This window comes from Cydia fagiglandana, chromosome 3 (assembly GCF_963556715.1).
Source record: "Cydia fagiglandana chromosome 3, ilCydFagi1.1, whole genome shotgun sequence".
NCBI lineage: Eukaryota > Metazoa > Arthropoda > Insecta > Lepidoptera > Tortricidae > Cydia > Cydia fagiglandana.
Genome location: NC_085934.1, coordinates 18,118,586 through 18,371,837, shown reverse-complemented (window position 1 = coordinate 18,371,837; position 253,252 = coordinate 18,118,586). Strand labels below are relative to the sequence as shown.

Genomic DNA, 253,252 nt, shown 5'->3' with positions numbered 1-253,252 from the left:
GGTTTGAAGTCATGTTTGGTATCATTTTCATCTAAATCACAGATGTATACCACCCCAAATTTCATCTAAACCGGTTCAGCGGTTATTGACTCTCCATACAAACTTCCACCCCACTTTCCACACCCTCAAAAGATGTTTTTGGTTATAAAAACTATTTTATGTCCTTTGTCGAGACTGAAACTATTTCTATACCAAATTTCAACGCAATTGGTTCAGCTGTTTAAGCGTGAAGACGGATTTTAAAAAATATGTTTTTTTAAATTTTGGTTTTACTTCGAAATAGTGTCAATGTGATACCATAAATGAATTCAGCACCCCCGATTTATACGAAAATGATACCAAACATGGCCTAACAGCTTCACTGATGTAGATATCAAGATAAAATTAAAATCCCTAAATAAACTTTCAAGAGCGGGTATCTCAAAAACTATTCAAGATATCGAAAAACTTGACTGGATAAAACTTGTAACTAATTTTATCAGCTTTCGGTTTGTCTTAGTAGTCATGTCGCTAAGACGCAAAGTTTCCAAGATATCAATGAAAAACCGAAAAATTCGACCTTCTTACCTCCCTCTACCCCCCAGCACCGGGGCTACAGCCGGGGACTTTTGATATGTTCACCTCCTAACTAGTCCAAACAAAGTTACGGAGTCAAAAATTGTGTTCCTAGCATTTCCCTCTACAACGTTTTTTGAGCATTCATTTCCTGACCTATCTTGCCAATTTGAGACTTAAACTTATATTTTCAAACCTAAGGAAGTTAATTTTCGTTAAGGGACAAAACACAATAGAATTTTCGGCTTATTGAAAAAGTCGAGAGCACGTAAAAGTTGTGTCTGAGTTCGGACAAAACAATTCGAGTAGACGTGGCCGGCACAACAAGTTGCTCCCGAGAGACCTACGTGCTAAACCCACTCACTCGCTAGATATTTTTCAGTGAACTATATTGCCTAGGTGATTAGGGCCACGCCTGGTAGCTATAGTTACCAGTCACCTCATTCGTATTTTAAATAATAATCCCAACTTGATTTGACATTACCTTACTTACTCGCAATGTTTTTGAAATCAGGCAAAATTGTAACTCTCGAGTCGTCATACCTCTAAAGCACTCAAATTATGAAGGATATGGTGGAAATATTCACGGACCCCTATTCGACAAGCGACGTTTGACGTATCGTGTTGATCTCCCGTTGATGTGGGAAAAATCATAAGTTCTCAAATACGTACAATGTCAAAATTTGACATTAACAATCCACAGTTAGGGTGACAAGCAAACCAAACCGAACCACCCTTAGTTTAGAGTTGAGTTTTGGTTGTAACAAATGATATTATCCACCGTTGATGGAATCAACACTCAGTATCCCTTTACGGCCGGGAAAAATATTTTGCAAAAACTAATGAAAAATGAATGTAAACCGTTTTCATTTGGTATAAAATACACGTAAATAATGATTTAAAAAATCCAACGACCCTTCATCATAAAAAAAATCGCATGCACGAAAGTGACTCTCAGGATTTATCTGTAATTGCACGAACGTGCAAATTCATTTGGATTTGTAAAATGGTATGAAAAAATCGCAACATTTTACACAACAATACACTAGTATAATAATAAGTCTTTAACTTTACATAATCATCACAGTTCTCTTTAAGAATCAACACCGAAACGATTACAGAATTATTGAAAACAATAATCAACAATTATAAAGTAATCTCAATTCAACTACCTACATCATATGGAAATCCTTGAAAAAGTTCTCATAAAATGAATATTGATTCATTCACAAGTAAAAAGAAAGTATTGACATGTGTTTAATATAGTTTATAACTATTTTTGGAGCTGTTACATCAACGATTGGATCGAATATTTTTCTCTCATCTCTTCACACCCTTAATATTGATAGTGCCTGAACACTTGAACAGTTAGAAGTCGGGGAACATTATTTACTGTATTTCCACTTAACTAGAATGTTACTGAATCTGTCATCATCAGTCGACTCTCTCCACGTCACATAATCATTGTCGTCTTTGAATGTCAAACTCGATCTGTCAGGAATTCGATTCACCATTACTTTACCCGTGCTTTGTCATCTGCTATTATTGAGTTTTACAGCAAGTAATATAGTTGTAAATAATCTATGGCGATATAAACTAACTACCTTGGCATACACTTCGAGAAAAGATCTAGTATAGACCAACAGCTGGACCTAAGCCCAGTGACATAATATCACAATCAAACTTAGTTTTAACTGCTTTATATGGATGTACCGGGTTCAAGCATAAATCCGCCAGAATTATAATCACCATGCTTTTAACCCTACTGGACGGGTTTTATACACCACCATCTGACGCAGCAAAGCTAAAACATCATCTGATTCTTGGCTTTCATAGTGAATCCATTCCAAAAGCGAATAAGGTCGTCGTGAAATTCTTCAATATTTGATACCTATATCACCATAACACAAAATTCAAAGGATTTGTCTGGCTCCTAATGGACGTCTTAAAAAATACAAACGTAAGAAACGAAATATATTATAAAATGATCAAACATATGCTATCTATTGTGATTTAAGTTTTTGCGCAAAAGCCGGATACTCACAAACTTGCAAATATTGATACACGGGCTACGGCCGAACCCACAAATTCGTGCACTTATTTTTTACAAGCATGTAGTTTTCCCTAAATAACATATTTTGGCTCTAATTTGTGCTAACTAAACTCATTTAACTCTTTTACTGTAATAATTAAGTATTAAATAGCATCTTCGATAACAAAATTATACGAAATTAAGAACTTACGTGTGTCACTACTCACACCAAAATACGCCACCATCTTCAACACTGTCTTGTGACCGACTGATGCCATTAACCTACGGTATTTAGTACTCAAACGTGTCGCTAATATCTGCAGTTTAGATCGGAATAGGTTTGAGCTCGAAAAGACGATTTGCTTGCGGACAGGATTTTTTAAGAGTATTTTGCAGGATTATATCGAACCGGTCGGAAAGGGTTAAGCAATAAAATCAACGGTTGATTTGACGTGGATGCGAAATCTGACAGTTGTACACGTCGAATTTGGCCCAGGTCAACGGTCTTTGTAATTCTCAGTAGCTAATAGTTGAGACTTATTAGATTCCATTCCATTCCATTCTTGAGGATATGAGCGGCTGTATCCACCGTTTGACTGTGACAGCCTGTATCAGTTCAGCTGTATGAGGCATGCGACACGTCATTTTCTGTGACGGCTGATCAGTGATCACGTGGTACTTTCCATAGAAAACGAAGCGCCGGATGCTCCGGCCCGACCCCGGCCCGGTTTAAGGATGACTCACGTTAGATCGGGCCGTGTCCGGACCGGAGCTTTTGGAGTTTATTTTCTATGACGTGACAGGCGATCATGTGCTTTCTATAGAAAAAAATGCGGCCGGGACACGGCCTGGTCTAACTTGAGTCATCCTTTAGCGTGAGTCATCCTGTAAGCATATTAATCGAACTTTGTGCAAGAAAAATATTCATTTACGTCTTCGGTAGCAAGTAAGTACATATTAGGTACATTGTTGAAACGCAGCCAAGCATGCTGAGCCATGTATTAGTGAGTTCGCACCTCCGTAGTAAGCCATTCATCGCCGTAAGCCAGCAGGCGTCATGTAGATTTGTCACAGTAAAGCCATTCAGCGGGGAATTAATCTTTACCAGGCTTATGTAACTTCGATTAATTACTTAACATGTGTTCGTAATCGCTTGGTTCGTTCGGGAAAAGTTGGCTGGAGGAGTAAACTTTAGTAGCACCACAGAATAAATAATAGTACTAGGTACAGAAGACTCACTCTCTAACAAAACGCGTCTGTTACGATCAGCACAGATATGGCCACTAGGTGGCGACAGCGCCACGAGCGGCTTATAGCTTTCCCCAAAATTGGGGTCGAACGGATGTACTTTTAGCTACCTGTATAGCAAAGCGACGAAATCGCGGAGTGAGCCACGCCTGGTAGCACAGAATACGTATTTCAAACAGAAAGGATGCGAACTTGCCCCAAATGCAATGCTATGTCAAATACACGTCATTGCAATTTTAGTCAATAACCAATTTTCTCGTACCATTTCTTTACCATTATGACGCTTTAATAATTATTTTCTACTGGATGTCCTAAGTAACTCAAATACTCTCACATAAACAGTAAAATTTCCGCGCACATAAATAGGTATAGGTACACAAATTAGACAAGCCCAAATAATTTATTATATTAAATGCACGGCCTAATAATATCAAGAAAAAAAACAATATAATTTTGTTAATAAGCCGCACTCATTTACTTAATCAAAAAAAGCCGCCGGTCATAAGTTTAAAGCCGGTGCTATGCACCGATATTTATAAACTTCATACTAATTACTTTTTTTATAGCTACGCTATCTAATTGTAAACCGCCTAATTTATGTAACTTACTGAGAAAGCTGTGGTGGTATTATTATGATGTCCAAGAAACGTTAAGTACCCACTTAACTAAATAAGATGTCGCGTCTTTCTTCGAAATTTCTATAATTTTGTTTACGATCGTAACTTGAAATAAGGGTTATATCGGAATACCAGATAACATGCAAATATTGTCCCAAAACATTTTTTACGGCCTACATGTAAATGAAATCATATTTTCATACACATTCCTTAATTTTAAGGGACCGTAAAAAGTGAAATATATTTAGGAAATTTCGCAAGGCGGCTAGGGATTTATTTTATGTCCGACCATAGTCTAATTTAACTAGCAAGGACCAATATAAAGCGTCGTATGATGAAAAAACGTTTTATTATCTCCGGGTCCATGATTAAAATCTGCGGTTTGATAGACGTAAGACATAAGAGTAGGCGAATATGGGCATCTGCAGTACAACATAACTGCCGACTGCTTGCTGCCGAAAAGGTCAAAAGCGATGTTGCTTCCTGGGTTTTTAACATTTGCGGCAGCAAAGCAGTCAGCAGTAATGTCGCGCCACATTTCTGCTTCAGTAAAGTTGTAGTCTAAATCCATATGGTACCTTTACGTGCCGGTCCGAAGCTGCCTCTTACGATTTATCCCGAACGTAAAATTTTGGGTGTAAATCGTTTTAAGGGTTCCGTACTCTAAGGGTACCCAAACCACGTTGAATTAGTTCCCCGGCAGTCAGATTCAGATTCTAATTCAGATCGTTTAATATCTATACGAGTATACCTATTTGTATTGCCTGATAGTAACATCAAACATTATAAATAATATATTGCTTAAAATTAAATGGTTCTAGAATGGATCACGACCACCATGGTTGTTTTTCGATTGTTAAGTATTGTTCTATATATAGGTAATGGTTTAAAAAAATAAATGCATATCAACCAAATAAAAGAAAAATATGAAACGAGGCAGACTTAAGTTTAGTCTCAAAGGGAAAAATCTAAAACGATTGAAAATGTGCGTGACGGTAAAAACCCATGGAGTGCGAGATCAGTTCACACTTGGTCGGGTTTTTTTTGACTAGAATCTCCCATAGACCCATGGTTGGTGCCTTCAGCAGTGTGCCTTAGTGGCCTTTGTCGTAAAAATATCGTTAACCTACTAGTTCTTCGAGACATAATTTTAAAGCCTGACCTTTTTTGTTAAGATATAAGACAGAGAATGGTAAATATTCAAGGCGGATTACTTCCTTCAACACCGCGTTCTTTATCTTACTGGGTTACCTACCTATCTCATCTCCGAAAATTTCAAATCCGATTATTATAACCCCGAAATTTTCATTTGACCGAACACGTTTTCTGAAAACCGTTGAAAATTTTAGAAGGGTCATCAATCTAACCAGGGCTATAACCGCGAAAATCGAAGCACAGAATAAGTAATAGTACTACCATCGAAGTTCGCCAATTGCGGGGATTTTTCTCTGTCACTCTATTTACGCCTTCGTTGGAGTAAAAGAGAAAGATCCCCTCAATTTGCGAATTTCGGTATTCGCGGTAGCCGCTATGACCTAGCCCAATAGCTTCTACAGGATGCCTTTCTCAAAACTTTGGAACATTAAACGGTTTAAGAAAATAAAACGCGCTCGGTCCAATGAAACATCGGGCAAACATATTTCGAATTTGCGTCATGTTACCTGTACATAAGTAAAATTATTAAAACATAAGAAAGAACTTTAGGTATATTTTTATTTAATGGCGCCATTTTAACATTAAAAATTATAAAACGCACCCCGTATTTCCAGCATTTATGCTTCAAGATTTTCGACATTACACCCTCGCCTTAGCCCCAGTAGGGTCAATACAATAATATTTATCAAGATCTCAGGGCTGCATTCTGCGGAGCCATTAACGAAGTCAATATTTATATTATCCACGAGAATAGTTGAGCTAGATGAGATTTGTCAATATTTTCTACCTTCATTGTGCACTAAGTGAAATCTGTGAGGTTGTTTTTCGTCTTTTTCAGTGAAAAAGCTTGTGGAGGTGATTTATTTTTCTTCTTGATGGACGGTATTGACGCTTTTATGGGCCATTTTTGTGAAGATCCAAAGACAAACTTCAGTGTAGTGTATAGGTAGTTTTTACAAAAGCATAGTTCTTATTAATTTTTTTTGTTTATTCTCACGGGAGTTTTATAGCATAGTTCTTTTTACTTTATAACAAAACACAGATTTTTTGGATAAGGACAACAGGCGTACGAATATGCGGAAACTATTCCAATTTTTGCAAAAACTTCAAAATAAACATTTATTTTTTGAATTATTTTTAACACAAAATTTTGGACTCAGTTGTGTATTTAGATTACAACTTCGTATTATTACATTGCCCAATAAAAATGAAATAATTAAGAAAGAGCGAAAAAATACCGGTATCCAATCCCTGCTTTAAAAATATGGGAAAAAAATAGCCAGAGCGTCTATATCCAGTACTTTATTTCCGTAGGTATCTACGATGTTTCTTAAGCGCTGGGTATCAAACGTCCGTCGGGCACAGATTATGTAAATAACCGGTAGACTTCAGCAAAGACCGGAACTCGGAACCTCTCACAATATCGAGGGATGGACTTTAAGTCCGATTCAAATTTAAGGACTTGTTATGCTTTTGATCTTATTTTGATTAGAACTTGAAGATTGCTCGCGCCTCACGCTGATTGGTGCACGCGAAATGAAGAGAAATTGTAACATTCCATTTCTGACCGCAGCTGCACTACTAGTACTGAACGCGTCGCTGTTATTGTCAATTTCCATAGTAAAATGAACAGTAATGCAGCTGTCGTTGGAAATGGACTGTCACCTAAAGTCGTGCGTGAAATGCGCGCCCGTCACCAAAACGATCATCAAGGTCGTATCAAAACCATAACAAACAGTTAATTTTGAATCGAACTACTACGACATATGGTAGTCAATAAATGGAATTGGGAAGTAGTATAACCTATACGAGTAGAAGTATACAGGAGCAAATAGGAGAGGAGATCGTGAAGTATGTACGAGTCAAGTCCGGATTGATCCTGAGGGTCGTGAAGTTGGAATCTCGACACAGTGTGAATTTTAATTCTTTTGTGCTGAGCGTTCCGACTGAACATCTAGCGACCTTCACCAAGGAGGAGTTTTGGCCGAAGGGTGTCAAGTTCCGGCGGTTCCGCGGCCGGCTCCCTGACACTGCGGGGTTGCGAACTGCATCGCAGCCGTAATTGTGTTTTTAGTTTTAAGATATATTTTGTATTAATATGTATGCTAGTTTTAAGGTATTTATCTATGGGCCAATAGTTGCCTGAAAATAAATGTTTTCATTCAAATACTTAGGGACTGCGAGCACACTAAAAGAGGCAGTCAGCAACCTGAAAACATTGCTAGGCTTCATGGACGAGCTGAGCAGCTACCGCGAAAACCGGAATTTTGCAATTCTCTTTTACTCCAACGAAGGCATAATTGGAGTGACAGAGAAAAATCCCCGCAATTTGCGAACTTCGATTTTCGCGGTTATAGCCCTGGTGGTGATTAGAGTAGCGCCACCTCTTTTCGCGCAAAATACACAATGGTTGTCGATTTGCAGAAAATGCCCAGAAGCACTAACTAACTACTAGTATAACTATTTAGAAAATATTTATTGGAATGTAATACGAGACTATTTAATGTTGCCACAGCCGCTAAGTTTTGATCGATATGACTGCGTTTTGAGGATAAGTTCAGTCCGATATTGCATTTAAATATTTTTTTTCAGAAACCACTGAATTTTCATAAAAATCATAAATCTAACCTAAACTGATGGTTTTACACGATGAGTTTACGAAAAGGTATTGTAATAAAATCCATTGGGAAAATGAAACTATATAGGTATCAGAGTGAAATATTGGAAAATATTTATAGGTCAAATGATTTTCGATTTAAAATCGACAATAAAGCACCCTGACTAGTAGGCATTGGGAAAATTCAAATGTATCAAAAAGGAATGTGTAAACACCAACCCATGTTTAATTTAATTTAAAATAAAACTGGTCAAGTGCGAGTCGGACTCGCGTTTCAAGGGTTCCGTACATCACACAAATTTCAACATTTTTTTTAATACGTGAAACGTGACGTGAGTGAAACGTCTTGAAAAACCCGAATGGGTCAATCAAAAACCAGATGTAGGTAACATGAAGTTTTCTGGCGTGGTGGCTTAAATCTCTACATCTCTGAAGATTAAATGCCGAACAATAGTAAAAGTTTCCAAATTCGTAGAGCTGAAAACTCGAGCGTCCGACGGGTCGCGCTTCCTACAACTTCCGAAAGTGGTTTAAAAGCGAAGGCCGAAGAGAGATAATACGTAGGTATTCCAAATCCACCAATCGCAATCAAATGGTGGTAGGGTGGCCAAATAATAAGTGTATTCCCGTAGCCAGGGAGGTTTTGGGATTATACTTCTGAACAACTTTTAGTATGGGACCAACCCCGAAATCGCGAAAAAAGAAGTATCCCCCCATAGAAACGGACCAGCCAAAATGTATGAAACAGCCAAATTTTTCTTCGCGATTTCAGGGTTGCATGTTGGCAAGGAATACACTAAGTTTATTTTTTAACCATCCTGTATACCTAGTGCTTTTTAAAATACGTAACAATAGTAACCTAATCAATCAGTACAGTCAGCAGCAGAAGTTGCTAAGCGGGCGAGTGGTTTTAAATGATCTGGACGCGACTTTATAGTTAAGACAATAAGAGCATGTCAAGGTAATTTCGAACACCTCGCCCGCCTAGCAACTTCTGCAGTTGATTGTACTACAAGTACCATTGCGGCTATGTGCCAGATACAGCATAGTCGCATTTTTTGTCTTCAGTCCGACTCAGCTTGAAGCTAAAGGCACGCCTCTGAGACGCTTCGGGCCTTCGGCCTTATGCGGATATCGGCCTAGGGCCTTCGCAATAGCTGTCTACATCACGTTTCACTTAAACCATTACGGCTGTGTCCCTAAAAAACGTTAACCGTATTTTTGTTCTTAAATCCGACTCACGCTTGACTCTAGATTTCTAATAGGTTTTCCTGTCATCTTTAGGTAAAGGACTATTTTGTGTATTTTTTTTAGAATTTTAGACCCAGTAGTTTCGGAGATAGAGGGGGGGGAATGGTCATTTTTTGTATATTTTCTTGAATAACTTCTAAACTTTTTATTGTAAATTTATAAAAAAAAATATTTGAGATTCTCAAAATGAGCTCTTTCGTTTGATATGTAACACGATATAGTTTTCAAAACTTTGTTTTTGAATTTTATCGTTTACCCCCCAAAAGTAGCCCCTATGTTTAAAATTCATTTGTTGACGTTACATATCCGTCTTTGGGTAAGTCTGTACATATGTGTACCAAATTTCAACTTAATTGGTGCGGTAGTTTCGGAGCAAATTGGCTGTGACAGACGGACAGACGGACAGACAGACGCACGAGTGATCCTATAAGGGTTCCGTTTTTTCCTTTTGAGGTACGGAACCCTAAAAACGGTCACGTCTTTCGAAACATGTCATTCGCAATCAGCAGATCCAATAAAGGCGGTCTAATAAATAAAATTATCCGGTCCCTTTGTCAAAAGTTACAATGCCTCAAAACCTCAAACGGCTTCAATGTGAAATAGGCCGAATCGCATTTGTCGGAACAATTTTGAAACATATTATGAATTTCCTTCGTCATTGCTTCTTTGGTAAAACTCGTTTTTGCTCCCCCTTTCGCTCGACTGCGGCAAGGATTGTAATTATAGTAGTGTGGTTATGTGTGTGTGTGTGTGTGTAATGCTTGCGTCGAGTGTTAAATTTCAACGTAGTTGAGACTAAGTACTCTGCCGATTTTGAGTGAGTCGTCAATCAACGCTGGGAACCTTTAGAGCGAATGAGCGCACTAACAAATTTACCTCCGTTAATTCTCAAATGAGAAAACGTTTGGAAAATGACGATGCCGTTTGTAAACGGCGGATTGACTGTGACATAACTCTCTTGGAACTCTGGCAGAACTGCCGAGCTTTATGGTAACATTCCATTTCTAACCGCAGCTGCACTACCGGTACTGAACGCGTCGCTGTCATTGTCAATTTCCATAGTAAAATGAACAGTATTGCAGCTGTCGTTGGAAATGGACTGTCACCTTTAGAGGTGACTAAAAATGTTCAGGTAGGGTTTTCTATGATTTAATTAATAGTAGCTTTAAAAAAAATGGAAAAAAGGACAGGAGGTTTTTTAAACGTAAATCATTTTCGGTACAAGCTTTTATCACTGACTGTACCGTAAGGGGGAGGCCTACCTATGTTCAGCAGTGGACGTCTTATGGCTGAGATGATGATGATGATGTACCTTAATTTTCACAGGCAACTAATATTCATAGATTTTTAAAAATCCCAAACTAAATTACGTTGTTTTATCATAGAGCTCCCTTGGCCACCTCCTGTCTCCATCCACAGATCAGTTGCTATGTCATTATATTATTGCATTGTCATCCGATTTACATATACCGGGTGTGGCCTGTAACACGAGCAAATAATTAAAACAGATTGAACTCCTCAAACGGTGACACTTTTGTTCAACAACTTTTAAAAATTATGAAGTATTTAGACTCCCTATTTTTCATACAAAATAAATATTATCTTCAATGGACGCCATCGCCACGCCATATCATTGTGATTGACGTTGCTTGTCATGCCTTAAACATAACGAAATTCGCGATACATTGCGTCTTAGAATAAACTTTAAAGTGTACTAAAAATCAAAACACAAGTTATTTTTAAAAGTCGCTGAACTAATGTTGGTCAGTAAGAGGAGTACAGCCTACAGTTAAATTTTTTGCTCATATTACAGGCCACAACCGGTATGTATAGGAAACTTCAGCTCAAAAGGAAGACGAGAACTCGGTCATGCTTCTAAGATTTGTCCTACACCACCCACACTAACAAACATACTTACGTAGGTACTACCAGGATAGGACGGGACAGAGCAAGTTAAATAAAGGCTTGTAATAAAAATAGAATTATGGACTGTCTTGATAACATTGTCTCTGACTTATTTATTTTTAAGCTGTCTTTTTTTTCATTTGACAGTTAATTTTATATTTAATTAAAACTTATGGTGACTTAGTTTTCCTGAAATTACCTATATACTTACTACGGTTATATAATAGAACTTATATAACGATAGGTTGCGACTGCAGCTGCATCACTGTTGCGGCATCACTGTTGCGACGTCGACGCGGGCGCAGTCACTGTCAATTTCCTTGATGAAATGAAAGACATTCGTTACTGCCGCGATTAGAACGTTCATCCGTCACTCATTCTCTCAAGAATATTTAAGTTACGAATTGAAAGTATCTACTTGTAAAGAGCGCGGCGCGCTCATTCTTTCTTCCGTGTAAAGTGTCATTCTATGGAACTTGCTAACTATGTAAACAAACCGCCATATTGAAATTGTCTCTGAATTATGAATTTAATAGTGACTTTTGTTTAAATATATAGTTAGCAAGTTGCATAGAATAACACTTTAATAGTATTACAGCTTCAGTTGCCTTCCGAATGTCACTTATGACGAATGTCACGATCACTTATATCGGGTGGAACAGAATGAGGGACTTTTATGCGAACGGAAAATTGTTTAGGCTTAGGTTTATTTTTCACTTATTAATGACGTTAATATTTTTAACCGTTTTTGAGATAGGTACAGTTTGTTAAACATTAGTGCAAAAATCTGTGCCTATGTTTCAAGCCTAGCAAGCAGATCCGATGAATGATTATGACATGTGTCAATTTAAAATGTATAAATAACTTTGTAGGGTTGTCACTGATGTAAAATTATTTCACTTGATTTTGTTTTACTTTTTAACAGCTTTACGATTATAATAACTCGATTGTAGATCACTTACTTGAAATTAACCTTTCAGCGCAGTCTCTAGAGATGTTCCACCCTGTATAAGTACGGATTATAACATCTTTTTGATGAATTTAAATACTTTGTAAGGCGCATGCATGAAGAACTTCCTTTGATAAAGATTCTTGGAACTGGAGAATAATCCCGAGTGAAGATAAAACCCTGCAATTTCATTGAAGATTACCGTTTGAAGTTTTTGTTGTCATGTTGTCTAATGATTTCTTACCAAACAACGACTGCTCCCAGTTAGTGACTAGTAACAGACCATGATGAATAAAGTCTTTAGTGAAAAAAAAGGACAACTTGAACTTCATACATTTGCTTCCTGCATTTAAATAGTAGCTAATGTATGAACTCGTATTTTACACTAATCAATCTGTAAATCTGGCCTAAAGTCAATAAATATGTCGAAAAAGCCTCACTCTATTCATAGAGAAATATATAAGAATAGATTGCTCACTCCATACATCAGTTTTTGATATCAAAACGACTATTATTTTCACAGTTGACGTCTAAATTTCAGCTAATTATAGCTGAAAATTGTTGAGCTTTACCCTTTTCGGTCGTCAGAACATGTCAAGTAGCAGGACTGATAATTCCGCTACTCGATGCTAGATGTCAACTACTAAAATAATAATCGTTTTGTACTAAAACTGATGTATGTTGTGAGCACTCTATGTATTTTTTCTCAATGCTCTATTAAATCAAACAACCCAACCCTTCGAGCAACACGGAAGGGAGGCGGCATTCGCACTATTTCCCCTCTGCCGAGGTACAAGATTAGCGCGTCAATCTAATCTACCGCGGGTAATAAAACTAGTTGCACTTGGATTTTTCACTAGACCGAGTCCAGACGCGCGCGTGAACACTGCTGCACAAAAATGCCTGTTTGCTCGGTTTTTTGCTATAAAAAGAGGTCGGGGACATCAAATTTACAAAAAGAAAGTGTTACATTCCACATGTAATTTTTTTTTTACATATCATACGTTAAATTACATTCAAATACAATTATTATATTTTAGTCTCAAGTATTTGTTGGATTTATCGATTTTGCTCGCTCAGTACAAATTGCGGATCGGTCGAGCAACAAATCCGACTTGTCATCTCTCAGAATACAATGACATACTTCAACGAAAATGTGTTAGTGTGCGTGTTGTGACACTAGTCACTCGTCCGTACACAAAAAGAGAACGAGGTTTGCAAGATTTGTCTTTGACGTGTGTCATTTTCTATGTATTTGTGTCGTCATTACAGAGGGCCTACCGCGAACCACGTTTGACGTGTTGCCTCCCTGTCACACTTACGTATGAATTTACAAGTGCCATAGAGAGGCAACACGTCGAACGTGGTTCGCGGTAGGGCCTCTGATTGGATTTTGTATGTAAGTGTGTGAGAAGTGCGACTGTGTGCACCTTCCCCCCGCGAAAAATGGCAGAAAGATTTGTACAGTCAGCATCAGATATACCTGAGCGGGTAAGGTGTCCAAGAAAACATATACACTTCAATCGTTACAAAAATAAGGACATCTAAGTTGTCATTTTAGCATAGACTTTCAGTTCGTCACATATAACTTAACTTCTGAGTTTTTCTTTAACACATACACCCTTATTTAATCACAATGACAATAACGGTTAGAAACTCAGTGGTAACTAAGCACTCAAATTCAAGCTGCTGTCATTAATACCTACACGCACTGCCAACCACGTCAGCAGCCAGGGTGCCACCAGTTGCTAAGCAGTTGTTATTTCAATGGTAACTAAGCATCAACATTTTATCTCTTTAACTTTAAAAAAAATACTGTAGCAGCTACGAATTGACACCTCCTTTCTTAAAGAAGTATTTTATCGTCAAGTGTCAAACTTAGACAATAAATAAGTAGGTTTTACGAGAATGATAGGTTTTTCATTTTAACTGTCATAGGCGGCCGTTCTTCCAAATCGTAGAGCATATTATATGTTAATATATTCATTTAGCCCGCTTATTGTACTAAAAGATACTATATAGTACTAAAATACGATGCTCCGAATCGATCAAAGAACGAAGGAGAAAATAATAGAATTGAAACTTAACACGTTCTCTGTCCCAATCTGACATGTAAACCTTATGGCTTTGTAATAGAGGCTAGCCGTTAAAACCATCACTGCCATGCATATACACCTACGTAATATGCTAACTGTTGACCATAGGAATGACGAATTTTGTTTTTACAACTTAGCAGAGAGGATAGAGTATACGGAGTTATATACAGTATGTATCAGAACGAAAGGCCAAGAAAGAGACCCATTAATGTTTAGGTCATACTGAGCAACTTTTACTATGGGACCAACCCCGAAACCCCGGAAAAAAATTACTCTGCCATAGAAAATTTCAACATCAGACCAGCAAAATGTATGAAACTTCCAAGTATTTTTCCGCGTTTTCGGAGTTGGTCCCATAGTAAAAGTTGTTCAGTATGACCTAAACATTAATGGGTCTCTTTCTTGGCCTTTCGTTCAAACTAACGTTCGTACTAACAATAAGTTCAAAGATATTCAGTATGTATCAACATACTGTATATCTTTGAACTTATTGTTAGTATAACCAGTATAACCTAGCAGTAAACATCAAATGGCATTCCGCAGAGTAATCTAAGGAACGCTTACTGCGGGTTCAAACCTACAACGTCCTGTTAGAAAGTCGTACATACTCTACATGTGACATATCTTCAAAAAACATATAAACTTATGCGAAATTAATATAAAACTACAAATTAATAATATAAATGAAACCCAAAAAAAAAAGCTGTAATCTCTAGGTGCGTCCGACTGAGATTTGAACCCGCGGTCTCTGCTTTGAAAAGCAAACGCCTTATGGGCCAGTCATCTTAAGCCTAAAAAGGGGGTCAACCTCGGAATGAGAGATAATAACTCTTGCACTAACACTCTTGGAGGTGTAGTGCTTGTGCTTGGCGACTTAAACCTGAACCCGGTATATGCGTCCCAGAGTGTCCTTAGTTATTATGGTTATCTCTTATCTGTTTGCGGTATGAATGAGATGAACGAAGTGACGAATGTACATGGAAGTAAGCTAGACGTTGTGTTGGTGCCGGAGCGCATCACTGGTGCTACGGTCTCAAAGATGGCGGGCGAGGGGTTGGTCCCGAGATCTGATACGTACCACCCTCCATTGGAGATTTCGGTGCCCGGAAGCTGTGTGCATCGACCAGCTGCGGAACGTCTAGATCCTAGCAATGTGGATATGCGTCGGGACTGGAACTTTACGAAGAGTAATTTTGAGCTAATGTATAAATTAGTGTCCGAAATAAGTTGGCAGAAAGTTCTCAGTGCTGGCGAGGTCGACATCGCTGTGGACACGTTTTACAATATACTATACGATATCTTTGACCTCTGTGTACCTAAACGAAAACGACGTCCCGGTCCAAGTAGACGATATCCTGTGTGGTTCACGGCTGACCTGATTAGCGAAATAAAACAAAAAAATAAACTGCACCGGGAATGGAAGGCTACACGGGATAAAGACGTCTACAAAAAGTTTGCAACATTAAGGTCAAAGGTAAAAGAGCTGCTAGCGGTTGCTTATGATAGCTACATAGGGCGTATCCAAAGTACTATTAAAGTCAATCCTCGCGCTTTCTGGCAGCACGTAGGCAGTCTCAAGACAAATGGTGGTTTTGTTTCCCGAGTTAAGTCTAAAGACGAAGAATTTGTTGGTAAGGAGGTAGCGAGCGCGTTCGCTAACTATTTCTCAGACGTTTTTCTACCTGACATTCCGCTTCTCGATCCAAACTTGTTAGAAAATGCCGATCGGAAACCTAACGCCAACTGCATTGATATCAAATCAATAACGTTGCAGGAAGTTGAAGCTGGGATAAAACGCCTAAAGGCCAATAGCTCCGTTGGACCTGATAACCTACCAGCGTATATTGTAAAGGGTTGTGCGGAGTTTCTAAAGATTCCGATACAATATATTTTTAACCTGGCGCTCTCTTCTGGGTCATATCCTCGATGTTGGAAGGTGTCTAGAGTGAGGCCGATCCCGAAGGCGAGTGACACTTCCGTCGTTGAGAATTACAGACCCATAGCCGTTCTTCCCACCCTAGACAAGCTGTTTGAGTCCATACTTCACCGGACTCTATCTTCACAGGTTCGGCCCTTTTTGTGTGACGCGCAGCATGGCTTTCGGCCTAGTCGTTCGGTCAACACGAATCTGTTGATACTAACTGACAACCTTTCTCAACATCTTGACAGAGGTACTCAGGTGGATGTCATCTATTTCGATTTTTCGAAGGCTTTTGATCGCGTGGATAACGATGTTCTGCTTAGGAAACTTGATGAAATTGGTTTCTCTCCCAAGTTACTAACCTTTTTTGCCAACTATCTGCGCGATCGGCAGCAATTTGTCCGACATGGTTGTTTTGTCTCGACTCCTTACCATACCCGGTCTGGCGTCAGTCAAGGCTCCATCTTGGGGCCCTTGTTTTTCGGTATCATGATTAACGATCTCAAATCGGTTCTTCGGGCGGCTCAATGTCTCTTGTATGCTGATGATTTAAAGCTAGTATACAGGATAGAGCAAAGAACTGATTGTGAGACGTTACAAGAGGACATCGACTTGGTGTTTCGGTGGAGTATGCAGAATAAACTTCATTTTAACCCAGTCAAGTGTTCTGTATGTACATTTAGCCGATCTCGTTCCGCTATACATGAGCATTATACACTAGGTTCGGAGCCGATAAAACGTGTCTTTGCCGTCAAGGATCTGGGCGTAGTGTTCGACGCACGGCTGACGTTTCACGAACATATTTTTTCTCTTGCCAAGAGTTCCTTTCAAAGGCTGGGTTTCGTAATCCGAAACCTCCGTGATTTTCATGACCCGGTGGCCATAAAAATGGTTTACAATGGTCTAGTAAGGAGTAAGCTAGAGACTTCGTCGATCATATGGAACCCCTACGAATCGACGTATGCTTTGCTGCTTGAGAAAGTTCAGAAAGCGTTTCTAAGGTTCCTTTATAAAAAAATATTCGGATTCTATCCGTACCTGTATCCGACAAAGTATCTTCTCGGCTCCCTCGGGTACAACTCCTTGGAGGTCAGACGGAATCACCAACTTTTAGTCACGGCATGCCGAGCCTTGCGTGGTGAGTCGGACTGTCCCGAAGTTGTCTCTGGTCTCGTGCGTCTGTTTGTTCCGGACGTCCCGAGGATGGCCCTCAGACCACGACAACGCGACCTATTGGCCGTGCCGCCGGCGCGCACCGTATCGCGCAGGAACTCGCCGCTGCCCCGCGCCCTCTCACTACTCAATGCGCTCCTGGCATCGACACCTGAGTGCGACCTATTTGCTTGGCGATGGACGGCAGTGTATAGAGAATGCTTGAGATTCTGTGAGGCGATGGATGCTAGGTGCTCAACTGTTCCAATATAATTTGTCAAATGTAATGTGCTATTATTGTTGTTGTTAAAATAATTGTTGCTTTTATAAGTACTTATTGTTATTGTTTTTAGTCTAAGTTTCGTGACGCATTGGTTTAACTGTAATGTCATGTAAACATTTTTATCAATAAAAAAAAAAATAAAAAAAAAAATAAGCTGGAAACTCGTATACACCTTCGTTATGACATTTTAAAGGTTCTCTTAAAAGTCGATGCATATATCATGTGCGCGTCACAAGTTAATCAAGGTCAAAGTTCATGAAAATCGGTTTTATGCGAATATCAAGATTTCTATAACTCCACCGCTGTTTACATGTAGGGAAGAATTGTAGAGCATAAAATTTGTGACACGTTAAGCATCGAACCTTTTTTCATGAGATTAGCCGTTTTCAAGATATAGGGCACAGAAAGCGCAGTGATCAGACATAAGTACTATAAGTTGGTTTGATAGTGAATGAGACCTTACATTTTGTGACTTCGCTGAAACTTGGCACAGTTGATTTTTAGCTGGTCTGAGTAGATTCTGACCGGGAGACATCGAGAGCCACGGCACATTTAGTGGGGGGAGGGGGGTTAAGTTCGACGCTGCCGCGCTTCAATTGAAGCATCATTTCTCGAAAGCTATACATATTAGGACATGTGATATATCATTTCCGGATAAATTATGGATGGGGAATCTATTTTTGGAACTAAAACAATGTACTTTTTAACAAAGAAAACGAATAAGAATGAACTTAAAACTACTTCATCTCGCTATTTTAACTACAGATAGAGATTTCGGGAGTTAAATAAAAGCATGTGAAAACATTTTCATGTATTATTAGTACTTAAAATCTACCTCTTTCCTGTAGAAATACCTTAAGTTAAAGGCTATAAAGCTTAATTTCCTGATTAAACCTCAATAAAGGGGTACCCTTTTTGTAGTAAACTATGTCATAAAATCGGTGTACTTTCGTTTGGGCTAAATACGTTTCACCAAATTTCACTTCCCAACAAACTTATCGCAATAGTTTCATTTCCCAAAGAAACCTTTAGCAAAGTTACACTTCGCATATAATTTATTTGGTCAAATTATCATTTGGCATGATTTTACTTTGTCAAATGTTATTAGGACAAAAACTTGTTTAGCAAACGTTTTTTATTGTCTAATATTATATTCCAAAAAGATGTTTGGTCAAAATTGTCACTTCGCAAATTTGACAAATATCTCTATTTAAATTTGTACTTTTTGTTATGTTAATATAGGTACGTTAAATTCTACGTAACTAATTTGGGCGGGTTGGGTTAGATTTGAACTGCGATCCTCACAAAAGGAAACCGCTATCAGAAAAGTGGGTTAGGTTAGGTTAGAACTGTGACCCTCACAGAATCGAAATGCTATTAGAAATGTGGGTTAGGTTAGGTTAGAACTGCGATCCTTACAGAAACGAAATACTATGTACTAGAAAAAGGTCATCGAAGTGGATTAATTAATTTAATCGAATAACGAGATGTAAAAAATTGCATGACATTTTTAACTAAAATGTGGTTTCAATATTGGTGGTTATTTACTATTTTTGGGTTACAATGATTACTTTGGTGTTATTTGCTTTAATAGAATAGCAAGATGTAAGAAATTTGGTTATCATTTTACATTAAAATGGAGTTTTAATTTTAGTGATCATTTACTACATATTTTTGGCAATAAGATTTTTTTTTCTTTTACATTACGTTTTACTATGTATATGTAATGATCAGTTAAATACCAGACAAATAAAATTCTGCAGCCTCCTTTCTATTGGTATGTAAATTGTATGCCATGCAATATTTTGGGACATGTAAGTTATGCTTAATGATACATTTGACTAAATAATACTTGGTCAAATGAAATTTGTCCAAGTAATTATTTGCTAAACAATAACTTGCCAAAAAAGACTATTGCTAACTGAAAATTTGCTATAAGTTGTTTTGCCAAACATTTTTTTGGGAAATGATAATTTGGGAAACATAGTTTGGGATGTGATACTTTGGGAAACGTTTTTGGCCCATTCGTTAGTAAACCCATAAAATCATTACATACATACACACAAGCTGTTAGCTATTGTCCACAGGAGGGGCAACTTTTGTTTTAAAATCTATATGTGATCCATAAGTGTCATTTTAACGATTAAAAAACTTTATAGAACGTATTATTCACACAGATTACCAGCTCGCCTTGCGTTATAGTGCCTTTCCCGTGCCGCTGTGCCTTCTATGCCGTATATCTTGAAAATGGCTAATGGCATGAAAAAACGTTTTATACCTAACTCGTCGCAAATTGTATGCCCTACAATTCTTACCTACATGTCAATAAAATTGGAGCTATAGGAAACTTTATATCCGCGAATAACCAGTTTTTATGACCTTTGACCCAGAATAACATCCGACGCGCACACGATATATGCGTCGACTTTTAAGAGAACCTTTAAAATGTCATAACTAAGGTGTATACGAGTTTCCAGCTTATTATCTCTCATTCCGAGGTGAAACCCTTAATTTAATTGGGCCATTAGTCACAAGACCACAACGTGCCTTGACAATTGGTTCGAAATTCGGCTTCAGTTAGCTTTCGCTATGTGTCACTCATTCGTTTTGATGATTCTATTCAATAAAAGAAATCGTTTTCAGTAAGCTGACTGACAGGCCTCTGTCAATGGTTGAAGGGCAAAACGTGAGATAGATGTATGTGATGACAAGACTGTACTGCTTTCGATGATTGTCAAAACGCTTTACCTGAAATTAGCATAGCTAAGTATTATTCATTCAATATACGACCATACATGTATGCTTTAAACGTCTATTTTTCCATATTGTTCAGATATATTTGACACGTTGACTGCTTAGATACCAATGGTTTTTTGACAGCTAAGGTATCAATAATTTGTTGTAAGTGTAGAAATTAATGAATAGCGACTGTTAAGATATTTGTGACATGTTGAGCGCTCACAAGTAAATGCTACCATGACAGTCAACAACTTTTTGACAGTTTAAACGTTTACCTCTCTTTGAGCACCTGGAGTGTATAGCGACTTCTGCTGCTGACTGTACGGTGAGATATCGCTTGGGCCCCTCCCTTCCGACGTGTCGGAAGCCGGTGTTGCTCGAAGACCCAACCTCACGGTTCTTGGCAGTAACAATGTGTGCGCTATAATATACGTAGTTCACTTTTCGATTTTATTTTGTGGGGAATGTAAACAAAATTCGGTAGATAACTAAACTTCTTTATTTAGACAGTCAACGTATTTCATAGTGATTATTTATGCTAATGCCCGCATTTATAAGGAAATATGCAGCATAGACTAAATCACAATGTCTTACAAAAGAGAATGCATGAGAAAATTTGAACATTTCATAAACAATTAACATAATTTTACACGCTTCTTCACTCACTCCATATGTTTTAATTTTTTGTATACACAGTGCCTATTTAATTGAAATGAGTTAGGAGAGACCAAACAGAGATATAAATAATTGAGTAGATAAATATAATTATAAACAAATCAATTCATGATTGAAAAACTTTCATATTTTCTCTTTTTACTTACATCAATATTATTGCAAATTATTTATGAAATATTGAAGCAATAATCGTAATATTTACATTTATTTACTTACAACTTATTTATTTACTTATCATTATTTACAATCCCATATTTCTTTGGCTCAATCATGCTTTTAGCATTTAACTTGTATTCATTTCAATTTCTCCAGAATTTTCTTTAAGTATTTATATAAAGTTCAGCCGGCAACAGATATCATGTTTCTTATTGTTATGTCGTTAAAGCGACAATAGAGAAAAAACTTGGTGAAAATTTCAGCTCTCGATAGCTCGCGATATACAATAAAGAACGGCGGTGGAATTAGATACCTACACTTGTGTTTAAAGTATCGTAATGAGTATTCTTATTTTAAAATAAGACTATTGCATTGGCCAATAGTGGTATTAGTAAAGCCTGACCAGTAATATAGGTATGATAATTGTTAAGGGGGCGCTGTTATTCTCATGTATAGGGTTACCGGCTCGATTCTGAAAATGTATTAGATCTCTACTAGACCTCAACAAGTTACGATATGGATAATTTAAAGATATTTGTAAGATAGATATGTCAAATTTGACGTTTCCGCGATTCTGGAGGTCCTCTTGAACGATTTCGACAAGTTATGACTTAGATATCCAAGTCACTTCTTAGTCGATATCTAATGTAAATCTAGTTGATCTCTATATCGTTTCTAGATCTTGTGATTATCTCGTTTCCCGAATACGCGTGTACAGGTTAAGTATAGTATGAAAAAATAGTTCCAGTGAAATTCCGCAACATGGCGCGTGATCATATATTACTGGTAAGACTTTAAATAGTCATCACACACGGTGGACACTGACCTTTAGCTGATAATAAACTCGTGTTGTCTCATCCAAAAAAATCTTAAAATTATTTTATTTACACTTTGTTCCAGGAACCTCAACATTTAAAATTAACATAAAGTAATACTGATCACAATTAATATAATATTTTGTGCGTTATTGCATAATGTTCAACGATTATAAACTCAACCATAAAGCATTAATCACACAGGTACAACAAATAAAATACTAAGAATGTTCAGTAGTATGTCTATCATACACTCTTGGAACTTTCTTACGTACGCAATATTCCAATACTTTAGAATTCTCATTGCATGCACCTGCAGTGAATACACGTAGGTACTTTTACACAACGAATCCAACCATACCATTCAAATAAAACTTGCTCTTAAATTACGCTTTTACATAACTTAGCACGTAACAATTAGGGCTAATTGCACCAAACCGTTTGTAAAAAGTAATCAATCATCACAGTTTATTAAGAGTCCGCAGCAAGCTCAGCTGAATTTCACCTCTCCATTCCTCTATCATTTTAAAACTGCGTGTTGGATTGTAATGAAACTTTGCACATCTCATTACATGACTTACATGGGGTAGGTATATCTATGCTTGCAATTACTTTATACAGCTCCAGCTTATAAAACAAACGAAAGAGAGCAAAAACCTTTCGTATGTAATCCCAAATCGCTGTATTTTTTAACCATGGTATCCTAAGTTACATAAAATAATTACAGGCCTAATAAATAATACAGATATAGGTACCTTATCCTATTGTAAGTACAAAGTGTCAGAGCAATCTAGCCAATAAATTTAAAATGAGAGCGTAACTACGTTTGTATGGAGAACTGAGCTTACTGCGGATCAAGATTTGCATGTATGAAAATGTTGGCAGTAACTGACACTTTTCATGCGTTAACCCGTAGATAACTGTCATATTTTAGCGTCGTTTGGTTAGTTGATTGTGTGTGGTGCAATTTGCCCTTATTCTTGTTAACAATATCCATATATCATCTTGTAACCCGTAGAATAAAATCAGCAATATTTACAACTCCATAGGTACATCAAAAACCTTATCTCTATATTCACAAATTACTAGATTCACTAGTTGTCTTTCGTGGCTGGATAATTACAATATAGTCTCATATAATACATGCATTTAATAATTATGACATTCATTTGAACACAAAATAAAGCTCTGAAGGAATTATTTATTAACCATTAATTCATTTACATTCGTACCTATAATGGTCAACATCAATACAAAGCTAAAGTTATACTTATTAATCTAGATTGTAAATAAAACGATTAAATCTTTAAATTGGAACATCAGGAATGTGAAAATAAAAACAATACTTTTTAAAAGCATTTTGATGCGCAGTTGTATATTCTCATTCACTATCTCATTTAAAACCAAATTCTTAACAAACACTTAATTCTATTTATAGGAAAAAATTTAGACTTATGTATGACCTTTTATAACATTCTTGTTACCTTTTTATACCTTTCTTGATGTGACAAAGATTGAATAAAACATTAGCTTTATATAAATTGGAACGATGTTTTTTCAATACAACGCAATTATAAATTAAAAGTAACCATAATCAGGAATGCAATCTATTCCAAAATACCAAGTCAAAGACACTTAGCGGAATAGAAAAATTATAAGAAATTAATTTTAAATGCGCATTAGTAAACGACTCATTATATATTTTTTATATACAGTTTTATACTTAATGATTTAAAATGGAAAATATTTGTTTAATTGTGGAATAATAATAAGTTTATCTTGATATGCTTTCAAATTACTTAATATATCCAAAACGACTACATTACTGGAATTGGACCCCATTATGCAATCCGCTAAGAACAATTTATTATCAAGTTCTGTTAATTCGGAAACAAAAATAAAAAAGTCGGTAAATGGATTGGAAACCAATCTAGACTAAAACACTTTATATTTCTGAAAGGTTCCAACTAAATACATAGAAGGGTCCAAAGTTAGCAACACTCAATCACAGTTAAGACTAGCGTTTATAAAATACTTATCTATCTTTGGACAATCTATCTGGATTTAAATTATCTCAACGTAAGTACAGTCTTTGAAATTATTTCCACGACTTACCTCTTCTGATAGAAGAGACGTTTCTATAAATATGGAAGATTATACAGTGACTTCTTCAGTAAAACGACTTTTGTCATCAAGATTAATTACAATGGCATGTGTCCGCGCATGTCCTGATCTAACGCCTTTCAAAGTCTCTGTACTACTGGGACTTGATTTCAATTCACTCTTCTCACTTTTACTATTAAAACTATTCCTACTGGCTACTTCGGGCGGCCTTATGTCACTACAGTTCGCTTCGCCAGAAATTTTGAAAACACCGTTCTGCTTGTCGTCTTTCTGTTCTTCATTTAGTTCAGTTTTTCTCTTTGGAGAATCCGTGGCTATAGTAACGTCAGTGTGACTGGGTTCTGTTTGGCTGTCTTCAACAGCTTTTAAAGGACTAAAAGTCTTGTGTTTGTAGGCTGGAGGGGCTTCGAAGGGTAGATCTCTGCCACTGCTGCTGGATTCTTCGGCGGGTGTGACCGTACACATGAGGCGGTCAGCTACCGCGCTGAACACAGTATTTAGTTTGAGAGGTGCGGAGTGGTCCGATGTGGTCGGTTTTCTCTCATGTAGCGCTGAAGCATCTTGCATGGCTGTGATGCGTCTGGATATGGCTCCAGTGCCACACCGTTCCCGTAGCTTCTCAAGTTGATTGCAAATTTTTCTAAACTCCTCCTACGCAAAAATAATTTAGTATTAGAGTGAGCTTTCTCAACGTACAAAATCTATTTCAGCTACAAAAACTTACCTCGAGTTCCCTTTCAGTCATGTTGTCACAGAACCTGGTGCTGCGATTTGTAGTCATGGTGTAGGTAGACTCGGCAGCACGGGACCTGAACTTGCCGGTCTTCTCACGCTCATCTTTGCCATGCCCCTTATATACCATGTAAGCCTGTGAACAAAGTACAGGATCTTTAAAGTTATTTGTAATTTTTGTAATTGGTTTACGTACAGTAAAGATAGGAATAAATCGTGCGTAGTAGGCGATCAATAGTGACTAGTATGCCAGATATCGTACTTCGGACTCAACAACAGTAAAGTAGTTGAATGGGGATATAATCGTATTAACACAATGTAAGCGGGGTTAGAGTATACGATTAATTAGGTACGTATATTTTTTTATTATGAATGGGCTTACTCATGGCCACAGACTAGCCGAGGCGTAGACGTGGCCTGTGATGGATATTTAACACAAATAACTTAAATTCTGTAATAATATAAATAATAAGGTAGGTACGTTACAAAGAGACAGCATACAATTATGGGTTGTTACAAGTGCTACTACGGATAAAATGCGTGATACCTATTTCAAATTATAATTCGTTTTTTTTAGCATTAGAAAGAGCTTCGCAGAAGTAAGCTTGTGGTTCCAAATCCGGCACTTTTAGCGGTAATAATTTGAAGTAAATTATATGTATTGACCATGCTACATTAGATATTCAATAATTATTAACAATTAAAGAGCCTGATACAAACTGCACGCTTCCTTCTGTGGAGTTATTTCTAATGGTAAAAAAACGACTATAGTAGTAAGCATTTATAGCCTTATCTTCAAGCGGGTCATGTGATTTCGTCATATGTGACGTCCCACGGCTAAAGGTACCTTATGGCGGTTGGCGCTTACGCTATTATTAACGCCGCTCCAATATTATTGCGGCGCTCTGCGACGTAAGCGCCGGCCGCCATAAGGTACCTTTTGCCGTGGAACGTCACATATTAAAGCCATCGTTTTAATTTATGCCACGCATATTTTTTTTTGTATAAACTATTTGTTACGTTCTTTTAGTATTTTGAATTTAGATAATTATGCTTCGCAAATAAGTTATACTTACTTATTGCAAATAAAAAGCCACATTTAAACATTTACTGTACCTATTCTCTCTGTGTTAATTATGTACTTGTTTTGTGCAATAAAGTGTTTAATACTACTAAGTTACTAAAAGCTAATAATATTCAACGTTATTTTTCCCCGTTTTTATAGAGTACTGTTTCGAGCACATAGGAAATTAAGTTTTATGAAAAATATAACGATTTAAAAGCATTCAATATGAAAGCATAACCCGAGTACTTTGAAGAACATTCGATTCGATTCGTTAGATTAGGGTCCCCCCGTACACATGCAATTTTATGAAAATAATATTACGCATTGTATTTGATAACACAGACTGGGCAAATGTTATTCTAAACATCATCATTTTCATAGAAGTTTGAAGTTTACAATAACACTTCCACATTCTATGTTATCATAGAGTGCAGAGTTAGGTTAGCCTGACTCTACCTCTTAAACCACTGACTTGTGTACCTAGGTATTTCTTCTAGGTACACAATTAAGTAAATAAAAATCTTATTAGCTACTAGGAAAATGTCAGTTTCAGTGTAAACCAGATCATGATTATGATATACCTATTTCGAAACCGGTTACTAAATCGCAAAACACATTTCCCATTTCAATGCCTTTGTATCCTGACTTAAAGATAGTATTTTTCACATAGCTTAGTTATACAAAGCTTGGGTATAGTGACAGCTGTCATCTCAGTACAATGTGTGAGTTTTATGGTTATACTCGTAAATTATAATTTTACGTAGATGACAGCTGTCACAGAGTACTCAAGCTATCTATGTGAAGATTACATTAGGATTAAGGGGCCCACTGATTAATAGTCCGCCGGACGGTATCGACCTGTCAGTTAGAACAAAATTTTGACAGCTCCGAACAATTGACAGGCCGATACCGTCCGGCGGACTGTTAATCAGTTCATAATCCCTTTAGGAGGATCAATGTTGTATAGGTATAATATAATCTATAAAATCGCAGTGCTATCTCCATAAGAGTCAGAGGTACGAGACGACGTATCAAAGCTTTTGAATGCGAAGACGGAGCAGGAATCCTCTACTGAACATTAAACTGAAGAGTGAAGATCCCTCAAGAAATATTTATATAAGTATATAATATATATATATATATATATATATATATATATATATATATATATATATATTACGTGGAAATAAATCAACAGGTTGATACAAATAAAATCGCAGTTGAACCGCGCGCACTAATTCATTGTTCAGGTATGCCGGTTGTTTGCTTCATAGAGTGCACTCCACTTGACTGTTTGCTATTCGCTTTACAAACGAATCGGTGCACATAGACCGGTTTTTATTTTGTTGAAGTTTTTTTTTGCTTTCGTCAGTATTCGATAAAGTGTGGTGTACCTATACAGGGTAGTACATTTCTAGGAACTGAGCTGAAAGGATAGTGTTGTGTAAAGAACTAAAGATTCCCAAAATAAGAAAACTTTTATTTATTATGGAGAAACGCATAATTCAAGATTAAAGAAAATTGTAATATATTTCTTTATTTATTTTTCTTCTTAAGTTAGGTTAATTATAATATGGATATAAAAGTAAAATATAAAAACACTTACAAACAATAAAAAAAAAAATTATAAACACATTATAAATTTCTTATTATTAATCTATTAGTCCTTGTCCCTCGCTAGGAAAGGTTTCTATATTTATATATATTATTTTTTGAAATGTAGATCAACTCTAATTTTAGCTATTTAAATAACTGACCAATTTTCATTACTGTCTGATTTGTTCTTATTTATTATGTGTTCCGTACTCCACATCGGATATCTTCATTGAGAGAGTAACGCGATCGTTGACCAATGATGCCGCTAGCGTCTATGTAGTCGCCCCGCCCCACGCCGTGACGTAGTTCCGCTTCCACTTCCTGCGAACCGTTGCTCGCTCCCCGCTACTCGCCACCGCCATGACATTGTTTCGTCGACCGTCTTGACCGATGGTCCGCAAATATTTTTTGCGTATATTTTTGCAGCATGGTGCTTTAACATTTCCGATCCAAAGCTCGGTCGATTAAATAGTGAGATATGGCAGAGATCGCCACTATTAGTCTTTTGGCGGTCTCGCGATCGAAGTCATCGAACGGTGCTTTTCGATTCTACCCACTTTTTTCTTGCTAAATTAATTTTCACATTCCATGCTGCTAAAATCGTTACCGTTAACTCGCATTTTCGAGATCGAAGTAGGAAGTGCGTCAGTGGTTTTTGTTAACAAGTGGTAACAAGTCGCTCCGCATCGGAGAGGGAACGCGCGGTCATCGTGCCTGCGGCGGCGGCGGCGGCGCCCGGGCGGCGCGGAGGCGGACGGCCTGCGCGCGCCGCTGTCGGGTGCCGCGCTTCGCTGATAAGGAGGTTTGGATTGTCTCGAACCATCCGGTGAGCCAGTTTAAGATATTCTAATTTTATTGGCGTTCAGAAGTTACTTCGTCACTAAAGGAGGGTTCTCAGGCAGTAGCCTGGGAGTACCTCGTGTTGTTAGTTGCGGCGCGACCGGGGCGCCCCGTCCCCCGGCGCGGGGGCGCGGGCCGCGTCTTTCTTCTGCTGTCGTCCAAGGTGACTCCGAGACACCGCGACGCTGCGGGCCACGGTGGACGCCTCCAGTCCGCAGGACTCGGCGAGACGTCACACGCCCGCTCCTGTTACTGCAGTCGCGGTGCGGACGCCTCCAGTCCGCGGGACTCCGAGAAACGTCACACGCCCGCTCCTGTTGCTGCAGTCGCGGTGCGGACGCCTCCAGTCCGCGGGACCCCGAGAGACGTCACACGCCCGCTCCTGTTGCTGCAGTCGCGGTGCGGACGCCTCCAGTCCGCGGGACTCCGAGAGACGTCACACGCCCGCTCCTGTTGCTGCAGTCGCGGTGCGGACGCCTCCAGTCCGCGGGACCCCGAGAGACGTCACACGCCCGCTCCTGTTGCTGCAGTCGCGGTGCGGACGCCTCCAGTCCGCGGGACTCCGAGAGACGTCACACGCCCGCTCCTGTTGCTGCAGTCGCGGTGCGGACGCCTCCAGTCCACGGGACTCCGAGAGGCGTCACACGCCCGCTCCTGTTGCTGCAGTCGCGGTGCGGACGCCTCCAGTCCGCGGGACTCCGAGAGACGTCACACGCCCGCTCCTGTTGCTGCAGTCACGGTGCGGACGCCTCCAGTCCGCGAGACGCCCGCTCCTATTGCTGCAGTTGCGGTGCGGACGCTTCCAGTCCAGCGGGACTCCGAGAGATCCGCGTGGCTCTGCGAGACGTCACACGCCCGCTCCTGCAGCTGCGGGCGCATCGCGGGCGGATCGCGCCAAGGTGAAGGCGGACCGCTTCTGCGTCCCGACTGCTCGAGCGGAAGGAAGGTAAGTTACGTGTAAGCAGTGGAAATGCTACGAGTACAGCGACGATCGCCGCGTTGGTTGCCGCCCGTCATGACGTCGCTGGTGACCTACGCGCCGGTGGTGGCCACCACGATGGCACCGCCGAGGGCAACAGCGTCGCCGTGATGATGCGTGCAGCTACGAGCCTAGCCATCGGCGCCTCCCGTGCCGGTAACGTCCGTCACGCGCACCGGCGCCTGTCGAGCTGGCCGCCACGACGGCGCCTCTCGCACCTGAGCCTGGCGACGGTGGCCGCCATGATGGCGCCGCCCGCTCGATGACGCCGCCTGCCCCCCGAGCTGGCCGCCACGATGGCGCCTCTCGCATTACGCATCGACGCGGCGGCGGCGGCTGCCACAATGGCACTGCCCGCCACGATGATGCCGCCCGCCACGATGGCACCACCACCTGCGCACTGGCGCCTCTCGAGCTGGCCGCCACGATGGCGCCTCTCGCCTCACAGCAGTGCCTCCCAGACCAGCCAGCCAGACGGCGACCGCCTCATGCACCGGTGCCTCCCGAGCTGGCCGCCACGATGGCGCCTCTCGCCGCACGCACCGGCGCCTCCCGAGCCGGTGGCGGCGGCCGCCACGATAGAGCCGCCCGCCTCACGCGACAACGCTTCTAGAGCGGGCCGCCACTATGGGTCCTCGCCTCACGCACCAGCGCTTCCCGAACCAGTGGCGGCCGCCATGAGCCGCCCGGCCTCAGGTACCGGTGCCCCCCCCCCCCCCCGAGCCGGCCGCCACGATGGCGCCCCTAGCTTCACGCACCGGCGCCTCCCGAGCGGCGGCGGTTGCCACAATCACGCCGATGTTGTCCACCGATGCTGCAACTACGACGATGTCGTCCCTTGCTCGCTGGGCGCCACAGTATCAGTTTTGTCCTGTCCACATGATTCCATTGAGGTACGCAGGCGCCTATAGCTATGGTGCAGGTATAGGTATGGTATGGTACAGCACGAACAGACCGCTAAGCTCTTGGTTTCGGTTAAAGAATCCTCCGGCGACGGCAGACAAGGTCGTAAAGAGCCCCGTCCTAGCGCGGCTCGACTGCCCGGAGTTGAAAGCGGTAAGATATGTCGATACTCAGAGGAAAATACGTCGTGTTCCCGGGTTTCATAAAGGTGCTGATCGACTTCGCTGTGTCGCTTCGAAATTCCTACGACTTCTCGAGGCCATGGAGTGGTCCAACCGGAGAACAGCTAGCGACAAGGCCCTGTGCGACCGCTCGAAACCGAGGTGAAAGGCATCGAAAAGGTCTGCAGACTTCACATAATTATCTCTGCTTGCTCGCGCTCTCCAGCTTAAGTTCCGTCTTACAAAGACGAACTCGTGCGAAAAGCCATAATAAACAAAATGGGACAAATAAACCCGCTGCGCCTGAACAAGCTTGAGTTTCCGGTGCTAAGAGAAAGGGGCCAGGAGGACTCCAGCAGTTTCCATCTGTCTGTATTCGACTTTATCGAAACAGTTTTGTTACGCAAAGCGCCAAAATCGATTTTAGACTTGATTTCATCAGTTCGATTTCCTTAAAAGCATGCTACTAACTCGATGCCCTATACTAACTCGATATAGGGTGTCTCTTCGGATAAAGCGAATTAGACCATCACGCTCCTAGACATCACGTGGGACACGCGGCACAACACACCGATTGAAAGTTTTCTTTTTCGCGACATACAGGCCTGCCTTGCTGCAGAGTTTCTCGCAGAAATGAGACTCAATGCCTTCTGTTCAGTCTCAAATTCGCAAACTTTAGTTCATGGAGGAAGGTGAAGCCTTCGCAGTCCCCAGCAACACGGAGCTGCCGAAAGCCTCGCACCACTTTCTTCCTCATCTTATGCAAGCAGTCCGTTACAATCTCCAATATTGGTAGACAATGTACGAGGTAAGGCCCTCTCAGCGAAGAGTAACCGTTAACGGGCCGCATCTGCAGCGCTGACGACAGAAGTGTAAACATACAACCGCACCGGTACAGTATACATAAAACGACGGCGACACTACATCCCTTCCGTTACTACGGTTGTCGCAAAAACTGCTGATGCCAGCAGATCGTCTACAGGTCGCGCTGGTTGCTTGCTACTTGCCAGGTCGGTACAACCCCCGAGGGCGACGGTTTATCAAGAAGTCACTGCGCGCCCGAGTGGCAGCTGCGCCCAGCAGCCGCCGAGACTGTCTTCGCCTGACAGGCGCCTTGTCGGCCGGCCTCCGCTTTCGAGAGCCCTCGCACTGTGCCACGGTATTTCTTAACAGACTCATTGAACTGCTACCACGACCTTTGACAACTGCCTGTGAGACTTGGCATGGATGCCTCCACCTCCCAGCCTAGTCTGTGTACTGCGACGGCGTGATAAGGAGTCTTAAAGTAGCTGTGGTAAGCTTACAATTTACTGGCGGTCCTAGTGAACACAACGTCAGACCGCCCTCCCTTACGAGTCAACGACCTTAAGAATGAGGCGTAGCTCCTGTCAGATAGGACGCTCCAACACCGAGCTGGCGGGATCAGGAGTGACGTCCGCTACTGGCGTGACTGGCGCATGCATGCCAAGGTCTAACGCTACGTAGCGAACGAAACGCAACTGTCACTGTCTCACTAATATGGAAGAACCGGATATTCCCGATTCCGGTACTGTGTTTGTATAGAAAACAGTAACGGGAGCCCCTAGATCGTCCCCTTGTCTAGGCTGCATGTACGGCCACAATGTAGAAACGGTCTTTATGGTGCATCAAAAATAAGATCAACTGCCAGGTACCTCTATCCAGTGAAGTAGCGAGCTATCTCAGACGTCTATTTCTATTATCCATGTTAGCTTTCAGAACGATATTCGTTCATAAGCCTCTCACAAGTGCTGTGTATGAACCACTATCGGACACTATGCCTTCTTCCAACGCCATTAATAGCGAGACCAGCGCCTCCCAAAGCACCAGCTTGGGACGCGAGACATCTACTTGCCCTAATTTAAATAGCCCTACAACGTTAGGTACGTTAGAAGAAGTACGATAGAATAGCTGCCGCACTTTTGCTGTTAGCATCAGGCCGCAGGGTCAATGACCTTACTCTACTACACTGTAGCCCGGGCAATTACATAGATAACTTTAACGCTATTATTTTGTGTCCGAAATTCGGCTCTAAACCAGATAACTTGTCTTACCGACTGAACTCTTAGAAGCTCCGGAATAAAGTATAGACCCAGTATAAGTAGGTAGTCTGGGTACGTCACCTTGCGAGAATTACACAAAATGTTAGGGGACACTTCGCTTATTTCTTTCAGCCACAGTCTCATCCAAGCCGGCCTCGCCTACGATTGCTTTCGATCCACGATGTACTTAATAACTAAATTGGCTGGAAGCTATTCACTTAGCGATATTTTCGCTTATGTTAATTGGGAACATGACTCGCCGAGATTCTGCGGATCGGATGCGATTTCGAATGAGAATCCTCTTAAACCAGTTTAACGTCAGATTCGAACCTGAGATTACAGTTTCAATTCTCAATTTCCTGTAATTCACATTATAACGAGTCACTGTGATTTCATGGGTTGCAATATGGTGTATACATATTTATTCTTTCTCTGAGTTCTATGACAGTAGGTGTAGCCCTATCGCTTGCGCGCCCGCTAACTCGCCACCAGGAGATAATAAACAGGTCTCAATGAAGATATCCGATGTGGAGTACGGAACACATAATATACAAATTTTACCTTCCAATAAAATTATTATTATGTTTCCTATCCACATCGGATATCTGAGTAATGCCTTCCTGGCAGGCTACTAGGCTACTTTTATGCCGACGGTACTTCTCCTCAACAATGACATGGCGGTGGCGAGTAGCGGGGAGCGAGCAACGGTTCGCAGGAAGTGGAAGCGGAACTACGTCACGGCGTGGGGCGGAGCGACTACATAGACGCTAGCGGCATCATTGGTCAACGATCGCGTTACTCTCTCAATGAAGATATCCGATGTGGATAGGAAACATAATAATAATTTTATTGGAAGGTAAAATTTGTATATTATTTTCAATTCATGTGTATTGCCTAACCGTCTATTGATTAGCTAAAAGCGACAAGAGAACAAGCATTCATTACGAAATCGAGCCGCAAAATGTACCATTCGATCAGTTCCCTCCAATTTTGTGTTTAACCGAATTACGGGTTTAGCTAACCAATTTAGAATATCACCGGTTCAGTTAATGGTATATTTAGGGCGTATATGTTGAGCTAAACAACGTATCATGTCGATACAAATATTTTTGTGAGCAAAGACATAACACATTTATTCACACTGCAGAAAAAGTAAATAAAACTTTGAAACCTGCAAACAACAGTTTCTAAACTTAAAATTTTAACTTTACCCTGTCTGTTTTCTAGAAGTTAATTATATTTGTGCCTAAGAACCCGATTTTTCATAAATAAAAGCAAAATCTTACCACATGTATTGTATGCGACGCAGAAAACCGCCTAGGGGTTGGTCCGTAATATGCGATAAAGATAAAATTGTCAGCAAACTTACAAATTAGTTTTAAAACCCTCTAATGATAACTATATACATTTATAATTAAGTCCCAAAAGAACAAAAACTGAAGTGAAAATAGAGTACCTACTTATACTTACGCAAAATTCGTTAATAAGCTGGAAATCTACCTTTAATTTGGTTTTCTATTTAAATCAAATCACATCTCGAAAGGCACTAAATGGATCATCAAAAAAATTTAGAACTGTAGTTCGTTAACTCAATCGTAAAAAATGAAATGAACCTCTGTTCACATCTGAACTAGTGGAAGAGCTGACTACGCCATTGAACTGTGAAAAAGAGCCAATTTAGTTCTTAAAACAGTTAGACGTCTAGCCGTTCTGCTGATTGCACATTTTGCAGATTGCTTCTGATAGCTTCTGTTATAAATGACATATTAGGACTGAGAGGACGAATTGCATTTAGCTGCAACTTAAACGAGAATAGTACGTCGCCTTTGCAATGTTTTTCTAGAAATCAAAAAAAATACACGACATAAAAAGGCCAGATAATAACCTTAAAAAATAAATACAAATCAGAATCGGCCGCAATATTGCGAATCTACTCAAATACATATGTGGAAAATATATCTTTTAGTAAATTATTCGTTCTTGAATATTACAAAAAAGCCTAGACATTATAATAAGGTTTATTGTTAAAGTAATATCACTTGATGGCTAATGCCGTCTGACTCCGATACTGTTGTAACTATATTTCTGGATCAACACAAGGTCGTCGCGAAATTTGAATGTCTCGTGAATATAATAATAATTAATCAAGCTGTTACGCGACAGTTAGGTACTTAGATAATATAAAATTTAATATTGAACATAAAATACGAGAATGTTATACAGTGGAACCTCGATAGCACGAACTTCAAGAGAAACGCCCTTACCCAAACCCGTAAAATATGACTGTATGAGACTTTATTGATTTCTTCGAGTTACAGAGGTTTGTTAGTACATAAATAATTTCAATATATAGAAATGATACAACAATATTAATAGGTACACCAATGTTTTAAAAACAAGAAATTCATTTATTTCAGGTCTTAAAAACCCATATTATATTTACAAAACAAAATAAAATTATGTAAAATATTGATTAAAAAAAATACATTTATGTTTAATTTTTCATAGTTATGGAGGTAAACATTGCACTGGATAGCCGTGACGGGAATAGTTGGTTATTTCGTCTTAATTAAGTTAAATATTTCGAGTTACGGACGTTTTGGGCTTTGAAGGGAAAGGAATAGCATTTTATTTCGTGTTAACGAGGATTTCGCCTTATCGAGGTTCAAGTTAGGGAGGTTTCACTGTAACAATGAATAATGTAACTGTTACGCGTGACTGTGTTATATAATATAAGTAACATAATAATATATTTTTGGATATAAAATTATTGTAATTTTCCACCCAGCTATTGCGAGAATGCAATATAGGTAACAACTCATTCTGGTGTATGTAATCAAAATCATATAAATCGTCAGCACTTTTTGTACCGAGACTGACTAAAATAGCAAGAAACGTTAGTACGTTTCCGTGAAAAGACGATGGAAAATAATTATGCACTACATCAGCCTGTAACAGGTTTCATAGATAGTTCGTGTAAGCTTTAATTTGTGACATTTCATGTTATTTCTACACAGAATTACGAGCTCTTTTAATCCTAATAGGAGAAAAAAGATGTCCCAAGGTTTTTATTTCCATTCCGTTACCATTTTTCATAGACTTTGTATGGCGGTCACGGAATGGAAAGATCGAAAATTGTATGGAAATTTAGGGACACTTTTTTTCTTCTATAATGATCAAAAGAGCTCATGATGAAATAATATAAAAGATCCCAAATTAAAAAAAAAGTGTAGGGGACAATTTTAATTAAAATGGCCCAAGCGCGGGAGTTACACGGGTGCTGCAACAGTTATAATCCCCTCTTACCGTGCCTACCTTGCTCCCGAAGATGAAGCAGAGCAGCAGTGTGACGGTCAGCTGCGTGTGGCAGAAGAATATGATGTACAGGAGATCGGGGTTGGCTGGCGACTGGAGGAACAGCCTGTGGAACAGTTCTTTTGTCAATTTCATTTTCAAAACATACCCGTAATGTGTATATTTAGGTATATATTTAGTTAAAAGTGAACTAAATCTTGAGTCGGACCAAGAAAAGTCTGCAGCAGATTTGCAGTGCAAATGTTATATAGGTCACAAATTCATAGAAGTTTGACGTTTAAAATAACTTGTCCTATATGTACAAACGCAAAAGTTAAAATCTGAAAATCTGTGTGTGCATGTATTAATTCTTTAAGTTGTAAGTTTTTTTACTTTTCATTTGTTTGTCCACAATAATTGAATGTGATTTTTTGCCAAAGGTATTTTTTTTAATTTAATTCAAATTAAATCTTTACCTTTTAATAGAAGATAATATTTTTTTTTATTTAATTACCGTCGTGTGAAAGTAACAAAACTATATCAATAGCTGTCAATACCATCCGTATTATTAAAAATAAATAAATATTAAATACCCTAATATCTTGGCTAATCTCTAATAACATCACGATTTGAGCTGACGAAAGGAACATTCTCCCCGTTGCGTACCTCGCCTTCAAAGCGAATCAAACTCAAAGGAAAACCAAGTAAATATTTAACGTGCCTACGTCGATAATATTAAAAGGCATGTTTTTGTGAAACTCCCAACTCATTTTATGAGATTCTATGAAGTTATTATTTCCTGGAATAAACTTCAGGACTATTTATTTAAGGTTAGGTAGGGATAATTTTTTTGACTATTTATAAACTTAGCGGTGTTTGCTTTATGAAAATTAGGAACTTCTATTTTATTCTAGATTCAGAGGAACATGACAGTGTTTTTCTTCTGGTTGGTTAGGTCACGAGACTCCTAAAAGAAGTTGTGGGTGTCTAGGCCACGCATTTAGCCTTGCGTAACTTTAACTAAATAAGAGAAAAGATCAGATTTTCTCTGATTTAGCTAAAGAGGAAATCTGAAGTTTTAGCTTTCTCCACAACGAAGTTTTACTGAGATAGATAATGATTTAATTGTTTTTTATATTGCTGGACATTTTCTCTTATTTTGTAAGCGGGGCTGTGCTAAGAAAAAGGCATTAAACTATAGTGCGACACAAAATAGTAGAAGTTAAATAAAACGGAACCAAAAAAACATACTAAATTATTGCCATGTTTACGCATTTTACGTAAAAAATATGACAGTTACTTAGGAGGTGGCGCCCTCAATAACTTTCTACAATTTCTTGTCGGACTATAGATATTTCAATAGGTACCTACTTCATAATATCTCAGTTAAAGCTTTTAACAAATACTAAATTTTAATTACCCCAATAAAATTAAGAAAACTTAGCCCTTAGTGGTCTGAGCCCTTCAATGAACCCCGGCGAGGTTAAGTGGCCGGGAGACCAATTTAATTTCCTAAATAGGATCCCTTAGGACCAACGAGATTGGTAAATAATTTCATCCTCCTGATATCGAGTTTAAATTGTAATTTTGCTTTTTATTACGGGATTGCCAGTGATGAAAATTATTTTGGTTATTTTTTTGGGTACATTGACGCCTATTTCTGCTTGATCCGTCTAACATTTTATAATATAGAAATATTAATACAAGTTACTGTTTCAGAAGTATGAAATTTGAAAAAAAAATTAACCAATTTATGGTTTTTCAAAACCGTTTTTCTCCTCTTTTAATCTTAAAAAGTAACTTGAATCAGGTTATAAAAACAGTGTCAACTTTTTACCTCACATTACGAATAGTTTTGAGGCTTCAGTGAAACACACAACAAACGCAAAAATGCGGTAAATTATGCAGTAATATTATTACCCACATATGCTTAAATTGTACAAATTGTACTAAATTTGTATGTGTTCTGACATACAAATTTAGATGACTTACATAGTCAGCTAGAATCATAAGGGCTCATTTAGACGGCGCAGCGCAAGAACTCGCATGTGAGTCTCATTACATTACGGCATTTGATCGGTCGGCTAAATTGGATGTAACCTCAATAATGCGCAAACTCGTATGCGAGTTCGGGCGAAGTCTGAATGAGTCCTTAAATTCATAACCTTCATGTAGTAGCGTAGGTTGATACTTAAATTTAATTGGACAGTTTTAATCAAACTTCTTGGCTAATGGAAAGTATAACATTGTATAACAAAGTTAATACCGGGTGTGGCCTGTAACACGAGCAAATAATTAAAACATAGATTGTACTCCCCAAACGGTGACGCTTTTGTTCAACAACTTTTAAAAATTACGAAGTATTTAGACTCCCTAATTTTCATACAAAATAAATATTATCTTCAATGGACGCCATCGCCACGACATATCATTGTGATTGACGGTTGCTTGTCACGCCTTAAACATAACAAAATTCGCAATACATTGCGTCTTAGAATAAACTTTAAAATGTATTAAAAATCAAACCACAAGTTATATTTAAAAGTCGCTGAACAAATGTTGGTCAGTATGAGGAGTACAGCCTACAGTTTAATTTTTTGCTCATATTACAGGCCACACCCGGTATAAATAATATCTATTTCACACACATAGTAGAAGAGATTTTCACAAGTTTATTTACCAAGACATTTAACAAGTTTCGAGTAAACAAAATCGTATAAGTATGATTCCTTTAATAATGAAAGTCTGTTCCAGACTATCCAATTACAAGTACTCTTAATTAAAACTTTGAAATACTTTATCCTCGTACATTTTATTTTTATTTTATCTTTGTAATACTGCGATGTCCTTGTTGTTATCAAAGACCTTTCATCTTCTGGGCGTGACTTCCTTGTTATATAATAAAAATTGTATTTACGAGCAAAGGAAAACACGGTGACAATTTTTGCAATCTACTCGTTCGTTTCTTTTTTCTTTCTTATACTAATATATACCTACTTTAAGTGAAATGGTGGCCATTATGATACAAAGATTTTTTTAGTGAATTTTGGACTATAGTTCGTTTTTTTAGCATTAGAAAAAACTTGCAAGAAGGTAAGCGATCTTGACATGTCTTTTAATTGAAAAACGCTTTTTAAAAATCAAAAACTATTACTTATGAAAGCAGAAGAATATAAATGATCGTATTAGATTCATAATTGTTACATATTTGACGTAACTTATTTTTAAAATGTGTTTTTCAATTAAAAGACACATCAAGATTGTTTACCTTATTTCTAATGCTAAAACAAACGGACTATAGTGGTAGTACCGCAGGAGCGGCGCGCGGCAACTACTATAACTGCTAAACACCAAAATTGGTGCGCACCGCATATACTTGTAGCGACGCGACGAAATCGCGGTGTGAGCTACGCCTGCCGCCGATTAGAAACATACTTACATAGATATATTTAAGAAGACAGAGAGCAGGAACTCGTTGTAGATGGCCATGGAGATGAACCGGCTTTCGTTGAATTCCGAAGGTGCTTTCCTGACCATGATGCACAATCTGATACCCCACATAAGGAATATCACCTCCACTGTGGACAAAAATATGTAATTAATATCCTTATTATATACTCGTAGTACTACCTCCTCAATGGTTTTCCGAAAGCCATAAGTTGTGATAAAAATTATAATAAAAAAATGTTCTTATTCGTCAACTTACCTGATACTCTAGTATGTAGAAACAAACGCAAAAATGCGGTAAAATAGGCAGTAATATTACCTACAGGTGCTTAAATTGTACAAATTGTACAGTTGTTCTTTACTCGCACCTAGGCAAGCGAGATATGTGCACGTGCTAACGAGCACACATTTACCTATATATTCAACGAGTGGAATAAGGATGAATGGTATAGGAAAATAGCTATATAAAATAATTGGTAAATAAATAGGTGATTGTCAAATAGTTTGCAGACGAATTTGATGGCACTGAATTAGATACATTACTTTGTAAGTCTCTTGGCAACAATATTGCAAAGGTAGGGTAGGTGAAAATTCAATTTAGAAGCCGCCAATAAAACACGTCGTTTTCGTTATTTTATGATCTAAGCTTAGTTTGGTGTGGCTTTAAAGCTGTAACCTTAAAATTTTCAATCGCTTCAGGTCATAAAAATATGTGCGCCAAGACTGCCAAGCAAGTAGCGAGACATTAAATCGACAATGTACGGTTGTAGAAATTCACCAAGGTACGTCGTAAAACTATAAGTAACAGACAGCAGGTGTAAGTGTCATAATAAACTCTTTTTTTTTTACTACCAGCTTTATACCAGATAATATGTTAACACTAATGTGGATTTATAACTCACACGTTGTAAAAGAGTGGTCCCACCAATCCGTGTTACACAAATATGCCTTCAAATCTTCCTTAGTCCTCCCTACTATGACGGCAGGAGGCGCCACCAGCGTACGAATGGCGAGTAAGACGCACGCTACCCCTACTATGATGCCGATGCGCCGCAATAGATACATGTCGGATATTTTGACGGCCTTTGCTGACCTTACTTGGAAAATGACGGATATTCTGCGAACAAAATAGTTTTAGTTAATATTTTAAGGAGGAAATAATGTTAAGATGGGGCGGAAAGCCAGGAAATTAGAACGCATTTAAAGATGGGGCGCACCGCGCGGGACTAGCGACGGAGGACACGGCCGTCGCGCGGGTTTTTACCTTTTATCATAATTAAATTAAAATTTTGAGTCTGCCCTTGCAAATATAGTCTACTTTCCTTGTGTATTTTTCATGGCATTTGTCTTTGGTTTATACATGTAAGAATTCAATGTAAAAACTACGATTTTACGTTAGTCCCGTCCTCCCCCCTTAGTGAACGATAACTAAACACTAAAGAACCAAAACAAACACTAACAAGCTAACAACAACTGATAAACGTCATCTTAACCTACTCGTAATACAACTTAAACAATTTGACCCTTTTGTAAATTGAAAATCAATAACACAAACCTATTATTTCGAATCATCGGTGCCATTTTAAGAGGGGTATATCGAAAGAGCATTAGATGCTTTAATAAAACTTTGCTAGAAAAAAATACTACACAAAATAACGTTGATTAAGCAGCTGTGACAGCAATTTTTTTTTTACATTTGGATAGAAAAATTGAGAAACGAATTAACTTGAATCCAAAACAGTTTTTAAGAAGCTAATCTCATTTCAAACTTACTCGATCAATGTCATTTTTAGTTGACATATTTTGGAATCTCTTGGGTTTATTTATTACTTAAAAAACTAACATAATCTAATTTTTAAAATCACGTTTGAAATATTCTCTTATCTTTACCTACTTAATCTTCAGCGTATTTACATTAAATAATACATTCTTTATTTTTCAATACCCAAGGCTCCTTACCTCTGTCGAAATGAATCCATGAACTATTTTTGGTATGTCAAAGCCTACGTTCCCCAAGGATGCCCTTTGGTTGCCCTTTGGATACCCTTTAGATACCCAACGAAAAACCGTAAGAGATTGAAAGTATTATTAGTTTTCAAGGGGAATTCTGTTATCGCAACACTCTCTGGAGATGCACTGGGGAAATTGATTTTTCATTTGAATATTGTAAATATATCTAAATAGTAATTACATGATAATATCCAGAAATTAGAAGCTTTTGAGGATTTGACACATTATTCTTGTAGAGCTAGATAAGATGCATATCGAATATTTATTTAGCTCAAACATAATAATATATTAAATATGACTAAATAACTTAAAGTAGATGGGAAAAGGCCTGAATATGGACGCAGTCCAATACGTTGGTCTGACCAGACCGCGTAGCCAAATGCCAATCGCTTACGCTCCGTAGCGATCGAAACGCAACTGTCACTATCGCACTAATTTAAAAGAGTGATAGAGAGACATAAAGCTATTCGTTATTGAAGCGATAGCGATTGTAACCTTGACTAGGCCGGCAGATCTCACTGGCCTTTTGGCTCTTATGTCTAGGCTCCTCTTCACGTTGGGCCAACGCCAACGCCAACGAGGGACGCAGCCATGCGGTAGAATGAAATAGCAATATCACTTGCTCCCTCTAACGCATAAATGCGTCCCTTGTTGGCGTTGGCGTTGGCCCAACGTGAAGAGGAGCCATTACCTCCACGTTTTCAACATAAGAGCTCCATATGTAAGACAGAAGCCAACTTCTCTGAGCCACACCCTCGCCGTACACGTGAATACAGTCGGCCGTCCGTACATGACCAGGGTTGTGCAGTAGATGAGGAAAGCTCCCAAAACTATGACTCTGAGTAGAGCTGGACTTGCAGCGCGGACAACCTGGACAAAATATTGTGTGATAAAACGAAGAATAATATTATACACGGTGCAGCATGAGGAAACCGAAATTTTAACAGCGTATCCTGATCATATTTAGAGACAAAAATGTTCTATTTTTTTTTATTCGCCTAGTTTCAGAGTTACGAGTAGTTAGGTAGTTTGAAAAAAGAACAACTTTTTATTGTTACATAGTTCAAAACGCATTTTGATGGCAATGTTGCTGCTATGGGACGTATTCTAAATATCCTTATTGATATGTAGATATCAAAAAGTGACAAGTAACACTTTGCAAAAACTAAGTTTTACGGAAAAAAGTAAACATGAAAAAAGTAAAGTTAAGTGACAAGTATACCAATAACATTTACTTTTTATGTTCAAATTAATTTATTTAAATGTACATTAAAAAAATGTCAAAACTACAAAACTTTTTTTTGGTGAAATTGACCTAAACTCATATTACATTTCTTCCTTCTTTTGACCTCAGAAATGCGTGGTTAAAATATCTCTCATTCCTCGTCAGCACCATGTATAATAAATAAATAACACAAAAACAGGTTAAGCGAGCGACGGACTTCAGACCACAAAAGTTATGTGATGTCACGAAATTCTTATGGCACGAGTCCAAATTGCACATGGTCGGTTTTTTTATTGATTGTCGTTGGAGCATTTAGATGTATATGGAATGTTTATAAAGTTTACAGAAAAAATACGATGAAGAAATATACGAGTTAGATCATAAATTTGACGTTTCATATGATATGTTAATACCTACTGTAAAGCAATAAGTTAATTAATAGGTTCTGCTGGTAGTCCTTTGGGATCATAAAAAGTTTATATTTTATTAAAGTTTACATTTGAGCTAAATACGTACGCGACGGTTTGTGAAGTATCAATATTCAGAATACCTACAATGAACGGTCACAGAATAAATAATAGTAACTAAGTACAGAAGCCTCACTCTCTAACAAAACGCGTCTGTTACGATCAGCACAGATATGGCCGCTAGGTGGCGACAGCGCCACGCGCGGCTTATGGCAAACCCCAAAATTGGGGCCGAACGGATGTACTTTTAGCTACCTGTAGCAAAGCGACGAAATCGTGGAGTGAGACACGCCTGGAACGGCACACAGAAGATAGTAATGGTAACATTCCATTGCTGACCGCAGCTGCACTACTGGTACTGAACGCGTCGGTGCGGTGTTATTGTCAATTTTCATAGTAAAATGAACAGTAATGCAGCTGTCGTTGGAAATGGACTGTCACCTTAAATCTGACTCTACGAGCCGACACGTTTTGGCCTCCGGCAGGCGTTTAAAGCATATTCAATTTATCTAATTCAAATTACATACATAACGTTCTTACCCTGACATGTCCATATTTGATGGTAAAGTACACAATGAACGGCAGACAGGAGATGAAAAAGCAGGCCAGGGCCAAGATGGTAGTCCGTGCCACCCAGTTAAGGGCGGCTACGCACGGCGAGCCGTCGACACATGCCTCGCAGCCCTCGGCACACGGGAGGCATTCGAAAGCATGCTCGGTAGAGTAGAGGCTTCGCTGGTTCTGTAAATAAAGGTGGGTTGTAGTGTGTTTAAGTACCTAACATTTATTACCTGAACTAGCTGTTGCCCGCGACTTCGTCCGCGTGGAATCTTATCTTCAACATTTTACATCTTTAGTAAGTAGGTACATATAATTTTCATATCCAAGCAATGTTAAAATTAAGTACTTTTCTTTTTTAGCAAGTTGTATGAAGTTTTAAGTCAATTGGATTTTGATGCTGGTTGCTGAAATTGCTTTTCTTGTATCCTCATAATAGGTACATATGCCCTTATACAAAGATTCAAGTTCCGCATTCCGCACTCACAAAATATCTGATCTCCATACAAACTTTCAACCCCTTTCTCTCCACCTTGGGGGATGATTTTCAAAAATGCTTGAATTAGTTTTCATGTTTTTTAATTTATTACCTTTTCTTCCAAAAAGTTAAAGTTCCTAGCTTAAAATTAAATTTACACCCCAAGACGAATTTTCATCCCCTTTTTAGCCCCCTTAGGGATTGAATTTCCAAAAACATTGCAATTACTTTTTTTTGTAATCGGCTATTATGTCTTTCTAAGAAGTTTCAAAGCATTTGTAATGGATTCAAACTTTGAACCCCATTTTAACCCTGTTAGGGGATGAATTTTACAAATCACTGAAATCACTTTTATTGTCTTCTAATAATATCCTCAGATACAAAGATTCAAATCCCGCGCTCGAAAAAATGCATGATATCCATACAAACTTTCAACCCCGTTTTCACCACCATAGGGATGAATTTTCAAAAACGCTGAAATTGGTTTTCTTGTATTTTAATATAATACCTTTTTACAAAGTTTCAAGTTCCTAGCTTCAAATAAAATTTGCACCTGAAGACGAACTTTCATCCCCTTTTTAACCCCCTTAGGGGTTGAATTTCCAAGAACGTTGCAATTACTTTTTTTTTTGTAATCGGCTATTATGCCTTTCTAAGAATTTTCAAAGCATTTGTAATGGATTTAAACTTTGAAACCCATTTTAACCCTGTTAGGGGATGAATTTTACAAAACGCTGAAATGACTTTTCCTATCTTCTAATAATATTCCTAAATACAAAGATTCAAGTCCCACACTCGAAAAAATGTTTGATGTCCATACAAACTTTCAACCCCTTTTTCACCACCTTAGGGGTTGAATTTTCAAAAACGCTGAAATTAGTTTTCTTGTATTTTAATAATATATCTTTTAACGAAGTTTTAAATTCGTAGCTCAAAAGAAAACTTTAACCCCATACAAAATTTCATCCCCTTTTAAACCCTGTTAGGGGATGAATTTTACAAAACGCTGAAATTACTTTTATTGTCTTCTAATAATATCCCCAAATACAAAGATTCAAGTCCCGCGCTTTAAAAATTTTTGATATCCATACAAACTTTCAACCCCTTTTTCACCACCTTGGGGGATGAATTTTCTAAAACGCTGAAATTAGTTTTCTTGTATTTGAATTTGATACTTTTTTACAAAGTTTCAAGTTCCTAGCTTAAAATAAAATTTGCACCCGAAGACGAACTTCCATCCCCTTTTTAACCCCCTTAGGGGTTGAATTTCCAAAAACGTTGCAATTATTTTTTTTTGTAATCGGCTATTATGTCTTTCTACGAAGTTTCAAAGCATTTGTAATGGATTAAAATTTTCAACCCCTTTTTAACCCTGTTAGGGGATGAATTTTACAAAACGCTGAAATTACTTTTCCTGTCTTCTAATAATATCCCTAAATACAAAGATTCAAGTCCACCACTTGAATTTTTTTTTGATATCCATACAAAATTTCAACCCCTTTTTCACCATCTTAGGGGATGAATTTTCGAAAACGCTGAAATTAGTTTTCTTGTATTTTAATAATATATCTTTTTACGAAGTTTCAAATTCCTAGCTTAAAAGAAAACTTTAACCCCATACAAACTTTCATCCCCTTTTTAACCCCCTTAGGGGTTGAATTTCTCAAAATCCCTTCTTATCTCTTGTACACTTTATAAATGCAATCTGGTGTGCAAATTTCAACTTTCTGGCTTTTGTAGTTTCGACTCTGCGTTGATGAATCAGTCAGTCAGTCAGTCAGTCAGGACACTTGCATTTATATATATAGATAGATTGATAGGGCAGTGAAAAGGACTCTGAATTCAGGTAAGTAAATAATATCAGACATTCTCTCTGAGAGAAAAATCATTAGTAAACTAAACTAGGAATAGAAAAAAACAGTTCTGTACTGGGGGAAAAAATTAAGTTTAGTAATAATTATAGACGTTTCACTATTTCTGTAAAGTTTATTTATTTCTACAAACAGTTCAGTAATCCTAAATCTAATTTCAACAAACAGATAATAGAAATTGCAAGAACTAATAGAAATTGCAAAAGTCAATTTGTTCCTATTAGTTAATTCTCCTTGTCCCCGGATTAAGTTTATTTTTGTAATTCTAAGTGTGTTTTTGTTATCCTTTTCTCTCAGTGTATAGGCACTTTGGGAAGTTTGGTCTCGAAGTAGGAAAGAGTTTGAAATCTCGAGAGAATACGAATTGTTTCTTTGTTAGGAGACTTTTCAAATGCAGGAATATTGTCCGACGTATATTTTTATGACACTATCAGCAATATTTTTTATCTCTGTGTCATAAACCGGCTGGGAAATCGAAAAATAGTTAGCACCGGTTCGTTTGACATTGCTTTATCATCAAAAATAAATTTCAACGATCACGTCATTTCACTTCTCTATACAAATCAAGTCAAAAGATGGCCACTGGCAGAAAAAGGTCATCTTATTTTTCTGTACTACGCTTGGTAATCTCTTGAATAGATCGTCGGTCTAGTTACCAATCAGTTTATTTTATTAGGTTTCCCGTTTGACCTAAGATATTTGTTGTGTACCTATCCGATCACATTAATGTTTGATTCATAAAGGAAAAGGTCTCTCATTTCCAATTTATCTGGAAAACCTATTTATGAAACTGTTTCAGTTTATTTATTTATTCAAGAACAATTTACATCGTGTTTGAATATTCAATATACATATATACAATTATGATTAACCTAGTGAACAAAACAAAAACGCATGCAAGACATACATGATTATTCAATAAATAAATTCTATTATGACATTAAACGTTTCAACAAACAACCACAGCAAATTCATAATAAAGTAAGAAAATAAATCAATAATAATCAATTAAGTATATAAGTTTATGTCAGCAACAATAAATAATAAGTGTTACATTAAAAATCACTAATGTCATAACAGCATTTTTCTAACAAATATACTTTTAACTTATCTCTAAAAGTTGCGGCGCATTTTAAAACTTTAAAATCTGTAGGCATCTTGTTAAACAATCTGACCGCTTGAACTCTGGCGCTGTGTTCTACAACCTCCAGTCTCGGAGCTAATTTTGGAGTCAAGTTCTTAGTCTTAGAGGCTTCCCGCAACACCATTTCGGATTCCGTTTCATAACGATTTCGATGCTTGATAACATCCGTTAAAAGAACTAGTATGTAGAGGCTAGGTACAGTAAGTATTCTCAGACTCTTAAAGTGTTCTCTACAACTTCCCCATGGAGGAAGCCTAGTGATAGCACGTATAGCATCTTTTTGGGCCACGAAAGCGCGATTTATGTTGTATCTGTAGCTATTGCCCCAAAGTTTTATACTGTAGCGGAGTTTGGATTCTACAAGAGCAAAGTACACCATCCTAAGTTGTTCAACAGTCAATTCATCCCTAAGGCTGCGAATAGCATAACAAGCAGAACTAATTGAGTTTTCAATACTGTTTAATTCATCCTTCCAGTTTAATAGTGCATCTAAGTGAATACCCAATATTTTTGTGCTATCTACGGGTTGAATGAGGTTGCCATTTATATGAACACTTAGAGTCTCCTTATTTCTAGCTGTAGTTTTAAATAGCATAGCATAAGTCTTTGAGCTGTTTAATATCAAACTATTTGCCTGTAGCCATGTTTGACATGCTGTTAGCGCTAAATTGACCTTAAGGTTTAGATCAGCAATAGTTGGGCTCGACAAGACTGCACTTGTGGCGTCAGCAAAAACGACCAATTTTAATCCTGGAATTTCTTTACTAAGATAAGAAATAAAATCGTTTAAATATAAAACAAAAAATATGGGTCCCAACACAGATCCCTGAGGAACGCCTCTTGTTATGTTGACGCATTTTGACCTATGTGTGACCTCAATAGAACTTTCCTGAACCTCCCTAACCTCTACAAACTGTTTTCGGTTCCGTAAATACGACATGCACAAATTTAATTCATTTCCCCTGATGCCATAAAATTCTAGTTTATTCAATAAGATGTCATGGTCAATAGTGTCAAACGCAGATTTCAAATCAAGAAACACACCAGCGACCCTTAACTTTTCATTTAAGTTATCAGTAATATCCCCTATTAAGGTATCTATGGCCTCAGAAGTACCAATACCTTTTTGATAGGCAAATTGTCTTAAATTAATGATATTATTATTGAATAAGTGTGCCGTAAGTCTTTTTTTTATTATCTTTTCAAAAATTTTGGATAAAGTCGGTAATAAGGAAATAGGTCTATAATTTTTAGGATCCGTTCGCGAACCTTTCTTATATAAAGGAATAATTTTTGCAATTTTCAGCTGCTCGGGAAAAATACCCTGGTCAATACAATTATTATAAAAACATGAAAGTGGTTGAGCTAACTGATCAATATTATCTTTGATGATGGTTACAGGTACATCGTCATAACCACTAGAATTTTTATTTTTCATGGCTTTGACAATTAACTTAATTTCAGATGATGAAGTACGCCTTATTACCATATTATTTTGTACTCTTTTGGAATTCGATTCTAGTAAGGAAAAAGCTAGGGCAGGGTCACCAGTTATTTGAAAATTTGCGGAATCAAAATTGTTGGAAAAAATATCGGCTATATCCGCACCATTGCTTACTAATAATTGATCTATTTTAAGTAAAAGTTTGTTATTACTGTGGACTCTATTCTTATTTGTACGTTTGTTTACTACTTCCCAGATGCTTTTAGCAGAGTTATTTGCCTGTATAATTTGGTTTTGTACTGTTAACTTCCTTGCAGTCTTGAGAACCCTTTTGAATATTTTAATATACACTTTGCGATAGCTAATTAAACTTTGATCATTGTGAACATTATCTACTGATAATAGCACACGTTTCATTTTGCTTGCTACCTTGATTCCCTTTGTTATCCACTTAATTTTGTTAGTTTTATGTAAATTCATTTTTTTCTTTACCTTTTTAAAGCTTTTTTGAAATATAGCAGTAAATGTTTTAAGGAACCCATTAATGCCTAAAATATCCAAATTTTCTTTTTTAATATAATTTTTGTAAAGTTCCTGATTCTTTTTGTTAAAAACTCTACGATGTACAAAAATGGCTTTTTCCTTGTTGTTAACGTGCTTATTATTATTAACTACAAAGCCAGTTTCTATACCTGCATGCCCATCTGACAGACCATTATGATCCACTAAAGTCCATGACACACACTCCTCAGGTAAATTTGTCAGGATATTGTCTATGCACGATTCAGATTCATTGCGCTTAAACGTCACTTTGTTGTGAACAAGATGCCTAAAGTTATATGATCGCAAAAGTTTAATGAACATATTTTTTCTCTTATCATCTTTTAACATATTTACGTTAAAGTCTCCGCAGATAATACATTTTTTGTCAAGGAAGTACTGTAGTAGCTGTTCTAACTTCTCCATAAAAATGTCAAATTTTTTGTCATTTTGGTAACAGCAACATATACATATATTAGTTTCTAAATCCCTAACCCCACAAATTTCAAAACACTCTACTCTAGACATTTTTTTACACTCTAATAAAAGTTCCGTCTTCCTATCCTTTTCAGCCAGTATCAATGTACCACCCCTTTTTTTCTTGGCTCTGGAAAACATACAGACTATTTCGTAATCATTAAAAACCACACAATCGGCTTCACTACTGTTTAAAAAGTGCTCGCAAAAACATACAAAGTGCGGTTTTTTATCTAAACAATTCAAATACAATTCTACCAAATCTTGCTTTGATTTTATACCACAAATGTTTTGTAGAAAGACATTTAAAGATGTTGTTTCTAATTGCTGACTATTGGACAATGAAACCTTGCTATCTATGTTGACATTTCCCAGCTCACTATTTGTGGGTGCAGATGTATAGGTACACAGATCAAGTACAGAGGTGTCACTATTTGCGAGTATATTATGGACGAAAAAACAAGGGATCCTTCTGTCCTAAGTTCTCACTTATTACGCTATTATTTATAGGAGAAGTTTGCAGAGTGACTTTTGAAACATCGACATTTTGAAAGCTTAATATCCATTCTGATAGGCCCCTCAGAATGGTTTGAACTCCGTAGCTGAGAATTTTTCCAGTTCCCAGTGAAAACTGATCTAGGGTTAGGTTTCGGTTCGAGTCATATAGGTAGCCATAACCATGATTATGCATATCATGCCCCAGTTTATTATTAAATGATTCGACTCGTGAATTATAAACAGGAGCACCACAAATATAAGTCGGCAAAACCATGATTATGTTGGTGTTATTCATGCTCTTTAACTTATTATGTATAACATTTACCAACACATCATAATTTTGGGTAGTATGAAAGTCTGACTCGCCAATCATGATAATGCAAAAGTCTGTTTTAGAATAACTGGCCAGTTTCACATCTATGTCTTTTAATAGTATTTCTATTCCGACATTGGGCTTTAAATAATGGCAGTACTCAAAATCCTCATAAAATCTCACTGATGCCATATTACGTAATACATTACACCGTTTACTGCTAGATATAATACATAATTTATTTTTTATTTTCTTGCACTTGGAGGCTTCAGTAGGACCTCTAGGGGATTCGTTCGTATTTTGGTTCACGTTCAAGGCCTCAGGGGGTGGGTTGATTCCTGCTGCAGGAGCCAGTTCTTGTTCCAAGCTCGCAATGACTCGATTAAGACGAATTATTTCCTCCTTACAGTTACAAAGCTCAATTTTTAATTTTGCTATGATACTTTCCATCTCTAAAGTTTTTACTGAAAAATCTGAACGTTGTCCAAGGTTACTCCTTCCAATAGGACTAGCTATATTCGATATCCGGCTCATACGGGCTCCTTTCGTTGACGAGGGTGACGTATTGCACAATTTTTTTAAAGTGTTTAATTCTAACGTCAATTTGGTAATGTGACGCGTTAGTTCATTTCTTTCGATAATTGTGTTCTGTAATTCGTTGTCCGTACTCGCCAGATCAATTTTCAGTTTTTCTATTTTACCTTGTAACTCAGCAATTATACTGGTATCATTACTTAATTCGAAACTTTTAGATACATCGTCATCCAAAGGTAGATAGTTATCTGGAAAGCGCTCTTCAATTTCCGATATTAATTCCATAGATTTAGATCTTGTACGTGATACTTCCTGGCTCTTAGCTACGCTTATGTCAACGAAGATGACTTCCTTCTCCTCAGTTTGCTCTTCCGCAACAGATGAAGAACTGGACGCCGGTGACTTATATAGTTCATCCGTTAGGACTGACGCCGCAAGTAAAGAGCTTGAAGAGCTTGACGCCGATGCTTCCACTACTGGGGATGATGCCTGTGACTTGTTATTTTCCCCCTCTTCCCTCTCAGTCAGGTCTTGCCCCACAGATAAGGGACTTGACGCCGATGCTGCCAGTGCTGCCCCTTCTGCCGATGTTGTCGTTGGCTCGTTAGTTTCTCCTTGTCTTTTCCCAGTCGACTCTTCCGCCGCGGGTGAAAAACTAGGCGCTGGCGACATGTATACGTCGTCCGTCAGGTCAAACGCCGCGGGTAAATAGCATGACACCGATGCCTCCACTACTGGGGATGCTGTCAGTGACTTGTCATCTTTGCTCTCTACCTTCACAGTCTGATCTTTTCCCACAGACAAGGAAGTAGACACCGACGTTGCCGATGCTGACGGTGCTGCCCCTTCTGCCAATGCGATCGTTGGCTCTTTAGTTTCTCCTTGTCCTTTCTCAGTCGACTCTTGCGCCGCTGGTGAAGGACTCGGCGCTGGCGACTTGTGTACATCGTCCGTCAGGTCAAACGCCGCGGGTGAGAAACTTGACACCGATGCTTCCACTACTGGAGATGCGGTCGGTAACTTGTTATCTTCGATCTCTTCCCTCTCAGTCTGATCTTTCTCCACAGATAAGGTAGCAAACGCCAATGCTGCCGGTGCTGTCGGTGGCTTGCTAGTTACTTCTTGTTTTTTCCCAGTCGACTCTTGCGCAGCGGGTGAATAACTCGACGGCGGTGCTGCCGATGACTTTAATGCTTTTTTCCTTATTGTGACATTCTGTTCTTCGGTGCTCCTTATCGGAATATATTGTTTAGTTATAGCTTGGATTGGTGAGTTAGTTCCATGCAGACACCATTGGCATTTCCATTTTTTCTTACTTTCCACGGACATTAGTCGGATTAATTTTTCGGATCTTCCAGAACATTTTGTGTCAAACACCTGCTTACAGTTGAAACATTTTAAGGCTTCTTGATTGTGCACACTCTCGTTGCATTTGGAGCATTTAAAATATTGTGGCGCCATTTTACTAATTAAAAATAGTCACAGAAAGTCAATAAAATATATTAAAAAACAAAAAATAAAAACACAAAAGTCAAGCGTCCATGCGCGGATTTGAACTCACACCCATGCGGCGTGGTATAAGATTTAGTCAAAGAATATTACACTAAGCCAAGCGTGGTTGTGACGATGTCGACGAAAATAACGTTTTATTAGTGCGATTTGATTTAGTTCATACAGTGTCGATGTTGTCGTAGTTTGGCAAAGTATCAGTAGATGTCGCTGTAATCAAGATGTGCAAACGTAAACACTGTGATGGTACGAGTTATGACAGCTAGCCGTGGGTTCAAAGTTCAATCAATTTTAAATATAAAAACGGTCACTGTTTTATTGTTTTGTCGGATTTCTTTGTCACTTCTTTGTTTTTTCTTTGACAGGTTACAGTTTTAAGGTACTTTACCACGCACAGCCCTTGTTTATTACCACTTATACTAAATTTACTTGTAAACACATAAATATATCCGTAAGGTATTTAGTTGTAAGTTTACACCACTTAATTGTCAAACTGCACTGAGATAACATTTTCACAGTCGTCAATTATAGTTTATCACATGTCAAGTCTACTTTTACTCGATTCAGATACAATTATTTAATTTTAAACATATAAAAACACGGAGCTTATTGTTTTCGTGACGCGAGCGCCATCTATCGTAGACTAATATAGGTATACCCATACATTCACTCGTATACATAGTATACATATTACATATCCCAGGTATATCTTACAAATTGGATTCAAGGGATCACTTGCTTTCATTTTCTTTACATTTTCAGACATCAGCGACGTTAGGAGACTCTTAACCCTTTACCAGGCCAAGGGAAATATTCCACCCACATCTTATATCGGTTACCGTAGTCAGGTTTTAACTCCAAACCACCTACAAAATATTTTGTCAATCCCTGAAAATATTAATTTATGATCTTCATTCACAACACGCTTCTAAATTGCGTAATATATCTTTGGCAGCCATTTCAATTCACTTGAACGCTAATTTCAGCAAACTACGGAGAAATTCGAACACTTTCCATAATTTCTATGAAACAGAAGTACATAGATCGAACAATTTTTTGATATTTTGTAGATTTTGAGTGTTGAAAGCAAATGTAATCGTAAACATTGCTAAATATTCATGCATTATTGTGTATGACCAGAATTAGGATGTGGGTTGACATTATCCCATGGCCTTATTAGAGTTTAACTGTGTGGGAGCTATTTTTCCCATGGCCCGGTAAATTGTCTTGTCATGTCATAAAAACTCACGTAAGTAATAAAACAGTTTTTGTGTTCAACCTAGAGCGAATTCATGTGGTTCGTAGGAGATTTGGAGTTAAACCTTGACTATTATAACCGATATAAGATGTGGGTGGAATATATCCCTTGGCCTGATCAAGAATATAATAAGACAAAATCTAGTATGACAGTTCATTACTTAGACAGGCGATGGGATAACCGTAACCCACATTTTTATTTCTGGTTTAGAGGAAGATCTCCGACTTTGATAAATACATTTTTTACAAGGCGTTCAATACGGTTGCAACAGCATATAAAGTACGTATTAAGACACGCTGGTTCTTCGGGGCCTGGTAAAGGGTTAATCTTGGCAAATGATTCGTGAAAATGACCTTAAATTTTTTCGATCAGCGAGCCAGGCTTGTAATGAAGATCGTTGTGGGAGATAGGGGGTTAATTGAGCGTTTCGGAGTTGCAGATCTGACAAATTAGTATTATACCTATTGTTGTTTATTTTTATAACGTCGGGTGACAAGCAAAAGTCACTAACTAACACCATTGAAATTATTGGACAATAAACCGTGTTACAAGTGTAATAGAGTGCATTGTTACTTTAATTTTTTGATAGTACTTAGTGACTTTTGCTTGTCACCCGACGATAAGTAAACAAAGGGACTCCCCTACTTTTTCTTAAGTTAGAACAAAATTTTGACAGTTCCGAACAACTGACAGGCCGATACCGTCCGGCGGACTGTTAATCAATGGGCCCCTTTAGGTAGGTAATTTTTAAAGTCTAGTTAAGATTACGTCTAAATTTTCTTCCATTAGTATTTGTTGAATTTACGTAAAGTACACTTACGCCTTGAAAACGATTATAGTAGCCCTAAAAAAATTAAGAACCATGATAATAGTGACGTTGTTCCATTTTTTTAAAAGGTGAATCGATGTACCTGTTTTCTCATATTTCTTGTTTGTCTAAAGGTTTATCTCATTTGATGAAACTTGAAGTGACATTTAGATGGCGACTGTGGCAGTGTGTGGCAGCATTAAGGGGTCCACTGATTACCAGTCCACTGGACGATATCAGCCTGTCAGTTAAAGGAAAAATATGACGGTTCCGCACAACTGACAGGCTGATATCGTCCGGCGATCTGGTAATCTGTGGGCCCCTTTACAACAGCGGGAAACGGGCGATGTTACTGTTCATTTCCTTGATAAATTGTCTTGCTATTGTTGCTCAATCATTCTCCGTCATCATGATTCAGAATGAAATTATGTGTCAAGTAAAAGAACAACGAATGTAACCTTTAGAACAAGTCATGTATCGTTCACGTTTTTAAAATGTTATCACTGTCCGATTCGAACTTTAAGATACGTTAATTAAGAGATCTAGAAACGATATGGATTTGAAGTGTCAGTGTCGAAAGTGACGCTTTTGTTTGAAGAAAAGTCACATTGCCGTATTCGAACTTCAAGATATTCACAAGAGACGACACGTACTAGATCCATTCTAGATACGTTATAGTTTAGATATCAACTAGTTCTCTTTTGCAGCGTAATTCGGGCAACCAATAACTCTTTTACGTTAGATAGAGTAAGATATCTATTAGATGTGAATTGGATCTCTAAGTTATATTGTGGAAATCTGTGGAAATCGTATAAGAGTAGCTCCAGAATCGCGCAAATGTCAAATTTGACAGACTAACCTGTCTAAATCTTAAACATATCGTTATCGTATCTTGGTGATGTCTAAAAGATATCTAATAGATATCTATTTCAAAATTCTAATCGGGCCCACATTTGACCCTGACATTTCTAATCCATATAATCGATATGATTCTAGATTAAAACATCTGACACAGATGAAAAGGCCTATTATATAAATATTTTCCGTAAACCTTTCAAAAAATTATAAATAAATCTCGATTTATTTCATATGTTAAATTCGTAAACGTAACATGTCATGGCAAGACAAGTGATAAGCTTAAGCTCGACGTTCCGTGATCTCTTTATATGCAAACATGCGAAAATAAACGCGTATTTCATTTGTTTTCGTTTTACGCAGCCCACATAACGGAGTGTGAACGTAGTTCTGATGTTTTTGTTTGATTTACGCTTAGTTGTTTTGTGGTCTCAACTTCGCTGGGTATGCTTTTCACGTATTAAATATTTTATTCTGAATTTTGAACCTCTAACTTGGTAGTCCAATAGGAAAGGATGGTACCAATGAGTAATATTTAATTGCAGTCAATGTAAATTGAATTTCGCATTGTATAAATAACGAAATTTAAATTATATATTGTATAAATTATTTTGTTAATCTACAACAAATAATTGCATTGGTAAATAATTATTTCATTTCAATATAACAGTTTCATAATTATAATGTCATTGAAATAATAATACGTAATTTTTTTTATGTAAATTTAGGTCCTGTAAACTAAATTTGGTACTCTCAGTTCTCCACAGGTTGAGAGAAAATCATTTTCTACTCGTATTTCGAAAAGAACTCGTATTTAGACGGAAAATTCTAGTGTGCTAGACCAAAGCAATCAAAATGATGCCCTGCAAAGTACAATTATATCAAGAAGTCAAATTTGGTTAGGCACGTTCTTGTAATATGACAAAATAAAAAGAATGTTAGTCATTATATGTGGTCTTTTCACATATAAGGACTATATAAATACTAATACTGAATTTCATATTATTTATTTTAGATAGGTACAGTCAGCAGCAGAAGTCGCTATACACTCCAGGTGCTCAAAGAGAGGTAAACGTTTAAACTGTCAAAAAGTTGTTGACTGTCATGGTAACATTTACTTGCGAGCGCTCAACATGTCACAAGTATCTTAACAGTCGCTATTCATTAATTTCTACACTTACAACAAATCATTGATACCTTAGCTGTCAAAAAACCATTGGTATCTAAGCGGTCAACGTGTCAAATATATCTGAACAATATGGAAAAATAGACGTTTAAAGCATACATGTATGGTCGTATATTGAATGAATAATAGCTATGCTAATTTCAGGTAAAGCGTTTTGACAATCATCGAAAGCAGTACAGTCTTGTCATCACATACATCTATCTCACGTTTTGCCCTTCAACCATTGACAGAGGCCTGTCAGTCAGCTTACTGCAAACTATTTCTTTTATTTAATAGAATCATCAAAACGAATGAGTGAAGCCGAATTTAGAGCCAATTGTCAAGGCACGTTGTGGTCTTGTTACTAAGGCGTTTGCTTTTCAAAGCAGAGACCGCGGGTTCAAATCTCAGTCGGATGCACCTAGAGATTACAGCTTTTTTTTTGGGTTTCATTTCTATTATTACTTAATTTGTGGTTTTATATTAATTTCGCATACGTTTATATGTTTTTTGAAGATATGTCACATGTAGAGTATGTACGACTTTCTAACAGGACGTTGTAGGTTTGAACCCGCAGTAAGCGTTCCTTAGATTACTCCTGTGCGGAATGCCATTTGATGTTTACTGCTAAGTTATACTAACAATAAGTTCAAATATATACAGTATGTATCAGAACGAAAGGCCAAGAAAGAGACCCATTAATGTTTAGGTCATACTGAACAACTTTTACTATGCGACCAACCCCGAAAACGCGGAAATATACTTGGAAGTTTCATACATTTTGCTGGTCTGATGTTGAAATTTTCTATGGGAGAGTAATTTTTTTTCCGGGGTTTCGGGGTTGGTCCCATAGTAAAAGTTGCTCAGTATGACCTAAACATTAATGGGTCTCTTTCTTGGCCTTTCGTTCTGATACATACTGTATATAACTCCGTATACTCTATCCCCTCTGCTAAGTTGTAAAAACAAAATTCGTCATTCCTATGGTCAACAGTTAGCATATTACGTAGGTGTATATGCATGGCAGTGATAGTTTTAACGGCTAGCCTCTATTACAAAGCCATAAGGTTTACATGTCAGATTGGGACAGAGAACGTGTTAAGTTTCAATTCTATTATTTTCTCCTTCGTTCTTTGATCGATTCGGAGCATCGTATTTTAGTACTACTTATATAGTATATTTTAGTACAATAAGCGGGCTAAATGAATATATTAACATATAATATGCTCTACGATTTGGAAGAACGGCCGCCTATGACAGTTAAAATAAAAAATCTATCATTCTCGTAAAACCTACTTATTTATTGTCTAAGTTTGACACTTGATGATAAAATACTTCTTTAAGAAAGGAGGTGTCAATTCGTAGCTGCTACAGTATTTTTTAAAAAGTTAAACAGATAAAATTTTGATGCTTAGTTACCATTGAAATAACAACTGCTTAGCAACTGGTGGCACCCTGGCTGCTGACGTACGTGATTGGCAGTGCGTGTAGGTATTAATGACAGCAACTTGAATTTGAGTGCCTAGTTACCACTGAGTTTCTAACCGTTATTGTCATTGTGATTAAATAAGGGTGTAAGTGTTAAAGAAAAACTCATAAGTTAAGATATATGTGACGAACTGAAAGCCTATGCTAAAATGACAACTTAGATGTCCTTATTTTTGTGACGATTGAAGTGTATATGTTTTCTTGGACACCTTACCCGCTCAGGTATATCTGATGCTGACTGTACGTATACTCAAGTTGAATCCTGCCTTTAACTTATTTTTTTATGCCCATATTAGGTACTTATAAAGCCATGTTGATTGGACTACAATTTAAATTGATACACTCATTAATGTTGTCGTCGTATAATAACAAACAGACACCTCAATAACCAACAGTAATTAAATTTAAGAGCTTAAGTAATTAAGCGCTGAAAGCGCCACTGAAATTTAATTTTCAATGAGCAGCGTGAAATAAAATTCTGTTAGGTACCTACTATAATTTTAACGGCGTTTTATATTAACAATATTATGAAAATTTTTATTCGGTCACTTGAATCTTCAGTTAGAAAATTATTTATATAGCCACTGACAACAAATGTCTTGGGAGATTAATATTTTAACCCCCTTATAAACGTTTACTAAAGTTGACAAGCCGATAATAATCGTTTGTCCCTTTCATCACACCAATACGTCGGAAAGGGACAAACGATTCTTATCTGTTTATCAACTTTAGTAAACGTTAATAAATAAGGAGGTAAGTAATAGGTTTATTATTGTCGTTGGTGTAATAACCCGTAAATAGTTATTTGTTTTACAAGGGGGCAAAGTTGTTGTTTAACCGCTCGTGCTAATATTGATACCCGAGCAAGCGAAAGATTCCAAAATTGAACCACGAGCGTAGCGAGTGGTTCGAAAATGGAATCTTGAGCGTTGCGAGGGTTTCAAAGCACGACGGTTAAACAAAATTTGCCCCCGAGTGAAACACAAAAATTTTCACCACACCACCCCAAAGCAAATATTAAATGTAATTATCAAACAAAATTAAACCAAATCAAATCCAAATGAATGTTATTAAATATTTATGATCCAAAGTTATAATTTAAAAGTTAATTCTACCAGCAAACATAAGAAAACAACTCAAAATTTGCATTTGTTTACTTTGCCTCACATGTGAATAAAATGCAACTTTGCTATAAGCCTTTCCGAGCTGGTGTGGTGAAAACAGCTTTTCTTGATTCATATACGCATTCAAACCAAAAATTCTTCTAGTCCACTAAGTGCTCAACAGGTTGAAATGTTTTTCGAGTTTAGATTTGTTGATTAATAGTCTTCTCTGTCTACTATCTTGTCCCGCTGTCAACGCGATAGGGTAGGACGGAAAGAAAATGGAAGTCTATTTTAAATAAATGATAGTGGCCGACCGCTTCGCCCATACAAACGCAGTCCTTATTTTTAACCGACGAAAAAAACGTAGGAGGTTCTCAAGTCGACGCGTATATATATGTCGCAGTAAGATAGATAAAGCCGTTATATAGTTATAACCCTAGGGATATAATTATATGTCGTAACATAGTTATATGAAAGCGATTCATTACTATCTTACTAGAAATATAACTATAATACGTCTTTAGTTTAGTAATATAGTTATATTACTGGATTAAGTTTAGTGAAATAATTTTAGGTACCTAGGAGTGCGGCGGTGCGGCGGAGGTATAGTTATATCCCTAGGGATATAATTATATGCCGTATAGTACGTATTGTAATCATATTCCTAGTAAGATAGTAATATCGGCTTTATCTATCGTACTGCGACATACATATTTTTTTCCTCTCTGAATATTGACAATGGAAAATAAATTTACACAATTTATTGTATATTAACCAACGTTCTGCCCCTACGTTTGACATTTTTCGATATTTTTTTATTTATACAAACGTACTCGACTGTTTCCTCTGTGGGTTTTGATGCTAGACTTGCTAGAGCAATGATTTTTTCAACACAGATTAATATTGTCTATATCTGTGTCGAACCGTTTTGCTTTTTTTGATATTTTTGTTTTTTAAGGCGCCAGAGCCCTTCAAAAATGGCCAAAATGGCCTAATTGACTATGCCGCAATGAGAGGCGTAGTATTCAAAATTGATATCAATTAGCGAAAAAAGCAAAACAGTCCGACACAGATAATTTCATAATCATTTAGATTTCCAAATTTGGTTACGATTGCTTAAATTTTGGAGGAGGAAACAGTCGAGTACGAAACCTCGATTTTTGAGATTTTTACGTAGGATTTTTCGCCTTGTCCTTATCGCGCTAGTTTTAGGAGCCGCTTCCGTTAGCGAGACGGGTATATTTAACTAATATATTTAAAACTCAGCTGCTGTTTCGTCTTAAGTATCTGAACTTACCAGTAAGCTCTTCTCGTACTCTTCCTCAATATCACTTCCGTTGTAGTATCTGAGCTCCGCCGTGGTGTTGGGGAAGTAGAAGCCGCGCCGGCAGACGCACCAGTACGACCCGCGTCTGAAGCCCAACCCGGGCACCGGGACACACTGTAACAAGGAGACGTTTCTTTCTGAGCCAAACGAGACTGCCGCCAAAAAGCTATACTCTTATACAAACTCTCAATATATCGTAAATCGTAATGTATGCGAAGTAATAAAATAGGAGGTAAGGGCTAAGATGGCCGATTCTTTATCATTTGTCATCATGCCTGTCACGTTCTAACTGGTATGTAAGTTCGAAAGTGACAGGTGATATAAACCCGACCATGATACCGCTGAAGGTTCCATACACACCGCGACATATGTCATGTTTTCTTTTCCTGCCTTTATGACACCCAGACCCCGTTATCAGTGTTGCAATCCGTTAAAAATAAGGGTTGCCAATACTATATACCTACCGTAGAGAACTCTTACTTCACTGTTGGTGTGTAACTTCGCCAAATGTCAGTGTAATAAACAACTTTATGATTTATTACAACACTATTAGATAAATACAAAACATTAAATAAGCTTAAAAATAATAATACAAACTAAATATCTCTTAACTATGAACTTAAAATAAAGAGCCTATAAATAAATAAAAGTCCGCCAAGTCACTGCCGATGGGCAGTGTGCCCAGAAGGCTGGCCGCATTGCCGCGTTGTATGGCAATGCTAATGAATGCGTTGAGCAAAATACTGGCCAGCCCTCTGGTCCCTTGTGTCGTGTCATCTATAAGGCGCTCCGCTAAGGCCCTGTATATGCGGCGCGCGCTTGGTCCCCACGGCCCCAACATTTTGACCCCAAACGCCTCAAAAATATAACTACTGCCAAGGGCAATATTTGCGGCGTTTGAGGTCTTCTGCCCGCTGTATAATAAACAATAACGAAAAATATAACAATAATAATTCGACCAAGAAATAGATATCTATTAAATTTACATCGATAAAATGAATGCAGAAATGTAAACTGAAACTTATTTCAAAGCGTTACCATACCTTAAAGCACTGGCGTAAAACTTCGATAGCAATGTTACGTTTAAATTTTGAGAGTTTACAATTTTTTATGCAAATCCCTTTGACGGACGGTAAACTTGCCGTGAAGCTTAAACCCTCGAGGATAATATTAAAACCCGCTTAACGAACATAGACGAGCCGCAAACTCAGCTGCCTGTTTAGTTAGGTAGCTGCCCCAAGAGTCCCAAAAGCCGCCCCGATACAATTGAAGTTATTACGGCCTGATTTTAAAACGCCATATTTAAATCACTTAAAACTTGACTTGAGCATTTAAATAATATAGGTAGGTGCCCTGTCGATGGTTAGAGTTATCCATTAATTACTGGGCACATTAATTATACAGGGTGGAAAGATAAGTCGGGCCCTGGAGGGAAACTACCTTAAATCCTTAAGCTGGCTCATTTTACTTAAAGGAGACATTCCTTTATTTTTTAAAGCAACAAAACTGCATTCAAAGATTTTCCAAAACTCGCTTGCCTCGCCCGGGACTCGAACCGACTACAAATTCCAAAAAATAAAAACTCGCAATTTTATTCTACTAGTCGAACTGTAGTGTTAATGATAACATTTCTCCAAGAAACATTAGGTCTTACACTCGTCTGTCGTACAAAATATCCATAAAATCTAATATTTAGTACTTAAGATTTTTTTTAGACAAGCCAAATTGAAGAAAAAAAGGAAAAAACTCTGAATGCAGTTTTGTTTATTTTTAAAAATAAAGGAATGTCTCCTTTAAGTAAAATGAACCAGCCATTAAGGATTTCAGGTAGTTTCCCTCCAGGGCCCGACTTATCTTTCCACCCTGTATATATATAACTAACGGATAACCTTCGAACCAACGACAGCACCTTAGTCTGGTCCAGAAGATGCACTTTTAGGTCTAGCAAAAGAAAAGAAAATAATAATCGAGCTTGACAAAAATGTAGCTTAAAAACTTAACTTGCTTAACAAACATAAAGAAGAGGACAAATCGCCAACCGTGAACTATGCGTCGTTAAAGAGTTCCGTTCTGATCATCATCAGCAGTTTCACTTCATCAAATGTCACTTTTTTGAGTGTATATGCTTGATTTGTTGATAAAAACCCAAAAATCACTATATGTATGCCTTTAAGATTTGAGGAGTTCCCTCGATTGCTCATGGATCCCATCATCAGAACTGGGTTTTGACAAAAACGGGACCAATCTGTATGCATATACATTCAATCAAAAAAAGAATTTTCAAAATGGATCTAGTAATGACGGAGATATGGAGTAACTAACATAAAAAAAAAACATACAACCGAATTGATAACCTCCTTCTTTGAGATTTGGAAGTCGGTTAAAAATGTATGAATACCAGTGTGATCAACTAACTTTAAAAAAAATATTATATCTAATACTGATTCTAAAACACATACTATTAACATCTTTACGATTGTTTTGTATTTAAGTACGTTATTACAATCTCTCATCATATCTCAATCAATATGAAAGCCGCTAGAGACCTCATACGGTTGTCACTGTGACAAAGTACGAAATGGGTCGGAATTTAAATTCCTTGACTGTACTTACACATTTCATGTCTCTCATTCGACACCTTATAACTAGGTACTTATATCAATATCAAATCCCTAGAACGTGCTCTGAGTCAGCACACGTATGCTTATATGCACACAAACTGTTAGCTATTCATAGAGTGACAACTTTTATTTTTTATTGTTCCGATCCAAGCTTAATTGGCTCGTTTCGCTCGGTCCCTTCTTTTTTGGAAATGATATAGGTCTTTTCTGAAATTTTTGTTTTTTGGCAATAACAAATTTTATCACTTAGGCTAAGAACCGTTAATTAATTTTATCCCTTCTCTACTTTTAGTTTACCTATACTCTGAAGAATATTTATAAAATAGGATGGTGTTTAGCAATAATATGTGAACACACGTTCATTTTCCAATAAAATGTCAACTTTAAGCGTAAATTTTTTGAGTTGACATCTAATTGCAATATATTAGGTTGAAAGGTAGACCTGGATCAAATAATAAAACACTTTTTCGAATTGCAAAATGAATGTGGGTTGACATATTTTTGCTAAACACCATCCTAAGAGCTTTTTACAGTCTTGAAAATATGCCCAGACATTCGCTCTCTACTCTAGCGACGAGTATATTGTAAATACACGGCTGTCTCGTTCGAGAATTTATAGTTCGCTATCACGTTTACTGACGTGTAAAACATTTTACGACGTACCCATTAGCCCTCCGAACTTTAAAGCCGGATTTAATATTTTGCTTGAATTTAAAGTGATATCAAGATTTGATGACGGTCGATCAGATTAAATGTTAACCTTAACAACATACATTTCGTAACCTTTGAAGTCCAGAGAAAGGTTTTTCAATGGTCCTTACACCCTAGCGGTTGCTGCCTTTGCGTGCATCCCATGAGACGGGCTAGGGCAGCATTCGCTAAGTGTATCATCTCAGCCATAAGGCGTCCACTGCTGAACATAGGCCTCCCCCTTGGACCTCCATACGTGCCGGATGGGGGGTGAATGCCATAATCGCTACGCTTGGCAGGCAGGTTGGCGATCGCAGTCGAGTACACCGAATTTGGGGGACGCTGCTGCCCGTCCACCGGTGGTTTTGGACGTAGTTTAAGGACATGCCCGGGTCCGCTAAGGTACCTACCCCTTACTTACATTTAATTAAAGTGTCATAAGGGCCTCTACATGACGGCTTCGACTCCGGGCACGCCTCGCAAATATTCAGAACACAATTTTATGGGTTAAGACATACAGTATACAAATCAGATTTAGAATCTGACTAGCGCCCCCGATATTGGGCCTTGGCCTTGGGCCTATTCGGATTCTATCTGATTGCGTAATTCAAGGTTAGTACCACGAACACCGAAGTTCGCAAATTGAGGGTATCTGTCTTTTTTACTCCAAATCAGGCGTAATTAGAGTGACAGAGAAACATGCTCGCAATTTCGACATTAGCATTTAAACATTTCAATTAATTTCAATTAATCAAAACTAAGAACCCGACTTATACACCACAATTTTTGCCAAACACTAACATAGGTAGGTATTATATAACCTATAACCAGCCACATACTTTAGGTTCCTACCTAATAAATAATATTTATATGATGTTTTTAAATGACAATATACAAATCACGAAATCTAAGTATGCGATAAATGACACCCGAATCTTGCCAACAAATAAAGTAATTGTCTACATAACGGCCTCCGAATATGGAACGCAATTTCCATATATTTATGAAATAGGAATTTTCACATTATCAGCGTTTCTTTTTTCATTGGATATAAAGTGACATTCCATTTCCAACTGCAGCTGCAATACTATTCATTTTCTATGGAAATTGACAATGACAGCGACGCGTTTCCAAAGTAAAATGAACAGTATTGCAGCTGCAGTTGGAAGTGGAATGTCACTCTTAAAGGACCTTAGATGAAAATTAAAAAATATATTGATTGATCAGAAACTATACTAAGAACAATTAAAATGATTACCACGACGACTGTAAATAATTAAAGCGACGCAAAAGATAAATAAGAATGAAATAATTGACTTTATGCAACGTTTGGAGTGACGCATGGAGTCATAAAAATACAAACTTTAAGGTTGCATTCCGATTGCGATTACAGTAGCATTGCTGTTGCAGCGTTACAGCAACGAGAAACAGGCAATGACACTGTGAATTTTCTGGATAAATTGAGTTGTCCATCACTTTTATCAAGGCAATTGATAGACATGACGCCCGTCGTCCGCTGATACTGACTATCAAGACCGAAATCTAACCTTCTAACTTTTAGTTTGTTTACTGTCAGCTATATCTATATCACAACTACCAGATGCCTTCACGAACGCGCACTTAGCCAAAACAATACACGCGAAATTGCTAAGCAGCAATAAATGATACCCGAACCTTACCAGCAGAAAAGTAATTGTCGCCGTAAGAGAATCCCAAATATGGAGCACATTTCCATATCGCCCCAGATTTTTTCACATAATCCGCCTTGCGACGGATCAATGTCTGTAAAAGCCACAAGTCAAGGAAAACACCTTTCCGAATGTTACAATAAAGAAATGGCCGAACAGAAACCGTCCATTTGTGAAAGTCGAATAAGCCATCACTCGCCTAAGTACCTAATAGGAATAAAAGCTTAGTGATTCCGTGGCGGCCACTTAATGAAATGCGGCGATTCGGGAATAATTAGGAGACTACGCTTTCTGGTGCGTGTAAACTAGTGGTGGCGATTGAATACGCCTTATTTGCCCAAATATTTGTGTTGCATAGACTAGAGCGTCTTCGCAAATTGTCATGCGAAGTATTTTTATTAAGTAAATAATCATTTTATTATGTTGAATTATGTAAAAATTAAGTACTATATGACATTTGTAAATTTTCCGATTTATTATAATTAATATTTAACGAATAACAAAGATTGTTTCGACTAACATTAATTTAGGTTAGGTACCTAACCTTGAAACCGTCACTATGAAATCAAGAATATCATTTTCTTCTTCTTTGTCGTCAGGTCGTCACACTCTTGTCGGAGTGGTCGTGGTCGTCATATCAGGGCCCTTTTAAGGAATGCAATATTTTAAAAGATTTTTTAATAAGTAGATCTTCGATGGATGTTGATTGCTATGATCTTACCACGTATTATAAATGTATATACTTCACTTCATTACTTTCACTTTTACTAAGTTTTTTCCCCAATTAATAAAAACTTACAAGTAGAAAAGTTGCAAACCCGTGAGTAAGATTTTGTTTTGCTTAAACGTGACCAAAGGTGAAGCCAACATTTTCGTCTCGACATGAAGAATTTGACTAGTATTCCTTCGAATTCTCCGCCTTCAAGCATGTGAAATTTTGCTTCAAAAATATTTCAACCTGCCAAATTGGGAATTGCGCGTTAATTCTACAGGCTACAGCGCCTGGAACGGAACTTTTTATTTAGATTTATTTCAACCCCTGACAAAAAATACGGGGTGTCTAATCTAAATAGAACCGTGGGGGAAAATGAGAAACTACGTTAATTAACGAAGTGCATTATTTTGATCTTCTTCTTCTTCCTCGCGCTATCCCGGCATTTTGCCACGGCTCACATAGGAGCCTGGGGTCCGCTTGACAACTAATCCCATGATTTGACGTAGGCACTAGTTTTTACGAAAGCGACTGCCATCTGACCTTCCAACCCAGGGGGGAAACTAGGCCTTATTGGGAGTAGTTAGTAGTAGTAGTGGATCTATCTATCTATCTTTAAAAGATAGCATATTTTGATACCTATAAATATTTAAAAGCAGTCTATAATCCAAACCTATTATACTATCTATTAATCTTTTATCTATTGATAAATTAAGTTATTTCTTACAGTTTCTCTTATTTCGCAATTTGTCTTATTGAGACCCGATTCTATGTTTGAAATGTCAACTTGATATGATTGTTATGGCAAGACCTGTGCATGACTCGCAGCGCATCCTGAGTGACCAGTGACGAGTCCGGGATGCCTTACAACATACATAACAACAACATATATAACACTACCAAAAACCATAATGACAAAAGTACATCGACAAAATCCAAACATGGCATGACTACGAAGAGTTATATGATTGGCATTTTCTATCAATGATTGTCATCTACTTAGGCCTTCTTTACGGATAATGACGGTCGTAGATGTCTTCACAACAGCGTGATAAAAAAAGTCTCTTTCAATCTTCCAATAGGTACTGCTGCTGATTTATACTTAAAATGTTGAATGATCAAAAAGCAAATTTCAATGTGAATAAATGAAACGTACATGGCGTCCCGTTATATGATTTAAGTAAAGAAACAGGCGTTTTGTTTGGATATTGTGGATAGAGGCATATCTTGTGTCTAACCACAAATCCGAAGATTAGGAAGACTAAACCTCGAGCTCACAAAACATTTTCCTTCTACTTAACCGGGAACGCACTGAGACAAAGGCACAACAAAACTTTTTCCTTATACTGACAATCTCACCAAAAGCCCGTCCATTTGAGACTGCCGTATTCGAGTTTTAAGATATTCACAAGAGACGACACGTACTAGATCCATTCTAGATACGTTATAGTTTAGATATCAACTAGTTCTCTTTTGCAGCGCAATTCGGGCAACCAATGTCACTTTTACGTTAGATAGAGTAAGATATCTATTAGATGTGAATTGGATCTCTAAGTCATATCCTGTGGAAAACGTTCAAGAGTATCTCCAGAATCGCGCAAATCTCAAATTTGACAGGTTAGATCTTAAACATATCGTTATCGTATCTTGGTGATGTCTAAAAGATATCTAATAGATGTCTATTTCAAAATCCGATTCGGGCCCAGAGACACCCAAATACTTATTTAGTATTCTCACAGCTAAATCGCTGTCAATGGAATGTGAAATTAACATAGGGTGAGTATTCCTTATCACAAGTCTCTATACTCTTAGGAACCAGAGCGGAGTAAGATCTCGAAGGTCTTTTTTTGCGATTTTTAACACTTTAACTGTCCCTCGCCTTCACTACTCACATGGATCGATACGTCCGTGCATTACAGGTAATGCACAAATATTCCCATTTCTGACGTCATTTGGACGTGACAGAGTTAGTTTGACGGTGCATGTCATATAATGCACGGACGGTAAACGTGTTCTTTTTAAGGATGACTCACGCTAGACCGTCTGACATGTCATTTTCTATGACGGCTGATCCGTAATGACGTGATGCTTTCCATAGAAAACGAAGCGCTGGAAGCTCCGGCCCGGTCTAGCGTGAATCATCCTTTATTCGTTGCGCTCTCATGTATCTTTACTTGTCGGTACAGGCTCATTGCACTACGCAATATTTCTTCGTGATACGAAATTAAATGCCCTTTCCCTTCCCCTCAAAGCCTTACAAAGGCCAAAACCTTTTGGCCTTTGTAGCCTTTCAAATAATACGTATAATGTTAACTCAAGAGTGAACAGGCACCTTCTGGGCGAGCTCGCTCCATCGTAGGCCACGTCTACGCCTCGGCTAGTCTGTGGCCATGAGTAAGCCCATTCATAATAAAAAAAAAAAAAAAACTTCCAAATTTAACTACGTTTTGTTTCATTTGTTTGTTGTACACACTCGTAGCAGTTACTCGGTAAGCTATAAGAATGACAGTCTAGGAGAAAACTTACCGTAGCAAATACATCGGATTTGAACCTTATGAAGGGCCTTTAGATCCTTTAAAGGGATTTGTGTGAGCCGACCGGGAGCGTATTTTTGGCAACAATCGAATTTACTTATATTTCGGATGGTGAAAGGCGAATATTATATCAATGTAAACCTAATATTATGTTGTACTGTGACTTCAGTTTTCTTTATGAACTCATATTTATATTAGACGGGTCTATCGCGAATTTATTTTATTATCTCTATTTACCGATTTCTTTATAAAGACAAACACTGAGTTGATGGATTTTTATTTTAATCGTTAACCCTTGTTTTATATTAAATATTCCAAAAATAAAGAAATGCATGTAAATAAATGAATTAACATTTCACTTAGCAATTTACCTTCAAAATTTCACTTTTGACTATAGTGCATAGGCATGTACGATTGTACGCTTAGTAGCGCTTTTAATTATGTAAGTACTATTGAGAGTTTATGGAATCTATTATGTAGTATGTTGTTGGCTGCAAGCAATGGACTATGGGGTACTGGGATACAAGATTAAAAACTAGGTAAAGTCAGCCAGGACAATTGCATGGGGTAAATGTAACAACTCTAGAAATACTTATATCGCCTGTTATAAAGAGAGTTCACCTATGGTATAAGTGGCTCCAGCTCTAGACTGTTCCATAGTTGCAACCCTGGCTGACTTTATGAATATTTTTGTAAATATAAATAACTATACCGGGTGTGGCCTGTGCAACACGAGCAAATATTTAAAACATATATTGTACTTACTCCTCAAACGATAAAGTAATAAACTCAAAAATAAACTTTTGTTTACCACCCTTAAAAAATTATGAATCCTTTAGACTTCCTATTTTTTATACATAATAAATATTGCATTCAATGTACACTAACATCATTGTGATTGAAGGTGACAGTCCATTTTCAATGACAGCTGCATTACTGTTCATTTTACTATGGAAATTGACAATGACAGCGACTCGTTCAGTACCGGTAGTGCAGCTGCGGTTAGAAATAAAATGTTACCATGACGTAACTTGTCACGCTTCAAACATAATAAAATTCGTAATACATTGCGTCTTAGAATAAACTTTAAAGTGTACTGAAACTCAAAACACTAGTTATTTTTAAAAGTAGCTGAATAAATGTTGGCCGGTTTCAGGAGTACAGCCTACAGTTTAATTTATTGCTCCTGTTACAGGCTGCTGTCCCGGTATACATTTTTGTAGCTATATAAATGTTGCTAATAAATTTGACATTCGCACATTCCAATAAATGACTTCTCAAGTATTATATAGGCCTCTACTATCTCCAATATCTCTATCATACATCAAATAATAATTCCATGTATAAGTCTCAAGAAACTTGGATTAAATCCGCAAGCTACGGTTAATCATCCTTCCGATACTTATCTTTCGTAAATCCAATTTAATCTGATTATCAGGGCTTTCTGCTAATATTAACTGCCTTTTCAGTCAACACTATGCCTTAACCAATTAAATGGTTTGCCAATAGTGTTGGCAGCGATTCGGTTACTTACAGTCCTCGACCTTACAGACTCAACGCAATTATTTTTCATCTTTCCAGTAGCGCTGTTTTTATTACATAATTTATAGTGTTTTTCCCATAGCTTGAATAACTAATTAACTGTCGACTTAATACAATCCTACCAAAAACATTTTCATGTAAGATGTTGCCAAGACGAAACTATGTGGCTCGCGTCATGTAGAACCAAGTTTTTCTCACTCTTCACTCCATAACTACGAGTATACAAGCCCTAACTTCACAAACTCTACACCTTAGTCAAATTACATGTTCAAAAAACCGGGCAAGTGCGATTCGGACTCGCGCACGAAGGGTCCGTACCATAATGCAAAAAAAAAAAAACAAAAAAAAGCAAAAAAAAACGGTCACCCATCCAAGTACTGACCACTCCCGACGTTGCTTAACTTTGGTCAAAAATCACGTTTATTGTATGGGAGGCCCATTTAAATCTTTATTTTATTCTGTTTTTAGTATTTGTTGTTATAACGGCAACAGAAATACATCATCTGTGAAAATTTCAACTGTCTAGCTATCACGGTTCGTGAGATACAGCCTGGTGACAGACGGACGGACGGACAGCGAAGTCTTAGTAATAGGGTCCCGTTTTACCCTTTGGGTACGGAACCCTAAAAACGACAAAACACATCGAGATAAGGTAGGTAGTGTTTTGGCGGGGGTACTACTGTGCCCCCAGATTTTGCATATTTTGGAGATGTACCTATTATTTGGACATTACAGCTGTCACCGTATCCAATCTATGTGAAAAATATTGCAAAAATGTTTAATACGCAAATAAAGACCATATATTTACGTTTCTGAATCGATACTACATAATATATTTTCATAGATGTTTTGCGAATTACCTATTTATTATTTTCAATAGAAAATTTTATCAAATGTGTTCAGAACGCGAAAGTTAATTGATATCTTTAAGATGACAGTGATGGTTGAGTCTTTGTAATAGATACAAGTCGAGTCCTTTTGACTACGTGTCTTAAAATCTTCAAAGATCTCAAGAAATAACTTCAATCTCGACTTCGTTTGTTTAATCTCAGCCTTGCAAAATCAAACCGAGTTCCTCATAATATTATCGAGTCGTATGAGTCTACTAGTAACATATTACTAGTAGACTCATAAGACTCGAGGCTAATAACCGCCACTAGTCGCACGTGTTTCCGATTAAACTTGTAAATCCAGCTTCGTGTTTGGCACGCAATCTATAGGGACTGTGAACTAAGCACAAATGAAGACTCAATTTCAAAGCAACTACAGTATACAGGGTGGAAGTGATTGTGTCCTCCAGAGGAAATGAGTAGGTACCTTAAGTCTACTATTGTTGACTTAAGGTACCTACTCATTTCCTCTGGAGAGGTCTTCTATTGCTAAAGGAAATATATTTTCATCATACTTGCTCATAAAGCGTAGTATTTCACGCTGGTGTTTTAGCTGGATATAACCAATTTTATTATGTGCGGAGTTTTTATTTTATTTTATTACGAGTCATACGAACGAAGTAAGTTATAAAGGTTATAAATCAAATATCTAAAAAAATCAGCTTGATTTTACTTCTACAATACTGTTGTACATTAACTAGATCATTTCTTTCATGTTTAAAAAAGTTAATGATGTGAATGAATTCTAATGTCCTGAAGCTTCCCGTCCTTTTTCTAACTCATAACTCATTATCGATGCTAAACGCATTAGCCTAGGATGCAGTCTACAGGTACTTATTTACCGTAACCAAGCGAGTGGTATTTTTACAACACTTAGCGCCACTTGCACCATCCCACTAGCCCGGGGTTAACCGGTTAATCCGTCAACCCAGTGTCAAATTGTACTGGGAACCTTGGTAACTCCAGGTTTAACCGGTTAACCCCGGGTTTGTTGGATGGTGCAAGTGCCCCTTAGGTAAGCATTGACTAGCGTTTGTCAACTTTTGTCCAAAAATTTACGGATGTCAACTTTAATAATACTAAACTTTACGGATTTTAAATCGTACATTGTCAAGTCATTTAATGACAATGAGTGCTTGAACTACCAATAGTGAAATAGAACTGTCGAGTAACATCGGAGACTTAGAGTGACATTCCATTTCCAACTGCAGCTGCAATACTGTTCATTTTACTATGGAAATTGACAGTGACAGCGACGCGTTTCCATAGTAAAATGAACAGTATTGCAGCTGCAGTTGGAAATGGAATGTCACTTTTACTTTAATATTTTTTGAACAAGCTTTAGTTGTTATTGTTACGCAACCCAAAAAGTCTTGTAAGTAAAAAATTCTCTCTGATTTACCTCTGTGTCACACAATGGACAGAATAAGGGTTGGGAGTGACTTTCCGCAGGGATTTGAGTTATTTGTCAATGCTCAGGGCGTACTCAAACAATAACGAGGAAATATGCTTAAAGTTTCCCCGGAGACAGTTCTTCGATCAGTCGGCTGATGTAGAGCTTTGATGTGTAACGGAATTTTATATTATACATAGTCTCAGGTAAGGATAAAGTATTTCTATTGTATTTGATTCTTATAAATTGTGTTTACTTTTCCTAGGAATCGAAGGTACCGTAGCGAAAGAAACAACGCGCTTCATATCTGCGAAGGTTTACTTAGAAAAAAAGTTGGTATTTGATATTTGGACGTTATTGGCGCTTTGCAAAACTTGGTCTAAATTAAATACCTACCAAATATTGGATATGCCAGCAGTTTATAAACAATGTCCTCCATCAGCTACAATTGAGTTCAAAATCGAAATAAAAAGCTATAATTAAGACGCACGTTTACTTTGAATAGTTGGAATATATCATCGCAAATGTATACAGATTTGTTCTCGATGCATTCCATTGCCGCAAAACAACTGATCAATATCAAATGATATATCATAAATAAGTAGTTCCAAACTGGACAAGTATATACGACGTATGTATGAGCTTGAGTTCACCCCCTTTATCCATTAATTCATAAAGATAAACCTTCAGTAACTTTAAACTTGATCGCACCAATATAAGCCTCTCGGATTTATCCGATGGCAGGTATTACCATTATTTTCTTATCTAAAGATTTAACTTCGTTGACAATTACTTAATTGCGAGTAAAAGATAAGATAGCAGCTTAAAATAACTCTTCAAATTTCGGTTCCTGAAATAGATTACGTCATTAATTTGTATTTCTTTTCCTTCTTTTTAATGCAAGGTTTTATTATACGAAAAAGTTGTTTCTTGGTAAAAAAAATTGATTAATACGAGTATCTTCCGGTTTGGTCAACCTTAATCGTTTATGAGCCTAAATAATTAAATGTACTCTTTTTGAAATTTTGAAACAGCCTGTTGTTTGTTTAAATGTTTGAAAAGAACGAAAAATGGAGGAGGTTTTGTGAATTGATAAATAAGAGGGTGGTCATATTTTTGGGACCTTCGAAAAGCAACATATCATTGCAGGAACACACATTGCATTGCATTAGGAGGAGGGGCATTTCACGGTAGAATATGATGGAACTTGCATTCATTCTAATATAAGATCACATCAATGTACCATATTCTGACAAATAAATGCATTTAATTTAATTTCAGGTAGCTATACTAAATGAAAGTACAAACCTCAGTAGTCTTCTTCTTGCATTTGTCGGTGCCGGCGAAGATGTTGAGTTGCACCGAACCAGGCTTCAAAGGACACTGATCTATGTCCACACGTCGGAGATCTATGTCTATACCGCTCGTCCCTCTGTAACAAAAGAACACATTTTTAAACCGACGGTATGTTTATGGTTTGTTTAGAAAGCAAACCGGGACTGGAACCTCAGGTGACATGAGCTTTCTCTGCCAAAAATGTGGGAGGTCGTGCCGCTCACGGATCGGCCTCCACAGTCACCAAACGCGTTGTCTAAACAGCAATGTATAAATCATAATATAATAGTTGTCAGGCCTGGTTAAAGATTAATAGGTATAAAATAATGATTAATAACTATAAGTACCTACCGAAAACTTTCAACAAACTAAATACACTGATGAACTGATGAACCGCATATAAAAGAACTTTGACGCGAAGATCAAAGCTAAATATCGGTATTTAAGGTAAAGACCTCTTCCTAAATACATTGTGATCCGACAATTGTGTCGTGTTCAAAGATATTCGGACCTTTTCCACATCGATATGTCCATTGACCACGTGCCACGGACTCCGCATTACATAATACGTACCCACCTAATAGTTAAGTGAGTGTCAATACACATCATCATCATCATTTAAGTGTTAGACTCTTGTCAGTAGAGCGATTTCCATGCATGTCGGTCCTCTGCCTTCTATTTGACAGCTTAATACGCAATCAATGCACATAGATGTCCCTAAATCTACAGTTTGCACACTGAGGTTCGAAGAATCATTTACACACTCCCGCTTTCTTTGCTCAAAATTCCTCAGACGTCGTGCGAACTTTACTTGTGACTGTCGCCACAGGCATTATGCTAGCACCCACGTTTATTTCTGAAACTAATTTCATGTTAATGATTTAAATTTGCACCCAATAATCTTTAACGAGACACATCTGAAATGAGAACGCTTTTTTGTATATTACGAGTATAATTATTAAAGTAATGCCATATACTACAGGAGTAGTATAACTGTGACACAGATCTAAAATAAGTTTGGAATATAGATAGTTTTAAATAAACTACTCAGCACTTTTTCAGGAAGCGATCTAATTTTAACCAATCTTAGCTTAATAGAGACTATGCAAGAGTACACGAGTGTTCGCATATTATTCTGGATCTAGGTGGATTAACTTGTAAGTGTCCCTATGTACAAAAAATAATGACACATTTTTTTACAAAAAATGTTGTATCTCATTCTGCTGTACATGTTGATGTTACAGCTGTAACAGCAACATCATTATTAGCAACCAGTGACATTAAACATTGTTTATTGACCAAGCTAAAGAGAAAATTAACGTAGCGACGTATCAGGAGCTCAAATCAGTGGCAGAGAGAAGAACGGAATGGCGATTATCCACCGACAAGAGCTAGGCTCTTAAGAATAATGATGATGATGACATTAAAAAATTAGTTCACCCGTCGACACGTAAGTGATCCGTGACATCGATAGCGAGAGATCTAATCCTTCCTATGTTCCATCCATTCGTAAACGGACAGCATCTGGAGGGAGATGGATTGTGTAAATCATTCATCCGTTCACTTGGACGTTGTAAACGATCCCCGAGACTATTCAGGGTCGCCGTATATTTTACTTACGGACAGTGACAGAATAAATTTCTAGATTTACCGAGGCCTAGGAAGACAATAGTTATTTGTAAACAAGGCGGTAAAATTATTACTTAACTCTTCGTGCTAATGGCTAGCCAGCAAAAGATTCAAATAACAAAAGAACTAAAAACATCGACACAGATGGTAAGTCCATGGGTTAATGATTACCCAACAGAATGGACTTGGATATTATGGCTACTATTTCTATAATAAAAAGGTCTTTTATATGTTTTCCCAACAAAGGCCATTTCCACCAAACAAAAAACAGGCGCGAAACAAAAATGATGTTAGAAATGTTATCAATTCCATTAAGTGTGTGGTGGCGTAACCGTTGTACCACACGAATGTTAGGCCCGACGCACATTGGGTAAGAATTTAAAAATTAAATAAAAGAATCAGGTAATACTAACTAAGTCGTAGAAAAGAACTGCGCAATTTGAGTATTAGTTATGTTTAGGTATCTAATTGCTAGTTATTATACTTAGCATTTAGCAACTACCAATTTTTATTTGGATGAAAAGAACTTTAAAAAAATCTAAGTGACTTTTTTGTATCTTTTTTCCTAATGCCAATTTTCACGCAATAAGTAGTTCACGGAGACCAAAAAATTTATTTATAAATGTCTGTCCCCATTTAAATTTTTAAATTAAAAATCACTGTGGAAGCACATACATTTACTACTCAGTGCAAAGTAGCAACAAAAGTACGCGCGTGAAACGGTTGCAATGCGTTTTATTTCTGTCACAGTTGTGACATCATAACGTGGGGAATAAATGGAAAATATATGTACAAAGTGAGTCACAACGGTTATGCTGCCTGTTTCGGTAAAAGCCCACTTACGAGGCGGGAGGTTGTATATTATTTTAAACTTTCGCGTTTTGAATACATATTAACTCACATTATAGACGGGTCTAACGCGAATTATATTCAATTACCTTCGTCGGTAAATAAAGGTAATTGAATATAATTCGCGTTAGACCCGTCTATAATGTGAGTTAATATGTATATTATTTGGTTGCAACAGAAATAGTAGACGCATATTTGAGTCCTGATGGCCTACCGCGAACCACGTCCGACGTGTTGCCTCTCTGTCGCACTTGTAAATTCGTACGCTAGTGTGACAGGGAGGCAACACGTCGAACGTGGTTCGCGGTAGGCCCACTGGTTCGTACAATTGTTCTCAAGAAAGGTACCTAACTGGGCACTTGCGGTGTTACCTACTCGACATTCTCTTATTTACCTTAAATATTTACGTAATATTTCCTTCGTGTGTCAAACAAATCCAAAGGAACTAGTTTTAACCATAAATATTTAACAATATTTTTTTTTGATTGATTACGAGTATGTTTATATATTGATTTCTTTGTCATCGTGTTTACAGCCTACGCCCACACAACATCATCGAAAAGTGGATAAAGATTGATTGTTATGTGTATTACGTAGTTAATCCTAATAAAAGCTTGGAAACATAATTGAGATTAACCTAACGAACTGAGATTTCTCGACGTAAGTACTACATATTGTGTGCGACTTTGCTTGAATGAAATTTAATCTGGGTTATTGTAATTCTACAAATTTAAATACCTACCCCGCTTTTTAACTATTATCGCTTTGGTGTTTTACTTATTTTTAGTGTAAATTTCATTCGATAGGGTGACGTAACGTACGCGTTTGCGTTAACTAACTAACTTTGCGTCAATTTGTATGGCATTTTGAGTTTCCAAAATGTCCCGCTTGGCGCGCTGTTCAAAATCCTATAGAAAAATAGTCAGTCATAATGCAAACGCGAACGCTCGTCACGCTGTCGAATGAAATTTACACTAAGAATTACTTCATAACCAGTTAGTAAATCCAAAGTTATATCAAACCCAAACAAGCAGAAGGTCCCGGTGTCAAATCCCGGAAATACCATTTATTTGTGTGTTTATCGCAGATATTTTATTTCTAAGTTTTTTCGTTAAATAAGTTTCCGTAAGTGTTTTCTTTGTAAAAGTTACCGATAAATAATGACGTGTAAAATGTTCTCGAAACTCTTTTGTATGGCAGCTGGGTTAAAAAAGTTTTATCTTAAGAGAACGGAAGGGCCGGCGTGACCCTTTCAATGGCCCGTCTACGGAAATTACCTGTTTTTACTTTTATGTAAGTATAAAAAAGTCCTTTATAGTGAATGTATACGTTAACAAAACAATAGTTTTAGTATAACATCAGGGATTGGTGGGTATAGGTCGTACTAAAGGGGCCCACTGATTAACAGTCCGCCGGACGGTATCGGCCTGTCAGTTAGAACAAAATTTGGACAGTTCCGAACAACTGACAGGCCGTTGCCATCCGGCGGACTGTTAATCAGTGGGCCCCTTTACTCTTTAAATATTTTTTTTTATCCAGTGAAACCTCTTTAAATCATAATTAAAAGTAAAATACTTCATATATACCATATATTTAGATACCTACTACCTACATGAATACCTATAGGTATTTTATCATAACACCCTCAAACAGAGCCGGTATGTATAACATTCCATTGGGTAACCTGCAGGTTAATATACCTTTTCTTCTCTGATCTATCTTCTCTCATCATCATAAAATAGGCAACACGATAAGTTTCCAGTAAGGAAACTCTGTTGTGTTGAACTGTTGTACCTAACCGGATACTTCTAAACCAAACCCTCATTTTACACCAACACTTATTTCCCACCATTTCTATTTCCTATGAACTCTCCCCGTCTTCACTTATCATTCCCTACACGTTGCCGATTTATCACGGCGAGATCTTACCACAAATTGCAGAGCTCACCATTGCTTGCTTACTTCCAAAACAATCCGGAGTACGTGGAAAAATTATAGCTCCAGCCAGCAATTGAAATAAAACAAGTTCGTTCAATTGCTGAGATAGTTTTGTGAGCGTTTTAGTAGTGAGGGCGGTAATGTGATTGGCCGAAACCGAATGTCGTTTATTTTTATGTGGCAGTGATAAACTTGTGTGCTTAGGGACAAAAGGAAAAGTGAAAGTGATGTTAGGTAGCAGGAGAGCTCTTGTAATAATGAGCAATAATTAACCTTCCGTATGCCTTGTCCCGTATCCATGACACACAATTTAGACCGTAATTTACAATTTCAAGGTTATTAACAAGGTTATTAGTAGCAAATTTTTTACAAAGGTATATGAAGGGTTAATGATTGAAATAAAGGTTTTATTAGATATTAAATATAACAAGTATTTGACTGAGGTATTCGGTATTATTATACAGGCATGCAGTCCCTTATTATGAATACCTTAAATATTAACGTAGTAGGTATAAATATTATAAAACTACATGCCACCAATTTGGCACTGACATAAACGTTAGCGTGAACATAAATTTATTTCTATGCATCTCGCTCCTACCTACTGACATAATTAGTGCTAGATCATTCATATCAGAACTATTTAGCGTTACACTTAAAAAAACCAGCCAAGTGCAAGTCGGACTCGCGCACGAAGGGTTCCGTAACATTACCCAAAAAAACGGCAAAAAATCACGTTTGCTGTATGGGAGCCCCACTTAAATATTTATTATAATCTGTTTTTAGTATTTCTTGTTATAGCAGCAACAGAAATATATCATCTGTGAAAATGTCAACTGCCATGGTTCATGAGATACCTACAGCCTGGCCAGACAGACAGACGGACAGCGGAGTCTTTGTAATAGAGGGTCCCGTTTTTACCCTTTGGGTACGGAACCCTAAAAACATGACTATTATGTTTATGTCCATAAATCATAATTAATTATGGATATCAGTTTCTGACTATCTATCGAAATTCGAAACAATAAGTTTATGGGAAACAAAGGAAACCCGTCTAACTGCGCCGGGCAAAGGCTCCATTGATCAAGATACGGATCAATGAACATATCAACACTTTATTAGATACCTATCTAACCTATCCAAACATTTGAATGACCACATTATTGATAATTGGTTTCGGTATCAATAACAGAGGGAATGTTTAACTCCATCCCTACTTGGAACCGCGCCATTGTGGGAAACAACAAACCTAAGTAGACTGGTTCCGAATGGATACCAAGAAGAGTATTCCGGAAATCTCGCACATTTTCTAAAGGGATAGAATTTCCAACAAACAAGGGTTTAAGCAAAGCTTTTAATTGCACTTTAGAAAATCTGTCGCTATCTCAAACCGTTGCGAGGGATATTTTCCTTCGTAACACGGATTTTGGCGACCATAATGTAACCGCAAAAATTAGATACGGTACGGATATTGTTTCTGCTGAGATATTTTCGAGGGAAAGTAGGTTGTTAAAATATCTGTATTATGTTGTAGGTACCTAGAGTAAGAACCAAGATAAGTCTGCAACGATTTTGATAGCACATGCAGTGCAATTGTTATTATTTCAAGCTTTTATGAAATTATGACTTATAAATAACACTTGCACTGCGTATGCTATCAAAATCGTTGCTGACTCTTCTTGGTCCAACTCTCACTGAGTTTTGACTTTTGGTGTGTGGTTAGTATTAAGGGTGCGGCGACATTCAGCCGTATTCGAACAATGAGATACGTCAAATACTAGATATTGAAACGATATGGATTAGATATGTCAGTGTAAACAAGTGTCAATATTAACATTTCTTCAAACAAAAACGTCACTTTTGACACTTGTTTGACACTGACATATCTAATCTATATCGTTTCAATATCTAGTATTTGACGTATCTCATTGTTCGAATACGGCTGATTGTCCGCCGCTGTATGTATCTGTAAATTTCCTTGATAAAATGAGTGATGGAATTGAACATAACGTGGCAGTAATGCGGCACTTTATTAAAGGCGTTAACAACCACCCCGTAACAGTAATGCAGCTGCATTTGGCATCCGAACGTCACGTTTAAGGTCACATTTGGATGGCATTCAATACATTATCTATAGATGCGGAAGCATCCACTACCGACCAAAAAGCAATACTAGAATTTAAAAAATAATTTCTAAATTAAGTACAAAGAATGACAGGAATCCATGCTAATTTCACTCGAAATGTAGGTTTAACTAGCGTTTTACACGCTACCACCTACTGCCAAACAGCTTGTTTGCATGTACATGTATACATATCCATTTTCAGCACCTAGAAAATATTGCGAGTTGAAATAGGCACCAACACCGAAATCTGCCAAGGGAAATTGTAGATATTTCTAGTACATTAACTCAAATCGGACCATTATTCGCTCGGCTCAACTATCTTATGTTTTGCACCGCACCCTCAAGACCGGGTCCATTCCGGAAGATTATGTAAATACCTGACCACAATGGATAGTTATGTTATAGTTATGGAAAACCCATTCAATTATACACCTTGTTCCTATGCAGCAAGTTACAAATTTGAATGAGTTTTAGATGGAGTGATTGTGGATGCTTGGGAGTTAGGGTAGAGTTATGCGGATGGCGAGATATATAGCGCCTAATTATTCCGGCCTAGTATAACTCCTAAGATCATTCCAATTTGTAGCTTGCTGCACGAGAATAAGGTGTATAATTGAACACCGAGTCGAAAGCTTAGGCGAACTACAGCGCTCTGTCCGAAACGGAATACAGAGAAACCTGGTCAGTCGTGGCATGGATACATTGGAAACCTCTAAAGTGCAATGGATTCGCCGGTCAGGTCTCGTGGCAACAGTACGGTTACCATCAGTTTGTCACTGACATAAACGCCGTCGAGGACGTAATTTACTTTCTATACATCCCGTTTGCACTAATATGCGAGTGCGAGCGAGATGTATAGAAAGTAAATTACGTTCTCGACGGCGTTTATGTCAGTGACAAACTGATGGTAACCGTACAGATTTCCTCTATAATAGAAAGGTGAAGTATTCTCTGTAGGTATTATCTAAATTTTGTCGCTTTTTGTCTTAGTTTTATAAAAAAATATTTTATACCCTACCACTTACGCTTTCTTTTTCAATAAAATCTAGACTAAAATTCCTAAATGTCGGTAGGAAATATACTGTTACGCGTAAATAGATGAGACATCGTCTTACAAATAAAGAGATTCCTTATAAATGGAGAACATAAACAATTCACACGGTTCGGGGTTAGAAAAACTGGACAGAGAGGAAAATTTATAGTTCCAAATAACAGAGAAATCCTCATGAAAAGAATATAGGTAATTTAACAATAGTGGTAAATTGCACAAAGGAGGGTAAATCATTTATTTACCAACTAAGTACTAGTAAGTATGTACATGAAATATTGCTATTTATAAGTAATTAAGGTGCAGTGAGTTCAGAAAGCGGAGTTTTTTAAAAGCCGTAGCTCTTTTTTGGATCTCAATACGGCTGCCATACATTCAATTAGCAAACTTGAGGGCTTTTTCTAGTAACTTCCGGGATTAGAATCCTAAGTTTTTGACTTTTGCTCCATAGAAATCGATCACGAACATAGGTCTAAAACGGACTTTAAAGATTCGTAACAATTTATGCACAAAAGATAAAAATATGAAAACTGCTTCTAATGACGCGCAATTGTATGCTTGAGCGACTACCAGGATTACTTTTTTTTTAATTTCACGTTCAATAAATAAGTTCGAAAATATGATATCACATATCAGCGGTTCCGTGCACGCAACTTCTTTGATCAGATGCCCGCTGGGCTCGGATCAAAGCACACGTATCGCGAATTTAATTAAAATGACAGTTGGTTTTGGCATTTATTTTGACATTAAATCATATACATATACGAAAAAGTATACCAGTAGACAAATAGTATTTAAAAAAACAGGGTAAATAATTATCATCACATGGAGCTCGAGTCTCATCTTAGATTTGATTTGTTGGGGCATAATGGTTGGAAAACGCAGTAAACTATTTTAAAACAATACGATTCCAATATCATTTAAGTAATTTGCTCCTTGAAACCCGGCTTAGAATGAAAAAAGTTTGAAGACTCATACTTACTGATTGGAATTAATTTTCATTATGCTGGTATTAATATTGCATACCTATTTGACGTACTTTTGTACGTCAACGTCAATGAACTGTGATGACAATTTTGTCATCTTGTATTTATGTTAGAGAACTTTTGATCTTCAAATATTACCTATTAATACTAACATAATATGGGACTAGTCCTGAAATAAATATTATTCATTCATTCATTCATTCATTCAATACGGAACATTATGTAAATATTTCGTGTACTACTTGAAAATCGTGCAGTGGTACACCTATTTTGTCGCTGTGAGGTCCGTCTAAGATAGATGTATAATGCGGTTACGTGCTGTTCTGCAAACCTTCATGAAATCAAGAATAAATAAACGGCTATGGTCTAGCCTCAGTCCTAGCGAGTTTTTGCGGCTTGTGAGGCCGAGATATACCTACTGGCCTACGAGGCTTACAGCCCAAAACCGTTGCGGCCTGGATTGTGATTGCCTGTGTATCGAGTGTTATACTAATTTACTATAAAATAAAACAAAGTTTTTAATTCAATGATATTCTGTGCATATTTAATTTTATTTTTTATACCTCGTCGCTGACAAAAAACATACGGCCCGTCTGATGATAAGCAATCTTCGTAGCCTTTGGACGCCTGCAACTCCATGCGCGTTGCCGAGTCTAACACTCCGCACCCCTCGTTGATAACTGGCAATCATACTCACCGGCAGGAAGGACACTATGAGTAGGGTCTAGTGCTAGTGTTATTTGGCTGCAGATTTCTGTAAGGTTGAGCTCTGCTCTAGATCTGGAATGACATCCGCTGTGCTGTGCCCTACCATACAAAGCGAGATGTCATTCTCAGTTCCCATTCCCATACCTCTCTTTGGACGTAGTTCAAGGACCAGAGGTATGTCCATATATCTTAAATATTTTCGTCTTAAATAACTATAGAGATTCAGAGTCTGAACATATAACCGTAAGTTTACCAAAAAATTGCCGTAATAGCTGTAGGTACAGTCAGATGCAGAGAGAAAGAATCCGCCAAAATGAAATTTCCACCCTGCCAGGACTTAATTTATTGATAAAGATAACCATATATTTATTTGCATAAAATATAGTGATGAACATAGGTGGACAGTAATTTTGGATGAGTAGGGTAGAGTGGGGAGAAACGTAACACTTTGTACTTTGACCTTAGTTTCTGGTTAACCCTTATTATTTTGATGAGTTTAATGTAGTCATATATAAATAACGTCAGTGCATGTTCTGTACATTAACGTCTTGACTAACATTATAATTGTGTATTTTGTTTTAAAAAAACCGTCTTTTGTTACTAATGACCCCGTTGGCGTGCAGAAAGTAACACGTTGTGGGTCAAAAGTAACAAGACACAGTAGGCTGTAATTTAATATAATATGACATATCAAAATTATCAAACCAAAATAAAAACCGGTCAAGTGCGAGTCGAACTCGCGTCCCAAGGGTTCCGTACTGCACACATTTTTGAACGAGCGAGCAAAGCGAAGTTCTTAAGTACATTCAACTGTTTATTCAATTTGTCCACACACAGCTGGCTATCTTAGGATAGTTAGTTACCCATTTTTTTTTGTTCAAGTATTATGTTAAGCATAGTGCCTACATTTTTTTTCATTGTTAGGCGTATCTCTGTTAATTCAAGATAGCAGGGCTATAACCGCGGAAATCGAAGCTCGAAGTTCGCAAATTGCGGGAATTTTTCTTTTACACCAATGAAACCGTAGGTAATTAGAGTGACAGAGAGAAATGCCAGCAATTTGCGAAATTCGATGGTCGCGATATACGGCGGTTCAGCCTTCTCACTTAGCTACTCGTACTTAAACCAATTATTTGTTCTGTTTGAGCACTAACCTCCTAAAGGTCATGCTTCGACCTTGCGTGGAGGTGCACCTCTCTCGGATGCGTCAAGCCTTCGGCCCAACGCAGAGCTTGGCCATCAACCTTCGCACTAGCTGTCCGCACCACGTTTCACGTAAACAATTGCGATTGTGGCCCTGACAGAGCTTATCCACAATTCTTATTATCAAGACCGGCTCACGCTTAGTTGCAGACTTCTTACGCGTTTTTACAGTAATCTGTATTGGGCCCAATCGCTTAGCAAAAGGTAGAACAAAATCGACAATCTCCTTTCAGGGGAGCATGCACTTGTCGGAGGCTCCGGGCCTTCAGGGCTTTCGACCTTCGCATTCAGACAATTGAACTATAATTGTTCTGTGTTTGAGCACTAACCTCCCGCAACACGGCCTTCGGCCGTGCGTTTTAAAAAGCCTCTAAGGGATGCTTGGGCCTAAGGCCCTACGCGTAGCTCGGCCATCGGCTTTCGAAAAAGCTGTCCACAGCTAGTTTCACGTAAACCATTACGGCTGTGTCCCTAAAACAGCACAACCGCGTTTTTTTTCTTAAGTCCGACTCACGCTTGACTCTAGATTTCTAATAGGTTTTCCTGTCATCTAGAGGTAGAAGGTTGTGTATTTTTTTTTCAAAAATGTAGACCTAATATTATCGGAGATAAGGGGGGGGGGGGCGGTCATTTTTTGCCTATTTTCTTAAATAATTTCTAAACTGTTTCATATAAAATTATAAAAAAAAAATATATTTGAGATTCTCAAAATAAGCCCTTTTAATATGTAACACGATATGGTTTGCAAAACACTGATTTAAACTTTCACGATTATTTAACATTATGAAACTACACAACGGGACTTAATCGCGTATTTAAGTTTTAAAATTTACCTCCGACGTTTCGAGGACGGCGTTGTCCCCGTGGTCTCGGAGAAGACTGGCTTAAGTTGACATCAACATCTTCTAGCCGCGCGAGTTTTTCGAACTACCCGCACTTAGTCTTGTTTATCAGTTTGAACGTTTTGCGCACTAGGGATGTCACTCTGTCGACACACAACACTTTGTGGTAGTTCCTATATCGGAGAAACTAAGCGCACCATAGCAGAAAGAGTTAAGGAACATATGGCAGCTGTCAAAAATCGTCAGGTGAACAAGTCTGCCGTGGCTGAGCATTTGCTGGAGTCAGGACCAAACCACTGGATTGAGCTGCATAACCCTAAAATCCTTTCCACAGATCGCCATTTCTACAGTAGAAAAGTGCGAGAAGCGATTGAAATAAAAAAACATTGCAATTTTAATCGGGACGAGGGTTTTAAGATCTCATGACCACATGGAATCCAGTCATTAGTAAATGTAAGCGGAAAAGAATATCGACAGTCGATAAATCAAATATCGTTAGTGTTGTGTGTCGACAGAGTGACATCCCTAGTGCGCAAAACGTTCAAACTGATAAACAAGACTAAGTGCGGTTCGAAAAACTCGCGCGGCTAGAAGATGTTGATGTCAACTTAAGCCAGTCTTCTCCGAGACCACGGGGACAACGCCGTCCTCGAAACGTCGGAGGTAAATCTTAAAACTTAAATACGCGATTAAGTCCCGTTGTGTAGTTTCATAACGATATGGTTTGCAAAACTTGGTTTTCTAATTTTCTCATATTCCCCTTAAAATAGCCCCCTATACTTAAAATTCATTTGTTTATATTACATGTCCGTCTTTGGGTAGCAGACTTCCATATGTGTACCAAATTTCAACTTAATTGGTCCAGTAGTTTTGGAGCAAATTGGCTGTGACAGACGGATAGACAGACACACGAGTGATCCTATAAGGGTTCCGTTTTTTCTTTTTGAGTTACGGAAACCTAAAAGTACCTACTAATCATGTAAATTATTATTGATAACACACTTTAATATTTGCATTTCAACTACATAAACATTAGTATTTTAAGAAAACAAATCAATATTAATTCCTCGTTAGAAATTGTTTTTATTTCAAGTGATGAGATCAATTTATTGTCTTATAAATGTTTTCTAATCAGATAATTCAGGGTCAGAGTTTTTTCATTTACAAATATGGCATACATCGTTTACTAATATGGCATAGATCCAATAGGTATATTGTATGGGATGTAAACGTTACTTTTGTATGGCTTTGTTACTTTTGTACCCGACCGCATTTTTCTGAAAACATGAAAGATATCTTTGAATTTGAAACGCAACGTGTGCGAGAAAAATAAATTGCAATCAATCTAATCAATATCTCTTTGGGTGGCAGGGCCTCCGGTTGAACGGTAGGAAAATTGGCGCGGCCATTTTTAAAACATGCCCCTGCGTGGCAGAGGCCGGTAGCCAGACACTCTCCAATTAGCGGTGAACCGGGAGACGGTTCCGTCACAACAAGCCCGTGTGTGGCAGAGACCGTCTCCCGGCCTCTGTGTGACGCCGTATTTTGCGCCTAAAATAAAACCGTTAAAACTATGCCTGGCTTGCTCACTTTTGTAAGATGCATTCTTCATTAAACAAGGATGGTATTCCTTAACGGTTGAATTCCCGCGTAAAATAATGTTTTTTAGAAATGGCGTGATGTTCACGCCCCACCAGACCTCGTCCATTACGCGCCGACCGTCGAGCCGCGAACATTCAGAAACCAGAAATTTATTTGCTAAAAACATTGTCCTTACAAAGTATACAAATGGAATACGCAGTGATAAAAAGTGAAATAAACTGTGTGAATCGTGTTAAATGTAATGTTTTGTCATAAAGACTGCTTTTTTTTCAATCAATTGTTTTATTTCCTAATTATACATATTTTTATACATGAAAGAAAAAAAATTGGTAATATGAGATTTGATCAAGTCCAGCATAATTCAAATAAATATAATGAAATTCATTGGTATACAATCAAATAAGCTATTGGAGCATTCCATGAAATTGTCTACAGTTGTCCCGTACAAACGCGAAGTTTCTGAAGATTTAAAGGTATTTGACCATTTGTCATAGAAGAGTTCCCTTTTCTATGACAAATGGTCAAAAATATGCACAGAAAAATAATCGCCTGCTTTAAATGCCGAGAAAAAAGTCACAACACAGGAAATACAATGCGTTTGTCCCGGGACAGCCCGTGGAATGCTCCTATTTTATGCTGAATTCAATAATACATAGTTAATATCATTCATACATATTTTTTGAGAAATGGTCATATTTCTAACACACGCCAAATTCGCGATGACCACCCATGGAGGCCCCGCCACTTGACGTATATTTTTCTAAATTGGCCGCACCACTCAACCTCAAGCCACCGTTAAATCTGAGGCGCCGCCATTCAACGGCTTGTTATATCTGTCCGTCTCCCGGCTCCCCGCCACCATAGAGACCTAGCCAGACAATGCCACTCTAGGGGATATGCAAATATTCAGAAAATGTATGAATTTTAATACAACATAAACATCAAATAACTAAAAGTCAAAAATCGGACTTTTGATTCGAAAAATCACATTGCGTCCTCTCATACAACCTAATAGCACGTGGCGCCGCGGCGTGGTGGCGTTTCGACTGAATGTGCTGACTGAGTGAGGAGGGCACCACTGTCTATCACTTAATAGCAGCGGAGTGGTATTTTGTCTATTAGATAAACCTACAGAGCAGTAGTTACTTTCCACCCGCAGTTACCTTTGTCCCCGCTCTCCCCTACATTTCACTTGAAGAAGCATGCAAATTTTGCTTAGTAGCTAGGTAGTATAATTAAATATATACAAATTGAAGCTAAGCTAAGGTAAGTTATATAATAATAACATCATCGGAATACACATATGATTTTAATGAAATTGTCATTGAATTGATTTGTGCCTTATCGAAAGCCCTATTGATTAGAGTAGTACCTAAATAACGCTTTTCATTTGACGACTTCTGTATTTATTCGGTTTATTTAGTTCGAGTATCTAATGAATTCGATTATTTAGTTAATTTATATTTAAGTATGTCACATGTGACATGAACAGACAAGGAGAGCAAGATAAAATATATTGTTTTGTCTTCCTTCTTTCAATGGAACTTTTTTAGTTTCTCTTCCTCAAAGGAGGCTAGTGGTTAAGACGAAACTTAAAAAAAAACAGGATGGGTCACTGACCTGTCCCGGTAAAGTGAGGTAGTGTGCGTGACGCGTGCTTGTGTGTGAAATGGGGTAATTTGACAGAATCTGAAAATTTTCCCCGGGCATACCTCACCTTAACTGAGCGAGAACGAAGCTCTCCGTTTTTGCTTGGGCAAAAATGTTTTCGTATATCTGCCCAGCCGGCCTCGCCAAAGTTACAATCGCTATCGCTTCAACAACGAAAAGCTTTATGTCTCTCTATCACTCTTCCATATTAGTCCGACAGAGACAGTTGCGTTTGGATTGCTACGGAGCGTAAGCGATTGGCATCTTGGCTACGCGGCCCTGTTCTCCTCTACAGGTTGAATTTCTCAACCGATTCTCTTGAAATTTCATGAACATATTCGATAGTTATAAATAATATAAAATAAAATTTTCGATATACAACTCATAGAACCACTTCACAACAGTAGTATTATTTATTTATCTAAACTTTATTGCACAAAATACAAATGAAATGTACAAATGGCGGACTTAATGCCTAAAGGCATTCTCTACCAGTCAACCATAGCGATAAACAGAGATGTAATAAAAATGGTGCAAGAAGAAAAGTAAGAGAATTTAATTAGGAACTATTGCAAACAGCTCAAAAGCACACAGATAAAAATAATAAATTATAAGAGTAATTAAACTTTCGTGAGACATTTATTTATTTTAATTTATTATTTATTAATACATAGTACAGAGCTTAAAACTATACAGATACCTGCAAAACTGTATTTACAGTTTGCCTGCAGGTAAGAGACTCTACATACACGTATATTATTATACTTAATTATTATTTAATATGTTTAATATAAGCACTTAAGTGACACTTGCACGCATGCAATTGTCACTTAAGTGTTTGCAGTAGGTAGGTACAGTTTTAATGCGCTTTTGAATTTTTTCTTATTATTTTAACATATTTAAATAACAACGAAGGACTGCAGCCGTCGCGAGCACTCAAACCTGAAGAAGGACCCTCGATGGGTCCGGAACATGTCGCCAACAGCGACAAATAATTCACGTTAGACTTACTGCCGTATTCGAACTTCAAGATATTCACAAGAGACGACACGTACTAGATCCATTCTAGATACGTTATAGTTTACATATCAACTAGTTCTCTTTTGCAGCGCAATTCGGGCAACCAATGTCACTTTTACGTTAGATAGAGTAAGATAATCTATTAGATGTGAATTGAATCTCTGTCATATCCTGTGGAAATCGTTCAAGAGTATCTCCAGAATCGCGCAAATGTCAAATTTGATAGGTTAGATCTTAAACATATCGTTATCGTACCTCGGTGATGTCTAAAATATATATAATAGATGTCTATTTCAAAATCCGAATCCGGCCCGTAACCGTTGTTATTTAAATATTTTAGTAGGATTTCTATTTATAACCCTCCATTCTGTGCAACTTCACATTCTATTTATAGACTTCCCATTGTGTGGGAGCACTGTTAGTTGACGAAGGAGTGCGCGGTGGGGGAGAGGAAGGGCTCGTACCAATAATTTTCTTGACAATCACTGTTCGAGCCGATTTTAGTTAGATGTCCTAATTTCCTAAGAGATGGCTGTTACAAACGCAAACTAGATAACAGTAGTCCATCATAGAAAATACATATATAATGTCAAATATGTCAATAAATGATTGGTGATTGGTAATTGGTAACTAAGCAACTTATTCAAACAATCACACTTATTTTACCCGGGTATGTCCTTAAACTACGTCCAAGACCACCGGTGGACGGGCAGCAGCGTCCCTCAAATTCGGTGTACTCGAATGCGATCGCCAACCCACCTGCTAAGCGTGGCGATTATGGCATTCACCCCCCATCATGCAGGTTTAAGGAGGCCTATCTTCAGCAGTGGACGTCTTATGGATGAGATGATGATGATGGTGATGATGATGATGATGATGACACTTATGTTGACAAGAGAATAATGAACAACCGATTTTTCTTACAAACGAGCGTCGTTTTGGTTGAATGCCCATTTTCCTTACAATTTATAAGGGTTTTTTAATTATAATAAGGGTTAGATTAGAAGCAAAAATAGTTAATACCCAACCCGGTCTTAAGTGTCTTACGTCTTAATTTGACATGTACCTAATATAGTAAACTAATTTGAGATAAATCCAGTAGGCCTTGTAACATTCTCCCCCCCCCCTCTTTAAAACTAACCCTAACTACCCCTACTCAGCTAGACCTAGACCTGCCTAAAGTACTAAAAATTCCAATAAGAAAATCTAAAAATCTAAAATTCTTAAAAATACCGTAAACCGTCATTACCTTTAGTAGTTATTATGAAATAATGAAAATAACCTAAATAAATTCTAATAAAATAAGTTAATATCTTGAATTGGATCAGTAGATTGGCCAAATGATCGTCTAATGTTTATGTAGAACCCTTCGTCGTAACCGAAATCCTTTTCGCATAATAGAAAAGAGTTATAAATAAATAATAATTAATAAATAAATATATCCCTATAAATCCTAATGATGTCAAATAATTATTAAACTTTATCTATGTTAAAGAAAAATATGTCAGAGTTGAAAGAAAGATCATTGCATATTATAGTAATGTCAGACTTAATCAGATTAAATCTGTAATAAAATGTAATCAATAAATCAATAGTAAGTATGTCATAATCAAATAAGTCTGTAGTATGTCATAGTCAAATTGTCTGTAAAGTTTGTCAATGTAAGTAAAGTCCGTCAAATGTAATAGTCAGTTGGTCAAAGTACAATTACTCATAAATGTCACAATATTTTGTTTTTGGGGTATAGATGTCGCCCCGCCTCCGCGACACCCGTGATCATCATCCAGTTGCAGGACAGAATCCCCGCCCCAGTTCTGAAGGAACTATATTGTGGTCCAGAAGGGACATCTTTTAATAATGACAGGCCATCACCATCATTCGACCATATCATTATTTTGTGACATTTTTCGTCAACAATGAGAGGATATCAAAGGGACAATTTAACATAACAAAATACTGGTAGTAGAGCAGCAGTATTTGATCCACTCTAATTCTCCAGAACTCTGCAATTTTGTAATACATTTTAGTAATCAATGAAGTAATATTAACCAAACTATAATTGTAGTCATTTTGAATCACACTTTCGGACCAAAATAAACCACGGATCTTGCATCTGCCTCGATCTAGCCTGGATAAATCACTCATTGATATAATTTCAATAATATATATGACCCTGTATTTTTTAAGGTCAAGTGTGAAAATCACAGATAATCTGCAGAAAACAGAATGTAATCGTCATACAAACTGCTAAGGGACAGGCAAAACAAATATTTCTTTGTAAGCAAATTGATTCTACAATACTACATTATATTGTGGTTATTAACTTTAGTATTTCCCACAATATATTTCTACCAGTAGTGTTGCAAGGGTACAAATATATACAGTCATGTCATAAGTAAGTCAAGTTTGTCAATAAGTCATAAATAAGTATATGTAATAAAGTCCTAACAATCCCTAATCCCAAACTACATCCTAGCTAACTCTAAACCGAATTTAACCCATAAACCCATAACAATGAACAACAAATGCAATAAAATAGCCATAAATGTATCGATAGAGAACCTAGCTACCTTCTGTAAATATCTAATGGCTTTGATATATTAAAACTATAAATCTAGATCAATCCTACAAAACCCTAGACCAAACAAATAAAAACCTAGCCCTAACAGCTATACTATCCAACTATTCTACCGAAATGTTTGCAAACTAGCATCCCGGGATGCACATTTAATTTACTCGCGCAATTACTCGATGTGCAATGAGTAATTTCTATGCTATAGTTAACTAAGACGAGTGGAGACACCTCGTTTTAGACCTAAAAAACCTATTTCTCCGTGTGCCAGCCATACTTTCACACAGTGGATTAGGACAGCGAAAGTAAGGCCGGAAAGGGGTAATATAAAAGTGAATATATAAGTATATAGATACGGGATAATTGGACTAGAACCTGGCTTCTTTAAGAAGTCTAAATGACAACCCAAATCTTCCAGATCCTAGGGGGTGAACCTGTCTTAATAAAAGCAGGAACTGCCAGGCCCCCACCTGGTTTTTATCCAAAACACCGCAAGTTAGTAATTTGGACTATAGTTGACACCGTTAGGTTACCCGTCCAACTCACTAACCCCCCCAACACTATGTTGGATCGGAACTAGTTCTCTCTATCCCATAAGTATGAATGAAATAACTCACTAAACTAAATTAAAATTAATATATAGAGTATTCCAACCAAGTTCATTTCAATGCTTAATATCACTAAAATAAACCAGGCCAAACACTACACATATTAAACACAATTAAAACACAAACTAATTAATTTTCACTGGAAACAACTCAAGACTTTACAATCTTTAAGACTCTATTGATTTATAACTTAGACTTCACTTAGTTTATTGTAACACACTAGCGCTTGTCTGAGCACAAATCAATAAATAATTAAGAAAACTCTATGAACAAAATTAACTTTACAATATTAATAAGTCTATTGATTTATAATTCAAACTTTACTAGTACAATATTAAATATTAGCACTTGTCTGAACCACAAATCGATAAACAACACAAAAATAATTAAACCCACTAAAATTAACACAATTTAAATTTACTTCTCTAAAATTATTCAAGTAAAACCCCACAACAAATTACACTATATTATGCTCCAATCCAAACTCTACCAGAATCATGAGAAACTAGCAAAGTTCAGACTAGGACACAACATAGGTAACCTAGATAGACCTAACCTCCTAAACTAGAGAAACACGTCCGACGGTCCGCGGAAGGCGACGAAGAATGATCTCCACAGGATTTTATGGACCCCTACTATGATCCTGAAACCCCACTTCCTTAAACCTGATTGGTATTCCTAATAACCAATACTGAATTTCATAATTTTGTACAATCCTCTCACTAATTACACCTTATTCCCTAATTAAAATAAGGTCCAAATTAACCTACTTTTGGGTGTGGTTTAAACTATTTCTTTACGCCTATGGGATTGACACTACAGTTTTTTTTATTCTAACCACCTTTGTTTTTCTATATGACACATATTGTCGAGCCGCGCCCTTTTGTTAATTCTTTATAATATGGTTCAAATTTGCATAGAATATTTTATCCACAACAAACATTATTCATTCAATTTTACGATGACGTCTGTAATCGGAGTCTAAACACTTGAAACTTAAGAAACCAACCTGATTTTTAACAAAATTTTATACTACAAAAGCTTTATGACATTGAAATAAAGTTCAAATTATTTTATGAATAAGTATCTTAATATTTTGGTTTACTATTAATTACTAGGCTCTTGAAAACTATATCTAGAATTTCAGACGAAATGGCTTACCTACTTGAGATATGAGAAGAAATATTACCGTGGGACACAATATCGAAATTTAACTGACTTAAAAATAGAACAATACTATGTTCACATATAATGTTAACATGGAAGGAAGCCGCTGACATGTTACAGCCTGGGTCAAAAACATTACTGTGTTACGTCTTTCCTGTAGACATACACAAGATTTAAGGGCTATAAAGGTTAATTTTCTTATTTAACCCTTATCCACGTGAAAAGGTCCTCCTTTTATATAGAGAACTATGATAAAATCATTTCTTACATGCCCACAAACTGTTAACTATTACCCACAGGAGAGAAAACTAGTGTGTTCGCACGAACTGTACATTTTTCTCTCCTGTGGGCAATAGTTAACAGCTTGTGGGCATGTAAGTAATGATTTTATCATAGTTTTCCAAATAAAAGGAGGACCTTTTCACGTGGATAATGGTTAAATAAGAATATTAACCTTTATAGCCCTTAACTCTTGTGTATGTCTACAGGAAAGACGTAACACAGTAATGTTTTTGACCCGCCTAGGTTTTCTCACTGTCTAGGAAGCTCATATTTAAAACAGAGTGACCCTAAAAACGAATGCCTGTATTAATTATTTTATGTTAGGTTAGCAAAACGAGCCCTGGCCTCCTTGGAATTCAACCGGAAAAAGCGCTGAAATAATAAGGGCGTTAGACAGACTCAATCGTTTGTTGGCAAAAATATGTCACCAGTTAGGTATATTTACCGCAATACCAATAATAGTTGTGTTTGCTCAGAGCAAAAAAAGGTCAACTTCACTTGTCTTCTTGAATCCATCCCTGGGTCCTAAGGACCAATCCTGCCAAAGGAAATCTCTTGTTCATGCAACGCCTTATATTAGCTCCAGCGCCATCCGCTACAACTGGCAACTGAGATCATAATTTCACTCATTCTCAAGATTTTTCTCTTGATGGAATTATGACCTGACTCGCCACTTATTACTTTTGCGGCAAGTAGACTAAATACGCACGTAAAATTTTATCGAACTCGCCTTTATTTTCTGCCTCCGGCTTTCATGCTATTCTGCCTTCCTAAGCTAAAAGGACGTATTTTCAATGAAAATTCAATGCAAATACCGCTTTTTAGCTTAGGAGGGCAGTATTAGAAACTGTAGCTCTCATTTACCTGTCCCTTTTCTTATCCAATGCAATATCGGCTCTTATTGAATCTATTAAACCGATAGTCAACGACCCGATTTCCTTTATAGGCTCTTAGTGGCTCGAAGTTTCCATAAGACGCGATTCTCACTGGCTTGCCTTTTTAGGGTTCCGTACCTCAAAAGGAAAAAACGGAACCCTTATAAGCTCACTCGTGCGTCTGTCAGACAGGGGTGTATCATATCTCCACTCCTGTTTAACATCTACACGGAGCTCATCATGAGACACTGCCCTTGAAGACTGGACCGACGGAGTTGCAATCGGAGGACTAAAGATCTCAAACCTCCGTTACGCGGATGATACCACCTTATTCGCTACTGGTACTGGCTATATGGAGGATCTGCTACGCAGAATGGAGAGGGTTAGCCTGGAATTTGGTTTAAAGATCAACCGCAGTAAGACCAAGATAATGATTATCGATCGTGTCAACGACAATTCGCCCGAAGTCACACACATAGCGAATTGTGACGTTGTAAAATCATATGTATATCTGGGAGCTCTGATTTCCAACAACGGAGGATGTGTAGACGAGATCAAACGTCGTATGGCAATTACTAGAAGCGCTATGGACAAGTTACGAAAAATATGGCGGAATCGTAACATCACAAAATCCACAAAAATCCGGCTCGTTAGAGCACTCGTATTCCCCATATTTCTCTACGCCGCTGAGACGTGGACCCTGCGGGAGAGTGAGAGGAAGAGGGTGGATGCCCTGGAAATGTGGTGCTGGCGAAGAATGCTTGGAGTATCGTGGACCGAACACCGCACCAACGTCTCCATACTCCAAGAGCTCGGCATCAAGCAGCGTCTATCCTCCATCGTTCAAGCTCGCATCCTCACTTTCTTTGGACACGTTTCTCGACGTGGAGATGTGTCCATAGAGCGACTGGTAGTGCAGGGCAGAGTAGAAGGTACCCGAGCGCGAGGAAGGTCGCCCATGAGGTGGACGGACCAAATAAAGGCAGTAATGGACGGCCCCTTGCACGAATGCGCTAAACGCGCAGCCGTCAGGGAGGAGTGGCGGCGAGCCGTCAAACGTGTCACAAAGGGAGACTTCCAATGATGACCACGACCGCTCTGTCAAGAGTGTCCCGATCAAGAAGAAGAAGCGTCTGTCTGTCTGTCCGTCAGTCACAGCCTATTTTCTCGGAAACTACCGGACCAATTAAGTTAAAATTTGGTACACATATGTAAATTAGTGACCCAAAGATGGACATATTTTTTATAATTTAAAAATACATGGGTACGAAGTTATTTTAGAAAATAACCAAAAAATTATCAATCCCGGGGCCCTTTATCTCCGAAACTACTGGGTCTAAAAAATAAAAAAAAAATACTCAAAATAGTTCTTTACCTATAGATGACAGGAAAACCTATTAGAAATGTGCAGTTAAGCGTGAGTCGGACTTATGTATGGAACCCTAGAAACGCGAGGCCGACTCGCACTTGGCCGGTTTTTTAAGAAAATATCACTTCATAAGTACCTACTGCACGTGTTGACGACAAAGTAAAATAAATATAGATATTGTTTTTTATGCTTCCGCGCTATCAAACGAAAGCCAATAAATGCTAGGAATTCACGGGTAGGTATGTCACAATTCGTGTAGACAATCACATCGAAAATGGCTCCATTTAACGGCATATTCGCCATATGTGTAATAGTTTTTGTAAACAATTAAGTTAATGTACATTATTAGTGTAGACTAGTGTAGAGTAAGGACGCTAGGCCAATGCTACTGTGCGAGTGGGACAGTATTATAAGGATGTGTGTGCGATAGACATAGAAAATGTTGGGTAAGTATATGAATTAAATTCTAGGTGATCATACTAAGGTACTTCATAGTAAAGGTGGCCACTGACGAGCCTTCCAACAGTCCAAATAGCGTGGCTGCAATCCAAAATCGGTCCGTGAATGTCAAAAACGTACAATGTTTAATATTAGGATGCCTTCCATTTGGATGAATCCATTGTAACGGCATCCATTTGGAAGGCTCGTCAGTGGCCTGCTTAAGGTATTTAGGAACTTTATAGTACTTAACATTGCCTACTACCTACCTAGGTATTATTTTGTGTACAAAAACGTACATATGCGATGTAAGTGAAATAAATGTCTAATTTTCTTTGTTTTTCGTCTGTGTTAAACTTTTCACTCTCAAGTAACGTGACGTGTCTCAACGTGACATCCTTCAACTTCTGAATAGTCACCTAAGAAGTTTTACGACCGAAAAATATATGAAAGCTGTTTTTACGACATTCATAAGGGGTTGTGCACAAATCACGCGAGGTGTTTTCGGATACTTTTTGACCCCCCCTCCCCCTGGGTGATGTTTGGTGAGGTTTTTTCGTCCTCACGTGTATTTTTTTTTAATTTTTTCATTAGATCTAATTTTAAGATAAGTAGTTTTGTATATAGAAAAACGTGTTTATTTTTATATTTTCGTTAAATAGACTCGCTATTTTAAAGTAATGCAGATCTATGTTTAAAGAAACCGAGAAAAAGTATCTACTTATGTGGTAAGTTTCTTTTCTTAATTTCGTTCACTGTAGATAAATACACGTGAGGTTTCCTTTATACCCGTCCCCCAACGTGATCTATCGTGATTTTTTCGTGACCCCCCACCCCCATCGGCCCTCGCGTGATTTGTGCACAAGCCCTAATACCTACGAATAATATACGCAGAAAATGCCAGTCAGGGAAAGAAATGCCGTAGGACCGATTTTACATAGCCTAAAAACTTTTAGGCATTTCGAGTTCTTTTATTCTTAACATAATAGGTTTAAAAATAGCCTCAGCCTCTTTTCTTGCAATTCACGTGCCCTTTTGTGACCTGAGGGCCTACCGCGACGTATTGCCTCCCTGTCGCACTTACGTACAAATTTACAAGTGCGACAGAGAGGCAACACGTCGAACGTGGTTCGCGGTAGGCCGTCTGTTTTATTTAAAGAAGAAAACTTTAAGAATAATATGTTTGAAAGAAAAGGTCACGTGACCTGGGGCATACTTTATCGAAATATGAAAAATATGTTGGATCTAAATCCATTGCCGGCGTGTCTCATTAAAGCGCCCACACAATATTTCCTCAAAGGTATAATCTTTTTCATTAAAAGTATAAAAAATAAGAAGGTACCTATAGTCAGCATCACGTCGGGTGAGAATATTTGTGCCATAGGTACACCTAGCAATGTACAAAATGCAGAAATTGCAGAAATGTTCTCGGAAATTTCAGAGACATTATGGTGGCGCTACTGCGCCAAATTCCCTTTCGACCTATTTTAAATTAAATACTCTACGGTGACTGCTAGCCACCTAGACATGACGTTGACATACTGACTTACTGACAGACTTCACTATTGAAAATTAGTTGCCGCATCAAGTACTAATCCTGTGATAATTGAAGAATCCTGCTAGCTTAATCTATAAATACGAGTATATCGCCCGCCCGCATACTATATTATAATTATTATACAAACCGCTCTTGGATTTCGTGGACAAGGACGACGGACGAACTGGTAAGTCATCTGCGAGTATAAATCTTGTTTTGAACCGCATCGCAGTATCGGCTTCAGCTCCCGGAGTCTCCGCGTTCCTCAAAATTCTAAAGTCCACGGTAATCTATCATTTTTGGTCCTTTTCGAGCCGCGTATTGATCCATATTTTATTTATTATATTTTCCGCCATTTCGTTTATATTTTGTTTTATATTTGACATTTACATTTTCCGCATTTATTTTTATAATTTCCGCATTTCTATTCCAACATGTCTAAATTAGAGTTGGAAAATAAAATAAAAATTTTGAAGAGTAAGGAAGAGAAAATCTTTGAACGTGTTTCGCGTATTTATGATGCCTCTAAAAATATTTCAAGTTTCGAATCGAGAAACAATGAGAAGTTTATGGCGGATAGTGAATCAATCGAAGAATTACGCGTTAATTTCGAAACAATTCTCGACGATATTAACAAATATACGATGTCTCTCATTCCTGGCTCTGAACCTGATTACGCAGCCCTAGATTCGTTCGAGGATATGTATTCGCCAATTAAACGCGCTCGCAATAATATTATTAAAATGTCATTACCGCAAATAAATGCAACCGCTTCCGCGAGTCGCAGCGACGGTTCCTCGTTCAGGGGTATTAAGCTTCCACCTATCGAACTGCCGTCTTTCGATGGCCGGACGGAAAATTGGCCCATATTTTATGAAATGTTTAAGGCTAACATTCATGACAATAACCAGTTGTCTGACGCGCAACGTGTGCAATACCTCGTTAGCAAATTAACAAATAACGCTTTAAAGTTAACTGCTGGCATAGTGCCTAATGGTGAAACTTACTCCATAATTTGGAACAGTCTTGTCAAAAAGTATCAAGACAAACGCGCTTTGGGTACTTATTACTTGAACAATATACTCGATCTCAAGCCATGCACAAATAATTCCAGCAGTCTTAACAACTTCATTGAGAAGTACTCCGCGTCTATCTCTGCACTTAAGCAGTTAGATATCCCTGATTTGACCGATTTTATATTTTTAAGTTGCGCCTTGAGGAAAACGGACTCACAGGTTTTACAGAATTACGAAATGACTATCCGCGATGAAGAAATTCCAAAATATGATTCTTTCATCTCTTTCGTACAAGACCAAGTGAAAATTTTAGAAAGGTCTAATGGTGGTACAGCCAGCAAATCAATTGTCAATACACCAGCTCAGCCCGCTAAAACTACGTATAAGGCATTTGTAGCCAGCAGCGCTACTGCTTCAAACTCCGCGACAAATGAACAAGCTTGTGTATTGTGCAATAAAAAGGATCATTCACACCTGTACTCTTGTATGAAATTTAAAAATATGATATCCCCGCAAGCGAGATTTGAATTTATTAAAAGTAAACATGGTTGTGTTAACTGTCTTAGCACTTCGCACACGATTCTTAACTGCAAATCGCGCCACACTTGCAACGTATGTCAGAAGCGTCATCATACGCTTTTACATTTCGAAGCGAGCAAGACTGCTTCCGCAAATGTCAACTCAACACAGTTGTTTGCTAATGTCAGCAACGCTGCGTCGGCGCCTGCTGCGTCCGCTGTTCCCTCTCCGCAAGGCTCAAGTGTCTCAAATGTATGCTCGAACTGTGCATGCACACCGCAAGTAAATTCTACAATTAATGTGCAGACACAGCCCGACATGTCGATGTCATCCAATATGTGTAAGATAATTCCGCCTACAAATGCTAGCGTTTCGCTGCCGACGTCAAATCCTCAATCTGCTATATTATTAGCAACTGCTCATATATACGCCAAGCCTTATAATGGTGATGGTAGGTCAATAATTCGCTGTATGATTGACAATGGCTCTCAAAATAATTTAATAACGCTAGATTGCTGCAAGGCGCTTAACTTGCCTGTGATACCGCTTTATAATTCCTATATTAACGGTGTGTGTTTAACGAAAGACAAGATACACGGTTATGTCTACTTAAACATTGAATCGCGCATATATCCAAATTACAAATACTACATACACGCGTTAGTGGTATCTTGTATAACTGGTCCGCTTCCAGAGTTTGTAATCGAAACTAATAAATGCGATTTAGCACATTTGGCGAACTTACCATTCGCAGACTTGACCTGGAACATACCAGGCAATGTTGATCTTCTGTTAGGAGTTCAGATCTTCCCGTACATATACTTGGGGAACATGATAGAGTCTGGCTCGTGCGCACCCCCCGCAGTGCAAACCACATTCGGTTATGTATTTATGGGTGACTATCCTCAGAAGGGTGACTATCTTCAGAAGGATGACCATATCTATAATTCTTTCGCCGGTTTGATTCGCAATGACCTTGAGTCGAGCTTAAATAAATTTTGGGAATTGGAAGAGATCCCATACAAACGCTTCCTCAGTCCTGAGGAGACGGAGTGTGAAAGCTTGTACGTAAAGTCCGTTTCCCGCCAAGATGACGGTCGTTACACAGTCGCCTTACCCTTCTGCAAAGATTCTTCTGAGCTAGGAAACTCCCGAGCTGTGGCTCATCGCCGCTTGTTTTTCCTAGAAAAGAAATTTAAGCAAATACCTTCACTGCGTGAAGACTACAACAAAGTTATCGACGATTATATGAAAAATAATTATCTCGTCGAGGTTCCTGAATCTGACGTCACAGATGACGGCTACTACATCCCCCACCACGCTGTAATTCGACCTGACAAAGCAACGTCACGTGTTAGAATTGTCCTGGATGCTAGTGCCAAAAGTCATTCTGGTCAGTCGCTTAACGACATTTTACATACTGGTCCAAATCTTCAAGCAGATTTGTTTACTCTGCTTTTGAATTTTCGCCTGTTTCCAGTGGCAATGACGTCAGACATTCGTCAAATGTATATGCAAATATGTTTGCCGCCTCACGATTATAAATACGTGAAAATATTATTTCGCTTCAATGAAAATGAGCAAATTCGCACCTTTCAGTTTACGCGTGTTCCGTTTGGGCTCAAGTCAAGTCCATTTATGGCTATGCGCACTGTCAAGCAGCTTTGCTTGGATGAAGAGCATCAGTTCCCTGAAGCTGCAACTGTCGCTAGTTCCCAATTGTACATGGATGATTTAGTGCATTCGTGTATTAATGATGAAACCGCTATGCGCTTGTCGCAGGAGTTAATATCTCTCTTCAAAGCTGGCGCATTTGACTTAGTCAAGTGGTCCAGCAACTCGCCCGCGCTTTTAGAAAGTCTTCCTGACTCACACCGCGCTTGTGTCGAATTTAATGACAAACAGAGCGTCGCTAAGGTACTGGGTTTATCTTGGGAACCCTCCAATGATACTTTCTTCTTGACTACGTCCCCGCCCGCTGGAGGGAAGTGTACCAAGCGAATTATACTCTCTACCGTAGCTCGCTTGTTTGATGTGCTTGGTTTGGTAGCACCTGTCGTATTGTACGCAAAGTTGCTTATCAAAGAACTTTGGCTCAGTAAAGTTGATTGGGATGCAACTCCCCCAGAACACATAATCAAGTGTTACTCTATGTTGGTACAAGAATTTCCACTGTTATCAACATTAAAGATTCCGCGCCATGTAGGAGTTTTCGCTGACTCTAGTGATTGTCGAATAATTGGATTCAGTGATGCCAGTCTTAATGGATATGGCTGTGTCATCTACTTGCATGTGACAGATTCAGCTGGTAACTCAACTGTGAGGTTACTATGCTCTAAATCTAAGGTCTCTCCCGCTAAAATTACGACGCTTGCTCGTTTGGAGCTATGTGCTGCTGTACTGATGAGTAAATTGATCAAAATCGTACAGAACACATACCTTGCTCGTATCGCAATTAAAGAAATTTTTGCTTTCTCTGATTCCACGATTGCTCTGAACTGGATCAAATCCTCGCCTCATCGATGGTCGATATTTGTCAGCAATCGTGTTGCGCAATGTCAAGAACATGTGTCACCAGAAAACTTCTACCATATTGCTGGAGTTGAAAACCCAAGCGACTGCTTATCTCGTGGGTTGACACCATCGCAGTTAATCTCGCATACATTGTGGTGGAATGGACCTTCATGGCTGAAGGAGGCGCCGAATAATTGGCCTATTAAACCATTTCAATGCTCAGCAATCGATCAATTGCCAGAGCACAAAACTGTTGCATTGACCACTATAGTGCAGCAAGAGTCGCCTGTACTGTATGATTTGGCGCAACGCATTTCTTCCTGGAATAAATTGCTTCAAATCGTTGTATATATACTTAGGTTTATAAAGAAATTAAACCCAACTGAAACAATTAAAAATCTTGAGACCGCTGAAACCGCTTTGATACTTGCTATACAGAAAGTTCACTTTAGTGAAGATATAGCTCAAATTAAAAAGAACCTTTTACCATCGCGCAAACTTGTAAAGTTGTCTGCATTTATTGACGACAAAAATGTTTTGCGGATTGGAGGTCGTCTCTCGAATGCTGATTTGCCGTTTGAAGTAAAGCATCCAGTTGTGCTACCCAAACGCGATCACATGGTGAACTTAATCATTGACCACTTCCATGTTGTCAATTGTCACACAGGTACAAGTCCATTAATGGCAATCATTCGCCAGCGTTTCTGGATATTAGATGGACGCACAGTTATTAGAAACAGAGTACATAAATGTAACTCATGTTTCCGGGTCAAGCCAACACATCCTGTACCGAAGATGGCTGACCTCCCATCTTGCCGCATAAAAGAAGCCAAAGCCTTTGTGCACACTGGGGTTGATTATGCTGGCCCCCTTCGCATCACGCTTTGTCGCCGTCGTGGTCAACACGCACAAAAGGCGTACATATGCTTGTTTGTGTGCCTAGTTACAAAGGCAGTGCATATCGAGCTAGTCTCTGATTTAACGTCTGACGCCTTCCTAGCAGCGTTCAAAAGATTCATATCTCGACGTGGTCCCGTCTCTTGTCTTTACTCAGACAACGGAACAAACTTCGTCGGTGCCAAATCTCAACTGGATGAGATGTATAATCTTTTCCGCACGTCTGATTTCAAATGTAAACTTAACCGCGAATGTAGTAATCACCGCATTGAATGGAAAATGATTCCCCCTCGTGCGCCTCATTTCGGTGGTATATGGGAATCAAATATTAAGAGTGTAAAAACGCATTTGTACCGTGTCATTGGATCACAGATTCTGACATATGAAGAACTGTCAACCGTGCTCGTTCAAATTGAATGTATACTTAACACTCGTCCGCTCAGTGTTTTATCTTCGGATCCGCATCCCGAAGTATTAACTCCCGCTCATTTCTTGATGTCGACACCGCTCCAATACTTACCCGCGACTGACCTGTCTACCGAGTGTCGTAACCTCAACAATCGGAAAAGATTGCTGGAATCGATTGTGCATTCCTATTGGAAGAAATGGCGTTTGGAGTATTTGCACACACTGCAAGTTCGGAACAAGTGGTGTACTCCAGACCGTCCGGTTGTCCAAGGCACTGTGGTTCTGATGGGTGATGATGACATACCGCCCTTACATTGGCCGCTTGGCATTATTACTGCCACACATCCTGGACTAGATGGTGTAGTTCGGGTCGCTACTGTTAAAACCGCTGGTGGGCTATTTAAACGCCCTATTGTAAAACTTTATCCGCTGCCTTCGCAATAATCTGTTCCTTCCTCTTCCTTATATATATATATATATAAATTCATTTACCGCATCATATTATTGAATTTTTGAAATTCTCCGCATTTCAAGGCCGGGAGCATGGTGGCGCTACTGCGCCAAATTCCCTTTCGACCTATTTTAAATTAAATACTCTACGGTGACTGCTAGCCACCTAGACATGACGTTGACATACTGACTTACTGACAGACTTCACTATTGAAAATTAGTTGCCGCATCAAGTACTAATCCTGTGATAATTGAAGAATCCTGCTAGCTTAATCTATAAATACGAGTATATCGCCCGCCCGCATACTATATTATAATTATTATACAAACCGCTCTTGGATTTCGTGGACAAGGACGACGGACGAACTGGTAAGTCATCTGCGAGTATAAATCTTGTTTTGAACCGCATCGCAGTATCGGCTTCAGCTCCCGGAGTCTCCGCGTTCCTCAAAATTCTAAAGTCCACGGTAATCTATCACATTACATGAAAGAAATTTAGAAAGATCTCTGTGAGAATGTTCCTATGAGAACTTTAACGTTTTGTGTAATATATAATATTACACGCCACATAACAGTAAAGCGGGCAGGCGAAATATTTAAAATGGCATGTGTCTACGTCGGTCTTGACACGATTAGATTGTTTATTAAATTTAAGTTCCAGAGAATATTCTTCATAGAAGTTTCGCAACTTAAGAAACTTCTCCTCGGTGCATTGCTACATACACCACTTATATTGGTTTGCAGGAGAGCGAAAAGAAGAAAAAAATATTTTACGCAGAGCGAGCGATTCTAAAATAGTATCAAAATAAGATCTAAACCATAGAAGGTATTTCAATCTAAATCGGGGTCGAGAAATAAGTGTAAGATTTTGTAAGAGCTGAATAAACTTGATACCCATGGGAAAGAGCAAAAGGAAAACAAAACTCACTCGTAACTGCAATGACGTTTGAGATACGAGTATAACACGTGTTTACCCGTCACTTAGTAAACGCCGAAAAAACCCGCAGCGCAATTTACCAAATCGCCGTAAAGGAAGACCTAAACTCCCAAGGCTTTTAGCCCTTATCGCGGCTATCTGGCTGGCCCAGGATTTGCCTTCTCGACCGTGACTGACGAAGCACACGGCTATGTTCTGAACGCTTACGAGGCCCTTTGCTTGCGATTGACCAGCCGGCGTATTATGGATGGCCTTATCCATCATTATCCACGTGATAAAATAACTGTCACTTATTAACACCGTGGGATAGAAAGTGACGGAAACCATTTTATCACGCTGTCACGTAGACAAGAACGACCATCATATCCGTAGTGAAGCGGTATCATGGTCGTATTTTTATCAACTGTCATGCAATGCGTAATTTTCACACTTACATATTTGTTAGAATGTGACAAGTGACGATAAAGAGCCGACCATCATAGCCCTACAGTACAAAAATATCGTCACAGTCGTCTGTTTAATAATCTAGTCGACTTTCTGGTACTTACACCGACTATATCGGGATTTCGGGATTCCTAAAATTTTTCTCCCCGTCTTTTTAGTTCTAACCTAATCCAATTTTCTGGCAACAGTGCGTGTTATTGGTATTTAGGGCAAGAACTTATAGAATTAATGAGTTTGAGGACAATCATTACATTATGGCAAATTATTGTCACTGAGGGTTGTTAGCCAATAGGGCAAATTGGTTAGGGCAAGTGATTTTAGGACAAGTTATTAGGGATTGCGAGAAGACCCGGTTGGACTGTCTGTCTTGTCCTTAGCTGTGGTTTTTTTTTTGTCTAGTCTATTTAATATTTAATAATGTATATAATATATGTATGTATGTACGTATGTATCTATGTATGTATCTATGTCACTTTAATAATAAAATTTAATACTAACATTTAATGTGTGTCGTTCCAAATATATAAATATTATAAATCATCCAATTAGCCAGTCAGTCGCTTGAACGATGTCTGGTCAGCACGGAAGACGGAAGTTACTTTTTTGCGTGTTTGGGTCAATTTCACCAGACGAGCATTTTTGTCTAATTCCCATGGAATTTTGAAATACCAACATTACACAAAAAATATGCTGAGAATTTGATAAAAAATATAATAAATATTAATTTTCTTATGGGATAAAAATATTCATAAAACTATAAAAGTTATTTAAATTTAAAATTTTGGTCAGGGCACGGGAATTAGTGTGTCCATGGAAATTAGATTTGACTAGGACGGAAATTAGAACACGGCACGGGAATTGCTTTCTTAACTTATTTTGGTACTTAAAACTATTATTTATGTATATTTTAATCTACAATAATATACTGCAACCATACTGAAGTGGCATCGGACATATTTACCTTCTTTAATTTTAGTTTCGATCGACAAATCTACGAAAGAATGTTACACTAAAAACGTATTTGACTAATCCTTTCCTTTATTTTAATGGCAACTAATCTCTCTTTCTTAGTAAAATAAATAGGGGCACAGTGAGAAGAAGTTATTGTGTAAGTTAATCTGAAGAAATCGAATATGCTGCCTTCATAAATTAATAACCCAAAAAAGTGTTTGAACACACATGAGGTAAGGTGGGGTAAGACTATCACCGGGGTAAGACTATCACTTGTATGGAATCCTCATACTGTTAGTCTTGCCCCGATCAAAATAAACTAAGTTAGTCTTACCCCGCCTTACTTTACACATAGGTATACCGGGTGTCTCTGCCCTGCGGGAAAATCTTCAAAGTTGGTTAAGTATTTTCTCAAAAATATCATAATCTTCCTAAAAAAAACTTGCTAACAAAATACCCCCTGGCACTGACTAAAATAACCGACTTGGTTTCACATTACATCCCAAAACTTTTTTGTAGTAGAGTAGAAGAACTGCGTTGCGAGATTTGCATCTTTTTACATGAATTCTTTTTGATAGGATCCCATCTTTTATTGTAGGCTGTCCTTCTTTTCGGGTAATCATACCCAAACCATACTGATACTATGTATGTATATACATATCATATACATCTTTATTCATACTCACATTGTCCATCGTAGTGTACCTTTACTTTCCCTACTAATTGTAAGAACTAAAAGGTAACGTTGTTATCGCATATATTTCTATAGGATTACAAACTTAATTGAAAAAAAAAATGAAAAATGAAAAAGATTTAATGAGGCAAAAAAACATTACATCATAACAAATTGACGGAGGTCCCCAAACTAGGCCGAGCCTGTATCTTGGGAACCATAGAGAGTTCCTAAGTATATAAATTTTTGATACACTTCTGTCTTATATTATGTCTATGGTTTATATGAGTTCACCTAGTACTTATGGAATTTTAATTGTAATACTAAATACAAACATCTTTAAAATTACTAAAAAAGGCATGCAGTAAGTATATAGTTAACTATATTTACAAAATAAAGATGGTGGTAGTGAAGGGTGTATTGTAGTATAATTGATTAAGTGTGTGGATGAGTGTGTGTGTTTGTGTATGTATGTTTGTATGTATGATCCTACTTGCTCGAGGAGAATAGGGTCTCTGTCTTACAGTATGACAAAGTCAACAGCCATTTCCCCAGAACCAGCTTCAACCTGGGAAGCACACTGTTTTGTATGTTTATGTGTTTGCATATGACATTATAGATAAAAGGGTGCATGCAGTAAGGAGCTCGCTTAGCAAAAGCTGAGCTGCTCTTTGGAAGGGGAACCCGGTAAATTCTTCTTTTTAATAATTCATCATGCAACGATGTTTTAAATATTAGTCCATGGGTGCGAGTAACCGCTTTCATTATGTACAGTTGCCTAACCGTAAGAAGTTTACTTTCTCTGTAAAGATTTTCAGTCGGGTATCGGAAAGGTTTCCTGAGCATGACTTTTATAACAGCCCTTTGGGCCCGCTCGAGGTCTAGCAGTGTTGTCTTACAGGCGCTACCCCATACTGCAATACAGTATTGTATTACGGATTGACATAAGGCATAATACACCATTTGTATAATGTTTAATGGAGTGCAGTCGCGAAGGCGTTTAACAATAAAAATTATCTTTCTTACTCTCTTTGATAGGACTTGAATGTGATTTTTAAAGGACAGGTGTTGGTCGATGAGGAGACCCAAATACTTAACCGTTGAGCATCTAGTGATGCGGTTGCAGGAGCAAGGCGAGTGCGTGTTACCACAGTTATGAAGGGTTAAGTGTTTGGATGTCGGTGGAGTGGTTAAAATTGTTTTGCTAAAAGGGATGTAGTACGTTTTTTCTACATTTAGGGTAAGGAGGTTGCCATCAAGCCAAGAAACTATTTTTGCTAGTCCCTGATTGGCTGCTGAGAACGTTTCTTCCCAGGTCTTACCACAAAACGTTACCACAGTATCATCTGCATAACAAATCATGTTTGAGTTGGGGATATCTAGCTGTAAAAGGTCATTAATATATATTGTGAAAAGGGTTGGCCCGAGAATGCTCCCCTGCGGAACACCAAAGTTAACAGGAAGTTGACTGCTAAGGAATTCCTCAATTTTTACCGATTGCCGCCTATTTGTTAAATAGCTTCCAAACCACTGCAAGGAGACACCTCTCACTCCTGCTGCCTCCAGTTTTTTTTAAGATTATGCAGTTATGTTTAGAACGTGACTAATATTGCAGTATTATTAGATTTTTATTGGCTTAAAAAGCTAAAACCTAATTACGTTTCAAATTTGGAACTTGTGGGTATGCTAGAAGTACCTTAAAATAATATTGATTGAGAGTGAGTGTGCCAGTGACAAAACTAAGGGATTTTAAAGTGTATTAATTTTTAGACTACATGCTCAAATTAAATGTTATTTAGATATAATGTTATTGAGATTTTAATGGTCCGGCCGTGCAACTTTGTTTTGCTCGACTTGGCGGCGGCACTGCCGTGCCCCCAGATCCTTTGTTCTTCTTCAGGCCTCAAACTATGTCCTATCTCCATGCCAAATATGTATTATCAAGATGATATTGTTTCAGCGGCTTAAGCGTGACGAGATAACAGACAGACAGAGAGAGATACTTTCGCATTTATAATATAGTAAGAATAGGATACATTAAATTTTTCTTGTACCTATTAGAAAAGCTAATTTATAACAACTAATCTATTAAACGAGCAATTCTTGTATATATTTCGGGGATCTCGGAAACAGCTCTAACGATTTCGATGAACTTTGATCATATATGGGCGTTTTCTGGGATGAAAAATCGATCTAGCTAGGTGTCTCTGGAAAAAGGCGCAATTTTGAGTTTTTAGGTAGGTATATGTTTTCCGAGCAAAGCTCGGTCTCCCAGATATTTAAACTTTATACGGCTTACGCTGTCAGCTGTCAAATTTACAAAAATAAAACATTGTAAATTTGATTCATTTTGTTTCATGTAACCTTAGGTACGGGTATTATAATATATAATAATTCAAAAATTGTTTTATGTTTATATAATATTTTAATGTTATAATATGATCAATGAATGAGATAAGGTGGCGCAAGACTAACAGTACGAGGATTCCATACAAGTGATAGTCTTACCCCAGTGTCGTCTTACCCCACCTTACCTTACGTATTAAAATTGCCCGGGTTATTCGGGTCCACCCTGTAAGTATGTACTATAGTACTTATACTAAAAAACCGTTCATAGATTTTTGTGCATTCTTTGAGATTTCCTTAAATGTAAAATAGAAAGATATACGTCATATTATTATTACATATAATATATATTCAATGCCAATATATATATATGTAATAATAATATGACGTAAACATTGCCAATTAACTTACAGTGCCCCCAATTAAAAATTTGTTGACAATAAATGTAATACTTTCTAATTCCCGTGCCACTTAATCAGCTGTTTTAGGTAAATATTCCATGGGAATTAGGGCACAGAAATTAGAATTCGTAATAAAAAAATTCGCCAAAAATTTAAATCGTGTTTAACCAAACTGTTATGTTATCGCTTACATAAAGATACATAAAGGGCTCCTAAATATGACAATTGTTATTGAAAAGCTATGTGGGAAATAAAATTTATAAGGGGCATCGAAATTAGAAAAAAATTGTCGCCCACCCGGATTCCGAAATACTTATGCGATTTGCTCGAACACGCCGCAGCTTGACGTACATCCGTTTGCTTTGAGAAACAGCCGAATACTGCCAGTACAGGTGAGGCGGGACACGAGGCGGTTCAGATACAGACGTCGGCTGTCAGAGCCCTTTGAGTTTTGCCGACGAAATTTTACTCGCGCGCTCGGACAAAATTTAAACTTCGATCACGAGTTATTTACCACAATGAAGTTAATAGTGTATGTGCTCAGTGATAGTAAATATCATCTAGTTTAAGTATTTGACACTAAACTAGTGATACTAACGTAGAATTTTTCGTAGGATTTTTCATTATGCTCAAAAGTAGAGTCCGGACAGGGCACCGGAGTAGTAATTTGAGCCTTTAGGTATTTTTAAGTGTACTCTAAAAACCAATTAATCAGTGAATTCATATGGAACCCGGTGTGAAAGTGTGGCTTCTTTATGTAAAAAAAAAAATGGTAAGTATTATCTGATGCTAACCCGCGATTTTCATCACGGACAGAAAAAAAATCGTGTTCAGAAATTGACCCGTTTACATCTCGCTGGGTTACTCTTCTGGGAACACTCGCACTGGGTCGGCTATGCGAATAGTAGCCAAAGTAATTAGGTTAATTTCTGTCTGTGCCAGCCGCCGGCTATTGGCAGGTGAGTGTTTGCTACTGCCGGCGCCCGGGTGTCTTACTTTGAACATTTCCTTTACGGAAAATATTCTTCTTATCACTTGCTTTTCTCGACAGAAAAAGTGATAGACATTTTATATCAAGTCAAATTAATGGGTAGATACATAAATATAAATCGAAGTAAACACTATATTAAAAGTAGCAGTCGAATTATTGGTCTTTAATGAGGATAAACATATATTATTTATTAAGCGCTGTTGGCCTAGCGGTAAGAGCGTGCGACTTGCAATCTGGAGGTCGCGTGTTCAATCCCCGGCTCGTACCAATGAGTTTTTCGGAACTTATGTACGAAATATCATTTGATATTTACCAGTCGCTTTTCGGTGAAGGAAAACATCGTGAGGAAACCGGACTAATCCCAATAAGGCCTAGTTTCCCCTCTGGGTTGGAAGGTCAGATGGCAGTCGCTTTCGTAAAAACTAGTGCCTACGTCAAATCATGGGATTAGTTGTCAAGCGGAGCCGTGGCAAAATGCCGGGATAACGCGAGGAAGGAGAAACATATTATGCCTGGACTTACGGCTCGATTTGGAAAATGAATTAGATTTCTACTAGACTTCAACATGTTACGATATGGATAATTTAAAGATATTTGTAAGATGGATATGTCAAATTTGACATTTCCGCGGTTCTGGGGGTCCTCTTGAACGATTTCGACAAGTTATGACTTAGATATCCAAGTCACATCTAGTCGATATCTAATGTAGATCTAGTTGATCTCTAAATCGTCTCTAGATCTTGTGATTATCTCGAAATCCGAATAGGCCTGCAAGTTATTCAAGGTATTCTCGGTTCCATTATCTATTAAGAGAACTTAATGTACTTACATTTAACTATTCAGCAATGTCGTTCGTTCGTAACTTCAACTAGCTACTAATAGGCTTGACAAATCACAAAGTTTGTTGGACAGAAAACGGAGTTGAAAGTTTCACAAACAGCCAGATGTCTGGGCGCACTGTCTGCGCCTTATTGTTCGTATAGAATTCACGTACAGACGAAATTGCTTCAATAGTCTACCCATTTTTAACGTGAAACTTTGATTCTTCTTTTTGATCGAAAAACTGCAGACAATGTGGAACTAAAAGTAATGTGACGAAGTTAGAACAGCCTTTGACAGAAAAAATCCTGCTACTTAGGTGCTGTATATTTTAATCCAATTTGTCTCTTATAATGCGTCTTATTAGGGCGTCCTAGGTATCGCTGGTGCGATGAGGTCGTGAAAGATCTGAACGAGCTCGGTGCCGACGATTGGACAGAAACGGCGGCGCTAGACAGAGAAGCATGGCGTTCCTTAGTGTCAGAGGCCAAGATCCACTTCGGGTCGCTGCGCCACGGCAGTAAGTAAGTAAGTTGTCTCTTATATTTATTACTGAGCGAATACGTTCGCTATTGGAATTATATGATAATTAATACATTTAAAAAATGCCACCTGATCTAAAAGCTCGATTTAATTAAGTGTACTTACCAATACCATACAAACAGAAATAAGGAATAATAATATTATTCCTACTAACAATTATGTTATTTCTGTCAAGGCTTCATTTACTTCGTTAACAAGTTTATATGAACGGAGCAAAATTATCACATTATTTCTTTAAATAAATCGTTTGATTCCAAAGCTAATACAGTTCCTAGAAGACATGAGAGTCATGATAGATAATTTTACCGCCTTTATTATTTGGTTATGGTTACAAAATATAAGCCAACCCACCCAGGGATTTTTAAGATTTAAGGCGCGGTGTGTAGTAAAATGCGCTTTTTTGTAACCATATTTACAGACTTTTACAAGGATTTCATGCATTATTTTCTAGTATGTATAACTTTAGTCCTTGAACTACGTTATTGCTTGTCAGAAACACAACGGCTCATTATTTTCTCGATAGAATCTTAAGTTGAAAACATGCTTAAAGCTGTCTTTTGATCCATATTTTAGAAGTACTACGACGAAAATGGATATGAAACTTACCTCATTCGATAGCTTTTAAGTAAATCTTCGTTTTTGCTGGTCCTTTTATCGATACGTTAATCTTTTCATTCATAATTTTATGAATTCAACTTTTGCCTACTAAATTACACCCTACGCGGCAATACCTTGTGCCTATTCCCCGCGCCAGTACGCCCGTGGCCACTGCCAGCGTCGGACCTATGCTAGTTTAGTGGACGTTTCATAAAATGGGTAACCACTGTATAAATATGCAAATATGTTATACACACAATGTTTTTCAACATTCTTACGAAGAAAAGCAAAATAATTCTTAATTACTGTGACATTTCTGACATTCGCCCGTCATATTGTCAATTTATAACAAGTTGGGAAGCAAAGGCACGCACCCGTCTAACCAATCCGGAATTCAGTCACGATTGATAAATTGTGTAAACAAATTTTATTAAAGGCTATTTCAAATTGAATCATTTTTAAACATATGTGTACGGGATTCAAATACCTATGTGGGAGTGTTTAGTGTATGGTGGTACCCTTCGAGCAACACCGGCTTCCGAGTGGTACCTAACCATTTCACCGCTTTTAGTTTCCGAGTTACCTACATGCGTTTTAAGGGAAGTGGTCGAAAAATGCCTAAAATGGTTTTGTGTTTAATATTAGGTAAGGTAGAAGTACTAGTGCTCGACGCTGCACTAGTATTCGACATGGGTATAGTGTGTAGCTTTCAAATAGAGCTCGACGGCTAATCCTTTTTTTTTTATTATGAATGGGCTTACTCATGGCCACAGACTCCTATTGTCTATTGTTAAGTAAAACCGCTCATGCCACGTGCCACAACCACCTGCATAAAAAATACGTACTCCGGTTACTGAGTGCGGCGAGTCGAACGCTACAGAACCAGTCTAAAATGTGTCATCGAGATGACACAAAGGCGCTTTATCGGAGAGCGCACCTACACTGGTTTTTTGAGCGTTGGCCTAGCCGGCGCTCAGGTGCCAAATAAAATAATTAAGACCCTTTTTTGCACGTAAGTAGCACGTGCGGTTTTACTTAACAATAGACAATAGGATTAGCCGTTGAGCTCTATTTGAAAGCTACACACTATACTTTATGTCAAAGTAATATAGGTTAAATTTGAACGGCGACGATCTTTCTGTATTCAAATTTAATTCTTGTCACTTTGACATAAAGTGCCCGTGTCGAATACTAGTGCAGCGTTGTGCACTAGTACTTCTACCTTATTTCCGCCAAGTCCGTACCGTGCTATATGGAAATTTATTCCAAAAAATGCTGTTTTTATATACCACACTGGTGGCAAGCCAGCATACGACCCGCATTCACCATAGCCTATGGACGCCTGCAGCTACGGGGATGTGACACATCATGCCAAATGTTGATTGATTTTATATAAAATAAAAGTCCTAATATATAAAATAAGCTTTCATAAGTAATAGTTACTGATTTTAAAAAAGCGCCATTCAATTAAAAGACATGTCTAGATCGCTTACCTTCTTTCAAGTACTTTCTAATGCTAAAAAAAACGAACTACAGTATTCCTCCTTATTTACAATACCTACTTGCCCGAAATTGACTTCTAGAATTAGACCAAGTCTGCGACGATTTTGATTGCACACGCAGTGCAAGTGTTAATCATAATTTCATGAAGGTTTGTCGTTCAAAATAACACTTGCACTGCGTGTGCAATCAAAATCGTTACAGAATTTTCTTGGTCTAACTCTATTATATTTTTAAGGTAAGTACTTAAGTACTAATTTCTGTCTCATAGTAATTGGGTATAATTTGATTAGGTTCTTAGTTTGTCGGGGTATACTCTCATATTGTATATAATTTCATTAAGTACTCATTAAATTACGAATTTGCTAATAAACCTTATTCGATATTATTTGCCGGAAAAAATCCCGGAACTGACAAATCAGAATATTCAGAATACCGATGGCGCCAGAATAAGGATGTAGACGTGCTGCGCGGGAATGGTGCGGCGGGGCGCGCGGGGCCCCCGCCCGCCTGTTCTACCACTCGTCTGCTTCACCCCCTCGGAAACGTAAAACTCAACTATAAGAGCGCCTTAATTTATTTATTTAACTATCTCTGAATAAACCCAACATTAGCTATAATAGGAGTTTATGTTTGAATTTAGTGTCGATACAATTTTAGAAAAAAGAAGCACATATCTCATTTGGAAACATAAAATGCCAAAATAACTCAAAGACTCTAAACTTGCCTAATGATCTATTCTATTTATAAGTGTGCCGCACCTACATTAGCAAAGTCAACTGTAGGTCGGACAAACACTAAATCACAACTGTACTTAATTACAAAGTTTCGGACATTCTTCAGACCATGCGGCCAATTCAGACGTAAATTATGTTGTCATAATGATATCTATTCATAACCGATAATGTTCGCATGTGAAGCCTAACAATCGGTATTGGAAATGGTCACCTCACTATAGCGCGCCAAGAACTGACAGATGAGCATCGCCGCAATGGCGGCGTCGTAGTAAAGCTTCCCAAGTTATGTCTGTTTTATTATATTAAATCCTTTATTTCATGATGATTGGTGCTTTAGTTTAGAAGCGCTGGTGGCCTAGCGGTAAGAGCATGCGACTTGCAATCCGGAGGTCGCGGGTTCAAACCCCGGCTCGTAACAATGAGTTTTTCGGAAATTATGTACGAAATATAATTTGACATTTACCAGTCGCTTTTCGGTGAAGGCATCGTGAGGAAACCGGACTAATCCCAATAAGGCCTAGTTTCCCCTCTGGGTTGGAAGGTCAGATGGCAGTCGCTTTCGTAAAAACTAGTGCCTACGTCAAATCATGGGATTAGTTGTCAAGCGAACCCCAGGCTCCCATGAGCCGTGGCAAAATGTCGGGATCACGCGAGGAAGAAGAAGAGAAGATTTGTGTTTTAGTTTAACACTATATATGATGTAATTATTCATTATGTTATATCATTCGCGAAAATGACACATGTAGATATCTAAGTGGTGTCATTATGTTATCATTCACCCTTGCGTTCCGTTTGAGCTAATACATGCCAGCGAGCACGAGCGAACGCATTAGCGAAAATTATGTGTTTGAATTGGCTTCCGGGGCAATTTACAACTCCCGAGGGTTTTTTCGGTATAGTCGGTCCCACAACTGATCTGGGTACCTAACACAACAGCAACACACAATGCAGAAAAATTTGGTCATTTCAATTATTGACATATAGGTATCTAGGGACTGGCTTTACGGGCAATAATAATGAGGCATGACAGGCCAGTAACAGCGGTGTGACACCGCTACAACGCGATTGGTTGATGAGTTCGCATCGCGCTCGCGATTAGTTAATGAGTTCGTATTACGCGCGCTATTGGTCTTTAGACTTAGGGTCGGTTGCACCAAACTGTTCGTATCGTTAAAGAGTTCGCTAAATTTTTATGTATGGCAAGTTTCAGGGCGCGCAGGCTGATGTTGATCAGTCTGTCAAATGTGGTTGGTGCAACTGGCCCTTAGACTGCACGATTGGCTGGAATTCGTGAACACCGCTGAACTAGTACCATTTTTAGCGTCCGTCCTTAAATATTATACGTCAATGATATCAAGCACTTACTTGAAAAAATAAGTCCCATTGTTGTATCCGAAGAAAGGCACTGTGTATGTCAGCATCCAGATGTTGCCGCCGCCGCAGTCGTAGTACGGTTTGGACCACTTCCCGTCCTCGTAGGTCACGGAGAGTATCTCGTCGGGCACGCGCGCCGTGTGCGCAGTGTCGTTGTATGTGTAGGTGTTGAACCCTGTAAACGGGCCTTGATTAAATAGAATAAAGCAATTGCTCATAACATTTAGAGTAACCTTTTATTCAAGCTGGATGCCTGGATGTCCCGTCTAGAACTTTAAACTATTCCGTTAGATAATGTGACCTTGAATTACGTCACAGTCGTCAACTCATTTAAAAAATAAAAAACATTATATACTAAAATGCGTTTATTTTCAGACAACAAGGTCCATAGTATATTGTTATGTAACTACTTAAAATAACAAATAAAAACTAAATTAAAACTTAAAATTAAAACTAAAAAAATGCGTATCTTCTTTCTACGACCTGTTTCTTTTAAAAGGCTAAAAACTGATTTAAATAAAAGGAACGTCAGATTTCAGCTAGATACTGAGTTAGTTTCAATCGTTACAACTACTTCGGGGCATGTCACACTGCGTCCGATTATTTAGCACGTCGCTCCGAAGTTTGAGCGAGAAAACGTTATGCGCGTATTATAGCCGCTTCTTGCACGTCGGAGCATCGGGCTAATTGGAGGCAGGGTGCCATGCCCCTTAGACAGGGTATCCAGTTTGAATAAAAGTTGAAAGAGTGAGCTAAATGGTCATTTCACCTACCTAGGTGTGGTGTGTATGAATTTTATTTTAGTTATTTATTTTATTTGTATCTACGGGATATAGATCCAACACGTAGAGTCCGTTTGGAGAGCTTTATTTTATTTATTATTAATATCACAAGAACGGTTACAGTACTTATACCAATTGCACTTGCACTTGTACAATTATATCAATAGAATTATAAATATTGACCACATCATAACATCATTAAAAATTATACAAAGTAATTATAACAATAAAATCTCACATTACAAGTTTTCTATTATGAACCTACCACCACCTACCTACCTACACTGTTCTTCCGTGACGGTTAAATACATATTTATATTTAATTTCATACATTTTCTGCATGCAAATGACGTATTCCTTTACAGTCTTAATGTCATCTTAAAATTTTATATAGTCCTTAAACAGGCTCAGGTCCCAAGTTGGTCGCTGTAGGCAAAACATGGCCAAATGGGGAATGCTTCATAGCCCCTCGACTCAGTGTACCTGCGACACAGCAACGCAAACCATGGCACATCTACTGGCGTGCCCCGCATGCCCATATCACTGCTCGGAACTGGATCTGAGGGACGCGACAGCCAGGGCTGTTAACACCGCTGCCTACTGGGCATCCATCGTATAAAAAATGGAACCTCGACACGAAAAGAAGAAGATTTTATATTAATCCTAAAGCCATGTCGTTCATTAAATATTTCCCACAGTTTTTCCTGGCCCCAATTTCACCACGGCTACAATTGTCAGTGACATATGTCGAGCGACAATTGTCAAGCGATAGGTGACATATTACAATTTTATAAAATATTTTCTATAGAAATACTTACAAACATGACAGGTATTTTGCTACAATTGTATGTATTACGATTATGTTGTGAAACAAGAATAATTTTTTCTAGTCGACATATTTGTAGAATTGTCGGTGAATCTTGACAGGAAATGAGTTATATGTCGGAATTTCGTGACAATTGTAGTGTTTTTTGTGACAATTGTCATAAACGTAGCAAGAGAAATATCTGTTTTTTTCCGATGTAATAAAGTTTTTTTTAATAATACAATGATGGTGGTAATCGGGAATACGGCCCGCCCGATGGTAAGCGGTAACCGTAGCCCATGGATGCCTGTGACATCAGCAACAGTGATGTTTTACAATTGTCGCACCTGTCGCCGTGGTGAAATTGGGGCCTGGTCGTCGTAAAAAATGATGAATGAAAATAAATTTGCCGGTACGTACAGGTCTACAGGTAAGGGATTGGCAAAGAACATTTTTATTGCGTTCCGCGGTACTCTCGCTTATATAGTACAATGTTCTTCCACTCTCTTATTTATTTATTATTTCTTTTCCATTTCTTTCCCGAGTGCCTTGTTAGACTGTCTATCTGTATGTAAGACATAGAGTGCTCGAAGAAATGGACTCATAAAGGAAAGGAAATAGACTGGGCATCGGACAGCTAGATAATTGGTGGAAATAGGTTTAGTAGGGTGACTACGCTTTAATGTCCATTTAGGAACTAATGTCTCAGTTTTGCGTTGAACTTTAACAGAGGTTTACTTACCATTCACAAATTATCTCTTACCTAGGTACTGTAAAAACCAACACCACCACAAATTTTCATGGTTGTATTAGGAACTATAAGGATTTATGGCAACTATGACAATATGCCAACGTAAAATGTATACGACGGGCAAGTTTCTCCGAGCATGAAAAATTACTTACATCGATAATTATATACCTACATAGATCAGTAGAACACAGGGTGCTTTTACCACCAAATGTAGCTATAAGATTCCGTCCGATTTCGCACGAATCGGCAAAAGTAAGCTACAATCTTGCATTGCTGGTACTTGTACCTAAACGTAATCTCCAAGGAGGCACCGCTAGCCTATAACATTACTTGTGTTACCTACATAAATAAAGTACCTAAGTAAAAAAAATCTAAGATGTACCTACGTATGAACCTAAAGTATTTTGATGAGTATGTTCTAACTAAATTTTTTGTCACCGAAATTTTTTATCGGTTATAAAATATTTTCTTAGTCCCAAAACTATCTTGCGTTAAACCAAATCGCTTGGTCACTCCACCCAGATTGATTGAGATTGAGCGAAATTAAGTGACTGGAACGTAGTGTGGCTATTTCGTATCTCGACACTGAACATTACATTAATGTCTATATAAGTTATCTCCTAGAATGTATGGCACAATACCGCAAGTGTACCTACTTAAATAAATCATCATCATCATTGTTCTTAAGAGCCTAGCTTTTGTCGGTGGAGTATTCGCCATTCCGTTCTTTTCTCTGCCACTGTTTTGAGTTCCTGATACGTCACCACATTAATTTTCTCTTTGGCCTGATCAATATATGCACGTCTCGGTCTTCCTCTGCCTCTCTGTTCTTCTATTCTGCCTTCAATTATAGACTTTATGTAATTATCGTGACGTATCAGGTGCCCCAACATGTTTCCCCTTCTGTTTTCAATTGTTTTTAGCAGAGATCTCTTTAAATTAAATAAATAATAAATAAATATTATAAGGACATTCTTACACAGATTGACTAAGTTCCACAGTAAACTCAAGAAGGCTTGTGTTGTGGGTACTCGGACAACGATATATATAGTACCTATATAAATACTTAAATACATAGAAAACAACCACGACTCAGGAACAAATTATCTGTGTCATCACACAAATAAATGCCCTAACTGGGATTCGAACCCAGGACCATCAGCTTCACAGGCAGGGTCAGGGTCACCCACTAGGCCAGACCGGTCGTCAAAACTTTTGACGCTGGGGTAATTATTTTAAAAAGGACATTTAATCCAAATCATCATCATAAATATATTGGTCTCACTAATAACAATATGATAGTTAAAATAACTTTTCCCTAGCTTCCATATTACATGGAACAGATTAACCCCGAGAATAACCTTCACTCTTCAGCTTAGAACATTTGGTAACTGGAAACGTCATGGCTGTCATTTTCTGTACGAAACAGTGTGTCGATTTTTGCGGGGGAGGGAACGTCAATTGCTATTTCTACATGATTTGTACGTAACGTACAAATAGCCATTTCAATCCATATAAAAGTTTGCACAATTGTGCAAGTTTTTCGGCAGAGGGGTAAGCTCTTCAAGGCGACTCCAGTTATTAAATGTTCTAAGCTTTTCCGCCTTCAACTGAAAGTAACCAACAACTTTGAAGTAAGATACAATGCCTCTATTGAATCTAACCTCTACAGCTTACTTTCGAGACTTCAACTTGTTTCAATTGGTTCCTGATGCTCAATCGCCTCTTCAAACTTGGAATTAAACGTCGAATACAAGTTACTATTGTACACGGATTATATATTGGAACCGGATGCGGTATTTTTAAATTAAAGTAAAAAAAATAACAATAATTAAATGACTTATAGTTAAACTAGTGGTTCTGTCAGTTCGCGTGCATAATAGTGGTAACACACTATCGAAACAGATATCTCTTTCTCGCCCTCACTTATGGGTGCGCGGCACCAAGGTCGTGGTGCGGTGCGATAGTGTGTTATGGCCTTAACTTAAAACTGGTTAAATGTATAGCTTCGCAATTTTAAAACGTTTCCATAAACTGAGTCAACAAAAGAACTATATTTACCTAATCATCGAACCTGCTTTGAAAATTTTACTAGAATCGGTTAGTTATTGGTATGTTAGACACTGCATATATGCACTGCAAAGGAAAACTGGTCATCAAGTGTGAGTAGTGTGACAAATAATTAATGTTTCGGAACTAGGTATAACCTCCGTCTATAAGCCGCCTAGAGACCTATAAAAAGGTCTCCTGCACCTCTAGCACATCTTGCATCCGCGACTTAGACCGCGACTCGAGTCGCCATTCCCGCGGCTGTCAAATCTGTCGATTTCCATAGCATAACTTGTACCCGCGACTGCAACAGCCGCGTAGAGAACTCAAAGTCGCGGCGCGACTCGTCAGTGTTACCCGGCGAAATCAAAGTCTAAACAAATCGATATTTGCAAGTGGCAACACTGAATCGGAAACCAGGGATGCGCTAAATCATTCGTTCTTTGGTGGTAAAAAAATCTAGTTTTTTGTCGATGGTTAAGTTTTTCTTGTCAAAGTCAAGGAACTTTCAAATTTTGTCCACATTTAATTACGGGAAAAAATATGAAAAAATGTAAGTAATAGAGCCTTATATAATTAATATTGATAATATTCCTTAAAATATATATTGTTTAAAAATTTCTGTTTAATAAACCTTTTAAATAAAATATTTTTGTAAGTAACTATAATAATGGAATTGCTATTATTGGGTTTGTTCTCATATTCCTGTTGTAAATTGTGTTTTTTTTTTCAGAATTAGTTCAGCATTATCCTAGACACGATTGATATCCCAGCACCCAAAGGAAAATATTATTAACAGGAACGTGCCAACGGGACCCGAAGTGGAGATTCAGGAAAAGAAACACACTAGGCAAGCTTGTAGGTTTCAAACGCGGAGCTGTCCCCTTTTCTAAATTTACTAAGATGTGAGAAGCGCTTTAGCTTTAAGAACACCACCGACGAAGTGAACTATTAATAATAACCCTAATGGTTATGGCGTACACTAAGCTGCCACAGTAACTCTCAAATAAGTTTCATATAGTTTTTCTTGTGCCAATAATGGATGGCATGTGTGTGTACTGTGTACCTAACTGTTTATGATTTGACAAATTGATATGAGAAGCTTATTTCATAGTCCTCGATGAAGTCATGACCATATTTTACTGTCTTGTTTATAAACCAATTTTCTTTCCAGGGTGATATTTAATTGTCCTACGCCGCATGTCGAAGAAAAAGGAAGAGAGAAAATACTTTTCAAGGGTAATAAAGAAGATTCTTACAATTTCTCTATAGTGGTTCTAGATGTTAATATATATTAGGTTTAATAATAAGAAGTCGAATATTGCAAGAATATATAAGACAAAGCAATATACTATTAATTTAAATATTGTTTTTTTTTCTCTCCTGTATTTTTACCTGAAAAGAAACAAAAATAAAGTAGGTAGGTAAGTACCTAGAACTCCTAGAAGCCATGATTAATTAGCTCCCCAAGGCCCACTTCATACCTAATGCTGACAGCAACTAGCATGATCGTATCAGGCCCTGTCAAACATGAAGTGAAACATCTAGAACACGGGTTTGATCTAGAGGAGTTTCAATATGGTAGACCATATGATAACCGTACCTATGCTACCTACGCAGACTATGACATGAACGTAATAACTCCTTCAAAATATTGTTGGTCGGCTCGGTCCAGTCACGTCACGGTATGGTGTTGGCAGGGGACGGAATGGTTTAGTGGGTGATGACTGATAATATTTCATACAAAGCATGATTTTGAGCCGGACATGATCCTGTTATAGCCACGTATTACATCATTCTGTTACAGTACGATGCAGCGGGCACAGGCCACATGTAGGTATGTTTTGTTGAAGTCGAGGAAGGTTCCAAACGGTACCTAAATAGTAAGAGATTGTTGAAATTAGACATCTAACCGTGATCCAAAATATTACTACTAAGACTAACTATATGTTGGATAGTTTGTTTTGAACATTTGTACCTACCCACCTCATCGGCTTCATTTATGTACAAGCAAGCGGGCTCCGTTGTTAGGTTGATGAAAGTTTTGTGTAAGGAAGTCTTAGGATTACTTTTACAAACTTACGAATCTGAATTTTATTGAAATTTAAAAATCCTACATATGTACCTAATTACTTAATTGAGTACCTAAAAACTAGCTGTTTGAAATTAAAGTTGTAAACATGATGGGTGTTGTAGGTATCACCGTGCATAATCAATATAAGAGTGCGTAAAGCGCATTTAGTGATTGTTCCATACTTCCTTATTCCTTAGGGCAATAAGTAATTATACAAATTATATTATTACATAATATATGAAACTTGTTTTTAAGTTATAATTATCATGAGTTTAGTTAAAAAAAGTACAAGCAAACCACTCGCGAGAGCGAGTCGCGTTATAAAGTCGCGTAGACTTCGACTCGCGGATTGACATAAAGACGAGAGAATATTTTGTCTCAAAATAGGCAGTTGTGCTACGGATTTTACTTCAAAGTCCCGATCGTTGTCATTTTCTGACAGTGACACCTGATCGCGAGTTTGTCGCGGCTCTCGCGCGTGAGTTGTGCTGCCAACACGCGACAAGCCGCCAAGTCGCGCCGATCTGTCACTTCTCACGCCTGTCGCGGCCAGTTGTGCTAGAGGTGCTGTTCCATTCTAATTTGAAGTTTGTGTTGACAAAATAAAATTTAATTTTGCTTGGCAAGGTTTGACGTATGGGCGGCTAGAGGATAAAACAAAGGTATGATAAAATAAAACTTCTTACCTACTCTAACACAAAAGGAAATAGAAAAGTCCGTTTTCAAGTAAAGTTAGTGCGTTTCGCAGTAAGTAAAGTTATGAAACTAAATTATTACACTTGACTGACCAATTACCCAATTTCCGAAACTACCCGAATACAATTTAAAAAAGAAAATAAACAAAGAAAAATTTTAAAATGAACTTCTGATATAAAATGAAAGAAACTTGATTGAATATGACCTTGATTAGGTAAGATTCTCAAAAGTTTGTTTTAAAACTTATCGTACGTATTTTAATGTAAATTATTTTGTTGCTTAACCCTTATCTTGGCAACGTAACACCCGTGATACATGGAACTTAAAAAAATCTAGCAGATTCACTGTAGTACCTAATAAAATAATTATGCCCTCAATAAGTCGAGGTACCCTCCTTACTTATAGAAAAAAATAATGGACACAAGTGTCATTGTAAATTAGTTAGTAATAATCAACATGGCGCCACGGAAACAACAGATTTCGGTTCGCACTGGATGTTTTGCATTTATTTCTTAGATTAGTATATATTTTTCCATAATCTACATTTTGATGCATTTACTATCTGTTAGTGCATAAATATTTACAATGCTTTCGAATTTAAAAACATTTAATACACAGAACCTGACATAAAACTGTTATGTATTATATTTGATACATTGCCAAGAACTCAGAAATGTACATATCGAAAGGATTGTATTACATTTAATACATTGCCAAGTTGACGTCAAAATAGTTTTACAGGTTTTTATTATTTTTTTATATTTGTGGGGTTACAAAACATGTTTCAAGTATTTAATATTAGTTGTCGTATTATTTAGTCATTGAACTTTGATTTTTTTAAGTACTAGATGTTATTTAACTGTATATTCGTACGCTGTAGCATAATTGCTACGCCGTAGCCCGTAGCACGGAAAAATCTGTGCATGGCAAAAATGCCCCAAAAGTGAAAAAAAAAAATTTTTTTTCACTTTTAAATTATTTGTTTACTTTTCATATTTTACTCAACTTTTTGCTGAAGGATTTTTTGAAACTTTACGGGATCAAATTTTCCGCCCATGTGATCAGGTATTCGTAGATATAATTTATTTTTACAGGTGTAATAGTTATCTGATGCTTTGGATTGCGTTTAATTAGCAATAAATGATAATTTCTGTTGCATTACATGTTTTATTTTTATTAAAATCCGCATTTTTCTTCTAAAAAGTAGGTAACTATTTTGTCGACGGATTGGCACTGTATCAAATATGATACATATGATTTTCCGAAATTGGAAAATCCTGGATTTTTTTCTTTATTTTTTAATAGTCTAGTATGCTCAATAGGTGACGAAAAACTAAAAAAATGTTTATATTTAAGATATTTTGAGCCTTGCCAAGATAAGGGTTAACCCTTTATAAGGCAGAGGCGATATATCGACCACATACGCTCAATCAGAAATTCAACCATACTGTTTTAATAATAGGGCTCAAAATCGTTTGCATTAATTGAATATTCAACTTGCTTTTAAAATAGATTTTTGAAATGTAGGCTTCTGATAGCTGCAACAAATTCTGCGATAGCACGTCCCTGTCAACGGGCCTTATAAAGGGTTAAAGAAATTAGCATTCATTCGATCGTCTCTTATGTTCTACGCATTTTCATGCTAAATGTAAAACTTGCTAAATCAGTAAACGTATTCGGAAAAAGGTGCCACATTATCGTTCCTCAATAGGGGCGACATTAAACTTGTATCGGTATACCAGTAGAATTTTATTGACAATGGTATATTAGGTACCTATTTTAAATTAGAAATGGCTCATTGAAAATGTATTTGCAAATCGAGAAGTTTCTTTAAGACCGATGTCAAGAAAGTTGTTTAACGACAACTGCAAAATCTTATAAATATCATTATAATATTTAGGTACATGGTTACTTAGTAAAACAAAAGTAACATGGGCCTCTGATATACAAACCAGTGTTTATACCATTTGCGACTGATATCACAGACCGATCTAGTAGAGTACTAAATCATGTAAACGTCTTAGTACGCCTTTGTATTAACCGATGGTAAAGAAATCGAAGATTTAAATTCATAACGATTCTGAAATTAAGAACTAAATAATAAAACATAATTGTAATAACTCACCTCTGCGAAACTGATTGTAGTTGCGTATCACGCGCTCGGCATTTTTGCGAGCGATGTAGAACCACTCAGACGTGTTGCTCAAATATTTGTACTCCACGGCCAAGTCTTTAGCCAATATTGGCCCCTCCGGCAAACGGTACGCGAAGGGACAAAAGAGCTGGTAATCCTTATACTGAAACTGATCGTAACAGTTCCCCGCAGCAAAAATATCATCATCAAACTCCACCATAGAAAATACACTAGAATGCAGCAAGTATTCGTTGTGCATCACTGACGGACCAGCATATTTCCATAATCTGGTCAGCATGTTCGCCCTATTCACAGCCACATCGGCTTCTATCCTAAATCTTTCTTGAGCATATCTATCTACAACTCCTTCGCCTAAATTCAAATCAGTCCCCGCTGTACAGTTTTCTCCCAACAAATGCTGGGTTTCTATTAACCTTAGGAATCTAGTAACAACGTCTTCATGTACAGGCCTAGATATAGTGATGTTTTCTACATCTACAGTTTCATTGGTTGCTGTATTTACGTTTTCGGGTGTGTCTATCTTTTGGGTTTCATTGTCGTAGCTATGTTCTAGGTTTAACAAGTGTCCTGTGAGGGTTACGTCTGAGGGTTTGGTGTAGTGGGCGGAGGAATAGTTTCCGAAGAACTTTTGGAACTGGCTGAAGTCTTTGATAGCGCCGTCATCACTGTCTGCGCCGTATGGTCTGAGGGCGGATACTATCGGATCTTCCCCAGATTTGTCGATGCTTTCTGTAACAAAGAAATATTTTTCATTAACATCCTCCTCCAACGTAAAATTAAACACAGTGATAGTATTAAATTTATCTTGAATTTCTGTTACATGTTCATTTGCATATTAATATTTTTAAAATTACATACATATCACAGAATAATCAACACAAGGTTGACCTTGACCTTGTTACAAAATACTAAGGCAGAAATGGTAAACAAAATATACGCAATAAAACGACATTTCTCAAATAACAAATGTTTGCTTCTAACTTTTGTAAACTCCAAAGAAATTTAATCTCAGCGACTTATTTCGTTTCGACATACCCGATTAACCTACTTTCAAATTCAATTCATCATTCAAGTTCCTGGCAACTTTGTTTTACAGATTTCGATTCCCAAGACCAACTAACATTATGGTCCATGAAATCTAAACTAGCGTAACTATTACTTGAGAAAGCATTCTCTTAAACTTCTGTGGCTTCCGGGACTTACGTCGAATCACCCAAACAAACAATAGAGGTATTAACCAGTTAACCACTCAAGCAAACAGTAACTTAAGTAATATTCATAGATCATGTCACTATCGTAACATGGTAACCTACTGGAATAACGCGTCACGGAATAATAAACAGAACCCAGTAAAACATCAACTAATAACAATGCCCAATTTAATCAAAATAACGACATCGTTTCATCACTACCTGCTTGTAGCTTTACCTCCAAAGAAACCTCATCTTTATTAAAATGTGAAAATTCTCCTCCATCCGTACGGATGGTGATTCTTGTAAAGACGTTTTTCGCGTAAAGGGGATTCAGCTGTCGTTGGGTCGGGTGTGTAAAATCTTTGCAATCCCCCTATAAAGGAGGATTTTGTTTATGAGGACAACAAATAGAGCAATCGCGACTTTCATTACAACCGGGAGGCTGCGAATTGATAGCTACGGTTATTTATCGCAAGTAATTTTGCTGTTATGCGTTCCCAATGTTGCGAAAACTCGTGAAAGTTAAGCACTGGAGCGAACCAGAGTATCATGACCTAGAAATTTGCATAAAGAGAAAAAGCTAAGTAGACGTGTTATTTCAATACGACAAGCGATAAAGGAAATGTGTGCGTGTGATTTATATCAAAAACTTAATTTGAGGGGTAGTGGATGACTTTTTTCCCATATTCACTTTTTTCTCTCTAGTTTAAACGTTTTGTTATGGAAAATTATGCTTAAGAAAATGTTGCTTATATTTACCACAGCTACTAATTTTCTTTTTGATGTGTAATTTGAATTAAGATATTTTGCCTCCATGTTAGAGAGATGCAATGCAACAGGTCCGCGTCGAGTCCACGACACACCACTATTCGGTATGCGATAGGAATGTCTCTTGAACACAGTTGCTGCTGGGTGCCAGATGCCGAGATTCAATAAGGAATCGGTCATGACCGGGATCCCTTTAAACACTATCTGCTTTTATATCTTTGCGTAACACAGGCGATATGTTTAGGTTTTGAGGTCACACGCAAGAGACACAAGAACAGTTGTACCTACCTACGATAACTGCTTAAAATTAAGCGTGTTGTATGCCTGTCTACATAATTGTGAACCCATTTAATGATAACACTGGTTCAGAACTTCAGTGTAGAAAATAAAATCGAAAATACCACAAAATACCACTCGTATCTCGCCAAAGACACAAGAAGTGTTTGTGCCTACCTACGGTAACTGCTTACCATCAAGCGCGTTGTATGCCTGTCTAAATTATTCTTTCTAAACCATTTAGTATTATCACTCGTTCAGGGCTTCATTGTAGAAAATTAATTCGAAAATACCACTAAATACTACTCGTTCCTCACCAAAGACGCCCAACCTACGGAACATGAAACAGGAAAAACTGATCTCATGATAAATATTAATAAAGACATTCTAATAATTTGTTCACAATTTTGATTTCACTTGCAAACGTGTGGCTGAGTATCTACAGCTTGAATACAAGGTCCAAGAAGGCGATATGTCACCCCGCTCCTCCCACACCTCGGTGGTATGAACCGAGATACCTAACTACAGCGCACACCCCTTTCTTCGTTCAAATTGTAGGATTAGTTTTAAGTAAATGGCATTTAATTCTAATGACAAATTCTAAGCTTGTCTTAAGAGGAAAGGGGATGTTCGCTTCTCTATACAAACGTAGTCCCAATTTTCCTCTCTGGATATTTACAAATGCAAAATATTTTTGCATAATTGAAGTGTTTCGTCGTCGAAAAACAGATTACATGCAAATTTTTAAAAGCTTATAACTTTTATCTATATATATTGGGTACCTATTTAAAATTTGCAAAAAAACAAACGGTATAACCGTGGTTGATAATATACAACAAATTGTGTCCAAATATTTTCAATAATGTTAATATTATTCAGTGTTCAGTAGTTCAGTGTTTCATATTGTTTTTTTTTTCTTCATAATAGAGGAAAATGAGTACCTACTACGTTTGTATGAAAAGGCGATTTCGCGCGGGTCCTCCACTTTCGTCTTAATCTAAACATAACTCTAGTTCAGCAATATGTCGGGACGTGAATGCCCCAATCAGGCACCTACACTCGCCGCAAACAGTTAGGTAAGTCTTTAGCAACTAAGTTTCCACATCATATCTATACAAACCATAGACTTACTACCCTCAGAATCAGCTTTAAGAAGGATTTTTGAACCGCAATATATAACTAAACACGACCGTGTGTGGGAATAGAAACTCAAGAAACAGCACACAGATAGAAGAGGACATGTATTTTTGTATTTCGTGAGATTACCGCACTAGCGTTTACAGAACGGAAGAACAGCGCTGGCTTTGCCAGCTACATGCTGAGTTGTGACCCTTTTATGGCATTTTGCTCTAAATGTATATTTTGTATATATATATTTTGTCATCATGTTTTTGACATCTGTGTTTGTATGTCATAAATAAATGTATTTTCTTTCTTTCTTTTCTTTCAGAATTATTTTTCTTTTTTTATACCTACTTTGATATACATATCTTTACATAAAATCATTTCAAACTGACGACAGTTCATTGATCGTAATTCGTCTGGATATACTTAGATATAGGGGCCGTGCGTGCTGGAAGGTCTGCCATCTTGTGGCCTGAATCGGAAACTTAAACTTTGCATTGACACTTCACAGCTTTCTTGTGCATTATAGGCTCTTCCATCTCGTGGCTGACATTGGAAGCTTAAACTAGACTATTTCGTGCCAATAAACAGAATGAATCAGAAAAAAATATCCGTGCTAATCACAGAAATAAAGGCCCTTATCAGTATTTGTATTAGCTTCGTAGGCAGCGTCTCTACCAACAAGGCCAGTCTGGTTTCCAAAATCAATATGAGAGCACTAAGTGAGTTGGTTCCATCTAGTAGGTGCAAGATCTGTAGAATAAACATACCCACGTAGGTAGTTTCACGAGACAGTTACGCAAACTAATGGACAAGTCACACAAATTGATTACGCCCAGTAGCACGCCCTAGATCGGCTTAGGGTTCCGTACCCAAAAAGGAAAATATGTTTCGTCTATCAAGGCTTTTAAAATATTGGAATGATATTTTTCGCTCTTAACTCTTATTATAATCAAATAAACAAACTCAAAGAAAAATTCATAGCTATAGTAAATATCATATAATTAAAAGATTAAACGAACTTACCTGTAAGTGAAGTTCTATCTGTATTATAATTTCAATACAATAGACAGAATCTAGAAAATAAATACCTGGCAGTGCGGAAGGATTTACCAAGCACTTTAGGTCATGTTTCCGCTGGTGAACGGACAAACTGCATGTTCAATATGTTCATCGTCCGGCAGGTCAGCTGTTATAAGATCCTCCGACACTCATTATAACAGGTCGGTGGAGAGGGGGGCAATACTCCTGTACTCTCAACTTGGTACACTCTTTACACACTAAAAGAAATTATTTATAGAAAATATTTTCGTGTTATCACTGACACGTGAAAAAAGTGAATGAAGTTGTCAGCGGTGTCATCGAGTTTTAAGTTTTTATTTGCGGCCAACTCTCTGAATATCACGTGAAAAGGTGGCTTCTTCAAGTGAAATAATATATGATATGTCTCGGGCTAGGCTTAATCGTATAATTATGTAGGTACCTACATCAAATTGTGTTAAAAAAATTATGTCCTATAACAAACCATAAGGGTAACAAGAAGTACTTATGTAGTTTATATCTTATTAGTTTGCACTATTATGGTTAAGTATCGTTAGAAATAATATGATTCAATAACACGTTCTTTGAAGCCGTTTTCCGTACGAGTACCCGTTCGCCAAGAAAACCAAATAAGAAATAAGACAGGCGGCGAATGAAGCTTGCGTATTTTCATATCGACGTAAGCTCATTCTGATGTATTGAAGATTATGTCCATGGTGATAATCCAATAAATTGTTCAGTAACTAAGGGAAATTCAGACGTTTGTTTCTTTCTTTTTCTCTGGTACCTTCCGTGCTTATTTCTCACTTGATGGTCTCATCGGAAGATCAACGCTGGAAGTCGCCAGCAACATGCTGAGATGGTGCCATTTCGTGTCACTTTTATTTCACTATTCTATTGTCTGTGTGTTCAAGGATTAAAACATTCTATTCTTTTTTATTAGGTTTTAAGAAACTCTTAATAAAATGTCCTCCTCCTCCTTGCCTCGTTCTCCTCAGTGCTGAGGGTCGTGATCTCCTAATGGAGCACGTGATTCCGGACTGCAGATTTCCAGTCTATCCGATCCCTTGCGACTCCTAAGGCATCATGGACCTTAATAAATGTAGTTATCCGAAAATATTTGAAAAAATTAACATCGGAAAAATAGTGCGTGCAGTTTTGTAGGTCATCGTCGTATCGTACCCAATCCTCATTTTACTCATATATTTCGAATATGTTTGATAGGTACCTATTATCAGTATTATCATTAGATCATTACAGGATGGCCCGAAAATAATGTTATTAAACATTTTTAAGGATAATTATTTTTCTTTCTAAATACACGTATTTTACTTTTGGTCATGTAAACATTTTTTTTTAATTAAAACATCAATGATTGTTTACCTGAACCCAAAAGTATTTAATTTAAAATAATATATTCTCGTTTGACTTTACTAAATCAAAGTAATCGAAAACATATTATAAGTAAACAAGTACTCATATCATTTGTAATCTCATCAAAAAATTAATAGCCATATGTGGCAAAAATACAAGGTAAATAGTGCCTGAAAAATATCAGCACCATTATTTGCCAAGCATCTTTCATTTATTTCCAGTGAATCCGACGAATATAGTTTCAAAAAAGGCTTTCATATGCTTGGAGAGGCAATATCCGACTTATTTCAATTTAGGTATATAACCTTTGCAAGCCAACTTTATTGTTTCTGAAGGGTCCCATATACAGAGTAAACTTAAATGTAATATGAAATCCCAGATATGAAATATTTATGTTCCGAAAGGTAATGACATGTATTTTCAGTTTTGTTGGTGTTGACAGATATGAAATTGGCTTAGAACAAGGATTTATTGTGGCGTGGGCTGTTTTTGGGTGAGTGTACTCACCTGACATTTAGTTGGTAGGCTCTGTGCGGAAAGAGAAAAGTCGTAGAATGTATGGACTACCCAGCATTTCACGACTCTTCTTTTTCCGCACAGACTCTATTAAGTAGAATTAACTTAATGTCTCATTTGTTGTCAACTCGAAGAGCGGTGAGATATAATAGGTTTACGGTATAACAATGCATGACTCAATTAAGTATGAATATAGTGGTACAGTCAAGGAATTTAAATTCCGACCCATTTCGTACTTTGTCACAGTGACAACCGTATGAGGTCTCTATTAGCGGCTTTCATATTGATTGTCACTGTGACAAAGTACGAAATGGGTCGGAATTTAAATTCCTTGACTGTACCTGTAGATTCCTAAATTATATTTGTTATTTGATCATTCGTATTCAGGGGTTGAACTGTACCCCTAGTGTAAATAAATTACATTCAATAGCGTGACGTGACGTACCTCGTTTGAGTTAAGGGTCATTTTGTAAAACTAAACATAAGTATGGATTTTGTAAAATAAACCACAATTCGTCATATATCACCGATTCAGTTAACTTACGGAAGATATTTGCTCGCAAAGGCACTCGAGCAGTAAGCCTTATACAAGTTAGCTAAGCTCCTTTGTACACATGTCCCCTGTTTAACCCTTGACTCGGACTGACGTCGGAGATTGTGGGCCTATCGAATAGGCCTTCGAACAAGTATTAACGTGTAGACATGATATTAATTAGGAAACTGTTTGCATGTTAATAATATTATATTACAGTTATTATTTATTACAGGAAAGTCTAGGCGACAAATTGATCTTTACTACTATTTTATTATTTATTTCATTTATTTTCCAATTTAGCGAGGTAAGCTGCCAGCGTCTACGGCACTTTGACGAGGCGCGATATTTTTTTGTAGTTTAGGTTTTATTTTTATTAATTTAGTTTATAAGTTTTTATACAACACTTATTTTTTGACCCATTAGACGAAGGCCATTTGAAAAAAGTCCAAAATTTAATCAACATGAAAACTATTTAAGTACTTAATTTTGAAATTGTTCACAAAATTTCACGAGAATCGGTTGAGAAATGTGTCGTTTAGAGGAGAACAGCTGAATCAGCATTATTAAGCAAATGTACAAATAAACATATAACGCGTGCCTATAGTACATTGTGATAAACAGTTAAACACTAATCCGTGCTCTTATTTGCCATCGGCGTTCTATAAAATAACGGGCGCGTAATAGTACGGCAGGCATTGCAAAACAAACCAGTATCATACCCCTTAGTCAAAGATAAGGCCTAATATTAACCAGATTGCCATCTCAAGTGCCTGGTGCCGCTAATTTAATACGAAAATCGGCTCCTTGTGGTGCCTGGGGCAAACATCGGCGAGGCTAAATAGAATAGAAATCTCACAAATTAATTGGTTCCGTGAAATCCTTTGACGCCGTTGAGTAACAAAATTATACAGTCTCATCTCGATAGAAACAAAACATGTATATCTACCAACCTACGTATTGCGAATATTAAGATTTTGGGCCAGGAAAAATATTTAATGAAAGTGTAAAATGTATAAACTGTGTAATCCAGGTTAAAAAGTATTCCGCGTAGCTTTAAATTTGTAACAATTCAATCCGACTTGAAACGACGACGTTGTACTTAAGAATAAGAAATGTTTATTAGCACAAAAAATAATATAAAATTAAAATTGATTAAGACCAACAGAACATAAATATTTGTACCAAAAGGTCCTCACTCAGCTTCTCGTCACGTTGTCTATCCTAGGACACACAACGTGACGCTGAATTTCAGTGAGCCCTGGTAAAAGACTAAAGGTCTTTTTAAAGTTCCTAAAAAAGGTGCACGCGTTAATTGGACTTGTTTGAAGAGTACTCGTAGTGTAGTGCTATCACACAATTGTCACGGTGTTTTCAGTTTTGCGCTAAATCACGCGATATGCATGGCTGTTTTTTTAAATATATTATGTTCACTTTATTTAACCAATTTTTATTTAGATTGATATTTACAATATGTTAGCCTCTATTCTCAGTTTAAAAGTAGGTTTTGGCAATCATTATAGGACGATTAGTGGTCATTTTTCTATACAATTAAACGTTATTTTCCTCTCTGGATTTCGGCCCTAGATGATAACTGTTACTAAATGAATTCCATATTACCAGAAGGTACGAGTACCTGTGTCTGTGCGTTTTACTTTTTTTTTTTGCTTTTATAAAACTAGGTTACTCCAAACAGCGCTACCAACGGCCAAATAAATGCGCCATAAAAAGAGGCCTAGCATACAAAATCGGCAACAATAAACGCAAAGATCAAAATGGACAGACACATAATATAATTTCTTTCTCATTCCATTCTTGAAATTTCGTTACAATTGGTTAAGTTTTGGAGGAGGAAAATATCGAGAACGGGACCTCGATTTCTGAGATTTTTACACAGGATTATTCGCCTAAGGTGCAGTGGTCCTTATCGCATTAATTTAAGAAGTCAACTCCATCAGCGCGATGGAGATATTCACCTAAAATTCTCAAGTCTGGGCTCAGCTGGCCTTTCGTCTTAAAAAGGACCCTGCAGCAACATAGGGATAGATAGGGAAAAACTGGTTTCAGTCAAATCTCACGAAATTTTAGTATGATGTAGGTTATATGGGCACTACTCTCTCAGAAGCATACTTTGAGAAAAAAAAAATTTAGTTGTTTCATACAAAATGTATACAGCATATACGTAGTTTCCGTAAATCATAACATCAGCAAATGTTAGTGTGTGTCACAAGGTAAGGTTTACTCGGGTAATTCCGAATGTCGAAAACTGTCGGATAATTCCGAAAAGAGACTTTTATTATAATGGAATTTAGGGTGTTTTTCATCTGATTTTCGGAATTATCCGACATTCGGTATTACCCGAATACACCTTATCTATTTTAGAAAAGACATCACAGAAATATAACTTTAAAAACCTAAGTTAGTAGAGCCCTTAAAAAAATGGAGACTTTAATCTACAGCATACTAAAATTCCATGAGATTTAATTGTAACCACTTTTTCCCTATTATTGAATAATTTTACGGTTTAGACTCGCTTGTTTTTAGTCACTCGCGCGACATGTTTCGGAGAGCCTAGGTCTAAACCGTAAAATTATTCAATGTTAGTATGACTCACAACAGTTTAAATTCAATTACTTTTCCCCATGTTTGTTGCTTGTTTCATGGTGCCATGGGTCCTTTGATTTTTTTTTCAGTTGTTACATTTTTCCTGGCTCCACCCTTTTAATCCGGTGAACCCACTGCCAAAAGTTGATTCTATTTTCCACAATTTAATTATTTCCATTCACTCGTGAAAGGACATTGACGTCAAACGCGCTGCAAATAGAGTGACAATAATTATAATTAAAACCAGTTTAATTAATAGAATTACAGTTCTTTGACATCTGCCGGCGAGTTTTGAAAATATAACAGGATGTTCTTTGATCATGGAAGCAGGAAAGTTTTTCATGACAAAGATTGCTATGGAAACATAATTATAGCAATGTCAGTTGAAGTTATTACAGAGCCATTTTTTCCGAAAATGTTCACATTATCAAAAAAAAAATGGTGATGACCTATTGGTTTTGAAAGACCTAGCCTGCTACACCCCACACTATTCGGTTGAAGCAAAAAATAAATTCATCTCCTTCACTTTAAGTGTAAGTGGATGTAAAAACTTTTAGAGTTTGTTTTACCACTTTATCGGGTTGAATCTTAGAGAATATAACCAAACGGAGTGGTCATTAACAGGCATTCCCCTTTGTCGAAAATAGGCGGCCAATGGTCAATCACATGTCAACCACATGTATGGGCTGATGTTTATCTGACATGACGTACCTATACATTTGATGTGCCCCTCCCCCGCAAAAAATGGCAGACTATTTTGTACCGAAAATTATAGACATGGCGTCTAGCTATAATTTGGTTGGTTATATCCTCTAAGGGTTGAATTGTTATATATTGCACCTTTTCAGTACAGTAGTATCACGGAGCAAAGTCACACAGAGAGACGGATATGACGAAACTACGAGTAGGAATAAGGGTTCCCAGTTGACTACGGAACCCTAAAAAGATGAGAGAAAATAGCGTCTACTCGTACTTTACTTTGCAGTTAGTCCAATCAAGGGAAACATACCTTCACAGGAGTCGTGTAATGGCGAAACGAAAAACATCGCCAGAGTTACAGAGAAAAGAGGAAATTGGTTCAATTTACTTTTTCTCTAAACTGTAGGGAACAATACCTCGTTATTCCCACTCCCGACGGATGGCATTTCCGAGTCTGCAAAGTAAACGAATCTATTTGATAGAGGAATTCGTGAGAAAATAGATCTCTAAGCCATTAGATACATTCCAGTGAAGAATTGAAGATACGGGTACTAAAAAATATTTAATGATCTCCAAAACTAATAATTTTCGCGTAGCTCTCAGGATTTTTATATAACTAGTAAACTAGCTGACCCGGCGACACAGCTAATAGTCAATCAGTAACAGACTAACAGTCAATGAAAGTCGAATTACCTTTTAGCTAAATTTAATTTAGGCTTTTATAGTTGACTCGGCGATTCTTGTACCACCTAATAACTGGTTGACAGATTTTGATATCGCTGTCAATCCGACAAAATGTCAAGCGACCATGAGACTTTCACAGCCTACTAATGTACTAACCCCCTTATTCATAAACGTTTACTAAAGTTAACAAGCCGATAATAATCGTTTGTCCCTTTCCGACGTATTGGTATGATGGAAAGGGACAAACGATTATTATCGGCTTGTCAACTTTAGTAAACTTTTATAAATCAGGGGGTGAATATAAAATTCGTAGAATAAGAATACAACTCCGTTATTAGTAGGTACGGCTATCCCTACAAATTTTTTAGCACAAAGTAAAATACTCTGCTATATTTACGTTCAAGTTTGCGTTTCAGTTTTAATAAGCACGTTAGTTCTAAGATCAAAGCTGTTAAGTCTCAAGGCTGGCTCGATTCTAGGCAAGTCTTCTTTTCCTTACCCATTACGCTACTACGGCAACTGTTAATAGGTTTCATAGTAGTTGAGTTATTAAAAATAGAGGTATCCGACAACTTCAAAGATAAATTATTTAATCATTTACAATTTATTCTAATTACATCAGTATGTAAAATATAGCATTTTTCAATGATACTTTTATCGTTTTAACTTAACTTAGTTTACAATAGTTATTTATTTTGAAGTTTTCTATGATTAACCCTTAAACAGGCCTGACGAATTTTTTACTTTTGATTACAGATTCGGGTAGGTAATAGCTTTATAAGAAAAATAATTTCTTGTTTTTTTTTTATTATCACTAATTCATTAAAAAAACCCGGTGGTTTTATATGCCCACTGCCCGTTACCAATGGTGTTAAAATTTAAGGGTAAGTCACGAGCACATCACATTTAAACTTGCGTTACAAAATGCACTAACTCCCAGCACTTCCATGGCTCGCGTGGATGTCGTGGCTCATAAGATGGACCGTTGAATAAATATTTAATTTAAAATTCAATAGAAAATATATTAGTTTTGCACTATGAGGGCTCATTCATACTAATAAATTTTACCCTTAAATTTCATGTAAACTCCCTCCAGGGCAGTGGTCACATAGAAACCACTTGAACGTGCCCCAGAAGGGCAGAGGGTTCATACGAACCACAAACTTTTAAAGCGCATATTTTATCAGAAAACAATAACTAAGGTAAATTATGACTTACTACACATACATTATCTAATAATCTACCAAAAAAAATACAACACAAAATACGTACAGTATTTCTTTTCGGTGTAATAAACGTTTATAGCAGGGGTACTGCCATTTGTGGTCGATTTGAACTTGACAGCTAAAATGTCAAAGAAATTTGTATTGATACCTCCCATTTTTTTACGTTCGGATATCACCCACTTTATAGACTTTATGACAATGACATTTTGCGGTCGTTGTATTTACTCAGCTCGCCAAAAAAAAATCATTTGCTATGTGGTACTTATAGATACACAACCTGTTTAAGGGTTAAAACAATACAAATCTCTTATTCCACAGCTTGAGTTTTCCTCTGAGTCGTAATCTAATGTCAAGGTCACATTTTTCAAATCCACGACAAAACTATTTGTCGCCTGTCAAACACTTAGGCCCACTTGCACCATTCCACTAACCTGGGGTTAACCGGTCAAACCTGGAGTTACCATGGTTACCAGTACAATTTGACACTGGGTTAACGGTTTAACCGCTTAACCCCGGGTTATTGGGAGGGTGCAAATAGGGCCGTAATAAAATAAAACTAAAAGATCGTTCGAGATATCCTTAACATCTAATACATTATAGTATTATCCTCTAGCCGCCCATACGTCAAACCTTGCCAAGCAGAATGAAATTTTATTTTGTCAACACAAAGTTCGAATTCGAATGGAACAGGAGACCTTTTATAGGTCTGTGGGCGGCTAGAAGCCACTACCCAGTAGTATTTTTTAGTGGCTTTTTTTGGTAACAGTTATTGCTAACAGCAGTTATATAGGTAAGGACACCTTGGGTTTTTCCTTTGTTGCCGACATAATGATTTATGATTAAAATTAAACGCTTTACAAGGTACATCTTGACTAAAACCTTAGTCATCCCCCGACCCTAAACATCGTACCAAAAACAGGCCCTTGCGTACCCTTTTCAGGATGACTAAATATTATGCCTTTAATATTACACGCCTAGCGAAAATTACAATGCTCCACTGGATTATTATCAGAACAACAGAGCTGCTGAATAGGTAATTGATTAATCGAAGCGTCAAGTCAGGATGATATTAATGGCACTATGATGCTGGATCTAAAGACGGATAATAGTTCAACTAATAGTTTCTAAATTGACGCCACGCCATTGTGATTTGGCGTTTCGCTGTGTCATTTCCGAGCTGCCGTTCAGCTCAGCGAAGACGTTGATTCCTTAATGTTTTTCGAGTAAACTCTCTTTTTAGGGTTCCGTACCCAAAGGGTAAAACGGGGCAAAAATTACTAAGACTTCGCTGTCCGTCCGTCCGTCTCCAGGCTGTATCTCACGAACCGTGATAGCTAGACAGTTGAAATTTTCACAGATGATGTATTTCTGTTGCCGCTGTAACAACAAATAGGTACTAAAAACAGAATAAAATAAAGATTTAAATGGGGCTCCCATACAACAAACGTGATTTTTGACCAAAGTTAAGCAACGTCGGGCGGGGTCAGTACTTGGATGGGTGACCGTTTATTTTTTGCCGTTTTTTGCATTATGGTACGGAACCCTTCGTGTGCGAGTCCGACTCGCACTTGCCCGGTTTTTTTTTAGATATGTAATTTAGTAAGAAGAAAAAAAGAACACGAATAACTGCGCCTCATCAGGATATGACAATCATTACTAAGGTACACTTATAAGATGTACTTACGTACCTAAGAAGGGACACAGCTGTACTACAGAATAAGAGATGAATACGAGTATAGAGAGAGAGAGATGAATATAGTAATGAAACATTTCGAGTAGATAATGTAATCGGGTCAAACACGTCTAGAGACACATTTTTATCGTGAAGAGCTTTCTTGACCTGATTGTTAAGCGGATCTTAATGAGGTAGATATCTACACAGTTAGACTCATATAATGTCTGTTTTATTGACCTGTGTCGAAAGGTCGGTAAATAAAGTTAATAAAATAAATTCGCGAAGTTAGAAATGTGATTTAATAGAGGAAAATACTAAATTATTAAAATGTCTGACTTAGCAATCACAGCTAGCTTTCCTTTATTTTCAATATTATCCACTAGCCGCCCATACGTCAAACCTTGCCAAGCAGAATGAAATTTTATTTTGTCAACACAAAGTTCAAATTAGAATGGAACAGGAGACCTTTTATAGGTCTGTGGGCGGCTAGAGGTTATTCCAAATTCACCAATTCCCTCAATAACTCGACAATGTAAATGAAAGGTGAACGTTTCTCATTTCAAATCTTCCAATTATTGAAAATTAAACTGTGTCTGTCAATTTACAGCAATATTACTTAAAGTTATACAATGAGAAAATAAAAATAGAAATCGTTTTTATTAAATGAGATACTGAGAGGAAATTAGGAAACTAAGAAGAAGACAATATGTATTACATTAATATGTATTACACACCGTTATGCGGGTTGTTGGAAAGCCTAGCCGAGGACGCTGCGTTGAGGGGCTGTTTTTATGAAAACTCTGATGCAAAATCAGTCGTGTATTTCTTCAAAGATACTTACAGCTTTTTCTCCGTACATACCGGGTGTGGCCTGAACCATGAGAAAATAATTAAAACATAGATTGTACTCCTCAAACGATGACACTTTTGTTCAACAACTTTAAAAATATTATAATAAAAATTCCTTCTTTCATAACAGCAATATATTTCTTGATCACAATATTCCGTTACAGTTCAATCTCCAATCCTCTCACTTCACAATCGTCCTCCCTTCACCTCTGCCCGTAACCGAATGCCCGTTAACCGCCATGCCAGTCGTCTTTTATTCTTTCTGCCAACTACCTTCTATTTACAAAGGTCAAATATCAATGGTGTTTACTTTTAAATTTATTAAATTATAGATTACCAATGATTATTCAACTCTTTATTTCATTAAATCTGTTTCTAATAATTAGTAATTTTTATGAATCTTACAATATGTAGTCTTTAGACTCCCTATTTTTCATACAAAATAAATATTATCTTCAATGGACGCCATCGCCACGCCATATCATTGTGATTGACTTTGCTTGTCACGCGTTAAACATAACAAAATTCGCAATACATTGATTGATAAACTTTAAAGTGTATTAAAAATCAAACCACAAGTTATTTTTAAAAGTTGCTGAACTAATGTTGGTCAGTATGAGGAGTACAGCCTACAGTTAAATTTTTTGCTCATATTACAGGCCACACCCGGTATATGTGTGACGGTACCGTGCGTTGTACCGGTTCAATGAATATTTTTACTATTTTATTTATATAATAATCTTGGAATATACAGTAACAAATCCAAAAGTATGTATACTCTTGTACTTACTGTTACAAAAACAAAATAAATTACGCAATGACTTATTGTTTCTAAATTCAATACTTCCTCCGATGACACTCGACCTCATTCCGATTATAGTCGCACTTTTGATATTTGATAGGCAATCTTGTACATTGCTATATCTGTGAGTAAAATGTGACAAAAGTGTCCAGTAAGATCCGACAGATGGCGTCAGATACGGCATTCTTCATTTTCTTTAGTTGGTACGGTACAAAGACATATGTAACTTCGTATAAGATGAATAAAGTCTATGAAAAAAACGAGCCCCGGAAATCAAGAAAAAGTCATTCTCGGATAGATGGCGCACACACCTTTGGCCTATGCTCGGCTAGATGGCGTGACGACACCGTTTTATATTTAACAATTTTAACACATAGATATCAGTGAATGAACATGGGTCAAAATCATGGGCGTACGCAGCATCTTTTAAGGGGTGGGGCAGAATTAGGGGAGGCTGGGTACGTTGTAACAGGGTACGGTTGAAACAGAAATTCTTAGCTTATGGTCAGAGACCAGGGTGGGGCAACTGCCCCACCTTGCCCCACCGTGGGTACGCCTATGGTCAAAATGATATAAAAATAACAAAATCATTTATCCATATTTATTAATTTTTTTGATAATTTTATACGTGTTTATTTTGAGTTATAGTCGTGTGTTGATAGATGGTAGTAAATTTCCAGTGACCCCTCTATACTATCTATTCTTTTTGGTTGGTATATGGCATTCTTTATTACAGACCTTATAATATTCAATACAAATTCTTACGTAATGGGTGGCGGAAGGTTCGCATATGAGCCCTAATGTAAGAACGTGAGCCTCATAAATTTAATGGCCGCGTCTGATTTAAAGATGTATATAAATTTTGCTCCGGAATGGCTCGTTTAAGATGTTTTAGTAAAGCGTATGTCAGAAGTAGGTATTATGTTATATATTGCTATAAATAATGCGGGATATAAATAATAATGTTTTAGGTAGACTCTGTAGACATATGTGACGTCCCACGGGTTAAGGTACCGTATGGAGGTTGGCGTTTACGCTATTACTTATTAACGCTACGCGCCGCTCCAATATTACGGCGCTATGCGACGTAAGCGCCAGCCGCCATAAGGTACCTTTTGCCGTGGAACGTCACATATAGTGACAGATTTATATATTGCTATATATAATCATCATCATCATCATCATCATCAGCCCGTTTCAGTCCCCTGCTGGACCTAGGCCTCTCCTAAGGTACGCCACGTGGCCCGGTCTGCCGCTTTATGCATCCAGTCGCTGCCGGCCCTCCTGTGCAAGTCATCCCGCCATCTGGCCAGAGGGCGTCCCACACTACGTTTGCCCAGACGCGGTCTCCATTCCAGAACACGCTTACTCCAGCGATTATCGGTTCTGCGACATATGTGGCCAGCCCATCGCCACTTCAACGTACTAACTTTCAAAGCTATGTCGGTCACCTTGGTTCTCTGGCGGATCACTTCGTTCCGAATTTTGTCCTTCAGAGAGACTCCGAGCATAGCTCTTTCCATAGCACGTTGAGCGACTTTAAGCTTTTTTGCTATATATAATTCAGGATATAAATAATGTTTTTAGGTAGACTCTAGACATATTGTGGAAAGATAAGTCGGGACCTGGAGGGAAACTACCTTAAATCCTTAAGCTGGCTCATTTTACTTAAAGGAGACATTCCTTTATTTTTAAAAAGAAACAAAACTGCATTCAAAGATTATCTAAAACTCGCTTGCCTCGGCCGGGACTCGAACCGCCTAAAAATTCCAAAAAATAAAAACTCGCAATTTTATTGTACTAGTCGATACAGTTAATGTTAATGATAACATTTCTCCAAGAAACATTAGGTCTTACACTCGTCTGTCGTACAAAATATCCATAAAATCGAATAGTTAGTACTCAAGATTTTTTTAGATAAGCCAAATTGAAGAAAAAAAGAAAAATTCTTTGAATGCAGTTTTGTTTCTTTTTAAAAATAAAGGAATGTCTCTTTTAAGTAAAATGAGCCAGCTTAAGGATTTAAGGTAGTATCCCTCCAGGACCCGACTTATCTTTCCACCCTGTATAGTGACTGATTGAACGTTCTAATCGCTGTAATGCGGCTACGAACGTCACCTTTATTCAGTAACTAGCTTTTGCCCTCGACTTCATCATCATCATCATCTCAGCCATAAGACGTCCACTGCTGAACATAGGCGTCCCTCTTATGGGGGGTGAATGCCATAATCGCCACGCTTGGCAGGCGGGTTGGCGATCGCAGTCGAGTACACCGAATTTGAGGGAACTTCGTCTGCGTGGAATTAGTACCAGCAGCTAGAGTAAGTACAGCGCCTGGATAAAATCTAATAGCAATTCGAGTATAATATGCTTAATTGTTTACACTATTTAACAGGCACTTCATTAATTTTCTCATTTCCACCCCCCTTTTCACCGTCTTTAGGGATGACTTCTGACATAAAAACTGTATTATGTCCTTCCCAGGGATTTAAACTATCTCTATGCCAAATTTAAACTAAATCCGTTCCGCGGTTTCCGTGAAGAGGTAATAGACACACTTTAACTTTTATAATATATAATAGTATATAGATTTATAGACGTTAAATTTATAGGTCACCAGGTGTTCAGTCCCATTTAAATATCAATTTTATAAACACACGCGTAGGTGCTCCAGAAAATTAAACTGCCAATTCCAATCAGCAGGAGGGCCTTTCATAATATTTATGTGTAATGCAAAAACCGGCCAAGTGCGAGTCGGACTCGAGCACGAAGCGAACGTTTGTTGTATAAAATAATTAAAAACGAATAGTTGTACATATTTGTTTTTAATATTTGTTGTTGTAGCGGCAACAGAAATACTTAATCTGTGAAATTTTCAACAGTCTAGCTATCATGGTTCATGGGATACAGCCTGGTGACAGACAGATGGACAGTGGAGTCTTAGTAATAGGGTCCCGTTTTTTACCCTTTGGGTACGGAACGCTAAAAAGGCGAAAATCTCAAAAAACATCCTGTATTTTTTGTTAAATATTGACGTACGTTACAACACAATACAAATAATCTCCTTCCTCTTGCTCAACTCCCGAAAAAGTAAAACATTAAAGCAGAAAATACACGCAAGGAGCAAATAACAAGAAACTCTTTCTGAGAAACTCATCCTCAATTTCAGGGCATATTAACCTGTGCTACAATTAACTCGGTAAAATGACATGGCATCAAAGAAAAATTAAAATTTTCTCACTTACATTTTTGCTTTGCCCTTAAGGCAAATTTGCCTCTTGCAAAATTTTGTCTTTGCGTTTCTTTAATGAATCTAAAGATAAACTCAGTTAGGTAGCTGTATAAAATTAAATTAAAGTGCTTGGTATTTTTATGGAAATCAAGAAACTCCCTCCTCCTAAATACCTCCAATATTTTTTTCCAAAATAATAATGAACTGACGTGATTACATTTCTTATGCGATAGTTCTGTTAATGTTCTGAACTGAAATAGATGTCATATACTAAAGAAAAAGTGACCAAGTCCTCTGATAGCCGAGGCCGGAATCGGAACCAGTGCCTTCAGTTTACGCGGCTAACGACTTTACCACTAGACCACCCGGCCACGTCGTCGGTAGCCGTGAGTGCCGTGACAAATTCTCTAGCGTTGTTTTCACGTTATTGATTTACTTAATGATACTATGATTTTTGATCAATTGATTAGTAAACGTTAGTACAGTCATCAGCAATAGTATCTTACACAACTAGGGCCGCAAAAATATATGACGCGCTCTTATTGCGCTCCAAATAAGAACGTGTCACATATTTTTGCGGCCCTAGTTGAGTAAGATACTATTGCTGATGACTGTACGTTTACCGTTAGCCGTTAGTCGTGCTCGACATGCTAATGCCCAATAGGTGACACTGACACCTTGCTATCATCTCTATAGACAATTACTTAAGTTTCAAGATGACATGTACTGATAGAACCAGTACGTTTCGTTTACCTTACCTAACCAACAAATTGAATACGATCTGGAGCACAATTTCTTGTAAGTAGTTATCAGAATTTCAGAAATACATTCTATTAATATATCAAAGAAGGCTTCTTGTCAAAACCTTTTCTTGACGGGGTACAAAGACCGCGGACCTAATGCCCGGAAAACGTGGGTCGGAGAATTTTGGGATCTAATCAACACCGAAGTATCTTTGAAAAAACATTGAGTAGGAAAACTACGGCTGGGCCTGTAAGAACCTACCTAATGTTAGATGATATTGTTAGCCCCTCCGGTGACTTGGGGTTTTTTGCTACAAAAATATACTTATTACTAGCTCTTAGGTCTAGCGACTTAGGTCTTGGCTGGGATACTTATTTACTAGATAAGATCTTGGCTGGTACGAGTAAAGCCGCCTAAGAGTAGTATGTTTGATCGAATATAAAAACCGGGCAAGTGCGAGTCGGACTCGCGCACGAAGGGTTCCGTACCATAATGCAAAAAAAAAACGGAAAAAAGTCCAAAAAAACGGTCACCCATCCAAGTACTGACCACGCCCGACGTTGCTTAACTTTGGTCAAAAATCACGTTTGTTGTATGGGAGCCCCACTTAAATCTTTATTTTATTCTGTTTTTAGTATTTGTTGTTATAGCGGCAACAGAAATACATCATCTGTGAAAATTTCAACTGTCTAGCTATCACGGTTCGTGAGATACAGCCTGGTGACAGACAGACGGACGGACGGACGGACGGACGGACGGACGGACGGACAGCTAAGTCTTAGTAATAGGGTCCCGTTTTACCCTTTGGGTATGGAACCCTAAGAAATGCTCAGTGCTGCGGAAGAATACGTTGACAACATGAGTCATGTTACGAGTAGATATCGCTCAACATGTTTAAAGCAGTTGTTTAAGTATACTATGCGGTTTTTAGTAGGTATCAATAAATTTGATGGCCTGAAACTCCTAACAAATCATCGAAAAATTGTTTTTATGCACTTTTATTTCGCTCCTCCGCGTATAATTGACCAAAATTTTTAGAATCTGGTGAAATTATATAACGTTTAAATTAAGGTTATAAACCAACACGTTACTATACTGCCGCCCTAAGCTAAAAGGCAGTTTTTCGACATTTTGCCAAAATGGACTTTTTGTGATATTCGAAATGTAGAGATCGAGACGCATCGACCACTTTGGCCCGTTTTCCGATAAGAGGCTTAGTTTTCGAGAAAAATATCGTAAAAAGACCGTATTTGCACTAATTTTCGTTCGTTCCTAGTCTAAAAAGCGACTATTTGACAAAGCCAGGCTAAAACAACGTATATGCAGCTATACGTTTTTTTACGCTCTGGTTTGCGTAAAATCTTATCCACCATATCTAGCCTAAAATAACGTATAAGCCAAAAACTAGGCTAAAAATACGTAAAAGACGCTATACGCACTTTAAGATTACGATCTTTAGCACAATTTTAGATCTGATACTAGTCTAAAAAATCGTATAATATTTTTTTTTGTTTAAATGTCTCATACGCCATTTTAGCCTAGTATCACTTAACTTTTTTACATCACCATAATAGTCTTTAGAAACGTATAACTATTATACGTTCTTCTTATTTTGTATGGACGTCGTATTAAACGCAAACAAACTTTTAAAATGGTTGAAAGTGCGTCTAACTAGTCTATAACGCAGTATATGCTCCAACCTTCGTCATGCTCCCCGCGCGCCGAAAGACACCTTTACGCTAAGTAAAAGCCGTCAGCCGCAAACGCAGGCTTGTGGCTGCCGGAATGAGAGCGGAGGTGGCTTTTTGCGCGCGAAATATTGACCGAACGCCAAGGTTAAAAAAATACTTTATTATTGCATTACCATCATATGTTATCAATAATATGTAGTGTTTACAATTAGTACCTTCGAGTATTATCATTTTTATCAAGGTATATACTTTAAAAATGCCTCGCAAATACTTCCGCTCGACAGCAAATACGTCTTTCTAGCGTAGTTTGTGATGGTAAAATTGTTCATACGTCCTTTTCTACAGCAAACGTTGTTTAAGTTTTATTTATTCATTGGATGGTTTGACTGCTTTTATTTAAATAAAATCAAATTGATATTACAGCTAATCGTATCGGGTTTAATTCCTTATAAGCCAAGTAGGTATTTGACATTATGAAGAGTTTAAATCTTATTGAAAAATGTTTTAAAGGGAAATTTAATGAGAATTCTTACGGGCAGTATAACATTTTCCGCCTAAGTATTTAGATAACCAGGACAAAGGACCATGGGCATCTTTGTATGGAACCTGGGTCCATCCGAAAACCAACTGAGAATTAAAGATAATATTATATACACATATATATACATATAATATTTTACTTAAATGAAATACTTAAGTAGGTTTTATCTAGTTCATATCGCACCAATAGATTTCGATAAGAAATATCGTAAATTAATGACTGCAAATTATATTACGTTTTATTTAGCATAGTATTTATATATTACAGTACTATCTATTACGTTTTATAAAAAAACAATATGTATCTTAAAATAGGTTGGTATGTTTGTGTATTAGATAATAGTTGTATGTTAAAATAGTCAAAGCTATGAGTTTGTAATCTAATAGAAAAATAATTTTATTGTGAATCTAATTTTTAATTACAACCGCTAAAAGGCGTTTTAGAATTAAATAAATGACAGAGTATGTGCAGGAATTAATACACTCGTATTAATTTTATTGCTAATGTAGACTACATAATTCGCTAACGTATTACCGTGCGATGAAATTCCATGCCTATTGATAACAAACTAAAATAAATATTAGAGATGCCACGAATTCGGTAAAACATTATGTATTTTTGGAGTTACGTGTATAAAAAAACTGGTCACCTACAAAGATAAATGTTTGCTAAGATTTAAGTCAGCAGCAAGCTGGGTTCTCCATACAACTGTAGTTACGCTCTCATTTTAAAACGATTAGCTAGATTGCTCTAAAACTTTGTACTCAGTAAAGGATAAGGTATATCTATGCCTGTAATTAATGTGTAGCTTCAGATACCATGGAAAAAAATAGAGCGAAAATAAGTTTTTCATACAAAACTTATTTTTCCTCTATTTCATTAGTTTTGTTGGAATATAAACTAATTAGGTACTGGCATAGATATACCTCATGTCATTGTATATGCAATTTAGTACAATCCAACACGTTGTTTTAAAATGAGTACGAATCTCCGTTTTTATGGGAAGTAAAAATTCGGCTGAGCTTACTGCGGACTCTGTTAAGTTTCGTTGCTCATGCTCATTAGAAGTATATGTAATGTCATTAGTAGAGTCGAGTAAATCTAGTCTATTATACAAATACAATCAGAAAGGCCGTACACTAAAAATTTGTTACATATTATGGGGCTATTCCCACTAGTTAGGTATCCACCGCCTAGTTGTGGTAACTACTGGGAATTTATATCCCAATTTTCTTCCCAGTAGCTACCACCAACTCAGTTTTGTGGTAACTACTGAGAACTTCTTTTTCCAGTAGTTACCACTGGTAAAAGGTGGGATTTTTTCCTAGTAGTTACCACCAACATTTTTTTACAGTACAGTTTAAATGTTTGTTTATTATATGAACACAAAACACTATACTACCAGGCTATTATTAAAAAAACAAGATCCAGCGATTACTTTTTGGATTATAATCTTAATTACCACACAAAATTAACACATAGATCGCGTTTTTCCCACTAATTACCATCAAGTTGTTACCAGTGGTAACTAATGAGATTTGTTTCCCAGTAGTTACCACTGGTAAAAGGTTGGATTTTATTCCTAGTAGTTACCACCAACATTTTGTTACAGTTCAATAGTAATAAAAACAGTATAAGTAGAATACTATAAATATAGAGGCTTTATTGAACCCTAACAAGATTGTAGTGGTAACTACTCCCATTAGTTACCACTGGTAACAACTTGATCGTAACTAGTGGGAATAACCCAATTTATATGTTAATTTTGAATGGTAATTGAGATTATAATCCAAAAAGTAATTGCTGGATCTCGTTTTTTTAATAATAGCCTACTAGTATGGCGTTTTTTGTTCGTATTTAAATAAACATTTAAACTACGTGACTGTTTTATATTCCCATTTCATCCATTAATACTAACCTATAAAACTGTATATTCGGTGTTTTTGTTGGTATACGTTTTTTTACACTAGCACGCTAGTCGAAAATCTGGTCAAATTCATAATTTTTCCTAGTATACTAACCAAAAAGGCCGAATAGCTGCTATAGGGTCTTTTAACTTAGGATCTCAAGTGCGAGTTATTCATTGGTACTAAGCAAAAAGGCAGCATGTGACATATACGGCGTTTTTACCTAGTTTCTACTTCGGAACTAAGTTAGAACGCCGCATAACGCATGTTTACCGCCTTCTTGACTAGTACGACCTACTCATTTTTAAGCTTAATACTAATTTAAAGTGTTTTTTATAAAAAAAAAAAAAACTGAGCTGTTTAGAAACATACTATAAATACCTAAAATAAGTACCTACCACATACAAAAAGAAAAAATGGAAAAGTTTTACCGTTTCGTAGAAATTCCAGAAAGATGTTTGAGTTGGTTTTTTGCGATTATCTCGAAACTAGCTTTTGTGGAAAAACTGCCTTTTAGCTTAGGACGGCAGTATACTACTTAAGTACTTAATATTGGAATTGTCCCACGGTTACATAAGTTATAACTTACCCGTGAGGCGACTCCAGCGTGCTCCGCCACTTAACCCTTCCAAAAAAGCATCGCGGCTAGATTCGGGAAATGAATTAGAGACTCACTAGATATGAAATAGTGAAGATATATGACGTTCCACTGCAAAAGGTACCTTATGGCGGCTGGCGCCGCGATTCGGGAAATGAATTAGAGATCCACTAGATATGAAATAGTGAAGATATGTGACGTTCCACGAAAAACGGTACCTTATAGCGGCCGGCGCTTACGTCGCATAGCGCCGCAATAATATTGAAGGGGCGTTGAATAGCGTAAGCGCCAACCGCCACAAGGTACCTTTACCTCCCACGGACGACACATACCTTTGCTATATCGTAATTCGTATCTAGTAAATCTCTAATTCATTTCCCGAATCGCGACGTCGGTCATGTAATAAGCAAGTGATGACGGAAATTCATTTTGCCTGTGAGCAAGATATTAAATTTAGTGAGTCCGAATAGAGGAGGTAATGTGATGACGGGTAATGTATCTTTTGCTGGCGGCGTGTTTGCATAGTTATTGTGGCAAAGTTGTCCAGAAATGTTAACTTATACAATTTTAAAACACATTTAAAACCAGGTCTATCGCGAACTCATTTTGTTACCTTTATTTCCGACATTTCACCGGTTTCACTGGTCGTAGTCGCGGATTGCGGTCGCTGTTCTCCGCGACCACGACCAGTGAAACCTGCGTCGAAACGTCGGAAATAAATTGAATGTGTTCAAAACGCGAAAGATTAAAATATTACAACTTACCTATACTATGTTAAGTAGATCTTTTCGATTCGCATCTCATACTAAAGGTTCCACCATTAAGTCTAGCTATGTACTTATCTGTTAGTTCTCTTCGGTCGACCTTCTTAGTGGCGTCTCCAAGCTAAATTTTCCGGTTTGAGGACGCAACTATCAGATACACGTGTCGAGTTGATGCCTGATCACTTGCTCGTGTAAAGTGGGTACAGTTAAGTCACAGAATAATTAATAGTACTAAGTACAGAAGACTCACTCTCTTACAAAACGCGTCTGTTACGATCAGTACAGATATGGCCGCTAGGTGGCGACAGCGCCACGCGCGGCTTATGGCAAACCCCAAAATTGGGGCCGAACCGATGTATTTTTAGCGTAGCAAAGCGACGAAATCGCGGAGTGAGACACGCCTGGTTAAGTACAGTTTGTTGATTTGTGCCCTATTGGCCAAAGGAAGATCGGTTTCTCTCGACACAATTAGTATCTTTATACTTAATGGGAGATTTCAGCCTTTTATTATTTATATAATTATCATGTATTAAAACCAAATAAGCTAATATGTATTTTTTTTTGTAATTGGATCCCTGTCGATATGATGGTTGCGCTTTTATAATCGTGTTTTTTATAATACGACGTTGGCAAACAAGCATACGGCCCGCCTGTTGGCAAGCAGTCTCCGTAGCCTATGGACACTTGCAACTCCAGAGGTGTAACAGGCGCGTTGCCGACCTTAACAGGCAAGAACACAACAAGTCACACATTCTAGTGTTATTTGGCTGCGGTTTTCTCTAAGGTTGAGTGGAGGAAATTGCTCAGTTGGGCTCTGCACTATATCTGCACGAAAAGCTTTATGTCTCTCTAGCACTCTTCCATAATAGTGCGACAGTGACAGTTGCGTTTCGATAGCTACGGAGCGTAAGCGATTGGCATCTTGGCTACGCGGTCTGGAATGACATCCGTTGTGCTGTAGGGTCCACATAAAATGAGATGACATTGACAGTGCCCATATCTCTCTTAAAACCAAATCGTAATATCATATCGCTTAGTGTGTTGCGACTCTTTTGCACTAAAATACTTTTATTATTAACATGTAAACCACCATGACATATGATAAAAGTACGAGTACCTATAATAGGCCCACTGACACTTCCTAACTTAAGTTCAAACAGTTCTGGTAAATTTGTTCAAACTTGAGATGAGACTTGTTAAACTTTCAGAAAGTAACGGGAATCTACGAAATTGTGAGGAAAAAACTTGTGAAGTAGTTTTCAGTACTAAATAAGTTGGTTGGTACCTAACTTACTCTGAATTTTATAAAGCAAATAATTTATATTTCTAATTCCCTATCACTACAAACCGATGTTTAAAATTGCCATTAAATTAACTTAAATTTACCCCCTTATTCATACATAGTTTATGGGCCTGATTTAGTTAAATTATGGTTCGCTTCTTACAAATACATAAGTCAAAATGACAGATAAAAGCAAACGATTATTAGCTAAGTGAGGTTTGCAGCGCATTTATGAATAAGGGGGCTTATTAAAAAAATATATAACTAAGGACTAAATCTCGTCGGAGGCCAAGATCCACTTCGGGTCGTTTCGCCACAGCAATAAGTAAGTAAGTAAGGACTAAATATTCAGACTCATCTTAAAATTAAACATGACCATCAACTTTGTATTAAAAGTAATTAACAAATAGGCGTAAGCGGCCATAGGCCTCTTAATTAATTTCGAAGTTTGATTACAACATGACAGTGAATTAATGAGCATTTCTATTTTGACTTCGCTGGTTCGGTCACCCACTCAGAATGGGAGAGGATCGGGCTGTCAAAAGGGCGTCCTTGGGACGACCGACTGGTAGCCGTCCGGTGGGTAGGCCCAGAGGGGCTACCGCGAAAACCGAAATCCGCAAATTGCGGGGATCTTTCTCTTTTACTCCAATGAAGGCGTAATAAGACTGACAGAGAAAAATGCCCGCAATTTGCGAACTTCGATTTTCGCGGTTATAGCCCAGGTATCGCTGGGAAGACGGTGTGACGGCGGATCTGCTTCAGCTTCGCGTAAGTAACTGGCAGGAAGTTGCGCAGGATCGGGACAAATGGCATGCTCTCGTTTTGAAGGCCAAGATTCTCTTTGGATTGCTGAGCAAAAATAGTTTAGTTAGTTAGTTATTTCTATTTTAAAACATGTTTTAAAGCCAAACGTGACCATAACAATATTCGTCGTTATTACAAAGGTAAACTAGTCCATCGTACATGTTATGAGTATTAGATTCAGTTCAATAGGATAATTTGATTTATCCTCCACAGTCCACAGCAATTGGAGATGCGGTGCGGACCGGACACCTAACGTAACTAGTGGACACATCTAATCTAATCAACTAGTTTGGCAACCGAACGCTCCTTGTGACTGCAGAGTGGGAGACGGGTCTTTAAATGTAAGCACTAACTCTAACCTCCCTAAAACGGCACTTATTTTTTGTATACCAGTACCTACCGCCTGGTACCTAAATAGGTATTAGTATTTTATTTAGTATTTAGGTACCTATATATTCTATATAAAGTCGTACTTTGCATTTTATGGCTCCTCTACACGATGGGCCAACGCCGGCCACTCCAAGGGACGCAGCCATGCGGTAGAATGAGATAGCAATATCACTTGCTCCCTCTAACGCATAAATGCGTCCCTTGGAGTGGCCGGCGCTGGCCCGTCGTGTAGAGGAGCCATTAGATTTTGACATTTATTTATTATTTCGCACTGAATCACGTGTGAAAGAGAGTGTATAAGGGAGAAGTGGAAGTTGGAGTTGGAAGGGGTAGACCTCGGCGGACTTTCTCTGATCAGATTGGGGAAATCCTGAAGAAAGGCCAGGTCAAGAGCACCCTAAACCGGCGAGCGTGTATGAGGAATGTTATGAAAGTGGAGGAAGCGAAAGAGGTATAGTCAGACCGTAAAAAGCCTGCAGCGATTTTGATAGCCCACGCAGTGCAAGTGTCATTTTAAACGTCAAACTTCTATGAAATTATGACGTATACATAACACTTACACTGCGTGGGCTATCAAAACCGCTGCAGACTTTGTTTGGTGCGACTATATGTCAGGATCGTAGCAAGTGGAAATCCGTGGTCTCTGCCTACCCCTCCGCGAAATAGGCGTGATTATATGTATGTATGTATGTATGAATCACGAGCTCTTTTGATACTGATGTTCAAAATTTTATGTTGTTTACTATATAATTTTCAGAAAATTTCCCTTATCTGTAGATTGTACACTCAGCTTCAATAGATACTAGCAAAATGGGCAAATATATAGTAACGTACTCTTGTTGCCATAGAAATAAGGATGTGTTCCGATATATGGGGCATTATCTATGAAAAGGTACCTTATTGTCGATACGCACAGCGTCGCGTAGTTTGTATTTATTATATATCGGAGCATCGTTAATAATGGCGTAAGCGCCATCGACAATTTTCATAGATAACGTCACATATTTGGTCAACTTCGCCGTCACTACCTATCTGAGTAGTAACTATTAATTTTAACCCCTTGAGCGCCTTAGTATCACACGTGTGATGTTAACTCAATTTGGGTCGTAGCGACTTAGTATCAGACGTGTTTCAATATGGGTCAAATTGTTTTGCATTAAGTTGTTTTAAGGTGGACTTTCGCCGGGTTAAGATTATTAGTTTACTTAGGTATTGGCTGTTGTTTTATAAATTTAATGTGACATCAATACAGGGTGATTCAGGAGACGTGAGCAGGACTAACACTGCGCATTTCGTAAATTATAAGCAACTGTTTCGTATCAGTATTAGTGAGATTAACGTTAATTTACTAGTCGCGTTGAAAAAAAAAGTTTTTAATTTATTTACGACATGCATGGTCACCCTACAATTAGAATACTAAACTAGCGATATTCTGTGTCAAATTGAATGTCATCACGGTCTGGTTACTTTTGATAACTCGTATCTCACTCAAGTTTGACAGTTTATTTTGTTCGTAATCATAATGCTGTCATTACGGTTAAAGAGGTTTTATGTTTATTAATTAGATCTTGTAGGGTGACCATGAATGTAGAGAATTAAATTTGCCCTCGCCAAAAATTTAAAAAATAGTAAAAAGTGTGGTTGTTTCACCTAAATACGACGGTGAGCGATCAATTATCAGTTACTGAGTGTGCAGGGTTAGTCCTGCTCACGTCTCATGAATCACCCTGTATATTTTTCACTATTATTAGTCACTATTATGCTGTCACTGTAAATGTTTCATTGACATGTGACAGAGTCCGGTCTACAAAACATTCTAGACCACCTGTAGACCTATATGGCAGACCGCCTGTTACGCTTAATTTGTTATGTTTATATCACGTTCTTTTTCATATTGGTGAGCAATAAAAAATATTTGTATTGTATTGTACTCTTTGAATTTTGAATTTATTTGATGGTAACTGTATCTACAACGAGAGTAGGTACAGTCATCAGCAATAGTATCTTACACAACTAGGGCCGCAAAAATATGTGACACGTTCTTATTTGGAGCGCAATAAAAGCGCGTCATATATTTTTGCGGCCCTAGTTGTGTAAGATACTATTGCTGATGACTGTACCTACATTTTCTCCAAGGCTCTATCTAGTCTTATTAAATCTAAACCAACATTATAACCAGGCTCCACGAAATCGATATAACTTAATGTAGTGAATAATGATAACACTATTCTATTATAATAACATTGTGGTACCTACTAACAATATATGCAAACTAGTGATGTAGGGAATGATTTCCATAATTATTTCTGACTTAGAAATATTAAATACTAACGGTAATGTTTCTTAAGTCTAAATAACAGATACGTCTGAATTTTGAACATTGTGAAATTAAAACTTTACATCATTAAAAAAATACTACATCTTTGTGAATATACCCAGGAATACTTGGAAAAAATCCTATACTTAATATTTCTGGGAAATAAAGTGGACATATTATTAGTCATAAGTACAGTCCATCTTTTTACCCATCAATCATCAACACAATGTACATAATCGTTAATAAAATAAATAGCATTAAACATCCATAAAAGCATTGAAACATTAAATATTAGAGCTATTAATGTTTCTAGAATAGATGATTTATGGAAAGTACTTAAATGTTTGATCTGCCGTCGTAAAATGGATAGCTTTATCGATCTTTATCCACGTGATAAAATAACTGTCACTGTTTAACACCGTGGGATAGAAAGTGACGGACACCGTATTATCACGCTGTCACGTAGACAAGAACGACTGATAGATTATCGTAGACTTTAGAATTTTGAGGAACGCGGAGACTCCGGGAGCTGAAGCCGATACTGCGATGCGGTTCAAAACAAAATTTATACTCGCAGATGACTTACCAGTTCGTCCGTCGTCCTTGTCCACGATATCCAAAGCGGTTTAGTAACTGTAGCGGGCGGAGCGGAGCGATATTTATATATTAACTTGTAAAAATATTAATCTTATAACAGCACGAAGAAATCCGTACTTGATGCGGCAACTAATTTTCAATAGAGTGCAGTCTGTCAGTAAGTCAGTATGTCAACGTCATGTCTAGGTGGCTAGCAGTCACCGTAGAGTATTTAATTTAAAATAGGTCGAAAGGGAATTTGGCGCAGTAGCGCCACCATGCTCCCGGCCTTGAAATGCGGAGAATTTCAAAAATGAAATGATATGATGCGGTAAATGAATTTATATATATATATAAGGAAGAGGAAGGAACAGATTATTGCGAAGGCAGCGGATAAAGTTTTACAATAGGGCGTTTAAATAGCCCACCAGCGGTTTTAACAGTAGCGACCCGAACTACACCATCTAGTCCAGGATGTGTGGCAGTAATAATGCCAAGCGGCCAATGTAAGGGCGGTATGTCATCATCACCCATCAGAACCACAGTGCCTTGGACAACCGGACGGTCTGGAGTACACCACTTGTTCCGAACTTGCAGTGTGTGCAAATACTCCAAACGCCATTTCTTCCAATAGGAATGCACAATCAATTCCAGCAATCTTTTCCGATTGTTGAGGTTACGACACTCTGTAGACAGGTCAGTCGCGGGTAAGTATTGGAGCGGTGTCGACATCAAGAAATGAGCGGGAGTTAATACTTCGGGATGCGGATCCGAAGATAAAACACTGAGCGGACGAGTGTTAAGTATACATTCAATTTGAACGAGCACGGTTGACAGTTCTTCATATGTCAGAATCTGTGATCCAATGACACGGTACAAATGCGTTTTTACACACTTAATATTTGATTCCCATATACCACCGAAATGAGGCGCACGAGGGGGAATCATTTTCCATTCAATGCGGTGATTACTACATTCGCGGTTAAGTTTACATTTGAAATCAGACGTGCGGAAAAGATTATACATCTCATCCAGTTGAGATTTGGCACCGACGAAGTTTGTTCCGTTGTCTGAGTAAAGACAAGAGACGGGACCACGTCGAGATATGAATCGTTTGAACGCTGCTAGGAAGGCGTCAGACGTTAAATCAGAGACTAGCTCGATATGCACTGCCTTCGTAACTAGGCACACAAACAAGCATATGTACGCCTTTTGTGCGTGTTGACCACGACGGCGACAAAGCGTGATGCGAAGGGGGCCAGCATAATCAACCCCAGTGTGCACAAAGGCTTTGGCTTCTTGTATGCGGCAAGATGGGAGGTCAGCCATCTTCGGTACAGGATGTGTTGGCTTGACCCGGAAACATGAATTACATTTATGTACTCTGTTTCTAATAACTGTGCGTCCATCTAATATCCAAAAACGCTGGCGAATGATTGCCATTAATGAACTTGTGCCTGTATGACAATTGACAACATGGAAGTGGTCAATGATTAAGTTCACCATGTGATCGCGTTTGGGTAGCACAACTGGATGCTTTACTTCAAACGGCAAATCAGCATTCGAGAGACGACCTCCAATCCGCAAAACATTTTTGTCGTCAATAAATGCAGACAACTTTACAAGTTTGCGTGACGGTAAAAGGTTCTTTTTAATTTGAGCTATATCTTCACTAAAGTGAACTTTTTGTATAGCAAGTATCAAAGCGGTTTCAGCGGTCTCAAGATTTTTAATTGTTTCAGTTGGGTTTAATTTCTTTATAAACCTAAATATATATACAACGATTTGTAGCAATTTATTCCAGGAAGAAATGCGTTGCGCCAAATCATACAGTACAGGCGACTCTTGCTGCACTATAGTGGTCAATGCAACAGTTTTGTGCTCTGGCAATTGATCGATTGCTGAGCATTGAAATGGTTTAATAGGCCAATTATTCGGTGCCTCCTTCAGCCATGAAGGTCCATTCCACCACAATGTATGCGAGATTAACTGCGATGGTGTCAACCCACGAGATAAGCAGTCGCTTGGGTTTTCAACTCCAGCAATATGGTAGAAGTTTTCTGGTGACACATTTTCTTGACATTGCGCAACACGATTGCTGACAAATATCGACCATCGATGAGGCGAGGATTTGATCCAGTTCAGAGCAATCGTGGAATCAGAGAAAGCAAAAATTTCTTTAATTGCGATACGAGCAAGGTATGTGTTCTGTACGATTTTGATCAATTTACTCATCAGTACAGCAGCACATAGCTCCAAACGAGCAAGCGCCGTAATTATAGCGGGAGAGACCTTAGATTTAGAGCATAGTAACCTCACAGTTGAGTTACCAGCTGAATCTGTCACATGCAAGTAGATGACACAGCCATATCCATTAAGACTGGCATCACTGAATCCAATTATTCGACAATCACTAGAGCCAGCGAAAACGCCTACATGGCGCGGAATCTTTAATGTTGATAACAGTGGAAATTCTTGTATCAACATAGAGTAACATTTAATTATGTGTTCTGGGGGAGTTGCATCCCAATCAACTTTACTGAGCCAAAGTTCTTTGATAAGCAACTTTGCGTACAATACGACAGGTGCTACCAAACCAAGCACATCAAACAAGCGAGCTACGGTAGAGAGTATAATTCGCTTGGTACACTTCCCTCCAGCGGGCGGGGACGTAGTCAAGAAGAAAGTATCATTGGAGGGTTCCCAAGATAAACCCAGTACCTTAGCGACGCTCTGTTTGTCATTAAATTCGACACAAGCGCGGTGTGAGTCAGGAAGACTTTCTAAAAGCGCGGGCGAGTTGCTGGACCACTTGACTAAGTCAAATGCGCCAGCTTTGAAGAGAGATATTAACTCCTGCGACAAGCGCATAGCGGTTTCATCATTAATACACGAATGCACTAAATCATCCATGTACAATTGGGAACTAGCGACAGTTGCAGCTTCAGGGAACTGATGCTCTTCATCCAAGCAAAGCTGCTTGACAGTGCGCATAGCCATAAATGGACTTGACTTGAGCCCAAACGGAACACGCATAAACTGAAAGGTGCGAATTTGCTCATTTTCATTGAAGCGAAATAATATTTTCACGTATTTATAATCGTGAGGCGGCAAACATATTTGCATATACATTTGACGAATGTCTGACGTCATTGCCACTGGAAACAGGCGAAAATTCAAAAGCAGAGTAAACAAATCTGCTTGAAGATTTGGACCAGTATGTAAAATGTCGTTAAGCGACTGACCAGAATGACTTTTGGCACTAGCATCCAGGACAATTCTAACACGTGACGTTGCTTTGTCAGGTCGAATTACAGCGTGGTGGGGGATGTAGTAGCCGTCATCTGTGACGTCAGATTCAGGAACCTCGACGAGATAATTATTTTTCATATAATCGTCGATAACTTCGTTGTAGTCTTCACGCAGTGGAGGTATTTGCTTAAATTTCTTTTCTAGGAAAAACAAGCGGCGATGAGCCACAGCTCGGGAGTTTCCTAGCTCAGAAGAATCTTTGCAGAAGGGTAAGGCGACTGTGTAACGACCATCATCTTGGCGGGAAACGGACTTTACGTACAAGCTTTCACACTCCGTCTCCTCAGGACTGAGGAAGCGTTTGTATGGGATCTCTTCCAATTCCCAAAATTTATTTAAGCTCGACTCAAGGTCATTGCGAATCAAACCGGCGAAAGAATTATAGATATGGTCATCCTTCTGAAGATAGTCACCCTTCTGAGGATAGTCACCCATAAATACATAACCGAATGTGGTTTGCACTGCGGGGGTGCGCACGAGCCAGACTCTATCATGTTCCCCAAGTATATGTACGGGAAGATCTGAACTCCTAACAGAAGATCAACATTGCCTGGTATGTTCCAGGTCAAGTCTGCGAATGGTAAGTTCGCCAAATGTGCTAAATCGCATTTATTAGTTTCGATTACAAACTCTGGAAGCGGACCAGTTATACAAGATACCACTAACGCGTGTATGTAGTATTTGTAATTTGGATATATGCGCGATTCAATGTTTAAGTAGACATAACCGTGTATCTTGTCTTTCGTTAAACACACACCGTTAATATAGGAATTATAAAGCGGTATCACAGGCAAGTTAAGCGCCTTGCAGCAATCTAGCGTTATTAAATTGTTTTGAGAGCCATTGTCAATCATACAGCGAATTATTGACCCACCATCACCATTATAAGGCTTGGCGTAGATATGAGCAGTTGCTAATAATATAGCAGATTGAGGATTTGACGTCGGTAGCGAAATGCTAGCATTTGTAGGCGGAATTATCTTACACATATTGGATGACATTGACATGTCGGGCTGTGTCTGCACATTAATTGTAGAATTTACTTGCGGTGTGCATGCACAGTTCGAGCATACATTTGAGACACTTGAGCCTTGCGGAGAGGGAACAGCGGACGCAGCAGGCGCCGACGCAGCGTTGCTGACATTAGCAAACAGCTGTGTTGAGTTGACATTTGCGGAAGCAGTCTTGCTCGCTTCGAAATGTAAAAGCGTATGATGACGCTTCTGACATACGTTGCAAGTGTGGCGCGATTTGCAGTTAAGAATCGTGTGCGAAGTGCTAAGACAGTTAACACAACCATGTTTACTTTTAATAAATTCAAATCTCGCTTGCGGGGATATCATATTTTTAAATTTCATACAAGAGTACAGGTGTGAATGATCCTTTTTATTGCACAATACACAAGCTTGTTCATTTGTCGCGGAGTTTGAAGCAGTATCGCTGCTTGCTACAAATGCCTTATATGTAGTTTTAGCGGGTTGAGCTGGTGTATTGACAATTGATTTGCTGGCTGTACCACCATTAGACCTTTCTAAAATTTTCACTTGGTCTTGTACGAAAGAGATGAAAGAATCATATTTTGGAATTTCTTCATCGCGGATAGTCATTTCGTAATTCTGTAAAACCTGTGAGTCCGTTTTCCTCAAGGCGCAACTTAAAAATATAAAATCGGTCAAATCAGGGATATCTAACTGCTTAAGTGCAGAGATAGACGCGGAGTACTTCTCAATGAAGTTGTTAAGACTGCTGGAATTATTTGTGCATGGCTTGAGATCGAGTATATTGTTCAAGTAATAAGTACCCAAAGCGCGTTTGTCTTGATACTTTTTGACAAGACTGTTCCAAATTATGGAGTAAGTTTCACCATTAGGCACTATGCCAGCAGTTAACTTTAAAGCGTTATTTGTTAATTTGCTAACGAGGTATTGCACACGTTGCGCGTCAGACAACTGGTTATTGTCATGAATGTTAGCCTTAAACATTTCATAAAATATGGGCCAATTTTCCGTCCGGCCATCGAAAGACGGCAGTTCGATAGGTGGAAGCTTAATACCCCTGAACGAGGAACCGTCGCTGCGACTCGCGGAAGCGGTTGCATTTATTTGCGGTGACGACATTTTAATAATATTATTGCGAGCGCGTTTAATTGGCGAATACATATCCTCGAACGAATCTAGGGCTGCATAATCAGGTTCAGAGCCAGGAATGAGAGACATCGTATATTTGTTAATATCGTCGAGAATTGTTTCGAAATTAACGCGTAATTCTTCGATTGATTCACTATCCGCCATAAACTTCTCATTGTTTCTCGATTCGAAACTTGAAATATTTTTTGAGGCATCATAGATACGCGAAACACGTTCAAAGATTTTCTCTTCCTTACTCTTTAAAATTTTTATTTTATTTTCCAACTCTAATTTAGACATGTTGGAATATAAATGCGGAAATTATAAAAATAAATGCGGAAAATGTAAATGTCAAATATAAAACAAAATATAAACGAAATGGCGGAAAATATAATAAATAAAATATGGATCAATAAGCGGCTCGAAAAGGACCAAAAATGATAGATTATCGTAGACTTTAGAATTTTGAGGAACGCGGAGACTCCGGGAGCTGAAGCCGATACTGCGATGCGGTTCAAAACAAAATTTATACTCGCAGATGACTTACCAGTTCGTCCGTCGTCCTTGTCCACGATATCCAAAGCGGTTTAGTAACTGTAGCGGGCGGAGCGGAGCGATATTTATATATTAACTTGTAAAAATATTAATCTTATAACAGCACGAAGAAATCCGTACTTGATGCGGCAACTAATTTTCAATAGAGTGCAGTCTGTCAGTAAGTCAGTATGTCAACGTCATGTCTAGGTGGCTAGCAGTCACCGTAGAGTATTTAATTTAAAATAGGTCGAAAGGGAATTTGGCGCAGTAGCGCCACCAACGACCATCATATCCGTACTGATCTCTAGTAAAATTGTTTAGCGACCAAATCAAATGACCTTCTTCTTCTTAGTCGGTGTCTTCATTCTGCTATTCTAAGCTATTCGGGTCTCTACGAGTGACGAAAGGTAAAGGTTAAGGTGACAGTCCATTTCCAACGACAGCTGCACTACTGTTAATTTTACTATGGAAATTGACAATGACAATAACGATGCGTTCAGTACCGGTACCTAGTGCAGCTGCGGTTAGAAATGGAATGTAACCATTACTAACAGCAAAAGACGGGACATTTATTTTCTGTAACGGTTTCCACGCAGAAGATGTCGCTTGCATATAATAACAATATATACTTACCCCCTTATTCATAAACGTTTACTAAAGTTGACAAGCCGATAATAATCGTTTGTCCCTTTCCATCATACCGATACGTCAGAAAGGGACAAACGATTATTATCGGCTTGTCAACTTTAGCAAACGTTTATGAATAAGGGGGTTAGTTTATTTTAAAGGTAAACAACTAAACCTGTGACTGGGTTATTCAGCCAATGAGGTATAAATCTGGCAGAACAAGTACCGTAAAACGGGGTGAGTAGGTTTCGCGGGGAGAGTTGGGTTATGAATGGGGAGAGAAGGTTTGAGAGGGGGGTGAGGATTTTAAGGCTACTGCTACAAAAATAATGTATTCCGATTTAAGATGGGGCTATATAGTAATACGCATAATAAAAAAACCGGGCAAGTGCGAGTCAGACTCGCGCACGAAGGGCTCCGTACCATAAAGCAAAAAAAAAACGGAAAAAAATGCAAAAAGAAAACGGTCACCCATCCAAGTACTGACCCCGCCCGACGTTGCTTAACTTTGGTCAAAATCACGTTTGTTGCATGGGAGCCGCACTTAAATCTTTATTTTATTCTGTTTTTAGTATTTGTTGTTATAGCGCCAACTAAAATACATCATCTGTGAAAATTTCAGCTGTCTAGCTATCATGGTTCGTGAGATACAGCCTGGTGACAGACAGACGGACGGACGGACGGACGGACGGACAGCGAAGTCTTAGTAATAGGGTCCCGTTTTACCCTTTGGGTACGGAACCCTAAAAACATGTGGATCATGTGGTGACGGTAATGAGGCATGGAAGTACAAGACATCCTGTACCGACCGCTAGTGAATGGTACCATAGCCCACACTGTTAATTGACTGTACGTAAACCTTATTACTAAAGACATAAGGTCCACCGATGGACAGATGGAGTGTTGCTGTTTGTACAAGGGCAACCGATTTAGTCTATTCCAGTACGGATATGATGGTCGTATTTGTCTACGTGACAGCGTGATAAAACGGTGTCCGTCTCTTTCTATCCCGCAGAATTAAAACGTGACAGTTGTTTTATCACGTGGATAAATGTGGATAAAGCGATCCATAATAGGCTTGCAGGAATCACCTTCCTCGCATTGGCAACTCAAACAATCTCTTATTATTTTGGCAATCCAAACTATTGGCTTAGGTACTACTTTTTGCGATTGCCATCTGACCTTCCAAGAGGGGAAGCTAGGCCTTATTAGTCCGGTTTCCTCACGATGTTTTTCTTCATCGAAAAGTCGAAAAGCGACTAACAAATATCGGAGTGAAGAACACAAACCTACTGGGCCTTATGTTAACGGAGTATATTTTACGAGCACGATAATTTGTTGAATATTATGGGAGCGAAGCCATGCGTATGTATACTAATGAGCAAGCTTGCTATTATTACAATCAGAACATAATCAAATATATGCCTACACAACGAGTACCGTATATTGAAATTATGTACATAATTATTATACCTCCTAAATTTTCACAAGCTTTGCGTGATCAACTTCATATTATAAACTAACGACCCGCCCCAGCTTCGCACGGGTTAGCAAATTATACACTTAAACCTTCCTCAAGAATCACTCTAATGATAAAGGAAAACCGCATGAAAACCCATTCAAAAGTTTTTGAGTTTATCGCGAAGAAACATACAAACATACAGACAGACGCGGCGGGGGACTTTGTTTTATAAGGTGCAGTCATAGTGATAGGTAGGTAGGTATGTCAAAAAAAAGAAATATGATTTTGACAAATAAGGCTCCCTCCCCTTTCTGTCTGAGTCGACGTCCCAAATCACGAGTGAAGCGTTTCGCGTCGGCAGACCAGCAACCCGCCGTTTCTACAGAGAAAGGGATGACTATGTAGGCAGGGGAGAGAGGGGCATATTTTTGACGCTTTAGATCCGCTTGAGTTTCGGCTGCCGCACCGGCCACGCGCGATGTACGGCTGATGTGGGAGGCGGCGAACGTACTGACGCATGTAGCGTCCCAAACCAAACACCGTCCCCTTTAATAATTATAAAACTACATGACTTTATTGACTAGACTCATTAATCATTCTTCTTATAAATCAACAGGAATAGTAAACTTCATAGTCGGAAAGAGGCCGAACGGTGGTAACTCTAAGCGATAGTTAATGTGTTTTTTTGTGAGTGCGTCAAATCTCGAATAATTTCTTGAGTAATGCTTCTGTGTGAACAAAATGTGATGTCTTTTTTGTCTTTTTTTCTTAAGCCTCTATTTTCCCGCTACTATCAACGGCGTTTTCCCACAATTTGGCGTAGAATGTCCAAGTCGTTCCGCCATCTCCTTTTCGGTCTGCCTAAACCCCGGCCTGCACCGTTCTATGGTGTTCCAAGTCCATATGAAATAGATATAAAGTAAGTACCTGCCTAATTGGTTTTCAATTTTGATAACAGATGTAGGTACCTACATTAAAATTATAATTATTATAACTAAACAAAATCAACATTGCGATTATCCTAAAAGGAAAAAATATTTTGAAATAATAATAACCCGTTTAAGCAATAACCGCAACGCACTTCAAATAATAATTTTCATCATGTGACAACACTGTAAACAGCGCAGTAATTTGTTCATTGTGAACAAGATTTGGTTAGCGTTGTTAATAAATTGCTTTTCGGCGTGCCGCAGGCTGGAATGTAGTTTTAATTGCAACTATAAGTTATGCCGGTCCATTATTAAATTCTAACAACCCTAACTATTTGTTGACAGTTGGAAATGCGATATAAAAGCAATAAGCACCTGGCAACGTTGTTCATTTATTTTTAATTGCGATATAAATGAAGGACAGATTTATGGGTTAATTAGTAAGATATAACAAACCTTATATTTAGCGTTTAATGATATGGTGGTAAGCGTATTTAGTATATCGCTTAACAATGTTAAGTCTATCAAAAGTCAATGTATATAAACAACATCAAGGATTTAAACAAACCCCAAGTTAGCGTTGAAGTGGTTTCGGCATGAATTTTCGTAGCGGAATTTGCTCAAGTGACAGTCAAGGCAATTTGGAAACTCAAACAAGGAAACAATCTTCTAGTGCTTCCGGATTCTGAAGAGCGGAAGCTGTCGTAAATTTCACGATCAGCGATATTAAAGCAACATTATTATTTTGGTTAAGTGCGGAGATTATTACTAAGGTAGTTGACATAGCTCAGAGTTGCCAGGCTGATGTGGGAGTAGTCACTCGTTGATCTGATGCTGAGACATAACACAGCGTAGTAATTTGTTCCATTGTGTACAAGATTTGGTTAGCGTTGCTGATACTGACTTGGCAGGGCAAAACTACTAACTGCAACACTCCTAAAGGGACCTACTGATTACCAGTTCGCCGGACGATATCAGTCTGTCAGTCAATCGCAATATGTGACAGCTCTAATCAACTGACAGGCTGATATCGTCGGCGAACTGGTAATCTGTGGGCCCCTTAACAGTACATCGGGGACCTTATTACATATTAGAAAAGGCTTATATAAGGGCCACCGATGTACAGTTAACGGTGTGAGTGATGGACTAGGAAAAAGCAGTGAAAATGGTTCCAAAAAGGGGGAAATGATGATCTGTTCGAGATCGCAGGAAACTGAGGTATGAGCGGTGGACGAGTACTATAATACATAATAGTGTGTAATGTCATGTGTTACTTTATGTATACGCTCGACATTGTATACTTGGCCCTATTCGCTGATATATTATGTGTTCTATCTGTAAGATTAGATTACCTAACTATCTGTGTCAAAAGTGATTTAATCAACCAAAAACGTAATTATTGACACTGAAAGATCATATTGGATAGGTACTAATCTAATAACTAAAATGCGAAATGGCATGTGCATTCATGTAGGAATAGGACATGGGTAGTTATTATTTCTCAAAAGAAGAAGATATTTACTGACCAAAAAAAAAACATAATAATAACAACAGTTCAACATAACATAAGTTCGTACAGTTCAGTTTCTCAAATAAAATAAAATTCGCATACTTATACTTGTAACAAGCAACGATTTTTATATTTGGATCCAGCATCCTATAAAGGGGCGCTAACTTAATATTAAGGCCTTGCAGAAAGGGACGCTTTACTGCTGAAATTTATGACCCTGGAGCAACATGCCCTGCATACAGCCAGTACAAACATTTACAGCAGGTTAGCCTACAGGTCTCTAGCCTATTCTAATGTTAGTTGGGTAGTGACCCTGCCTACGAAGCAGGGGGTCTCGGGTTCAAATTCTGGAAAGAGTATTTATTTGTGTGTTCATCACAGGTATTTGTTTCTGAGGTTATGGGACTTACGGGTGTTTTTTTCGATGGGGGTCCAAAAGTGCTCGAGTGGAGACCACGGACTAGCAAGCGCAGCGTAGGACGTCCACCCACAAGATGGACAGACGACCTTGTTAAGTTCGCCGGAAGACGCTGGATGGGGGTTGCTTCCAACCGGCACGTATGGAGGTCCAATGGGTAGGCCTATGTTCAGCAGTGGACGTCTTATGGCTGAGATGATGGGTGTTTTTTTTACATACGAGTATTTAAGTATATCTGTATCTATTTGTTATAATATATCGTGGTCTATTTCCCTCAACACAAGCCTTATTGAGCTTACTGTAGGTAGGTCGATTTGTGTAAGATTGTCCCAGTATTTATTTATTTAATAATAATGATTTCTGCAGCCTTTCCGTTACATTCGTATAAATTGATCTTCTTCTGTAAAGTGGCCAGAATTATACATTTGATACCGCTATACAGTGCGCGTGGAATCTTACCTCGGGCAATTTTTTTATAGGTATCACCACTCGTAGTCGTGTTTTACACGTGCGTGTTTGTTTTAGTATTTTACGCATTGTACGCTCGGAATGTTGGCCGTTGAAAACGGATCAGTCTTTTAGACAAGGGTTTTCGAGCGCCAAAATTTCCTACCGTTGAGAAATTTTCTGCATTCTTTAGGTATAACACACGGGCAAAGTAGGTTAGCGATACTTTAAACCTTTATGAGTTTAATACTCAAAGAGTGCCGCTTTACGTAAACCCGTTAATTTAATTGTCTAACTCTAGACACACCCTCGAGTTTCCCTCGCACTTCGCTTTCGAAAATTATTTTAATTTCAAACCGGAAATCTGCCGCTGGACGCCCTGTTTTATCTCATATGCCGTCATATACAACTCTCATATATGGTTATAAGTAGGCAGTTGAATTTAAACAAAAGTACTATTAATTACTACGTGAGAAAAAAAAATTGTTTAACTTTATTTTTACTTATTGCATTTAATAACTTTCGACGGCAAACCCCTCGTAATTCAAATTAATTAATTCTCAAATATTAAGTTGACCTGGACCATATTTCGGTACAACAAACAGTCACACGTGTACAAATATTTAAGCGAAACGGTTTTTAAGCTTCCATTTCATTGCTGCCGATTATAAAGTGAAATAATAATTTTTAGCTCCTCTCATAAAATACATATAATCATTGTATAATGCGCGTTTCTGCTACTAATAATGCGAAATAATAATACGAGCTTATTGCATACAGAACACTAATGCAGAAGCCGAAATATACGTATACACATTACGTTCATATTACGTAACATCCTTGGAGTACGGGTAAGTTATTTTCGTTCCATTATACTCATTAGGATTGTACATATGCGACAGGCACAATCAGAAGTCTAAACATAATACTGACATGAGAAGTTAACACGTCTCGCTCGCATGAATGTATTATTAATGTGAGCGCTAACACAACCGGGATTGACATCATGTTGGAAACTCATTCTTCAAATCTGATTCCGGTCCGTACAACCCTCGTTTTAATATACCCGCTTAAGGTAAATAGGTAAATGTAAACAAAATTCAATTATACGCCCGAAGCGTCCACTGTATTTGAAAACGGTACCGCAAAATACTTCAGTAAATACTTAAAAATACCCTTCAATACCGGCTCGAGGTCATATGAAACTCGTAAAATACTTTATATACTTTTATGAATACGTGTACCTACATAATAAAGTATTTTATCTGAAAATCGTTGGACCTCATGGTCCAATACGGGTGGCGCGGAAGTTTCATAAAGGAATATTTACGGTAGAAGGAATTTTATGAAGCGATTGAGCGAATCGAGTGAAAAGAGTTTGGTTCAAGGGCGTTAATCCAAATAAGGAAATTCTTGTCGAACTCACTCGAGATACTGTGATTACACAAATTGTTTAGGTTTCGATCTCGTTATGATCAGATATAGAAGATTTTGTGGCAAAATAAAGTATATAATTGACAAAATTAAATATCGACATGTCTGTTAGTTTTTTTAAGTGTTTATAAATTAAATTAAATTATATAATTCTTTATTTCAGGCCTGTGGCCCATAAAAAGTTGTTAGTAACAATGCCTTAGTCTATGTTAGTATACAAACATTTAAAATAACAACTAAATTACAATTAAAATAACAACTAAATAAATTAATATATTTTACAACAGCCCGAGCATTATTTGCCTCCATTTGTTATAAATGGGACATTTATAATAATATATTATATTGTTTTACCCGTGTTGTAAATGTTCTTATATTTTACTTTTATATTCATATTATAAAATATAAATCACCTAACCTAAGAGTTGAAATAAATAAAGAGATAATACATCAACAAGTTTCATAGTACCTATAAGTACACTTTGTAATTGATTCGCATTATTAAAACTTATCTGCAACTTACCTACAGCAAGTAGTAGAAGTTACATATTTTAAATATTAGTGTTTGTATCCCTTCGAAGCTTTTGTGCGCGAATATGACTTGCATTTGGTCGGCTTTTTAAATCATTATTCAGCACCCTATTGTATTTTTAATCAAAATATTGTATGAAAGTAAAATACTGAGATTACTGTCTAATAATTAAAAACAATACACAAATCCTCACAAAAGAAGCAAATATTACCTTCTTATTACGACCCATTGTTGCTGTTGCCAGGCTAATCTAAGCGAAGTAAAATACTTAAGGCCCGGTTCGGATTTTGAAATAGACAACTATTAGATATCTTTTAGGCATCACCAAGATACTATAACGATATGTTTAAGATCTCACCTGTCAAATTTGGCATTTGCGCGATTCTGGAGATATTCTTGAACGATTTCCACAGGATATGACTTAGAGATCCAATTCACATCTAATAGATATCTTACTCTATCTAACGTAAAAGTGACATTGGTTGCCCGAATTGCGCTGCAAAAGAGAACTAGTTGATATCTAAACTATAACGTATCTAGAATGGATCTAGTACGTGTCGTCTCTTGTGAATCTATTAGTAAGTTCTATCTTGAAGTTCGAATACGGCAGTTAGTAAGTATACCAAGTAAATATACTTATACAGAACTAATATCAGTGTTCGGGATTAAGTACAAATTGCAATAAACAAAGTTTCCCCCGCCATGTGTCCGATACCAATAAGATGTTATGAGATCCCGGGTGGTATTGATTGGGGATGACTTTTTTATTAGGTTCCAAGTTTTGGTGATGGTCTTGAATATCGCTACGACTTTAATGCGATACGGGATTGTGCAGTTTTGGTAAGTACATAATTACAATACAGGTATATGAAAAATCTTAATCTTCGTATTAGTTCAAAATATATTTTTTTAATTAAAGGAACATTTAAAAAATCATCGCTTTGGGCAAGACTGGAACTATCGAACATTAATAATTGCTATACATATATGCTTCACCAAGAGCGCGCGAATTTTTCTTTTCATTTTTATTTGTTTTACTTTTAGCGCCATCTATCGAAATAATGTTCTATCTTAACGGCACTGGAGTCTTTAGTTGGTACAAAGACATAATTATGTAACTACGTATAAGATGAATAAAGTCTAAGAAAAAAAACGTGCCTCGGAAATCAAGAAAAAGTCATTCTCGGATAGATGGTGCACACACCTTTGGCCTATGCTCGGATAGATGTTGTGACGACACCGTTTCATATTTAACAATTTTAACACATAGATATCATAGGGAATGAACATGGGTCAAAATAATATAAAAATAATAAAATCATTTATCCATATATAGTAACAGCACCAGTCATGGGACATTTAAGAGGAAATTTGGAGTATTTATGATATTTCCCTTATAAATGTAAATGGTCTACCGCTTAGCGTGTTAAAAGATGAAAGTCCTATCCGTCTTTCATGTTTTAGGCTTAGGCGTGTTGTATCAAAGATACTGCAAGGAGTTTCCACATACTTAACAAATTAAAACTATGTTTTTTTTCTCCAGTCATGGACACCAAAGCTCCAGTAATGGGCCCCCGGTAATGGACGTGGATCCAGTAATGGGGGCCCATATTAGACATTGTTCTATCAGTATAAAATATTGAAATGGGGAATAAGTTATTCCAAAAAAATATTTTTTTGGTATAAGCTTTAGGCTTTTATTGCTGAATGTATTTTTCTTTACACAGCCAATTATTATTGTATTAGATCCATCGAGACAATTCTAATGGACCCAAACAAAATTAGTTAGGGTTTATTGCGATAAAGTTCCCATGGCCACCTCCTGTCTCCATCATCAGATCAGGTCCATGTTATCATAATATTGCATTATCATCTGATTTGCATACTTAATTACGTACTTACACAAAATTTCAACTGAATCGGAAATCGAAAAGTGGATCAAATTCAGCTACCAAGATTTGACCTACACTAACTAACAGGGCAAGTTAAATAAAAGTTTGGAAAAACGATATTAATTTATCCAAAGTCCGAGAATACCTCCTGGTTGACATATTTCGTAACTACATTTTACTTCTGTATTGTTTAAAAACATGATATTATGGCATGGCAAGCATCATTATGTCAATTGTCCCATCATAGGAGGTATGCAGTTTTACAGCTCCTATAACCCTTTACGGCCGGGAAAAATATTTTGCAAAAACTAATAAAAAATGCATGTGAACCGTTTTCATTTGTTATAAAATACACGTAAAAAATGATAAAAAAAATCCAACGACCCTTCATCATAAAAAAAATCGCATGCACGAAAGTGACGTTCAGGATTTATCTGTAAATGCACGAACGTGCAAATTCATTTGAATTTGTAAAATGATATGAAAAAAACGCAACATTTTACACAACAATACACCAGTATAATAATAAGTTAAAGAACTTTACATAATCATCACAGTTCTCTTTAAGAATCAACACCGAAACGATTATAGAATGATTGAAAACAATAATCAACAATTATAAAGTAATCTCAATTCACCTACGCACATCATTTGGAAATCCTTGAAAAAGTTCTCATAAAATGAATATTGATTCATTCACAAGTAAAAAGAAAGTATTTACATGTGTTTAATATAGTTTATAACTAATTCTGGAGCTGTTACATTAACGATTTGATCGAATCTTTTTGTCTCTCTCTTCTCTCTCTACTATCTATCTCTTCACAACCCTAATATTGATTGTGCCTGAAAACTTGAACAGTTAGAAGTCGAGGAACATAATTTACTGTCTTTCCACTTAACAAGAACGTTATTTAATCTGTCATCATCAGCCGACTCTCTCCACGTCACATATCATTGTCGTCTTTGAATGTCAAACTCGATCTGTCAGGAATTCGATTCACCATTACTTTACCCGTGCTGTGTCATCTGCTATGATTGAGTTTTACAGCAAATAATATAGTTATAAAGAATCTATGACGATATAAATTAACTACCTTGGCATATACTTCGAGAAAAGATCGAGTATAGACCAACAGCTGGACCTAACCCCAGTGACATAATATCACAGCCAAACTGCTTTATATGGATGTACCGAATTCAAGCATAAATCCGGCAGAATTATAATCACCATGCTTTTACCCTACTGGACGGGTTTTATACACCACGACCTGACACAGCAAAGCTAGAACATCGTCAGATTCTTGGCTTTCATAGTGAATCCATTCCAAAAGCGAATAAGGGGAATGAAGTCGTCGTGAAATTCTTCAATATTTGATACCTATATCATCCATAACACAAAATTCAAAGAATTTGTCTGGCTCCTAATGGACGTCTTAAAAAATACAAACGTAAGAAACGAAATATATTATAAAATGATCAAACATATGCTATCTATTGTGATTTAAGTTTTTGCGCAAAAGCCGGATACTCACAAACTTGCAAATAGTTATGACAATTGATTCACGGGCTACGGCCGAACCCACAAATTCGTGCACTTATTTTTTACGAGCATGTAGTTTTCCCTAAATAACATATTTTTGCTCTAATTTGTGCTTAATAAACTCATTTAACTCTTTTACTGTAATAATTAAGTATTAAATAGCAACTTTGATACCAAAATTATACGAAATTATGAACTTACGTGTGTCACTACTCACACCAAAATACGCCACCATCTTCACCACTGTCTTGCGACCGACTGATGCCATTGATCTACGGTATTTAGTACTCAAACGCGTCTCTAATATCTGCAGTTTAGATCGGAATAGGTTTGAGCTCGAAAAGACGATTTGCTTGCGGACAGGATTTTTTAAAAGTAGTTTGCAGGATTATATCGAACCGGTCGGAAAGGGATAATGGGATTGGGCCAAATACCACTATTTTTTTACATCTGTGGAGTCACAACATAGTGTGTTGTATACAGAGTTGGGCAAAATGTAATCGACTGACGATTAACGATTAAAATTAACCGACTTAATCGCGAGCAACGATTAAAAGTGACGATTAATTAATTTTAGTCGAAAAGCTCTGACTAATATTGTCACGATTAAATTAATCGTCGACTAATTACCGGCGATTAATTCTTTTAATCGATTAATTTTGTTCGATTAATTTTCTCTCGATTAATTTTAGCAATACATATGGTCTTTTTAACCGACTTAAAAAAAAAGGACGAGGTGCCTAATTCGTCTGAAACATTTATAAATAATATAAGTAACAGACGAATTTTTATGTATGTTCACTTGGAGACTATTAATTTCGACCGTCTTCGATAGGATAGTATCCGTTCGATGTAAGTAGTAAGTAATTACTGCATTGACAAGTTGATACCTTATAGAAAACAACTGATAAGAGGTAAGTAATGTGTTTGCTCTTTCATACACATACGTCGTTCTCTTTCTAATTTTTATACCTGCGCTACAAGCCCTAAACCCTTACCTAGAGATGCCGCGCTTAGTTATCCGCATTATTATAGTAACCAATGTAACCATCTTATATTATTTAAGTACATTTATAACACTGGAATGGTTTTTAATGTGTACGCAAGAAGTTTTGATTTTTAGTTACATACAAAAATGACCACCTGTCTACTTTCAATCGAGAGTTAATCGAGAAATTTAATCGATTAATATTAAGATTAATTCAATTTCAATCGTATGTTAGGTCGACTAAATTAATCGCGATTAAATTAATCGCCGATTAATTTTGACGATTAACATTTTTAATCGATTGATTAGTCGATTAAAAAGTTAATCGATTAATGCCCATCTCTGGTTGTATACCTTATCTCATGATAAATGCAATTAAAAAAACACATTCTAGTTTTCATCAAGTATTAATTCCTTAAAATTTAATAAATTAACTCACCTCTCTTAGCGAAGTTGTTAAGAATTCGTGGTATTTTTTTTCAGTGTCACGACAACTTTTGGGTTGACGCCAATTTCTTAAAAGATAACCGAATTTAATAAAAATTGAAACATAAACAGCTCTAGGACTCTTATTTATGATAAAAATATATCCAGTGTTTATAAACTACTTTTAGATACTTATTTTAGAGGAATTGTGGTGTTTTGTCCCATTACTGGTTCCACGTCCATTATAGGGTCCACTACTATATACACATTTTTTTGATAATTTTATACATATTTATTTTGAGTTTTAGTCCTGTGTCGATAGATGGCAGTAAATTTACAGTGACTACTGATTTACTATGACAGAACCCCTCAATACTATCCTATTCTTTTTGGTTGTATTAAGAGCGCTCTTACAAGAAAAGTCGAAATAATGCAAAATTGATGATACTTGTCGACGAAATTCAGGACTTTGTGCTCATTATTAGAAACAATGAGTACTTGTTCCAGTAAAAACGTCTTCTTATCTTTTTAAATATCGTTGTAAATATTAGAAAAAGGACTTATTAAATTAGTAATGAATTTTTTTCTGATGGTCGTTTCCGAAAAACCGCGTGAAGCACTGAACGGCAAGCTCTTATTTGGAAATGTTGAGAAGTTTACTCTGCTAAACCTGGCTATTTTGTATTACTAATACCCTGTACTTTAGGCATATCAAACGATATTTTTCCTACATACCTTTGAGAAAGAGAAAATCTAAGTAAAACGAACTCAATTTTCTCTCCGAAACAAGTGTAAATTTCTACGAAAATCTACTTAATATCGAAGTCATTTTCATACTCAAGCAATCTGCAACGTTTGCTTATACTGTTGGTATACATTAGTGTTTAAGAAATTCTACTATAATTTTTTGGCAATTTTTTGAAAACTACTCTATATTACCGATGACGCGCGCACGCCAGCTCAGTGCCGCGGCAGAGCTTGTACAGGCAGGACGTGTGTCGGTCGGCTCCGCACATTTTCAACGGCGACGACGAGGTTTTTTATCATTGTGTGCGGCGGGCGCCGTGTAAAACGCTATACTGTGTGCGTGTAAACCGCAACGAGAGACTTTGATCCTAGCACTGTTTTTATTTATAATGGTACAGTTTAATAAACTACCGGACAGGATTAAAAATATTTGAAACGACCTGACATTCTATATGTATTTATTTGACTCAAGATAGTACTCAGGGTCTGATGATGGAGCCGGAAGGTGGTCACCGGTACCAATCAACCATGCAACTAAACCACTTCGTGTTTGGGCACGTTTGATTCGGCTCAACAAGATCTTTGACTTAAGATAGTACTCAGGGTCTGATGATGGAGCCGGAAGGTGGTCACCAGTACCAGTCAACCATGCAACTAAACCACTTCATGTTTGGGCTCGTTTGATTCGTCTCAACAAGATCTTTGACACAAGATAGTACTCAGGGTCTGATGATGGAGCCGGAAGGTGGTCACCGGTACCAATCAACCATGCAACTAAACCACTTCGTGTTTAGGCTCGTTTTATTCGTCTTAACAAGATCTTTGACACAAAATAGTACTCAGGGTCTGATGATGGAGCCGGAAGGTGGTCACCGGTACTAATCAACCATGCAACTAAACCATTTCGTGTTTGGGCTCGTTTGATTCGTCTCAACAAGATCTTTGACACAAGATAGTACTCAGGGTCTGATGATGGAGCTGGAAGGTGGTCACCGGTACCAATCAACCATGCAACTAAACCACTTCGTGTTTAGGCCCGTTTTATTCGTCTCAACAAGATCTTTGACACAAGATAGTACTCAGGGTCTGATGATGGAGCCGGAAGGTGGTCACCGGTACCAATCAACCATGCAACTAAACCACTTCGTGTCTAAACACGAAGTCTAAACACGAACGAGCCTAAGCTCGTTTTATTCGTCTTAACAAGATCTTTCACACAAAATAGTACTCAGGGTCTGATGATGGAGCCGAAAGGTGGTCACCAGTACCAATCAACCATGCAACTAAACCACTTCGTGTTTAGGCTCGTTTTATTCGTCTCAACAAGATCTTTGACACAAGATAGTACTCAGGGTCTGATGATGGAGCCGGAATGTGGTCACCGGTACTAATCAACCATGCAACTAGTCCATGATTAGTCTCAACAAGATCTTTGACACTGAAGATACACAAGGTTTGATTATGGAGCTGAAAGGTGGCCACGGGTACCAGTCTATCATGTAACGGAACCACTTCGTGTTTAGGCACGTTTTATTCATCTCAACAAGATCTTTGACACAAGATAGTACTCAGGATCTGATGATGGAGCTCGAAGGTGGCGACGGGTACCTGTCTATCATGCAGTGTTGGCATCAATCTGAACTAAATCAATCCGGATTGATCAATCGAATTGACGCGTCAATCCGAATTGACCAATCCGAATTGATCAATTCGAATTGATTTAATTCTGATTGACGCGTCAATCCGATTGAATCAATTGGAATTAACGCATCAATCCTCAATTCGGATTAAATCAATTCTCAATCTAGATTAACCCCTTCCCCTTCCCTAAGATAAGAAAGGGTCCCTTTCCCTTCCCTAAGATTAGTTTTCAAAGGTGTCCTTTTTAGGGACTTACTTACTGGACTTAAAGTCGATATCTGAGGTTCCCAGAGGTTCGAAAACGTGTTCCTGATGTCAGTATTGACTGATGTCCCTTTTAGGGACATTTTTCGAAATTGGCCAATTATGTTCATATTCGTAATCGATGTCGACCATAGGTCCCGAAAAATGTTTCTGACGTCAGTATTGAAGGATGTCCCTTCCATTTCGGGACATTTTTTTAAATTGATCGTTGGCACTTTAAAATGATATCTGAGATTTCCAAAGCTTCCGTAACATGTTTCCGACGGCAATACAGACGGAGTTTCCTTTTTTTTCTGGACATTTATGGGACATTTCTTCCAATTAACCGATTGCGTTCAAAATCGATATCTGAGGTGCCCAATAAAGGTTTCGAAACATGTTTCTGACGGCAATACCGAAAAATGACCTTTTTTCAGCAGGGTGGCGTAATGCAAGTAGTAAAGTAAGTACGCGGCTAAAGTGTAGAATCTAAATATTGCCGTTGAAACCATATTTTGCACCTCAGATATCGATTTTGAATGCAATCAGTCACTTTCAAAGAATGTCACTAAAATGACCCAAAACAGGACACCTTTCAATATTGCAGTTGAAAAAATGTTTAGAAACCTCTGTTTACCTCAGATATCGATTTTAAACGCAATCGGGTAATTTCTAGAAATGTCCCAAAAAAGGACATCTCTCAATATATCCCTCGGAAACAAGTTTCGAAACCTTTGGGCACCTCAGATATCGATTTTGAACGCTATCGGTTAATTTCAAGGAAAGTCCCGAAAATGTTCCAAAAAGGACATCCTTCATATAGCCGTCGGAAACATGTTTCGGAACCTTTGGTAAACTCAGACACCGCTTTTGAACGCATTTGGTCAGTTTCACAAAAATGGCCTAAATAAAAAGGACATTAGGTAGGTACATACAAAGTAATCGTCAATCCGAATTGACGATTGAGGATTGACCGATCAATTCGAATTAACGATTAGTAATCGTCCATCTTCAATCAGTAGATTTAGAATTAGTTTCGTCAATCGTCAATTCGAATTGATCGGTCAATTCTCAATCGTCAATCGTCAATTCGAATTGATTTTTTGCCAACACTGCGATCATGTAACTGAACCACTTCATGTTTGGGCTCGTTTGATTCATCTCAACAAGACCTTGGACACAAGTTAGTACTCAGGGTCTGATGATGGAGCTGGACTGTGGCCACGGGTACCAGTCTACCATGTAACTGAACCACTTCGTGTTTGGGCTCGTTTGATTCGTCGCAACAAGATCTTTGACACAAGATACTACTCAGGGTCTGATGATGGAGCTCGAAGGTGGCGACGGGTAACAGTCTATCACATAACTGAACCACTTCGTGTTTGGTTTATCACCTAGTGTCAAAGATCTTGTTGAGACGAATCAAACGAGCCTAAACACGAAGTGGTTTAGTTGCATGGTTGATTGGTACCGGGACCACCTTCCAGCTCCATCATCAGACTCTGAGTATCACCTAGTGTCAAAGATCTTGTTGAGACTAATCAAACGAGCCTAAACATGAAGTGGTTTAGTTGCATGGTTGATTGGTACCGGTGACCACCTTCCGGCTCCATCATCAGACTCTGAGTATCACCTAGTGTCAAAGATCTTGTTGAGACTAGTCAAACGAGCCTAAACATGAAGTGGTTTAGTTGCATGGTTGATTGGTACCGGTAACCAACTTCCAACTCCATCATCAGACTCTGAGTATCTTCAGTGTCAAAGATCTTGTTGAGACGAATCAAACGAGCCCAAACACGAAGTGGTTTAGTTACATGATAGACTGGTACCCGTGGCCACCTTCCAGCTCCATCATCAGACCCTGTGTATCTTCAGTTTCTTGTAACTTGTTTCTTGTAAATAAGCGAGTACCTATAATTTCTTTCGAGTAATATACGTTCATAAGTACGAGTATGGGGCTATTCATAAAGTACGTCGTTTCAAATGGGAGGAAGGGGGGAGGGGGTCTGGACATCGGATGATGGTAGCATGACGTAGGAGGAAACAGAGTCATCCGAAGCATGATTTTTGGATGATTTGAGGGATGGGGGGGTCAAAAATAGATGACGTAATTTATGAACAGCCCCTATGTACATTTGCACTGCATTTAGTATTTTCGTACTTACCAAATAACAGTTTTAGGACTTTATAAGTTAAGTACAGTTAGTGTTGTTATGGTTGATTTCAATATGCTTCGCGAAGGATCAAGAATGTTTAATCCATCATTGTAGTGCGAGTGTGGTAGAAGGGATCGGAATACTGAGCTCGCACGGCCTGCCGCAGCGCGTAAAATACCTATACTCGCTCAACCCCGAAATGTAATAGCACTCTTAAATTCACCAGTAACAATTACAATGTCCTACACTGCTAACCCACACTGAACAATAGTATTTTATGCAACAGTTTTATAAGAGGGGTCAAAAAATGTGAGTGGCGTGGGTAACAATGTGAGCCGAAGGCGAACATTGTTAATAAATACGCCATGAGCATTTTTTGACTACTTATACAACGTTGCATACAATGCTTTTTCTATGAGTAGGCAATATTAAATAAAATACAAAAAATTATAAACAAAATTTTATTTATGAAAATGTAAATGTAAATTTTAGACAGTAGGTATTACTATATGTATCTAGCTCTTTTCTGCGACAAGCACCCATAATACCAAATATTACTGCAACCTGTAACAAGACAAAGGAGAATTAAATAATATTCAGTTTCAATGCAAAAATATAATAAAATGTACATAAATATAGCTCGTTGTACTGTATACCCTAAATCAAAAAAAATTATAACATATACCAACCTTGCTTAAAAGATAGATCTGATCCGGAGCTTCCAAAGTCATACAGCCGTATTCATAAAAAATCCTTAAATGAGGAATGATCAGCTTATTAGCTAATCCGCTGTTTAGGCTTAATAAGCCGTTGATAAGAACCATGATTTATAAACGTTTATTAGGGGCTTCTTAACTAATAAGTAGATTAGACGCGTTATGTTGGCATCTTGGCACATCATAGACAAAAATATGGCTGAACATTAATTTAAAAAAAAAGTTTGACAGCAACACTAGCGGTAAATCGTAAAATCCTGAACAATACGATGTACAATTTTGATCAGTTTTCTGGGTTATTATATATTAAAATAGCCTCTGCATCACAAAAACATATGAATAATATTGCACGGCTGGAAATTTTACAAAACTTGGTAAGTAACCACCTATATCATAGTCTGATAATCAGACATGTTTCCTTTTTAAAGTTACAAGTACCTAATTATGAGTTCTTTGCAAGCAATATTGATCAACCTATGTGTTATTGGTTATAGTTTCAATATATTGTGAGGTAAAGAGGACGGAGTCAAGAATTGGAGATCTCAGCAAGGAATCACCGCAAGCCCGCCTGCGCGCCATCGCCACCGTGATACCACGGATTCCAACACATTTTGTTCTGGTGGCGAAACACGAACGATATTGACACTATTCATATCAAATGATCGTTGAAGATAAATCAGGTGAGCAAGGTTTGGTTATTCATTTTTATATTTTATATGAGCCTAGAGTGTCCCACTGCTGGGCAAAGGCCTCCCTCCTCTCTTTCCACGTTTTATTCATTACTTAACGTAAAATGTGGTAGTATTTTCATGAACATACACTCGACACCCAAAAAATTACGGCCTCTTCATTTTTAATTTGACATTTCATTTGACTTACTATCGGTGTTTTCTAGAAGAGCAGAGCTAACTAAGCTAGTTAGGAGCTGTTTATAATTAGAATTAGTGGATAACATACTTAACCAACCACGATGGAACCAATTTATCAGTGAAGTGGCGATTTATCTTCAAACCTTTTTTGTTTGGCTTGGGCGCAGAGTTAAGCGCTTATATATGCAACTAGACAGTGACAATGTTTGCAGTGAAACATCTCAGCCAATAGCCGCATTAAAAGGCAAACTGCACAATTCATAATGAGGCAGAAATGTTCATTATTCACAGGAGTGTCGCTGTTGGTAGGTTATGTAATTTAAAACCAACATAGATATCAATATGATTTTTACATAATGTTCTTATCAATCATAACACACCTGTGTAGGTTAATTATTTGTTTAAAAGTATATTAGAATTTCAATTCATAACTTTGTTATTATTGTATAATTTCATTTATTCAAACTACAATTGCCGGTAAGAAACAGTGTAGGTACGCTAGGTACAAGTACTAGTATGTAACTATGAACAAAACAGACATGTATGTAATTCTTAAGTTTTGCTGTGAGATAGCTATGGTATTGACAAACAACAATAGAATCTCTGCCTGGATGGAGATCCATTAAGGATGACTCGCGATATACCGGGCCGTGTCCGGGCCGGAGCTTCTGGGGCTTATTTTTATATGACATGACAGGCGATCACGTGATGCTTTCCATAGAAAACTATGCTCCGGAAGCTCCGGCCCGGACACGGCCCGGTCTAACATGAGTCATCCTTTATTCCCTATAGTTACCACAACATGTTGTTGCAACAATATGGAAATTATTCCATATCGCCATATCCATTAGGATGTTGCAAATAAACTAAAAATAAAAGATGATATAGGTTGATTCAATGAATATATTAATTGAAACTGTGTTCTTTTCAGGTTGCGAGTATTCCATCATCAGCTATTGTCCGGAGCTGGCTACACAATTCGGTGGCCACACTGTTCTGGCATCTAACCAGCCAGCAAATGAAGTTGGTTGTACTGAAATAAAGAAAAAAATATTAACTAGTTTGATGATTGTAAAATGTAATAAAATTGTTTTATTTAAGTGGGTTGTTTAATTTCCCTAAATTAACACATGCAATATGTTGATATGTTATAATAAAAATATCAGTTTAAAATACATGAACTTGTTTTATTTATCTATCACAATGTCAAAAATTAACTCTGCTCAGTGTGGACTTCAACACAAAACTCAGCATTCAGTGCAGTGGCAGCGTTAACAGTGCATAGAAATCCAACCAAAGTAGTTGGCATAGTTTATTTTGATAGGTATATTATATTTTAGTGATAATGATACCTACAAATTGGAATATGATATGTCCCACAACAAAGGTACCTATATACCTGCCCATATTATTCAATTAAGTATCTTCAGTATTGCTGTGAGTGGCCTTACAGGGTCCTATGTACTATGTGCGCAATTAATACCTTTTAGTTAGAGCTTGAGAATACCGTGATCTTATAATAAATCAACGTTTTATGGCAGGTAATGAGTATGTAAGAAAAGTAGGTATACTCACTTCTTTGCGCTGTAGAAGTTTTCATTCTTTAATGACAGGTATATAGGTTGGTGAGGTGCTTTATCCGACGCCGGTGCCCCAGTCGTGAAGTCTAGTCTTATGTATAACAGCTCGTATCGCATAAATTGCTTGCATCTTGATTGATGCGACACACAATCATGCAAACAACTCCTAGCAAAGGCGCAATATCCAGGTTTCCCGCTATTTGCGCACTATATCTAGGTATGTAATGGTTTATCTCCTTATTTACACATATTAAACCACTCATTTATTAAATTTAGAGGTTTTTTAAACAAAAAGAACACCCAAATCACTAAATTACGATACAAGTCTCATCGACGTTTGAACTAATTTGTGAAATGCTGTCTTGTCAAAATCAGCTGTTTTGTGACCGCCATCTTGTATTTTAGGGATAATAAGCAGATAAAGAAGGGTCCACGGCTCCGTAACTTTCCGAGGATTTAATAAAGAGATGATCAACTGTTTAGCGCTAAAAAGTGTTTATGAATCACATTTTGTGACATCCGGTTATCATCAACTGATGATCAATGCTCTAACTGTTTATGAATACGGCTGTTAGAAAATACACCAATAAGACGTTTTCAGAGAATGACGAAGTTTTGTGTTCCAATCTCCACGCCATGAACTTCTCATAATATTTGTCGTATAGGTGCTGCGATTTAGTACTTAAGTAGGCAACAAATTTTCGGTCGCTGCTTGTGCTGCAGCGGATATTTCTTCAGATGTAGAAACAATGTTGTCCTCTTTGTCCATATTCAACACTTTTTATGAACGCAAAACAAATAGTAACGCAAAATACTCCAAGAACAAGAAATTACCGGGAAAGGCGGGAAACGTAAAAACAAACCAGTAATGTCTATGGTTATGTTTTTTTTAAAGCCGTTACACACTACCACACCTCACCAGGGTTGTGGTGCTGTAGGGTATAAGTGTGTTACAGGCCTTAGAAGTCCACCTTCCAATAGTGATGATACCAAAAAAAGTATTTTTTATTATGTTGGTAGCAATGAACTCTGCACAAATTTGTTTTTTTTTTATAAAAACCGTATGCATTCAATGGTTTGTCACGTTGGTAGCAATGTACCGGTATGTGGCACCTGCAACCCTGCACTAGCTTACCGTATCGTAATGTCTCTAAAACGACACAAGTGCTTTTTTGGGCAATAGACTATAGACTTTTAAGGAGTATTAATAATGTATGCCCTTATATGTTCGTTCGTGACTATGTAAATGACAGATAAAAGTACACGAGTAGAAAAAATAATTTATATTAAGCAGAAACGTCTACAAATGATACCTATCTACAACAATTTTTAAATTAAATTATTGTGAATGTAGACATATTTCTGACAAGAAATCACAGCCAATTAGTAAAATACCATATAATAAATAAGTAGGTAGTCAAGGGAAACATAATTTTTTATTGTTATATTCTGTCAAGTCAACCACAAAACAATACTCACACAGATTGTTACAGTAAATCTTAACACAGATTCTACTAACCTTTGTCTAATTAGTTCATATTCATAACTTTCCCAATTATGCAACCAAACTTGGGAATGCCCCCGGTACTGAGTTTGTATGACGAGAACCGGAAATTCCCGTTTTCGGTACTGTATTTAGTATAGAAAACCAGCCGGGCTAGCGAAATAGACTACCCGTCTTTTTCTAACTAGGTATGTTAATAAAAGAGGGACGTATAGCGAGACACTGTCGCGCCAATCATGTGCTTGGCCTACCAGTACCGGGAGCAGTCTCTAACTCAAATTTCGCCTTTTGTATCAGTTCTTTATGATAATGTACTTACTTACTAAGACCAAAAACATATATAACTTCGTATAAGATGAATAAAGTCTAAGAAAAAAACGTGCCTCGAAAATCAAGAAAAAAGTCATTCTCGGATAGGTGGCGTGACGACACCGTTTCATATTTAACAATTTTATTACATAGATATCAGTGAATGAACATGGGTCAAAATGATATAAAAATAATAAAATCATTTATCCGTAAATATTCATTTTTTTTATAATTTTATACGTGTTTATTTTGAGTTATAGTCGTGTGTCGATAGATGGCAGTAAATTTACAGTGACTAAAACTTTTGCTATGACAGGACCTCTCTATGCTATCTATTCTTTTTGCTAAGACGATCGGTGTAACTAAAGTAGTTATAAGCCCCTTGCCAGCTCGATGCGCATGTTATGTTACAGATAATTGGGCCCTTTAATTAGTCGTCCACCTGTATGTGAACCTCAAAGCCGAAGTTTCGAGTCTTTGTATCAGGTTCAACATTGGCTTTGTATATATTTTCGATTCAATGGTTATTTGGCACAATTGTTAATTGAGTTATATTGGTTGAATTAAATTAGGATACTATTCATTATATTAAGCTTAAAACGATGTCGACTTCTATGTTATTGTAACCAATTAGTGTATTTGTGTACCGAATTGATTTTAAATCGAATAATAAAGACGAGAATAAAACCTTGTCTAGTACTTCAAGTGAGTTTAGGTATTAGTGAGCTATTTAACACCTATTATATACATTACCGCTTGCACCTCCGCCAAACTAAAAGCAAATGAGTAAAAATGTTGGTGTAAAAAAGGAAGATCATTAAGGAGTTTGTCAGAAATGTCAAAAACTGTATAGACTTATAAATCTTGGTAACTTTTTCACATACATTTTCAACAAAGAAAACTTGATTTTTTGCGCTAATCACCTAAAAGCTCCCGTAATGGATTTTAAGGTGTGACATGTTCATTGTTCGTCTTAGCAACGAGACTGACATTTATTTATGTGATAAAATTTATGCAATTAATCTGAGCGCTTAGAAATTCTCACCATTTCATCACGTCTTGCGACACGTTACTAAATAAGTACTTTAGTCTTAATGCGAGTTCAGACGACTTATATCAATCACTGTAAATGATGGACGTGTCTTGAGAGATATAGCGCGTCGGACGCAGTCGGCGAGATGATAGCACCTGTCAACGACAGTGACGGGGATATAAGTTACATAAGTTTAGGGATTCCAGTTCAAGTTAGGGCTTGTGAGTTGTTGGGGGTCACGAAAAACTCACGATAGATCACGTTGGGGGAGGGGGGGTATAAGGAAACCTGACGTGTATATTTCTACAGTGAACGAAACTAAGAAAAATCTACCACATGAGTAGATACTTTTTCTCGGTTTCGTTAAACACAAATCTTCATCCCGCACTTCGAAATAGCGAGTCTATTTAACGAAAATAGAAAAATAAACAAGATTTTCTATATACAATACTATTTATCTTAAAATAAGGCCGCAAGAAAAAAATCTAAAAAATAGACGTGAGGTTGTGTGGGGGGACAGAGGTAGCCAAAACCTCACCAAATATCACCAAATGAACCTGAAATTAATACACTAATGGAACCGAGCCTTCTTAACAGAAGCCTGCCATATACAAAAAATAGTACTGAAGAGACCTTAGAAGAGTATAAAGTTAAATTAAATAGCTTAGAATTAAGATTACAGTCGGCGGAGCTTGAAATTCAAAATTTAATATTAGAAAATGGTAGTCTGAAAAAGGTTATACACAAAAACGAACAGACAATAAAAAAGCTAACGCATATATGCTCATCCACTTCATCCACTTCTAAAAAAACTAAAAATAAATTAGCTACAAAAAGACTAAGTCGTTTAAAGTTAGATCTTAATCAATCACAAGAAAAAGGATGTGGCAAGGTAAATTCAGGATCCCCAATTGATCCCTCCGCGGACCATAGCCAGGACCTACAGGAGAGTTCTCCAGCCCCAGCGCATCAACACACGAGAACTACTACACCTCAACAGGACAGTGCTGCCACCACTGCCATAGACAAGAAACCAATTCAACTGTGTATTCTAAGTAACAAAAATAATAGTGGAATTTTGAAGGCCATGAATAATTCTTTCGAAAGTAATGTTAAATACTGTCACTATAACACGCCTAATACTAGTATTATAGGATTACTGAGTAATTTAGAAAACAAATTGGAGATCTTCACTATGAATGACTATTGTATAATTTTTATTGGTGAAGAGGACTTAAGTGAAACCCAAAATAGCATTAAATTAGTAAACTCTATACGTGAATCACTCTTAAAAATTACTCACACAAATAAAATAATTTGTCTGCCTACATATATTTGTGGGGCACTTATACACAACTACAAAGTTGAAATGTTTGGGAATCTGTTGGCTATGGATATGCAGAGTAACAATTACGCTTATCTGTTTGACACTAACCGTGACTTAACTTTAGACATGTTCTCTTACTACTCTGGTAGGCTAACACCGTTTGGCATGAGAGCTGCATTTTTAAGCCTCAAGCGATTCATGTTAGAAGTTGACGAATACCTTATAAATGAGCAAAGTAAATTGACATCACCACTTAATCCACAAGTTCAAAATAGCAGCAATGAGTTAAGTCCCAGTAATGATCTTTTTCGTGTCTAATAATATGTTTGTCCTGCACCAAAACATTAATGGTCTAATAAGTAAGGCGGACTTACTCTCCGTCCACTTACAAGAGCTAATGGATTCTGGAAAACGTGTAGATGTCATTTGTATCACAGAACACAATATGAAAAAAGGTGACGAAACGCAACTCTCCATTCTTAACTTTAAATTGGCAAGTCACTTTTCTCGAGAGAACAGAAATGGTGGATCATGTATTTTCATAAGAAATATATATAAATTTAAGACTTTGTGTGATATTGTAAACCTGTCTATTCCAAATTTGTTTGAATGCTCGGCTATAGAATTAACGGATTTAAAGATAATAATAATTTGTATTTATAGAGTTCCTAAAAATGACACTACAACCATGACTATATTTTTCAATAAATTAGAATTAATTTTAGATAGAATACGTAGTAAGGATAAGAAAATAATTATTTGTGGTGATTTCAACATTGACATTTTAAAAAGAACTAAATTTACGACTGAATTTCAGAATTTACTTAATAGTTATAATCTTAAATTTGGCGTAAATGAGCCAACGCGGTTGCATAGCAATACGTGTATTGATAACATAATACATTGTGTCCGGGGTGGCAAAACCGAAGTTATCGACTTTGCCATGTCAGACCACAGTGCACAAATTATGAAATGCCCTGTTAAAAAAATTTGTCTTTTATCACACTGGTATATAAAAAGGAGAGACACATGTATGGAAAATATAGTGAAGTTTAACGAATGTCTACAAGGCCTGGGCTTTAATTGCGTATATATCGCAAATAATGCTGACGAAGCTTATAATCAATTTTTAGATCTGTTCAAATTGTTTTATGACTTGTGTTTTCCTTTTATTAGATTGAAAATTACTTCAACAAAAAAGCCAAAGTGGATCTCCTCAGGAATAAAAAAATGTTGTGTAAAAAAGAGAGCTTTGCTTTGGAAATATAGAGTATGCCCAGATGAAAATAATAAGAGGCTTTTTAAGCAATATTCCAAGCGCTTGAGAAAAGTGATATCACTGACAAAAAAGGCCCAAAATAGTTACTACATAAAATGTTCATCAAACAAATCTAAAGCGACTTGGAATATTATCAATAGTACTAAAACCGTTAGCCCTAAGGAGAATATATCCTGTATAAAACATAATGACAAGTTGATAACGGACCCTCAATTAATCGCGGAGGAATTTAATGATCATTTTGTAAATCAAGTGAAATTTATATCTAATTCTAATAATTACAATAATGCTCTGACAAATAATAATTTACATCAACATAGTACATTGACATTTAATTCATTTCGGTCCTTATTCATGCAACCAACAAGTCCGCAAGAAGTTTTAAACATAATATATTCGTTAAAAAATAGTAACAGTACTGGTTATGATGGAATATGCACCAAAGTCATAAAAAGAGTTGCACATATATTGGCATACCCTATCAGTCATATTATAAATTTGTGTATAGAACAGGGCATCTTTCCTGAAAAGTTGAAAATCGCAATTGTGCGACCTCTCTTTAAAAAAGGGGAAAAAGAAAATATGGACAACTACAGGCCAATTGCACTTCTTCCTATTTTTTCTAAAATTATTGAAAAAGTGATTTGCAATCGAATTAGCTTGTATTTTGAATCTAATAACCTATTTGCGCAAGAACAGAAGGGATTCCGCAAAAACAATTCAATAAATATGGCTATTTATGATTTATTACAAGTAATAGTGACAAATATGGATAAAAGACAACCAGTTTGCGCTCTATACATGGATTTAACCAAGGCATTTGACTTAGTTGACCACAATATTTTAATGCAAAAGTTATATAGCTATGGAATACGCGGCAATGTCCATGACTTGCTAAGGTCATACTTATCTGATAGGAGACAAGTAGTACAAATAGATTACTTAAGTTTAAAAACGAGATGCGAAGTTACTCTTGCATCAAAATACAGAGAAATTAGTCGTGGTGTTCCGCAGGGAAGCGTATTGGGTCCATTATTATTCCTCATCTACATAAACGATCTGCCACAGGCTGTTGACTACCCAATGGTTCTCTTTGCCGACGACAGCACGGTTATATTGACTGGTGAAGATCCACAGACATGTGAAGTCAATATAAATAATACATTGGAATTAATAATAAATTGGTTAAATTGCAACAATCTACATATAAATTTAGAAAAAACTAAAATTATGAATTTTTACCAAAGAACGAATAACATGATTAATAATATAACTGTGACATATAATAATAATATAATTGAGGAAACTGATAATACGAAATTTTTAGGATTAAATTTGGATAATAAACTGACGTGGAAAACCCAGATTGACACTGTATGTAAGAAGTTAAATAGTTTTTCATATGCATTGTATAATTTAAATAAAGTTGTAAGTCAGACTGAGGTACTTACTGCCTATCACGCATATGTAACAGCTACATTGCGTTATGGTATCATGTTCTGGGGTAACTCAACTGAACGAGAATTGGTGTGTATGGCTCAAAAGAAGTGTCTGCGTTCTGCTTGTGGACTTAAGATACCTGACTCATGCAAACCATATTTTATTAATTTGAAAATATTAACTGTGCCATGTTTATATATTTTTGAAATTGCTATGTATGTCAAATTAAATATTAATCAATTCCCTTCTTATAATAGTGCGCGACAGGGACACAAAATTTCATATCAGCAATCAAAAACAGCCTTGCGTGCAAAAAGTGTTTATGGCATGGCACCCAAATTGTATAATAAGCTACCTAAATTGATAAGAGAATCCGAAATGCCTTTATTTAAGAAATATTTGTTGGACTTTTTGGCACAAAATGCTTTTTACTCATTGAAAGAATATTTAGACTATATGCCGCATATTTTATAGTATAATGTAGTATTTAAATATCGTGACTGTATTATTTTTGCATGCTGCATGGTAGGTCATAAAAATCTAGTCATAGTTTTAGGTAATATTCAATATTTCTATGCCTATTCAGGCAGGATGTGCTGTTCAGAAATTGTATTTTACATCTTTATTGTACCGCATTCAAGAAATAAATAAATGATTATGATTATGATTATGATTATTACCCCTCGGTGATCCCCTCGGAAGGGGGGTCAAAAAGTAGCCAAAAACACCTCGCGTGATTTGTGTACAAGCCCTTAGATGTAGAAAACATTTTTCTAACGGCGAAGTTCGAATCAATTTTAAGATACGTCAAAAATTTGCTAGATATGATATGGATCGGATATGTCAGTATCAAAAGTGACGTTTTTGTTTGAAGAAACGTCACTTTTGACACTGACATGCAGAAAGTTCATCATTGTAATTACAAAATGAGATCAAACTACCAGTAAGATCAATTTGTAATGTTCGAATGCGACTTCTATACTCATTATATCATTAGGGCTCATTTAGACGGTGCGAGAACTCGCATGCGAGTTTCACTACATTGCGGTTTTTGATCGGTCGGTTGAATTTGACGTAACCAAAAGTTCGCAATGTAACTAAAATCACATGCGAGTTCGCGCGCCGTCTAAATCAGCCATATCTAGTATATCGTATATACTTGCCTACCTAAGTACCTATGCAAAAACATATAAATATGCGAGATAACTTGACTCACTCATGTTGAAATCAAAGAACAATATGGTAAGTGTATGTCTTTGTTTTATGTTAGTATGAAAATACGCTCCTCTATTAAATTTCACCCGTTAGTATCGATTCTCTGAAACACGAATAAAAGATAAACATCAAACGGGAACATAGACAACATATACCAAGGTATGGATATTTTATTTTTGGGTGAAGCTCAGATCAGAGCACTTGTAAAATCAACAAACCTTCCTAGAGAGGTAGATTTTGTTGATTCTATAAGTGCCCTGAAATTCTTTCTCCGTCGTTTATAAGAATCAAATACTTTTTTATAAAACAGATACGTCTACAAGCGATACTGATAAATATTAAATTAAAGGGAAATTGTAAAAAAAATTCACTTCGGGCAAGGTTCGAACTTACGACCTTGTGGAAAACTACGGTAGCTTAGTTGGTTAAGAGCGATTGGACTAGTATTCAAAGTGTGATCTATTATTCTTTTAACACATTCAACACCACTAAGTGCTACGGGTTACGCTCGTAGCGCGTAGCCACGGGTTCGCCGTATGTAGCGCGTAGTCGCTACGAACAGTGTACCCGACAGTCGGGTTCTTGGTGTTGAATGTGTCTTAAAATATTGTTCCTTAGAATCTTTGTGATAATATATACCTATATACACAATGTTCAATAAATTGTTGTATAGATAGATAGATAGATTTATTTATTTATAATACAGATTACATTATAAATTGCAGGCATGTTTTTTTTATACCATAATATGAATTCTGGTAGATTGCTACAAGAATTCATATTATGATGTAAAAAAACATTCATGTTAGCTAGAGGAAATTTAATATTCAACAGTACTTTCTGTCAGTTAAGTATGTACATCATCTACCTACCTACGGCACAGATCTACAATGACGCTTACTTACGCTTAAAGGTAACTGAAGTGTGCAAAAGGGAAGTCATCACGTATATTAATATTTCATGAGTGCGAAAGAGGCTACAAACATAGAAACCATCAATCAAACATACAAATTTGTAAAAGTAGGAAAATACTCGCACCCTACGTAGGGCAAACAAGAAAAGTGAAGCAAACACTCTTGACTGATGTTGCAGGTGTCCATGAGCGACGGTAATTGCTTACTATCAAGCGATTCATCTGCTTGTTTGCTTCCTATGTCATAAAAAAACAGATAAGAGATTTTCTCATTATCTTATTTATGCAACCAAAGTACGAAGGGTGAAGTAAAATAAAACTGGCGCCCAACGTGGGGCCAACAAGACAAGTTCACAAGTGAAGCTAACAAACAGTGTTGGCCGAACGTTAATTGCAATTAACCATTTACCATTATAAAATTTATAAATTGACCCGTAAACCGTAATGGACGGTTACAGTTTACGGTTCAATTTATAATGGTTAATGGCCAAAATGGTTAATGGAAAAAAATTGACCACTTTTGGGATGCAAAGCGGCCCCTCAAGGACGCTAACGGCTGCTTGTATGTATCAAAACGTAAGGTTATCGGACGGTTTATACAATAAGCTGTATTCATGGCATAAATGGTGAGTGATTATAACTTGGAATATAATTACAGTTACAAAAGCAAATTATTTATTTTGATTGATCGCTCACATATTATTTCTGATTGCAATACTTACAATTTAGAGCATTCCAATTGTGGTCGCACTTTTGATATTTGACAGACAATGGAATGAAAATGGATGAAAATGAAATTTAGTGATCTTGCAGACCCACATATTAAAATTATGAATGGAAGAACATTAGTTACCTAAATTCGAACAATAGAATACCTAACCGTCATTATTCTGACAAACGGGCACATCTTCAGCAACTCTCTAACCAAATCATGAGAGATAAATGAAAATCTCATTTTTTATTTCTCAAAATGTGTTTGATTTAAGTATTGGTTGGCGGTAACTTACTTTGGGTTTGATAAAGTTATGTAGGCTGACATGAAAATGGTGGGCCTTTTTTTCTCTAAAGAAATCCATACAAAATAAGTAATTCGTGGGGTGTAATTGCTATTTCCCTGGTTTTGCGAAGTGATATAGATAGGTATAGGCGGGGTATATATAGAGTGATGTTGTAACAGGCAACAAAATGGGTCTGGTTTTAAATAAATAATATATTCCATTTTATCTTCGTGTAGGATTTTTTCAAACCATGAACTTTTCATAAACTATAGGTACAGTTTGTTTAATGTTTATAAAATATAATCTACGCCCACGCCCACGCCCGGCTATCGATTTTCAAAGTTGAGCGATTTTACTTCCCACTTTTGACAGCTAGCAAATTACGTGTACTTCAGGACCAGCTGTTCCCTCAGTCATGGGTCTGGTTTTAAATAAATAACAAATATATTCCATTTTAGCTGCATTATATTCCATATTATGCGGGACTCTTTTAAACCTTCAACTTTTCATAAACCATACAGTTTGTTTAAAGGTATGTATACAAAATTGGATCTAGTGGTCTACTTAAGAATGGGTCCAAGATTTTGTACGTCACATCAGCCGATTGAACGTACGTCCACGCCCGCTTATGGATTTTCAAAGTTGAGGGATTTTACGAGCAGCGGACTGTTCGATAAATAACTTCCCACTTTTGACAGCTAGCAAATTATGTGTACTCCAGGCCCGGCTGTTCCCGCATTTAAGGCGCGAAAATTAGAGATTGTTATCGCATCAAGAAAGTTTTAGCTAAGCCGACCCACCCACAGAGGCGCTCGGTCAGCAACCACGTAGAATACTTTTTAATAACAATTTTCATGGGTGCCTTCCCTTGTGAAACGGGCTTCGCAGTTTGGACATTTTCAAATTATGTGTACTGTGGAACTGGCTATTACAACAGCTAAGGCGCGAAAATTAGAGATTTTTATCGCGTCGAGAAATTTCGTGCTTTGATGCGTTAATCCAATCCTCCCCACAAAGTCGCACGGCCGAGCTATGAACTTTTTAATAACAAATTTTTAGATTACACGTTTTAGTCTTTATTTATTATGTAATATTAAAAATAAGAACATGGTAGCGGACAGCCTACTTCTTGTTAGTTGTTTAATCAGTTTAAATGCTGAAATTTGTCAGCAAATGTAGGTAATAATTTTAGTATATTATAATAAGTGTAAAAAAGAATTTCTGTCTTTTAAGATATTATGAAAGTTCTATATGTAACTCGCGATGTCGTGATTCGTGATACAAAAACCTCTAAATTTTGCATATTTTTGAAGTGAAAACTTCTTTAGCGACGCTGTGCACTTTTTGAGGTGGGGAAAAAGGCGTAACCCTCTCTTTCTACCGCGCGGTGAAAATATATGCCCGAGCCTGCTGTTTCGCTTAGGCGGCGCAGGGCGCTTGCGTGACGTCATGTGTGACGGACAATGTCATTGTGTTTTTTCTTTTTTGATTTAAATGACATCTAGTGAGTTTCCCTCAAACGGGTATTAATTTGTACTCACAGTGATGTGATTAGGGGTTTCAAGTAATGCGACGAAATAACGCTAGATGGCGTTAACCTTAATTATACATAGTGCTGCAGACATTTTACACTAGATGGCGCTGTTATTAATATTTTGAGTTACAATGTCGTTGAGTTTTCACTTCTGCCGGCACTCCCGGCAACCCGTTGTTTTATTACAGATTTTTCAAATACGTTTTCTAACCATATAATACAATATTTGTAGCCGTGAACTTATGCGATGTCAACTGTACTCACAGACAAAACATCCTCCAGACTGAGCATAGTCGCGCTACCCCCTCTGCCACGCATACGGTAATTTTACTACATGTTCGAGTCGAAAGTGTCTTTGTGTGACGTCCGTGTCTTTGAACGGACCAATCACGGCACGGGACTTCGCTCACCTCGTCCCGCGCACCCCCGCATTTTTGGCATCATCGGTTGCATGAAAATATAATTGCTCTAAGCTCGGTCTAGAGGATTCCTAGTCTATGACTGTACTTTGTAAACTGACCGATATAGCGAAGGCAAAAGGACGTCGCAACAGTACCTAATGTAGCAACTATTGTCATCTGAACGTCACCTTTACTGTGGCGGCATCGTTGTTGCCACCGATGACGATGTTGATGTAATGCGGCGGTGAACGTCACGATTTTATTAACGAATTGACAGATACAGCGGCGGCGGCAAAGTCACCGCAATAGCATGCTGTCGTTGAAATTCGAGCATCACCTTTACTATGTATTACTGAATCGCAATTAAAAAGGGATTGAGATAGCTGTCAATCCATATTGATTTTGACGTAAATGTATGGAAATCTGTTATTTCTAATCCCTTTCTGATCGCGGCATGATAATATAACTACGTTGCATTGAAATTTATGTACCTACGTTTTAAAATATGTAAATAGCAATATGCACGCGTGGTGTTTATGGAGGTCGTTAGTTTACCTCTTTATTTTTTACTAGCAACAGCACAGCTAAAGTGAATATTTGTCATAGTTTCTCAAATAGGTATTTCAGTAACCATGGCTACAAAACTGCCGATGCCACTAATTCCGTATTCAATCATACCTACGGAGTATCTTTATTGACAGAGATGGATGCTTCTCAGTTACCATGCGAGTACGTTTTCATATTTATTTACTCCTCATAGAAAAACTTGTTATGTCTTTTAATTTATAGTCTGTCACCCTTATTCATAAAACTTTACGGACCTGATTTAGTTAAATTATGTTTTGTCCCTTTCTTACAAATACATAAGTCAAAATGACAGATAAAGACAAACGATTATTAGCTAATTAAGGTTTGCAGCGGGTAAATAAGGGGGCGTATCTTAAGGCATTCAAAAGAATTACAAACAACAATTAGGTATTTTATAAGTCAATAAATTGAACTGAATTAGAAAATAACATTTACGCACATAGAAAAAAAATTGTGGTGTGTACTTTTCAATAATATGGCCTAATATGACGCCGTAGCGTGTAAGTATCAAAATACGTAGCAAAATGCTGTGCATTCAAACATGCAATTTAAATTAAAGTTTGCAAATAAACTGAATATCCGGTTGAAAGTGGACGACTTTTCCATAAAATTGTAGTTTACAATTTCCACTCTGGATGTTGATAATACTTATAGAAAATAATATTAACTTACATTTTATCGACGGGTCTATCGCGAATATCCGACCCGTCTATAAATGTGAGTTGATATGTGTTCAAAACGTGAAACTCTCAAATGATGATACAACTTTTACGCTTTACGCTTTAAATGTGAAAATTTAAGTATTATATAGAATATATAGCCGGTAAACAAGTTTGTCAGCAGAAATAGGCGATAACCTCAAATTTTCTATGGGATATAACCATTTGCGCCAAATAAAAATTATGTTGCCGCTTTGTTTCACTGATTGAAGGCAGGAGCTCGACTAAGAAGCTGTTTAACGATACTGCAAGGAAAAATGGAATGATTTGGATTAAGAGCGATTGGACCGGTGTTTCAAAAGATCGCATTTTCGCGTCTTGCCCGATGTAGTGAATTTTTTGGTTCTCGTTTAATTTAAAAATTCTACTAAGATGTAGAAAAGGAGAGTGCGATTACGTATTCTACGACTATTATGTTATTCTACATCGCCGAAGTAGTGGGCAAAAGTTAGTTTCAGTAGGATATTTTGTTCGAAAAATAACTGATACGCTTCAATGTCGTCCTTATTAAGCTTTGATTTCCCGCTGCCAATTTGCCATAACTCGGTCCTCTCAAGGGAACGAGACAGTCAATTTCCTTCTAATATTGTTTATTTAATATTTATGTTAGGCTGACTTTGATACCGCAATTTATACTTATAGTTCATTTTTTTAGCATTATAAAATAAGGTAAACAATCTTGATGTGTCTTTTATTTGAAAAACACATTTTAAAAATAAGTTACGCCAAATATGTATCAATAATTAATCTAATATGATCATTTATATTCTTCTGCTTTCATAGGTAATAAGTTCTGATTTTTAAAACGCGTTTTTCAATTAAAAGACACGGTAAGTAAGATCGCTTACCTTCTTTCAAGTTCTTTCTTATGCTAAAAAAAACAAACTATAAGTTTCGCAATGTATTATAATAGTTATTTACGATACAAGTGCGAAAAATAGGAAAATTCGCAACGAGTGGCGAGTTTTAAAAACACGACCGAAGGGACAGGAAAAAAAAAATTTTTAGATCAAATTAAGATGAAATAGGAGCAGATTTTTAAATATTTTAGGTAAATATACCCGTCTCGCTTAGGAAGCGGCTCCTGAAACGAGTGCGAAAAGGACAAGGCGAAAAATCCCGCGTAAAAATCTCAAAAATCGAGGTTTCGTACTCGACTGTTTCCTCCTTCAAAACTTAACCTATCCTAACCAAACTTGGAAATCTAAATGATTATGAAATTATCTGTGTCGGACCGTTTTGCTTTTTTGGCTAATTGATATCAATTTTGAATACTACGCCTCTCATTGCGGCATAATCAATTAGGCCATTTTGGCCATTTTTGAAGAGCTGTAGCGCCTTAAAAAACAAAAATATCAAAAAAAGCAAAACGGTCCGACACAGATATTGACAATATTAATCTGTGTTGAAAAAATAATTGCTCTAGCATCAAAACCCACGGAGGAAACAGTCGAGTACGTTTGTACGGAGAAATGACCACTCCTGTTGGCTATTAATACTAAATAAATCTAAAATCCATCTAAGAAAGTGGACCCTTAGGTATAGTGCTGAGGATACTGGCAGCATTTTTTTTCTGTATTACAACCTTATAATGAAGCGCGTGCGAGACCTAACCTAAAGTAACACGACTTCTATCAAATCAAGAAGAAAACCTTCACAATTTGTTAAGTAAATCAGAATCAGACTCTCTCAAATATTTAGTGCACAAATTTGATTTATTTTCACACTTTGGTCTCGTCTGTTAGGCGTAAAATTTATTAGAGAAAGTCAATCCATGTTCTCGATTGTAATTTGGGTAGTGTACAGTCGCCATCAGATATATCGGAGCGGCCAAGGTGCTCACAAATATCTGAACACCTCTATTGTCAAGGCGTTAGAGTGCGTGTTCAGATATTGTGAGCACCCCGGCCGCTCCGATATATCTGATGCACCGAAAAAAATATTTTTCTACAATACTACCAGAACGCATAGTAATTAAAAATATAGTTATACCTACTTATATCCGGTAGTAATAACAAAAAATGTTGTATCGTGTAAAACTTGTTTTTTAAACATCACTGTTTAGTTCTAGTTAAATGCAATTTAGTACTGCTTACAATTTCGTTGTAAATGTAAAGATGCAAGTGTTGTAAATATTAAACGTTTGTCTCGTTTAATATATGCATCGTAACACTAACTATCGATATGTAAAAATAAAGATACGAGTGTACACGTTACAAGTTATTATGTTGTGGTTACTATAATGCATTGTATTCTGAACGAATCAAACAGTTGTGCCAACACCACGGTGTATGCGCGGGGGGCGGGGGGGCGGAGAAAGGAATTGCGCAAGTCACAGAACAGCCATTGCGCCAGCGTCTTTCGTTGCGGCCGGTCGATGTTTTTATTTACGTAGATCCTGTCCATAATTTTATTGTAAACTAGTACAAGTGTATAGTATAAGTGCGTGTTGTTTGCGTGTTGCTGACACAGTGAAATGTGCCGCGGTGTTCTGTGCCTCGACGTCACGTCAGCGTGCATATGCTGACGTCGCCGGTCAGCCTGTCACAGTTAACTCGGGCTTCGATTAAAGAAAAGTCCTCCCGCACCGATGTGGATAAGGAGGGATTGTTTATTGTTTTCTTTGTGGAGACAAAATGTTTTTATATTTGGAGTTTCACAGTGCCTTGGTTTTACTGTAATATTGTGTTACTTATTTGATCAATAAAATTTAAAAAAATAAGTGTGCTTAAAAACTTGTCTGTTTTGTACCTAAGAAACCTTCTAATAATGTGGAACCACACGCTTATAAAGGTCTATATTTACAAGAAGAGCAGTGTACTGGTTATATATTGTTCACGTAACCAGAACCCACTTTGCTGGAGGGACTTCTAAACGGGCCATATGTTCACTGCAATATGTGGCCGGCAACTATTAGTGTCCCTCTCTAACATGTGAGTAAGAGGACACCAATAGTTGCCGGCTACATATTGCAGTGAACATATGACCCGTTTAGAAGCCCCATTAGCACAGTGCGTTCTGGTAACGTGAACAATATAAAACCAGTACACCGCACAAATCGTTCAGTTACATATACTAAATACCTTGTTATAACAACAGGACAGGAACGTATATGTTACTGTATTATTTAGTAACCATTAACAGACCGGCTAGTTGGGTTTACTAAAAGTCTTATACCTACTACTATACGCTTCGTAGAATTAACAAATTTAATTTAACCAGAATGGTCTGGTTATGTTTACAAAGTGTCCTGTCGTCACATATACAACAAGACAATATAGTACAGCTAACCAGATTCTGGTTACCAGTACCAGGTTTTTTTTTCAGTGTGGCAACTGTACATTGGGAGAAGAGAATGCCTCGGCTATATTGCAGATCGAGTAAATTGTTCACAGTAAAGGCTAGTGTGGTATAGTATAGAGAGACAGATGATTATTATTAAGTTAGTAGTAAACGGACCATTATATCGAGCGCATGTCTTTAATTTAAACACCCCCTCTGCCCCTCTCGTCACCTCATGGCGACCGTGACACGTTTTGCTTACTAAGACTTTTTACCACTAACTCAATAATATCATCTGTCTCCCTATGCTATACTATACCACACTATGAAACTACACAACGGGAATTAATCGCGTATTTAAGTTTTAAGATTTACCTCCGACGTTTCGAGGACGGCGTTGTCCCCGTGGTCTCGGAGAAGACTGGCTTCAAACTGATAAACAAGACCAAGTGCGGGTAGTTCGAAAAACTCGCGCGGCTAGAAGATGTTGATGTCAACTTAAGTCAGTCTTCTCCGAGACCACGGGGACAACGCCGTCCTCGAAACGTCGGAGGTAAATCTTAAAACTTAAATACGCGATTAAGTCCCGTTGTGTAGTTTCATAATGTTAAATAATCGTGAAAGTTTAAATCAGTGTTATACCACACTAGCTTTAAATTCAATTAGCGCGTCAGAGAGGCATTTTTATTCCCTTTGTGCAACACTCTGTCAAAATATATTGGACACATAATAATAGTCAATACTCGTTAGTGTGAAAACACTATTAATTACATTAATTTAGTTCTGTAACTGGTGGGAGTACTGGTTAGAATTTAATTTCGACCGCTTTGTCGCGTTTACACTTGTATGTTTCAGTCAAACTAAAGAGAGTAATTAAAAATTAATTAGTATTGATACTGAAACAGGAAATCTTAGTTCAGGCATTTGTAAAAAACTTTTCTCTACTAACAATTCTAAGGACCACTTGCACCATTCACGACTTTCGAACGCGTATTTAACAAAAAGTGAGGTCAAAGAAAACCTACTTTATAAATGGCCTTAAAATAAGCAGCAGTATTTTTAAATAAGTACCTATATATTTATAGATAGTTAGAAGCAGAGGTGACTACTTAAAAACATACGTCTTAAGTGTTTTTCGTGATTCGATTTCGCATCCGTCTTTGAACTCCTGACATCAAAAATATGAAGCACTCGCCCAAACCGAATTACGCCCTTAATCCGCACATGGCGGCGGAGAATCGCGAAATATATTAGGTACGCTTCTACCTTACAAAATAATAATATTACTGAGCAAAGTATGGTATACGACACTGAAATGAGGTCCAGAGTCTTTTAAGGTTAAGTACCTCAAAAGGCAAAAATTGAACCCTTAAGTATAGGATCACTGGTGCACATGTCTGCTGTCTGCATCTGTGACACCCGATTTACTCCAAAACTTATGGACCGATTGAGTTAAAATTTAGGAGGTACACATTTCTAAATCGGTGCTCGGCTGCTCGGCTCTTAACCAACTGAGCTACATAACATAAGGTAAAGTTCTGGTAGGCTTCCGTAGATCATATGATCATATGATTATATTCATAATCTGGGCTGTGACAGATGGACAGACAGACAGACGCACGAGTGATCCTATAAGGGTTCCGTTTTTTCGTTATGAGGTATGGAACCTTAAAAATGGTTTTTTAAATGGATTAAGACCAACGGAACCATTGAGAGCCAACTCGTATTGGAGTTGCGGAACTTCCCCAAAAAAATGAGAAAGATTGACGCTTAGAACGCGAGTCCTACACGCATTTGGCCGGTTTTTTACAAGGGTATGTCCCTAATAACATACTAAAATACCTACATATAGTATGCTCTGCTAAATAAAAAAACAAATCGAAAACGTCATGAACAGAATTGGAATCGAGTATTCTTTTGCAATACTCAACTTGTATAAAAACGAGATCTTAAGTATATTCAAAAACATAAGTATTTATTTGTGTTCTTGTAACTAAGTTTAAAATATTCGCAAATAAAATATTTCAAAATAAATAGCAATCTTCAGTATTGAGATGACTGTATTGAAAATTTGATTATGCTGAAAGCTTTGTAATTAAAAAAGGTTTTCAAAAGAACCTTTGTTTTGCTATTGTGATATTTACTACACAGTTTTATTAATCAGGAATGGAACGCTGTCTGCCTAGAAAAAATGTACAGAAATCTAGAAAATACGTTTTAAACCCTGTAATTCTTATTCAAACTTATTTTCAGCTAATGGAGATTACTATTTTTAAATTTAGAGGTTTACTATCCAGTGTTCGGTAGATCTAGGTGTGTACGGGTAAGCCCTGAATATAGATTAATGTTGTTAAAATTTTCGGACTTTACCCAAAAAACTTGGGTAAGACTACTAGTTATACCCAACTAAGCAGAATATAATCAACTTTCTCACATTACCCGTAACATATGTAATTATGGGTTTAAGCTGCGCCTTAAATAATTTATAAAGCAGAGTTATTTGGAAAAAATACGTGTTTTTATTTAAACTTTGCCAAAAGGGACAAAAACTAGGAAGATAATGGGAAGAAAGAATACAATAGTATCACAACATTTAAAATTCGTGTCAGACATTTCTCAGAAAACTAAAGACACAATCTTATTAGCAATATTATTTACTGTAGAAAATAAAGAACCAGTCCGCTTCCTTATGAATTTCTTGAACTATTTTTTGCAATAAAATTCTTCTTCATTTTGTAAAGCAGAAGCTATTCCGTTTCCGTTTAAATAATGGAATAAATTTTCAAGCCTCTTGTCCAGATTTTTCATTTAAACTCAAACAACCCTTATTTTAATAAGATTAAGGTATACTTTTGCAACGTACGAGCTGTGTTGCTGGTTCGAAAAGTTGAACTGCAACATGCACTTATCACATAAATTGTTGCCGAACTAGCGAGTACGTCAAAATGGTAATAAAGTGCATGTTGTCACGAATTTTCCTGTATCAGCAATTGCCATGGCTCCCAAACTATGCAAATGCACGTGCATTTGGAAGTTTCAACCAGGTCGCTTGAATTCGGAGTGGGAGTTGGAGTACTTTTTCACAGATAATAAAGATACTAAGGAATAGTTTTTTAATAATGTAAAATTTCGATTTTCGATATAAGGATACAGATAAATATCCTCGTCTAAGAATTAAAATGTCTTAGTAATTAGTCGAATTGCTGTCAGAATGTTTTCCAGTTTCTCAAATCGGATTTAGAATATTTTGATTGAAGAATTTTTTTTTTTTGGTGAAACGGTGTCATTCATAGTCAATCTGTGTCAACACGACAATCCAAAATTATATTAAAAATATATAATATCAGCAAGCAGATTAACATAATGCCTAAAAAATTACAATGGATTTATTGTTTCTGAAGTAATCTGTTTTGTAAATTAGTATAGGTATAGTCGCCATCAGATATATCGGAGCGGCTAAGGCGCTCACAAATATCTGAAAACGTCTCTATTGTCAACGCGTCAGGGTGAATGTTCAGATATTGTGAGCACCTTGGCCGCTCCGATACATCTGATGGCGACTGAACCTGCCGTAAATTTTGGTAAATCATCAAAATTAGCCAAAACTTTAAAATTATACCCTCAAAGTTTCGTGTTAATCAATAAATCCGCGTAAAATTAGTTCAGCGGGAACTCTCAAAACTTGCTTCGTTGTAGCCGAACTCTCCAACTTGCACTGTTGTAGCGCCACCGGGGATTTATTCCTTCAGTCTTTATATTAGTTCATTATCTGCTTGAAACTTTCAGGGAATGAAGACTTTCTCATTTACTGGGTGCTCTTGTCGATGAGATTTAGTTCTAGTGAATAAAACTACTCTTTTGTTTTAGCTTCGACGTTGGAAATCAGTGATCTGATCTCTGAAAAATCGCATTCAAGCAAAACTCGTACTTAGTTATACTATCAATGTCATCCACCCATAAATATCTTTCGTACATGTTTATTCCGTGTAGTATCTCCTTAAATGAAGAGCATAATGCAAAATTTAAGTTTGTAAACATAACACCACTTCCAATACGAAAACTTTACCCAGTTAATCGCTAGATGGAGCTAGCGTCGTGGTAGATCGCGCAAGCGTTAGTCTGTCACAGTTTCAAGGCATGTACATTCGACATGGCATGTATGCTAGGAGGCTGATTACCGAGTAATTGAAACCGGTGGTAACATTCGCGCTGAGGGTGTTTGCCCCTGCATACTCTTATGGCTCCTCTTCACGTTGGGCCAACGCCAACGCCAACGAGGGACGCATTTATGCGTTAGAGGGAGCAAGTGATATTGCTATCTCATTCTACCGCATGACTGCGTCCCTCGTTGGCGTTGGCGTTGGCCCAACGTGAAGAGGAGCTATTATGGGTCCTATACCTTTACGCGGACAGTGTTCCTTTTTTTTGTGCACTGTTACATACTGTATAAATCCGCCATGTTTAAAATAAATTCCAAACTACTGCATTTTGCTGATTGGAACGCCCCATCGATCCCGCCGTTTACAAGTTTTATATTGAATTTTTACGTTTTAACCTCTCGTGTGCTGTGATTATTTTTTTCTAATATCTTCCTCGTACGCGGATCCGCGCTCCGGCATACGACGGCTTAATCAACGGCATGTACAATTTCACGCGGAAATGAGACTATCACGCGTATTCGGGAAACGAGATAATCACAAGATCTAGAAACGATATAGAGATCAACTAGATTTACATTAGATATCGACTAGATGTGACTTGGATATCTAAGTCATAACTTGTCGAAATCGTTCAAGAGGACCTCCAGAATCGCGGAAACGTCAAATTTGACATATCTAAAATATCTATCTTGTCGAAATCGTTCAAGAGGACCTGCAGAATCACGGAAACGTCAAATTTGACATATCGTAACTTGCTGAGGTCTAGTAGAGATCTAATAAATTTTCAGAATCAAGCCGTATATTTATTTGCAGGAGCAGACTCTAACCAAGATCTTACGTCTATTTTCATTTATTTTGAGTTGCATTATTATAATAAATTATAATGGTAATATATCCTATACCCGCTGTAGTTATGTACCTACAAAACGAATTCTTTATTCTTTAAATAAATACAAGTATAAGTTTGCAGCTCTAGATATTCCAAAACACTTATACTCTAAATACATAGTCATAACTATCTATAGGATCTTTATTTAACTTAACATATGTAGAGAATAAAAAAACCGGGCAAGTGCGAGTCGGACTAGCGCACAAAGGGTTCCGTACCATAATGCAAAAAAAAGCAAAAAAAAACGGTCACCCATCCAAGTACTGACCACTCCCGACGTTGCTTAACTTTGGTCAAAAATCACGTTTGTTGTATGGGAGCCCCATTTAAATCTTTATTTTATTCTGTTTTAGTATTTGTTGTTATAGCGGCAACAGAAATACATCATCTGTGAAAATTTCAACTGTCTAGCTATCACGGTTCGTGAGATACAGCCTGGTGACAGACGGACGGACGGACGGACGGACGGACAGCGAAGTCTTAGTAATAGGGTCCCGTTTTACCCTTTGGGTACGGAACCCTAAAAAGGCCTGAAACTATACTAATCTACATAGGTACTCGTAGAGATAAAAAAAACTAGTTTGTAAATCCTGATACTATACTAATTTACATAGGTTGAGTTTAAAAACATCCTGATATTATGTTGTAATACTGTAAGAGAATTGTCAATTAAATATCATGTGGCGTTTATAATGTACATTTGATTGAGGGCGGCATTAAAACTAAAGTTGGTCAAGCAGATCTTGTAAGTAGAAAAAGGCGGCCAATTTGAAAAATTTAGGCGTTAAGGGATATAGCCTCATAGAAAATTTAAATTCCGCGCCTTTTTCTACTGACAAAATTTTCTTGGCCATCTATAATTGATAACACTTCCGATATTTCGGCTAAAACGAATTTTTATTATAAAAAAAACTATTTTAAATATTTATCGGATAGCCGAGCCGAACATAATAGGTGAGACCAAAGCGCATCGTCTCCGCTGGCTTGGCCATCTCGAAAGGATGGGTGAAGATCGGGCAGCCAAAAGGGCCTGGGTCGACCAACTGGGCGCCGTCCTGTTGGTCGTCCTAAATACCGTTGGGCAGATAGAGTGGAGGCAGATCTCCGTGAGCTCGGCGTCGGCGAAAGCTGGCGGGATACCGCTCTGGACCGATCAAAGTGGCGTGCTCTTGTGTTGGAGGCCAAGACTCATTTTGGGTCACCGCGCCAACAAAGTAAGTAAGTAGTAAGTAAGTAAGTATTTTAAATATTTAAAAAGTGCCATTTGTTATGTAAAATATAATACCATTTTAAAACTCTTAAACAGTTATTATAAATTCAAAATTATTAAAGATAGTATTCGTTGATATCGTAAAATCAGCTCTTCATCTGTTTTAAATAATGATTTTAATTTACTAAGTGTACGAATAAGATAACATAAAAATATCGCCGAATGAAAATAAGCTCGAGAATTCAAGTTGAAGACAAGACATGAAAGAACATTTTCTGATATAAAAGGAAGTTCGTCTAATTAGTTAATCGCGTTAAGATGTTAATTTAAGAGAATGTTTAATCCATTTCATTCAGTCGAGACACATTTTCACGCCTTGTCCTCGGGGTGATATAAATGACATTCAGAAAGACAGAGCTTTTAAAAAAATACGTAGCTAAAAATGGTTGTACGGCGCTCACAAATATCTTAACACGCCTCTATTGTCAAGGCGCTAGAGTGCGTGTTCAGATATTGTGAACACCTTGGCCGCTCGGAAATATCTGATGGTGACTGTGCTAGCTGTCTGTTACATACTTTCATAATAATCATTCGCTTCCCCTTTTTAGGGTTCCGTAGCCAAATGGCAAAAAAAATTTTTTTCGTCATTCGACATTACCTGTGTGGGGTATCTATGGATAGGTCTTCAAAAATGAAAATGATATTGAGGTTTCTAATATAACTTTTTTCTAAACTTAAAAGTTTGCGCGAGAGACACTTCCAAAGTGGTAAAATGTGTCCCCCCCCCCCCTGTAACTTCTAAAATAAGAGAATGATAAAACTAAAAAATATATATATGATGTACATTACCCATTACCATGCAAACTTCCACCGAAAATTGGTTTGAACGAGATCTAGTAAGTAGTTTTTTTAATACGTCATAAATCGTAAACCGAAATTTTATTATGTTACTTGCTGCTACGGAACCCTTCATGGGCGAGTCCGACTCGCACTTGGCCGCTTTTTTATTCACTTGAGGTCGGGGTAGGATGCTTTTTTCCCATATTTTTGTCGTTCGTCATCTCATCATTCATCTGATTTCTTTTCGTATCTCTCACACATACCTACTCACATATTTTTAGAATATACTAGCATTTAGAATATGATACTCGTAAGTAACTAATATTATTGCTATTCCGTTAAATCTACCACCCTTTAATAAAATATTTCATGGCAGTAAGCTGGCACAATATTACAACATATGACATCTACATGATTTTACTTATTTATTAGAGTGCTAGTAATAATAACATTTATCATATCTAAAATGACAAAATAAATAGGTTTGGACGGGGCACGTTTACTTGAATTTACTTTACCACCTACTCAAAGCCGTGTTTCTTTTTAGACCAATGACCAAATAAATTTGGTAGATAAAGTCATGTGCAATAATGGACATACGATACAAGTTCGAAAAGACGAACGCTGTTTTAAATCGACAAGAGTTGCAAATTACCTTTTCGCTCAACGTTTTATGTACAGTAATATGGCGCTTTAAATTTTCGACACAAGCACGTACTGTTGTTACCGCACTATTGCGGTAAAGTAGCACCATATTGTACTGTAAAAATATTTTGGCTATGATTAATGATATTTAAGTGTAAGGGTATTATCCTCCTAAATATCGTTGGGCAGATCTCCGTGAAACCGGCGTCGGTCGGCGAAAGCTGGCGCGATATCGCTCTGGGGACTGAGCATTCTGAGCAAGTGGGCCATAGCGCCAGCCAAGTAAGTAAGTGTAAGGTAAATACATTCAGCAGCAGAAGTTGCTGCGAAGCGTGCGAGGTATTCAAAATGATCTTATAACCTTATCCAGATTTTTTTTTAATTGGTTGCAAATGAATGTTGATTGTCAATGTCCATTGTTTGGGTGTAAAGATGTCGGTTTAATTGTTGTCAATTATCATATGTTCATATGTATACTATTATAGTACCTAACTACCAAACTAGTAGGTATTTTCTTTTACGCGACTAATAATTTTCTTCTAGGATTATTTATAAATTTTGTACTTAATTTTGCCGATTGGCCCTTTGTTTCCCTAACGTAATAAAGTGACAGCGCAACTAAATATGATTAATTATTAGGGTGGTTCAAAAAACATTTTTTTTTTATTTTCCTAGGGGCACCCCCTTATTTTGTTACACTTATTATGCTGACAAAATACACCAAGTTTCGTAATTTTATCTCAACTACAACCAGAGTGAAATTTTTCAAAGTTGTATGAAATCCAAAAAAGGTATTTATTATTCACAATTTTATTTAAGTATCTGGTTTCACACTATTTGCACATGTGATTTATAATTTTTGAAGTAGAAAAACATTTTTATTTATTTATAATTTTTCAAAAGTAAGATTTTTGAATTTTACCTAAAAAAAATCATCCTCTTCTTCTTCTTCTTCAACCTAGCGTTTTCCCGGCCTAGCGCCTAAAAAAACATAATAAATAAAAATAAAAATGTTTTTTACATAATAACTTTTAATTCACACTTTCAAATAATGTGAAAACTACTACTTGCATAAAAATCTAAAAAATAATAACTTTATTTTTTTGGATTTCATACAACTTTGAAAAATTTCAAAGTGTTTGAGCACCCCCTTGTAGTTGAGATAAGATTACCAAAACTTGGCGTATTTTGTCTACATAACAAGTGTAACAAAATGAGGGGTGCCGCTTCTTCTAGCTAGTTTAAATTTTTCCCATACAAACGTGAACCACCCTATTAATTATGCTGCTTCCATATCTAACAAACCCTTCGATCTATGAAGACCATTATCACCATAAATATTATGTTATTTTAGTCCTCATACTAACATTATACCTTCTACCTAGATTTAATGGTCGATAGAAATCTCGACACTCAATACGAGTAGATACAGCACAGTCAAGGTCAGGAATATCAGGATGCCTAATTAGCCAAATGTTGAATTGAATTGTTTTAAAAGGGGACAAAATTGTTGTATAATGGTAACATTCCATTTCTAACCGCAGCTGCACTACCGGTCCTGAATGCGTCGCTGTCATTGTCAATTTCCATAGTAAAATTAACAGTAATGCAGCTGTCGTTGGAAATGGACAGTCACCTTAACTCCTCTTGCTAATATTGATAGCCAACCCAGTGAAAGATTCCAAGGTATGCAAATTGCATAAGAATGGAATTCACTCTCACATTTGATCTATGTTCTCTTGATAGTGTAGGTAATATAAAATTCTATTTTCAAATATTATTTTATCGCGTTAATAGTTTGAGGTTAAAGGTACTGGATAAGCCCATTAACGCCTACGCCCACATTTCAAAACCTAATGGTAACATTCCATTTCTAACCGCAGCTGCACTACCGGTACTGAACGCGTCGCTGTCATTATCAAATTCCATACTAAAATTGACAGCTGTCGTTGGAAATGGAATGTCACCTTAACTTGCAAATTTAAGGTGGAAAATAGAGTTTTAAACATCGTTAGGTCCCTTGCAATATGCATAAGAATGGAGTTATTTTAAGAATCAAACGTTTTACTTTCGCATAAACCAAACACGTAGGTTTCAGTTTTTTTGGGCATTTTCCGGAAATGGACAATCATTGTACCTGAGTGTAGATACAGCGGGCGCGAGGGCTAATTTTGACTTAACTTAAACAATTGAAATCCTGGGCAACCATAGAAATATATTCAAACGATATTTATAATATAATCGGCACTGGTTTCTATTATTATTCGTCTAAGACAACCCCGTCACTTGCTAAGCGTAAAATAATCTGAGTTTTTGATTTGACTGTACTTAATAGTATGATCTTTAACTAAGTACGTAAGTACAGGTAGGTAACTACATAGTTGTATTAAAATTCAAATTAAATATGTTAATAAAATTCCTTATTACTGAAGTTACAATTTTAGGTATTATTGCAACTTCACTAGTAATTAATTATTTTCTGTAAGTCATAATTACTTGAAGAAAAAATGTCTGTTATTCTATCTTATATTCCCTGCTTGAAGTTGGATAAATTAAAAATAATTTTTAAATTAAATTAATTTGGTTTGTATTACGCCAAGCAGGAAAGTGACTCAAACAAATTGTAGCAACTTTTACCTTAAAACGTTACCTACCCATCGCCTGAAATAAAAACAATGATAATTAATTAATTATCACATCCTTTAAAACTTAGTACCTAGCTCACTGCTTTTCTCAGCCTCGATGTCCTGGGCCACCAGCTCCCTGGCCCGATGTCTGGTCAGGTGGGTCCTAGACCGGCCATGCCTTATGAGGGTCCTGCTAGAGTGACGCACATGTTTCACAATATCACCCTTGTATTCACTGTGAACCAACGACGCGACGTATATGAGGATCAGCGTGCGAATCATCACGGCGGCATCGTGCGTGCGTCCGCCACGAGCGCTCGCGGGCTACTGAAGCCGAAGTTTTGAATTTGGAATCCAGTTTGTTAGCGCAAGGATTTGCAAAAGCGGCCAGTAAGTTTGGTTAGTATTAACATATTGACTAAATAGTTTTTAGAGTCTGGGCAGAAAGAGTCGGGGAATGTATGAGGCCCAATACATTCCACGACTCATCTCTTTCCGAACAGACTCTATACGTCGACGTTTCATAATTGGTAGTTAAGATTTTGTTTAAATAAATTGTTTAGGGTCTAACTCAGCTAATTTGATACAGACTTGGCTCTACCGAATTGTGGAAGCGTCTCAATTAACGTCGTATTTATATGTTAATGTAAATTACTCGTATATACAATGTGTTTATTACAGTACTTTTTCAAAGTCAAAGCCGTGTAGGTTGGTTAAATTAGGTATGTTGATAAAAGACTAATTTTCATAAAATACCTAGTACCTATCATTTTTAACGGGCTGATGAGATATAGTAACTTAAAGAATCGAACTTGATAGCACGATTTTTTAAAGAAATTATATGTTTCGGTATATAATTTAATGATAATGAAATGGATACTTTTACTGTCAATAAAGTAAGGTTCTACATATGTATATAAAAATGTGAAATGTGTGTCGCTTTTTGTGTTATAACGGCTGGAAATAATCCTTTTCCTATAAAAAAATAATAAAGTTTTAATTGAGTTTGCTTATGAATAGATATTTCATAGTCAATTTCAAGTAGATACCTAGTTGAGACTTGAGACGTAGCGATAAAACGAAAGAAAATAAGTGCAATACGAGTATAGTGGTAATTCGCATAAAGACTAATATCAGTATTCATTTATTTCTTGCTTCCAGAAGCGATATCATGGTTTTTTATCACCTGTCATGCCATGCGTCACTTTTGCACTTACATATTTGTTGGAACGTGACAGGCATGGTGACAAATGATAAAGAGCAGACCATCTTAGCCCTACAGCCGGCGTATTATGGATGGTTTTATCCATCTTTATCCACGTGATAAAATAACTGTCATTTTTTAACACCGTGGGATAGAGAGTGACAGACACTGCTTTATCACGCTGTCACGTAGACAAAAACGACCATCATATCCGTACAGGATGACATACCATTTAACCTACCGGGAGGGCAATTAGAACTAATCTTCTTATAAGCTGTCTATTTCAACCAGAAATGTCACAGTTGATAGCTGACATTATAGATGATAGATCTATCCGTACCTAGCAAATATCATTTAGATATAATATAGGTACGTTTGAATTGAACTCCAGGGTAGAGTATTACAATGCCTAATGAATTAAATAAAAACATTTAAAATATTATAATTACCTATAGATAAAATTAAGACGTTCAATACCTACTTTACAGATATTTAAATCTTGGATACATGTAGGTACAAAGTAAAATTATTATACACATTTCATCACTAGTGATATTTTGAATTTAAGGTACCTGCACTATTTTTGGAACTTGCGTAATGATGATTTACAAAATTCAGTTTTATCGCATCCATAGCGCGCTAATAGTATTTATAATGTGGGATTTCCATATTCCACCTTTGACCGAATTTCATTATTTTAAAGCAATCCTGTGGTATTTAATTAAATTATATTATTAAATAGTAGAGGATTTTATTACGGTTCATAGTTATTTTGCAGTCCGAAGTTTAGTGTCCTTTTCACCACATTAGGTCGTAAATGCTATTTTTAGTGTTCCGTACAAAACTTTGTTCATGGAACACTTATTACATATTATTGAATAAGATGGAGTTAATAACTGAAAAATTAAGTAATGGAGCTATTTCTATTTAACAACTTGTTACGCCCTTGAAGATCGTTCACGTTGATTGGTGCATGCAAAATGAAGTGAAATTTGTGCGTGATGGCTCCTCTACACGATGGGCCAACGCCGGCCACTCCAAGGGACGCATTTATATGTTAGAGGGAGCAAGTGATATTGCTATCTCGTTCTACCGCATGGCTGCGTCCCTTGGAGTGGTCGGCGCTGGCCCATCGTGTAGAGGAGCCATGAGATGCACGCCAAACACCAAGATGATCGACAAGGTCTTATCAAAACCAGTTCAAATTCATAACAACTTGCTAATCTAAACCGGGCTCCTGGCCCCTGTTTCAGGTGCGACGAATTGTAAAATCACTGTTGCTGACGTCACAGGCATCCATGAACTAGTTACCGCTTACCATCGGGCGGGCCGTATTCCTGTTTGCCACCACCATTGTATTATTAAAAAAAAACTTTATGATATCGGAAAAAAACAGATATTTCTCTTGCTAAGTTTATGACAATTGTCACAAGAAACACTACAATTGTCACTAAATTCCGACATATAACTCATTACCTGTCAAGAATTACCTACAATTCTTCTAAATCTTTGACAATTGTCAGAAACTTCGCAGGAGAAATATCTGTTTTTTTCCGATATAATAAAGTTTTTTTAAATAATACAATGATGGTGGCAAACAGGAATACGGCCCGCCCGATGGTAAGTGGTAATCGTAGCCCATGGATGCCTGTGAGGTCAGCAATAGTGATTTTACAATTCGTCGCACCTGTCACCGATGTGAAATTGGGGCCTGGTAAATTAATGCCACAGAGGCCAGGCAAGACAGCATAATAATTTATTTAATAAATAAACCCAAAGTGCTACACGAAACATCTACGTCAAAGAACGTGAAGAAACGTAACGCACTCACAAAGAAGCTTTTCATAAATTAATGCGAGTACGATAATGATGAGAAAATTTAACACACAGACCAATTTGAATGTACACTGACATTAGGGGGGCGATTTTTGAATTTCGATCGCTCGATTTCGTCACACAAAAATCAGTAGAAAACGGCGATATGCTAATTTTAGAAATACGAGCTATAGAAATTGGGAATCTAGTGGTATTGACCACTCGTTTTCAATTCTATTAGTAGAATTTTAATGCTTAGTAGTGGAGATATTATTGAACGAAATACATGAAATCGAGCGGTCGAATTTCAATAATTGGCCCCCTGGATGAGATGTTAATGATGTGATGTCATTTAGTTATTTTGTATTTCGCTTGTACTTGTTCGTTCATGAATTGGCACGAGCGAGACGCACGATAGCTAAATGACGTCATATTTAATTAAATTACACAAACGGGTATGCCGCGATATAATTTCACCTGAAACGTCGGAATTTAAGGTAAAAACAATGAAATTATATCGCGGTAGACCCGTTTGTATAATTAAATATGTGTACAAAACGCGAGAGTTTAAAGTGTTATAAATGACATCATTTAGATTTTGATGTTAATGTTCGTACGTTCGAATGGGCCTGGCATTGGTACGTGGTAGCCTAGTGTGGGGCCACAGGACACTTATAATTGTTAAGAAGGTTTTTCTGTGAAATAAATATTATTTATTCTTATTCTTTATTCTTATTCTTTATTCTTATTCTTTATTCTTATTCTTTATTCTTATTCTTTATTCTTATTCTTTATTCTTATTCTTTATTCTTATTCTTTATTCTTATTCTTTATTCCTATTCTTTATTCTTATTCTTTATTCTTATTCTTTATTCTTATTCTTTATTCTTATTCTTTACTCTTATTCTTTATTCTTATTCTTTATTCTTATTCTTTATTCTTATTCTTTATTCTTATTCTTTACTCTTATTCTTTACTCTTATTCTTTACTCTTATTCTTTATTCTTATTCTTTATTCTTATTCTTTATTCTTATTCTTTATTCTTATTCTTTATTCTTATTCTTTATTCTTATTCTTTATTCTTATTCTTTATTCTTATTCTTTATTCTTATTCTTTATTCTTATTCTTTATTCTTATTCTTTATTCTTATTCTTTATTCTTATTCTTTATTCTTATTCTTTATTCTTATTCTTTATTCTTATTCTTTATTCTTATTCTTTATTCTTATTCTTTATTCTTATTCTTTATTCTTATTCTTTATTCTTATTCTTTATTCTTATTCTTTATTCTTATTCTTTATTCTTATTCTTTATTCTTATTCTTTATTCTTATTCTTTATTCTTATTCTTTATTCTTATTATTTATTCTTATTCTTTATTCTTATTCTTTATTCTTATTCTTTATTCTTATTCTTTATTCTTATTCTTTATTCTTATTCTTTATTCTTATTCTTTATTCTTATTCTTTATTCTTATTCTTTATTCTCATTCTTTATTCTTATTCTTTATTCTTATTCTTTATTCTTATTCTTTATTCTTATTCTTTATTCTTATTCTTATTCTTTATTCTTATTCTTTATTCTTATTCTTTATTCTTATTCTTATTCTTATTCTTATTCTTATTCTTTATTCTTATTCTTTATTCTTATTCTTTATTCTTATTCTTATTCATTCTTTGCCAGCGCGTACTATTTACGCGCTACGAGCGCGAGCGTAGCGTAGGCGTAGCCGTTCATACGGCTACTTCCGTTTGTAGCGAACAGAAGAACATACGGCTCGATTAGGGAAAATAATTAGATTCACTAGATAAGATATGATATGAAATAGTAAAGATATGTGACGTTCCACGGAAAAAGATACCTTATGGCGGCTGGCGCTTACGCTATTAACGCCGCTCCAATATTCAGCAGGGGAAATGGTACCTTTTACCGTGGAACGTCACATATCTTTACTATTTCATGTCTAGTGAATCTCTAATTCATTTCCCGAATCGCGCCCTCTAATCACTCTTATCTATAAGATAACGAAAATTCAATTATCGGTTTTTAAGTTAGGCCCTCTGGTGTGGCCTGGCTATACGTCGTGAACTATCCGCGGCGCGATTCGGGAAGTGAATTAGAGATTAACTAGATACGATATAGTAAAGATATGTGACGTCCTACGGGTAAAAGTACCTTATGGGGGTTGACGCTTACGCTATTATTAACGCCGCTCCAATATTATTGCGGCGCTTTGCGTCGTAAGCACCGGCTGCCATAAGGTACCTTTTTCCGTGGAACGTCACATATCTTCACTATTTCATATCTAGTCAATCTCTAGTTCATTTCACGATTCGCGGCGCCAGCCGCCATAGGGTACCTTTTGCAGTGGAACGTCACATATCTTTGCTATTTCATATCTAGTGAGTCACTATAATTCATTTCCCGAATCGAGCCGCCGGTATCGATGGCTCGCGTGCTAAAACGAGCAGCTTTCATGTTTTCGCCGATCTTGATGTTAAATGTAAGCAATTTGTTAAACGCAGCCAGCGAGGTCAACTGTGACATGATTACTAAGGTTGAACAGTCAGCAGCAGAAGTTGCTAAGCGGGTCAGGTGTTCAAAATGATCTTGACGCGACTTTATTGTTAAGAGAATAACTGCCGTATTCGAACTTCAAGATATTCTCAAGTGACGACACGTACTAGATCCATTCTAGATACGTTATAGTTTAGATATCAACTAGTTCTCTTTTGCAGCGCAATTCGGGCAACCAATGTCACTTTTACGTTAGATAAAGTAAGATATCTATTATTATTATTTGTATCTCCGTTACAAACTCTCGGGTTTTTAAGCCCGGTCATTTATAAGGCGTGCGTGGGGATATAGAACCAACACGTAGAGGCCGTTTGGAGAGCTTTGATGTCATGTAGAACGCCTGCTGGAACCCATTCACGGGTGCATAAATAGATACCCGTAAACCGGTTTCAGCAGGCATTGGGAGCTATTATAGAAAAATGGAAAGAGTCCTGGTCTATGGTTTAAATTTGGGTGGAAAATAAGTCTGGGCTATTGCTAAGTTTCGGACACCTGCCATAATATTGTGTTATACAGTGTTATCGAGGCAGGTGGTGACTCGCCACTCGTTAGATGGGCAGCTGATACGCCATCGTAAAGACGGCCAGGCGCAACACCGGCGTGAGCGGCTCAGGGGTGTCGAGAGGTGGTGCTGCGCTTTCTCCGAAGTTACTCGCGGCGTCATGCCCTTTAACACTTCCACCCCTGGAGCATATAGCTCTAGCGACTCCTCTCTGGACGGCCAACGAAGGCAAGCCAGAGCTGAGAGTCCTACGGGTCCCCTTGGGGTCCAATCCGACCGACGAAGACACGCCGGAGACGGAGACCCTGACCGACTCTCGGGAGCACTCGGGTCCGTGGGGTCGTTACTCCCCAACAGCTCGCCACAAGCTGCCCATGACTTATTATTAATACATGCTTATTATTATTAATACATTTAATTCAAGCAACATGGCTCATTATTATTATTAGATGTGAATTGGATCTCTAAGTCATATCCTGTGGAAATCGTTCAAGAGTACGTAGTAGTAGTCGTGTCTTCTCTTGTGAATATCTGAAAGTTCGAATACGGCAGAAAGTCCGAATAATAGACCGCTATGAGGGAGATTATCTTATAGGAAAGTTTCATATTTTCTGGATTCGATTTCTGTAAGATGTTAAGCTAGGAAAATAGAAGTAAATGTTCCCAATTGTATTTTTATTTTTGGGTTAGCACCGAATTTTTGCTAGTAACTATGTCAGTTTTAATGTTTTATTTTACTTTTCGACCGCCGCTCCGATGTGCGAGCGAGACATCGCTTTATACGTGCATTAGGGCTGTCACGCTCACTCACCGGAGCGGCTTGCGGATCCGCATCAGTGCGATAACCTCATAAGCTGTGATAGCTATCTGTGACTGCGAGGTCGACAGAAATGCCCCGATATACTACATCCCTCTAACTTGCTGGTCCCCCTGTCCTAGCCGATATAGCTGCAAGAGTGTAAAACAAACCAAATTCGTATGTTTTAAGGTCCAATTTCGAATGCACTTTAAACGGATATAAGATATTGGGTAAATTATGAGTATCAGCCCGACGACAAGCGCAGCGACATGGCAAAAAGTAGTGATGCGAAAGATTAGTATATTTCATTATTTAAATTTAATATAATATAAATATTCAATCTGGGTAATATGTCAAAAATGTATTACATAAATGAATGATGAGTTTTATTTAGGTATTGTATAAAATCAACCGGTTTTATTGCAAATTACAATTTTAAATCAGGTCAAATTACTTTTGAGGGATGCTATCTAGGCTCAAACAATTGAGTTTCCAAAACGTCCCGCTTGGCGCGCTGTTAAAAATCCCATACAAAAATAGACGTAATTCAATCGCGAATGCTCGTCACGCTATCGAATGAAATTTAAACTAGGGGTTCCGATCCGCCCCTTAGCTCAAAATAACGAAACTGCACACACACTCATACACACACATACCTACAGCTCAATCAAATCTATAAAAACATAAATTTTAAATCAGAACAAACAAATATATATGCAAAACAAATAAACATACGGAGAATAATTCGGAGAATCCGTAAATAAATAACATGGAGGCCTTGTTTGACGTAATATTAATGCCAGCATATTAAAATACAAACCGGACAAGTGCGAGTCGGACTCGCCTACCGAGAGTTCTGTACTTTTTAGTACTCGTTGTTATACATCATCTGTGAAAATGTCAACTGTCTATCTGGGTTCATGAGATACTGCCTTGTGAGAGACAGACGGACGAACAGACAGAGGGACAGTGGAGTCTTAGTAATAGGCTCCCGTTTTTACCCTTTGGGTACGGAACCCTAATAAGTATAATAAACTCGTAGCCATCTCTAGTTCAATACGAGTCGAAGTAATAACAGTAACAAACATGAGACATGTCCGATTGGGAATCTTCATAAAAATATCCAGTTGTCTTCGAGAAAATATCCAGAAAATATCAAACTCGAAAATACTTCGATTTTTAAAAATAAAGTTCTGAGTTTCTTACTTTGGCGTGCGCGAAAATTTTAGATTTGCATATTTATGGTCACATTCCATTTCTGACCGCAGCCACACTACTGGTACTGAACGAGTCGCTGTTATTGTCAATTTCCATAGGAAAATGAACAGTAGGTAGTGCAGCTGTTGTCGGAAATGGACCGTCACCTTAATACATAATAATAATTGTGCATTGAAACGATTCTCAAAGTGTTACTGACAGTTTGATATCGATGTAAAAACTCGAAATGTTTTATGTTTTTGTGTTAATCATTAGTTGTTATTAGTGTGGATGGTTTCCGACGTTTCCGTGTTGTGCGGTACCTACATTATTTCATTATATTGACCCACTTAGGTATAATTTATAAATAAAAAAACAATATTTAGTTACATACGATTTAGCGTGCACTCTGTTCACACAACGTCCATATTTAAAGGGAAATATTTTATAGATTGTCTATAATTATGTAAATATAATAAATTAATAATCTTTGCTTTGTTTATCAAACCAGACAATAATATGTAAAGGTACCTATATTTTTATTAAAACACAATGGAAAAATAAACAAAAACAAGCATAATAAAACTTACTAAATATTAACCTAGAGTATACATAAAGTATATTAAAATATTAAAAAAGATATTGGATAAATAAAAAATATTTATATAGAGCCGCAGTACGCGATACACGGCCGTCGTGAACGCTGCTCGTACTGTTAGTGCTTGAGAAAAGTGACCTAGGCTCTCCGAAACATGTCGCGCGAGTGACTAAAAACAAGTAAGTCTAAACCGTAAAATTATTCAATGTTCAATTTTGAGCTTATTTATTTTATTCTAAAGAAATAATAATTCCACAACGTACGAGTAGAAATGAAAACGGAAGCTGAGAATCGAACGAAATCTTCAGTGCATCTCAGCTCAGCCCGGCGAGAGCCGTTGAGCTTCAAATCTTAAGAACGTGACTTCACATGTTCCATTTTTAGATATTATCAGACGACGTGACCGTTCCTGTGCTACGAACAAATTGATAAAGGCCAATTCTAACGTACATTTTGATACCAATATGATATAATTTTGATATTATTCGCCCGTGCGTCTCGCTTGCGCCAATACATGGATAAAGGCCGAGCCACACCGGCTTGCGTGTGCGTGACGTGCGCGTGTGCATGCGCTAAAATGTTGGAGCCGCACACGCACACGTCACGCAAGCGGTGTGCCATCTCTCATAAGGATCTGTATACTACAACGCCGCACGCGCACGTGCACGTCACGCACACGCAGCCGGTGTGCACAGACTCTAAATACGAGCGAAATGCACGCGCGAATGATAACTAAATAGCATTACTTAACTTAGATGTCGAAATGTACGTTTGAATCGGCCTTTTGGTCCGATGCAGTGAGGATTTCAGATATGTACAAACGCCACAGCGTTACATAAGACAGAAATGAAGTAAACGCGTCTAACAATAATGTTCCCGTGTTTTTAAACCTTTTACTGAACAAAATAAAGAAACTGCACATCTTTATTCGTCATCACCAAACCATCTTTTTTGAGGCATTTCTTCCTGTAGGTATAATTATAAAACAATATTGTGGGTAAAAGTAGATATGTTATTCTAACAAAATTACTGAATTCAAACTTGAAGTTGGTCGCAATATGTTTTTACTGTATAGTCATGTTTTTTAACGGCTTTATAAAGCACACGTTAAATGTAATACATATTTTCTTTGATCTATAATATATGTTTACATATAATTGATCTAAACTAAATAACACATACAATTACAGGAGTACAAAATAATATTTGGAATGCTTAAATCCAAAAACACGTTAACTAATGTTACCTCTCAATAACATATCCCTTTCAAAAAGGGACGAGAGCCCTTGGAATGTGGCAAAGTCTCGTCAAGCATCGTCGGTCCTTTTTAAGCTAACACCTTGAATAGTTGCTTGGTTCTTTGAAACTGAATAGTGCTAAATAGTTGTAGGGCTCTTGAAGACGTAGATGTTGGGGCTAAGTAAATCTTATTAGGTACGTTACTTAACATACCAATAAATAGAAAACGCAGGTACCTAAGATGTTTCATAACACTTGACTGCTAGTGGCAATAGATTTTATATAATATGTTACGGGTAATGTTAGGAGGTTGATTGAACTCAAGTTTACCCGGGTATACATAAATAGTATTACACAAGTTGTTTGGGTAAAGTCGGAAAATTTAAACAACATTTATTTGTTTTCGGCAGCGTTTACCAGTACATATCTATTAGGTCTACCCAACACTGGTGTTAAAGTTGATCTTGTTTTATTTTGTTATTTTTGTTGTATTAACTTTATGAAAACTTTTATAATGAGATCTTATTAAGCATGTATATGAAAGCGAGAAAATTTTACAATATTCTCGCTTTTTTTTATTATACATTATTTATTTATTTATTTATACATTTTTTTCGTTTCCAATAAAGAAGGAATTTCGAGAACATTTTGTTCATTAACAATTGCCTAACTTGATCAAAAAGTAATTTTAAGTTAAATTTCTACAAGTATTGCATGTGTTGACATGTTTTTAATACACCATATTTTTTTTTATTTTTCGGTTAATATTTAATACCTTTAAAATTATATTTAATGTTACGTAATAGTTATTTCGCGCCGCGCGCGTTTCTCGAAAATGAGGCGCGGAGGGCTGTGTTCAGCGTTGAATATAAAGTATAAATAATGGAGATACAGCCGGCCTAGCCGAGGTTACAATCGCTATCGCTTCGACAACGAAAAGCATTATGTCTCTCTATCACTCTTCCGTATTAGTGTGACAGTGACAGTTGCGTTTCGATCGCTACGGAGCGTAAGCGATGTGCATCTTGGCTACGCGGCCAGTTCTGCAAGTACGGAATGATTGATTGAAAAATATCCTCCTCTTTTATAATATTAATTTTGGTTTCTTAAATGTTAATACTTTTTGAGATATTGGGGAAATAAAAAATAACTACTTTTCCCCCCTTTTTTGTTTATAACTTTTGATATTTTTTGTGTGCTAATACACGCTTCGAATACCTACATTTTTCTAGACATCATGACGAAGCTAATGAGGTATCACACGTATTTTTAGGAGTAGTATCTTTATTTTTCACCGATTTCAGGATCTCGAACAGACTATCTTTGCGCGATTTTGAGCAAGGTCCATCAAACACAATATCCCCTAAAAACTACTCCAGCTTTAGAATTTATTTAATTCAGACGGGATTTTTGTACCTATTCAAATATTAAACAAGTGTATCAAAATACCTTACTTTGATTTCATTTTCCATCCGAGCATATTCGCTCACATGAACGACATTAACCTTGGTCTTCAAATTTAACATTTTTGATTGCGTCTCGAGTAGGTACTTAAAGCAATACGCCAATATGAGTACCCAAGTATATGAACTCCTTCACATAAATTAAATTTTCTTGTGATTTTCTCAAGTACAGGGATCACAGGCTGGAATTTAATGACAATTAATTGGCGAAACCCTCCGAATACTGGTAGTAATCAAAGAACAACACTCAAATTCAAGTACTGTATAAGCGTCTCATTAAAATATTAGGGGTCCGCTTTGTCGCAGTTAGAGCCCTTTGTGGAATAAGTATCTGCGGATAAACAAATGCTTCATACCTAATGTCTTTCATTTGATAAGCGATGACGTAATCATGTTAACAAGGATTTATACCGAGATGATTAATTAGTAGGATGAAACGAGGATGGATCCTCATTTTCACTTTGTGTGTATATGTTTATTGTTTATATTCCGTTACGCGTTTTTTCAGTTTAATTTACTAGCACTTATGTCTTACATGTTTTTATTGAGGTTATATCCTCAACACTGGTGTAATAGTGATGATATATCATCATTTTCACTTTGTTTGTGTACATATGTGTATTGTTTATATTCCGTATATGTTTATGTTACGCGTTTATTTTCAGTTAAAATTGACTCTAGTATCTTATTTGTTTTTATGATATAGGAGATAAACGAGGAGACAAGTCGCTAGATGGTAAACAATTAATGACGCCCATGAACACCTGCTTGATTGCGAATTCGCAAGACTGATTTTTTTATTGCATGACATAATATAAAAAAAAACTCCGATTGTACGAAATCACCTGAGGGTCCCCTTAAGACCGTAACGACTTGGTCCCTGAGCTGATGACCCTTCACGCCGATCCGATCCTCCAGATATATTATAAGATACTTTATCTTTCGACCTTTGAGCGGAACTCGAGGGGACTCGGCGGTGGTTTTATTTCATCATACACTAGTTTTTCCGTGAATTTTGATGATTTTTTTTTCTAAATCGTACCTAGTTTTAAACAAACATTTGCAGGGCCTCATAAAAGCATTTTACTGCTATAGCAGTAAAATGCTTTTATAAGGCCCTGCAAATGTTTCAATGTCATAGATTGTGTTCACAGCCAAAACTATCACAGAGTGTTTGTGTTAAGACCTTAAACCTACTAGGACTAGACTTCGACTTAGACTTTCTTTAGACTTTTTTTTTTGGACTTAGGTGTCTAGGACTTAGACTTGAGATAAAAACCTTATTATACCTATGGGCCCCCCCACATCTAGCGTCTTTCGAGCGTCGGCGTCTGTCGGCGTCTGGTCAGCGCTATGGAAAATGACGTCGCTGCGCAGTTGCGTCAACGTTGCGTCTAGCAGCGGCCTTAGAGTTGTAGACGCCGACGCTCGAAAGACGCTAGATGTGGGGGGGGCCTTAGCCATTTTGCTCGATTAATTTATACTGAAGTTAAAAACAATGCGTGCTGTCCTCGACTTAATAACAGGCCTCGTCTATTGGCTCGGACTTACAAATCACCTAGTGTAAATCAGGTTTCTGTAGTGCAAGCTGCTGGTAATTTTTTCTAAAAGAAAAAGTTTATTGACCCTCAGCTGATTTTTCAATAGCATGATAAACTCTTATTACAAGAATCTTCAAGCATTATCATACAAGACAAGGATGGTTATATACAATGAACGTCATGTTGGAAAGGGATGTAGCTCAACTATGTAGGTTTCGCCGCTTAGGCACGCCCGGCCAATAGATAAGTGCTTCAGCCAATGTTAAGAGAACCAATATTTGTAGCCAGGGTTCTGTAGTCATGGCCTTAGTGCATTTTTTCAAGAGTGAGAAATTCTAAAGGTTATTTAATTTTTACTAGAGTTTTTTTATAAATTTTATAATGCATAATATTTTCCAGAAGAAAGTAGTTATTTCTTTAAGTCGGATACTCAACCTTATAGTTCGTTTTTTTAGCATTAGAAAGAACTTCAAAGAAGGTAAGCGATCTTGGCATGTCTTTTAATTGAAAAACGCTTTTTAAAAATCAATAACTATTACTTATGAAAGCACGAAAGCAGAAGAATATAAATGATCGTATTAGATTCGTAATTGTTACATATTTGCCGTAACTGATTTTTAAAATGTGTTTTTCAATTAAACACATCAAGATTGTTTACCTAATTTCTAATGCTATAAAAAACGAAGTATAGGTAATCACGGATTATTTTTCTGCGCGTTGAGCAACAGACAATACTACTTTTATCATTTTACGGAATGAAAATGATTAATATAGCTGATGTTTTTAGTTTAAATGATGTATCATGATTCTAGTATTATTATATGCATACGAACAAGAATCCGACAAAACAAAATTTCCGACACAAGTGAGTATACCTATTACAAAGGTTTTTTTTCGGCAGAATTTTTATGAAAATATATTTTCTAGGTCGTCTAATAAGCACCTAAGCGAAGTACTACGTGCTAATACTATTTGTGTCTAGAAAATTTCAGACGTGTTACATCATATACAATATAATGTACGGCACGAACTGTTATAATAGTATTTCATGCCGTACATTTGTATATTTATTTAAGCTTTATATGTATATTTTTTTCCTTGATTTCGCTTTTCCAAGTTTTAATCAAAAATGTCGTTATGCTTGTAGATATGTAAAAAATAAAAAACGAGGAATATTTTTCCCGTTTACCTTATTACTTCCGAGTAGAATGTTTGTAGGATTCCTGCATGTATTATGTTTATGTAAATATCGTATTAGAATGATATTCGTGTCGTGATTGTCGGCGCGATTCAGGAAAAGATTAAGATATTCACTAGATATGAAATAGTAAAGATATGTGACATTCCACGACAAAAGGTACCTTACGGCGGCTTGCGCTTACGCTATTATTAACACCGCTCCAATATTCAGCCGGGGCAATGGTACCTTTTGCCGTAGAACGTCCCATCACCGGATGGTCGATCTCATCGGTAGATCAGCGCTAGAAGTCGCCAGCAACATGCTGAGGTGAGACCAAAATTATTTCGATTCTATTATACATATACACATATAAAAATCTGGCTTTTATAATTTAATGTTTTACGCAATTGTATCTTTACTTTTCCCCACCACTTTTATTGCCTGTGCAGTTGTCCGTTTGTATTCCTAGTTCAGTTAAGTACATTAAAATGTTATCTAATTAAAAATTTGCAATTTACCAAACGACTTTCAAGGTGCACCGGTCAGCGCATTCTAAAGGCCCTTCAACATCACGAGAGCTCTTCAGATATTTTATCTCATTATCTCTTTGAACAACAAGCACAGCGTTCGGGACTTAAAACTCTGGCAATAACTACTGTCTCTCGCAACTAAACAGGCAAAGTAAAAGGCATGGAGAGAGTATTTATTTATGCAGTATGAGAGCAAAGTAGTTTTTTCGCGATGCGACGCGAGGTTGGGAAAAAATGTATTTCGCTCACTACTTTTTTTCGACTTTCTCCAAAGCACATGACAAAAACGAATTGGGTCTGAAAAGGCTCTGTGGGAACACAAGAAGTATGTGAAAGTGGGAAACAAGGTCTTGATGAAAACTAATTTTAAATAGGGTTGGTAACTCTAGTAATTATATGGGGCATTATCCATGAAAAGGGACCTTATTGTGTATGGTGCTTACGCCGCACAGCGTCGCGCTGCATTGTTTTTATATCGGAGCATCGTTAATAATGGCGTAAGTGCCATCAACAATAAGGTCCCTTTCTATAGATAACGGCACATATAATGGTACTGTGCGCATTGCTGCTAAAAATAGAAAGCCAATAAGTAAGCATTTGTGCCGAATACTCGTAGAAAAATCATAATTCATCCAGCTCATACAAAATTCGTAGCACGTATCATCCCTAGCGCAAAGGTATGTTTCATTCAAGTTAATGAACTGTCCACTGATCTATATAATATTTTATTTTCCTTTTTATAGCCAGTACTTTTGTGTGGAAGTAGTTTTGGCTAAGAGGTCAGTAGACCACTGTATTTGAAATATAGTTGGAGTCGGACTTGGTAAAACATGCACTATGTCAGGATAAGTCTAATTTTTGAAGCTAGATCTGTTCTGTTGTTGATACGTAGGTACACGACAATATTTCAAACAACCTCACTAATAAAATAAATTAATTAAAAAATTAAAAACACAACTGCTGAATTTTAAAGCGAACTGTAAAGCTAAAAATAATGTTGATATATTAGTTACATAACTTTACGAATCTACATTGAAATGTAAATATACACTCACAGTCATTCACAGTAAATACAAGGGGTCATGCACATTTATGACCGTGACTGTAGGTACGTATTATGACGTCTCATAGCCTATGTCATTCAACTAAATCGGTTAAGGCATTCAGAAGTTATCGTGGAATAAAGAAACTCACAAACATTAACCCTGAAATCATTACACTCTTTTTGTTTGGGCAGTCGTGTAATAAAAACGAATTTAATTAATTTTAATATAATACAAAATATCATTAATTCGTTTTCTAAAGGTGTAATGTGCGGACTAATAATCATTACAAATTAAATTTAACCACAATTATTATCTTCATGCTATCATACGGTACAGTAAAAAAAAGTTAGTACCTAATAACGTTCCAGGATAACAAGTCATAAAGCCTCGGCGACAAACTTAACTTTGCCGATCTCTGTCAGACTAGCTCCTTGAGTTTCATTCGCCAGTTTAAATTTTCGACCACTTTTAGATAACTTTGTCAGGATAATACAACCTTTTAGGTACCGTTTATCCAAATTTTCTCGGAAATTCTCATATTATACGCGAGATAATTTTGGCTTTTATTTCAACTTAAGTGAAACTCGGTTATTGCAGAGAGAAATCTGGGCACGGGAAACCGTGGTCATGTATTGCTTCGCAGATTTATAATACCTTGTCTGTCTACTTAAAATAAAAATTAAACATAAACAAAAAAATATGAATAGTTCCATGATTATTATCAATACAATTTGGACATTCAGACAATTGCAACTTAATTTAATATTGATTCGACATGAATCGCGTTGTCACACTATTATCTGCCTTCATAATATTGCATTGATAAGTATAGTAGCATTAGTAACCTTTCACAAAAGTATGTCAAATAATTATGCGCTTATTGAACGTCAAAAGTTTAAACCTTAAAAGGCAAGTTAAATAAAAAATGTTACAATTCACGCATTGAATGAAGGTCCCTATACTCCCTATGGCAGTTGCATCATGGTTGCATCATATTTACATTTCTTGGGCTTGTAAAATGTTTTATTTCAAAATAAATGAAATTTTACACTTCCAAAAAAATTCTATAAACTTTTTATGTGACAGCTATTCTGCGTTATAGCGACACCATCATTAGGTGCGAAATAAAAAAATGCTTTCTTTCAGAAAATTTCACAGTCGGCGTGCAGCCCTCATGCAAAATGAAACACAAATAATGTATTAGAAGATTTCTGAATTCAAACTGCAATTTCAGTCAGCAGAATGGCTAGACGCCTGGCTAACCGCTTTAAGAACTTAATTGGCACTTTTTCTCTATTCAACGGCATAGTCAGCACCTGAGCAGCTGTTTCAGAATGTGAATTAAGTCGCAGGCTCTGCAAAAACGTACATTATAGACGGCGCGATTCGGAAAATGAACTAGAGATAGATACGATAAGTATAGTAAAGATATGTGACATCCCACCGGTAAAGATACCTTATGGCGGTTGGCGCTTACGTTGTTATTAACGTCGCTCCAATATTATTGCGGCGCTATGCGACGTAAGCGCCAGCCGCCATAAGGTACCCTTTGCCGTGGAACGTCACATAACTTTACTATTTCATATCTAGTGAATTTCTAATTCATTTCCCGAATCGCGGCGCCAGCCGCCATAAGGCCATGGAATGTCTCATATTTTACTATTTCATACCTAGTGAATCTTCATTTCCCGAATCGAGCCGAGACTCATTGTACACATTGCATTAAAATTTCACTCTGTAACGCCTTTTTTTGAAGAGAGGTTTTTTTGCTTGCTGATTAACATTGTACGGTCTCCGAGCCTAGTCAGTAGTGACACTGCTTATAAAGCGGGAGGCCTCGAGTTCGAATCCCGGTAAGGGCATTTAAATTTGCTTGCTTGTTACAGACAAACAACGCTTACCGACAGACTGCCGTATGAATTGGATCTCTAAGTCATATCCTGTGAAAATCGTTCAAGAGTATCTCCAGAACCGCGCAAATGTCAAATTTGACAGGTTAGATCTTAAACATATCGTTATCGTATCTTGGTGATGTCTGAAAGATATCTAATAGATGTCTATTTCAAAATCCGAATCGGGCCCAGAAAAAGTTGACAACCATCGTGAAAAACAGGATACTCGATATTGTTGTCACAATATGTCTAGCTACCTATAGTTAGATGATAAGATTGCCGCAATAGTAAGCGACTTGTCATTTAAAAGCATTCGACGTCATTACTAGGTTATCTTCCCCGCATTGTTCTTCCTTAATTATCCCGGCATTTTGCCACGGCTCATGGGAGCCTGGGGTCCACGTGACAACTAATCCCTAAAATTGGCGTAGGCACTAGTTTATAAATAAAGCCATCTGACCTTCCAACCCAGAGGGGAAACTTGGCCTTATTGGGATTAGTCCGGTTTCCTCACGATGTTTTCTTTCACCAAAATGTGGCTGGTAAATATCAAATTATATTTTGTAGGTACATAAGTTCCGAAAAACTCCTCATTGGTATGAGCCCGGGTTTGAACCCACAACCTCCTGATTGAAAGTTTCACGCTCTTAGAGCCTGCGCGCACTGCGATTAAAATTTTTGCGACACGATTTTAAAATCTTGCTGTAATAGATATTTTCTTGTCGCATGTGCGCGCACGGACATATAAACACATACGTTGCATTTCTGCGGCAAAACTATCGCGCGACAAAAAATCGTAGTGCGCGCTTGTCCTTACCGCTGGGCCACCTGCGCCCCCGCCCATCATTACTGGATCCATTGATAAAATGTCCGTAAAATCATGCAGTACGTTGTGCTCGTACCTGCCAATTAAGATGAGGCCATTCAAAGTAACCATAACCATAACAAGGTATACGGTAGTAGATTCATGTGCACCCTAACTTTTATCGGGGTCAAATATAATCGAGTCGAGCACGGGCCGAAACAAAACATCCGATTTGTACAGACAAAAATTCTGACAGATAATTGGAATGACGTCCTGAGGGAAATCTGCGCTGTTGGTTAATGAAAGCCCTTCTGCGGAGTCGAGTTTAACAGCGGGATGACAAAAAACAAAATTTATAGTTCCTGGACCCCTTTTCAAGTGTCAAAACAAATTTATACAGTTAAAAACATAGGGCCTCTTCTTCGCGGGAGTAATAAGCGAAAATTGCATTAAAATTAAAAAGATAGTAAAATAATTTATAGGACCAATCAGGAACATTCTAAAAATTGGGTAAAAATAGCAATGTTATTTCTATAATATTTAAAACTTTCGCGTTTTGAATACATATTAACTTACATTTATAGACAGATCTATCGCGAATTTATTTAATTACCTTTATTTATCGACGTTTCGACAAGTTTTTCGTGCACATATTAACGCACATTTATAGACGAGTCTATCGCGAATTAATTTTATACCTAACCTCTATTTACCGACGTTTCGACACAAGTTTCACTGGTCGGTAGATAAAGGTACAGTCAAGGAATTTAAATTCCGACCCATTTCGTACTTTGTCACAGTGACAATCAATATGAAAGCGGCTAGAGACCTCATACGGTTGTCACTGTGACAAAGTACGAAATGGGTCGGAATTTAAATTCCTTGACGGTAATAAAATAATTCGTAATAAATGTGAGTTAAAATGTTACTTCTGTTACTTCTTGTTTATCCCAAATTTTATTCACACTATGGAACGCTACGCTAGTGCTCGGCGTGATTCGAACTTTAAGATATCGCGCCGTTAGACATTCACTATATATGAAATAGTAAAGATATGTGACGTTCCACGGAAAAAGGTACCTTATGGCGGCTGGCGCTTACGCTTATTATTAACGCCGCTCCAATATTCAGTCGGGCCAATGGTACCTTTTGCCGTGGAACGTCACATATCTTTACTATATCTTATCTAGTGCATCTCTATTTCATTTCCCGAATCGCGCCGTTAGTTTGTTAAATAAATTATGTGTAATATTATTACAATTTTAATAGACACTTAAATAATTCCTATATTACAAGTGAGCCAATAACACATCCAAGTCTAAGGCTCCAGGATATTACTCTCATCTAAAGGGCCAGCTTTGATTGCAATCAGAAAAATCGCTAGAGCGAGAGCAATATCGTACGTGATATCTCGCTCTGACTGCGACTTATGGCCACACAGAGTAATATGCAGTCACAGATCACTTACCTACTAAACTAATGTAATAAAATAAAAAATGTAAACAGACTTTCAGTGATTCAAAACTATTACTGGAAGAACATAATAAAATAAATAAATAAAAATGATGAAACAATCTTACGCAAATCGACCTAGTCCCTCTGTAAGCGCAATAAAGCTTGTGTTGTGAGTACTAGACGACGACATATGCCTATTACCTATAATGGATATATATAGAAAATAACTTAAATACATGAAAATATTCATAACTCAAGCACAAACATTATGTGTGTCATATACACATATACCAATTATGCCCTTAACCAGGATTTGAAGACGCGACTAGGAGGAGGCTAGGAGACCATTACTAGATTGTCACCCGGACACATAAACTGCCTAAAAGGAGTGAAATTGTTGACAAAATGGTAGCCTCTCAGTAATAGTCAGTTTGATTATATGTTAATCTCGTTTAACTGATCTAAAGTTAGATATATCATGTTTAAAACAACTAGCGACTTCATATATGGCGAACTCGCACCTTTATATGGAACTTTAGTATAAAATGATAAGCTAGTTATTAATTTCTTTTAGTAATACCAATATATATCTTATTTGTAATTAATATGTTTTTCCAATAATGATTATAAAATAATATGTATAATGCAATCGCAAGTGAAATAACAGGTCGATAATATTTTACAAATAACATTATATGCACTCCGGAGTCTATTGATGATCGTCTAGAAATTCGTGATACAAATAGTCCGGAGATGTAAGTATCTAAGTTTGCCGTTTTCTTTTATTGTGTTTCAGGAATTAGATAAGTATCTAATTTTAAAATTATCTTGGGGAATATGTAAGTAGGTATATCTATTTAAAATGTACCATAATCATCACAATGATTTAGATAAGTGACGAAAGCACATACTGCGCACTGGCCAAAATCACCTAGCCTTTTAAGATTGCATAATATCACGCGTATTCGGGAAACGAGATAATCACAAGATCTAGAAACAATATAGAGATCAACTAGATTTACATTAGATATCGACTAGATGTGACTTGGATATCTAAGTCATAACTTGTCGAAATCGTTCAAGAGGACCTCCAGAATCGCGGAAACGTCAAATTTGACATATCTATCTTACAAATATCTTTAAATTATCCATATCGTAACTTGTTGAGGTCTAGTAGAGATCTATTTCATTTTCCGAATCGAGCCGTATGTCTTACACGAAAATGCGAGGACGGGGTACCTGCGGTCACCGCGTGCTTAGTTGTGTTGGCTTCAGCGAAGATATCGGTTCGTGTCTGACCTCGGGCACTTGAAGCATATTTCACAGATTTTATTAAATGTTAGGTATACAAAACAATTCTTCTTCTCATAGGCTATTTTTGGGTTTATTCAACATAAAATAAATTCATCTAATAAACAATTATTTCTTTTTTCGTGTCCTTATTAAATTCAAACTTAGTTAGGAAAGAATTATTTTTACAAGGAAACAACGGGCTAACAGGTATCTAATCTGAAACAATAAAAATGCAAAGTTAAGGGAAAAAGTCCCTAAAAAGAGTCTAACAACAATTGCGGCCCAAGGGGATATGAAACGACGAGCGACAAGTTTTATTTTGTTTATTTCTTTTAATGACTACTTTTTGTATCTTATATTGAGGTATTTTATTAAGAATAACAATAGCAGCTGCAGTATAATATAATCCTACATCAGAACTATGGTCCTCAAGTTCAACAATGGAATTAAGTAGGTACCAATTACAAATGTTATTTTATGTTTTTTATAATTCTCTAAGTGCTTTTCACCGTTTATAAAACAGTTATGCTATGCTGTCTCAGAACTAAGTAATAGAAATAATAGCCACACATATACCAAGACTTTCGAGTTCGTTTTGGGCTATATTTGGGGTTAATTTGGACTATTAGTTCAGGGGTTTTAATACGATATTTTTTCCCTAATCTCTTAACACTTGCACCTCCTAGCTGTTAACCCGTTTCTTATAACGCAGCGTAATGAAGACCCCCGGTCCCTGGTGACTCAGGGATCCCTTGGCGTGAGCAGATTGTCCTAATTGCGTGCTCAGACATGACTGCTTCATTGATTTTATTCCTTATTCTTGCTGATATTTTTATAGGTTGGATGGGCCAGATACAAACGTAGATACTAGATATATGTCGACTTAATAAAACAAAACTTCAACCTAGTCGCTATTTACCTTGATAATATTAAATCCATATTGAGATTTTTGTGAATTATTACTTGTTACTCAACTTGGAATTATTTTTCTAATCTTTTAGTAGTGCCAGAGATCTCATCTTCTATACTGGGAATATAGCTATGCTACTTACCTACTATGTGAATTGATGACAAATTTAATACTAGGATTTTTATCTCAGTTGTTCCTAGTGGTAACAGATGAATTATATGTTTATTCTTGCATAGCCAACGGCAATAATATGTTACTCTTCGAAGGCCGCAAAAATATGTGACACGCTCTTATGACTCTACAAATAAGATCACGTCAGATATTTTTGCCGCCTTCGTTGTGTAACATATATTATTGCTGGTAACTGTACAAAACATACATAAGTTTTATACAAGCCTACATGTATAAATGCGCACGCAAATCGCAACAATATCCACTAAACCACTTAGTTGACAACACTTTTTAGAAATGTCGGAAGCAAAAAAAAACATCGTGTACACACATGGCAATTTCCCGGTGCAGACCTTTTCTGGTCTATTCAAGTATGATGGATCGGGGACGTTAGTGCGGCCATGTTTTATGGCTGTTTTTTTCCGTCTTAACGACTATTTTGTGTTTAAACACGGTATTCCTAAGGTCCAAGGGAACCTTTCCGTGGATATTGCATCCGAGTGGTGCTGAAGATAAACATGGGGGATGATTTGTGGCCGGTTTCGCGAAATAAAAAGGGGCAAAAGGGGCATTTTTGGGGAAGTCATATACATGTTTTCGTAGACTTAGGAAGCGAGTGCCTTTCCCAACTCGTATTCTTTGTAGTATTCTTTGCCATCATATCCTAATAATGTATCCTTTTCATGCTTTTTGCAAAATAGTTACCTATACGTGGGCCATACTGAAAGTTTCTGGATTTTGATATATGAGACGACTTATATTTTCTAAGTTGCCAGTTCCAGGAATTTTTAGTATGCCCTAAGTAATAGGTTTTTTAATAACTACTTACTCGAAAAAGATTACGAAAGAATTTACGGTAAACTCTATAAATTTTGCTGTCACTACGGTAAACGATAAAATCCCGTATACGATATACGGGAAAAGTAGCACCGAGTGAACCTAGCCTAATTTGTTTTTTATACGATCATAATTTTAGGTTGCATCAATAGCCGAGAAGGTCAAGGAGGGGCGACTAAGATGGTACGGGCACGTCATGAGGCGAGATGATAGCTACTCCGTAAAAACAGTGCTGAACATTAGCACGCAGCGATCAAGAGGCAGAGGCAGACCGCCCGCCACTTGGTGGTACACAGTCGAAAGGGACCTAAAAACTCAGAATATCCCATTGTCGACAACCCAGGACAGACCGGCCTGGCGCAAACGCACAAGAAGGCCCGACCCCAAATGAAGTTGGGATTAAGGGCAGGAAGAAGAAGAAGATAATTTTAGGTCACTATATTTTTTTTTAGGTATTTAAGTACCTCTTCTGTAAACATCATACAATCTTTTACTATCCCATAACGAGCTAAAAAATAAACATGTTTGCCTACGTTCTCATTTCACTTGTTATTAGTAAGTACTAGTTACAAAGTAACAGTCATGCCTACCTATATAGGTAAATTCACTCTGATTGCTAGAGTTTCCAGAACTAAGAATTAAGCAGTAAAGCTAGCTATTTCAGTCTGCGGCAAAGTTCATTACGGGATGATATTCGGGCTCGCGAACAAATTCACCTATTATTTCTGCACCAAAAATTTGGTTAATTTAATACTGGAAGTTACAACACTTGGATAACACAAAGATATCTACAACAGTTGTTAAGGTTTCATTAACTTCACTTTCAGCGTGGTATAAAGGGGGGGGGGGGGGGGGGGGGGGGCGACACCCTGGCTGCCAATCAACCTCCCTGGGCAGTTCCTAAGTTGAAAGTCACAATGTTTTGACGAACCGACCTACAACATACCCTAACATCTAACAGGCCCTTTCATATAAACCCTCTGTTAACATGAATAGAATCAGACATTATTTTATGGAAATCCATATCAATTAAAACCAAAATATCACTTTGCTAATATACGAAAATATAACGTGCTAGTCAATCAGTGCTAATCCGTTACACTTACTTGCGTATTTTTTACATGCAATCAATGTTCCCACCCTCCCTCTGCAGAAATAAATTTTGACTACCTGACTATCACGTTATCATTTCGTGGATTAACAAAGTAATATTTTGGTTTTAATTACCAACCCTCTGTTATAATCAGTAGATCATGTACATAACCGTCTCATAAAAAAAATAACTGATTTGCAAGACCGAAGTGATCCCATAAGTGTTCCGTAAACAAAGTTTTGTACGGAACACTAAAAATTATGTTCTGATATTAGCACTTTCCTATGTCGTGTTACTATAAAAAACCGGGCAAGTGCGAGTCGGACTCGCGCACGAAGGGTTCCATACCCTAATGCAAAAAAAAGGCAAACAAAAAACGGTCATCCATCCCCGCCCGACGTTGCTTAACTTCGGTCAAAAATCACGTTTGTTGTATGGGAGCCCCACTTAAATCTTTATTTTATTCTTATCTGTTTTTAGCATTTGTTGTTATAGCGGCAACAGAAATACATCATCTGTGAGAATTTCAACTGTCTAGCTATCACGGTTCGTGAGATACAGCCTGGTGACAGACGGACGGACGGACGGACGGACAGCAGAGTCTTAGTAATAGGGTCCCGTTTTACCCTTTGGATAGGGAATCCTAAAAACGAAGAGAACTAAGGGTGGTATTCCACCTATCCAATTTCTTTGTGCAATGTGTATTGCGTCTCACATTTTGCTTAATGATTGAGTGAGACGCAATGACATTGGACAAAGAAATTGGACAGGTGAATTTACCACCCTAACTAGACTAGGTGAATACCTATACCTACCTTTTGAACACGCGTTTTCTAGTCAATGGATAGTTTTACGGGTGGCCGCATTGCGTTGTATGGCTATGCTGATTCGCCGGGTAATTTAGTGGCCTGTCCTTTTCACTGAAAGCCTCTATAAAGCGGCAACAAATCTTTGTGTACACAAACAGTACAAACACCATACACACTCGACTTCGGTTCTGAGTTACAACCCCAAACGCTGCAAATGTAGCTACGATTACTAACAAAAGCTTGACGTTTTCGGACGTGGATGTCTATTTTCTTCGAGAGGTAAAACAGCCGTTTGTAAAAATACTTCTTTTTACGTTTTAAAAATATTCCATCACGAGTAAAGCTTGCAAAATACATTATTTCCTCTGGTATATATTATGTTGAATATTTTGACATTCATTGTTCAAAACGATGGTATAGTAACCTATTATATATCTTTGATAGAATAGTGACTACGTGCCTGATATTAATAAGTGACCTCGGTGCTAGAATACCCTCCGTTTCACGTCGGTAATCCTTTCATTCCGTACCCTTTGTATTAATATCACATTGTTTCGTCACTAGATGAACCAAATAAATGACCGTTTACAGTACTAAACGATACACAAAAGCACTTGAACGCAACAAACAATCAAACACAATACTCCTAAAGTCCTCTGCATCGCCGAAATTGTTATTGTTTAGTTAATAATAGACACTTCTATCCGCTTAACTTCTCAACTTTGTTCTAATAACGTCAGTGTTGCCAACTTGGCATAAATGATGTCAGATTTGGCATATTTTCACTGGTTTTGGCACCAAATTTTCCATTTAGCAACTGGCATATTTTTTAGCATAATTTAGTCTAAGTCAAGTTTGCATCAACTTGGCAGCAACAATATGCGCCATAGCCTTATGTGGTTCATATTTTCATATGAATTTTGACTTTTGTGGACGGATGGACGTCGACGGACTATATAAAGTTGGTCAAGCAGATCTTGTCAGTAGAAAGAGGCGGCGAATTTTAAAAATGTATGTGTTTTAAGTGTCTAATTTCAAGTGACATTTTAGCATTTTTTTAGCATGTTTCATAAAACTATGGCATAACTTCGGCATAATCTAGCATTTTTTCAAAATCCGAGTTGGCAACACTGAATAACGTTACTGATTTATGTCTGTTTGTTTTGCTCTTTAAAAGAACATAAATATCGCCAGGGAAATTAGTTTTCAGGGTTGCTTTGTCACGATTGTTTTATTGTGCTAGTCATTGGGGCTGTTGAAACGGCCTCTTTCCGGACTTGCGATTTCTTGAACCGTATTTCAGGCGGCAGATTGTTTTCATTAAGCTTAGGCACTGACTGCTTTTCGCCATTTAGGACAAGTAGGAAAATCAAATAAATATAATTTATATATTTGTTTAAAGCTTGAACACGCCAAAACGTGGGCACACATTTTTGCTTATAAATTTTGTAAAGGGTGGTTAAATTTTATTTCTTTACTTAAATTAAAATCGCTATAGTATGAGGAACATATGATACCACAATAGTTGTCAATTGTATGATTCGTTTTCATGATAACGAGCTTTAAACAATAACGGAGCGAAATCACTTTGCACCAATAGCATTGGAAAAGTCGATTAGGCTAAGGAAACTTGTGAAAATGTTAATATATCGAGGATCGATTAGTTTTTGTGTTTTTGAAATGTTGCGGAGACGTCAATGAATGGAAAGACAACCAGAAAGCAGAAAAACACGAGATACAAATGAGAAAAAAAAAGAAACTAGGAACATACAGCGTTCTTACATAAAGACCGAAACCTAATTTTTCTTATGTTACAAAAAACGGACAAATATCTCAAATTTATGTACAAAAAGAGAAGTCAAGTTAGATTAAGAGCTAGCAAGAGCTTATCTGCTCCCAAAATAGTGGTGCTAAATGAAATTTGTATGCAAAATGTAGGATATTAAAACGTTTGATCATTTTTAACGTATTTGAGCGTGTTAGGTGTTAGACGATGGTTCTATAGAAATACATACTTCAAGCAATACACAAAATAAAAAGTTTGACTTCTATGAGTTGCTAATACATTCCCGAAGATTGCAAGATAAAAATAATGCTAAGTATCCCCATTATTTATGGTTGAGCCAGCTACTTGTGATTGCATCAAGCGATGCCGTTAATTGATTCGCATAAGGGACATTGACTATAGAAATATATGCAAGAAACATTTGCGAAAATGACCTAAACCTATTTTAAAGAAGCCACAGCTCACAGTTACTATTTTGGTAGCATTCATCGTGTTATCATTACACTATAACAGTGACGAAAGGGTATTAACATGATGGACATGCTGACAATGCCAAAAGGGTACTTTTGGGGGGATGGTAATAAATGAAGGCGGATGGCAATGGACTGGGCCCATATCAATGAATATTTGAAAAAGACACCTGTTAAAGTTATATTATCAACTTATCCGCAAATAACTCTGGCTTGGACTACTTAAACATACAGTAATCATGTCGTGCAAAGTGCCTGTGTCCTGGTCATCACGAAGTCTGTGACATGTCAAATCCTGAGGCTGAAATGATAGTCTAGTATATTAGCATGATAAACTATAATATTTTCAATTATATTCAATATATATTTCGCTCCATTAGACCTTTATTTTCTATTTATTTGTAATTTTATGTGCCCACGTTTTGGCGTGTTCAAGCTTTAGGCATCAAAGGGTCCAGATGTTGTGGCGTCTGTAGAAGTCTTTCATAATTATCTTATGTTATATGTACCTACATTTAAAATGTTATAGGTACATAAAAATAGAGAAATACGAGTAAATGAGTTAAGTTTGCTCACTTCTTACATATAGTTAAAACTAAACCCAATTATAACAAGTTGTAAGAAATCTGCAAAACTAATTTATAATAAGATTTAAGTTTAATAAGTATCAAGTTTTATCCGAGGACAAAACTAATTCCATACAACTTATAATTAAAAAGTTAGGATAGCCATGCACTGACTTAATACTCTAAGCTTACCTATGTACTTAATTCTCTATGACATAAGAAACTGTCTAAGGACAGTTAAGGACAGATGTACCTTTATATCTACGGAACCAAGCTCACGATATATGTATTATTATTTTCAAAGTTGCCTCGGCATGAAGTTTCTGCCTAGCCAACAGAAAACCTTCAACTGAAAAACAAAGCAAATATCACCGACAACTTTTCTGTTACGAAGTTTTTTTAATTTGTCCTTGAGGATATGAAAATATTGGTGTTTACCATACTTATTGAAGTTTAAAAAAAACGGTGAGGTATAAGGTAAGGTGAAGTAAGCTTAAGATTAACTAAATCGTTTCCAGGGCTCGGATTTTTCGAATCCCAAAATAACCCAACATTTTTAATTGTCTTATGCTCCTTCCCTAGGACTGAATCATGTATTTAGGTTACGACTTCGTAACTATTAGATTGACCCATCAAAAATGAAATAAAAAACCAAAGAACGAAGAACGTAATAATACCGGTATTTTTTGTATGAAGAAAAAACCGTCCGAACCTTGATCGTTTCATCCTTTTTGATGAGTTATATTTAAATCATAAATCATTTTTTTGCTTAAAACATGGTACAATAGATGGTCAACAATTATTAAGCGAAGCACACATTTCACCAGTAACTGGCATGCAAAATTTATACCTACAATTATTTTAAACTAACAAAGTCATAACAAAAAATTATAATTAATGGAACCACATAAAAATAATAAAATACAATAGTAATATTTACCTATACATTAGTCACAACACATAAAACGCAGTAGTAGGGATTAATTTTAATAATTAAGAGATTCGAAAAAATTCAAGAATATAATAGTATTTTATGCAACAGTTTTATAAGAGGGGTCAAAAAATGTGAGTGGCGTGGGTAACAATGTGAGCCGAAGGCGAACATTGTTAATAAATACGCCATGAGCATTTTTTGACTACTTATACAACGTTGCATACAATGCTTTTTCTATGAGTAGGCAATATTAAATAAAATACAAAAAAATATAAACAAAATTTTATTTATGAAAATGTCAATGTAAATTTTGGATAGTAGGTATTACTATATGTATGTAGCTCTTGTCTGCGACAAGCACCCATAATACCAAATATTACTGCAACCTGTAACAAGAAAAAGGAGAATTAAATAATATTCAGTTTCAATGCAAAAATATAAAATGTACATAAATATAGCTCGTTGTACTGTGTACCCTAAAAATGTGTATCAAAAATTTTTATAACATATACCAACCTTGCTTAAAAGATAGATCTGATCCGGTGCTTCCAATTAGTCTTTGAAAATACACCAAAGACGTTTTCAGAGAATGACGAAGTTTTGTGCTCCAATCTCCACGCCATGCACTTCTCATAAGATTTGTCGTATAGGTGCTGAGATTTAGTACTTAGGCAACAAATTTTCGGTCGTTGCTTGTGCTGCAGCGGATATTTCTTCAGGTGTAGAAACAATGTAGTCCTCTTTGTCCATTTTCAACACTTTTTATGAACGCAAAACAAATAGTAACGCAAAGTACTCAAAGAACAAGAAATTACCGGGAAAGGCGGGAAACGAGAAACAAACGAGTAATGTCTATGGTTATGTTTTTTTTTAAAGCCGTTACACACTACCGCACCGCACAAGGGTCGTGGTGCTGTAGGGTATAAAAGTATTTTTTATTATGTTGGTAGCAATGAACTCAGTACAAATTTGTTTCTTTTTTAATAAAAACCGTATGCATTCAATCGTTTGTCACGTTGGTAGCAATGTACCGGTGTGTGCCACCTGCTACCCTGCACTAGCTTACCGTATCGTAATGTCTCTAAAACGATACAAGTGCTTTTTTGGGCAATAGACTATAGACTTTTAAGGAGTATTAATAATGTACGCCCTTATATGTTCGTTCGTGACTATGTAAATGACAGATAAAAGTACCCGAGTAGAAAAAAGAACTTAAGACTACATATATATCAATTTAACAATTATAATTATAATTTATCCTAATATCATTAAAACCACCTTTCCCCGTTAGATGAATTAATGAAATATATATATATAATGCGACATAAAAATATTCCTATAAAATTTCCAAAACATTCTAAATTAAACCAACTCAAAAATAGCTGTCGAGGTGTCTAAATTAAATCAGGAAAGTTTGCAACATTAAATAGCTAATTTAATTAAAGTTGTCACCTCTCCCCCGCCATAAAACAGTTATTAAAAGTTGTTCAACCAGATTGGTCCGATCTGCAGAGTTGGGGCCGGTTAATTGCTAATGGAATGAAGCTCTTGCTTTCATTGAGGTTTTTAATACTTTTATGCATCAGTTTAATTGGGAGTATTAATATTTTAAAATAAGTTTTTGGCAAAAATTTCATTTTTGGTACAAGCTTTTATTGCCGACTGTACTTTTTTTTCCACAGGCAACTAATACTCATCGAGACAATTCTAAAAACCCCTAACACAATTAGGTTGCGTTGTTTCATCACAGAGTTCCTATGGCCACCTCCTGTCTCCATCGTCAGATCAGCTTGATGGTATCATAATATTGCATTGTCATCAAGATTTATACATGCATGCAACATTTTAGCTCAATCTGAAACCGAGAAGTGGATCAAATTTAACTTGCAAGATTTGATTACAGACAGACAGACAGACAGACAGACAGACAGACAGACAACGGTCAGGTGAAAGTAAATAAAAGCTTGTAAAATAAGCAAAAAATAAGCAAAAGTAGAATAAACTAAACGTATATCAATCGTAGCGTAACTCTAGTAGTTGGCACAACACAGCAGCAGTGATTACTTAGGGCCCATTATTTGTTATAAATGGGCGGTTTTGACATCAAACGGAATTTTAAGCCCCGCAATATCTCACGGCCCAGAGAAAAATAGAATGGAATTCTCCTTGTGGCACTCCCACTAAGCCGGTCTGTCGTAGATTACGTCCCCGAGACAGTAGAAAATACGAAGCCTCGCGATCACGAGGAATATGGAGATTGTATGGATTGCTAATAAAATTTCATTAGATCTAGCACTGCGTTGTCAACTTGTCATTATGACGGAGCTTTTGCAATTATTAACAGACATCCTAAATTTTATAGCATTTTCGGTGCAGTGGTGTTAACGGAATTGGTATAAATAATTTCAACCCTAATGATTAATTAGTTTTAATTAAACATAATTAACAAATATACATAACAAATATTGACAAATATTGACGTTAATTTACCATTTCAGTTTCCAATTATCTATACCAATACCGTTTGCATCACTCCGCTGCACCAAAAATACATACTAGAAAATTTACGATGTCTGATTATTAACTTAAATTGGGTGAAACATTTAGGTATTCGAATTTAGATATTTAGGTAAAACATATTATTTTCATGCAACTACTTAAATTAACTTGCTTTTTATATATTACCCTGATTAGATATTAATGTAATATTACTACTGTGTTTTAAAATTATGAACCTATGTTGTTGTTGCTCATCATCCTCGTAATATGGAGGGAAACATGGTTTAAGCTTTATAATTTTGAGAAAAAAATATGAAAACATTACAATGATCTTAATAACATTATGTACTATTAGCACCAGTGGTATCGTCAAAAATCCATTTATTCGCGGCAATGTATATTTACTACTTGTCAGAGAGCGCAAGTGCCTATATTATGCATAAAAACGCATTATACATACTCCATCTAAGTAGGTAATCTGTGCGGCGTACTAATCGAAAAAGCCATAAGAACATCGAAGTTTTAACGTGCGCAGGATGGTTTCAAAACGTGCTGGCGGCAACGTCACGTTTCACGCTTGGGACAAAAGTTTTAGAACCTCATTCGACATTATCTTAGTGATATTATGCATTCATTGCGACGACCGGTCTGGCCTTGTGGGTAGTGACACTGCCTATGAAGCCGATGGTCCCGGGTTCGAATCCTGGTAAGGGCAATTATTTGTATGATGATACAGATATTTGTTCCTGAGTCATGGTTGTTTTCTATGTATTTAAATATTTATATATATTATATATATCGTTGTATGAGTACCCACAACACAAGCTTTCTTAGTCAATTTGATTAAAAAAATTCCTATAATATTTTAATATTTATTTATTTATTGCGGTTAAAAAACAGACTGTCATAGTCAAGGTTATGATCGCCATTAAAATCTGCCTGGAATGTATGTGCGTGCCGGTTTTTGTCTATCAGCTCATTCGTACACGCGAAATGCACCGCTAGTCATCATGGCATCTTGCTAGCATTTATTAGAGCGCGCGAGATGTACATATTGCGAGTCAAGTTAAGGTAGTATTAAATAAACAAAGTTTTGTACGGAACACTAAAAATTTAACATTGAGTAAAATTTAATTACGGTTTCCAGAGAGTGGCGTATGATAAACGGTATCGTCTTGGGTCGTCCCATTCGTTTTTCGTCAAGTTCTTAAATTAGTCCTATTCTGCTTTCGTCACTCATTCTACATTCGTCACAATCATCGGTGGCTTTCAATGTAGAATGAGTAACGAAAGCAGAATAGGACTAATTTAAGAACTTGACGGAAAACGAATGGGACGACCCAAGACGATACCTGATAAACATGTTCAACGCAATTAAATCTCTCAATCAAATCAAAAGTTCATTCAAGTTAGTTTTAATAGTCGGTTTAACTTAATTTAAAAAACAATTGAAGAGATCGTAAGTTACCGTATTTTTATTACAGAATGTTACATTTCCAAACAGATTAATATGCTATACTTCCCAAAAATGTCTAGAAACATTTTACGCGATAGCTACTCCATGTAAAAATGAACTGTCATAGGAACCATCATTCGACGTCTAGCGTGGCTACCACGAGTTTGGCACTGAAATTAACGCTAGCGTAAACGTAACTTAGGTACTCTCTATGCATCTCGCTCATACCGACATATTAGTGCGAGCGAGATGTAAAGAAAGTAAATTACGTTGACGTTGGCGTATATGTCAGTTTTGAAACTGTCAGTGAATCATGGTACGGACGGAAAATGACATTCCTTTGTATTTCCTACTTGTTCCATTCCAACCTATATAGGTATAAAAATCCCATGCAATTCAACGCCTAAATACCACTGGCCCTGCGCCCTAAGATCGCTTTGGAAATGACCTAACAGTGGCTCTCGGTGTCAACATAGAAAGTTTTTTAATAAATGCGAAGCGAATTACAAAATATGAGGAACTTCATTGTAGGTAAGTAATATGTTTTTAGGTAGCTTATACGAAGCAAATAAGTAACAAAGGAATATATTTTAAGCATGATTGTTAAATAAAATACTTATCTAGTTGATAAAACAATTTATCCAAGTTACCAGGGGCACGTTTCTCAAAAGCTTGTAGCTTGATGCATGTGGAAGTCCCTTTCTAACAAAAGCTGACAAAAAGTGACATCTCATCAGCATCACTACTTTTAAAAAATCTCGTATCTTACACTGCTACTCAAAGTTGAAAGGCAGTAACAATGTACGCATCCCATACATACAGGGTGGAAAGATAAGTCGGGCCCTGGAGGGAAACTACCTTAAATCCTTAAGCTGGCTCATTTTACTTAAAGAAGACATTCCTTTATTTTTTATAAGAAACAAAACTGCATTCACAGTATTTTTCTTTTTTTCTTCAATTTGGCTTGTCTAAAAAAATCTTAAGTACTAAATATTAGATTTTATGGATATTTTGTACGACAGACGAGTGTAAGACCCAATGTTTCTTGGAGAAATGTTATCATTAACATTAAACTGTATCGACTCATCATCATATATTTAAGAGTATGACTCTTGTCGGTGGAGCAATTTCCATGTTTGGCGGTCCTCCGCCTTCTCTTTGACAGCCCGATACGACACGACGTTGATCTTTTCCTTTATTTGATCCATGTACGCTCTCCTTGGGCTTCCCTTCTTCCTGTTTGCTTCAACTTTCCCTTCTATGATATTTTTGATGAATTCGTCGTGTCGTATCAGGTGCCCAAGCATCCTTCCTCTTCTATTGTCTATAGTTCTTAACAAACTCCTCCTCTCTCCTACTAGTAGAATAAAATTGCAAGTTTTTATTTTTTGGAATTTTGAGTCGGTTCGAGTTCCGGGCGAGGCAAGCGAGTTTTAGAAATCTTTAAATGCAGTTTTGTTTCTTTTTAAAAATAAAGGAATGTCTCCTTTAAGTAAAATGAGCCAGCTTAAGGATTTAAGGTAGTTTCCCTCCAGGGCCCGACTTATCTTTCCACCCTGTATATCAGATACCACGTTTTTCCTTTGATTGACAAAACAAGATACGGGTTTTTTTCAAAGTAACCAAGCCGATCTGCTTGTATTACAACAAACTTTTGAGAAACGGGCCCCAGAGTAGGTACTTTGTGAAAAATTATTAACACGTTCGCGGACGCTCAGTCACACCGTTTGGACACCTAAATTTTGTATGGAGATTTTGGGACTGTTATAGCATTCCTGTCACTGCAAATATATATTTTAGGTTTTTATATGACGCGTAATGCTATGCAAGGCGAATGCTATGCAATCCGCGTCAATATGAAGTATATTTTGTATACGCTATATGACAACAAATGCTCTACAATTCGGATGCATAAGCATCTCTGTCACATGACGTAGTCAAGATGTGATCTTATATGACATCGCATGTTATAGCATTCATTCATCGTGGTCGATGAACATGATGGCTGAGAATTCTGACTGCCTAGAGTCAAGATCTTTGCTCTAAAGACTCATTGCTGGCGTCTTCAAACATTTTTCTACTTCTGTTTTGTTCCCTCATTGCTTATCATTGTCATATTGTGTCCATCTCATACATGCCCCATCCCAAGCACGTTCGCCATTCATTCGACCTAAAATTATGTGATACATCCTGCGTTGGAGACCACATCATATGTCTGAAGAATCTTAAGGCCCACTCATGGCATATTGCAGAGAGCCGAAAGGGCAATGTTGAGCTCTCTAAAATAGAGTGGTTTGTTTTTCTAGCTGTTCAAGGTATACGCAGCATTTTACGCCAACACCACTTCTCAAAAGCGTCAATCTCGTCCGCATTACACTTTTAGAGTTCCCTGTAACACACCGCCGCGTTAAGTTCTGTTCTGGACGTAAAGCGTCCACCACTTTTCCTGTCAGGCGATGATTCACCCAACTTTATATTATTTTTCGAATGCATCTGCACCAAACATAAGGCGTGAAATATACAAGAATTATGCCACAATACTTGTCATAAAGGTCCTTACCTTGTAAGAGGTGATCATCGAGCGCCAGCAGGCTTATAATTCACAATTATACCATCAAAACTATGACTAGTAACGTAATTACTTGAATGATAGGTATACACATTCATGCCTCACTTTTTCACATTCACCGTTATCAAAATTTGATTGTAGCACAATAAACCACTAGTAAACATGTTCGTTTATTAAAACACATTGAAAAACTTAAAGAAATTGCAAGAAAAACATTAGTTACGATTTTATAAAAATCCGTCAAAATCGCTATCGCGCACGAAAATCACCCAAATTTCATGTGTCCACTCCCAGACGCACCTGCCGGGCTACTAAGGGAGCTCCCATACAAAGACGAATGCAATAGCAGGTGCGTCACAGAAAGGGGGGCCCAATTGGAGACGTCACAGGATAATTTTTAACTTCGATAAAACTATGTAATATGGCAGTATGCAAACTTTGATTCTGGTGACTGGTAGAGGAAAAGTTGGTGAATAATATTATACTGTGGTAAAGCGGATTGATAAGCATTTCAACGCAGAAATTTAAAACGAATAACGGATGCTATAGCATACGCGTCACCAGGAGTAGTGCAAAAACGGATGCTATGCAATCCGCGTCCGCGAACGTGTTAACATAACTGAGAACCTGAATGGTAAACGAAATAATTTACGGGCGACGTATCTCTCGCCATAGTTAATGTTAATATGTCAGTGCCAAGACTGCCAAGCTGGTGATAGCCACACATACATGTCTGTCCAAAAAAACTGTCCGTATTTAAAGGTAAGTAAAACTAAAACATAATAGTACAAATTTTATATTTACTCGAGAACTCGCACAGTGTTTTCACGATACTTTGAAAACGTAGCGAAGCCCTTATTTGCTATCAAGGAAATTGAATCTGGGAGATAGTTGAAAACGTTGGAATTTAATTTAATATTCCGATGTTATCTGCGTGCGCGTTGCATCTGCGACGTCATTCGCGTTGCATTTGACGTACAAATATAATATTAAATCGCGAAAAGCTAATTTCACTCTCTCGAGCTAGAGGGCTTTTACGTAAGTGCGAGCGTGACGCCTTGATAGGTACATTGTAGAAAAAGTATACAATCTCGAATGTAGTCTGATATTTACAGAATAAATATTAGTACAGTGAACTAACTGAAACTATTGCTAAACATTTATTTAACGATTATTATTATAAAGCATTTATTACAACAATCATAAGTAATACATAGGCAAAGGGTTAGGTAAGACATATGTAGGTAGGGTAGAAAAGGGGTTTCAGTCGATGTGTGGAAGGGCGGCACCGTCGTCGAACCCAAGCCACCTGGCGGTGGACTTAAAACGGTGGCGTGTGCCTCGGATACACATGCTGGTGGCGCGTATAACGGCGATACTGATCCTGCATCTCAGCTAGCCCAGTATGGTGCTTAGAGAACGGTTCCACCGTTGAGGATATGGTTTCTGCCATATGTTTTATAAAGGAGGACATTTGGGGTGCACAGACGCTCTCAACACATGTTACAAGTGGTGTGAACTAGGGCTCGCGGTCGGGTCCGGGTTTCGGGTACCCGTTGCCGGGGCCCCGTTCTCGTGCTACACGAAACCGGATTTGTGGCCCGTTCGGAACGGATAATTAGGATCCGTGTAATTAAGATCCGTGTACCCGTGTTACCCGTGTGTCCGGATCCACGGATATTAATTACACACGGGTCCGGCCCGTTCTCGACGTATAGTGACGATGACGATCGATCGCGTTCTTTATAATAAAAGCAAAGAATCTTATACCTTTAAACGAGCAATTCCATTATATTCAAATACTAAATGTACTATTTAACTAAGCAGACTTGTAACCATTGTTACCAATAAACTTTCATTTTCATTTTATCATTTTCATTTTTTCAATTTCTATTTTCCGAGCATTTCGGAAATGGCTCTAACGGTTTCGATGAAATTTGCTGGTTCGCCCCCGAACAAAACGAAAAAAAAAACAGAACGGCAACAACTAGGTATGACCAAATGAAAACAGCTGAACTAAGATTAGAAACTTTGACCGACTGAGTGGCAAACTAAAATCTTAAAAAATCCATTACTGAAAAAAATCCAATTCTTGTTTGTAAAACAGCATGGCTACTTCTTTAACTTTCCAAACAAAAGGTATGCCGGGTAAAATACCTGTGTCAAAATTGCCACGGCTATTTTATTGCATGTGCCGCCCGCAAACCATTATTATCTTAATCTACACGTGTACATTTCTATGAACTTCGCACGAAATAAAAATTATCTAAGTAATAAGTGGGAACGTGAGAAAAAACTAGAGTTGGACAAAAAAAAGTCTTCAGCGGATTTGATAGCCCACGCTGTGCAAGTGTCATTTATAGGTCATAATTTCATAGAAATTGTGATTGAAAAAAAATGTAGATTTAACCAAATCAATACGTTCACTTCATAAATTAACGTATTGATTTGGTTAAATCTACATTGTAAGCCTATGATTACAGTTCTTATTTAGGTATTTATTATTTTAAGTGTTAGTTGAGTTTAAGATTATGTTTAGTTCAATTACCTGCATGTTAGTAACGTGCAACGTTACATTACAAAGTATGACGTTTAAAATAACTCTTCCACTGCGTGGGCTATCAAATCCGCTGCAGACTATTCTTGATCTGACTCTAGTATCTTAATATTTATTATAAACCTACATGCTCATTATTTAATCATTTTTACAAGCAGTAACATTTAATATACAATTGGTGTTTCATTTAATATAATCCGACTAAATTACATTTCAGCAACAACTTCATATTTCACAAAATAAAATATCAAGACATTATCCACCAGTAGAATACCACCTCTTAAATATTGTTTAAATTCGAACCGGCCGGGGGAGTCGGTCCGCCGGCGCCGTGTATTCAATACCCGAACGAAGCCGAAGTCCGCGGTTCTGGAGCCGAGCGTAGATCCGGAGCCGAACGCACTACACGGGAACGGATCTTGACGGGTTCGTGTAATTCGGAGGCTTAGCACCGCCGGGGCTAAGAACACGGATACACGGGTTGGCGTGTAGCACGGATATCGGGAGCCCTAGTGTGAACGTTGCATGTCGCATTTCACAGGCCGTGGAATATTTTTGCGTGTTGACAAAGTTCACAAAATAAGTCTCTAATAGTCCATTTATTTGAGCATAAAATACCTTAACAGGTATTTAATCTATCAAAGATCAATTAGATCTATGAAGTACATAGTTTTTAGCCGTGGTAGTCGAAGGTAAATAGACAGAGATAATCACAATTACTTCTGTTAAATGAAGTAAGTATGATACGTTGGTTGGTAGCCTAGCGGTAAGACTGGTAAGAGCGTGTGACTTTCAATCCGAACGTCGCGGGTTCAGGTTCAAACCCTGAGACATAAAATGAGTTTCTTGGAACTTATGGGTGAAGGAAAACACTGCAAAGTGACTGGACTAATCTAAATAAGACCTTTTTTGCCGTCTGGCCTGGAAGATAAATAAATAAATAAATATTACAGGACATTTCTACACAAATTGACTAAGCCCCACCCATAAGAGCCCCATCAGATTGTACCTAGTCAGAGTAGTCAGTTTCATAAAAACTAATGCCTGCGTCAATTCTTGGGTTTAGCAGCTCCCATGGCATGGCCTGTAGTAAATAGTTAATACTGAGACAATGGTAGGAACATGATTAAATAATATCAAGTAGGTAAATACTTATAGATTAAAATGACATTTTAATCAAAAAATTGAACTCAAAATATGCGTATGTAAGTCTACAAAGATCAATACATATAACACCTAAATGGTAATAAATAATAGTCGCATGTGGCGCTATGCGTCCTAACGTATTTAATTAAGCCCAAAAAAGGGGTGAACCGATTAAATAAAGATGTAAATTCACCCCAAGGCCATGCCGTTAATACATTATGTTTAAAATTGCGCTCCTATTACATTGTGTGAATAGACGAAGAACTGGCAGTAAGTAGGAGGCTCTTAAAAGTTATCTGATACATAAGTACAGCATTCAAGTGCTCAATAGTTCTAATGTCAGCTTGAGCTATCATATATTGGTATTCAGGACGGATATTCTTTAGTAAAACTTGCAACCTTTCCGACGGGAATAGTATAGCTGAGCCGGCCAAATAAACCGGACATAACGGACCTAACTAGTTGGTATAGTAGATAAAATGATAAAAATAGCAAAAGAAAAGCACACAAATAAAAGGATGCCATGTCAAACAGGATGTCACAGGAAACTATTCAGATATTCAGTGAATTCCAACCCGTGACAGTGAGACGGCAAATCCCTGTCATAAAATATGGTAAAGCAGAAGATTTGATATTAAAACGGTAGCCTAGTGGTAAAATAATGCGACTTTGGATCCGGTAATCGTGGCTATGTTGTGTTGATTATGTAGTTAAGAAACACATTTCTGATCACGAGCTGTGAATCATACAGTATACATAGTTAAATATTAATTTTATGTTACATTTTAACGTCGTCTTGCAAGTACTCGCAACACAAGCCTTATTGAGCTTATTTTTAGTCCCAAATGTTGATATGTATAAGATCGGCCAATATTATTTATCATTCAGTGATTCAATGCAGCATATGTAAAGTAAATTACGCGCGCGCGCGCGTGTGTGTGTGTGTGTGTGTGTGTGTGTGTGTGTGCGTGTGTTTAGTGCGTGAGCACTAAAAATCTAAATCAATAAATTATGAAATTATCTGGCCCGAGGCCCGGATCTCGCAATTCTTTCCTACATTTTATACGACTGTAACCGCAGTGAAAGCGGATTAATTTAACGTTACTTTTTTTACTCCTTACTGCAGTTATCAGTTACTGTGATAGTCGCTAGTGTGTTCCGTTCTGTAAGCGGCTTGCGCGATAGCTGTTGGCATTTAAATAAACTTCCGCGGAGCGAGCACGAAATTATACATCGTGATGTTCAGGGATTATGTGGCATTTCAGATTAATACTAGATGGATGTTTGTGAAAGTGACTAATTAAATTGCGAATAAAGTTTCACAGATAACGACGATGTGAAGCAATTTTCATCCTAGATCTGATTCGATATGTACATGATATCTTTATTAAACCTAAATCATCTAAACAAAATCTATACCTAATAGAAATTATGTAAATTGTAAAATTTTAGGTATTATTTATCTAGAGTTAGACCAAGAAAAGTCTGCAGTGATTTTGATAGTCCACGCAGTGCAAGTGTTATTTATACGTCATAATTTCATAGAAGTTTGACGTTTAAATGAGACCTGTACTGCGTGGGCTGTTAAAATCGCTGCAGACTTTTCTCGGTCTGACTTTACCACATATGCTACCACCAAACGTAATTAATATTTGTAAAGTCAGTATTGTAATTACATACTTCAGAGTTATGGCAAGCAAACGTCAGAAAATTGGTGTTATGTCAAAAACGATAAAATCTTAATTGCTTTAAAATGCAAATTTCAAACCTAGTAATGGAGAACTATTTTTTTACATTTAGTTTTTATTAATCTTAAGGAATTGCATGTTGCAGGCATTAACTCGCTATTAACATAATATAATATCAGCTCACGTCACATGAGCAAGTCAAATGCAAATTTACATAATAAATACCTACTTATATACAATTTGCATAACGAATACAAAATTATGACGCACACAAACGCCTATTAGATAATTCGCCAGTAACTGGCCGGTTTTAGTAACTGGCTGCCCTAAACTAAAAATGAATTCTACTGACCTATAAACAGAATTCATTTTAGTATAAGGCGGCTAGTTATTGAAGGCTGGCCAGTTATTGAAACCTTTAACTAAAATGAACTCAATTTATAGCCTTAACCCTATACGATTTTTTGCATAATTTGACAAAGGGGTAAGTTACCGAAAGTCTAGTCTACAGGCCTATTCGGATTTCGAGATAATCACAAGATCTTGAGACGATTTAGAGATCAACTAGATCTACATTAGATATCGACTAGATGTGACTTGGATATCTAAGTCATAACTTGTCGAAATCGTTCAAGAGGACCTCCAGAATCGCGGAAACGTCAAATTTGACATATCTATCTTAAAAATATCTTTAAATTTTTTTTTTTTTTTTTTTATTATGCATGGGTTTACTCATGGCCACAGACTAGCCGAGGCGTAGACGTGGCCTACGATGGAGCGAGCTCGCCCAGAAGGTGCCTGTTCACTCTTGATTTGAAGGTTGCCGGGTTATAATTATCCGTATTGTAACTTGTTGAAGTATAGTAGAAATCTAATTCATTTTCCGAATCGAGCCGCTAGTTATCTATGGTCTAAGCTACTGGGGTACGGATTCGATCATGATAGAGTAACCTTATACTAAAATGAATTCTGATTATAGGTGAATAGAATTCAGCTTTAGTTTAGGGCGGCCAGTTACTAAAACCGACCAGTTACTGGCGGATTACCTTATGAAAGGACAAAAATTGTGGGACGAGGTCCATGACTTACATTTTAGATTCAATTTTATGTCACTAAAGCAAAATTGGGAACACTGACCCTCGGCTCACCTAATAATGAGAGACTACGTTTTTAGGGTTCCGTACCCAAAGGGTTAAACGGGACCCTATTACAAGACTTCGCTGTCCGTCCGTCCGTCCGTCCGTCTGTCACCAGGCTGTATCTCACGAACCGTGATAGCTAGACAGTTGAAATTTTCACAGATGATGTATTTCTGTTGCCGCTATAACAACAATACTAAAAACAGAATAAAATAAAGATTTAAATGGGGCTCCCATACAACAAACGTGATTTTTGACCAAAGTTAAGCAACGTCGGGAGTGGTCAGTACTTGGATGGGTGACCGTTTTTTTTTTGTTTTTTTTGTTTTTTTTTTGCATTATGGTACCCTTCGTGCGCGAGTCCGACTCGCACTTGCCCGGTTTTTTTGTTTAAGGTTTAGGCGGCGCAACGGTTTTCTGGTTTGAAAGAGGAGCTTTAATTAAATATTCCCGTCAAAAGCGATGCAATTCCTACAACATTAAAAGAACAAGACGAGCCCATTAGGGTAATATTAACGAGGCTTGGTTTCCGGTTTCACAATAGGGATTAAATTTTTATAATTTTTGATATTTTTTGAGAGAATAACGAAAGTGAATTTTAGAAGGTCACACAGACGCATTAATCATAAAAACTTTAAAAAAAAATACTGTATTGACTTCCGTACTTGGTTTAACTATACCTATCCGCGACTTCTGGTATAGAATCCAGACTAAGCCGAATGCGCTATTCGGTATACCGAGATACGGTAACGCTATGTTTAAGGTCTAACCTGTCAAATTTGACATTTGCGCGATTCTGAAGATACTCTTGAAAGATTTCCACAGGATATGACTTAGAGATCCAATTCACATCTAATAGATTACTTATCTAACGTAAAAGTGATTGGTTGCCCGAATTGCACTATTCGGCTTAGTCTGGATTCTATACCAGAAGTCGCGGGTAGGTATAAACCAAGTACGGAAGTCAATACAAAGAAAATTCATTGCTAACTTATAGTTTAGTTTCTAAAGTTTCTATAGCTGATAGTACAATTCTCAAAATCATTTGTTATTGAGATAGCCTGTTTGGCTTAGGAGGGCAGACTAGGTAATAGTATGTACCACCGGCACGAAGTACATTCCGGTTCGTTATGTAAATAAAACCTATCTTGAGAAACTGGAAACAAATTATAAAAACATAATGCGTTGAATACTTTCACGGAGGTTTTGCAGAAAACTAGGGCCTATACTTATGGCAGCTGGCGCTTACGCTATTATTAACGCCGTTCCAATATTCAGCCGGGGAAATGGTACCTTTTACTGTGGAACGTCACATATCTTTACTAATTCATATCTAATGGATCTCTAATTAATTTCCCGAATCGCGCCATTAACCTTTTCGACGTCGTGTCAAACACAAAAGCTGTCAAAACTGAATTTGAACTTTATGCATAATCATGTAGGTCTAATGTTGCTCTGTGGTCTGTGACCGATAAATCAGTCTTTGGCGTTGAACTTGCGGTGCGAATATATTGGTCATTGGCGTGCAAAAGTTTAACAATTTGGTTTCGGCTGTACCCGGACGCCCGAAACCTAGTTTTCACCTCCTTAAATGCACTGTAATAAACCTCGGCTCAGCTAAATATCCGCCAGCCGCACACTTTGCGTTGCAAAGGATTTATCACACTTCGTTACACCCATTTTTTGAGCGAGCGAGACGAATTAAAGAAGACTATAAAAAATGTTTTATTATTTATGGACTTGGAGACGGTTTTAACATCCAATTCGTTAGTAATTACCGCAGGTAGTAGAGGATTAAAAATATAAATGAGAAAAGAGATTACATTTTTATGTAATGTAATGTAAAATATTATAACAGCTAATATACACAGACTACAGAAGTTAAGTACAGGTTCTAATATTTAAACTGCGAAAATATACTGGTATGCATTTTGCTGTTTTTTTTTTACTAATCGGGGCCATAAATCTGCAAGTTTGTCGGGCATCTAATGCTACACACCCCGGTAAGTAGAAAATTTGTAATTATTTCATAACTTTGACTTGCCCGACTCTGCTTGCCTTTTCCTGCTGGTTGAAAGTTTGTTGCAATATAAATAGGTTTAACTATGAGAAAACCGGAAAAGGTAGGAATTAAACTTTTGTGGAGTTTCCGCTCAAGCTACATTTACAAAACGTAGTCGCTGCTATTTTATGTTGAGACTTTTAAAAATAACTTGTGGTTTGATTTTTAATACACTTTAAAGTTTATTCTAAGACGCAATGTATTGCGAATTTTGTTATGTTTAAGGCGTGACAAGCAACGTCAATCACAATGATATGGCGTGGCGATGGCGTCCATTGAAGATAATATTTATTTTGTATGAAAAATAGGGACTCTAAATACTTCATAATTTTTAAAAGTTGTTGAACAATAGTGTCATCGTTTGAGGAGTACAATCTATGTTTTAATTATTTGCTCGTGTTACAGGCCACACCCGGTATAAAGGGACACGTGCGGTATTTC

At 37.2% G+C, this 253,252-nt stretch overlaps 1 protein-coding gene across 1 annotated transcript; it reads right to left on the bottom strand.

The window, feature by feature from the left end:
- Window positions 1–23,896: 23,896 nt before the first annotated feature.
- On the bottom strand, window positions 23,897–209,333 carry LOC134680305 (metabotropic glycine receptor). The gene is made up of 12 exons (XM_063539414.1): window positions 209,073–209,333; window positions 125,696–126,454; window positions 116,405–116,588; window positions 73,822–73,945; window positions 60,414–60,557; window positions 43,611–43,811; window positions 42,070–42,248; window positions 40,271–40,485; window positions 39,361–39,499; window positions 35,943–36,048; window positions 25,015–25,158; window positions 23,897–24,941 (listed from the first exon to the last, which is right to left on the bottom strand). The coding sequence occupies exons 1-12, from the start codon at window positions 209,263–209,265 to the stop codon at window positions 24,321–24,323; spliced, it is 3,009 nt and encodes a 1,002-aa protein (XP_063395484.1). The 5' UTR covers window positions 209,266–209,333; the 3' UTR covers window positions 23,897–24,320.
- Window positions 209,334–253,252: the final 43,919 nt, after the last annotated feature.

Bases quoted from the DNA above. Each gene is read 5' to 3' on its own strand.
- LOC134680305 (XM_063539414.1), bottom strand. From the start codon at position 209,265: ATGATTCGCACGCTGATCCTCATATACGTCGCGTCGTTGGTTCACAGT. The intron at 42,249-43,610 runs GTAAGAACGTTA...TATTTTGTCCAG, and splicing joins TCAAATATGGACATGTCAGG to GTTGTCCGCGCTGCAAGTCC. The intron at 40,486-42,069 runs GTAATGGCTCCT...TTTTGTTCGCAG, and splicing joins CTTATGTTGAAAACGTGGAG to AATATCCGTCATTTTCCAAG.